Here is a 243793-nt window from a genome sequence, read left to right on the forward strand (position 1 = left end):
AAATCATCACTTGAATTGTAATTTTTCTATGTTTTTAACTTCATCATTCTAAGCATTTAATACTTAAGAAATATTTGTTAACAAATATACGGATAGTACATTTCTAAATTATTCCTGAAAGTTATAATATTGCAGTCTCTAATTATGAAAACGTAAATTAAGATAATATGTATTTATTAATGTAAAAGTATATTATGTTCAAATTACAAGTATGTATAACGAATATAAACTTTCTTGTTTTGTTATTTTATTAATACAGCAGCGAGTCCATTAATGTGACAAGAATTATAAGAGACATGTATGCAAGCTCACACTGTCCTCACATTTACAAAGCTTTGAACTATGCAACGCATACAAGAAAATCTTCCCAAGGACTTTTAAGCAGATTAAAGGCTTCTACGTCGTAAAAATCTGGTTTTCTTCGTATCATAAACTTGAACAAGAAACCCGAAGGTAAAACACCTTCATCACGCTGCCTCATTTGCCAACATATTTACACGCGACACCCATATTTTCATACTTAAAGATAAATGGGTTTATTTCAAAGTGAGCTTTATTGTGAGGGTGGTAAGTGTGGGTTTCGTGTGTGGTGTATTCGCGAAATTTGAGCACGCGTGTTACAAATGGGCGGTAGTAAGGAACGTTGAAAATAACCGTCGCTCTTGGGTAGTTTTTCATGAGAGCTTACTCGTAAACACCGAGCAGGGTAGGGTAAACGCAGGTATTAACGACCCCTCTAAGGCAATTTCAAAATCAACCATATTTTTTAAGTATACTGGTTCTTCTAAAGATTTATAATTTCATTTTATATGCTAGTGTTATGTATAAAAAATGTTTTTATTGAAGCAAATACATTCTAATAAAGGATTATCTTGTAAAAAATAATTTACAATGTGACTTAGTCGATTGTTGCTATTACCGACCCATAAAAACGGCTGTGAAGCTATTAACGATTTTTATGCAGCTATTCCCGATCGTATGTGAGAGGAAGCCTTTTTCCAGCAATGGAATGTATAGAAGCTAGTGATGATGATGATTACCGATCTTAATAAAATGAAATAAAAATGCAAATATATTCGTATTTTTTTATTGTAGTTATTTTTAATAAAACAAATGAGTACTTTTTAGGAATGAACTAAATAATTATAAACTTTTAAATTAATCAACATAATACTATTAATATATGTACATAATATATTAAATTAAGGATTTCAAACTCTAGGATATTTCGTTATGCTATTTGATTGATTGCTTCGGCGAATTGTGTTTTACTGAATACTTTTCGCCGCTTTCGTGGCTCCATATTTCTGGAAAAAAATATACCTAATTATATGTTTTATGTTAATTTAACCTAAAAAAAATATAATTTTTAATAGGCACCTATTATGTCATAAAAGTAATAAAAATATATTTGCACGCTCAATTACGAGCGGAATGTTTGAGGATCAATATTATCTGTATATACAAACATCTTTATTCTACATTCTGAAAATAAAGCAATTTGAATTTGAATTTGTAGATGAGAAACTAAACAATCTATATTCGATCGGTAATAGCTTCCTATAGTTGCTATTGCCGACCCACATGGGTCGGTATTAAAGTATGTAAGTATAAACCTAAATTGTATTACCGACCCATAAAAAAATGGTTATTTTAATTCATTTGACCATCAGACTATAAAATAGATTATAATTGATTAATATCATACAAAATATGAACAAATGCATATTGTTTAAACAAAAAAAAAACAATGATTTACTACTGTAACTATTCGATAGGGATCCTCGAAAATATCATAACTTTGTATAAATTGACAACGCTAAAAGACACAACACTAGACAAAAAAGTTTAGTCGCTAATAGATTTTTATGAAGACTCATAGCTTAGATTTAAACTGGTCCATAAAACCACTTGTGTTAGTGTGATATAATAACATAAAAGAAAATAAAACAAAAAGTTACGTTGCTGCCATTGCCGACTTACGGGTCGTTGATACCTGCCACGACTTAAACTGGTGAAGCTAACACCGTCCCATTTTAATTTTAAGTTTTATCGTTTCAAATTACTTTTTATTAATAAAATGTTGTAAGAAATGAAAAGTTGACACTTAAATGCATTGACATTTAGTAATATAAATTAAAGTATAGATGTCATTTGTTTGTAAATGTCTTAAAAAGATACTCACAGTACTTACCCGAAGGAACAACGGAACAGTACGACACGTCCTGCTTCCACGCTACCCCGCAGTAACTTACGCATTTTAACTCTTTTTTGCTCAGTTACTCACTCTAACGTTAAAGTATACGATGCTCAATTAATACATTCGTGTATAACTTTGCCTACCTATAGCTAGAATAGTTCTGGAAACGTTTAAATTTCGAATTACTTTTATAGGTCGGTAATACCTTCAGATTTTCGATGGGTCGTTGATAGCTGCGTTTACCTTATTCGAGGATCGTTTATAGCCAAGAGTTTACAAGTTTGTTAAGAATTTAATGAAACTATTTCGTTTTTTGGGATCGCAAATAAAGTGTGTTGAATGTCAAGGTCCATTTTATTGGTATCGGTTTACGACACGAATTTGAAGTTTATGGCTATTTGATACGAACACGATACGAAGATAAAGGATACCCGAGCGGCGCCCATACTGTTTTATGGAAACTATACATTAGGAATTAGGACGAAAATTTAATTCGACGCATTTGAATAGAAACGTTTTAGGGATAATTTTATAATATAACAAAAGGATAGTTCACCAACCTTATATGTAAGGAGCAATACATTTTCTCATTTATAATATAATCCAATACATAGAATATTTAAATGAAATGTTATATAATACTGCAACTGAATGATGTAATACGCAGTCTATGCAGTAATTGAAATTATTTGGACGTATAATTACAACTATTCCCAGGAATTGCTTGCAGTCGCTTGATGGTGCGAATTACAGCTTTGCATACGAAAGTAGCTAGATGCAGGGGTTAAAAACAATTTCTAATGTGTACTAAAATATTTTAACCAAAAACAATTATGACAGCTTTCTACCAAGTCTATACACAATATAAATAATTGTTACGATACTCATAAAATCGTGCTCTGACGTTACAAGTTACAACTTTTGGATCACCCATGCGCTAAAAGTTTGCACTTAAAAATTTCCAATTGGACAATAACAACAATTATATAAGAAAAACAATAATATTCAATATAAGACATGTTTCCTGTTTTTAGCATTCGAAATTTAAAAATGAGAGCGATACCACTTGGATACCACAGGTTCACAAAACAGAACACAAATAAACATATTGATCTCATATGAACGTCAGCAGGGTTAGAAAAATATATGAATAAGCATATTTTCCTGAGAACATATCACTGTTCACTAACCCTGACTAAAAGCAGTGATGTCTAGAATTCACATTGGACGTGGATAGAGCGCGGACATTAGTAAAATTCAGCAGTTAGAGGCGAAAATAGCTTGCAAAAAGCCGGTGTAACGCGTTCACTTTATATTCGGGAGCTATTTTTTGATATGGGAATCTGGTTCTTATAAAATAATTTTCAGTTTTGAAAGTGCTGACTATGGTTTGCTATGGTTACGTCTTAATAAGTTTGTTGAGAAAACAATTAACGGTTATTAAAGGTTGAATTTAACTTTTAATTTAACTCTAATTTTTAACCGAAATTCCCAATAGGATAGCTCTCAATTCGTAGCATATATATTTTTATCATGATGTTTTTATTATTACATTCATCTTTTATTATTTATTACATTGTAAATATTTGTATGAAAACGACCCCTTTGGACTCTTTATACCCACTTTAAACGAACAGATTTAATTCAAACTTTGTATTTTACTTTAGATCGTTGTCAAAGCAGTAATTTGATGTGTTTGTTTTATTATTTGAAAGCATGTTTTTTATATTATTATTATGTTAACTATATTTATTATCAATTAGCTTAAGACTTGTGCCTTCACTGACACATTTTTTTAATTTTTGCTATTTAAAAAACTATAAAATTCACAATTCGCAGTCATTACGTAAAATTCACAACAAAAGTAGGCATCCTTTCCATAAGGGCATACACACAGCTACACTATAGCCTCGCTACGTCACAGATATGTCACGTAGTGACGTCATTAGTCACTGCTACTCGACCACGCAAGCAATCGCTCTGCTGAAGGACTCACTTAGCGTTTCTTTTAAGGTTTTTTTTGAGGCTTGTAGTCTTTATAAGTTTCATATACATTGTTTTCGATTTGTGTAAGAAAAGTTTGAGCCTATAATGATAAAAGAAGTGTTTGGATATCACACATCGATATTATAATCATAAATCTTACCCATATTACCAACCCATAAATAGGTGCAATGAATAAATAAAAATTATGATATCTACTGCCATCACAAGCATGACTCAAGCGTCGCAACATGAGCTCAAAAGAAAAATAACTCTTCGCATCCTTAACGATTTCCAAAAGCGACAATAATCCGAAGACAATGCTTTCACGGTGCGATCAATAATGGACTTTATTACATCTGTGTATGATTAGTTTTAAGTTTTCACGGTTTAATCGGATTTCATTCGGTATTTCCAATTAAGAGTACGGCCATCTTATCAGATGGATCTCTCGTCACGCAAGGATGTTGGGTGGGCCGGTGGTTATAAAGACGTATATTTATTGACGTTTTCAGTATACTTATAGTTCTAAAGAAATGGTGTTCGTGGAAAATCTTCATTAGATATCAATTAGGAATGAACAGAACATTGCTTTGAAAGAAGCCTCTTTAATGAAGTTAAATCTTATTGAATTGGTTGTTTCATTTAAAATATTAATAAGAGCAAGGATACATTCATAATTTATCTTTTGCTTCTTTTTTAGTCGCATGATAATATGTGCCTCTGACAAATCAAACAATCACACAGACAAGGATATTAAATTCAATAATAATTTCTGAAATGCAAGGCAACTCATCTGAAAAGTAATCCACTGCTCAACAAATGATACACCTACTAAAGCGCTAGTCCATTAAATCTAAAGAAACTGAAGTAGGTATAAGTAGAAGTTTGTTCTAATTCAATCTATTTGCAGATACCTACTTCAGTATATATCTCACAGTCCAATGGGACCGAAAATCCGACATGTCCGGAGAAAAAATCACTCTCAAGAGCGACAGCTCTACGTCACGAAGCAGAGGGGTTCCTACTCCACCCACTTCCTTTTTCCATGATACTATTGAGAATTTCTTCCGAATATAGACATGACTATTATACAGGAAACGAAAAAGGTATCTTTAACGTATTCAATTTAACTATTTTTAATACTATAAACATCTTATCGCTCATATTTTATATGGAACACAGAATTTGTTCAATTAAGGTACCTACCTATTTTTACTGTTGGTAAAAATATGTTAATCACGTTTGGTTTTTAACACATATATTATCTAGGCAGATGGACTGCCCGTGACCTGTTACGAAACTCTCCTGTTTAAAATCCGTTGTAAAAACTTACAAACTTACATTTCTATTGCCAACATCGGTTGATTATATTTTATTCATAATAAATTGGTAAAGTTTCGTAGCGTCGGTGTCAAAACAAGTGTTGGTCGGAACGCCCAGGGCCAGGATTTGTATCTCAAAGAATTTCCTTGTAAAACATCTTGTACTTTGTTTTTTCGGAATAAATTTACATCTCTATAATATAAGGGTCCTTATAGCGAGCCCGCGAAGTCCATTTATGAACGCTGTTACATTTTTTGAAGCTGGCTGGAAATATTTATCTAAATTGCAAAGACGGATTCTTCTTAAGGTTGTCTTAGAACTTATAACCATTATAGTGTTATCTCTGCTAGGCGTTGTCGTATGAAATTAATTAATCTGCTGCACAAAAATTTCACCGCATTTAAGTGTCTTTTCTATTGCTATAAAACGGTAAGTACCAAATGGTGATAGAATGCTCATAAGTCATAGACCATTATTAATATTACGAATTTAAGAGACACTTCTATATACAAAATACTGCTAGAGACATAAAATCCATACCTTATCATGCAATACGTTAAGTCATCCTTTTACATAGATTATTATCATCATCCCTGCGCAAGATGTCTGCAATAACAATCTCTCTTAATAATTTTAGATATCATCGTAAACACAAGCAACGCAAAAGCTTATTAAAAGTTTGTTATAGAAATGAGGTAAACCATCACTTTTAGCAACTAACTAGTAAACTTAGTGTATTAGGGTGATTTGATAGCCAAAGTTTTGCTGAACAATTCTTAGGACATTTGTATACGAATATATTTTCTATGAAGCTACGAGAAGCCTTTTACCGGTATTTGAATATTTGTGAGGCATAAATGCCTGAATGTCATGGATTAGTATTTAATTAACCTAATCATTATCTTCCTACACTGTTAAAAACTGATAACGTTTCTCAGTTTCTAGAGGGAAATTTTCATTTATTACTTAACTTAAATTAAATAGATATATGATGAAAAGAATTGAGTTTATGACAAAGAAATTAGCTTTTTTTTCCTATCAAATGTATAAAACATATTAGTTCTAATTGTATAATAACTTTACTATTGTACCACTTTCAATACGATTGTTATCAATTCAAGAAACCATTAACAATTCTTACCTTTACCCCAAACTTACGTCACGATACATCATTAGGCATTCAAAATGTCGTGCTTCGAGCAAAAACCGTTCGTGTACAAACACCTTAAATCAATCCCATACAACATAATAACGCGATTACACATCGCAATACGGAAATGTTGGCAAACACACTGTTTGTTCGGATTAATTAACTGTAATAGCTTAATCCTGTCACGCGACTTTACCTGTCGACGGTTTCATTAACGGGTTAGCGGGAATGACGTATGTATTGAAATTAATTTATGTTAATCATGATTAATCTGTATTCAATTAGGTACCTATTAGGTATTAGTCATAAGATGTGATAGCTTGAATTTGTGCTGTTATTACTATTAGGCGGGTCACCACATAGCGAGTGGCGACGAAAATGACATAATATGCTGTCATTTTCCTCGGCCGAGCCACGTCCATACTGACCGAGCTGCTTCGCGCAGCAATTGCTTCGCAGGCTGCTCGCTTTGTGTGTACGGGCCTATTGAATATTTTGTGTGATCAATTTTTAATATTGAATGAAATTTCTTGATTTTTTTTTTAAATCATGTTTTTTCAACTTAAGTCCATGATTCATATATTTATAAATCATTCATTTTTTTATTCAATTCAACCAAGGTGATTGGTGAACATTATTTTTCCAGTTTCCAACATTTAGCGTAGTATTTATTACAAGTGATGTAACTTAAAATACAATGTTAATCCCTTCCTATACTTATATTATTTTCCGCATCTCTTTGCCTCACTCCTAAACTACACGGCCGTCCTTTCAAGTCCACTAAAATAAATATTAATATCCTCCTATAAAAGCACAATAAATATAGGCCATAGCACACGGTAAAAACTAGCGTTAAATCAGTCGGTCTGTCCGGGAGCATTAATATTCCAATTACAGAAGAGCTATTATATTTTATCTTTATTTATCCCCAAACCCGGCGGGGGCTGTTCCATTACTCGCAAATCATTTACGCGTATAGCTTAGGTGCTGCTGACTACATTTTGTTGTTATTTGCTATTCAAAAATACGTTATTGTTTAAAAGTTTTAATTATATAAACGTAATGAAACCTCGCTCTTTGATCGATCTTCTGAGTGTCAATATAATATATTGTGAAATTAGATATAGAAACTAGAGATTTAAAAATAATTTTAATAAATACCTATGTATCTTATGTATTGAATTCTATTTGTATCGGCGATAAAAAAACCATGTAAACTTCATCACATCACCTACTTATGAAATCTAATATGACTGTTTAAAACGTGTTCTATAATTCTTTAGAAAAATATTTTATATAATAGTCTACTGTACCACAAACTCTTAATGCATTATCTATTACATAGAGTAAACTGTTAACCCTCTCCTATACTATATGTCAGAGACAAAAATAATAAAATTGGTTATGGATGTCAAAGTATTGTCGCGGGGGACATTTGTTGGTACGGACGCGTTCCCTGATTTATCCCGCGTACCTATAATGTTTTAGTTTAACGGCCTCAAACTGTTTTCCGAGACAAATTTAAAATTGAAATATTATGAAAGTTAGTACCGTTTTACGGAAAGAAGTTACCGCTTAAAGGCGGTATAATATCGTAATTTTATACTAATGATACGCTTGGTCAGTAGTATAAGTATCACATAGATGTGAAGAGTTTTTCAAATAAATAATTATAATTATGGGAATATTTATGGTTTATAAAAGGACAAATGGTTGTTTTTAAATTTATGTGAGTAACATATACGGTAAAGCCTTCACTGCGACATGAACATTTAAAAGATTTTTAGTAGAAGATGAATTTATATTATCAAAATTCTAAACAATATCAATCTGTGCATGTGTGATCTATGTAAGCATTATATTGAACTAGATACTCAGCCTTAGCATCTATATTTATACATTTCAATGAAAATAATATCCGTATAATGATGTTAAAAATTACGCTCGTAATAAGGCAAAATCTTAAATTCCCCACTCGTAATTCTATAAACTTTTTTCCTTAGAAAGTAAAGAATAATTAGATTGGTTAATAGCATTAATGAGTCCATTGTAGGACCGTCTCATCTTATTAGATTCTCTTTGAATTAATACGAAGTCACCGCCGCGGAAAAATGACAAGATCTCTGTAGAATCCGCTTTATAATTGTGGGAAAATTGTTATTTTATTAACTGCAGTATTGTTTGAATTCACGAATATCTTGTCACAGAACCTAATTTCATAATACTTTTATTATTCTATCCTAAATTTATTATTTTTAAATGTAGGTATATCGTTGTAAATCCTAATTTTATTATTTTTAAATGAATTATAACCATTGTTTATGTTTATTGATTGGTTATGAACTTATGACTTATAGGCTAATGAATGATGAAAAAACTAAAGATATAACAAACTCTATTTTTGTTAGTGTCTTATGTAACAAGTTTTAGTAAGAGTAAAATTAAAAGACACAAAAATTTTCCTTCAACTCACGTTCAAATATTATATAAAAATATAGAGCAAATATTGTGTAACTTATACAAACATTTTTTAATACAATATCAGTTTTAACTAAATTTTATTCTTCGTGAATTAATCCCAAATTATTTAACAGTTACAAAAGCTATTTTCCATACCACCACATGCGTTAATCTACAACATTAATGTCCAAACACATATAATATTATATCTACGACATAAAATAACAACGCATTACGCGCCATGAAAAATTATATTGCGAAAATATCGCCTACACTTTGCGGCAAAAAATATATCCTTCCATTGTATTTCGTCCCGTAATATTTCTTACGACGACCCCGTTTTGTCTTTTGCTTTTTTCCTGTCACGCGTACCCTGTATTAGGCGTTTGTTTAAAATATATTACCGCATTTTTGGAACAAATAATTAATGTTGTATTTTAGTAACGAATAAAATAGAAAATTAATTTGGGACAGAGAACATGGACGTGACTGGAAAGTGATTAAAACGCTATCTCAAGACAAACACAGCTAAAGAAATTGATGGGCGAAAAATACATTAGCTAAACTTTATTACAAAACCTAAAAAACAGGGCTATTCCATGTTTCAGATTTAGCTTCTATAAATGTTTACCTACATCATACATGTTTGTAAAGGCTTGATGTAATAAACGTGAACTGTGTCCTTTGTTGGAAATTCTATAATAAATAAATAAATAAGGCTATTGCGTAAGTATCACAATACATTGAAAATTAAATTTAGGTTCCTCAATATATTTATCTCTAACTCCAGACACCACCAACCTATGAACGATGATCAAGTCCTATAATATATTCATCACAACAAATACCACAAATGCAGGTACAGCCTACAGCTCAAGTTTTCATTAAATCAGGGCTCGAACAGGAGCGGATTCGATTACTGGAGACGACTCTCATTTGCATCATTAATGCCGACCCACAATATTAAGAGTAACATGGATGTACGAATCTCAAATAATACTGCGATGTTTAGATAAAATATAATATAATACATACGTTTATTTTTGGTGTTTGGTTAATTTTATTAAGATAACAAGGTTAGAAGGATATGATTATTCGAAAAGAGAACTCCGTATAACGATTTTGTACCTTTTATTACAATGTTATGTGGTGCTACATAATATAAAGATAGTTTCATTAATTGATATTTTCTTCTTTGTTTAAACTTTTTAAATGAGTATTTAATGTTCTATTAAATTTCGAGAAGTGTGCAACGCTATAAACTCACGAGATTCACAGGTTCTTAAAGTACACAGTCTTTCTACAGAACTTCAATATTTACAAGTCATATCGTTGTAATTCTATTGAGCTTTTTAAGACAGAAACATAAAATTCTTTTCAATTTCTTCAACACTTCAATCATATCGTGCCCTGCCTTATTATATCCAGCTTCTCGTCTTCTTCTCTTTATAGTAAATTGTATTCGCCTCCATCAATACAATTTACTTACATTCCTACATCCACAGTATATACATATTTAGTGTGTATTTTCCTTCGCTATCCGCCGCGTAGACTTAATACGCCAAAATGTATATTTGATGATGTCCCCTTACCCCGGTCGTGTGAAAGGCTTCTAAGGAGACGTTAAGGGCTCTTTGTATGCTGTATGAACTGGGAGGCTTGAAAGGAATGTGCAATTTACTTGTAAACGATTTTGGTAAAGTTTCGGTTGGGTAAAATAATAGAAGCGTTGGAGGTGTGAATAGCAAAATCGTAGCACATTTTGGGACGAACGGACTTTCTATTTCATGTGGGAGATGATAGATTTCTTAATAAAAGGTCCCGTCATTGTAGATAAAGATAAAACTATTAAATAAATTCAGTCCCACCATGTTGAAATAATAAAAGCACATTAAAATATAGCGACCTCAATTCATAATCTCATACGCAATTCACAACAGAAGTTCCCAACAAAGATAATAATTTTTCAAGTTTCTCCCTCAACTTTCCAGAAATTTCCAGAAGGAAGATGTCGATGAAAGTAATTATAAAACTCCACGACAGTTAAATAAAGTTCCGTGCAAGTCAAACATATCTGGGTCATGCGGGCGTTTTTTCTCGAAACTTCCAAAGGAAAAGAAATACTAAACAAATATTTTTACTGAGCTCGATTTCCCTCAAAGTTTGAACAACTTTTATATAATCTGCACACTTTTACTATTGTTTATTTTACTTGTCAAACAATGGGAACTTGAAAAAAGATAATACTTGATTGGTATTCCATTAGCGTAGGAGACCCCATCGACCTTATATATCACTGTTTTTAGATCTAATAATATTGTTACAATTTTATGTTAAAGTGATTACATTTAGTTACATTTACGTTTAGGAACATTTAACTTCCACGATCTGTATAATATTTTGTCTTTACTGCTGGTTTTAAACAAATTTCTCTTAAAACTCCCCCTAAATCAACATAAAATAAAATTTCAATTGGTAATCCTTCTGGAAAACGATTTAATTCCGTAATAGCACACACGGCGGACACTTTAAACATCGTTTAAGCAGCTACAATGAATTCAATTAACAATGTAAACAGAGGGCTTTTTGTGCCGTCCCTTTATATTCGCAGTTTTGTTTACTAGCTCCTGGTTTAAAAGATATATGTACGTGCGACGAATACATTATGTACGTTTTGCTGATTAAGGTGACTAGTAGAGCAAAACGCGAGTTTGCTGCTAAATTATAATGCTTTAAAGTATATGATTAACTGCAGTAAAAAATCTCAGATAAATATATGATATTCTTCAGGAGATTAACTAGTTCGATAGTGTGTTGAAAACACAATACAACTTATTTTACTCGATAGAAAAAAATCTCGAAGGTACCTCTAAAAAAATCTTTTGATGCTTAAAAACCATACTAAACTACATGCAATCATTCTGTTTTTTCGGCAAATAATTCTACAAGCAACATACTAATATAATACTGTGTTATTTTTTTAGTCCAATCAATAGATTTCGTGTAAATCGCAAATTCTTATTCCCAAACCAAAAACGTACGCATGTGTGCGTGAACGCCTGTGTACCGACACTACCAGCCGAGGCCCGTTCGTAATGATTCGCGTATGGCGTCGGGCTGCAGCTGTGGCGCGGCGTGTATGTGTGAGTGGAATGAAATGCTTGCTCAGGGCAGCGCCTTAAGTTTTAAATTTGTTTTCGCTAACTCTTCTTTTATTTTTCCTTTTATCTTTACAGGTTAGATATTGATCATTACCTACATCCATCTTCATCGTGTGGGCCGTGGCGTACTGCAATTGAAACTACAACGTACCTAATATAATATTTTCTTTACAACATTCACAGAATGTTTTGTATTTTGATATTAAATCGTATGATGCAGTACTGAGGTATGAACCAAACTATAAGAAGGCATGGTAAGTTACTCTACATCTCTAGATACTTATATAATAAACGCCTTGAAAACCTTTTAATATCGCAACCATTCTATAAACTCAAAATTATGACACAAACAATCATAAATTACTCAAGTGTTGTCAGTTATAAATCAGGGAAGTTGAAAATTTCTGAAGTTGTCGAACATTCGAGATTGTTTGCTCGTGGAGTTTACGTATGAGGGAACTTCGCTAAGACATTACAAACATGCCAATATTTGCAAATCTTTCGTAGTACTTTACCCGCTTATATTACTTTTATACTGGGGCAATGGAAATGATTTTTTTTAATTATGTTAGAAAAAACCTAATGTGATTGTTAAAAACTGGATCCTGAAATCGCAAGTGAAATTAGTTACTTGCATTAAGATTTATTATAGATAATAAGTATACTTTTAAAATTTAAAAAAGAGTACCCACATGTTAATTCTAGCTTAAATTATAAGTAGTTAACTAACTTTAGTTCTAAGAATTATTAAGTACCTATTCTAAGAACTCAATCTTAAATTTTGAAGTACTTAATCTTTTAAACATCGACTAATTACTTAAAAAAACATACAAATATTGCTGAAATTTATAAAACATCAAAACGTATTTCATATTAAAATCTTAATAACAACACAAACATCGCTCGCATGGTTGTTTGCTTGGAAAGTTCCAATCTTTGCAGCAACAAACTTAATGTTTCATAAATTGGTAAATACTTCAAGTTTTTGGAAGCGCAGTGTGTACAGAATATGAAAGTTTGGCAACTTCAATGTTTGTTCACATGTAATTAAAGATGAAGAGGAGTTTATTATTTTAATAATATTTATATGCTGAATCTTTTGATGGAGTAATAAGCAAATAAAAGTCGTCAAAATTTCGCTTTCAAAATGTATTTGATCTGAATTATTTTTATTCCATCTGTTTACTATCAGCAAACTATCAGCATCCTCCAAGTGAAGATAAGAAAATTTTTCATCAAAAATAATCATTCCATCAATCTGCATAGTTTTCACAATTAAAAAGGAAACAAAATATTTCTGCGTTATTTTTTCCATTAACTACAGATACGAATATATCTGCATAATTTTTTGCACCATAACATCCTTTAGAGCAGTCTAACGTATTACACCTTCCAAGTATATTTAAGCCTTTTACTAAAACTTTTCATAAAACCCCATAAAAAGCGGAAATATTAAAGACATGTAACGCTGTCGCGGGGAGTCACTAAGCAAGGATTTTTGAAGCTCCCACGGGAAATTAGAATGCCACGTAGCCAGAAGGAAGCTGGTTAAATATACGCTATGAGATGAGGCAAATAAAAATATTCAACAATAACTACAACCACTATTTAGATTACTACCCTTTTCCCGACGCACGTTCAAAACTTTAACGTGTAAACGTAAACACCTCTTTGTCGCTACTTTCTCTATCTTGAAGATAATATAGGCAAATCATTTAAATTAATAATTGTTTATCACCAATAACTTACGCTTAAAATATACAATCGAGTATAATACATAACAGTTGCTTAAGGATCATAACTTCGGGTTCTAAAACTACATAACAGCCAAATAAACAACCTAACGATGCCAGAAAACGATCCATAAATTATAAATAGTTCTTACTTACCTACCTCTAGGCTATACAAGAAGCTATTTAACCAGAAGCATTTCATGTACGACATCTACATTATCTGCGGTCGCGTGTTTGGTATTTGGATTTATCATAACGCCGCGGCGCTCGCGGCTCGCGTGAGCTATGACTTATTGGACATTCTAGAACGTTCTACTGTTAACGTGGTGTGGATTTAAAATATTATCCTTGTAAATGGTGTTTGATATTTCATGTTCTTTGTTGACAAGACTAAGTACCAAAATCGTTGGCGAAATTAACAATTATTTTTTACAAAAACACTAAACCGCCTTCATAAATAAAGTCGGATTGAGAACTTTCTCCTCTTTTTTAAATTTGGTTAACAATAGGTGTTCTTTTGGTAAACATTGTGACCATCGTCTATTTTTGTGAAATTAAAAAAAAGTTTATTTTAGTACATACCAAGTACATACGCTATACACGGGTACCACGCGAACCCGCGGGTTCCAGCTAGTGACACAACTGCATAGAGCGCATGATAAAACAGACGCAGTGCAAGTTCCCACATAAATCGCACTTACGTGAGTAAGCGAGCGTTGATAACACTCGCACGCGACTAACTTTACTGGGCTTATCTTCTCTAAATTAAATATTAATATATCACAGCCCATATTTCATGAAGTTGGATACATCGTGGATAGCGGAGAATTCATATACGAACCAATTTTTTTTTTTTTTTTTTTTTTTTATGTCAGAGCAAGCAAAGGAGCAGGTGGGCCACCTGATGTTAAGTGGTCACCACCGCCCATAAACACTTGTAACACAAGGAGTGTTACAGGTGCTTTGCCGGCCTTTAATGGACAAATACGCTCTTTTCTTGAAGGCCCCAATGTCGTAGTTGTTCGGGAACACCGCAGGTGGCAGATCGTTCCACAGTTTCACCGTACGCGGAAGAAAGTTGCGGGTGAAGCGGACAGTGGTGGAGCGCCAACCATCCAGATGGTGCGGATGGAACTGGTTTTTACGGCGTGAGGTCCGGTGGTGGAACTGTGTGGTTTCATTAAAAGTATAGCGTAACGTTCATTGAATTTTGGAAAATCTGATTTGAATTTATTTTCATCAGGAAGAAATTCAACTGCATTCAAATTTTGTCCGAAAACTGTTTTTTTTTAATATAGTATCTCTGTTGTTCTATTATTAAACAAATTACTTTTTAATCCCTTTCAATTTATTTAATACTAGCTCTGATCCGCAGTTTTACCCGCAGTGCTCTGCTCCCGTTGGTCTCAGCGAGATGATATATAGACTTCCTCGATAAATAGGCTATCTAACAGCGAAATATTTTTTCAAATCGGACTAGTAGTTCCCGAGATTAGCGCGTTCAAACAATCAAACAAACTCTTCAGCTTAATAATATTAGTATAGAATGAAAACAATGAATACATTATAAACAAAAATTATAGAGCACAATTTTCTTACAACGAAATATAGGTAATACATTTGTCGTTTAATCAAGGTAGAAGACGCGCAGAAGACATATAAACAACATAGCAGAACTTAACAATGCACATTTAACTCGAACGAACAATTACGAGCAAACAAACTAGTGTAGAGAGGATAAAGACTCGACGCTAACTGTTATTAACAGTAAATACTGCGTTTGAAACTTGCACTGCATGTAATGAAACGTTTAACTATCTTTGAACTGTGACGTATAAGAAGTGGTTTGTTAGGAATCCATTTATACAGGTATTGTGAGGCTCGTAAAATGAGGAAATTATACTGAGTATGAATGATATTCATTTATGCTTAATAGGTTTTAATAGTTTCACAATGCTCATAACATTAAATATATAGAAAACTAGCGGTCCGCCCCGGCTTCGCCCGTGGTACATGTTTACGTTTTCTCTACATAAGAACCATCCTCGTACTTCAAGAAATATAATAAAAAAAGAATTATCGAAATCGGTTCAGCCGTTCTCGACTAGCTAGACTAACAGTCTCGGTATAGCCGTTCTCGCTTACCAACACATTTTGCGATTCATTTTTATTTATAAGATTACGTCACTGTTAAAGAATTGAAACTGTAAAGAGATTAACGAAGTCAATTACAAAAATTTATCTATACATATAATAAAATCGTAGGAAAGTCAAAACTGTACATTGAATATTTTTTTAAAAGAATACCTGGGCCGTGATCTATAATCGATATAGAAGCCAAAAACATAGTTTTTAGAATTTTTGTCTGTTTCTCTGTTTGTCTGTTTGTCTGTTTGTCTGTTTGTCTGTATGTTTGTCCGAGCTAATCTCGAAAAGTACTGCATAGATTGACTTCAAATTTTGCATGAATATTACTAACAGGTCGGGTGAGGCTATAGGCTACATATTATCAAGCTATCACCTAGGGGGGAGGAGCTGTGAACCTTTATTTTTCTTACGTATTCCGTGTATTACGACAGCGTACAATCTAAAGACTCATGTTTAAATGTTGGTTTCGAGTAAGCCATGCTATTATCTAGCTTTACAAAATAAAAACTATGTCATTTACGTAATTTGGGCAGAGAAACAGTTTAATGAATTTAGTAGTATAAAGACAAATTAGAAACAGCGCCATCTATTAAATGTTATAAAAATCAAATCAATTTACACGTTAACTATTGGAAATTAATAATCAAATGACGCATATATAAATGTTGTTTGACAATATCTATATTGACACTATAAAAATTATGCCATTTAAGTAACTTGGGAAGAGAAACATAGCTTAAAGAATGTAAGTTGTATAATGTTAATTTTGTAACAGCGCCATCTATGAGATTTCGTAAAAATCAAATCAATTTACATGTTAACACTACTGAACACAATGTTAAAAATTAATAATTTAAATATAATTATGTTATTTATTTATTTAACTCTTTAACCCATATCTTCCGTTCCCTATAAGATATATTTCGTGTAAATGATAAACTACATTTTTTAAAGTGAGGGTAGATGTTTATTATTTTAAGTAAAAATAGACACCATTATCTACAGTTAATCTAATGATTGTGTTCCAAAGAGTATACAAATGTATTGTTGTGTTCATTAATTACAATTTTAAAAATCTTCGTGTTTTATAAATTTACTAGCTTACCGCCCGCGGCTTCGTCCGCTTTGTCTAAAACCTAATGAATTATGTACTAAAACCTTCCTCTTGAATCAGTCTATCTATTAAAAAAACCGCATCAAAATCTGTTGCGAAGTTTTAAAGATTTAAGCATACAAAGGGACATAGGGACATAGGGACACAGAAAGCGACTTTTTTCATACTATGTAGTGATATTTATAAAGCAATTGAATGCCATAAAACCAAAAATATCAAATGCAATCTTCGTGTTTTGTGAATTTTCACCATCATGCGTTCCCACAAAAGGTAAGTTGTTACTTACAGGTATTTATTGAAATGAAATGAAATGAAATGAATGATTCTTTTATTATTTTGAGGTGCATTGGGAACAGAAGTTTTTGATAAAATTTTATTTGTAAGTAGCTTTTTCTATAGATTTACAGTTAACTTTTGATTTTTTTATTTACAGATTCAATGCTAATAAAATTATATCGCCTTTGGAAGACGATTTCTGCTGATATTTTTACTACACCACTTGAAAATTGATGATTTGATGATAAAGACAGTAGCAGCGAGGATTAAGTGGAAATTAGTAATCATCCGCTTCGTCAATTTTTGACTGAAGTTAATGTCCAACGTCCAATGGTTCAATCATTGGAAGTATCTCGGGAAATTTTGGAGGATATTTTTCAGGAAAGAGAGGAGGGGCAGCCAACCACATATCAAACTACTACGTTTTAGTACCGAAAAAAATTTTATTGCCAAATGAAACGTAAATTTTGCACTCACAACTTTACAAGTAATGTTTTTATTTTGACTTTGCGGTTATCTGATTATAATATTTATCGTTATGGCTATCGACGTACCGACCGTACTGGGATCAGAGTAGGTACATGATATACAGTTCATCATCCAGGATTGCTTAGAGCATTTTCACACTGAAAAAGATGTTTTCTTTGAATCGTAGTTGCTTCATTTATTTATTTTTAATCATTTTACATAATATGTTTTATATTTTATAAATATATCATTTTCATTATTTAAGTAGATAAAATAAATTATGTAACGGTTTTATAAGAAAACACATTATATTTGTTAGGCGACGGTGATTTCTTCCAGGCAAAAGATATTCATCAGCTCAATAAAATTGAACAGTATGTTGTTAGTTATTCTTTAGATTCACAATTGTAATGAGCATTTCCGCATGCAAGTTGTATCGTAGTTTAGATATATCATAGTTTTTACATATTAAAGTTCCAACAAAACCCTCAAATTTTTTAGTAGAGTTGAGCAAGATAATTTGAAAAATGTGCCGTGTTAAGTATTATAGAAAAGGTTAGTTCGTTGGTAATTATTATTTCTTCTTCATTTACATGTTGTTAGTAAAAATAAACTTTAACTAACAGTCAAAGTAGTCAAAGTATATTTTAACTAATACTACTTAATATCTATTATACTTATGTTCAGTATTTATCTGTATTATATTGCTTGACAATTAATATATTTTCATGTCGTATACCAAATTATAAACATAAGTTTAATATGTAATTAGCTGGATTTATTTTTACACACTCACAGACTTATATTTTATGTTAAATGTTAAAAGAGTGTTAATATGTAGTGTAAATCATAATACATTTTTTCACAATTAAAAATAATCCTTTTTTCTGATGGTGTTGGCATTGAATTAAACCGCGCTGTCGTTTCGTTCACAAAAAGTGATGTTATGAGGAGCATATTCGGTCCTCATATCATAAAAAATCTGTGCGAAAACAATAAACACGTGTGAGGCCCTCACGGCAGATCGGGGCGGTCTGACGCGAAGTGGGGACAGCGTTGTCACTGTATCGCTCTAGCCACGCTGGTCAACAGACTTATTCGTTAGTTCAGTTTTGTATTAAGACCGCTGTGACATCCAACCCGTGAGACAACCAAACCTGGTCTCCCCTACTATCCCGTGAGACCGAAACCTTCACTGAGAGGGTATGACGTCTCACAGCTGATCGCAAACGGCATATTGTACTATCCCGTGAGACCGAAACCCTCACTGAGAGGGAATTTCGTCTCACTACTGATCACGACAGTCATATTTTATCTCGAGAATCTGAAACTTTACTCAATATGAAGACCGTTTGACAAATGATAGGGTGCATCATAATAAGATGAACATGAGCATAAGCAATGACTAGAGTAGGGACGCGAATATTACAATTATATGAGACAAGAACGATTAATAAGTTTGCTTAATGAAAGATTAAGAATTGAAACTATTCGGTCTCTGGAAACGTACGAATAGCGAGAGGCCCGTCTTACTGCAGACAGATTTCGTCATAGTCTTAATGTCTTGAGGTAAACAATCTACGAATTCGGTGGTGTGGTCTGACAAATATAAAAGTGGGTTTGCTTATAACCTCACAATTGATTACAGATCATTTTCTGTATAGGCGATATTAACGTAGTATGTTCTTTTTGTAATGCTTTAAAGTGTAGTAAGGCGAGTCGGCTTTCGTTTGAAGATACACCGGAACCTTTCACAAAATCACTACTTTTAGAGGAACATACTGTGCAATTAGCGTTTAGCTACTATTATGTATTCTGTGGTGCAATGTAAACTGTTATTAGACAATATTCGCTCTTATAGTAGTGCGTTTCAAATGATCCTTTGGTGCTCAATAATTATCAGAAGATCCGTTCATGCTTACTTTTAAGATACAAGGTCAAGTTTACCATTTGATAGGATCCCTTTTGCCTGAAGGCCAAGCTAAGTTTGTTTAAATATATTTTGTATTCGACTACAACGAATAGTGGAATACAAGAAATAAATATTTCTCAAATTTAAAACTGAACTCATTTCACAATTTTAGAACAGGTTAATTCGTATGTATGCAGTTTTAAATCGACATTAGAAGCTTTTCCTCAAGATGGTGATATCGGCACTCAGGAACTCCCTGGACGTGTTATAACGCCCAGGCCACAGTATTACAATTTTTCCTACAGTAGGGCGACGAATGTATTTTCACATAGCAACGGAGGGGAACTCGCGGGGGGTCAAGTGACGCGGGCCACGTACCACAAACATGCTTAGTTTGTGGTATCGAGCGCGAAAGATAGTCATCGTGTTTTTAGTAAAGTTACTATGTAAACTAACGTAATTTAATACTTAGGTACATATTCTACAATGGTGTGCTCAAACTGTTAATCTACATTTAATTTAGATTATTATTTGATACTAAGTAATGTAGAATTTAAACCACATTCATGTTTTCTTCAGATTTTAAGATTTTCTTATCAGAGTGTTCAATTTTAATGTAGTTAAATTTTATAAGAGACAATAATTAAGAAAATTTTAAAATAAAGTGTCACGTATTTTTTTTAAACGACGAATGACGAAAAACGACCTAATCGCGGACGAAGTCGCGGGCAACAGCTATCTAGTAATTTAATACAAATTTACGATTGCGATGCAAATTATTCGAAATGAAATGTCTTATGGCGAAAACAATGTTGGTTTTTCTTGATTTACTTTCCTAGCATTTTTTACACAAACATATAATAACAAATGTTCGCTTCATGCTTCCAGAAAAAAATCAGGATTGTAAGTACCAAGTAATATCTCAAGAAGCAAGGGTACGAAATATAAAATCGAACGGCGGTTAACAAGGAATTTCACTAAGGTTAATATTTTATAGAATCGCGTCGGTATTATTTTGAAAGTGGACGGTCCAATAGAAATGAGATCTTAACGTGTTCATAAACTTGAAGGAGGTTAAAAGCACTGCAATATCGTAAATTCTTAGAGAACCAGCGTTCCTAGAGTCTGGATCTATGGGCCAGGGTTGCCAATAATCGAAATTGCCGTGACCATTTTCATCTAAAGGGAAACCTTAAAAAATACAGCGTATTTTTGAGTACTTCGTCTTGGTTTGTAATGTTAATAATCTTAATAAGTATATGTTGAGAAGTATTACAAGGTAATTTATCAATTATACTAAAACGAAGTAAATTGTGAAAAAGGGCATATTCATTCAAAATTTTAAATATGACGAACCAAGAACATTAAAAAAATAATTCGGTTTCAAAATAAATTAAATCTGCAACCCTGTGTTCAACTAAAATTGAAAAGGTAAATCTTTAAAGTATAAAGATTTAGTGATATATGATCGCGATTTGTTGAATTTTCCTCCGTTTCCAATGCTTTTGTTTTATACGATAAAACTTACAATGGAATTTAAGTACCAATGAACGGAAAATAAATTTCACATCAGAAAAATTGGTTTGAAATTTACTTTTCAAGTCAGAATTATTGTACTAAAGAATTAAATTATCTTTGATAAATAATGCACTAAATTATATCATGTGTGAAGTAATAAATGGTTTCGATAGACTGAAAAACAAAAAAAAGCTGAGATAAATTCAGCGTCGTATCTTCAATATCTGGCGCTATAAAATATGTAGTTATATTCACCTGGCGTGGGCTTTGAAAAAGCGCCTCGTCAAGCTGTCTACTGGACCGATGGCTGAAACATGACAAGACATACGGACGGTAAGGATTGTGAACTAAATAAAAAAAAAAATAACAACAAAAACTAAATATATTAAATCGACTACCTATATAAGAGTAAAATCAATTTAAGGATTATTTGCTCTACTAAGTCAAGCTAATTATATAATTGTTCACATAAGAAAATGCTTATATATAGCAACTTGTTGTTGGCATTATTTATTAATCTTTATTATTATATTTAGCTTATGTAGATACCATTATCACATAATTGTAATCAGATCAAGTTATTGGAAAGGTGAAACTTTTATAATCATAGAGCCTATAATATAATTTTATTTCAACAGGCTTTACTTAATTAAATTTTGTGTGTTTATATTTGGTATACATACCCTAAATAATTTACCTTTATAACACGTGTCCACGAAGCAATAAGACCGTGTGTACATCGTTTGAAGCGTGTCGTGTACGCGACAGCCTGACTGCAGACTATATTTTTCTAGCATCTAGACTGAGCTGCCAAACTGTCCCTACATAACAAACGTGTGACTTTATTCAACCAAAGATCGGTACTGTAATTCAATGAAAAATTTTTGTTAATAGGTCCTTTTAGTTGGCAATTAAATATGTATTGAATTTTGTTAAATATGACGTAGTAAAAAGAACTTGAAGCCTAGTTAATAACATTTATGAAAAACCTTGGCAAAAATAGCAACATCCAAGTACTTCCAATGCTAATAATTCACTGTTTTATTTATATTTCCGCACCATTAATATCCAAAATATATTACAGGCCCTCAATATGTACTCTGTCTACTTATATCTAAAATATAAATGAGTCCCATCCCAATTGATTGGACGCAATCAATCCGAAGGAGGAATTGTTTGAGATGGAGCTCGGGCAAAAAATTAATGATGGGAAATTAGGAGGGGTGGACTTGTCAGATACGAAGATAGACATTGATTTAAATGTGGAAAAATAATCTATTAACAAACGACAAATAACTCAAACCAAATTTTACAACAAATTTGGATAAAAGAAAGAAGTTCTGTTTAAATTTAGCGCGTATTCATTGATGTTTTGGTCTAATGAAAAATCGATGTATCCCACAGCTTAACATAAGAAAAGCGGCAAAAACGATCAACGATCCCGAAAAAGTCGCAATCATCCACTTACATTGTAAGTTTGCAAGATTAATAGTGACGTCACTCATTTATATCGCAGGGACCAGACCGGACGTCCGGCGATAGGGTAGCTTGCCTTTGTGGTCTCCCCACATGTAGCATTTGTTTGAAGCCCATTCTACCGGTAGAGCTCGGCTGTACATGTTCCTTCCTTTTCCTTTTTATTTAATGTAAAGCGTTGCTTTGGATGATATTTTAGAACTGTTTAATCTCTTCTTTATATATATCTTTCTTGTTATAAGTATTCTTATTATCCCTTATTTCTATAGAACACTTCACTTCACTTACTTTTTAATATTGTAATTTGTAGTTACTTGGTTGCCTTTAAAATGAATTAGGAAAACTAGGGACTCACAGTCCCGCTTATAAGTTTATAAGCGGGATGATGATGATGAATGGATAGTTATCCATAGTGATAAAATCTTATTTCCTTTATCACGCATGGTAAGTTAAGTATCAAGTATTGAAATAATATAACACCATGCGTTCTTATCTATAAAAGCATTGAAAAACACACACATCAAATGTTTTATTTCAATTCAAAAGGGTTAATGGATAAAATTGGAATAATGACAGCACAGAATTAGCACGTGTTCAGTCTGCGCAGTGAAGCCAACAAAACTCATAAAAGCTACGTGAAACTCTACTTTAAAATTACAAACAGTCGGCCAAGTTTTGATCAACTGATACCTACGTGTAAAACCTTACAGATGTAATAACTTATGTCGACTGGATACGGCATGTCTGGAAGTAATTTTTCACGAAAAAAAAGAAAAGAAAATTTTTTTTTTCGTTTTGCTACAACAATATTTGGTGTTTCGATTCGAGTACATATTGTATTTCAAAACTTTGAGGAAATTCTATTCTACCCTTATCTTAAAAATTATTCAACATCTTACAGCACAAGTAAGATAATTTAAGAAGGTCGGTCCATCATATTTTACTGACCGCCATAGATTAAGTTTTAATAACATTCTATAATATTCAGACTATCGCTTTTATAATGTGTTACTCACCCTAACTTAACTGTAAATCAACTACTGTTGATTAATGCTTTTATCAAATTTATCAAAGGAAGGGCTCCAGATGTCCAGTTTTCCGGCCGGAAATAAAATGACCAAGCGAACCTTCGGAGAAGAGCATGTACTTCCATTACAGGCATTCCCATGTTCTAGCTGGCCTGAAATACTGGAAATATATCGATCAATATGGAAGGCCCTTAAGATGTTACAAATCTAAGTTAAAAACAACAACAAAAACAATATTAAGTTATATTTATTTATATTTATTAAAAGTTAAAACAAACGGCAAAATCAATCACATTCAAACATATATTGACTTCAACAAGAACTGATATTGACGAACAAATAAATGTTCATTTAATAAATGTTGTCATATAATATAATAATATGATGTTATGTAATTACATTTTTATGTACTAATTCAATGCACAATACTAAAGCTACAAAGCCATTCCCTGTATGAAAAAAGCACACCACCACCAAGCTTCCATTCCAGTAATCTATCCCCATGATAATTTAGCAGAACCCCCATATGAGGGAAAGTTAGTGCGATAGAAGATGAACTTGTATGAACAGTGAAAAGTACCCTATATAACGCGCCGCTTTCGTTCCGCCGTGCACAGAAATGAGCTTTCTAGCTTTAGGCTTCTGATAAAAGAACTTTTTACGTTCGAATAATTTACTTTTAAACGCGGATTTGTATGGCTGTAGGTATTGAAGGTACTATTGAGAGTTACCATTGGGATTGTGACAATAACGTTCTTCTCTGAGATTTTATGTGACTACAATATATGCGATGAAAATATTATTTGTCTGAGTCAAATCACACAATCCCATATCATACCTTCATTTACTATAAGAACTTTGTATTTACAAAGTAAGAGGGAAAAGCTTATTTTTATAGATACCACCGATTATATTTTATAAATAAAATTTTATGACGATTTTCCATTACGGAGTTTTAGTACAAATCTACATATTTCAATACCACTCCTATTATAAAGACAACACTCACGAAACATTTCACAAACATGAAACCCAGTTAGTATTTGATAACCATCTGAATTCTAAAACATACACAACGCGAACCAGCCGCAACAAACTCCAGACATACAGTTAAAATACAATTTCAAACTGTTTTATTCAAAACTAAACTACGAACTCACATTTAAAATTGAACAAGCAATTGTTTCTAACTACAACGAAACGTTGAAAAAAACATGAGCGCGGGTTATACTTCGGCTATCAGAGCTAAATTGAAAAACATTCCATAAAAACTGGATTCTGTGCCATTATCATTTATATGGAGTAACTTGGCGACCGCGTACACAAACTTATAATGCATAGATTGGAGAGAGGCCCCGAGCTTCGCTATTCGCTAAGCTTACGCGCAAGCGGATTTTTTCTAGATAGAACACTATTTATTACACTTTAAAAAATTAAAAATAATTCAACAAAAGTTGAAAAATTATAAGTTATGCATCACAATGATTGGATTATATTTATAGGCCAATTATTTAAAACCAAAAAATATAGTCTTTTGACAAAATGCAGCCAATAAATATAGAAATTATACATCAACATCATTGTAAGTTCCAACTACCTAGTAAATTATTGCTTACGGTCATAGTATTTGATAGTATTTAGTATGTCCCTTGTTATTATTATATTTCGATATATTAGTTTTCCATTCATATTTTAAGCTATAAGATTCAGCAGAATCATAGTATGTATATGTGACCATATAAACCGCCTGCTTCATAGCCCGAGTAAAAGAATTAAAAAGTTTACAATTGGTGAGTTGGCTACTATAATGAGTTTGTAAAGAAAATTATATGAAAATTCCTTCGAAGAAATCGTGTTATGTCAACGGAAAATTTTATAACAGAGTGTTTTGAGTTAGAAATTTGTAAGTAGTTCATTTAATATTTAGATGTATTTTATCTTATCATACTATATTTTGTATAATTATGTTTTACTCTACATTAATTTAATTTGATTCTTATTTAATTATATTCTTCACTTATCGTTTTTATTGGTCTTTGGTAAATATTTCGAGATTCAGAAGTGATTCTAGAAGACGTCTAATTGAATAAATAAATGTTTAATTTTGAGTTTGAGTTTTATTTATTTACATTATTCCTTATAAACAAAATATAAATTTTACTTATATTACTATGTTTTTTGGGCTGGGATGTTTATTTGGTTGCTTAGTGCTGAAACGTCGATAAATAAACTCAAAGTAGGACCTATGAAAAGCTTTCTTGCGAGCTTTTCCTTACATTCTTTATTTATCTTAAGAAGCTTGTTTTTTTGTAAATAGTAGGTAACTTCTAAGACCTCTTGAGATGTTTTTATTAAATTTGTGTTATAATATCTAGTACTTGAGGATGATGGGTTGGCCATATATGAGGCTTAGATTTTATTCCAAGGAACGAAATTAATTTATTAATAGTAAATTTTTCTTTTAATAACTTCATTTCTTATGGAATTTACCACGTACAAATGATGTCCAACTCTAATACATAAGTAAGGGCCGATTTTTCAATGCTTGGATAAAACTTATCCGTCTAATAAAGTATTACACGATAATATTAAAATGTCACGTAAACTGTCAAATACGGGCAATTAGAATACGTTTAAAAAATGGTAGTTTTATACATTATTCGACGAATAAGTTTTATCCAAGCATTGAAAAATCGGCCCTAAGAGTCAAGTTCAAGGTTTATAAAGAATTTGTTAATCACAGCCAAATGTGCATTCCTATGATCCGATCGTAGTGTCTCTATTCGAGTCGCGTGACACACGCAACTTCGCGTGACTCTGCCATAGATACAGATGAATGGTAGCACCGATTGGCCTATTCTTGTACAATCCTTTTGTAAGCCTTTTGTCTATTATTTATGGTTTAATAAGCCTTTGTTAGTGGCAAAACTGTTGGATATTGTTTTTGTTCGAAATGGTCCAAGAGGGAAAAATGTATTTGTTATCTATGAACTTTTGACTGGTTGTGTTTTATCTTTATTTTAATATTATTGAGCTTAATTTGATTTGTTTCACATCAGCTACATCTACAGAAAGAAAGTATTTTAATGAAATCATCAAATCACAACACATCCTAATATTACAATAACAAAATATAATTTTAACTTTGATATAAGAACTTAATTATTGAAAAGGAAAACGTTAATTTTTAATAGGTACATTTGTAACAAATCAGCTGACTTGTATTCATTTATTTAACCAGCATCAGCAATTAAAACTTTATCTATAGAACTGTATAACTTTGTTTTACTAAAATAACATTGGATTTTCATAGTCCTTTGATAACAAAACCAACTTCTCTATGACTTATGGACTTGAATCAAAATCATGAACTATCTTGGAGTAGTTTGAAGATGCAGGTTTGTTACAAAACTATTTACAATTGCTTCGGCCGACTTCACAGCAACTGCAATTTTGGAATGGCCAAGTTTGACGGCAGACATCCCCAATCACTTAGATATCTACAGGGCCGGATTGACACGGCCAAATATTGAGGCCCTATCCTTTAAGATCGTTGCTCTTGAAGAGTTTTCTCACCGTTTAATTTAGTATAATGAATAGTTTTTTATATATCATTGCTATTTGCAGTTTTATAGTAATTTATGCATTATTAGTAAATAAGGCTTACCAAACTTATCTCGTGGAAATGGACCAAAAAAATCTAATCTCAAGTTTAATTTTAGGTACTAAATGCACTTCATTAAAAACTGATTAAAGTGTTCTGTTCACGCAAGACTTATGAATAATGAAATAGAGATAGATTTTTTGGAATAGTCAAATTGCAAACGATCAAGTTTCTTCTTTTTAATGTATGTATTTGAAAATAAAATATAAGCAAAATTATACACCAAATAAGTCAATTTCAAAATACGCTCCTGTAAGCCGAAGCTCACAACATTCCTGCCTGAAGCTAGAATTTTAGAGGAACTCGCTTCTGTCCAATGGCCATTCGCAATTTAGAATTGAATACCTTCCTCTAATTTGACCGGACATTAGATGAAAAGAGGTTTTAACAGTAATTATTCTTTTATGCTATTTTTTGCTTTTGATTAGAAGAATTGTTGAATAATCAGCAATCAATGGTACTTCATAATCTGTAGACTTATTGTAGTTAAGTAATTAAGTTAGTTTTTATGGTACCTATTAATTTTGTTCCAATTTGTCCTTTTTCAAACTGATCGAATTAAAAAAAAACAAAAATATCGTAGTATTAAACACTAATTAGCACTTTTTATTCTATATCCCAGTTATTCTACTTTCGTAAGAGTAACCGTAAGTTCAACTAACAAATTTGAAATTCGATCATAAAAATAAAGACATTTTTACCCCCGCCCCGATACAACTAACCTCACATCATGTTTACTATAAACGGTTACGTATTAAAAATATAAAACGTACTTCAAAAACTAATAAACTAGTGCAAACTTCAAGAAGTTCCAGCAACATAAATCTCAAAGGAAACACGCCGAAGTGGGGCGCAGTACGCGACATAAATCCAGTAAATTGACACTTTGCTTCTAACGAGGATAAAATGCAGAGACCACACGTGCACTTAGCAAAGATGAAAAATTGGTATTGTTACATTCGCACCCACTCGTATTTTGGGCAGCTTTTATTAAACTGATCCGAAACTAAGCCAAGTTTTACTTACATTATGTTCAAATGTTTGTGCGAATTATTTGAACAAATGGAACTTAGCTATCAGACACATGATTTAAATTTTAAACTAGTCCAAAGACTAGTTAACAAAATAAAAATTCATTAATAAAATATCATTAGGAACTTAAAAATTAATGACGAAGCTTTCTAAGCACAGAATGTAGAGAACTATTTTAAACAATAAATTCCTTGTTGATTTTGAATTATTTAAAAGTTTTATTCGTAGGGCTATCAACTGCTTTTTACTACAAAATATACTTATTAGTTATTACTTCTTATTTAACTATCTCCTTCAATTTGTCTTAAATTAATGTAAAATATCTTCAGGTTTCGTGGCATATATTTTAGCGCCATCTTTACAAAATAGGTTCAACTTATTATGAAGTTTTTTATACACCATATCCAAGATTGAAGATGTATCAACAAGTTCGTCTTCCATTGCATAGAGGGCGCTTTATTTAATAAATTATCGAGGAGAGAAAATCTATTTCCATTTTTTGTTTTTTGAGGGGTAATAAATCATCCAGCGTGACAAATCAAATTTATTATCACTATTAATGTAATTATCACAGTAATTACCACTTATGTCCCACATCCACTTAAAATTAAGTGACAGTTTGTTAATAATTAACGATTTTTAAAAATGTATCTAAGTAGTATAGTGAAAGAAATTTATAGATAAGCTTATGATTTTTTTTCTTTATTTATATCGCCATGTAAACGATATTTGATTATAGATGAAATATGCGGGAAAATATCGTGTTGAAATCTAAAACATAGGTAGTTAAGTATTATCCTAAATAAACAATAATTAATACATTACAATATTCTCTAATATCCATCGTAAATATCAAACTCAAACTCAGTCTTATCTAACAACTAAAACTATTCATTGAAATTGAACTGGATTTTAAATAAAAATTAAAAAATCTGTAAGTATATGAAAATTACTAACCTACTAAACTATTTGTGTGTATTTGTAGTGGAATTTGGGACCAAATCATTACAAGTACACTACAGTAATATCAAACATACTAAAAGCATCATCAATATTACGTACCTACCTATTCATTAAACGATTTACAAGATCATAGATAAGTGTCGTTCTCTATGAAAACGCATCATCCACTCAATAAGCTCTTGTAACTTGCCCATATCCGGTGACAAAAGCTATTAGACGTTCATATCGATGGTAATAAGCCTGTCTGTACGTTTATTGAAGTCACTATAAAATTAACTAATTATTAAGGAATATTTTTAATTATATTCGATGTATAGGTACAATTATTAGTTCAATTTGTTGGAAAAATTTAACAGTAGGTAGGTGTAATATTGCAAACTATTTTTTTTTTAATTTTGTGTCTCATCTAACCATTTATTTGAAGATAAATTGAATTTTATTGATTTAAAAATAAAGGCATTTATTTCTGACTGAACAACGATTACCAAACATTGCTTAGTAAAATTACGCCAAGTACCCTCGTATTCTTAAGAACATGCATTATTTCTATTTCGTATGTTAAAATCCTTGGTATTCAAAACCCGGCAATCCAGCTTGTATGGAAATATTAAAACAAAGTCCGGTAGCTATGGCGATGCATTATTCAATTAGGCTGATAACACTTAAGAAGATTACCGCTAATAAAATTGTAATGTCTTGCTTCCGACGCGTGGGCGCACGCCAGATCCATGCGACCCCTAAAATGTCAATGATTTTTCGAATCCCGATGTAAATGAACCTAATTCTTAGTATAAAAGATCAGCCAATCTCATTCGAAATTCTAAATTGCAATTAGCGATTCGATTTGTAGCTCTAATTATTTCCAACAATCACTTAGGTCTTAGATAAACACAATAGATTCTTGAAATTTTAAATAGCATGACGAACTAAGAAAGTAGGAGTGTATGTTTCTGCTGTTTTTAAGAAAAGTGTCGTACCTATGTAAAAAATTACGTTAGGTACCTTCTTCGCATTTCCGCTTGATATGCATAATGCAACTCTACAGAGAGATTAACCATTCATACGCATTAATTATTTTTAAGAAGCTACCCATAGGCTACAGACTAAGTATCTATATACCATTGTTATTTAGATTTCTATGCTATATATACCTATGTTACAGTCAAACCCCGAAGCTCGGGCACTCGTAGGTTGGACTGGTCAACCCTAAGGTCTGGCATAATGACTTTGTCTAAGCCCAAATAAATGTAATATTTGGGCCTTTTACTAAATAACTTTCGTCAGTTGTTATCTAGCTGAGGCGTCTTAATGCGCATGCGATGCCTATGCTGCGTTCGCCTACGCCCGAAATTGCTGCTGACTTGAGTCAAAGGGTGAAATTCAATTTACCAAACCTAAGATAAACCAGTTCTTCCACGAAAAGATTGCGTTTCGGGATTTGACTCTCTGTTTTTCTCTGAAACGTCCATACCTACTTCTGAAGTTATGATTCAAAAACGTAGGTGGAAAATTTTATACCCCGATAAATATCGCATTAAAATAATGCCTCAGATACTTAATGACATTGTTATTGTGAATCACAAATAACATTATTACCTTAATCGAATTTTAACAGCGTTAATACTTAGTGGCGGGTTTAGGAAGTAGACCATCAATATCATAATTATAATGACCGAAAAGTTGGTTTTCTGTATGATTATATTCGATTATTTATTTAAGATTCAGAGCCTTAATCCTAAATGATTGTTTATGGCTGCTTTTACAGATGTTAACTCCAGCTAGAAGCATATCTGATGACGTTAGACAAGAAACTACGGTACGGTACGGTAAGGTGCGGTAAAACACTATAAATGCGAATAGCAAATAGAACTATTCGTAACTTAGATTGGTAAAAAAAATTCAACTAGCAGCCAATAATCATACTTTCTTAACATCTCTTCTGGGATACCTGTCTCATTCAACTTTTTGCAGTGACATTTTGTAACACGACAAAACATCAACGGCACTGACAAATCACACTCCAAAATTACTAAGCCTATTTTAATGACGTTCTATTTAAATATTACTTATTTTATTAACATTTATGTCTTAGTAGTATAGTTGACAATAAATTGGAAAAATAAAAAAATTCATCTGAATGAACACTTTAAACAGAGCCATGATGGTTTCGCTGCACCTTTTCAGGGTTTCATTTATATCAATAAAACCACTAAAAAAACATCATACTTCAGGCATTATTAAAAAAAAACATTATCTGCTGGCTATTAAATATATAAAAAGTGCCCAACAGGGTGCTTTCTACCGTTTACATAAAGAACCCTAAAACACAATGATTGTTCGCAATTGCTCTACACAGAGGGGTTTCGGCACTTTTACTTAAGATGATTTATGCTTCCGACAGTTCAAGAAACAGACGTTGTACTAACCTTCATACATATAACCCGCATTTACTACTCCCATAATTATATACTCACCAAATCTGAATGTCTTCATAAGATGTACTAATCTCGCGAAATGGATGACACATTTTATGTAATTTGGACAATAAGCCGCCACCTTAAACCCTTTCGCTGCGTAAGCGCAGTAAAAAACATCCCATGGTTTTATTGACAACAATATGTGAAGCGTGGTTAACGTTATTATTCGCGGAAAAAATAAATTGCACCATGAACTGGTTAACAAACATCTGTTTCGATATTGCTGCGAAGTAATTTTCATGCAATCATTTAAAAATAATAAAACTTACATAACTCTGCTATCTAAGTACAACTATGTGCCTACAGCGTAACTAATTCAAAGGGAACCCCCAAATTAATAGCTACCCCTGGCAATAAGCAATTATACATTTGTCTATCAATTAGTACTGACAAAAAATTCGTCGCATTCACTGTGATCAGTTCAACGGTTAAGTGTTGGAGTTTAATAAACTGTTTAATTAAGACCGCGTCAGAGTCAGAGGGAGCAGTGTCGTGCGCGCGCGCGTCCCGGCACCATGCTAACGTTCGCATTAGTCTTATTGGCTAGTGTGGTTATCGAAGCTCGACCATTTAATATTACCGACCTGATCATACCTCAAGTTGTTCCACCAGGACAGGATGAAGTAGAAATAGAGTGCCGCTACGACGCCAACTTCACCCTCCTCAGCTGGTTTAAAGGACCCATCGAATTCTTCCGTTACAAACCAGGTTCCACCCCTAGTACGAGATCGTTCCCCATTCTAGGAGTTGGCAGAATAGAGCTAGTGGAATGTGGACCGACAGCTTGTAAGCTAAAACTTGGAGCGTTGACTGAAGAAGCTACAGGTCTGTACAGGTGTGATATTGAAAGAGATGTACCTGAGTATAAGTTTGAGTCGCGCACCTCATACATGGAAGTGCACGGACATAAACATAGGCAACCGACAATCGAAGGGTTAAGTGAAGAGTTCGGTGAAGGTGATGACATGCAGGCGTATTGCCGCGGCGCTCCTGAGTCTGAAATTCGTTGGTACGTAAATGGACACGAAGAAGAAACTATGAGAGGATCAGCAGCATTTAAAAGGAAAAGTTCCCGTTTAATCTTCCCTGGCATACCTCCAACTGTAACTCTCCAATGTGCAGAATATAGGTATGGGAAGTTAACTGGTTCCAAACAACAGAAAGCTAAATGGAAAGAAATGAGGAATGAGGAGAAACCTGCAGAACAAAGGGACACCGACAACTCTGGTTCAACATTGCATTTAAGTGTTATTTGCATATTTTATACAATGCTCCTCAAGTTATTCTAGTTGTGATTAGTTGTAGATTTTCAAGAAACGTATAACCAAAGTTGTGTTCCTTTATCTTTATATTTTCATATTGTTTTATGATAGCGCTTAAATCGAGATGTGAATAATTGATATATAATTAAAAATATTTATTTTATGTGTTATATTTATTTCAAAACAATTCCTATAATTTTTAAGTTAAGAACTATAAAGCTAAAGAGTTTGTTTGTTTGTTTTAATCCACTAATCTCAGAAACTATACAGTTCCGATTTGAAAAATTATTTCAGTGTTAATTAGCCAACTTCGAGGATACCTATGCTATATCATCAGTCGAAAAACAATAGGAGAGAAGCAATACGGGTGAAACCGCGGGGCCACAGTTTTTTATGTAACGACTTAAGATAAATTCATACCTACGTTCACAATTCATATTTTTTCTTTCATTTGATGTATGAAACTATTTTAGAGATTTTAACCTTTCAATTAACCGAAACGACCGCTGTAATAAAAATACAGTATAATAGTAGCCGATTTAAATCGGTTCGTTTGTCGAGCCGGGCGTGGTAAGATAACTTTCCTAAATCTTTGAGTGCAGTTTTAATTTTCTATTTTTTAGTGTCCAAGTGGCATTTTCTATAAATTCCACCCTGTAGATAAAAGACACATCTTAAAATCACATACCAGAAATGAATGCATTTATTTCAGTACAAAATACCAAATTCACCTACCTACCTATTAATAATTACTCAGGAACGGCTGAACAGATTTCAATGAATTTGGGTTGGTAGGATATTTTCTATATATTATACTAGCTGTCCCCCGCGGTTTCACCCGCATTGCTCCGCTCCTGATGGTCTTAGCGTGATGATGAATAGCTTTCCTCGATAAATGGGCTATCTAACACCGAAAGAATTTTTCAAATCGGAAGCTAGTAATATTATAATAGTCTTTCAGTCTGTAGTACAAGAGTAGTACAGTTCGATTCAAACATAATGGCGGTTCGGAAGTTAGCTGCGAATGCAGTGTGCGCGCAGTACAGTCTAGTTGACAATCCCGCTGATACCCATGATACCCAAACTTGCGTATTGCGCATCGGACCATAATAATATGATGTTCCGAGCCGCCATTAAGTTTGAATCGTATTGTACCACAGTATTGTACCAATATTGTACCCATATTGTACCAGAATATTTCGGCACACGGCGAAATTCGGAAGTAATGCGTCATCTTGTAAAACGTCATTTGATGACAGATCGTTGAGTGTGTTGCTTAGTGTGATTATAATTTTTCCCTATTTACATACTTAATATTATGTTATTCTACTAAATATTCAGCATATATCTTTTATCTATCTTTTTTCATAATATAACATCTTGCTTATAAATTAATCGTATATATATATAAATTAATATTATTTCTTAACTTATAATATACTAGCTTACCGCCCGCGGCTTCGCCCGCTTTGTCTAAAACCTAATAAATTATATCTAAAACCTTCCTCTTGAATTACTCTATCTATTAAAAAAACCGCATCAAAATCCGTTGCGTAGTTTTAAAGATTATACAAAGGGACCTATTTCCCATAGGGACAGAAAAAGCGACTTTGTTTTATATATGTAGGTAGTGTTGTAATTAATTGCAATCGTAACTTCATCGCTTGAGCCTCATTTATACTTAACACCTCTTATAGTACTTATATTATTATTGTATTACATTACCGTGAAATATGCCAACATTGCCATTGAGATATACATATGGAGACGACACCGCCTACATCACTTATGTTCCGCTCACGGCTCAACATACGCCATAATATGGCGTAACTGCACGCTCATTTTTTATTTGTTTTAAAGTGAAACGCATCAAATAAGCCTTTGTGTGTGTTACGATATTGCACAAATAATACAAATAATACGGAAAAGTGCAAAGGAATAACTTTCATCAGTAAGTACCTAACTAGATAATAATTTTTAAAACTTAGAGCAAAAAAATGGCGCACAGATTTTGTTCGTGGTGTCTCCTCCATACGTAGTACTATTATCTCAATGAACATTGCCCACTTTTTTTTAAATAATTTCAATTTCCGGAAAAAAACTTCTATGGAAACGTATTTTCTGTTAGCACATGTTTTTCTTAGATCGTGTGCATACACATTTGCATATATTGTTCTAGAAAATTTCATTATTATTAAATAATATTGTGCCATATCTATCATAATATGTCACAATATATTTTATAAAATATAAAATTATATGACTCATAAGCTCATTTTCCAATGATCGCGACTTTCACAATGAGGTATGGCTGTGGGCAAGAAGCTTATATTATGCTGTGGGCTCAGAGCAATAAACCGCTGTGGGTATCACAGATTGTGAACTGGCAACTAAATTTCGTAATGATACCTACGTTACTTATGGCAACAAAGCTCCTTTTTGACGTCAGGAACAAGCTGACAGAGCGCATTGCGCAAATCAGCGGAGTTGTGTGTGCATGTTACACGGTTAAACATGTTAAAAAGCTTTTCTGAAATTTTAGTTTTATGTTCTATTCGGTTTCCAAATTGTTTTATAAGAACTGATATATTAAACTTTTCTCCGTCTTGATTAAGTGTGAATATTAGTAAAATAAATAGTGAATATTTTTATTTTTATTGTTAGTAGTGATAGTTCTAGAAACAACAATCACCATGCCTAAAGGAAAGAAAAAGGGGAAATTCGGTGAGTTTTTATTAAGAAACGTTAGTCAGGAGCTTTCTATGAAGTTAAGATTGTGGAGCGTGCTGGAATTTGCAAAGAATGAGATCACGCGGCGACCTTGTGGTCGAGATACTCGTTCGCGTAAATTACTGTCCACGTATTTATTACAAAAAGAAGTGCAATAAAAATGTCTAAGCAACACATATGGAACCAAACAGTCAATAGAATAGGGTCATTTCCGTATTTCACAAGTACCTTGTAATACTACAATCACTATTTCATAACATAAGCATGCAAGTAACCTTACCAGCTTGACATATTGGGAGTTATTTATATTCCTTAGCGTTTTTTACTATCAAACGACCTTGTTGCTAAGAAGATTGTTATGTAGCATTGTTATATAATTTGTTGTGTACAAACATGACTTTGAATTTTATATGTGTTGTAAATCCTTACCTAACAGCCTTGTAGAGAATGTGAAAAAAACAATACCAAACACATATGGAACTATTATATATACTATGTCTGTGTAGTATTTCATTTCTTATGATTTATCTATTGCGCTTTCACATAGATTTTGCTTATATACATATATGTGTATTATATAATATATAGAGAATATTCATACTATTTATAAAACAAATTTTATTCAAACCACCATCTCAAGGTAGCTTCTACACACAGCATTTCTGTTTCGTTCTACTAGTTTGTATGCTGAGATATAAGACATGAAAATTAAATAAGTTATCTAGTAAACAAAGATAAGGAATTGTATGTATGTCCATCCCAATAAAGGGAAACAAAATTTAATGAATATAATGTTAAACTCCACAACAAACAATATTCTATTAATTTTCTCTTTTGTTTAACAAATATAATTTAATAGTAAGTCTTTTATTCAACTACTAACCCTACTAATATTATAAATGCGAGTTTGTGAGGATGGGTGTGTATTACTCTTTTACGCAAATACTTCTAAAACAATTACAAAGAAATTTAGCACAAATATAGAGGTTAACTTGGATTAACACATAGGATAGGATTTATCCCAAAAATCCTTCCACAACGAGAACTATGCGGGTTTTTCTTTGAAAACGCGGTTGTAGCCGTGGGCGAAAAACTAGTAATATATAGAAGCACTATTGAATCATAAGAATACATAATTCAATATGTAATAATTACCACCTGTTCGGAATGCAGTTTCTACATAGAAGAGTTGATCATCTTATTATAAGATATTATAATTTTTCAGAGCACAGGAGAACCGAGCTTCCATACTCTTCAGATGAAGATGCAGGAATTGACATGACAAATGACAACTGTTCAGAAACGTCAGGACAGTCTGATCTCAGAAGCAATCACGATGAAGCAGGTAAATTCATTAAAAATATTGATTATATGAAATACAATAGGTATAAATGTTATCTACACTAATATTATAAAGAGGAAAACTTTGTTTGTTTGTTTGATTGTAATGAATAGGCTCATAAACTACTGGACCGATTTTGATGAAATTTGGCACAGACAATCTTTAGACCCTGAGAAAGAACATAGGCTACCTTTTATTGCGAAATATGTACCACGGGCGAAACCGGGGTGGACCGCTAGTTTTTAATAATTTAAGCTTTGTTGTGGTGAAATATTGTGTTTGTAAATGATTCATCATTAATTAACAATACCTTAAATGAAAATGTTGCGTAAGTATTTATGTTTGCATTTGTAATTCTAGTAAAAAGTTAACAAAATTTGAATAATGTATGCTTTAACTGGTAGACAAAATAAACATTTTCATTATTTTATACAAATGCAAAGTGTAATATTATTATACTGTTGGTCTTTTTTGCTTTGTTTAAAATATAATAAATACAGTTTGTTTTAAATATTAAGCATATTTAAAACAAACTGTATTACAAACTGAAAAACCTGCATTATATTATTTTCAATGCAGTTTTTAAGTAGTCTTGGAATATACCTAAATGAATAAGATAATTATTTCACAATTATTGTGCAAAGATGTATACAGCGCTTCAAAACTTTCGTCAAGCTATTATTGTAATAAATGTTACGTAATAAAAAGTAATTGAATTTGTTCCTTCCATGAATACATTTGATGATCTATGAATGGTTAACAGGCCTGATATAATTTTTGAGTCATAGTTCATTTATACTTATTGTACTAACTTGTGCGCACAGCTTTGCCTGTATGGGTTCTATAATATGTACTTTAAAATATAAATCAAACCACCTTTTTTACATAATATTTTGCAATATTAATATTTGACCGTATTTACTCATTGTTTAATCTTTGATTATTTTGTATACAATGTATTGCAGACTGCAGTATTATTGTGCAAAAAATGATCTTGACCCTAAACATTAAACACTTACATTAATAGATAAATATAAAATAGTGATATGCTATATATTAAAAATTATTTACCAGACACATCTTATCAAACTTAATTACTGATAAAAATGTATTTCATTATCAAACAGTGACAGTTTCTTTACATCACATGATATGGCTAATCATTATTATTTAATATTTTTATAAGTACTGGAGATACAATAACATATACAATAAATGTTACAGTAGGTGCCAATCTAATAATATAAAGGCGAAAGTTTGTAAGTATGGATGTATGGATGTTTCTTACTCTTTCACGTAAAAACTACTGAACCGATTACAATGAAATTCAGCATATAGAGGGTAACTTGGATTAACACATAGGATAGTTTTTATCCCGGAAATCCCACGGGAACGGGAACTATGCGGGTTTTCCTTTGCAAACGCGGGCGAAGCCGCGGGCGGAAATCTAGTTTTAAAATATTTTCATTTGAATGCCATAAAAACCAAAAAATATAAATTCAAGAAAAGGTCGTGTTCCATCGTTACAATATTGTATTCACTGAAAAGTGCTTCATATTGGTTGAAATGGTTGTTAAATCATCTCAATAGATGGCGCGCGGTGTGTCCCTTAAGACACATAAAACTGAAAGGATAGAATAAATTCGATTGCTCAGGCGGGTCACGAGTGGCTGAGTTGGTTAGGCATCCGCCCCGGAATGGCGCGAAGGATGCGGGTTCAAGTCCCGCCTCGTGATCGAATTTTTTCTATCCTTTATAAATTTATATTTATAAAGCATTTGAATGCCATAAAAACCAAAAAATATAAATTCAAGAAAAGGTCGTGTTCCATCGTTACAATATTGTATTCACTGAAAAGTGCTTCATATTGGTTGAAATGGTTGTTAAATCATCTCAATAGATGGCGCGCGGTGTGTCCCTTAAGACACATAAAACTGAAAGGATAGAATAAATTCGATTGCTCAGGCGGGTCACGAGTGGCTGAGTTGGTTAGGCATCCGCCCCGGAATGGCGCGAAGGATGCGGGTTCAAGTCCCGCCTCGTGATCGAATTTTTTCTATCCTTTATAAATTTATATCTAAATAGACTGCCTGGATAAGTCAAGAAACTGAAGTGTGATGAGCTAATTACATTAATTTATATAGATAATCCTAATTACAATAAATATCACCCTCATTAAAACATTATATGATTAATTTTAATATATTATTTAAAACAACAATAATTAGCAAGAGTAAAAATTTTTAATCAAATTTAAGTAGGAGTAGGTATTTGGATATGCTCCTAACACAGAAAAATAATACAATCAGTCACATAATTTTCGATAAATGCAACTACCTCGCATGCCCACTTGAAAAGTTAACTACACATTTTCATCAATTAATTTTGTATCTAATTTTTCAGAGAACGAATTGCAAGAGAAATTCGAAGAGAAAGTTCTAGAAATAATCGATGCGCTGAGCGCTAGATCGAACGCGGCCCGCGCTTCAGCGCTCGTAGCGCTGCGGAACGCTTTACAGCGGCGCTACTTGGCTGCTCTGCTGAGCGGACAGCGGGAGACGTTAGCCGACCATGTTACTAAAGCGCTGCGGCGCGGCAAAGATGGAGAAAAGAAGGCAGCTGCAGCTGTTGCGCCAGTTCTGGCTTTACAAGTACGTGTTGCTAGATATGCTTCTAGTTGAAATGTAATAACTAAAAACTAGTACAATCACGTGGCTTCACCTGCGATTGATCCATGTCCACATTGTGATTTTTTTATGTCATATTTTAAACAAAACTTAATATTGAGTATTTATGATCTAATAAATCACTATACAAATTGCTATTCTGTAATCTCTTTTATTTTCTTCACCTATAATTTCTGTGTGTTTTATAATGCTACCTACCTTTTATTTCTTACAGATTGGTGATGAAGGAGTAGAAGAATTCATGAGTGAAGTCCGCCCCGCGCTTATCGCAGCGGCCACAGACAAAAGCGCATCGCTTGATACACGCACCGAAGTATGTATTTACCTTTTCATGAAAACTCTTTTTATTTTTAACAGATTTTTACAATTTGTAGACAGAATTGAGCTTTATAGCATTCAAATGCTTTATAAATAGTTATTTTAATAGAATAGATAAAAAGTGATTACGAGGGGGGGATTCGAACCCGCGTCTTCCGTGATCTAAAAATTTTTAAATTTAATGTAATTAATGCAGAAAATTTTTTTCCCTACCCTTGTTTTTTATAATAATAAGCAAATAAATTATGAAACGGTTTTATAACTTTTCAGTGCTGTTCATCTCTTGCCATTCTCTGCTATTTAATGGAGGATGACCTTGCTGAGATATTGGAAGTTATGCGTGTCTATGAGACCATCTTCAGTGGCAGTTATCTTAAGGTATGTACAGTGCATTTCTCTAATTATTAATTTGTATTTGAATTGTTTAAAATAACGTAAAGTAGTTTAATAATTTGTGTATGTTACAATTTTTGTCATATGCTGATTTTCTGATCCACAAGTATATTGCATAATTATCTGTGGAAATTCTGTATATTTTCTAATCAAGTTATTTTTGGTCAATTCTTAACAGTCAAAACTAAACTGTAACAAATATAAATAATCAATTTGTTACGTAATGCGACGCAAACAAGGCTTGATTCAAAACACATTAAATATGGTATCAGAAAATTACACAGTTTATCGCTGTATATCAAATTAGCTTACATAAAAACTTGAAATTTTTCCGCATATAAATTTGACGATCGAGACAATTCAAGGTTAGAGGTTCATTAACATTTCGATATTGCTTTGTGTAATGGCTCGATTTTTTTCGTTGTAAAATTGTTTTCCGTGTGTTTCACAGTTTAGTGTGATATTAAGTAATATTCTTAAAACTATTGTTGTATGTGGACAGTCTTTTTGTCGCCTGTTTAAATATACTTTTTAGGAATTAAATACTTTTTGCGTCTCTTAACATGAATGGAATTCAGTGGAATGAAAAAAATATTATAATTACAATGTTTTATTAATTTTATTTCTCAATTTCATAATAAAAAACACGAACTCGTTTCTTGATTAACGATTAAAAATAAACCTGCATTATTCTGCTGCCTATAAATCAAATTGTGTAATGTGTCTAAACAAAATCGAAAATAATAAAAACTTTTTCTATTTCTAACTAAAATTTTAACAACCCTAATGGCTAATATGTTTGAAAATTTGCATAAAACCGAAAAAAATAAAAACAATTTCTAATTCTAACAATTTCTTATAATTTTTCGCTTTCCCAGGGTGACGGCAGCGTCAAAGTGTCAGGTGCAGTGATAGAAGAGGGCGGTTGGCACGCAGCTGCCTTGGACGGGTGGGCGTTGTTATTCGCTCTGATCTCACCGGACCACGCCCGCTCGCTGCTGAAGGACCACGCGCCGTCGTTTGATAAGCTCGCAGATTTGCTGTCCGCTTGTAGCCTGGAGGTGGGTAGCGTTCATTATTTTAAAACTAACTTATGTAGGTTATGTTTGGCGTTTTACTTTAATTGAATTTTTGTATTCATCAACTCTATTCTTGATTCTGTATTGTCCGTTTTATGATTTTTTTTTTACATAATCATAATCCTACCGTAAAATAAATGTGCTCTACTTTAGTGCAAATAAAGTAAATTCATTTTTATACTAAATCCACCACATAATCTTCACTACATAGTATAAAACAAAGTCGCTTTCTCTGTCCCTATTTCTCTATGTCCCTTTGTATGCTTAAATCTTTAAAACTACGCAACGGATTTTGATGCGGTTTTTTTAATAGATAGAGTGATTCAAGAGGAAGGTTTTAGTATATAATTTATTAGGTTTTAGACAAAGCGGGCGAAGCCGCGGGCGGTAAGCTATAACATAATATAATATTCTGTAAAAAATTGTGTTAATTGTATCCAGGTGCGCATGGCAGCGGGCGGTGCGCTGGCGGTGGCCCACGAGCGCGCGACGGACGACGGCGAGGAGTGGAGTGCGGGGGGGGAGCTGGCGCCGCGCCTGCACGAGCTGGCCTGCGACTCGCACAAGTTCCGCGCCAAGCGGGACCGCAAGCTGCAGCGCGCCACCTTCCGCGACATACTCAAGTACTTCGAGGTGAGCGGTTGAAAATGATTTGATATGAAGTATTTATTATAAATTTCAGTTATCTTGCTAATTTTGTATTCGATCCGGCTCGAAGGACCAGTTGAATGCATCGTTTTGTCGCGTGCACTCTGTTGTTAATCTTGTTAATTTTGTATTCGATCCGGCTCGAAGGATCAATTGAATGCATCGTTTTGTCGCGTGCACTCTGTTGTTAATCTTGTTGATTTTGTATTCGATCCGGCTCGAAGGACCAATTGAATGCATAGTTTTGTCGCGTGTACTCTGTTTTTAACTATGCGTCGTGTTGTTTGTCAGGAGGGCTCTGTGCCGGAGCTGCGCGTGCGCATCGGCAGCGAGTGCGTGACGTGCGACAGCTGGGCGGCGCGCGGCGCGTACAGCGCGCTGGCGGGCGCGCTGGGCGCCGGCCTGCAGCCGCTCGCGCCGCACTGCGCCGCGCTGCGGGCCGCGCTGCGCCTGCCCGACCCGCTGCCCGACCTGCCGCCCGCGCGCGCCAACAAGCTGCAGCGGGTGAGTGCGTGCGCCCCTGTGTGCGTGTGCAGTTCTCACAACTAGCTGCTGCGGGTGAATGTGTGCGTGTGTGCGTGCAAGCGTAATCAGCTTCTGCGTCTGTGTGCGTATGGAGCTAGTACAACTCCCTGCGCGATTAGCTGATGCAAGTGAATGTGTGCGTGCGTGTATGCAGCTAACGTCAGCAGGCTCTATGACCAGCTAAAGCGGTTGAGTGCATGCGTTTATGTGTGTGCGTGCGTGCGTGTGTTCGTACGTGCGTGTATACGTGCAGTTAGCGTGTGTGTGGAGTTTATACAACTGCCTGCTGCGGCGTCAACAAGCTCTGCGCAAGTGTGCGAGTGGTGTTGTTACAACCAGCGCGACCAGCTGCAGTAAGTGTATGTGTATGGATATAGTGACTACAGGCCAGCTGTGTACGTGTGGAATTCTAATCCCCGTCTACCTAACCCACTGCTGGACTTGCTGAGGTCACTTGCGCTAATAAGCTACAGTACAGCAGGTAAGTGCGTGTGATTAGCGGCAGGTTCTGTGCCTGTATATTGCCTGTGGAATTCATACACATACGTGGCCGACTTGCTACTAGAGATGCCGAAAACACAACGCGCTAGTAAGCTGGACTGGTTACACATGTGCGCTTGTGACTTCTGGCGCTACGTATTGTGTATTTTTTATCTGCATTTTACCACATCATAATGAGCATATAATATACTTTGAACATGTTACTTGAAATATACAGAAACATAACTAAAAATTAATTTCGTGTTTCAGCACCTGCAAAATAACGCGGCATGCAAGGCTAGAACCGTAGCGCGGAACAAGAACAGAGACAAGCGATCAGCGGCCCTCGCTATATGAAAACACTAATTATTTATATTTACTCGTCACTTTAATAATCACAGTTCTGTCTTATTAGTACTATTTATTTTTGTATGTGGAATAAAATTTATGTGGTCATATTTTTATCGAATGTACAAACTGTATTGTTGATGTTTAATTTTAACTTATTTCAGTTTTAGGGCCGATTTTTCAATGCCCAGATAAACAGCTAGATAGACTTTATTCTTCAGTTAACAAAATATTCAATTTTTCAATAGACGAATAGGACTTATCTATCGAATAACTACGTTATTTGAGGAATAAATCTATCTGCTGCTCCAACGGCCAGATAGCGTGCTATTCGACGATTAGACGTTTGAGTTGACAACTGACGCGTCAAATTTGGGATATTTTCGAATGTAATAACATAGAGCGTAGAATTTTTACAATAAAGCCTCTTTCTATAAAATAATTATCAATTAAAATCATATTGAAATTGATGTTTTTGATAGTACCTACTGATGATCATGCCATTGAAAATTTGCCGGACGCTGCCTTTATGTCGTTTCCATCGTAAAATATATAAATTTTAACACAAATTTAATCAAAACTCTTTACTCAAATCAAAACAATAATCAACAATCATAGAACACAAGATAAACTTAAAATGCACTCCTGACGTGAGTCATAATGACGGTTGTTGACATATTGCAAGTTGACTCTATCCCGCTCTAACCTGACTAATTTAATATGTTTGTTTCGCCACTCCAAGAGCAGAGCTGCCAATATGGAAATATTTGGTCAGATAGTTATTCATCAAATAAATCACGATTGAAAAATAGGCGAGCCGTTATGAGTTAGATAAGCAATTGAATAAATCTATTCGAGGGGTAGTTATTAGACTGTTTATCTGGGCATTGAAAAATCGGCCCTTAATTGTGTCAAAATAAAATTCAAATAATAATAATGGATTTGGATTCATTGTTTTATATTGATCAATTTGTACTTAGGTTGAATAGTAGTGGCGATACTATCACATTATTAAGAACTTTGATTTAGTAAACATATTTATCACCTAGTGATTTTGTTATTTATCACATTTGAAAAGCTTAATAATAGTGTAAAAAACTTATTTTATTAATGTTGTTTTGTGATTTTTCTTATGTGCTTCTGAGATGAGACAAACAATGAAATACCCCAAAAAGTTCAAATGGAAATGTTTCTTATATTTTAATTAAATTAGATATTCGAGTATTGAGTAATATTAAAAAAACAATATGGAAAACGAAAACAAATTGTTTGGTTTTAGTTTTTCTGACAATATATTTCATAATTAACGATTTCCCCTTTTTAGTATAGACTAAGTTGTTAGTTTTATGAGATATGTAAATATAATTGGTTCTCATCGAAATTCCCTTTGGCTGTAGTCACTTAGTGAGCTAGTGACATTAATTACCAAAGAAATTCCCTTTTGTCTCGTGGAACCGCCTTTATTGACTACATATCTGTTGTCCTAGGGAATAGTATTTCAATAATTCTCAATAAAACTGATAAAAAAACATTTGTTCTAAGTTTTTCCTAAACAATTTTCTTGAATACTATTTACGATTCTCTTGAATCGAATTGTTTTAATTAATTTATTTTTAACTAGCGGTCCGCCCCGGCTTCGCCCGTGGTACATGTTTACGTTTTCTCTACATAATATCCATCCTCGTACTTCAAGGAATATAATAAAAAAAGATTTATCGAAATCGGTTCAGCCGTTCTCGAGTTATGCGCTTACCAACACATTTTGCGATTCATTTTTATATATAAGATAAAATTATATTACTGCGTATAAAATTACATTAATCTATAATATTCTTCCTTAGGATGACGTACGTAAAATATATATTATATCGACTCATTAATTCAATTATACACAATGACCATGGTCATTATATTTACGTTAGCATAATTTGTAATAATTAGTTAATTGCACTGTATTAAAATATATAAATACTGCCGTTATGTGTTGCTATTTTAATATTTGTTATTTTTAGCTTAGATTGAGTTGTTTTAGTGTTAGATAACTTTTTTTCAAGGGGCCTAATCTAGGGAATGTTAAAAATGGTGGGAATACTTTGTAATATTTTATAAACAGCTCATAGAATCGCTAGCAATGTTGGTTCTATTTTTACACAATCATGTTTTGTTTCAAAGTGTGCTGTACTTACGGTAACTGCTATTTACAGTGCAATATAATCAAAAAACTCTGTAAATATTATTTTAATTTGTGTTGTGATCGGCCGGCGCTGTACATAACGCTATATAGGTGTTGAAATAATATTTGTCAAGAGAATGTTTTGTCTTTTATTTTTTAACCCTTTATTCTCCCAAAATATCATACATTCGCATAATATTATTATAGGATACTCAATAGTCTTTGCCGTTAGTTAAGTTTCAAGGTCGATGATATTGTTGCCATTGCTCAGAAGTCAGAACTTTCAACTAGGTGAACAGATTTTGATAAAAAAAACAGACGAGGCTGAGTCATTTGGCTACTGAGTTAAGGTCCGACCGGTGATGCACTGTGACGCGATCTTTTCTTGTTATACACGATGAGATTTGTGCAGACTTTTTTGCACAAAATAGTAAACGCGATATGTTACCGTTATCAATAAAATGATTTAGGTATCTAATTTTGCACTATATTTTACCTGGCATCTGTCAAATTCGACTTCAATTTCATTTCTGATGTCATGTGATGTGACTCATGTCAGTCAATCAGTCTTGTGAATTACGTCAAATCACGTATGATGGCGTAGCGTCACGTTGCTCTGTGGCGTCACGTAGCGTGTTATGTTTATCCATTTGTTTTGGTTTGGGTCTGTTACAGTTTAAATCACGATTAAATTTTCATTTATCACGATAAAGTAACACAATCATAAATATGTTTGATGAAGAAATGTTAATAAATCAAATTAAACAACATCCTGTTCTGTACAACTCGACACTGCCTTCGTATAGAGACCAAAGCCTGAGAAATAATGCATGGGAAGAAATATCAAAACAGTTAGATATGCCAGGTACGATTTTGTGATAATAAATTAAAGTAGGAAAGTATACAATATAATATTATGATACAAAACAATAGGTACATGTAGCCTGTAGGTATTGATTTCAAAATGTTAGCATTAGTTATTTCTAATTTCTCCATCACCATAGAAACTAAGGGTGAGTTTGCACAACATTCCAGTTAACATTTAAAAAATTCACAATGAGAATTGAGAGGTGTTCCTGAACATATTATAAAAGCAGATGTGATCATAAATATATATAGAGCTTCTCGCTTGCATTGCATTGAATGTTATGAAATTCTAAATAATCACATTTTATCTTAATACTTAATACAATACCAAAATTATTCTTTCAGTTGAAGAAATGAAAATAAAATGGAGTAAACTTAGAAATTGTTATACAAACGCAATAAAAAGACGAAGAAAAAAGTCAAGCTTGGCACAGTCCACACCTTGGAGGTATGAGCAGACAATGAAATTTTTATTACCATTTACGATTTCAAGAAAGAGTGAGAATTCATTGGATGTAGATAATAATGTAATATTGTTTGATTTTGATTCAATGAAAGAGGAACGTTGTGCAGATGATGAAAGGCCTTTATCAAGAACTTCTAGTCATTTAACTGATCCCATTGAGTGTAATGTCTACGAGTCCCCAACTCCCACCAGACAGAATGAAAGTGATGAACTTATTGAGAGAAGCTCAGGAAGAGTACTAAATAGTTTTCATGAAATAAATAGAAAGAGAAAGCATGAAATGGATGAAAATGATTATTTCTTTTTATCCATGAGTATGCAACTAAAAAAACTCCCTGTATCTGATCAAGCAGATATCAAATTTAAATTACATAAACTTATTTATGAAGCTGAGAAAGGAAGGTTAAATTCTACGTAGTCATGATTACCAAGTCAATATTCTACAGTTGGTAAAAATATAGAAAACACAGAAAATTAAGTCTAGCAAGATTTTACATGGTTTTGTAAATAATTATTATAAATTGCTCAATTTTGACAATTCATATTTCAATAGACCTAATAATTATTATAAGTAGTCCTTTTCACCTATGATGATTTCCTGTGATGATTTCTATTTTCTGTGACATGATTCAAAATGAAACATCTTAATCAATAATCATCTTTGTCGCTGCTGTTTGCTAAGATTCCTTAGTTAGGTAATTGTTGGCGAAATGCCGAAATAACTAATTTTGTTCCTTTATTCAAATCGATTTCATTTCCATATAAAATATTATCGATTATCGGAAACAATTGATACAATTTCAGTAAAGGCAATCTCTACACGTGTCAACAATCGATATGTCACAGGATTCATTTTAGGCACAGATTTTAGGTGAAAAGGACTATAATCCATGTGTTGGATTTGATTTAATTTATTGTAGATAATAAAATTGTTAAGTTATAATAAAATCGTTTTTAAATAAAGTGATATTTCCTTTATTTACCCTTGTTCCTGCAAAGCTAGGAACGAAAAGTCTGTTCCGAACATTACATTATACATTGTAAGGGCGCTTGTGCACTACAAGGAATTTTACTGTCCGGCATTCCGATTTTTTACGGTCCGGAGGGGCATGAAAAAACCGATGAATTGGCTTGTGCACTTGTCCGTCTTTTCTCGGATCAGTGCGGTACAGTTCAAGGAAGTTTGGCGGTTTAATGCCATCATAAATGATTGTTTTTGCATTTTACAAGAAACGAGTAAAAATATAGAATATGAAATATTATATTACTTCGTTATAATAAAAAGTAAAGTTCCGTAAGAGATTTAAAATGCGTGTTTCACTTATTAATTTTAATCGGTGACGAGGAGCTAAAGCTATTCCCACTTGAACTTTAACTTACCAACACTTACTTAGATAATAATTATAGGTCAATGTATATAAAAATAACAATACCGACTGTTCAAATCACATTGCCAGCTAAAAGAAACTAAAACAAGAGCTTGCTTTCAATTGGCACATGCAGTAAAAAGAGTAAAATCCAAGCAAGTGGGCATTCGACTCGTAGACACGTGGACCGTGGTAGACACAAAAAACCATCCGGAATGGGGAAAAGTGAAATGTCGGACAGTAAAATTACGTATAGTGCACAAGCTAGTATTGAGATTAATGGCGTGCCATACCGGACCGTAAAAAATCGGAATGCCGGACCGTAAAATTCCGTGTAGTGGACAAACGCCCTAACTCAATGGTTCCGAATAATTTAAATTGAAACTAGAAATGCCAAGTGGTTTTGAGTTAAAACTTAAAAGCACAGAATTCATAATAGTAGCTAAGGGCGTATTCAGAAAGAAAGCTGGGAACTTATAAGCGCTTATTGGCGCTTGTCAGCGCTGGTAACCCGCGCAGGAAAATATACGAACACGCGCCGATAGGCCCTGAACGGCGCCGACAAGCTTCAACACGCGCTGGTCAGCGCTGGGCGCTGCCATATAAATTTGTCTTGGTCTGCTTCAACCTGCTTCCTTTGTGTAGAACGAACCAGCGCAGACAAGCGCCGGTAATCGCTTATAAGTTTCCAGCTTTTTTATGAATACGGCCTTACGCTATTAAAAGTTAAAAAATAAATCATGATGAAGATCATTAATTTCTTTTTGGCTTACTATGGCCAACGTTTTTGCAGATGCAAGAAAGTTTGTTTCTACTTTAATAACATAAACAGGAATATCTGTCTATAACATAAATAGATAAATAAGGTAAAGCACCCAATGCTCGACAACGCACCATTGTTCGACACTAAAAAACTAAACGCAAAAAAATAACACTATTATACGTTTTTCGAACGCACCAAAGCATTGAGCCATAGACAACTGTCACTAACTTGTCATTGTGGATGACATTTCCTACATTCGGCCATTTTGTACAATTTTGTACAAAATGGTGAAGGTGTAAATATCGGCCGGCGGACAACTCTTTCGGAAATCCAGTTTTACTAGCGGAATCCTTAAGGAGGTGAGTAGCAAATATTGCACATAACTTATGTTTGGTTTGATTTACCGAGATTGATAATTATTTATTTGATTGGAGATGAAATTCAATACCTTTTAGTAGGTTTTTAGTAATGAGAGGTTAAGTTGAGATGCCAAAACACGCTTGTCGATCATTGGATATTTTTTCATCGCATTTTCTAATTATCGACAAATGTCGAAATATAAATTTTTCATAATATAAGCAGCTTGATTTGTAATTTAGCTAAGTGTTTCAAGCACTTTATAAAAAAACATCTTCCACCTAGATTGTCAAACTGTTTCCAATGATCGACAGCCGTGTCGATGATTGGGTATACCATACAATCCAATAATCGACATAAGTTTTTTTTTGACAGAAATGGCGCCTAAAAAAAATTACACGCCTGCACAAATGGCTCAGGCTATAGAAGCGGTCAAAAAAGGCGAAAAATTGCAACTGCAGCAAACAAGTATGGTGTGCCCAGGATTACCCTATATGACAAAATTTCGGGTAAAACTCCAGTCGAGTATTCTATGGGTTATGTTAGAAAAATGAGTAATTGACATGGCGGGAAAACACATTCCCATTACAAGAGACGAATTGCTTGACAGTGTGCAACGCATTATTATGGACCAGAAGATAAAAACGCCTTTTACTGACGATAGGCCAGGCAAGAAATGGTATAATCTTTTTCTAAAAAGACATCCTGCTTTGCCTGAGCGAACAGCACAAAATTTAACAACTGCGCGAGATGCAGTAACGGAAGAAAATATAAAAAAATGGTTTAAAGAAGTTGAATCATATATACAATAAAACGATCTAAAAGAAGCTTCGGAAGACCCTCAAAGAATTTTTAATACGGACGAGAGCGCCTTCTATTTGTCCCCTAAAGCCGGGAAAGTTCTTGCAAGAAAAGGTGACAAACATGTCTACCGATCATCTGGAGACGATAAGGACAATTTGACAGTGTTGATTACCGGGAATGCAGCTGGACAATTGGCACCCACCATGGTAGTGTATGTGTCGTGGCCATATCGTAGTGGCTCATTTCATGAAATGGCCAATTTAGTTTGGCCAGATCGTTAAATCGTCAACGTTTCACGATTTGGTCATCCACATTTGGCCAGATCGTCGATCTGGCCAAACGTGGATGGCCATTTCACGAAATGCGACCATTTTTGTTTCTTTTTTAAAAAGCGATTCGCTTCTGGCACTCGCCGGCCGCTGTCTCGGCACGCTCGCTTTGCTCGCTCGGCTCGTGCGTTGTTTATTAAAGTCTAACCTAACCTATATTTTATACGATCTGGCCAAATGCCGATGACCAAATCGTGAAACGTTGACGATTTAACGATCTGATCAAACTATGTTGGCCATTTCATGAAATGAGCAAATCTACGATATGGCCACGACATATGCCTATGAGAGAGATCCATCTGCAATTTCATCTCCGTTACCAAAAGAATGGTCAATTGGACGCACAGCAAGTGATAGAGAGAGATAGAGAGAATAAGTAATGATTATAGTGCCATTGTTTTTTATTTTACGATAATTTAAAACAGTAATAAAAGACTGATTGAGACTTAAAAAAACTCAGGCCTATAAGTTGATTAATAATAAAATACAGTTTTTATTCTTAAAATTATTTTTTTATTTAACTTTTTACCTGCATGAACTGTTGATCATTGGATGACGATTAATAGAACTGTTGATTACTAGATGTCGGTCATTGGAACATGTTGATTACCGGGTGTCGATAAATGGATTTCTGCAGTCGAAGACTGGACCGAAAATAAAATTTTTTTATTTTGAAATATCTCTTTATTTTTAAATACTTTACCTACTTGTTTTTAATACAAAATATTATGCAAAGATAGCCAAATTGTCTGCCAAAGCAACAAAGAATCATAAAATACCAACAAGAAACTAAATATTAATAAAAACGCTGTAAGAACCCCTTAAAGTGTCGATGATTGGGTGCTTTACCTTAGGTATGTGTTACACTGCATATGGAAGACAAACAATTTTAAATTGGCCTAAATTGCATTATGTAACTATTATTAATTTTCCTATAACACAAACATTTGAATGAAGATTTTTATTATTATTTTTTATAATTCGAGAGATAAGTAAAGACGGAACTAGCAGGACAAGGAAATAGGTTTGAAAGGGCAGAAGTAAAAGACAACATTCAACACATGACTAGCTTTATTTCTGATAATAATACATAATGTATACATATCCGTTCGACGTGCGCTTAACCATATCCAACATAAGCTATCCAAACACATTTTGTCACTTAAGTAACACTCATACTTTTATTTGAGACTGCATTCCTTGACATAAGAATGATAAAATACTAAGAAGTATAATCATATTTAAAAATAATCTGGATCATATAAAGAGATTTAAAAGCTTTATTATTCTTCTTTTGTAATCTACTCTTGGATTGTAATAAATTTGTCAATATATTATAATCCAAGAGTAATAGTTACAGTATATAATTAGATCTTATTCTATATAATATAATACTGTGTCTAATTCATTTCAAAGGGATATTATATTCACCATAAGATATCAATTCCTGAAAGAATCCAATTTTTTGTCAGTTTCCTACAAGGCTCACAAAAAAAACTATTTTTGACGAATTAACGAAACAGATGCAATGGAAGGAATGCAGTCATTTAATTCGTTGCTCAAAACATTTAACAGACATAGTCCTTAATTAGCTCCATACAAAATAAGCTCGTGCATCTCACGCGTGCAGCTTGAAGCTTAACGTAATTTGCCCCTTTAGATTTTTAAGCTATTGCATAGCTTCTATCGCGAGCCTTAAGCGCGGGGACCGAATCCAGAAATTCCGTAACGAAAAAACCTCACGCTCCCCACTCCGACGGGCGGAGGTGTGGCTTGAAGGCATGCAATAGCTTTACCGCAGCAGTCCCCGAGTGCCTGCGTCTTTTTTTAATCTTTCTTGTGTAGACTTTTTGCTAGAATTTTTGATAGCTGTAGGGGAAGCCTCTAAAAAATCTGGGGAAGTTGTCCACCTTTCTTCCTCCAAGAATTTTAGTTGTATATAATGCTGATAAACTTTCTACCATTTCGAATATTCGATAAAACTTCAAGCTCCACCCGCTTTTTGAGACACTAATTACATACCTTTACACTTATGGTTACATTTAAACTGGATCTGAATATAAGTACATTTATTATGAGAACTTCACTCGGTCTCCGTTATTTTCAAAATTAAGAGAAAGGCATTTGCAGACGCTGAAAAACTTTCCATTAATCGCATCGGCAAGGAAAAGCTTTATGAAAATTTTAATTTCCACAAACTTACTATGTACTTAATATATTGATATTGATATTAAGTTTAATCTTTAGAAAATACATGGACTAAGTGAAGTTCACATTTACACAACATCTATCTACGCCTAGTGCAATTTAGACATCAATGCAAAAATATTAAACATTCTTTATTGATACATCGACGAAAATAATTCCCCAATGCGACGTAAGGCAATATACCGATTTCTATTTCATAAATCTGTAGGCACCGGTGAGCCGTGTACGAATTTCTAGTTTCTGATAAATATTAAATATTGTCATAGTATAATAGACATAAATACACAGAAATAAGGCTTATTCTCCTATACGCTTAGCAGAAAACATTTAACTACTTATGGACAGACGTGACATCGATTACACTTCACTACGTATACAGATTCCTCGTAAGACGCAAATGGTAATTCACAACAAGGCTTATTTGCTTGAAACACAACCGTCAAAATTATTATTAACGCATTTCATTTGAGGTAAAGTGTATGTAAGGCAACAACAAAGGCATTAATAATTACTGTGTACAAAAATATTATATGGATATCCATAGACAACGCATGCTCTATTTCCCTGAATCTATAAACAAAATAGTTTTTATGGTCACGGTCGAATGACCAAAAATCTAGATTACATAGCAAAATAATTTATATTCACCTGTTAAAACTGTATGTACAAACTGAAAGCCTAACTATTATGAAATTAATTTGTGAAAATATACCGTTGATAATTTAACGTTTGAACAGAAAGTTATACTTTAATAAATTTGCCTGAAAAATATCTACGTTACAATGATTCCTATTTCGCTCTTTATGAATTTGAACTGTGTATCTTCTACTTTTTTTGTTGATTTACATATAGATAACATAATAGATACCTACAATTAATGACTTAGGCCTCCTTCAGGTAACGACGAGACGGTTCATTGTTCAACTACCGTGCAAAAATTTATACAGTGCAGTTATTAATTAAAAATACACAAATAATTTTTAAACCCGCATACTCTATGATAAACACATCACTTTAAAACTACACTTAAAATGTCAAAATTATAATGTAGCCTGTATCTTGTTTCCAAAATATTTAGTGTGAAATTTTGTTATATTTATCGAAAAAGCTATTAACATTTATTCTTTCTTATGCTACGAATAATATATTTAATTTTGATAATGTTCAAAAACATCCAATAATGATTCTTAATGTCTACATACATGGAAACGACAAGATGGCGTCTCAGACAACTCTGTTGTCTCTTATCCCAAAATAAACCCGCGAATAACATATAACTGAAATTTGTGCTTCACATAAAAATAAAGATAATCTTTGGTTTCTAAAATTATAATTATAAACCGTGCTTCCAAAAATAATTTTACTTAGACCTATTTGAAACATGGAAGTATATTTACAATAGTATTTATTTTAGATTGAGACATCGCATTTATTTACGAATTTACGATATCCAAATAGCAGTACATATTTTGATTTCTACAAAGTGCTGGAAATCCTAACACAACTTCATTTTTTTAGTGGAACGGTATCGCCTTAAATCTATGGAACGAAATAATAGTGACAAATTTTACGAGTTTTCTTTAAAAACTCTTGACTTGCTTTTTAATTTTTATATACACATGACATTATAATTTTAAGGCGACACCGTTGTCTCCACCTATAGTAATCCCTAAATCGAAACCTTCCACTCGAAGTACTTAAATAAGAATTATTTACTAACACATATTTGACAATAAACTTGTATTCCAATAAGACATAGACACTTAGTTATGTAAAATTATGTATGTGACTAGATTTCTTTGCTTGAATCCACGTACGAATAAACCAATTAATTTGGTTTGCATCTACAATACCCAGAAAACCCGGAAAAAAGGAATCCGTCAATTTTGACACTTCAATCACTTGTCACTTTTAGGAATTATAGCAACTTATGGCAACTGAGAAATTGCCAGTAAGCAAAATAATTATTTTTAAAACATTCTATTTAAAAATGAATCAACGCACATGAGCACAGAATCACATTTACAGTCTCTAATAAGTTTGCCCTTTGAAGCTTTGGTGTAGATGCTCACTAAAGCGGCAGGTTCAGAAAATCCCAATCGGGAAACCTGAAATAAAAAAAAAAAACAATTATTATTATTTTTAACTTACATATAAAGTACTAGATTTCCGCCCGCGGCTTCGCCCGCGTTTGCAAAGGAAAACCCGCATAGTTCCCGTTCCCGTGGGATTTCCGGAATAAAAACTATCCTATGTGTTAATCCAAGTTACCCTCTATATGTGTGCTAAATTTCGTTGTAATCGGTTCAGTAGTTTTTACGTGAAAGAGTAACAAACATCCATACATCCATACAAACTTTCGCATTTATAATATTAGTAGGATAAACAAACCTATGGGTAGTTTCATCACATGGATATGTTTTCTTTTGCTCATTTGTCGCTAAAAGATATGAAACAGAACGCAAATGGTAGCTATAATTTAAAAAAAAACGACGTGTGTCACTCGGGGACTGCCGCGGTTAAGCTATTGCATGCTATGCCTTCAAGCCACACCTCCGCCCGTCGGAGTGGGGAGCGTGAGGTTTTTTCGTTACGGAATTTCTCGATTCGGTCCCCGCGCTCAAGGCCCGCGATAGAAGCTATGCAATAGCTTAATAATTGCATTGAGTAAGATTTACTCATTAGAATCTTCACATGCACACTGGTATTATATGACTATTGTGTTACGTATTATTATTGCGTTAAAAAGTATCTTAGTATCCATTTGTCTACATTCCATCATTAAACGGTAAAACCGGTCCCAAGAGTCGAAATGCTAATCCTCAAACTTCTAGCAAACATATTGCACAACAGACAAATAAAAACTTTTTAATTATAAAGATCATCGTCATACATTTGAAATTTGTAGTATGAAGTCAATATGTAACGACTTTTTTCCTCAAGATTTTTCCATAATATTTGCATAAATAAATAATTTTATACAAAACTCACAGAGGCTATTCAGAGAGGCGCGCCTTCTTGCAGTCGAGCTCGTCGTCGTCATCGTCGTCATCCTCCCCCCACTCCCACTCGCCGTCCCCCCCGTCTCCCCCCTCCCCGTCCCCACCCTCCCCGCCCTCCCCGCCCTCGCCCTCCTCCTCTTCAGCACGAGCTGGCTCTTCGGGCAACTCGTCGTCTTCATCCTGGATTATATTATAGATATTGAATGAGTTTCACAAAGAAAACCTATACAATAAAGCAAGATAGTTTACTTATAATAATGTGAAAAAGTGTTTCTATAAAAAGTTAAATTAAATAATCGTATGAAAGCCGACTGAAAAAGTTTAATATGACATCGTTGGAACAATGCAGAGATCTGTTGGATATGGTTTTTCTGTACAAAGTCTTTCAAAATGCTATTGACTGTGAGAAGCTACTCAATCAATTTAAATTCAATATCCCTAAGCATTATCCAAGGAAACAAATTACGAACTTGCTATTTGCACGTCAAAACAGAACTGTTCTGGTTCGCAACTCCCCCATTCCTAGACTATGCACCTTACTCAGTGGATATTTTCTCAGACTCCCTCTATAAGTTTCGGAAAGCAATGCTTAACATTAAGACTTAATTCTTTTTCAAATTCACATATTATAATTGTCTTTATGTCCGTAATATATAGATGAAATATTTAATGTAATAACTTTTTTAATATTGCCTGTTGTAGTTAATCAGAACTCTTTAATGATAAGAGCACACACATTTCTTTTTTGTTTAATTGTATATAGATATAATATTGTGTATAGATATCGCCTAATTTATTATTAATTTCTGTGAATGTAGTGTTCATCTGTAATAGTTGTGCATAATAATGTGTAAATCCTATTGTTGCTGTTTATCTGAATGATACATATGTAACAAATGGTGATGAACTTTTTTAATAAATAAATAAATAAAAATAAATGTGTGTGTATGTATGCTTGTACATGCGTGTGCATGTTTTTGTGTGCTGAACATGCCTCGCGTGCAGCACGGCAATATGTTTATGATTGTGCATGCTCATATTTGGGGATGTATTGTAAATGGGCGGTGTGAAGTGTCTGCGTTTGTTCGCGTGTGTATCCATGAAATCTTGCTGTACGGAATGTATGTTCATGTATGTATATATAGGTGTTGTATATGTACGGCACGTATGTTCATGTATATAGGTGTTGTATATGTACGGCACGTATGTTCATGTATATAGGTGTTGTATATGTACGGCACGTATGTTCATGTATATAGGTGTTGTATATGTACGGCACGTATGTTCATGTATATAGGTGTTGTATATGTATGGCACGTATGTTCATGTATATAGGTGTTGTGTATGTACGGCACGTATGTTCATGTATATAGGTGTTGTATATGTACGGCACGTATGTTCATGTATATAGGTGTTGTATATTTACGGCACGTATGTTCATGTATATAGGTGTTGTATATGTACGGCACGTATGTTCATGTATATAGGTGTTGTATATGTACGGCACGTATGTTCATGTATATAGGTGTTGTATATTTACGGCACGTATGTTCATGTATATAGCTGTGTGTGTGTGTGTGTATGTGCGTGCGTGTGTGTGTGTATGGGCGTGCGTGTGTGTGTGTGTATGTGCGTGCGTGCGTGTGTGTGTGTATGGGCGTGCGTGTGTGTGTGTGTGTGTGTGTATTAGCGTGCGTGTGTGTGTGTATGGGCGTGTGTGTGTGTATGTGCGTGCGTGTGTGTGTGTATGGGCGTGCGTGTGTGTGTGTGTGTGTGTGTGTGCACTCACGAGCGCGCGCTGCATGACGGCGATGGGCGGCTCGTGGCGGTGCGCGGCGACGCGGCGCTCGATGAGGAACGCCACGTACTCGTCGTACAGCAGACGGAGCAGGTGGAACGAGCCGAACGACGCCGCCGACCTGGGGGTTACACAAGTGGCTTTCTATTAGCGTAACGTTTAATAGAATAGATTATGAATGTATGAGATTGACGTAAGATACGTTTATCTACAATTTATGTCAATCTCATACATTCATAATCTATTCTATCAAACTTTACGCTAATAGAAAGCCACTTGTCTAGGGAGGCTGGGGACCGACCGTGCTGTGAGTCCGCACGCGGCGAGCTGGCTGCCCGCTACGTGTGCGGTACATAGCCATGGACTAATTTATGAGTTTAACGTAGACACATTTATTTGAATTTATATTCGACTTTTCAGAATAGAATACAGAATATAATATCTATTGAATGCTAAAAGAAAGAAAATATGTTTCACATTGCCCACTTGAATATTAATAACATTTTATCATTAATCAGGTTGAATGCGAAGAAGTCTCATCGGCTCTTTAGTTAAGAGACCGCATTCCGAAACGGCCGTAAACGCATCTAAACAAGTGAAATCGATAATACTATTAACAGTTTATTAAAGGTCTACTTCCACAGACAACTTGTCACCGCCCACTAACCTCAAGGTCAGCTCCCGTATGACCAGCGAGGAGTAGAAGGACCAGTCGAGCAGCAGTCTCCTGGCGCGCGCGGTGAAGTCGGGGCGCGCGGTGTGCGGCGCGAGCGCGGCCCGCACGCACGCGTCCAGCCAGCCCGCCCACTGCTCCAGCGACGCGCCGCGCCCCAGCGTCGCCTGGAACGAGCGCTGCTAGCGTGTACCGACTGGCTACCGGTGTGCTAGCTAACTTTGGCCGGTCCCAATATTGTATCTATCTTCGGTTTGACATACTAAAGATAGTAAATGCTATCTATCTTTTGTTTTGGCGTCCCAATAACAGCCAGCAATGGCCGTTCCCGATATCTTTTCTATCTTACGATAGATAGAGCCTCACTAGCTATCGGAGATAGCTGATATCTTTAACCATAGTTTGAATATTGGGAACGGCCATTATACGAGGCCACAAGAACGCCGAGCGTGGCCCGATTCGTGCCAACGCGTGCTCGACTCCCACCACTAATGCCGGCTGCAGACCGAAAACTAAGCTATTCCAAAGCTAAGCTAGGGAAGCTAGGCTAAGCCAAACTAAGGTAAGAGAGAAATAAACGGCGTGCACACAAAGAGCTAAGCTTAAAGCTCAGTTAGTGCTGCGGAGTTCAATTAGACGGACGACGAAGGGCGTGCGGGGAAGGCGGGAGGGACATAGCTTAGCTCGCGTAGCTGCGCATCGGCGCACACAACTAACATAGCTTCGCATATTTTAGTTAGCTCACATAGCTTAGTTCACATAGTTTGCGATCTGCACACAAGTATGGAAAACTGCGTCAGCTATGCGAGCTAAGCTAAACTAACTTAGCTCAGCTCTTGGTCTGCAGCCCGCATAGTTAAGTTACATTACGCATTATGTCATACGTAATTGTCATATTTCGTCATACAAATACTACATGGACGAGCATTGCGACATTGTATCTAACGGGTGTCAGTGCGCGTGTGGTATATGGATGCCACTTCCACATTTATCCAACACTAGCTTTCCGCCCGCGACTTCGCCCGCGATTTCAAAGAAAACCTTTATCTGTCCCGTTCCCTTGGAATTTCCCGGATAAAACTTATCCTATGGGTTAATCCAAGTTAGCCTCTATATGTGTGTTAATTTTCATTGTTATCGATTCAGTAGTATTTGCGTGAAAGAGTAACAAAGATCCATCCAAGTCCATCCTCACAAACTTTCGCATTTATAAGTAGGACTGGTAGGAAGTAGGATAAGCATCCGACATTAAACTACCAGCACACAATAGCATAAACATATATGATATACAGTGGTGGACCGTGGACGTTTAATTAGAAACACGTAACATGATAAAGTAGTCATCAAATTCATTTAACATTTATATATTAACGTATTAGACTTATCTAGTTTTATAAGAAATTGTTTAATTTTAATCAAACGTTAGCATTAATAAAATTGAACAACTTTAAGTGAAGTCTGAAGTTCGAGTATTTTCAGTCTGGACAACAAATTAGAAACAGCATGGTTCGAGTGTTCCAAAGTCAAAACCTGTTGAAATGCCGCCAATATTTTTTTCTTTTACAAATATTTGCACCGTTTTTTAAACATTCCATCTAATAATATAAAGTGAAAAAACTAAAACCCAACTACGACAATAACCGGCGCTGAAAAAGTATAAAACAAGATTTCAGAATACTGAACTGAACAAAGTTGCTAATGTAGTTGCAAGTAAATGGACACAGTAGACTCTACCAAGATGCCTTCGTTGTAAATTGACAATAATGTCATACAATACTATTCTGAAGTATGCAATATTCCACTATGTAGAGATAAATTTTCATGTTTGGAAAGGCGTAGTCACACGTTACATAATATAGGTACCTATCTACCGTAGCACTTCAACAACGTGTGACTACGCCTTTCCAAACATGAAAATTTATCTCTACATAGTGGAATATTGCATACTTCAGAATAGTATTGTATGACATTATTGTCAATTTACAACGAAGGCATCTTGGTAGAGTCTACTGTGTCCATTTACTTGCAACTACATTAGCAACTTTGTTCAGTTCAGTATTCTGAAATCTTGTTTTATACTTTTTCAGCGCCGGTTATTGTCGTAGTTGGGTTTTAGTTTTTTCACTTTATATTATTTGTACTATTTTGGTGTTAAAGTGTATTTGGGGGCATAATATTAACAAAAGTTAAACTGATGAACTAATAAAGAAGCTATGGACGAAAAGATGTGAATTATATGCAATCAGCCCATGAATACAGGTAAAGTCACGAGCAAATGCTAGTAATATATATATATTCAAAATGTACAAGGAAAGCGCTTTCAAATGATACTAAACACGGGATATTTATCTTAACTTTATTTTTTTACTTTGTATGTTTTGTCCGATAGAGGACGCCACATTAGATTTTGTGAAACCCCATATAGCCTATAACCAGCGGACAATTTAAGACGCTTCTAATGATATGTCATTTGTCAAATTCTGATAAGTAGTTTAGACGTTACGAGGGAACAGATGAACATACATACATACATACATACATACATACATAGCCTGTCAAAATCATAACCCTCCTTTTGCTTTGCCGTAGTCGGGTAAAAATATCTAAAAATTAATTTGCTTTGCAGTATAAATAGGTAAAAGTAAGATTTGTGACCCATCAACAAGAAAAATAATTTTAAGTTTACATTTTAACAAAAACTAGAGTTACATGAAAATTGAAAATCATTTAGAATGTTCGATAAAAATATATTTAATGTTATAGTTTATTTAAAAGAGCATTGTACTTCCGATCAAGTGCCTAGAAAAGCTCGACCATGAAAAACCACTGCTCGCGAGCATAGGCAAATAATTATTTTCGCAAAGATGGATCCATATAAAGGTTCCAATTCTATATGATACGTATATTCCAATAAATAAATAAAAAAATTATACCATCTATCAAAGTTCGTAAACTTTTCAACTACAATAAGTGGGGGCTCAGATAGAATACCTTGAAGTCGGCCTCGAGCTTGTGCGCAGTGGGCGCGTTCCCGCAGGCGCAGGCCCACGCCGCCTGCTCGCGCACCACGCGGAAGTCCACGCGGCTCAGGTCCGATACCATCTGCAATCACAATTTATTTTAAACTAGGTTTTGGCCCGCGGCTTCGCCCGCGCAATCAAAGAAAAACCCGCATAGTTCCCGTTCTCGTGGGATTTCCGCGATTGCGTCATTTTCCCGGGATAAAAAGTAGCCTATGTCCTTTCTCGGGTATCAAAATATCTCCATACCAAATTTCATGAAAATTGGTTCAGTAGTTTAGGCGTGATTGAGTAACAGACAGACAGACAGAGTTACTTTCGCATTTATAATATTAGTATGGATTGAACATTGTTGAGCTGATTTCCACTTCTGATATTTATAAAAGTAATCAAATTTGTAATCAAATTATGTACGATTATAACTGGTGTAATCGTTAAGTGTGCGCGGGCAATTATTTCGTAACTATTACATATATCAAAAAACTTTAAACTGATATCGAAAGTACTTTACCTAATGAGTAAAATGACACTAATAACTTTTTAAAAATAAAACGGGAAATATCCTAAAATTTTACATTGGAAGAAATGCATATGAGTACATACAATAAATGGGGATGTATAATGGGAAGTCGATGTGTGAGATGATTTATGACGAAAATGATGGATATTTAATAAACATAGTAGACACATGAATTCAAACGACCATGATCTGCTTTATTAAATGTGTCAGAAAGGGGTTTGGGTAATATTGTGAGCAAAAGTAATAACTTTTGCTTTTGCAATATTTTAAAAGCGCAAAATTATATATCTCTAATATATATAAATCTCGTGTCACAATGTTTGTCCTCAATGGACTCCTAAACCACTTAACCGATTATATTAAAATTCGCACACCATGTGCAGTTCGATCCAACTTGAGAGATAGGATAGTTTAAATCTCAAATCGTTTTAAAGAAAGCGGGCGAAGCCGCGGGCGGTAAGCTAGTTTATTATAGATATTTTAATAGCGAAAGTTCATCACGACGCCACTAGCCCATACAAACCCAAACCCCTGTATGTTTGTTCGTCGCATATTTATTTCTGTATTTCTCACTGTGTGTGTGTGTGCATACCTGCTGTATCTGGTGCTGGTTGGTGAGCACGGCGCGCGCGGCCTGCGCCAGGTGGTTGAGCGACGTGTAGCGGCGCAGCGCGCCCGCCAGCGCGCCCGCGGCCGACGCCTGCGCACGCACCGCCAGGGCCGGCGCGCCGCACGAACCCGCCGATAGGGCTGACTCGAGCGTCTTCGCGAAGTTGCGGATCGCCTGCAAATTATATCTCGTGTCATAATATGCTTTAAAACAAACATTTTTAACAACCAAATCTCTTTGTTAAAATTTTTATGTCCATTGAAAAATACCGCTTAAGAATTTGTTGTGGTTTGATCCAAATATCAATGCTTCGGATGGTATAAGTCTTAATAATTTTACCACAGGTTAATTCACAAGTTTTATTTCATTTAATCAACTAAAACACGCGTAAAAAAATACCCGCAGTCGGTCCATCCATCCACTCGTGCAATATATCCATACGTATTCAATATTCTTTTCCAGAGAGTGTACCTGCGTGAGCTGCGAGGGTATGGGCCGCAGCACGTCGGGCAGCAGCAGGTCGACGGCGCGCTGGTGCAGCTGCAGCTCGGCGCGGCGCAGCCACACGGCCACGTCCCGGCGCGCGGCCAGCCGCAGCAGCGCGCGCCGGCACAGCTCGGCGGGCGGCCGCTTCCAGAGAGTGTACCTGCGTGAGCTGCGAGGGTATGGGCCGCAGCACGTCGGGCAGCAGCAGGTCGACGGCGCGCTGGTGCAGCTGCAGCTCGGCGCGGCGCAGCCACACGGCCACGTCCCGGCGCGCGGCCAGCCGCAGCAGCGCGCGCCGGCACAGCTCGGCGGGCGGCCGCTTCCAGAGAGTGTACCTGCGTGAGCTGCGAGGGTATGGGCCGCAGCACGTCGGGCAGCAGCAGGTCGACGGCGCGCTGGTGCAGCTGCAGCTCGGCGCGGCGCAGCCACACGGCCACGTCCCGGCGCGCGGCCAGCCGCAGCAGCGCGCGCCGGCACAGCTCGGCGGGCGGCCGCTTCCAGAGAGTGTACCTGCGTGAGCTGCGAGGGTATGGGCCGCAGCACGTCGGGCAGCAGCAGGTCGACGGCGCGCTGGTGCAGCTGCAGCTCGGCGCGGCGCAGCCACACGGCCACGTCCCGGCGCGCGGCCAGCCGCAGCAGCGCGCGCCGGCACAGCTCGGCGGGCGGCCGCTTCCAGAGAGTGTACCTGCGTGAGCTGCGAGGGTATGGGCCGCAGCACGTCGGGCAGCAGCAGGTCGACGGCGCGCTGGTGCAGCTGCAGCTCGGCGCGGCGCAGCCACACGGCCACGTCCCGGCGCGCGGCCAGCCGCAGCAGCGCGCGCCGGCACAGCTCGGCGGGCGGCCGCTTCCAGAGAGTGTACCTGCGTGAGCTGCGAGGGTATGGGCCGCAGCACGTCGGGCAGCAGCAGGTCGACGGCGCGCTGGTGCAGCTGCAGCTCGGCGCGGCGCAGCCACACGGCCACGTCCCGGCGCGCGGCCAGCCGCAGCAGCGCGCGCCGGCACAGCTCGGCGGGCGGCCGCTTCCAGAGAGTGTACCTGCGTGAGCTGCGAGGGTATGGGCCGCAGCACGTCGGGCAGCAGCAGGTCGACGGCGCGCTGGTGCAGCTGCAGCTCGGCGCGGCGCAGCCACACGGCCACGTCCCGGCGCGCGGCCAGCCGCAGCAGCGCGCGCCGGCACAGCTCGGCGGGCGGCCGCTTCCAGAAGCTGCGCCGCGCGCGCTCCACCGCCGCCGTGTCCAGTGCTGCGACCGCCTCGAGGAACTCTACGCCGTGATCCCTGGAGGATAAGGTTCAGATTGGTATGCAGTTAAGTTTAGTATGGACACATTACAAAACGCCAAAAAACGTGAACTACTGAACTGCTATAGATATGTAACTGAACTCGACACTATGATGCATGGAATTGAAGATTTCTAAACAGGATATTAAAAAATCTTAATGGATACAGGCCTACAGAATAAAATTAACAATTTTATTGTGTTAATCTTGCAGTTTTCCGAACTTTTATTTAAACTTAAATAAAAATGTTTAGAACCATAACATGTTTAGTTTAAAGCTTCATTGAAACTTAAAAGTAAAATACCTATTTAATATGCTGCAAACATAAAATACCACTTATTTAACAATTTTACGATTTGAAATCTCACCGATGATGGTTCTTAAGCAGTTGCAGCGCATTCGGGGGCACATCTTCCGGCATATCATCTATGAATAGTTCTGGAGGGTCTGGTGGCACCACCGTTCCCAAGAACTGACGATGTGCCACACCGTTGAGACCAACTGCATTTTGTTCCGGTTCACGTTCACGCGGCTCCTGGTAAAAATTGAAATAATTATTCTAATAAAAATAACTGCGTTAAAAACAACCGACTTCAAAAACGGAAAAGTAAGAAATAAAAAAGATTTGATATTATTAATTACTACATATTATTTTTATGTGCTATTTACTAAAAAGGTTTGATGTCGGTGCATGGGCTTAATACTAAGTGCTTAGTGTTTGGCACCGACTTCAAACCTATTTAATAAATAGCACATAAAAATAATATGTAGTAATTAATAATATCAAATCTTTTTTATTTCTTACTTTTCCGTTTTTGAAGTCGGTTGTTTTTAACGCAGTTATTTTTATTTAATACTTTTTAGTGTATTTTTCAACACGAATCAAACGAGCCCAAACTCGATAAAGTTGAGTCAATATATTACTGAGTTCCTATGGCCACCTTCCGATTCCATCATCAGATCAGCTCCATGTCATGATAATGTTTCATCGCTATCCAATTTACATTCGTATACAAAATTTCAGCTCAATCGGTTACCGGGAAGTGAATCAAAGTTACTTGCTACATTGAAATTAAGTCATCGAGTACAGACAAAAATGCTCATAAAATAAAAACTACTAGGCCTAGCCGAATAAAATTTTTATGGGACCAATTCGACACCATCCCGCATCGAACAAAAAAAGAATCACGTAAATCGGTTCAGAAACCTCGGAGTAATCGGTGTACATACATAAAAAAAAAAAAAAAAATAAAAATATACCGGCCGAATTGATAACCTCCTCCTTTTTTTTGAAGTCGGTTAAAAAGTTTGCACTTGAAATGCTTGTAAAAGTATAAAAACATCAATTATTTCTCAACATTGGCATAATAAAACTAGGGAAGATATTTTTATAAATTTAGGACGAAAATAAAAAGAGGGTAGATTTAAAGAATCAATTCTTATAGCTGACCTGTTGTTCATCCAGGTCCAATTTATTCTGGAATGTCGGAGAGTCCCGTGGCGCGGTCGGTTTAGCGCGTATCCCATAGTAGTGGTACTTCGAGTTGCCTCTAGTGCCGAGACGACGAGTTCTCAATCCGACGAACACGGAACGAATGAGTTTGCCAAAGGACGCCGCGTTGACTGGTTCGAGGCGGTGTGTAGCGCAGTGGCGTAGGTAGTGTGCGTACAGAGTAGATCGGGGGAGGGATACACCTAAAAGTTGTTTTAAATATGTAGATAATGTTATTTGACAAATAATTGATCGTAACTAAACATGAGACAAATAGACAATACACTTAATTTGAAGAAAATTTTCTTGTAAAGTTAACTGGTTCACACATTAACTTAGTGACGATGATGTACCTAAAATAGACTGGCTGGATTTAAAGTACTAGCTAACTATGTTATAGCATAGAATGTTTAATAGTAGTACTGAAGTTATAGGTAAGGTACAGCGTGAACAGTAAATTGTAAATTCAAAACAAAGATGTAGTAATCGTAATATTTTTCAACAAATGAGTAAGAATTAAAAGTAGATCATTTTAATTAGCTCAATGTCATACGTTCTTCAATCTGAACAACTTTTAATCCTTTCTAGGCTTCTTATAAAGTCAATGCTAACCAAATATAAACAAAGGACAAATTTTTTTGGCCAATTCATTTCGACTAACACGTTTTCCGCCCACGCCTTTCCTGAAACCCACTCACCTTCCGCCGTCTCATAATGATCGAGCAGCCACTGCACGGTGGCGGGCGGCATGCGGGGCGACGGCGCGGGGGAGACGGGCTGCTCCCCCCCTCCCGCACCGCCTGCCCCCGCACCCCCCGCACCAGTCCCCCCCGTGGCCTCCGCGGTGAACGTGAACTCGCCGCTCCACTCGCCGTCCGCGCCCGCACCTGCCTCCGCGCTCACAGGCTCCACGTTCGCGACGCCGAACACGGGGTACGCGCGGAGCGTTTCCCTGTTTTATGTTTTTTTGTTGTACATTATACTGGCTGGCAATAAGCTTCGCCCGGATTGAGAGGGGGAAATAGCCTATGTCAGAGCAAATATTCTAATATGAATATTTGACATCGGGCCAGCCGTTTATTCGTTTCATTCAAAAATACTATCCAATTTGTACTGTAGCGTTAATTTTAATTATTTAAGTTATATGTTGACGAATAAATGTATTTTCTTCCAAATCTTTATAATATAAGAGTAGAATTGTAGATATTATAGGCTATGATATTATATTAACAAACAAAAGGATGCTGGAGTGAAATTACATAGCTGGCTTTTTCATTTTTTACTTTGTTTTATCTTGTCGCATGTTTTGTTAAAAGAGAATGTTTATATAACGGAACAAATTCATGCTTGGAGTATGAAAAACACATCGTCTTTAAAATATCAATGTATAGGTATAACAAAGACAGAGAAACCTTTTAGAGGTCAAACTCTACGACGGGCTTATATACCTACTGAACAAAACTCGGATAGTCAGTAAGTTTCTCACTCAGTAGATATAGGTAACGGAACGTTTGGTCTCTAAACAATGTTCACAGAAAAGCAAAATAGGTAACAAGGATGAAAATAATTGAGTCGGTATTTAATTTACAGCCTGAATGACATTCGGCCATTCTACCAAACAGCTAAGCAAATTATTTATTAAAATACATAAGTACTTTAAATTAATTTTATACATAAGTAATTAAAATTTATAGGTCCACCATCCACTCTACCACGGGCGCGGAGCGGACGTCACGAGCGGTATAAACACCGAAATATTTTATACCTACGTCATCTATCATATAAATTTACGATATCAAAATGGCTACAATATTATGCATATTTTTAAAAAGTCTGTTTGCGTTTTTATTCCAAGAATTGTTGAAAGAGGATGAATTTTCAGTTGTGAGTTGTGACCGTTGGTTTTGACTCTCGAGCATTTTACCTTTTGATGAAAATTCCTATCGAAAACTGGTTAAAACTGAAAAACTGCATTTTTTAACGGTTTCCGGTTATATATTACTAGCTTTCCGCCCGCGGCTTCGCCCGCGTTTTCAAAGAAAAACCCGCATAGTTCCCGTTCCCGTGGGATTTCAGGGATAAAACCTAGCCTATGTTACTCGTGGATAATGTAGCTTTCGAATGGTGAAAGAATTTTTCAAATCTGCCAAGTAGTTTCGGAGCCTATTCAATTCATACAAACAAACAAACAAAAAATCAAACCTTTCCTCTTTATAATATTTGTATAGATATTATGTAGAGTTGTGTTATACCTTATTCCATCCACTTACACAATACTCATAACTCATATAAGGTTGTAATCTTTCTAACCACGAAAAGAAAAAGCTCGTTCAGTATTAACAGAAATTTATTCGCCCATAGATATTTTATTTAGCGAAAGATTACTTATAAGACGTATTCCACGAATGGTAAATTTGTTGTTATATAGCAAATAAATTAAATTTAACTATCTCGTGCTATGTCCCTTTTGGAGAAATAATTTTAAACCAGACCAGTAGTTTTGCAGCTATTGATGTGAATACATTTCAAGCAAACACAATCAAATCTATCTTTTCACAATTTTAAAATCCATTCGATTTGAGTTATTTTCACAATAAATTTCTTACGTTACAACGACAGAAGATTTAATCCATACTAATATTATAAAATGCGAAAGTAACTCTGTCTGTCTGTCTGTTACTCAATCACGCTTAAACTACTGAACCAATTTGCATGAAATTTGGTATGGAGATATTTTGATATCCGAGAAAGGACATAGGCTACCTTTTATTGTGAAATATGTACCACGGGCGAAGCCGGGGCGGACCACTAGTACTTAAATAAAGTTTTGCCATGATAGATTTTTGTACTAATAGGCCTGAAGTTGAAGATGATGACAGAAAATATTTGCTGATATGTACCAGTTTGATGGTTCTTGAGGAGTCTAAGTACGTAATGACCAAAAAGAAAATGATGGATAAAGAGCTGGTACCAGCCGCGGCGGTCAAACCGCATAGGCATTAATTAAAAGTGTCATTTATATACCGAAAGTTGAACAATTTGTTCCATAAGAATTCATTTATTTTTGGATAATCGAAAATTAAGAAGAGAGCGGTAAAGAAGTGTCATTTTGGTACAATCACCAAATATTCTGAGTCACCTTTTCCATGTCCAGAGCACAAATTAAACAATTGCACAGGCGTTGTTTATCAATTGTTTTTTTTTTAATAATATTTAGGTATACTGAGGAATGACCAAATGTTCAAATAAAAAAAACGGTTAACTTAATTTCGCCAAGCGATAAAATAACCAGATCAGATTAGAAACATCGAGCTTCGCTTCCAAACTTAAATTGGCGATATAACTTGAAACGTCGCTTCGCTTATGTGGAAATATTTGTCGAATGCCAGAAAAACACATTGTGGAAATCAGATAGAACTCTGTCATCACGGTAGACCAAAGAAGATTCGTACTTCCTAGATAGAATCTTTCGTAGATTCTATAATATTATAAATGCGAAAAAGTGTTTGTCTTTCTTTCATGTCGCAACGGAGCGATTTTGTGTTTGAAGATAGTTAGGAGGCTAGATAGATTAAGCGACACTGATGGAAAATGTTTTTTTATAACTTGAAGAATTTCATATCACAAGAAATTATCTGGTTATGATTTTTCCGAAAAACTGCGCCTTATAAAATACTAGCAGTATTCATCCATTGACCATCCCTATATTATGCCTGTCTGTCCGTGTGCCGCTTTCGCAGTTAAACCACGACACTAATTTGAACGAAAAAAATTATATATCTAATCGTAATCAAAATTTTTTTCGTCGGTTTTGCGTAACTGTGGCGCAGAACAAGTATAAATACTCAATGGTGTCAAGATCCAAAATAGTCGGTAATATAATGAAACATGACACGTGTAAATAATTCCATATTGAATCATTTAACGCCACGAGACCTTAACTTTGTGAGATCTATAATAATATCCGAATAAAAATTTCCATTGCAAATGAAAAAAAAGTTCCGGCTTATTAATCCGCCGGACTATAATAGTCCGGCGGATAACTTAATATATTCATCGGCGATGACTAACTAAAAATCTAGGAAAACTCAAGGCCTATGAAAAATATAGCTGAATAACTAATATATTGACAATAGAAATGTTTTGGATTAGTCTATTTAATGGAAGGTGACTCACATATGTGCTTGCGGCCCTTGAGTATAGATCTCTTGAGGCTCCACATATTGAAGATGGTAGTTGACGCCATTCCCACCCTCGCCTGAAACAGAAGGCAACATTAATATAATTAATTTAATAATTCCATAATCTATTTATTATATTAGTAGCCTAATTAAATCGTTAGTTTTATTAATATTAACAAAGAATGTCAAATATTGCGGCGCAGTTTAAATAAGCAAATTAGTATTGTTAACACGCACATTTTGAGACGATTAACGAATTATTTTTTTAATCTAAAAATAGTAATTGTTCGGGAAATTTCCATTCCCATTCACGTGTTAGACATTGCTCAACAAAAATTGAAATGAAACGCGATTTAAAGGGAACGAGGCGCGACCTGTCCGAACATTGGAAATTTTAAAGTTACATTTATAGGGCATCTAGCCTCTAGGTAATTTGAGTCCTTGACAACGGTACTCACAAGGATAATAAGCGCGGTATCGAGGCACCTCCATTCTGTAGGAGGTCTCCCAGGCAACTCATCTCGGAGCCAGCGTCCCGGCACGAGAGGGACGTCCCTCCGCCCCTCTTTAGGTGGGTTTTACACCAATTATGTTAGGGGGATTAAAATAGATCGAGGTGAAGGATTTTATATGTTTCAATTTCAATAGTTACGAAATATGTATTACTTGTGAAATATTAATTTTTATTTCTGTGATTTTGGCAAAGCGCGATTTTGGGTTAATCTCGGGAGCATATATACCTATTAATGGTATATTTCATAGCATTATATTGTATTGCAAATTATTTTTATAATAGTATTCTTAACCTGTTCGGATTAATATTTTCAGGGATTTTAACCGTATTTACTATTAATATTCTTTTTTATTTAAGTCAATAAACTAATAATGTAAATATGTAAAATGATTTGACTGATACTCATTGTATTAAACATCCAACGCAAATTCATATAGCAGACAAACTACAAACTTTCGCATAGCTACCTCTATCGCACGAACTTTATACACTATATCCGTCTCCGTCGCACAGTCTCCCCCCACCCGTGGCCACGCCCACCGCGAGTCGGCCCACGTAACTACCCCTTTGTATGTTTATTGCTTTATTTTCAATCACCTCATCACAGGTGGATTATTTACAAGTTTTGAAGGGTGATATAGACCAATTGATTTACTTTTTGTTGTGCAGAACTAAAAATTATAGTCTGGTTATTAATATTAAATTAGTATTTGTCATTATAATTGAAAAATATATCATTTACAGATTTTTTACGTAGGTACTATTTATATTTATTATTTTTCAATTGGTTTTTCTCGCATTTCACAACTTAGTAGGTATAGTTAGGTATATCAAAATGTGGAATGAGGAAAAATCTCATTCATCGTCTTAAAGACAAAGGGAAATTAGAAAAAGCTCAGAATATAAACCAATATAATATAGTCTCTCGAATACTTAGATTGCAAAGCCTTCAGGATTTTAAACACATTTTGGCACTGATTATGGAAAAAATAATATTTATGAAGATTATGAGATATTTCTAAGAAATCATATCATAACAAATACAACCTTTTTCTCAATTTATAATAATGTTAAAGTAATAATTAGTCTTCGTGTGATATCCTATCTAAATAAAAGAAACAGAATAAGGTTTCGATTGAATGTTAACCCGATAATATTAGGTATGTTATGGAGCAGACGAACCACATAAGAGACGGATTAATTACAAACTGACGAATATATACAAGCCACGAATAAATTACTCAGCTCGTTATTGAACTTATAAAATCATAAAGACTAATTAAAGATAATTCTACAAAAAAAATTTTTTCAATATAATTTTTTCTCCAATATATTTCTCAATATTTTTCGGATTGGAAATCAATAAATCCATTATCACAATCAGAGCACATGACATTTCTCATGTAATAAAAATAAATTCGCAAAAATCGCGAACATAAAAGAAATATCAAAGAGCGTGGATCGCGTAACATCAAAGTGAAGCAGGTGGGCAATCGTTACTGCATATCCGATGGGTACATTGATAATGATCATTCAGGTAGATAATCCGAAGGGGCATACACAATTATCTATTATTAACAACTTTTATTGAAATCTACACCCCAATTTGACCTGTCAAACCGTTTTGCGCCTTATACGAAATACAGAAAGGGTATGTTTTAAAGTGATAACGAGTTTGCACTGATAGTTTGATGTAGACCGTTTAATAGGTATCAAGCTGACAGGTAGAAGATAATCAGATATATTAAATATCAGAGGGGACGGATGTTTGGTTCATCTACGACTTCTGTTTACATGTTGTTTTGACTTGAAAGAGTAGCGAATCCTTAAAAAAAATATGAGTTCCTTATTATTTAAATAGATAGATGAACATTATAAAGGCCAATTTTATGTGTTTCAGTAGATATTACAGAAAAATGAAAATATTTTAGTACCGTTTACTCAAATATTCTTTATTAATTCTCTACTTACAAACACCGCGACCGTCGAGTCTCATCATATGCAACGTGCATCTTTATTAAAAGAAAGAAGAAAGCGGGATTATTTGCTTGCTTGTAAAATTTTCCTGAAATATTACATACAACGTTCGTAATTACATAGTCTTAAAAGAAAACTTCCCGTTCTCGGATATAAATTAATCTCCCTTTCAGAAACGCAAGCGCAACTGCGGTAGAAAGCTCCCATAAGCTCTAATTAATAATCTTATGGCACGCCTCGTTTCTATTTCTTTCATTTAATCACGTTATTATTATGAACTAGCTTCCGCCCGCGACTCCGTCCGCGCGGATGTCGGTCTTCGCGTGGATGGTTTATTTCTCCATTTTGAGACCTCTGACAATAACATCTTATAAATATCTATTGGACCCAATTCCCAAATACGGTTAGGCCTACGCAACGTGTGTTCGCGGTTCTACGGAACAACGTCTATGGATAAAACTGAAAAATTAAGATTAATTTTTTTCTACGTATTTTTCCAGGATAAAAAGTATCCTATTTTACGCCCAGGATAATAAGGTATAATTATACCAAGTTTCATCGAAATCGAACCGCTAGTTTTCACGTGATGCCTTCACATACAGACAGACAGACAGACAGACAGACAGACAGACAAAAATTTTTTTAATCACATATTTCGGTTTGGTATCGATCCAGTAACACCCCCTGGTATTTATTTTTTCAATATTTTCAATGTACAGAATTGACCCTTCTACAGATTTATTATATGTATAGATTCATAGAAAACAAATTAAAAGTATTAGTCTCCACTCACCACGTAATTTAAAAACTTACCACTTTATCCCCACCTAAATTTATATAAAAACCATTATACAATTATTCCATACCAAGCCACCAAAAGCGAGTGCAAAGCGACGTCACAAAACCAAACCAAAAAAAGATCGTGTGTGCCGAGCACACGTGTTAGAAGTGAAACTTCTTTGGCAAGATTAAAGATACCAAAACCATCGCCTTACTCCATGACGGGCCGGTATTGCCATTTTTTTCTTCAAGTGGGGAAATCGGGCCGGTATTGTCATGACGCGACCTTGAAGTTTTACTCTAAACTCACCTAAAGAAGTTTCACTCCAAAAAAGCAAAAAAAATACAAAAAAAACTTGCATTCATCACCACTGCTGCTCTCAGCCTTAACGTAGACAGCCTCCACAGATCCCGGCTTCAACACATCCCGCACTGTGCGTCAACAAAACATGTGCTAGTCGGTGCTTTATACAAGCGGATACATGCTTACGTAAAATAATAATAATAAAATGTCTTCAGGGAATTTTTATTTAAATTAAAAGAAAATTTGATAAGAAAACTAATGATGATGAAGTTATCAGTATTTTTCTGCTGTCTATAAGCCTATTTTAGAGCTTGAACAATAATTATTAATATATTTTATTGCATTAATGTTAATAATTAGGATCTTCAATAGTAAAATTAATTTACTTGACATCAACATTATAAAAGTTCGATATGTAATGTATTGGTAAGGAGTTACATATTTTGTAGGTTCGTTCTATTGGTTGCGGAAGAATTCTAACAAATACCCGCGGCCCCCTCATTAAAGCGGCTCGACGGAACACAGTGGGGTTTTAGTCGGTAAGAATCCGACATAACCCACGGCTCCTTCCCCGGGGGCCGTGGGTATCTTTGGAAGATTTCCCCACTATAAAAAAAAAAAAAAGGTTCGTTCTATTACAGAGGTGTAATCAAAGTATTGATATCTGCAATTCTATAAAAACTTGAGTTCGGGTGTTCATTTCCTACAAAAGTTTAATAACACTTATCTATCTACCACTATGAGACAAATTATATAAAATATCTACATATTTCTAACTAAACATAAACACGTACTACAATCAGCAACCAAAGGACACTTACTTGCGACAATATACGTGTGCTGCGTTTCATTGTTGGGACTAGAATGACCAGAACTATCGCCGTTCACTTCCACCACCGATGTTGATACCTGCAAACAATTATAGATATTGTAGGTATTTTTTTTTAAGTTAAATTAAATAATTATGTATTGTGCCTTCGGATAATTATTTCAGAAAGGTGTTTGGATACTTTTGTAGGTTTTATTTAGAATTCTAATCAAAACGACGCAATATATTGCTATTTTAAAATATCCAAGTTTCATCACTAGCCGCGAAAGTTCATCGCGACGCCAACTATACCCAAACCTCTTTAAAAACTCATTGTCTTTAAAATATATGGCATTACGTGTTCAAAAGACCCCTTCGTGTCTACATCTTACCGAGTTGGATAGGCTCTGAATACCATTAAATAATATCAATGCAAGGCTTATGCAAGATTATAAAATTCTCGTGTTACAATGTTAGTTACCATATTCCCCCGAAACGGCTAGAACGATTCTCGTGAAATTTTGTTTGCTTATTGAAGGTAAGTTAGAACTGCAAATCGATCAACATTTTTCTTCTACCTAAATGATAAGAGAAACTACTTTTGCCGGGACAGCTAGGAACTTGAGAAATTTCTTGTTGAAGAAGAACCTTTGATCCATCCCATAAGTATTTGTATTGACAACAATCATTTGGATTATAGCAACGGTGACAATTGCTACTTTTATCCTGCTGTTTTCCATTTAAAAGATTTTAAACTCATATGACGCAGTCTGAAAAATAGAAAAAGATACGATAGGTACCTGCTGTATAGCATGAGAAAGATGTATCGTGTTTGGAATCTCCGGTATCACGATAAGGTCTCTCACTGTATTCGGCGATGCGTTCCCAGCGCTTGTGCCCTGTAATATTAAGAATTTGAATAATTCTAACTAAAATATGTAATAAATTAGGGTATCTACAAAAAATGTTTGAATCCGCTATATCCAATGTTCAACAAATTCATAAATCGGTGTGTTATACCAGTAATAAACTGTGTATGTTGTGTCTAATATTGATGTTATTAGTTTCCTTTTTAAAAATATAGGTATATTTCGAAGCGATATCAAATCCATTCGGTCTACATACTCTATTTTAGGTCAATTTATAGGATCGGCTTCTATGTAGTACATAGAAGCCGATCCTATAAATTACAAATACAAGTGTCTCTTTAGGCACTAGGTACAAAATAAAGAGCCATTAGTTCTAGTTCAAAATGACTAATATTTATACCGTCTACCAATAAATCCTCACATTTGACCTACGATCCATCCAAAGCTTGCGTAATAAGGTACCTAGATTATGCAGACTACATTTCGTGCGGAATATCAATAGTTTTATTTTTATACAATATCAAGAGAAGGTCAAGAGAAAGAAATAAAGTTATCCCTACCATTTGACTTTCAAGCTAGGAAAAATATTAAGTATCTCCATAATTAGTTTTTTTTTAGGTCTTCAAAAATATCTATGAATTAAAATTATGAAATCAACCACAAAAAATATTCGGGATGCTATTAGTAGTTAAAATATGCTGTAATTTACTATATGCAACTTTACAGAAATACGTCGAATCACGCGTGGTAGGGATAAGAAAAAGATGGCGCGTAACGGAAAAATGTCACGCGTAACGAAAAAATGTTACACTAAATTTTTTTCCAACCCCGATAAAGAAGTTTCACTTCAATAATAAAACGGATATGTTTGTGTAGTGATGACGGACTGGAGGGTCTCTGCAAGTGTTCGCGGCTGGGCTCGGCGGCGTATCTCTTCAAACAATTAATTGAATTGTCTCTAGAATTCGCCCTCGCACCTTTTTCAGTAACTCAGCGTGATGGAGAAATTTTTATAGCCAAGTTAAGATTAATTTCATTAATTTACTTCAAGTTAAATGCAGAGTGCTTATTTATATTTTTCTCTTTTCTGATAATTGCACAAAATCCTCTGAAATCATTTTCTTTTCGGATGCAATATAGCTGTTATCTGCTCGATTGTATAACATAATATCAACACGTTTTCCATAATAATTAAGGATACCTTCCTTGAATACAACTTTCAATGTACCTATACACCTATCCCTATTCCCTATTGAGATAACATTGCTGTAATATATCAGCAATGCTATCTAAACCTCGACCGATCGATATTCGATCAATCCGATGATCGCGGACAATCCGCCAAGCTGCCAAGCACATTCACAGTTACCATAACCATAAACCTACTATAGTTTATAAGAATGAATACATACAAAAGATGAGTATGTTTGTAAATCCTACATGCAAGAACCGCTCACTTTAACCCTATTTGAAATTTTCCAAAAAGACAGATTGGTGTAAGCACTGTTTTTTCCGTTATTTTAAATCTATACAAATATTATAAATCTGAAAGGTTTGTTTGTTTGTTTGAACGCGCTAATCTCAGGAACTACTGGGCCGATTTGAATTCTTTCGCTGCTAGATAGCCCATTTATCGAGGAAGGATATGATATATCGTCACGCTAAGACCAACAGGAGCGGAGCAATGCAGGTGAAAACGCGGAGCACAGATAGTAAATAATAAATTTATAGCATCCATGTAACGCGAGATTATTATTAGCTGAAAGTTAAATATCATATAAAACCTGTGTGGGCGCAGCCAGTTGGGCCGCCATATCGGGGGAGGCGGGCGGCGAAGACTCCACAAGCACCTCGTCGCCCGCACAATCAAAACCTGCAAATTTGATAAAAAAATTGTTGATTTTATTTCATATATGTATATAAATCGATTATTGATTCCAGAAAAAAAATATTCAAAAACTTTTAAAAAACTGCAACTGTATTTAATCTGAGTTTCACGTGTTGTTGATTTCACACATTTATTAGAATACAAATATACAGAACAGAAATGCCAAAATAATTACATTGAACAAAGAATCAAATTAATTTCAAAAACAAATGATGCACATACACAAAAGCAACATAATATAATTGAAAATCAATTATAATTTTCTGTCTGATGAATGATATTATAATTAAAAATAGATTGAATATTTAATAAAATAAAAATAAATGTATATGTACTCAGCCAATTTGAAATAAAAAAAATGAACTTTGACCAGTTTACAATTTATAATTAAAATATGTAAAAGGTAATAAATATGTAACCCATTGTATGTTAAGCTTCAATGCACACATTTGTAATCAAATACATTCTTGTTTTATAAATGAAAAACTAGACCAGTCATTATAGTTGCAATTTAATACCATACGCTTGCAACTCATTTATTTGAGAGGGATTATAACCCTCCTCTTAACTAATTGACTACCTGTACCTTGATTTATAATATTAAAATAAAATGTGAAGGAGATTTAAATGTAACATGAATAACTTTTTTAATTCATACATAACTTAATCAATCCCCAATTAAAATATTCAAATTATGAATATTAAATTGAAATTAAAAAATATATATATAAGCATCAATACAATTTAAATATTCACTACTAAAGCAAAATGGAAACAATGCAAAAATGTATATCAGCATTATGTTTGAAGAAATATTCTATCTAAGAAGAAACCTATGTTTAATCTCATTATGAAAAATTTATAATAAATAATATAAAACATTATAAGATTATATCTGTGGCATAACATCATCCCATCGGATAGAGATGTTATTGATCTGTCTCCGACTGAGAGAGAAGTATCCGAGGTGTGTTTCCAGGCAACACCATCCCTCCGCACCTTTACACAAATAATACAACACTCACTCTCGAGATAAAACACATTCTCAAAGCCCATTTCAGACATATTTCACGATTATTATATCACATGTAACTGAAATTTTCAAAGGCAAGTCTGCATTATTGTGAGTCACAGTAACAATACTATCTAGTATTGATCAAACAACGGTTTCTATGCCACTGTTGATTGCTGGAGCTTATTTTGCCTGAGTTATGTGTCGGTGTGATAGTGGGGTTGTGCAGGTGTGTCACGCTCCGGTGACACCACCTGTCTATGTGTTACATGCATGGGTGAATGTGCATATGCTTATAGCTTTTATTGTAACAGTTGCTTCTTACTGTTTTAACTATTGTCAGTGTTATTTTAACTGGTTTTTCGTTACTTAGTGATAATATTTGAGAAAAGCTTTTGTAGATTTGATTGTTTTCTGAATATGCTTTTATTTTGATATTTTGGGCTAATCATATGTTATCTCTATACATGACGAAACTCCCTGTTGTCGAATATCAATATATTGTTTTTAAATGTGTGCGTGATAAAGTCGGTACCAGGTACTATATCGCACCCCTATCCCGATAGCATTGATAAGTTGATACGTAATCGGTTTCTTGCTTTTTTAGGGATAATAAACGGGGAGACAAAGGTATCATTATCAACACGGTCGTCATTTGGGAAACTCGTGTTATTAACATCCGACTTAACATCCCAAGACTGGAAAATAATATAGAAATAAAACCAACCTGCCAGCCATACTATTCAGCCAATTTTCATCACTGTTAATATTTTATAACAATTTACAAAATACTCTTATAGTAAAACCTCAATTATGTGACGAAATTATGAAGAAAATATGATAAATACTTTTTTTTATGTAACTGGAACTATGTTGTTGTAGCTACACCCGTTTCCTAGGCTACGGAGCACGGTATCTTTCATCCGGGGAATAAAAAAAAACTATCATTAGTGATAAAAGATGGCGCTGTTACTAAATTAGTGTGGGTTTCGAATATACTCGAGTGATTATTGATCGATTCACGATTGTGAAATAAGCTAACGATAGCGGCCTCATAGGTTCGGTGGAAAATTGTAAATTTCTATAAATAGTAACTCATACAGTAGCTTCGTTCATCTAACAATCTCAATAACATCTATTGCAAAATGTAAAATTTATGAAAATAGGTAACCAAATTAATTAAAATTCCTCGTTACCTATTACTTAAACGTATGGTGTTAAATAAATTATTTTCTTTTTTTCTAGCACAATTTCCATTCCAATAACAAATTAATAACTAATTAAACTCATTCATTCATTCATTCATTAATATTCATTAACCTATATTGATCCTATACATAGTAGTTTTGTAAACCTCAATTATTACGCACTTAAAGATTTGACTGGATTTTACTGTTCATTGATTATGTCACCCGATACAAAGCATTAACGACTTAGATTAACGAAATACAAATTAAATAACTGTTTGTATACCTTCAACATTTTCATCGAAATAATAAACAGTATCTGAATCTAACTCCGTGATTATTTCTGCTTTTATTTTATGTTCTATGTTCTTCCTTTGAGAATATGTTGAGTGTATTTTATAATTCATATTGTTAAAATTTAAGAGCGTGTCCTTTATCTCCTTGGTAATTAATTTTATTTATTCGAGATCTTCAGAAGAAATCAATTATTATGACAGTATTTTTTTTTATTCTCATTCGATGTCAAATATATGGTTTCGATTTATCAAAAGAGTTCAAGTATTCTCTAAAATTTTCATGACATTGTTCCGTATTTTTTGTTTTTCGCGTTAGGTGCAAGGTGGGTGCAAGTTAGGTGCAATATAGTTGTTCGTGACGTTTCTTCCTACAAGAACATAATATATTATTTAAAATGGTGTGATTAAAATTTTTGCGTCTAACGTCTAAAAACTATTTTTAAGCCTTAAAATTGCAAATCTTCTACAAGAATCATTAACAGGCTAGTTAGTTAGTTAAATAATTAGCAAGTAATATAGGTGGCTTTCTATTAGCGTAGTGAGCGTAACGTTTGATAGAATCAAATATAAGCTTCTTGGATAGAATAGTATACTAAAGATTGACGTGAGCTGTCGATACATTTAAAGACTTTAAGCTTCCTTTAGGCTTTATGACAGTTCATAGTTATGAATATTTTACCCACAGATTTTACCGCTTGTCTGACATCGTTCCTACAAAGTAAAGACAAAGAGGGAATAAGCGTACATATTATGTATTTTTGCTTGAAACAATCTTACTCAAAAACTACTGAACCGATATCAAAAATTCTTTCACCAGCAGCAAAAAATAAAGGAAAAATTCGAAAACAATATAGAAATTCCATGGGTCGTTAAACTACTTAACTAAAGTTAAACTAAATCAAATGATCATTTTGGAGGGTACTGGCACGTCTTAATCGCCCTAGAAGTTCGTCTGGCCCCGAACTTGCTCACACTGTATTCATGTATTATAATATAGTACAAATAAAATTATATTTTTGTTTAACAATTGCATATCAGCAAGTAGAGAACGGTATGACCGCGCCGCTTAATTTCGCTCGACTTGGCCGTATTAGTATTTTCTAGCAAATGCAGTTGAGTTTTTAAAATTTAACAATAAAAACTTTCTTGGTCACAACGGCATTACTTCGTGCACGAGTCAAAAAAAAAATGATGTCATCAATGACATTGACATATGTCAACTGTCAATTTATTGTCGGGTCGCTAGGTCAGTAGGTCTGAAATATCGATTAGTGAAAATTTGGTGAAAATAAATACCTAGGTACTTGTGAACTCTGAAAATATTTCTGGTTCGAGAACATTAATCCAAATTTAAGTAAAACAAGTAAAAAGAACTATAAACATGAAACTTACTGTTAAGAAACTTCAGGGAGAAGAGTTCAACATTGAGGTAAATATTATTTTATTCATTCCTTTCAAGAGTTAATTACAATCATAAAAACAATTTATTTTATAGGTTGAACCCGACACAAAAATACTAGAAATAAAGAAACATATTGCTATTAAGTATAAAATATCCGTTACATTACAAAAGTTGTTGTATATGGGAAGAGCCTTGATAGATGACCATACTATCAGTTCGTATCCTGCCATAAAAGATGGTACGAAGTTGCACCTCATCATACGAAAGCCCGAAACTCTATTGGAAGGTTCTATAAAATACTTCAAAGAGAAAGGAATGTCTGATGCAGAAGCTAAAAATACTGCTCTACGGCTTGTTCGTGTTGTCAAAGAGAAGTTCTTTAGAATGTCTTGGGATGATGTTGAAAGGCTAGCTTGGGATTGTATTATGTATGAAACAGGGCAAAGTCGACCACCAAGCGATGCAGAAATGGAGTGTGATGATGGCATTGGCTTGTAAATTTATATTAATTGATCTCAGTTATTTAGAAAATATTCCATCTTTCTTACTATAATTCAATAATATCTTGATGTAATTTTGTGTAAATTATTTGGAAATAAATGTCTTAATAATTATTTTGTTTTATTTTTTATCCATTTTACAATTATGTAAGACAAATAAACAATTTAGTGAGTTGTAGTGGTGCTGTTATTAATTCACAGATCAATAAAAAATATTATTGATCTGTGTTTTAAATGTAAGTTAATTAGTATTGCAAGAAAAACTACTAACTATGCTGTGATAATAAAAATAAGGCAAATTCCTTCTGCTTTGATTTCCTTCTGCTGTAAAATTGGTTATTGCAATTGATATCATTGTAATCTAAAACATTCATAACTCATCATGTCATTTCATCTAAAAAGAACAAGGTATTCCATGACACAGCAAGCAGGCCAAGCACCAGGCTCATCTATACTAATATTATAAAGCTGAAGAGTTTGTTTGTTTGTTTAAACACGCTAATCTCAAGAACCGAGGTTAGGTCCGATCTGAAAAATCCTTTCGGTGTTAGATAGCCCATTTATCGAGGAAGGCTATAGGCAATGACCTATTATACTAGTAGACGCGGCATACGCCAACATCATTGCACTAAAAAACAGCGTAATTAATACATACCTACTTACTAACGCATTATCACCAATACTACGTAGTATATTATTATTAGTCTGTGCCAATACAGTCGTTCTCTCTTTCACTCTCACGCACGAGACATAATACATGTCTCATTCATGTACTTCGTAATAACAACTGCCGAATAAAATATCAAAAGAACGTCCAGCCACGACGCTGAATGGTGCGTGACTAAATGAAACTCGGGCACTTAGCTGAGTTTTTTCTTGCCAAAATAGAGAGCGGGTAACGTATCTAGCTTTTTTATATATCATAGGCTATAGGTTATATTATATTAAGACCAACAGGAGCGGAGCCACGCGGGTGAAACCGCAAAGTGCAGCAAGTTTCTTTAATATTTTTCTACATCTAAGTTTTCACAATCAGGATATCAAATAAAACAATTCTGTAATGTTTCCTTTTTTATTGATATAATAACTACTATTTATACAATTCAATGGCAAGTCCAGTTAACTCCATAGTGACTTACAATATAAATTAATTCAACATAAATGCAATATCATTTTAAATCCATAGTGAATATTTGAGTTATTTTTTAAATTAATAATTAGGACATAAAATCATTTCATGAATCAAATTATTTTTCAGGAATTAAATTAAATCAGTTTTTAATTCCATGTTTAGTGTTAATACTTATTTTTCTGACGCCAATTTTACAAATCAACTTTGAGTATGTAACTACTTAAAAGGGAATGAACTTAGAATTAATCTTCAAAATACATTATTAAAACAAACTACAATGACTACATAAAACTGTTGAAACACATGCATCCATCATATCATACTTAAATTAAATCTTTATGAACATTATACAATAGATATCACACATTTGATTTGTAGATTATGCATTATAATAGATGATCGTCGAGAACTTAAAAATAATCTATATACAAAGACCAGAAACTATTGCTGTATTGAAAGCAATAAATCAACTATTTAACACAGATAACCAGTATCAAAACACACAACCATTTTTTCCTATGCGAAACATACATAGAACATACTGTATTGATAATTTATTTATTTCCCCCTCAGATGTATAGTGCAAGGACATGGTTTACAATCTTATACTAAACACTCAGATATGTTTAAGAACAGCTTAATTTATTGTGCATCCGTTTTACTTTATGGTAATTACACATTATTTTAAAGAGGTATAGTTAATATTATTTTATGTTACGATCAAAGATCGAAAACAATCAATTAACGAAAAAATAGTTCACAATGTGTTGTGTTAATATGTAATGCACAGAACGCATTCTGACACGGTAACGCGTTGTGAGCGTTTTCATTAGAGGCACAAAAATTTCGCATTGGACCCATTTACTGTAGCCACAACGGTTGTAATATATTTTTTTGCGTTTTGTCTTTGAGCGTACATATATAAAATAATCAGTAAAATTTATAAGTATGCTTTGAGAACACCTAAAAAAATTCAGAACATTTAATATGCCCTGAAAATTTTACGATTGAACCATAACAGTTAAGTAATATCGACTTTATGAATATGAATTTCATAAAACGTGACACAATGTGTAGCTACCATATGTTGTAAACCTTATCTATAAGACACAAGCAGTGCTTTCTAACATGGCAGTAACACTATATAATAAATAACATTGTAATGTCGTCTATATAAAATTTTGACACCGATACTTTAAACATTTCGTTGTTTATAAAAATTACTGGTAAAAAAAAATTTAGTGTAACATTTTTTCGTTACGCGTGACATTTTTCCGATACGCGCCATCTTTTTCTTATCTCTACCATGCGTGATTCCGACGTATTTCTGTAAAGTTGCATATAGTAAATTATTTTTTTAAAATAAGGTCATAAAGAAGTTACACTTCTTACGTGTGTAGTGTGTACACTAGTACACGCACACATTATTTTTTTTTCATTTTTTTTATTTTAAAATGATTTTTTTTTTTTTTTTTTTTAATTAATTGACATCTGCGATCAGTCAACGGACTATGAGCAGATATTTGGACAGAATAATTTGGCGATTTGAGAACTAGAACCAGTGCCCTAATTCCCCTTTCTAATGTAGCTCAACATCAACATTAGCTCTTTTCAGACGTTTCCTGGGTTTTAGTTTAAGCAATTGCTGGGAGAGTGGATTTGGATGCATTACAAGTCTTTGCTTATGCTTCTTGAGGTATTTAGTAGCTTCTTCCTTAATTGTAGGCATTTCTAAGTACTCATGAATTTCAGAGTTGCGAGTGAACCATGGAGCTGCTGTGAGCACTCTTAAGATTTTGTTTTGCACCCTTTGCATGCACATTAGGTTGGATTCGCTAGCGGAGGCCCAGAGTTGAATACCATATGTCCAAATAGGTTTTATTACTGCGCAGTACACTCTAAGTTTATTGCTTAGAGAAAGTGTGGATTGTCTACCTAAGAGCCAAAGTAAGTTTTTGAAGCGGAAGTTAACTTCTGTCTTCTTTTTCTTTATATGATCTTTCCAGGTGAGCCTACGATCCAAGTAGAAGCCAAGGTACTTCACGCAATTAGACTGTGGTAGAGTTTCTTGGCCCAAATGGACAGGCGGGCAGAGACCATGTCTAAGTGCAAATGTGATGTGATGTGATTTAGGCGCACTTGCTCTTATGCGCCACTTATCTAGCCAATCTTGGGTTTTATTTAGCTGATTTTGAAGAATATAGCTAGCTTTCTCTCGATCTGGATTGCATACTAGAAATGCGGCGTCATCGGCAAATGTTGCTATAGATACCCCTGGGTGTTGGGGAAGGTCGCTAGTGAAAATATTATATAAGACCGGGCCTAGTACAGATCCTTGAGGGACACCAGCTAAGCAAGCGAAGAGAGATGATCTGGCATCATGAACCTTAACCTGGAACATCCTTTCGCTGAGGTAAGATTCAAGAAGTAAGTAATAGGAGTGAGGTAAAAACAGTTTGATCTTGCAAAGTAGACCCCTGTGCCACACTCGATCAAAAGCTTGCTGGACATCGAGGAAGGCGGCCGAACAGTATTCCTTATTTTCAAGACATTCCCTAATAATTTGGTAAACGCGATGAACCTGTTCTACCGTGGAGTGCTGGTCTCGGAATCCGTATTGATGGTCTGGAATCAACTGAACTTGCTGTAGATCTGTTTTCAATCTATGCAGAACTACTCGTTCCCATAGCTTGGATAAGATCGGAGTAAGGCTGATAGGACGATAAGATTGTGCTTCATTAGCTGGTTTCCCAGGTTTGGGAACCATTACAATTTGCGATATTTTCCAAAGAGCAGGAACGTACGATATTTGAAGAGAGCTATTTATGAGAATAGTGAGGAAGACGATTGCTTTTCGTGGGAGTTCTTTTAGGATCTTAGCGTTAATCAAGTCGAAGCCTGGAGCTTTTTTGGAGTCCATTATAGAGATAAGTCTGGATAGCTCACGTGGCGTTGTTAGGCGCAGGGGTGGACAAAGTTGAACATCTTGCTTAAGGATGGTGTCTATTTCGGAATCCTCGGGTGTATTAGGTTCATTTGGTTTAAAGATGTTAGCTAGGTGGCTTGCGAAGACATCAGCTTTCTCTTGATCAGTGCGCGCCCATGAGTCGTTTGATCTAATGGGTGGAGAACAATTCTGTGGTTGTGGAATATTTTTAGTTGCTTTCCAGAGCGAGTGGACTCCATAAGCTTCAGGAGACATCCTTTCGAGATTACTTTTTAGAGAATTATCTCTGGCTTCTTTGAGAAGATTTTTAAGGTCCTTAATAGCACGATTTAAGCGACTTTTATCTGTTCTGTTTCTAGATATCTGCCAGACTCTCCGAAGTCGTCTCTTCTCAGCAATTTTTTCACGAATTTCAATAGGAGTAGGAGTATTATATGCTTTGTGTTTTAGTTCAGGAGTACTTATCCATGCAGCCACTTGAATGAGGTTTGTAATATAAAGACAAGCATTATCTACTTCATCTGCCGACTTCATTTGAAGTTTTAGTGTGATATTTTCTTCAAGGTATTGTCTGAAGTTCACCCAATTTGTTTTATGATTGTAAAGCGTGTCGTTATTTGGAATGCAATTTATAATACCTATACTAAGTCTTAATATAATTGGAGTGTGGTCTGAAGATCCGTCAAGACTGGATTCGATTTGAGTGTATTTTGGACAGATATTTTTTATGATGAAGAAGTCGAGAAGATCCGGAATTTTGTTATTGTCCGTGGGCCAGTACGTGGGTTCTCCTGTTGACAATGTTGTTAGATGATTAATGTCCACAGATTTCTTAAGTTCGCGTCCCCTGGTTAACGTAAGCCGAGAGCCCCAATGTGTGTGTTTCGCGTTCCAGTCTCCTCCTGATATAAACCTTTTACCAAGAGTGCGAAAATACGAGGTGAACATATCATCACTAATTCTATGTTTAGGCGGACAGTAGACAGCAGAGATATTAATAGCACCGAGACGGTCTTCTACTCTTACAGTTGTAGCTTGCAGGTGTTTTGCAGGAAAAGGTTCCAATAGACAATGTTTTACACTATTTTTTACGACAACTGCAGAACCACCATGTGCAACGCCATCGGGATGAGAAGTAAAATAAACACAAAAACCAGGTATGCATATTTGACTTCTTTCTGTTGTATGTGACTCAGAGATAAGACAGACGTCAATCCTGTTTTCTTTAAGAAATATTTCTAGTTCATTTGTGTTGGGAGTAATGCCGTTTATGTTCCAGGCAGCTATAGCAAGAGAAGTCATTTTTTAATTTTTGAAATGAGGGTAGAGATAAGACTCACCAAGGAGCCTATTTGTTGAATGAGAATATCTAGCTTTTCACTTTGTTTTATTAGGATATGTTCTAACTTGTTGTTTTGTTCCTGGGTGTCCTGCCTTAGCTCTTGATTACTATTATATCTTTCTCCAGAAACAACTGAGGCATAAGTTCTCTGATGCATTTCGTTTGGGGTTGGCACAATATTGGGGCTAGCAGTGGGCGGAGCTGTAATATTGTTATGGTTTGTCCTTGTAGTGCGAGGTTTATTACGGCGTGCTAAAATCTCTTTATATACTTCACATCCTTTGTAGTTGGCCGGGTGATTACAAGAACATAAAGCGCACTTAGCCGGTGTTGATCTGTCTTTCTTCATACATTCTGAGGTTTTGTGTCCTTCACCACATTTGACGCATCTGTACGGACGCATACAATTGTTTTTGGAGTGTCCATATTGTTGGCATCTCTGGCATTGCACAATGGAATTAGATTTACGTGGATCTTCTATCTTAACTTTTTGGTTGTAGATATATTGAATATTCTTGATTTCGCGATTATTTATACTTTGTTCAACACACACAAAGAAAGTAGACGTTGGTAATTTCTCTGGACCATAGCGAGCATTAATAATTTCACCTACAATTTTGTTGTTGGAACCTTCAACTGCTTCTCGAATAGCTTCGTGCGGTGTGCTGTGGTGAAGATTTTTAATGATAAAACGGTAACATTTGGAATCTTTAGGTGTAAATGTATGGCCGATTAAACCGTTTTCTCGTATAACCGAAATAACTTTCTTGTAGCTTTCTATAGTATTCATCATTACTCTAATGATGTTTTTGTTTACTATTCTGTAGTTAAACTCAGATCGACTTACAGCTGTACTTATAAGTTTTGTGAGCTCATTAAGATCCTCAATGCCATAGAGAATTATGGGGGGAGGCTTGCTCACTGGTATTGGCGCATTATTCTCATCTTCAGTGAGATCGATGGGTAGGTTAGCAAACCTATTTCCAACTTGAGTTGAAGGTCCGGGTGGTGATAGCTCAGAAACTTTTCGTTTTTTGCTCCAAGGCTTCAATTTTAAAATGATAGAAGTAATTATATAACTCACTACATTCACAACCTACTAAATACCGAAGAAATATGCGTAATTATCAAGAGTTTAAAAATATCACATAAATATTAAACCCTTGACAACTAAACAGACTGACTAGTCATTCTAAAAAGTATATATAACAAGTGAATATAGTATGTCATCAGTTATTATTCAATGAACTGTTATGAAAGAAAAATTGGCACATTATGTCATTAAAGGCGCATTTTCATTGGTCGTTAACTCGTTAGGTATAGCATACGGATAATCCTAGCGGGGTAGTAACCAATGACACTTTCAAGTTGATGCATGTTTGAAGGGATTGCCCGCTTGCTTGAAAATACAATACATACATACAATGTGTAATTGCAATACATATTGTATGTATTTATTTATAATAATTCTGATAGCGACCGATGAAATTAATCGGTCGATATACAGCTTACGGGAAGTGAGTCAAATATTTTTTATCATTAAATTTCATTTGCGAGTGCTCGTTGGAAAGACAGACGAAATAAATCTATCGAGCCGTCTCATGCAAATGCGTCATAATTTTGTCACTGTAAAATATGGAGCTATATAAACATATCTGGCTCCTTTTTCACACATGCAAATTTAGAATCGCAATAACATACCTATTCATAATTAGTTAATACACTTTTATTGAATAAATAGTTGTGCTACAAATCGCGATTATATTTTGTCCTTGTCACACTATATCATCTGAGCAGGATGGCTATAGCACAGAGAGTATACAATCAGTTGTAGTCACTGTCTTCTTCAGATTCCGACTCGGAGCTGTCCGGGTGGTTTTTCGTTATTTCTACGCAGTTGTCTACGTCTGTCAGTCTTTTGAGTGATTTTCCTGAAAAAAAAAAGATTTTTAAAGAAATTTACAATTTTCATGTGAATTATCTGCAAAGACTTCAAATTATACTAGGTTAAATTGCTTTTTCATCTTTAATTTTTTAATACTTAGCTTGCTTATGACTTATGAGTCAAATTTATTTGATGGTAATAGCAAGCTTAGCAAGAAAAATACATATTTTTAAACTTTATAATCTTAATATATATAAATCTCGTGTCACAATGTTTGTCCTCAATGGACTCCTAAACCACTTAACCGATTATAATAAAATTCGCACACCATGTGCAGTTCGATCCAACTTGAGAGATAGGATAGTTTAAATCTCAAATCGTTTTAGAGAAAGCGGGCGAAGCCGCGGGCGGTAAGCTAGTAATGAAATAAATTTATATATTTACCAGTAAGTGTAGTGAGTAGCCTATTGTCATGGGGCGGCATATTTACTGCGCCAAGTTTCTTCGCCAACTCGCGAGCACGCTCCGCCCCAGGCACTGTTAAAAATATATTATGTTACATGAAACAATAACTTGAAAGAAATATCATTTATAATAACATAAAATAATGTTCTCATTTAATGCTAGGAGGAGTATTAGATTTTTATTTTACTTTTCTCAAAAAAGAAATAAAAGTAAGATACCTCTGGAACCCTCTTGGCTCGAATCTTCAGTCATGGCAACCCTTTCTGTTCGGTACACACCACTAACAAGGTCCCAAACGAATAAACACTGAAATATTCAATCATTAATGAAGAGATGTTAGTACAAAAGCTGCAAATCAATTTGATAGCAAAATAAGGAAAAAAAATGTACTACGTAATACACATTTTATTCATTTTTTAAAGATGATTAAATTTCTATAGGCCATCCACATGTCTGCCGAACAACGTGACAAACAACGAACACATAGGGACAGCACTATACGAAGAAAAGAGATGTACTTATTTCCTTCTCGCTTCTCTGTATAGCGCCGTCCCTATGTGTTCGTTGTTTGTCACGTTGTTTGGCAGACGTGTGGATGGCCTACTACATTCAATTCAAATTTATTAGCAAATGAATTTGATTCATTATTCACTTTGTTAATACTTGGTTAATATAAGTATATTAAGAAGAGCTGGAACGTCAACACATTTACACATTGCACATGTTAGGCCGGGAGATACTAACACAAAATTTCGGGTCATTTGTAACAGGATGGCGGTCTAGAGGGGTCTTACTTATCCGACGAGTGTGACTTACGCCCACGCGACTAGTCCGCCGGTACCAGCGTTCTGACCATCATTTTTCTTTTTGTCATTGCGTAATAAGACCTCTGTAGAACCGCCATTCTGTTACAAATGACGCGAAATTTTGTGTCAGTATCTCCCGGCCTATGTATGTGTCATATTTTGCAATTGTTTATAAATACAGGGTGATGTAATTGGTGTAGTACGAATATCTAAAAATCTATGAAGAATTTTGTGATACAGTAAATGGAAGAATTATATACTATTTTACAGTATTTAATAAAATCATTTAATTTTTTGTTCATTTTCATTAGAAATGTCAATTTTTCTCACCAAGGTGGAAATTTGGATGATAAGGATCTTGTTAGAAAAATATAAATTTTGACTAAAATCGGCATTTTTTTTTTTCAAAAATCAAATTATTAATTAATAATCAGAGTTATCACCATTTACATTAATTTACAAACGATATCGGTTGTTCTTACTTAAAATTGAATACCAATGTCTTATTGCGGTATGTGTTCTTTGGAAGTGTTCGTAAAGTTGTTGATCCGTAATTAAATTTTGCGGAAAATCTTTTAGAGCGCTTAGTTGTGACATATCCTAAGCATATTCAATAGAATTAAAAGACGAGCGAATATGCAAGCCAGTCTAAAACTTGAATATTTTCTAAAATGAAACTAGAGTCGCATTTATTTTTGAACATACTGTAAGTGAAATTGCATAAGTGTGAGTACTGTGAACATGCCAGCTTTGCTTAATTGACCGATACTCAAAGTATTAACAAAGTCGCTGTCACTTTCTATACGTTCCTATGTACGCTTCAATCTTAAAAACTACGCAACGTATTTTGATTCGTTTTATTTAAATACTTAGATAGACTGATTTCCAAGGAAACAGAGTATAAAATTTATTATATTTTCAATAAAGCGGCATACATAGACTGATTTTCGAGGAAACTTTAAGTACATATATAATTTATTAGGAATCAAATAAAGCGGCAAGCTAATTCCATATAATCTCACCTCGGCCGCATACTGCCGGCGGTGCTGTACGCACCCGCACGCCACGTCCTTGCACGCTTCGCAGCTCCCCTCCCCCACCTCGCTCTCACCCCCCTCGCGCTCTTTTTCATCGCTGGCCCATAGCCACATTGCGCATAACTGTATGGGAATCGAATTTGATATTTTTGGTTTTATGGCATTCAAATGCTTTATAAATAGAAATTTATAAAGAATAGAAAAAATTCGATCACGAGGCAGGACTCGAACCCGCATCCTTTCACGCCAATCCGGGGTGGACGCCTGAACAACTCAGCCACCCGTGATCCGACATGGCAATTTGATTTATAGAAGTTTTAGAATATATTTGACTAGAATTAATGTTAAAACTACAATTTAGTTAATAGTATTTGGAATGGGATGCAGAAATATTAATAAAATGACAGTTTTTTTTTTATTATTATAAGAAGGTCGAGAAATATAATATGTACGTACATATTATGCGATTAAAAAAGGAGAAAGGTAAAAATTATATTTCTCTTTTTGCCATTTTTCTCTCATTACGCTTACATTAATTTATAACACAGTGATATAAATATATTTGATTCAAGTTTAGTAAAAAACAGAGCAAATTAAACGTTACTTATGTACAAAAAAAATGTCTACATAATATTGTTTTAAATATACCAATAGTTTTTTTCAAATCGCATAGCAACACAGCATTTTTATAAATACGACTTACCCCAGATAAGCAACCACTCGATTGGCAAACATCAATCACATGGCAACCCCAGTCGAAACAGTATACGAATTTCTTGCCGTTTATCTTGCACAATCTGCCACACACTTCGTTACATAGCAATTCAGTGTCCAATGATCTCTGTTGTGCTCTCACAGTGAGGGGGGGTAGGGAAGGGGGGGAATTGGCTCTGAGTCTCTCCCAAGCGCCTGAACCGATCGCTTGGAGTGGGGCGTAGCCTGCACCGTTACCGGCGAGGGGCAAAGCCACGTGATAACCCGATATACAGTCATCTAAAACGAATTTTATATGAAACTTTTCTTACTTAGGCAACACAATTTTTCATTGTGTTTGGGTCATATTTTTCAACGTTTTTATGGTAATGTTATCATATTTTAAGGTATAACTACTAAGATGTCGTTATATTTCGAAATCGTTGTACTTAAATATCAATTGCTGTTCTATATAGCTGATATTATATACATATAAGCAAAATAATAAGCATTTCTTAAAAATTAAATGAAAACAAGCAAAACTGGATATGATAAAGAAATAACTTACCTTCAGAATCCGTTATAATAGACGTTATTTCATCATCACTTTCAACAAAGTACCTTGTGAAGAATTTACTGCATTTCGAATTCTCCGAATGCACTAAATACGGATCTTGGGCACTGACAGGACAATCCGATAGGGTTTTGGAGGTATTATCGTGTACAGACACGGTTTTTAGAGAGCCATCGTCCAACATTTCCATCACCCTGTATTCCGATTCACTATTTCTATCCGATTCGAGTGACGAAAGCCCAGGATTTTTTAAATCCGAACTTGTGGTCGGTGACGGTGGTCTACTTATTTGATTATGAGCCCTTAAAACAACGCTTTCAACTGACGGAGATTTGGGCATTCGCGGGCTTTTACTCGTCGATCCGGTAAAATACTTCCTATTACTTCTTAAAACTCTAAACGGTATTATATTTTCATTATTATCTTCTGAGAATTCATATTTCTTATCGGCTAGTCGTCGTTTTCTGAACATGCTTAGTTTTTCACACTTTGTCTCGGCTTCTTCGACAAATTCGTACGCTTTTTCTGCAATTACTCTGTGTGATTCATTAAATCTAGACATACTTTCTGCCGGTCGTCTCCTTGGCGACCTTAGAGGTGGGCTTATAAGAGTTCTAATAGATGGGGATGGGCCTTCCCATTCTTCCATTAAATTATGCGAAATCGAGGATGCCTGAATGCACAATTCCTGTCCCATCATATCAGGCATATGTACTGGACGGGAAATTTGATTAGGGTCCACTTCCAAGTCAGAGAAATCAGCTAGAATGTTCTGAACAACATTATTCTGATATTTCGGCGACTGGAAGGGAGCCGAGAAGTCTGATGCTGGTGTACTCGGATTCATATCTACCGAGCTCACTTCTTCCTTATCTATTAAGAATTTGTTATCTTCAATATCATTTCTATCTTGATCTGGCTTAACAAAATCTATTTCGAGTATGTGTATAAAATCCGTATAAATAATAATTTGATTTGAATATGCTAGTTGTACAACTGGTTCATACATGCTACTGTCTGATGTGCAAAAGAATTTCGTGTGAATAGCGAAATTGTGTTCTAAACAACGCTTTCCCCAATTGAGATCATCTGTGAATTAATAACATGAACTACATAAATACGAATAATTGAAAAAAAAGGAATTTTTTTGTAAAGAAAATGAATACACTACCTTCTTCTCTTGAAATAGCTGAACATTTTCTACAACCTAAACGAGGTACTCCAATAACACTGAGGTAGGATCTCTCCGAACATGAATCCCTAAAAATATTTTAAAGTTCATAAAAAATACTCAACTTTTAAAATTAAAAAGGATTACATTGTATTGAATTTTTGAATGCAGGCAAAGAATTAAAGTGGCTTGGAAGATATGCAAGGTATTGCAAAAAAAAATTGGCAATGAACCAAGAAGGTAATATATAAATGTTGATCTTGAGGATGTTTGTATTTGAAGCAAATTTGTCACATTGCATAACTATTGTAATGAACTATAAAAGCTTAAAATAATAACTTTTATTACATTATATTATTATAAATAATTTCGCAACTAGGCTTTGTGTACCTACTGGTAGTAAAAATACCATTTATTCATGTTGTTCAAGTTGATTGCTTTTATTCATAATAGAAATGAACAATGAAATATTCTGATGGAGTATGTGTATAAAAAGTTGCTGACAAAAAATATGTAGTATCTTAACAGTGCAAACAGTAAGTGTCCGAGTACTTTTCTCTCAAATTGAAATAACATTGACTTAATTTTAAATTTCTATTTTTGAAAAATTAATATATTGATAAATTTTTATTATGCAATCAGGAAAATACAAAAAATTCCTATCAAAATTTTAATAGTTTAATTCACAAATAAAATGTAATGTTCAACACTTAAGTATGTAGTGTACAAATAATGTGATCAAACACAATACAAGATCACAAATTAAATTAACAGATAACTTACGCAATGCCATAAACAACCAGAACACCAGGGTTGTGCTTCCACTGTGCCATAGATATTGTGATCTTACTGTCCACACCCTCATCTCCAAACAGCGGCACACTGTGGACTGGCTTCACCACATTACCTGGTATCCATGATAAGAAATGCAATCTGTGGAATAATAATAATATATAATATTTATAAGCTAGGATTAGAAGAGTGATAGTAAAGGAAACACTAACGCCTACATTATACATATTTTTAAAGGTCATGGATAATGTAAATTTGTAGAATGAATTGTGGTTTTTATTATGAATACAAAAACTTAGCTGTTGATTAAGATGCTGTATTCTTTCTATAAAAACAAAATTCAATACTCACGTGAATTTAGAGCTTTCCCTAAAGTAAGCTTGATGATTACTACTAAATGTAAAACTAAGAAGGAATTGCCCACACTGTGAGAATCCCATGAAAATATGTTGACGTAAATACTGAATAGGAACAATATCCATAAGGCAAAATCGCAGCCGAGGTGGGATTTTATCGAAGACCTTTCGTCCTCTTTCATTTGGCTGTCTAGATGTACTTCCAAAAATCTGAAATAAATTTAATACAATAACCTGTTCTATACTTGTAAAACTCTAAGCAATAAGGTTATTTGGCACATTCACGACACAAATAAAAGGATAACACTGCTATTTTAACAGAAAAACTCTAAATAAAATTAAATAATATGAAAACAAAAACTCGAACAAATGTTTGTTTGAAAAAACTGAAATGTTAACTTACCTCCCTATTAAAAAGCTTATGAATTATATTACTTCTACTATTTGAGATGTTCATTTGAGTACTGAAATTTCGTTTATCACAATCATTTTTTCTAAAAGATTTAAAATTATCTTCCTCTGATGAGCTAGAATCCATTTTCGTTTGTTTGACTGCTGTTTTGACATTAGACAAAGACATCTAGCACTTTTTTTTTTTTTTAATAATTTATTCATAACCATGGATACAAGTCCTTCAGTCGCAATCTTAAAGTATGATTGACATTTCATTATAATACATCTAGCACAACAAATCAGTGCAGCCACTATCAATAAACTAAAATAGTTAGCAGTTTGCCAGAGAAAAAATGTGTAGCGTGATTTCGGAGTAGGGAGCGTGAGGATTTTTCGTTACGGAATTTCTCGATTCGGTCCCCGCGCTCAAGGCCCGCGATAGAAGCTATGCAATAGCTTAAAAAATATTTATACAAGGTTTAAATGCCGCTCAATCACATTCCGAGTACGAATATGCGAACCATGTGAACACAGCATGTCAACGTGCCTTGTTACGGTCTATGTTTTGCTTGTAAACACCTTGTAAAAATCACTAAAAAATCTTAGAAAAAACTATTCGCATAAATTACTTGCTCTGTGCTACTCACATTTATCTTCTACAGGATTTGTTTATATCTGTATGCAAAAAAAAAACTGTCAAATTAAAAAATAAAATGTCAGTTGTCAGAGTTGGTCAGAGTTGGCCGGTAAACTAGTTGTAGTTTTTAAAATTTTATCTATAAAAAACTGCAAAAACAGCTGAATAGCCTATCCTAGGTACTTATTAAAATATAAAGAGGTGATATCATTGTTAAATATAAAATGGAGCCAATGGCATTAGGCAGTCCGACTCACTCTCCTTCTGGTAGTCCGAACGTGGGATATTTGCCACCTTTTCTGTTGGGTGAAATAAATCCACCTACAACTCCTAGAACAAATAGTCTTTCACCGACCAAAGCAAGAAATTTAGCATTTGGTAAGTCAATATTTTTAATATAGGTAAACTGTGTTGAACAAGTTTTCACATAAGTATTAATTTATTCAAATAAATTACAATACAGAAACAGAATATAAATATAAAAATTTATTGAACAGGGTTGTTAAATAGAATATGTGTGTGTTTATTGTTTATTTTCATTTACTTATGCATTTTTCAGGTTCCCCAACAAGCCCAACCCAAACTTCTACACCTGACCAAAAGCTGTATCGACAGAGCATATCAATGCACCAACAAGCTATATACAATCACCAAAATGTGTTTGCAAACATGCCCACGTCACCCAATGTTTCATATTCTGCGAAGCCCAGTGGACCTCCTATTGAAGACTTATTTGACACAATAAAAAGTAACGAACCATCTGTAAACAAATCACTATTCCAAGATAACAGTTTTTTGGGTTACGGCAATAATAACTCATTCATGCAAAACTCGTATGTAAATAATAATGTTTCTGTAAATAATCAATCATTGACAAATCAGTGGCAAGATGGATGCCAGGATCATGATGAATATTGGGTGACCGTGTTTGGTTTTCCCCCGAATGCAGCCAATACAGTTTTAGCAAGATTCAGTAATTGTGGAGCTATTTTAGGTAAGAATACAAAACGTTACATTTTTAACATTTTCAACGTTACATGTTTACATTACAACTTTTCTATAAAAATAATGAGATGTTTATACATAAGTAAATTACAGTTTATTCATGTAATATTGGCTCTTTAAAATTCACATGAGTATGTTATATTTTTGAAGGTATATTCAATCCTTTTTTATTTACTCAACGCAGATTGATTAATTTGATGATGAATTTGATTGTTAACGAAGAAAAGTATATTATACTGTAGCTAATTTTAATTCTTTAAAACAAACATAAGTTAGAGATATGTTCATAAAAGATGAGCTTTATATAATTCCCCAAATATTTATAACATTAATTCATAATATGTGATATTTTAGATAAACAATACCCCACACAAGGGAACTGGGCGCACATAAGATACGCGACTCGAGCAGAGAAGGAGCGAGCGTTGGCCCTCAACGGTAGACAAGTACTGCCTGGCACTATGGTGGGAGTGGTCGAGTGCAGGGACCCGCCGAGGGGAAGCGCCGCCAGCCCGGGGGTTTATCCTGAGAGGTGAGTAAAGCAAAGGATTCATTCTATTTCATAAACTAACTTCAGAAAGGAGGATTTTTTTGTAAGCTGCTATGTCCTTTTTGTTGAAATCCTTAATGGACATTTATACATAGAATATACTTACGGAATATATCTTTACAATGCGACATTGGCTTCTCACAAGGATGCCAATGTCACATTGTAAAGATAATAACAAGAAAATATCAAAAAAGGCAGAATCCATCCTCACTGGGTGAGTTGCCACTGGAATAATAATAACTGCCTTAAAAACAACCGACTTCAAACTTGCACTTGCAACATTTACAAATACAGACAAAAATGCTCATGAAATAAAAACTACTGGGCCTATGCGAATAAAATTTTCGACACCATCCCGCATCGAACAAAAAAGAATCACGTAAATCGGTTCAGAAACCTCGGAGTAATCGGTGTACATACATAAAAAAAACCATACCGGCCAAATTGATAACCTCCTCCTTTTTTTGAAGTCGGTTAAAAAAAGAAAATATCAAAAATTTTTTGTTTCAAAAACTGATGCTTTGTTTCTTGAAATTACCACAACTAGTTTATATTAACATTTCATTTGACTAGTTATAAGCTAATAACAGAGACAATATAAACTTATAGTGGAGCCAATTTATTAGGCAACATTAGACGTCTATCAATTTTATCTTCGTAGGGAGGTAACCTGCCTAAAAACATCGATTAAAGTGAATTAATACGGACTTGAAACATAATATTATATCAATTTCTATAATATATTTTCTTTCGTAAATTCAAGGAGAAAAATAAAACAAGTAACTACATAAAAAAGTTAAACAAATGTGTAGTTCTAACAAAATGAAATAACATATTAATCTATGCCGTTGTTACTAGTTTATATTGTTGAATTTTGTTGAACTGTCAAATGTTGCCTTTTAAAATGACTACTATATATTCTTTCAGTCTATAATCTGAAAACTCTACTATTTACTTCATATAACATTTTTATTATTTTCACAGACCAACATCACAAGCGCGGTCTCTCTGCCCGACTCCAGTCGCGCAGGCGCCGGTTCCTCAAAGATCTAGTGGACTGATATCCAAAGCATTAGATTATGTATTAAGTTGGTGACACATGCTTCACACTTAGTTCTAACTTGAATAGGAAATATTAAAATCATTTTAAGGGTATAAAATTATGTGCCAATCCTTTTTTTGACATTCATTTGATTTTGTATGGATTAATACTATTGAATAGGTTCTGAATGAGGCAGGACTTCTTTATGTTGAAATATAAACGGATGTAAGACAGAGATGCATGCATTTATTATGTTTTCTGTATAATATGAACACCTGTAATATAAGAAATTTAGTTTTTACATTTCAATTAATAATAATTACTAGATAAACAATCAGTGACAAAAAACGTTGTAAATCTGACCCTAATTCATCTGAATAAGGTTGAATTTATTTTGTGAATACAGACCAGCTAACTTAGGTTGAAAAATTTATTGGTTTTGGTACGATGTGTGAATACACTTATAAGTAATTTTGAAAAGCTTGATTTTCCTTACAACTAGAATTTTGAGAAACACTTTTTAGGACAGTTTTTTGTGTTAGATTGTATATCTAGTTGTTTTTCATGATCGAAGTTTTTACGGCATGCTTGTTTTCTCAAGTAGAAAATTTTAAATTACAAATTGTTGTAAATAGTTGTAATCCAGTGCATTTTTCCAATACACAATAATTTTAAATAAAAAGCATTTTCATAAAACCAAAGTTTTTTATTTGGATAGCTTATGTACAATGTACATATATTATAATATTGTATGTGTATTCCTAACACATACTAGCGTAAATCTTGAATATCGAAAAAACATTATCGACTTTGCTACCTTTACCCGTATGTTACCTGTAACATCATATATTAAAATACATGTAATATCTATACATGTAAAATAATATTTAAAATACATAACTTGATAGTTTGTGAGGATGAATATACTCTTTCATGCGAAAACCACTCAACAGTTTTGAAAATACTTCATCATGCATATTAAAGCTATAGAAAAAATATTTAGTCTTATGAATTCATAGAATACTAGCGGTCCGCCCCGGCTTCGCCCGTGGTACATATTCACGTTTTCTCTACATAAGAACCATCCTCGAACTTCAAGGAATATTATAAAAAAAGAATTAACGAAATCGGTTAAGCCGTTCTCAAGTTACCAACCCATTTTGGGATTCATTTTTATATTATAGATTATAAACTTATATCATCTCAAAGGAATATGGGCCACAAATAAAAAGTCATTCATAATTATTGTGATCTCTTTATTACATTAAATGTTACGACATACAACTTGTATAAGTTTATTCTCGGTGATCTTACTATTAAAATCTTATTAGCTATACCCCAAACTTATTCTTTAGTGTCTCATTTTGGCTGCTCTATAGTTGCGTTAGCCAGATCTGTCATTTTTGGGTATTTAACATTGTGTTTGTCAAGTTCACTTTGAGACCAAAGAATCATTCTTAAGAGACTGCACAGTTTGGGGTTTGTGTACTCTTGATTTTCCATTTTTAGTATCGCTGCATTTAGTTCACTGGCAATCTGTGGAAGTATTAAATAAACATAAGTAAATATAATGTTTTAATTCAGTTAAAATTTTCAGTGTGTAAAATATAGAAAAACCTTAATAATTGCAATTTTCTCACTTTAATTTCAAATTACGTAATTTTTCATCACAATATTTACACCTTATCAACTTTTAATGATGTAACATTTTGGGTGATGTAAGGTGTGAGCTTGTTACATTATATTATTTGTACCCTTGAAAATAAGTAGGTATCAAAAAGAAAAACATCTTACTTTTTGACTATGAGAAGGAAGCAGAAGGTCAGCAAAGGGAGAAGCATGTGGATCAGGAAAGGCCAATAGAGCCAGTGACCTCTCTAACTCAGTGAGGGCATTGCGGTCATTTGCTCCAGCCTCAGCAAGTGTGGCACTAGCAAATGCTAATGCTTCTTCAGCCCGACCAGCTCTTATTAGTTCTAATAATTGCAGTTGCTGAAAAGATGAATGTTTACATGAAATTAGAAAAGTAGTTATGAAATACACAATTGACCTTGGTAATTGTGTACTTATATAATTAAAAAAAAAAGCTATTACTAGCGATAAACTTAACTTTATCAGTTATTTCATTTGATAAAAGAAAGTTTATGACATTCAACAAATTCATGATAACTTTCTGAATTTTTCTTTGTTATCATACATTTTCATAGAGTCCTTTTAAATATTATATTATATAAATAAAAATTAAACACAAACCTGTAGATGAAAATAAAGATATCGATCGTTATCCAGTAGCTCTGGATGTAAAGCATTGACCATGGCGATGGCTTCAGAAATACGCCCGCCTTGTACTGCTTCCCTTATCATTATTCTTTCATCTAGAGAGCTGCATAGTGCAGGCTCTTGTAAACCTGCCTCTTGTTGAAATTTTAGGGCAGCTTCTTTGAAACCCTCTGAACAATAGAATGAAAACGTATTATAATTATAGCACAACAAAGGTGTGTTACTTAATCCGATTATACTCAGGATGTTCTTGATAATAATTACAGTCGAATATACAATATGTGGATGTTACCTGTAACTAAATAATTCATAATCAACATATTCATATCCGTTCTCGATATTTGCAAGTCGTCGGATTTTGTACGATCGTAGTATTTGCGTTCAGGTTTATCGTTCCCATTGGTTGCAGCAGTTTCAAAACTCATAATGTAATTTATAGAGACAAGGTTAAAATAGCCCGAATAAAACCAAATCGAAATTAAGTGATCAATTAATAACAATAAAGAATTGAGTAAATTATTGAAGTATTTCGAAAGAAAACACAACAATGACATTAGTAGGTATTCAAAATGTCGCTGTCATTTTGTTTTTAATGTCAGATATTTTACGTTACGTTCCATCACACGTTACAAAATATGTTGTAACCAAGGTTGAAACTAAAATAATACCATAAAAACTAATCATAGCAAACGATTCAAGTATTTCAAGACAAGACATTCAAAATCTCGATCTTGAATCTTGAAAATCTTGATCTTGACTGATTTTGATTCTATTTTTTCTAAACCAACTAACTACAACGCCGACACCCAATATATCCTACTAATATCTAATACCTATTATGCGAACGCAAATACTACTGAACCGATTACAATGAAATTTAGCACACACATATAGAGGGTAACTTAGATTAACACATAGGATAGGTTTTATCCCGGAAATCCCACGGGAACGGGAACTATGCGGGTTAAATTTGAAAGCGGGCGAAGCCGCAGACGGAAAGCTACTTTAATATAATTTCAATGAGTTATAATATTGTGTTAAATTGTCATAATTTGTAGCTTCAATAATGATCGAGAAGCTATCGAGAGAGAGAGAGAGACAACTATGTCTTGTGGTTTATTTTATTTGGGTTAGGCCGCCTGTCCACCTGCAAGAATTCTTCTGCGAGAAATGTCCGACAGCAACTTGCAAGTCTAATTGCGCGTTTCCACCTGCAAGTAGACTTGCAAGTTGCTGTCAGACAGACTGTCGGACATTTCTCGCGGAAGTTTTCTTGCAGGTGGAAACGCGGCCTTACGTATCCAAACTCTAATGCCTCCTCCACATTACTCGCGAAGTTGAACGAGGTTAGGCGAATAGAATAATGTGGAGAGGCACTTCGGCTTACTTCGTCCAACTTTACCTCGCCTCGGCCGACTTCCGTTTGTTGTCGGTTTTTGCGCCCGAGTCAAAGGGCACGAAGTTACCTGAAGTTCGTTATGAATATGAACGTATGCGCTCGCCGCTCCTCGCGAAGTTGAACGAGTGTGTAGTGTAGCACCGCGGACTTCATTCAACTTCGGCCGAGTACTTCGCCGAGGAACTTCGCGAGTAGTGTGGAGGAGGCATAATGCCTCCTCCACATTACTCGCGAAGTTGAACGAGGTTAGACGAATAGAATAATGTAGAGAGGCACTTCGGCTTACTTCGTCCAACTTTACCTCGCCTCGGCCGACTTCCGTTTGTTGTCGGTTTTTGCGCCCGAGTCAAAGGGCACGAGCCACGAAGTTACCCGAAGTTCGTTCTGAATATGAACGTATGCGCTCCTCGCGAAGTTGAACGAGTGTGTAGTGTAGCACCACGGACTTCAGTCAACTTCGGCCGAGTACTTCGCCGAGGAACTTCGCGAGTAGTGTGGAGGAGGCATTAGAGTTTGGATACGTAAGGCCGCGATTCCACCTGCAAGAAAACTTCCGCGAGAAATATCCGACAGTCTGTCTGACAGAAACTTGGAACATGGAATTTCACTATTTCGATGATATTTTAATTATTTTGAAATAAAAATTGCGTCTGGCGCATATTTAACAACGAAAAAAACGTCTTGCAATAAAAAATGTATGTCTGATGGATCTATCTAAAGGCAAAGATTAAAAATTATGCGTTATAAAATGATTTTAAGGATATTTTCCTGTGCAGATAAGAATAAAATAACACAGTAGGTACATATGCTTTCTATATTATAAAAATCTGGAAGCATTTTCGTGGTTTGAACTCTGAAGCAAACAATTATTATTGACAAAATGTAAGGAAAGTGAGGAAAAGAAATGAAAAACTATTTATTGGTGTTTAGCTAGTTTATTTTTCAGTTCTTAAACGCCAATAACCTACTAATAATGAGCGGATAATACAATTTAAAAAAGACCTATCCTAATTTTTTATTGAATATGCGTGGTAACAAATTAAATCCTGCTCGTATTCAATAAAATGTTACTAACTAAACAATAATATAAAAGAACCCCAATAATGTTACTTTGTAGTGCGTTTCTTACCAGCATCGTCACGTAAATTACATTATCGAGAAATAACTTATATAAATAAAGCTAACTTCAAATAATCTAGAAGCCTTTGTATCAAGGAAAAGTTAAAAATAACGCATTATTTTAGAACTTTAATAATTCGAATGCATTTGACACCCGACTGGGTGAGATGGAAAAAAACACAATCACATGCTTGATTAAAAAAAAAAGACATTATAATTTATAACTACAACTATATTTCGACAACACTAAAGAGTAAATTAAAAGTAATTATACAAATCAAAATTATGGCTAACTAATTAAACATTTCAGTGTATGAGGAAGATGAATTTATTAGGCACTCTGTGTGAATTTTGTGTACTAAGTCTATTTTCGCGTTATTAATAAAAGAAATCTCCGTCTACCCCTGTTTTAAACATTTCAAATACGTCGAGTTCGTCAGTCTATGAACACAATTATGCAGCAAATCTTACCTAAAGCATTATAAGCTAATTTATGTTTATGTGGCATGAAGTTAGCGGCGGAACTTAGCTGAGTGAGGTCGGAAGGGAACGGGAGCTTGTACAAACGAAAAGGGAGTAAGTTTATATTGTAATACTGTATATTAATGGCTAGTGTTGTGATCACAGTTAAGTTCCGCTCGCAATCACAATCAATGTCTTGAATCATTAGGATAATCCCGCATATAATATTCACATATACCAAAATATGTTTGTCTTGATATATCTGCAGATCCGCGCCACGTGCTGACCCTTTGTTTCTATTAGGAGAGATCTGGAACAAATCATGTTTTTATTATTTTATGTAATATACATAAATTTATAGAGTAAGAGTGAAATAAATAATTTTTTGAGCAAATACAATAGACAAGGTATAATCACAAAATCCATATTTATTGGTTGATGTGATAAGAGCAAAAAGGCAAGACCAGAATGAAAGAGATAGCAACAACACGGAACACCACACACATAGTACAACCGAGAATCGAAAGAGCGCGGTGTGGCAACGTCGCACTACGATTTCTTGCAAATTTTTTTTAAAGGAATAAATAAAGAGGTGTGTGAATGTGTGTATACTCACAGCTAGGCACGAGGTCCTGGTGCATGTGGTGCTCGGCGTCCATCCCGAGCGGCATGCACGTGGCAGGCGGCGGCCGGCGTTGCACCTGCAAGATTTCAATGAGTTTTATGTAAAAAAGTGTGTATTTGAAAAAAAAAAATCGAGTGGTTCATACTTTTCAATTGTTAAATTATGTTTAGAGTTGGCTACAAGTAGACATGGCTCACGGTCTGGTGAATTCAATCCCATTCTCTGAAAGCGGCTTGGCGCAAGACAATGGAGTTTAGTCGGTAGTGTCCTTTTTTTGTAGGAGTCCGACATAAAACCAGGTAATCAGAAACTTTTGACTGTTGTGATAAAAAAAAACTCGGACGAAGCCAGGTCGAGCTACTGGTATCGATACTAATATTATAAAGCTGAAGAATTTGTTTGTTTGAACCCCATAATCTCAGGAACACCTGGTCTGATTTGAAAAATTCTTTCGGTGTTAGACAGTCCATTTATTGAGGAAGGCTCTAGGTCTAGGCTATATATCATAACGTTAAGACCAACCCGCTCCTGTTGGGTCAGCCATGCGTGTGAAACCGCGGGGCGCAGGTAGTAAAATATAAAGTGTACGCATACCTGGTCAATGTTGAAGCGCACGAACGCCTCGTACTGCTCGGCGAGCTTGTTGCTGAGCGCCGTCTCGTACTCCGCGCGGATAGCCGCTTCCTGCTCGCGGAGCATGCGCTCGCAGATCAGACGCACCTACACCAAACGTACCAGACATATTTTATTAAAAATTCAACAGATTAGTCGCACCAAACATTTGAGAAATGTTTAGATAATATTGGAGAAAGATTGAAGATGTATAATATGTTGTTTTAGTTTGAAGTAAATATCGAAAAATGGAACAACTGTTTGTAGTTGTAGTAACAATTTTATGGAGATTACAATAGTCTGTTTCCAAAGTTGTCCTACAGTTAGTAAACCTGCTCTCTTGCTGGTAAGGAGTGAAAGATTTTTAAAGGTACCATATGGCTTTAAGGGAAGCGCGCGCCATCTTAGACCACATTTTAGTTCACCAGTTAGCAAGATTCTGGTAAATAAGCAGTTACTTCCCTATTGCATAATCTGTATAATAAAAATGAATAGTTAAGCCCTCAGCCCCCGGAATCACAGACACAATAGAAAATCTATTGTGTCGTGGCCCGATCGGGCCGCTCGGCGGTCAATGGTTAAAGCCCTGTGTTGATAAAATAACGGCAAGACAGTTTAAATCTGTTACAATCTTGGTAAGGCACAAGGATAAAAAAGGCTAATCTAAAAGGCAATGGGGCAAAACAACATCTGCTGGGGCAGCTAGTAAACATTTTGTATGTTGGGAAGGGACAGGATCTCTTAACACAGGCTATGCCTAGCAAGAGAGCCAGAGCCTCAAATTCAATATTGTACAATCAAAAGGTGAAATAAAGATTTTTTTTTAAGATATTGCATAGCATCTATAGCGGGCCTTGAGCGTGGGGACCGAATCGAGAAATTCCGTAACGAAAAAACCTCACGCTCCCCACTCCGATTGGCGGAGGTGTGGTTTGAAGGCATAGCATGCAATAGTTTTACCGCGGCAGTCCCCGAGTGCCACACGTCGTTTTTATTATGTTATATCACATTAATCACCTGTTTGAAAGTGAAGAGCGCGCGGTGGTGCGCCCGCTGCGCCTGGTCGCGGTGCGGCGGCGACGCGTCCCCCTCGCTGCCGCTGGACGACGAGCACGGGCCGCCCGTCGCCACGCGCAGCTGCTTGCGCCGCTGCAGCCGCTTGATCTCGTCGCAGATCTCTTGTGCCATGCGCTCTGCGGAACGCGGCCACACACATGTTAGCAATTTATGTAAATACAATGTAAACTGAGTTTAACAATTGACTGTTATAAAGTAGCAGTGAGCACAATTTGGTTTAAATTGCATTTAAAGTTTAAACTAACCTACTGATGGACATTCTCTATTAAATTTGCACATTACAATTTATAATCTATGTTGTTTATCAGGTGTTACAAAAATTTTAAACTCCGAAACTTAAAACTACTCCGAAATAGAAATCAATCTCTTTGATTTAAGTCAATCTACTAATTTAATAAAAATAAAAAATTATTTACTGGGTTGCAATTTTAATAGTTGACATTTTATATAAAAATGAATTTGTATTTTAATTGTTTCAATATAACAAGTTACTAGACCAATTTACTACACAAAAATTTTATTTTATTTATATTTTTATTAAGTGTTTATGTATGTAGTAGAAGCTAGAAAGTTAAAATGATTAGAACAACACTAACATTGTTTGCAGTTTCATTGATCAAAAAAATTCCTAACAAAGCACTATTTGTTGGCAAAATTGTTTTCAGGTCAACTTTTGAAGTCATAGGCTGCATGTAACATTAAAGTTTGGGAAAATAAAACCTGAGTGTCAAAATGCAGCCATCATGATGAAAAGATGCATCTATTTATATCATTCACTTTCCTTGTTTGCAATTATTCCAAGGTCAAGGAAAAATTGTATGGTAAGTTACGTATTTGGGTTAATAATCTCTGGGTTAATAATATTATTTGCTTTTATTTTCCCCACTAGTACACCCACACAAAGCAAGTGGGTGGCTAAACAGTAAATTCAGTTTGTTATAATCATGAATAAATGCATTCAATTGCACGCAAATGCTTTATCAAATAATGCTATTATCAAAATCTTTGACCTGTACATAATATGCTCTTATTTATTACAGAAGAGATAACAAATTAATCATTATAATATGTGCATGTTTAAAAAAATAGCTAAAGCAACAAAAGGTTTATTTTAATGTAAAGATGTCATATTCATGATTTTTATGGTATAGAACTAAAGAAGATATTAAAAATAAAAAATTACACAATATGTAATTGTAATTATAATAAACTAGCGGTCCGCCCCGGCTTCGCCTGTGAGGAGATGGTGTTTTTTTTTTTCATAAGAACCATCCTCATACTTTAAGGAATAGATTCCGCAGCGCATGCGATGAAAGAATTATTTACACATTGGGTTACATTATTGCATTTTTGGCAAGGATCTCTAATTTTTTGAAAATGCAATATAGCCTATGTTGCTCAGTGAAGATGCAGCTTTCTAATGGTGAAAGAATTTTTGAAATCGGTCCAATAGTTTATGCGTGAAAACCATACATACATACAAAATTACAAACCTTTCCTCTTTATAATATTAGTATAGATTGGTGAATGGACAATCCTCATTCATTGACAATTAGATCCAGATATTAAAATAGTTCTCAATTATTATCACTAATTTAGCTTTAATCAAATTTTAAATACACTAGATAATATCAGTTTAAGAACTTAAGTTACTTCATTGATGTTATCAATTTAAGACAACCAATCATTTAGAAATTGTGAAATACTAATGATTAGATATTTAGAACAACACTAAATTAATAGATAAAATAAACTATAAACAAGTAAATCTGTAATGAGTTCAAGATTTATATAGTGGTTATTCCATTCCAGTTCCTAATAACTTAGATATAGTTATTTCATCTAAAACATTAAAAATAGACAAGTTGCAAATATATTTCAAAAATTGATCTTTATCTTTATGTCAATCAGAGTTTAGAATGTTATTTTTTGTTATATTTGCCAGGTATAAAACCCAGAACCTTTCAATTATATGCTTGAGTACCCATGAAGTAAAGAAATCTTGATATTATTTTCATTAAAGGAGATGTTTATGAAATAAAGTAATTGTAATAACTAAGTACATACTTCCATGTTTTCATTATGATTGATATAGGTAGATGATTGGAAAATTTATACCAAAACAAGCAATATTTTGATATAATAATATTAGTTCTTTTCTTGCTTTAATTATGTGTGACAAACATTAAAAAAAAGCACAAAAGCACTATTTCAAAATAAACTATTTTTATTCATAATTTTATATGATAGATTATTAGTTAAATAATCTTTAAATTAAAGGGGAAGCTAAAATACTGTCAAAATTGTATGATCTAGGTAGGTAGTTGTTATTCAAATAATAACATAGTTAAAGTTAAAAATTATTTATTCTTTAGTTTAGCTACATGTTTGTATTAATTACCATATGGCTGTTACCACCATCTTATATTTGTTAGTAAATAATTAATGTTATCAGTGTTCCTTGAAAAAAAAAAATCTCCCAATTAAATATTTAAATTTAAGGTCTTGTAATTAATTGAGGATTACCTTATCATGTAAATCAAAGGAAATTATAACTCAATGATGCTTCTCAAATGTCAAGATTAACTATTTTGCATCAATAAAAGAGGAAAATAATCAGCATTCAATTATTTCCATTGAAAAATCTGAATTCTATGTTTAATTTATAAGAAAATGTCACATCCTTGACTTTTATTATAATTTTCTTGTAATAATAATATATTTTTCTTGAAAAATATATTTTCAAATATATTTTTCAAGAGGTTTTTAGGTACGCGTTGGGGGTTTTTAGGTACGACTGGGGGGTCAATAGGGACGCCATATTTAATAAATAGAGACGATGCAGTTTGTCAAGAGACAGTAAAGGGACTATAGGAACAGGGTTGTCACTTGATTTATGAAGTCGTTTAAAAAAGCTTGTAGGTACTCGCGATGTAATTTAACATTTTTAATTTATATACCCGACACAATTAAATATATAATCATGTTAATATTTTGAAGAATATGCCTATTTATTTGTACATAATTCTGCTTTAATTAAAGTCCCTAAACCATAAATTTAGGTACTTTAATTCATTCTTGACACTAAATACATGATCCTTCAACTCATCTTGGCATGCGGCGCAATGTGTGCCGCACACAAAACGCACGCACCAAAATGCGTTTAATAATTTTATACCTACTTGCCTAAATAATAATTATACTAACAAAATTGTGACAGCCCTAACGGTTTTTCCCTATAATGCCAATAACCGTCCCTATTGACCCCATATTGTGTTTCAATAGGGACGACCTATAATTTTAAGAAATAATTTAAACTGGATGCTTTTCATGATTTATTGTAAATTTCTTAAGAATATTCAGAATGCGACTCAAGTTTTAATACCAAAATCAATACAATATTTTCAGGAATTAATGGTGATAAATGTGTTCAAAGTTCAATTCTGTGCCTATTCACCCCGTTTGACGGTAATATGAAATATAGATCACAAAATGAGGCTTTTGCAACTAATGCTTACAGTAGTAAAACAAATAATGCTTATTTATGTTTTATCGCTTACGACACATCGAAAACATTGTCTGCAGTCCCAATTAAGCAATGTATTTTAAAGCATCACAATAAAACTTAAAAGTATGCATGTTAGAGGATTCCTTGAAAGTTGGTTTTTCGTAATAACACTCGTTTTCAACAAAAGGCATTCAATAATGTAAAAAAACAACAAAGTCAATACGCCCAACGGTCATCGCACATCTTCTTTCTCTCTCTAGCACGATAAAAATATTCATGATATAAAACAAAGTCGATAAATTATATAGCTAACAATTAACACAATCATACTTTGTTCATTTATTACCGATATACATAAGATATTTAGGATAAGACTTGAGTTATGAAATTGCTAGCTTTTATAAAGTATAACGTTAAACAAAAATAAACAAACCTGGAGTCAATTTTACAGGTGCACTAACGGTCTCCCCAAATAAAGAACTTCTGGGTTCAACTTTAATACCAGGACTTGTACTCGAACTTGCAGCAAATGGAGCACATCTGCGCCTCTTGGCAGGCATCTGCGCCTCCCAATCTAAATTTCTTTTCAGAGTAGCACACGCCATTTTCTTTTAACGCCCAGCAAACGTCCTTTAGAGACTTGATACGACTAAACTATTTTTGTCACAAAACAAAGAAATCTACAAAAATATGGTTATATACTAACAAAAAACAACACCAAAAATTTAAAATAATTAGTACTAATACAATATCATGGAGGATTTTACTAAATATTTGAGATTATTTATCGTAACTCCGCTCTCTCACTTCCAAATCCCAAACCCGACTTCAAGTCAGTCGGTGACTTTTCGATTGCTGTGCAATTTTGACAATTTTATTGTTTTACCAGTCTACCAACATTCCGAAAACTACTAATTCCATTGACAAGCTAATACTTCTTTTTAATTTGGTTTCTACATACATGATACAAGGCCAATTGATTTCAAATGAGTTATCAAAGTTTGTTTTGATTAATGACAATATATAAAATCCTAGTTCAAATGTATATTATAGTATAAAATATATGTAATTAAGTATGTAAATTATATATTTCTGCCGTGTGCCAAGTCAATTCCTTTTTTTGCTTGCTATTTGAACACGGTATTTGAATGATGAGGTTTTAAAAAATAGAGTAGTAATTATTAGTTTTTTTATCTATGTTTTTTTGCATAAAAAATCTTTAATTACGATTGTTGGTAGCCCTGTGATTTCCAAAAGCGAAAATCTGTAGCACAATCTGTAGCGATATTGTTTATGATCTATGGTTGACAGCTGATGTACTTGACATTTAAATATTTTGTTTGTAAAATTGTGACCAATTGTGACTCATCTGGCTCTATGTGTTCAATAAAATAATTTTTTTTTCTGATTTTTGATCATATTGTAAGATTTTCACTTTTCAGTTTTTTACACACTCTCTACATATTATACAGGTCGAAGATCTACTTTTCGTGTAAAAAGTTTCTATAAAGCCGTCAAAATGGGAAACGAAATGTCTTCGTCTGCTATGGAGAGTATCCTTTTTTAAATTTTACCTCATACTGCAAATACATAAACTTTTTTCTTTGTTTTATATAATTAATTGAGATAATACGTCAAAATCTAGCATTATAGTTTGATTATAGTCAAAGTCATATTTGTCATCAACCATAATATAACTTTTACGTCTATTGTAGCATCTAATTTATTATATTTTTATTTACATTAGTCACATAAATTTCACAATATTCCTTAACTCATGTCGTCATCATCAGAGCATCTATTTAATTTAAAGTTCGCTGTAAAAGAGTTGGAACGAAATTCAAAAAAATGCGAAAAAGAAGAAAAAATGGAGAAAGAAAAGGCGAAAAAAGCTATTCAGAAAGGTAACATGGAGGGGGCAAGGATACACGCTGAAAATGCAATACGACAGAAGAATCAGGCGTTGAATTATTTACGAATGTCTGCTAGAGTTGATGCAGTTTCTAGCAGAGTGCAAACAGCATTAACAACTAGAAAGGTATATTATTTCAAATAGTTACATAAAGAAAAATTGTCAATATTAGGGTTATAAATATGTTTGTTGTAAAGCAAAACCTAGAAGTGAAGAGCCTTTACTTCAATATGAATAAATATTATAGTCCATTAATTTTAATAGTTTTTGAACCCAACCACCATTTATTAGTAAACAAATTATTTCACTGTAGATATGTTCTTCTCACTCACAGAACAGGGATTCAATTAAAATAATGCTCTTCTGACTCACAGAATTAAATTTTGTAATTAAATAATATTACCTCTTTTCTAGGTCACAACCTCCATGGCAGGTGTAGTTAAAGCGATGGACGCAGCGATGAAATCAATGAATCTAGAGAAGATATCAACTCTAATGGACAAGTTTGAGAGTCAGTTTGAAGATCTGGATGTACAATCTTCGTACATGGAAAATGCAATGTCACAAACAACAACAACTTCAGTACCGCAAGGCGATGTGGATACGCTGCTGCAGCAAGTGGCTGATGAGGCTGGGTATGTGTTGTTATTTTATTTTAGAGCAATTATTTAATCTATCTTCAATCTATGCCAGAGATTATAAAAAAAGTGAAGTCCCGTGTCCCCAAGTGGGGTAAGGGGCAGATGCATTATCCACTGATCAATTTTTCTTTAGGTACAAGTAGGTGATCAGCCTTATGTGTCCTGCCAGACCGATACATTTATTTTTTATTAGTCTCACCGGGAATCGAGCCCAGGACCCCTCGGTTCTACGCTCACGTGTCAACCACTGTACCAAGGTGGTCAAGATCTCGCTTGACCAGAAATTATTAACATTCAATAAATTTTATTTTTTCAAAATCACCGATTTGCAAATACATTTCCATGAATTCAAACTAAATACAATACAATCATGGTGTTACAATAATTTTTTTTATTGTACATAGTTTAAATCAACCTCAAGTATGTATTATTTAAATTTTAGCAAATACAATATGGAGTTGCATGAGAATTGTAAATTAATGACAAAGAAAGTTTACTACAAAATATTAATATGTAGTTTAAGTAATCATAACAGCATAACTGTAGTACAGGTTTTCAATATGGCTTCATGACAAATGCTTTGGTGCTCTTAAAATTTATTGATTATTATTTTATTTTTAGTGGTTTTTAAGTTAGTTATTAAGCAGCTTTAAAACAGACAATTATTTTTATGTTATGTCTAGAGATTAATATTCAATATGTATTAAAAATACATAGACATGAATATGATAACATACTACAAACAATCTATACTTATATTATAAAGCTGAATAGTTGTTTGTTTGTTTGAACACGCTAATCTCGGGAACTACTGGTCCGATTTGAAAAATTCTATCGGCCCATTTATCGAGGAAGGCTATATATTATCATCGTGCTAAGACCAACAGGAACGGAGTACTGCGGGTAATACCGCGGAGCACAGCTAGTTTATGATATGTATTACATTTAATATTTTATATTTTCCAGATTGGAACTCAACATGGAGTTACCGTCAGGTGTGCCCAGTACATCTATTGGCACAGCTACAGTGGTGTCACAGGAACAAGACGAGCTCACGCAGCGACTCGCCAGATTAAGACAGGCTGAATAATATTTAATGTATGTTTTATAAGTTTCCATCTATTTACATGTGATACTGGCAATAATGCAAATGAATTATTGTATGTTTGGTTTTCATGTTATGTGTATATGATTATTGTGTTTATTTGTTATTCAAGTTTACTCATCCAGTTTCAATATTTTATGGCGCATAGATTGAACTAGAAAGAACTTATCTGTCACAAGAAATATTGTTTTTGATACTTAGATTGAACTAGAAAGAACTTAGATGTCACATTGTAGGTATTTATACTGAATAATCGGATGTCAACTTCAGCAGATTCAGTTCTTTGCCGTGTCTTGATTATATGTGAACTCATTCATTGAAATACTGATACCACTAAACCCAATCTAGCAAAAAACCGATTCGGTAGAGAAACATTTGACATCGTGTAAACATACCGTTATTTGGATCGCATCCGTGTAAAACATTCTCTAGTTCAGGGGTTCCCAAACTGTGCGCCGTGGAAAGTGAAGAGGGGCGATCTGGTTATATTCGCGAGTACCTTTTTTAGTTTTCAAATAGCTATTTTGGGTTGGTAGGGAGCCGTGACAAAAAACTTAACATGAAACTGCGCCGCGAGCTGAAAAAGATTGGGATCCTCTGCTCTAGTTCAATCTATGGTCTATGCTCTTTTTTTATAAACTTGTAATAAAAGTGGAGGGCTTTATATAATTACAATGTTGGGAAATTCCAAAATTATGATTTAAAACTTTGACTTCATTATAATTTGATTTATTTAATGTAAATAAAAACTTTCCACCTCCAAGTATATTTTGTTAAGAATTGTAAATCTCTTGTAATGCATATATGAGCATTGAGCATGTTGAGTCCATCTCATAAACAATTGCAGACTTAATTTATAAAATATAAGTAACCTAGGATAAAAGATTTTATTTTTACTATGTTCTAAATGTGGATTCACCAATTGTATTATATGAAAGGTGTTTTTATTGTAATTAATTAAATGCTTTATAAGTTGTAAAATTTGTGTTATTTTTATTGTACATGTTTGATGTTCTTATTATCACACCCCGGACACTCCATACAAAATTATCGTTTTGGCAGTCACACTGCAACTGTAGAGACTGCAAAATGCAAAATATGTACTATGTACTTCAGGTAGTTCATGGTAGGCACATTTGTGATTAGCGTAAAGAAATTCGCGTTTTTCTGATGAAATAGGTACATCCGTAAACAGTACAATTTCGAGCGAGCTATAATATAAAAATGAATCCCAAAATGTGTTGGTAAGCGCATAACTTGAGAACGGCTTAACCGATTTCGTTAATTCTTTTTTTATAATATTCCTTGAAGTTCGAGGATGGTTCTTATGTAGAGAAAACGTGAATATGTACCACGGGCGAAGCCGGGGCGGACCGCTAGTATTCTATGAATTCTAAGACTAAATATTTTTTCTATAGCTCTAATATACATGATGAAGTATTTTCAAAACTGTTGAGTGGTTTTGCATGAAATATGAGTATATTCATCCTCACAATTACTAACTATCAAGTTATGTATTTTAAATATTATTGTACAAGTATAACCATTTTCTACGAAAAACGATAATCACAAATCCAAAATAATAAAATTACTTAAGGTCAATTTGATTTATGTTACGTATCGTCCTTGCAGAAAAATGCGGGCCATCTATAGCGTAATCGTGCGGGGTGAGGTTGGTGTTTAATTTTGGCGGGAGGCGGAGTGTCCGTCGTTTACTCAGTTTAGCGACTATTATGTATTATGTGGTTGTTTCAATAATAATGGGCTACAATAAAACACAGTTTGGATGAAATAATTATATTAACACAATATAATATGAGTAAACAAATAAATCACGGTGTTTCAGCACAGCTGATTGTTAGTGGCAGTATCATACTACACAGCGGGGAGGAACTAATCATTCTTAAACTAATAGCCGTCACATATCATCTAAAACTACTAAAATTATTCTTTGGTATTGTCGAAATGACTGTAAAATCACTGTGGTCAGAAATTTATAATTATAATGAAAATATTATTTTCCAAATGTGATGTGTGCTTCATTGTTTTTTCTAAATTATTCGAAAGGGTCATTTTATACGTTAATTCAAGACTAAGTATAAAATTAGATCGTGTATGTTTTATACGTGTTATTTAATTTAGTAAACTATAATTGTACAGCTATCTTTTCCAATATTATTGTTGATTATTGAACACAACTTATTTGTGATTTGTCTGTATAATTAAAAGTTACGGCCGGATTTGAAAGTAAATTTTTTATTATTGTAATGATTTCGATGTTCGAGTTTTTTATTTATGAATTGGCTAGACATTTTTTCTTCAGCCTATGATCGTGTGGACACATCATTATACTAGCTTAACAATACCTAAAGGCTGTATATTGTGTATCAAGTAATACTTAAAGCTTACAATATAAATGGTAGTTGACTTAAACTAGCTGAAGTTAAAAGGTATTGATAGTTTTGGACCGACTTCAGTTAAACAAATCACATGTTATTATCATATCATATTTTATTTTTGTTCCTGGTAATATCGGCAGTGTTATACAGAAAAAAAAAAAATTGAACACAAATTCGTTTATAAAATTGTAAGAATAAACTTTCTCTTGGATATATCAAATCTACATTAAGTATTTCTTGTGTTTGATTTTAAGTGAGTTATGTAACCAACAACTCTTTTACAGTATGTGGGTCGAAATTGAAATTATATTTTCAGTTAAAGTAAACCGTAAACCCATTGTTTAACATTTTTAATGTTTAGATTGTTTACTATTAATAATAAGAAGTGATTTGTTCGTGCTCTTAATATTAATGACATAACAAAATAAAATTGTTTTGATTTTGTGATTTCAAATAGATGAGGAACTAACAATGTATTATGACATACATTTTAACATTTTGTTTGATGTAATTTTTATAATACTATTCAAAATATGTATTGAAAAATTATATAGTATTTAGGTGGAACTCTTATGTATAGAATATAATAAAGTTGGTCTCTATCTTTATTATTAACGGGGAACATTTTGAATGTAACATTTTAGTACTGCTATCTCCATAATCAAAGTACACTTATACCTACGTAAGAATATTAAAATGTAAATCACAATCAGAGGTCAAACTAATAATAAAACTAATCCATGTAACTTTGGTTACTCGTCACTCTGGTTGAACGCTATCTGGTAGAAGATCCACTCCTCGAAGAATGAAGGCACAAACGCTTTAGTCTTTGAGAATGTCACCGCTGGCTTCATCTTCATGAGCACCTGTTCGTACATTTCTAGAGATTCAGCAGACGTTGCTCCGTTGCCCTGTAAATAAAATAAATAATTATTAAAAAAGCTCTATATTTAATAATGTAAAAACTAAAAATCCCTTATAAATTGCAAAAAATTTGTTTAAAAAATCGACCTCATCCAAAAAAACTCGCAAAAGTGATCTACCCCAAAAAAACAAAACTTACATGCGTCATAAACTTGCCAGTCGGCTTCAATATCTTGAACGCAGAGTTCAGTATATTGATCATAAATTCCCAGAGCTCGCCGCACGGCGCGTCCGATATCGGAATATCCGTGAGATCGCCGAATATGTAGTCGACCTTTTTGTTTTCGTTCATGAATTTCTTGACGGTCAGCATGCAGTCTTCGACTATTATCTGCAATGAAAAAAATTTTTATTTCACAACATATTTATGAATTTACAACCTACCAGGCAGCATAGACAATGAGAAAAATTTATATCACAGAGTGGTACATAACTGTATTAAACAAGAAAATTGTTGTAGAAAATAATGTACAATGCAGTATTAATCAATATACGTTACGACGCTTGCATCTTGTAGTATTTAGGAACGGAATTATGTCCACGGCCGCACGACACACTCGTCGCCACCGTCAGCCACTGCTGCGGATAAGGAGCGCTGTTTTAGCGACGTTGCCGCACGACGAACGCATGACAAGCAGTTGACGAGACGTTGTCGCTCCGCGCGATGAACGCATAACGAGCTGTTGACGCGACGTTGTCGCTCTGTGTGATGAACGCGTGACGAATGGTTGACGCGACGTTGCCAGTCCGTACGAAGACCGCATAAGGAGCGGATTTAGCAATGTTGCCGCTCCGCAAGCATTCTTATTACAATCAACTATGATTGAAGAAAGCGTGCGCATGACGACGTGCGTATTACATAGACAATTAAAGACCATAGGCGTTTTTGCGAATATACTTCCAAAATTAAACATTACCTATTTGTATTAACACATAAATAAATTTATGAAGAATGACGACCAGTCACATATACATTGGGATTGACAGGCTTACTGATATGCAGAGTAAAAAAAGTATTTCATTTTTCAAATATTTTCCTTTTAGATTCGTTTTTACCTCATAATTAGCACCTTTCCGCCTTTCGAGCACGTCCCCGCAGATGGTGTTGAGATGCTTGTTGCACGCTTTCATCACCAGCTCGTCTATCTCCAGCATCCACACGTAGCTTGGCTTCTCCTTCAGCAGCTCGTATAATAAGGCACCGTCGCCGCCACCTGTATTTTTTATGTAAGAAAATTTGTATCCCATGTCATCTTTACATTGCATTTGAAGTTAACTTGGAAATACCTGATGCAAATATTTATTTAACAATCTAATGTGACAATAAATTGTGTTAATGTGTCCATTTCACACAGCACTAAAAATGACAATTTTGAATAGGAATTTTTTGTTTAAAAAAGGTCCAGATTTCAGTTTTCATTAAAAACGAAGCCTTTAGAACTTGTTATTCTAATATAGAAGATAAGCTATTTAAGTAGCTCACTTCAATAAAACTTACCAAGAATAACAATTTCCTTGCCCTCATAGTTCTCTTTGCCCCTTTGCATTAAAGTTTCTGTGTAAATGAGATCTGCTTCAGATATATCTGCAAACAAATGTGTACTAGTTACAGACAGACAGTATAATTTGCATTTACATTTTCTAACAATAATAGATAAAGTTTTTATCTTGTGTAAATAATACTTATGGTTATTATTAAAACCCATTGATAGGAGCAGATGCTAAGGAATCAAGCAGTTATCTTTTCTAACATTATTTTTATGCTCCATCTTTAATTGAATTTATTTAGTTGAATTAGATACATATTTTTGTATTTTTCTTGTTCCTAATACCTCATTAGTTAGTTTTAATATTAATTTTAAAATAAGTTCACTTACTCTGAAGATCATCTAGCACCAACATGTTTCCAAGACTCTTGGAGTGTACAATTTGTACTCGTTGGAAGGGAGATTGTTCGTCAAACAGCACATTGTCAATATCATATTCAAGAAGTCTTTCGTCTGAAATATAGATTTACAGAAGTTACGCTACATAACAACATAAATTAAAAAAAAATGTACGAAATTTCATAAAAAGCCAAAAATGCTAAGATGAAAAAATAAAGTAAAAATAAAAATAAAACTTACCGGATGATGGGAAATATCTGCCGAATAGGCATCGTTTTAATGGTGGATAAGCTTGAGATTTTAGAACAGTGATATGTTTTTTCAGTTGACTTTCCAATTCTTTCGCCGACTATTGAAATACGAATAAAAAAGGAATGATAAATAAATTGCGACAATGCGGGAATGTTAGACATGCACTCTAATAGTAAAACATTGAAGGTTGAGCGTCTTATCAGATCTATGTAAGGCACAATTTCTTTTCACTGGGGAAAAAAGACATGCATATAACAGAATATAATATTTAGACACAGGTAAAAAAATTAGGAATAAAGATAAAAGAGCTCTTTGCCAATTTTAAACAAAATATAATACTAACAAGCTTAGTTTAAGGCATCTTTTCAAAAAGTGTCAAATAATCATTCATAGTCGGGTAGAAAATGGTGAATGCAAAAAATCTCTACAGATCAGAAATTAATTTACAAATAATACATTTTGTGAATGATTTAATTATGAAAATCATTTAAAAATTGATAAGTGAAAAAATATATGCTATAGTGCTTTTAAACAGCATGAAAACGGTGCCTTAAATCTAGTATAAAGTGTTTATAAATAAAACTGAAAAATCAAACACAACAAAAGGTATATTATGACCAAAGCTGACCTGAGCTAGTCAAGTAGATATCATATTTATACCCTCGTTTAATTGACGGTAACATTTTGAGTCTAAGACACTCCAAAGACTGTCGGATGGAATCTTCCAGTTGTTTAGAGCACTAAAACAAGATGAGACGCTCAACCTTATTCTGTTGCAACTAAACACTTCTTTATTTTCATGTTTTTTTTTTTTATGAAAAATGTTTGAATTGGTTGAAATTAACTTCTAATATTGCATCATTTGATTTAAATTGATTAATATGACATTAATATGATAACATTTTAAATGATTCTTAAATATTAACATTAATCATGTACTTAATAAATTAGAATTATTTTTTGTTGAAGTTCCTAATGAACAGAACTTACTATAATTGTCAAGTAAAATATAAGAATTCAATGATGATAGGACTGATCTAAATATTATTTTATACTTATAATTGTATACAATACTTATAATTGGAAATGAGATTATCTACTTAATTTTTATGTTGAGGTCTTTTTCTATGGGATTGTGATTATATATTACATTTCTATAAATTCTTGTATGCTCTTCAAAATATATGTAAAGGCCACACTATTAATTATTTAGATAATTTAGCTGTCGAGTAAGACTAATATTCTAAATCTATTATAATAAGTGAAGCAGAGTGATCCTTAGAGCAGCCGTACACGGGCGGCTCGAGCAGTTAACAACTGAGCTAACGCTACAAGCCGTCCGGGGGCGACCGACGGTTTGAGCAGTCCGTGTAAGGCAGTGAATGAATGTTCATAGTTTACTGCGCCGTCGCGGCTGCAAGCCATCGGTCTCAACTGCTTGAAGCGGTCCGTGTACGGCCACCCTTAATACTTTACTTAAAAAATAATTCCATGGCATATCAGCTATTAATGTTTGTTCATAATTTCACACAAATATCTTAAATTATGCCCTTTTTTATATATATATATTAGAGATATATATGTCTTTAAGAATTTATCTCTCATCTTTAAAATAATTACATAATCAAATGGTATAATAGATTGTTTGACTATAACAATATACATAATATGTATTGCTGCATTGCATGAATAAATAATTAATTTAATTAGGTTACTAAACTAAATATACATTTATATGACACCACATTAGAATAGATATATGCAGTCTGACATGTAAATTAAAAGGCATTAATTTAAGTGCATTGGTTCTATTTTCGGTGAATTGAACTAACCTTGAAATTGATTAATGGATCTTCGTTGTCCTCCTTGTAATATTCAATATTTACGGTAACAAGACCACGGTCGAACAATCTTGTAGATACAGTCACACCTTTCTTGCCCGTCAGAATTTTCAGAGAACCACCATCAACTTTAATATCTGCAGCTAAAATCAGATTCGGAAGATATTCTTTCAGCACCTCTTCCAATTGGTTGAACACTGTTTTCTGTCCACTTTCATCAGCTACTCGAGCAGGATCTAAAGAAAAATCTAGTAATACTGTTTGCACGGACATTTTACTATAATAATTTTATTTCAAAATTAATTTTAGCCTTTGGACGGAAGAACCGGCAAAATGCAAATTTCTAGCGCAAAAGATTGTGATTGATATTAGAAATGTCAATAATGTGAAATGTCTGCAGACTGCATATATATACAGATCTGTATAAAGTTTAACTGGCAACTTTATTTTATCAAGTTGTTATTTTGTAATTTGTTGAATTATAATTTTTCATGAATTAGAATACTTACTCTATATTCGTATGTATAAATTTGTAAAATTCAATTATTGTATTCTTTTTATTACCAGGTATTTATAATCTTTTTTTGGTTATTTTTAATTAAATTAACAATAATTTAATAATTATACTTTTATGATTTCTATATATTATCTATGATACATTGAATGGTTTAACTTGCAACACAGACCGGGTTTCTGTCTTTTTGCAAAAAACTGAGGTCGTAAAGAATTTCTGTGACATGGCTGGAAATACTGCTGAAGAAGTGGAGGTAGTTAAAATCAATATCAGTTTCAAATTTTTTTATAATACCCGTAAATATATACATGCAATGGGGTACAGTCGTAGTTTTTTACATTCCCTGCTGATGTGGCTGGAGCCACTTTCACTACAGCATTTGTTTCATGTTTATCGATTTTAAAGGATATATTTACGTCTTTACCTTTGAATTATTAGAATTTTAGACCTTATTTTTCAAATAAAACGTTATCCTTGTTAATTATTATAATTTTTTATTAGAAATTTAGGTTAGATTTTTGAAAATGACTTGTGTATTCAAGGGATCAGCGGGTACTGAGACCAAAAATGTCAACAATGCAGAGGTTCCCCCGGAGTTCCTGATCAAGCATCCATTGCAAAACACGTGGAGCCTTTGGTTTTACGATAACGACAGAACAAAAACATGGGAAGAAAACCAGATTGAATTAACTACTTTTGACACAGTTGAAGATTTCTGGAGGTATGTAAAAATGATACAACTTAAGCTACATATCTCCATAACAAATTAAAACAAAAATTTCAATATGATTAGAATTTTTGCTACGTACTTGTGCCCTAAACATTCATAATATTCCAGGCTCTACCATCACATTAAAGCGCCATCTGAGATCAGACAAGGCCATGACTATGCCGTGTTCAAGAAGGGGATTCGCCCCATGTGGGAAGATGATGCTAACAAAATGGGCGGCCGGTGGCTTATCAGTCTTGAGAAGAGACAGCGCAACTCCGACCTTGACCGATTTTGGTTAGATGTTGTGAGTATTATTTATTAAATTTTGTAGATATCTTAGAAGGCAAGTTGGGGTTTCTTTAGATAACTGCCGCACGTATTATAGGTTTTTTGTGGGGGGAGGAGGGGGGGGAAGAGGGGGGGACCCTCCCACCAAAAGGGGAAAGTTAGGAAACCAATAGTTTTGGAGAAAAATCAATTTTCCTATTCTAACCTCAAAATGTATGGCATTGGTGTAAAATCATTTTAACTAAGCATTAGACGATAGTAACAAAAATTTTGCGATACATAAATAAAAACAAACAAGTTGTGAAAACCTACATAGTTTTTTTTATTTGAGTGGGAATCGCCCTAAAGTCGCTTCTGGCACTCGCCGGCCGCTACCGCGGCACGCTCGCTTCGCTCGCTCGGCTCGTGCGGCATTTCAAGAGTTAACCTAACACGCTCGTCGCTTCGCTCCTCGCTACCTATTTGGATATTAAAAATAAAAGTTTAATAGTTTTTTAACCTACGTAGATTTTTTTTAAGCTATTGCATAGCTACTATCGCGGGCCTTGAGCGCGGAGACCGAATCCAGAAATTGCGTAACGAAAAACCTCACGCTCCCCACTCCGACGGGCACGGAGGTGTGGCTTGAAGGCATGCTATGCAATAGCTTTGCCGTGGCAGTCCCCGAGTGCCACACGTCTTTTTTGTTTGAGTGGGAATCGCCCTAAAGTCGCTTCTGGCACTCGCCGGCCGCTGCCGCGGCACGCTCGCTTCGCTCGCTCGGCTCGTGCGGCAGTTCAAGAGTTAACCTAACACGCTCGTCGCTTCGCTCCTCGCTACCTATTTGGATATTAAAAATAAAGTTTAATAGTTTTTTAACCTACCTAGGTACGTAGATTTTTTTTTGTTTGAGTAGGAATCGCCCTAAAGTCGCTTTTGGCACTCGCAGGCCGCACCGTAAAGTCACAGTACAGTGAAATGGAACATGGAAAGTCTTGGTCCGCTTTTTTTGCACAACAAAACGGATAAATGCACTTTTTCGCACAAAAAATTATTAACTTTAAAAATTAATAACTAAAAAACTACAAGTTTCCTAACGATAATATTTTGGGATTACAATCTTACATTACCTAGCTAACTAAAAATATAAATATTTCCAACAAATTCGTGCGGCAGTTAACTAAAGCCAACCCGGCAAGTTTGTTGGTAGTTTATTTTTAATTTGCAAATATATCTCTATATATATTAACTAGCTGCTCCGTGCGGTTTCATCCCCGTGGCTCCACTCCTGTTGGTCGTAGCTTGATGATATATAGCCTATAACATTCCTCGATAAATGGGCTATCTTACACCGAAATAATTTTTCAAATCGGACCAGTAGTTCCCGAGATTAACGCGTTCGAACAAACAAACTCTTCAGCTTTATAATATTAGTATAGATATATCTCTCTCTATTTATCATTATCATATGATTCAGAATGGATTAAAGCAGTCTACAGGTGAAACCCCATGTACAGCTACCTTTGTATAAATGTATAGAAATGATGACGTTAACCTGACTTTGTTCCTAGAATTAATGTTTCGCCTTAATTAGATATCTTTGCTGGATTTTTTTTTCTCATGTCATCTGCAATCAGCGGTTTCCGCTATAAGCGGATGTGTTGTCAGGCAAAGTTTGGCAAATTGAATATTTAAGGAAAAATATGTTAAGATATCAATGACTAGAATTTGCTTAACTCCCATATGGCAAAAGGAAAATTCTTATTCATTAAATCTTGCTTTTTAGGTATTGCTACTAATTGGTGAGAATTTTGAGCATCCTGAAGAAATCTGTGGTGCTGTTGTGAATGTAAGAGCAAAATTAGATAAAATTGGTAAGTTATTTTGTTATTGATATTCTGTGTAGTGTTTACCATTTTTAATAATATTTAAAATGTACCACAAAATATATTAGATGTATTCATGTATTTATAAAAATATAAATTATCTAGTTTTAAAATATGAATACACTATTATTGTGCCATAAAATGCATAATGGTATCCTTCCACAATTATTGATTGCGTCCTTGGTAAACTTACCAACACAATATCCTATAATAGGTCACAGTCTTTATTTTAATAATACTTCATCAATTATTTACAGCTGTCTGGACCGCCGATACAACAAAACAACATGCCGTTATAGATATCGGAAGGAAACTAAAGGAGCAGCTCGGTATTCACGGCAAAATCGGCTTCCAAGTACACAGGGACACGATGGTCAAACACTCCTCATCAACCAAGAACCTTTACACAGTCTAGCATCCGATACTTTTCCATAACCCAGCGTTGGTCAATCACTCCCTCGGTATGCAGAACAGTTACATAGTGTATGTAGAAAGGAACGGGGTAATCGTACCAATGCTGTGTTGGAAATAAAACATTTCTCAACAGAAGTAGTATTTACGTTAAAGTTTCACGTTTCTCATTAAGAGAGTTTATTTGATGGCTCGCCGTCAGAGTGAGTGAAGGCTGATGTTTGTACTAAACTGTTTGGTGTGGTTGTTGTCAAAGTTTACGCTGGTATTTATCAATGTTTAGGGATAAAGTTTAACCTAAGGTGTTAAAAGTACATGAATTCACCTATTAGATAAAGATTATCAATAATAGTTAATTTTTTGGTTTATAAAGGATTTTCGTATTGAAAATATTCAGGTAGCTGTCGGTTGTATGATAATTGAAAGTATAGGTCAGTCATGCAATATGAAACATGTTTTTATCGCGTGACTAACGAATATGCGTTATTGATGTGTTTGTGCAAATTTTTGTAATACCTAAGGCTTTGATAAAAAGATTGTGTAACTGCAATAGAAGTAAATATTGTCTTTATAATAACATTGTCTAATACCGGAGTGACTGCATAATAGATATAAGTTTGTATTTACTCATTAAGGGCTAACGCCAAATTAGCATGTTGCAAGAAAATTTTCAATATTTATACGATTAATGTACACTAAGTTTCATTGCACGCACTCGCCATTTTGTTATTAACTCTTGGTACTAAGGAATCTGTCGCCCTGCATAGTTTAAAATTGTTTTGTGTCCGATAGACTATATTTTGGTATTTCATATAAAATACTGAACTAAAAATGTTTTTTTTATTATTATACCTCTGCTTCAAAAACCATCCGCATATTGTATAGTTCAACATATTATACATGTCACAGCCAACTGGAAAAATGGGAAATTTCATTAATAGCCTATAATAGGTCACAGTCTCTTTATCAAACCATCCCATTAAACAGTCTGAAAGATATCCAGCCATGTCGTTAATTGCAAAATATACCCAACCAAATATACAAAATCCTATCATTGTAAATTCAGTAACAATTTAAAACTGAATGTCAAAACTCGGTTTAGGTATATTTACAATTCATATTGCTTTAAAAATAATTTTTTTATGTGTCATCTTCACATTAGTCTATATTTAAACATAATTATTTTGCCGAGGTTAAATGTAGGTGAAATATAATTATTCATATTAATTTGAAGAATTTGCCCGCTTCATCTGAAGAAACACTTTATCCAAGAATATTTTTAATTTCTATGATAGACTTAAGATTATAAATAATACACACATTTTTAACGATAGAAATGATAAAAATTTATTAATTAATGTAAACATCTAAGACAATACAACTTTAGAATTTTATAAAATGGTGCAGGTTCTTGAGTTTGTTTGGTTTCTGATTTCTGTTTCTACTGTCTCTTCTATTGTGTGGACTTTTTCCTCTGCAGTTTCAATGCCTTTGTGAATATTTTCTGAAATTCGAAATTTTAAGTAAGTAAAAGTAGTCTAGTATGTGGATACTAACAATCTTAACATTAATGAAGGGGAAAGAACATCATCTTTAACAAGAAAGCTTGAGTTTGAAGATAGAGTCGAGCAAGCGGAAACATATCTTTTAAGACTCCTAATCCTGTAGAATACAAGAATTGTAAGAATTTTTTAGTTGTTAAGAATACTATAATTTAAACTGTTTGTAATATGTTACTATTTATCATTTATAAATCAACATTTCTTAATTTTAGGCAATATTTTTAATTGTTTGCACCAGTTCATATTTAATTATTAAATTGAGAATGGAGTCATTTACCTGTAACCTTTTCTTCTATTACCTTTCCTTTACCCATGCAAGAGTTTTCTTTATCTCGTATCGATTGAAAAATGCGCGCGAATCGACCTTTTTCTTCCAGTTTATTAACGACCACTTCCGAATCTTCGCAATTCGTTGGGACTTGGTCAATATGATCCTCACTTCTTACAATTGGTAATACTGCTTGAGTTTTCGTTTTTCCAGCTTGTGGACTCGAATTATCAGAACCACAAGGTATGGTTTCATTTTCTGATTGTCCCCCGTCACTTCGTTGACCATCGTCACTATGTTTGCTTAAGTTTGGACTCATGTGGGATATGTCGGGTATGTGCAAAAGGTCTTGAATTATAGGACTCTTTGGAGGTGGTGAATTATTAGTCTCTGCTATTTTATCTGGAATTCCCAATGATATCTTTTCATCACAGTGAAACCCGGGGTCAATTTTTGCGACAGATTTTTTTAGAACATCCTCTACGACTTCTATTTTCTCATTTGCTTCTTCTTTAACAGTGTGTACAATTTCTTGTATTTTGTCTTCGGCTTTGTTTTGTATTTCCTCGATGTCCTCTGTGACTTTATCCTTTGCTTTTTCTAGTTTTTCTGATATTTCTGTCATTCCCTTTTCTATAGAAGTTGATATATCCATTTTAGGCATGTTGTCAATTATCGTACTGGTATCATTGTTTAGATCTGGTACGTTATGTATGCTTGCTGTGTCTGTTTCGAGATCGTTAATATGAACGATATGAGATCCACTTACATTCGCCTCTAATGAATCGATCGACCCGCTTTCTTCATTTCCATTGTTAGAGTTTTCAATTACGTGCTCATTAACGCTAGGCTTTGCTGTATCCACCGGAGGATCTTCTTTGTTCATGATTGGTACTTTTTGCAAGGGAGGTAGTTCGGTAATAGATATTTGTTTATTGTCTTGGTTGACTATGAAATCGTTATTCGTGAAGTCTGCGTTGGAGCCTTTGGTAGCGGTGAGTAGAGTGTGGCAGCCGCCGCAAGCCACATTGTCTACAATGAAACCATTCATGGCGGTGACCCGCTTAGGCGTATATTGATTGGGGAAGTCGGTCGAGTTGTCGGCGTCGATTTCGTCCAAGCACAATTTATCGTGCCTTGACTCGCCACAGGTGTAAAGCAATCCATTGTCTGAAAATATAGATATTATTATGGAACCGTTATATCATGACTCAACAATCAACATTGATATTTCGAAGGGATTTGTGGAACAATGACCGAGGATATCCGAATAATATTATGTTTTGCAGAAATATTAAGTATCTGTTGATAAAAAATAATTTTAAACGATATCTAGGTATAGGATTAATAAAAAAAAAAGATTAAAATTACCAGTAACAAAAGCAGTGTGCATCGCCCCACAAGCAACCAATTTCAATTGATAGCCGTCGAACATTTTGTCCATATTAATTTCCGTTGGCTCTTTCACTATTTCTATTGTATTCGGCATGCCTAATTGTCCTTTTTCATTGGAACCAAAAGCTAATATTTTGCTTTCGTCCATAGACAATAGAAATGTGTGGTTTGCGCCGCAACACGCGCTCTTTATTTGTACATTAATTGGTAGAACTTGAGGAACGTATATAATATTTGCTGTATCTGATATACCAAGCTTTTGGTTCTCATTGTCACCTGTTACGAATACGGCTCCTTTTGCTGTGGATGTGATTATTTATTTGTATAAATATTGTTAGCAAATGATGATAAATAACATTTTTTCGTAATAGTTAAGTATAACACTCTTATTTCTGTTTTTACGAAAATGCTTGTAATTTGTATATAATTAATCAGAGCAATCATATTAATGAATATTATGACTCGTTTACTCGCATAAACACTACACAATTAGAAAAAAAGAAAGAATAACTAAATTACCAGTAATAAACACGGTGTGATAGTAGCCGCACTCAACGAACGCTATTTTCTCCATAAATTTGAGCTCAGTGAGTTTGACGCAGGTCCTGGTGTCTTCGCCGAGCCCGAGCTGCCCTTCCGTGTTCGAGCCACACATGAACACGCGCCCATCGTCTGGAGGAAGATTTTTAGATATTATCATTTTCCATATGTCTAAATGTTAATTTGTTCCGCCAATATCTAAGGCATTTGTATGTACACAGTACATAATAGAGATGGATAGGAAAGCAAGTTGTATTTTACGAGAAGACGTACTTATAACTTGAAGCGGTGTCATTAGGGGGTGGAATTAATCTATACATACCTAATATATAAAGCTGAAGAGTTTGTTTGTTTGTTTGAACGCGCTAATCTCAGGAATTACTGGTCCGATTTGAATAATTGTTTCAGTGTTAGATAGAAGACCAACACGAGCGGAACAATGCGGGTGAAACCGCGGGGCACAGCTAGTTACCTATTAAATAGTTATAAATTGGCTCTTTATAGAACAACTATGAATTATTGCTCGTAGGTATATCGAATAATTAAATAACTATACTAGTTGAAATAAAATGAAAATTAAAACAAACACAATACACACAGTGCAGAGCTTTATCACATGGTATAAACTGAATGCAGGTAACTAAACCTGGAACAATTTTGACAAATATTCTTTTAAATACTTGAATTTACACATTTAAATACAAAATCCAACTGACCAGTTAGCACCGCAGTATGGTTACTACCAGCGGAGACCTGCCGTATGGGCTGGTCAGCATCCAGCTCGACATACTGCGGTACTGAGTGGCTCTCCACATCGCCTGTACCCAGCTGGCCTTCTTCGTTGCAGCCCACTGCGTAGATCGCGTTTGTGTCTGGAATTATAAGTTTAATGTTTGATTAAAGAATATGGAAAGATGAGTATAACTAGATATAGGTAAGTAGATTGCTACCCGATTGTTACATAATAGGTAGGTATGTCTAATTAATTTCGACAAGGTGACAAACTATATCCACCTATGAAGGGATAATAGATAATTTTTGAACAGAAGGTTACAAGTAAGTGTTATACAAAAGATGATGCCTGACTTTATTGTCCTCACCGTATTCTATTAGTATTTTATTTAAACTTAAATTAAAGTTCATAAACTACTGAACTGTTTTAGATAGTTTTCATGTCATACTTTTTTTATCCAAGTAAAAAATCTACTAAAACTGACCGGTAACAAAAATAGTATGCGCCCGCCCACACGCTACGAACATGGTGCGGTGCGGTTTCAGCCATTTCACACAACTCGGTCTTGTCACTTCGTCCTTATGTCCCAGTCCGAGCTGGCCCCAAGCGTTTGTTCCGAAGACGAACACACGACCGTTCTCTGAAATTGAGAGTTAAATAAAATGTAGAGAATGAAAAGAATGGTAGAGTTCCATGGGTTCTACAAATTAATTTTACAATACAATGTATTTAAGCCACCGTATTCATCTAGCTATTATAATAAATCAAGCTATCGTAATCGTAAACCGTAGAAGAATCTTTTGTTAGTAAAAAAGAGACAAAAATTAAATTAAATAAGGATGTGGGTATATATGGAATGTGCAACTTATTCTCCATATGTTTTAGTGTAATTTTTTGTTAAGATCCTGTTAATTTTAAATACTTACGGCATATAACAGCGCTGTGCTCATCGCCACAAGATATAGCTACGATTGGATCGTTCTTGATAAAGAAGTGACTCGGTTCATTGTCGGCGAAGTGAGATTTGCCGAACGTGAAGACAGCGCCGGTTTCTATAAAAAGAATGCGTAAATATGCGAAGATAAATATATAAAGACAAACTTTGAAACTTGGAATCACCACCCTTCAATATTTTAAGCTTCACGAAGAGCAAGGTGTGGAAATGGTAGTCCATACAACTTTCAGTTCAACAATAAAATACTTACGAGTTATAATGTGGTTTTACTTCAAGGCTAGGTTTTAAAACAATACAGTAAATGAGTTACCTTATATTAATTATGATTAATGATTGTGATAAACCAGTCCTAGGTTCAGGTAATGCGCCATTTCTAGCTTTTTTAAAATATATTATTTAATATCAGTTAAATCTAAATCTACTCCATAGATTAATAAGTTACTAGTTACCTACGCATAGATTCTAGAAATTAATAACACGCCGGTCTGCGGAAACATGAATTTTTATTACTTTAACCACTGACGTCATTCCTTAAAATGTTACTAAGAAATTACCATGGAAAAGCTTTTTATAGAAGTACGGTCTATAGAGCTTCAGATTTATTGTAGCGGTCGTAACTCGTAATTACAGATTTACGAATTTCGCCTGCCCTTGACTTGAACGGACGTAGTGGCAAATTGTTGGACGGACTCTTAACTATTGTTCCGCACGAATGTAGAAAATATCTAATATTAAGCTGACGTAATTGTGATAAATGTATCAGAAATAATTACTGAACCTGTAGTAGGTAGGTACCTAGCAGATTTTTAGTGACAAGTATTTTATATTGTATGTGAAGGTTTTGAAAATATCTTAGAATATTTGATTTAACTCAAAAACTACTTGACTTAGATAAAGATGCGTCTAGATTCTAGAATACAAAGCTACATTCGTAACCTATAGACTATGTTTTTTTAATGCAGGTCAAACCCGAACCTGCGACTTGTATAATTTCAAAGGCTTCAAGATCTATTTATCATATTTGCACGCTAGACAGTAGCGGTATTGAGTAAAATTAGCATATTGTCTTCAACATAGTTAACCGTGGGTTGTAAATCATACACAAATGTCACGCCTAATGCATGCCGCATACTAAAAGGCATAAAGAAACTAAAGAAAACTTGTGACGCCAAAGAAAGTGTTGTTCTTGTAATAAACGAAGCAAACAATAGCTTTAAGGTGCCATATCACGGGCACGGGTAATTACCTACATTTGACCTTGTCAAGTTCACCCTTTAATCTGGCTATAATCTGCCCGGAGATTAATATCTTAATTTTTATTGTAGGTACTTTCTAATTTATTTGTCGTGTAATGGATTTAAAAAAGAGGCTTTTAGCTATTTTGTAGCGGACGAAGTTCAGAACAAAAGAATAGGTAGGAAAGTGCTAGTTAGATTGTATATAGAATAAAAATAAGTTTAGACTCTAAATTAAATCATAAATATAATTTATATACAAAACGTGAAAGATTTGTACGTAACTACTATAATAAACATTTTTGAAAAAGTATCTAAGTACCTATTTGTTAGTTGTTGTTGTTTAGTTAATATTAATGTGGATCAGCAGTGCAAAAAAATACCATCAAAAGCTTGAAATTAGTTCTACATGTAGATATGTACTAAAGTTTACTTTATTGATAGCGATAAAGAAGTACAAATCAAATAAATGAAACTACATACGTAATATATTATGTAGGTATACATAATATGTTTCAAATTACTTACCCTTAATTTCATGTTATGTTTAAACAAATTATTTAGGTACTAGTTTAATGAAGCTTTTCATATTCCCTTGAGTCGTAAAGTTGCAAATTCAATTATTGTGTTATAATTAAAAAAAAAGCCGTATTGTATAATAGAGATAGTTTCTGTAACATTTCTATATGATGTTATAATCTTAATGCTTTAACGTTATAAAAAATGTGTGCGTGTACTAGTGTACACACGTAAGAAGTAAAACTTCTTTATGACCTTATTTTTCAAAAAATAATTTACTATATGCAACTTTACAGAAAAACGTCGAATCACGCGTGGTAGGGATAAGAAAAAGATGTCGCGTAACGGAAAAATGTCACGCGTAACGAAAAAATGTTACACTAAATTTTTTTCCAACCCCGATAAAGAAGTTTCACTTCAATAAATATAAATATGTAGGTACTATATTTTAATTTTTTACGCTGCGAAATACCCTAAATACTTTAGCCGGTTAAAGCATTAAAAGCTAACAGAAATAAAGTAAGTGCATTACATACAAAACATAAAGAAAAAATTAAGCTTGTGTTTATATTCTCGCTGAAACTCGAGGTAGGTACCTACTCTGAAAAAAGTATCCTATATGTCTAAGCTTTATGTGCTTATCTATCTCTGAAGGTACTACACAGATCATTGATAGATTTGTGAATCTGAAAGAAAAACAAACGTGGACCATAACATATATTTAAACATTCTCACAAACTTTCTCGTTTATAATATTACTTGTAGGGTTTCATCGACGCCTATAAAAGAAACTCAATATGAAATGCTACGACGGTTACACGTGTGTGTAACATTTGGCTGAAAGAAAATCAATAGTAATTTGTTTGTAAACTACACTCGAAACTGGGTTTTTATAACCATTCAACGAAAAGCAGGCGATTAATAATGATTGGAAAATACAGTATGCGTTGTTTGTTATGTTCAGATGTATAAGTATATTGGTATCTAGATGAAGTTTGAAAATAGTAGAGAGCTTCCTTTACATGGAAAATAAAAAATGTTTTGGTATTTTAATTAATTTTAATTTGCATTTATTCTGTTAAATTAATATAAAAATGCATCGAAGTAATTTTACACTGCAAGTGCGACTGCAAGAGAATTTATACATTATTATATATTAGATTAATATTATATATATATATATTAGAGAATATATATATATATATTATATATATATATATATATATATATATATAGATATCTCCATGGGCACTATGTTGATCAAACGTGCCATATAGTTAGTAATTATTTGATCCGTTTTCACTTGTTGATCCGGTTGGTATTTGTTGATCCATTGCCACACCACCGTTCGTATGTGGATCCGAACGGAGCCACAAGTGTCACCATCAGTAATAATAATAATTACGTGCTTTTTATACAAATCCACCTTTTTTGCGTTTTTGCTCTTGTTGATCCGATTCAAATGAGCCAATCAGAGCCCACCGAGCTCAGCCATTGGTCGCTTGCGGCCTTAGCCATTTGAAGGTTTCAAGACATTTATTCCCGTTATAGAAACGTATGTTGCCGTTCGCCTTCCAAAATTGTTCGGATCTTCGGGAGGGCAAGATAGCTAGCTCGTCTATTAGGATAGTGGCGATTTGATGTTGAGATTATAATATTTGTATTTATGTTTTTATGTAGCGCTTTGCGAATGAACATACACGTATTATAAAAGTATAATTGTTTTTAATTCATTATTTTAGTGTCGTCGTAGATTTTATTTGTAGAAGTTAAAAAAGGATAGTTAAAGATAGTTTTAATGATTTTATTTTGTAAAATTTGGGGTGGCGCTAATTTATTTTTGTAAGCACTCCCCGATACTTCTATTAAATACATTAGGTGCGGCTTTACTAACGTGTTGTAGATGGTGTGGCGTAATTTATGAGGAATGCAAGAAGTAATATTATGCAGAGATCTAGGAAGTGCTGATAATTTATTTTTTAGGTGGTCGATGTGATAATTCCATTGAGAGAGCTGTCGATTCGCAAACCTAGGCATTTCTCGTGGGTTTTATTGTCTAATACAATACCGTTAATTTTAAGTGGAGCTTGTGGTGGAACAATTTTGTTATGAGCTTTTAATTTAGATATATTTATTTTTAGTAGATTGCATTTATTTATTTAATTTATTTAAATCATTTTGTGCTTGCGCTATAATGTCATGTATAGTGGGACCAATATAAAACAGACAGGTGTCATCCGCACAAAGTGTTAGGTGACCATTTAGCTTTAAATCTCGGAAATTATTAATATAAATTAAAAAAAGCAATGGGTCTAGAATCGAACCTTGTGGTATGCCACATGTAATTGGTAAGGGAATGCTATCATGGTTATCTATTTTAACTATTCGTGATCGATTTTTTAAATATGATTTCAGCATATCTAGTGCTTTACCATTAATGTTAATGGATGCTAATTTCTTTATTAAAAGTTCGTGAGAAACGGTATCAAAGGCCTTTTGTAGGTCAATAAACACTCCCAAAACTATATTGTTTGCGTCAATGTTCTGTTTTATTTTAATAGTTAGGACCATAGTCGCTGACAGAGTGTTACTTTTTGGCTTAAATCCGTATTGACGCACTGAAATAAAATTAAATGAGTCTAAATATTTTTCTAATCTCGTGTGTAAAATCTTCTCCAATATTTTTGACAATACAGGCAAAACCGAAATTGGCCTATAGTTACCAGGTTCAAATTTTGAGCCAATCTTATAGATAGGAGCTACCTTCGCTATTTTTAACGAGTCCGGAAAACGTCTTTGACTTATGGCTTGGTTAAAACAGTCGCTTAAGGTATGATTTAATTTTTAACCGACTTCAAAAAAAAGGAGGAGGTTATCAATTCGGCCGGTATGTTTTTTTTATGTATGTACACCGATTACTCCGAGGTTTCTGAACCGATTTACTTGATTCTTTCTTGTTCGATGCGGGATGGTGTCGAATTGGTCCCATAAAAATTTTATTCGGATAGGCCCAGTAGTTTTTATTTTATGGGCATTTTTGTCTGTATTTGTAAATGTTGCAAGTGCAAGTTTGAAGTCGGTTGTTTTTAACGCAGTTATCTACTTGTTCTTTGATGCATTTAATTGCTTTTGTAATAATACCATCGAGACCTGTACTACAGTTTGAATTAAGGTTATTTATAATTATATATTTTTTACTGGCTTCGGTAGGTCTGAACTTATTAGTGAGGTAATTTTTTAAAATTTCGTAGTTGTCTTTAGATTTCCTCTCCTTTGAGTTATAAGATGTCGATTCTGGGAAACCAGTAAAAATTACATTTTTTTCGCGGCTCTTTCTGTCCCGTAGTTCCTTGATTAAGTTTTAAATTATATGAAGTTTATTATGATTAAAGATTTAATTCCAGTGATTTTATTTTACTCTCACCCTAGTTTATCTGGGATTCTAATTGAGAAATAGTACTCTTCAATATGTTTTGTTCAGTAATTATCATACATGCTGATAACTTAATTTCATTGATTTGATTCGTATTTTGGCGAATTAAATTCAAGGATTGTTCGTTGGACGATTTAATTTCGGTAATTTGTGTTTTTACCTCAGAAATGTTTTCATGAATTTTGTTTACTATTTGTTCATTTGAGCATACATATTTTTCAAGTAATGTACTAATACGGCTCAACTCCGACCGAATATCCTTCATATCATCACTAAATCTGCAATCTTGTTCTAGCGGTTGTTTCCGTTTTCCGTACCTAAGTGATTTGAGTATCAGTTGGCGTAGAACTCGTAGAAAACGAACTTAGCTTCGATAGATCGGGATGCGATCCACTGGCAGTACCCACTGCACCACTGCTGGTTAAACGTGTTGGCGATCTGCGTACACTCATATTTACTCCGTAATGGATAATTTGTGCAGGATGAGTTTATGAGTCGTCATTTGTTTGACCTAAATCTAACATTTTAATTATATTATCAGATTGATATCAGAATCATAGGCAGGGCATAGGTGAACGCTACACGTCAATAAATATAATGATAATTATCTTGATATTTACTGATGATTCAAGAGGTAGGTTGTTATTTGTAGGCTGCATACTACTTGAGAATTATCACCGTCACTGTATGACGAAAGGTTCGTCCAAATATCTATCTTTTTAGGGTTCCGAATTTTTAGTTTTACAACGTTTTCTATAAGTTTCAATTGAATTACGGTCGACTTCTTCAACTTCCATAAAACTCAGGAGATTTTTTGCTAGCCCTAATTTCATATCCCCATGCCAATGTCATGCAAGTGCATATAAATGGAACAGATCAACATACGACTTATGATTTGGTATATAAAACGGAGTCAAGAAGTGTTTGAGCATTTCAAAATTTGAACCGTTACGAAGTCGAGTTCGTCTAGTCTAGGCGGATTTAGCAATGTATGGAACATTAACTAACTATAATATGTTTGTGTACGGAGCCAACAAATACTGTAGTGTTAGTGAAAAATTAATCTACGTTACTTAATATACAGTTTCGTTTTGTCGGATCAAATAAAGCTGTAATTTTGATAATATAAATGGATCTGATCAACATACGACTTTGGATTTGGTATATAAAACGGAGTCAACAAGTGTTTATGGGTTTCTGAATTTCGACCGTTACGGAGTCGATTCAGTTCGAGATCTTAGCAATAAAAATGTTGAGTACATCAATTTCTCCATGAATACGTTTGGCAACATCGCTCAAATATTTGCGCCGTTGCCACTCCGGGCAAGATCTATGCAACCGGAGTCGATATATATATATATATATATATATATATATATATATATATATATATATATATATATATATATATATATATATATAGATATCTCCATGGGCACTATGTTGATCAAACGTGCCATATAGTTAGTAATTATTTGATCCGTTTTCACTTGTTGATCCGGTTGGTATTTGTGGATCCATTGCCACACCACCGTCCGTATGTGGATCCGAACGGAGCCACAAGTGTCACCATCAGTAATAATAATAATTACGTGCTTTTTATACAAATCCACCTTTTTTGCGTTTTAGCTCTTGTTGATCCGATTCAAATGAGCCAATCAGAGCCCACCGAGCTCAGCCATTGTTCGCTTGCGGCCTTAGCCATTTGAAGGTTTCAAGACATTTATTCCCGTTATAGAAACGTATGTTGCCGTTCGCCTTCCATAATTTGTTCGGATCTTCGGGAGGGCAAGATAGCTAGCTCGTCTATTAGGATAGTGGCGATTTGATGTTGAGAATATAATATTTGTATTTATGTTTTTATGTAGCGCTTTGCGGATGAACATACACGTATTATAAAAGTATAATTGTTTTAAATTCATTATTTTAGTGTCGTCGTAGATTTTTTTAGTTAAAAAAGGATAGTAAAAGATAGTTTTAATTATTTTATTTTTTTAAATTTGGAGTGGCGCTAATTTATTTTTGTAAGCACTCCCCCATACTTCTATTAAATACATTAGGTGCGGCTTTACTAACGTGTTGTAGATGGTGTGGCGTAATTTATGAGGAATGCAAGAAAGATATTACGCAGAGATCTAAGAAGTGCTGATAATTTATTTTTTAGGTGGTCGATGTGATGATTCCATTTTAGAGAGCTGTCGATTCGCAAACCTAGTAGATAGGGAGTCATTGACACAAAATTTCGAGTCATTTGTAACAGGATGGCGGTTCTACAGGGGTACGCAATGACAGAAAGAAAAATGATGGTGTGAACGCTGGTACCGGCGGCTTAGTCGCGTGGGCGTTAGTCAAACTCGTCGGAAAAATAGCGAAAGTCAAACGATTTGTAACACAAAAATTTTAGAATTTACCGATAGCCCATAAAAAAGATGTAGACGGTAGTGTCATGCCATACTTTTCCGGTGTGACATAAAGCCCGCCACACCGACGCGAATGCGTTGATTAAAAAAAAAACAATTCAACCATTGTATAATTGTGCAATTCAAATCGTATACTTTTATTTTCTTAATCGTTTACTTTGTATCCTTTATCATTAGTCACTAAAATTTATTTTGTTAACTTGCCAAATATAATGTAACATGGAATTTGCAAGGGAAGGCACTGCCTTCTGAGATATAGGAATTACCTAGTTCAGAAGGCAGAGCAATATTGTAATGTTATATTTGAAGTTACTAATAAATTTTATTTTATTTATTATTTTATTGGTACCAGGCTAACTTTTGCACAGGTAACCATCGTCGTGCAGCCATTTACGAAAATTGCCATGCATCGCCATACTTATCAGACGATTCTAAATGGTCGCCATACCGCCGAAATGATTTCGTTTAATTGAATGAAATGTTGAAATGAATGTTTAATTGAATGAATTTTGTTTACTATTTGTTCATTTGAGCATACATATTTTTCAAATAATGTACTAATACGGCTCAACTCCGACCGAATATCCTTCATATCATCATTACATCTGCAATCTTGTTCTAGCGGTTGTTTCCGTTTTCTGTAAGTAATTTAAGTATCAGTTGGCGTAGAACTCGTAGAAAACGAACTTAGCTTCGATAGATCGGGATGCGATCCACCGGCAGTACCCACTGCACCACTGCTGGTTAAACGTGTTGGCGATCTGCGTACACTCATATTTACTCCGCAATGGATAATTTGTGCAAGAATATGAGTCGTCATTTGTTTTTGACCTAAATCTAACATTTTAATTATTTTATCAGATTGATATCAGAATCAGGGCAAAGGCGAACGCTACACGTCAATAAATATTATGATAATTATCTTGATATTTACTGATGTATCTTGGGAGGGATCACAGCACACCCAACTACATCAATACGTATCGCGTCAGTACTGAAACGTTCTTTGTATGAGCCAGACGTGATGACGGCAAGATAAATATTGCGATGTAGGTCCTGGGATCAGATCACAAGGAGTTCCAGAAATCCAGCGATATACAGGGTTAGTTCTCAATGACCGGCCAAATTTTCAGAAATGGTTCAGAATCGATAACATTTTAGAACGAATGAAAAAAAAACTTTTTTTTTTTTAATTAGATTTCATTCCTGTCCACCACTAAAAAGCGAACGTGTGGACATTACAAAAGCAACAATTCAGTTCAACAACCTAGATAGGTTAGAGTTCGTCTAGTCTAGGCGGATTTAGCAATGTATGGGACATTACCTATCTATAATATGTTTGTGTACGGAGCCAACAAATACTGAAGTGTTTACGAAAAATTAATTAACGTTACATAATATACAGTTTCGTTTTGTCGGATCAAATAAAGCTGTAATTTTGATAATATAAATGGATCTGATCAACATACGACTTTGGATTTGGTATATAAAACGGAGCCAACAAGTGTTTATGGGTTTCTGAATTTCGGCCGTTACGGAGTCGACTCAGTTCGAGATCTTAACAATAAAAATGTTGAGTATATCAATTTCTCCATGAATATGTTTGGCAACGTCGCCCAAACATTTGCGCCGTTGCCACTCCGGGCAAGATCTATGCAACCGGAGTCGAGTAATATGGGGGAAAAGGTGGAGTCAGGAATGCACGGCAGTCGGGCTGGATCAACTTAGTGCCCAAGTTGGTATTTATATATATATATATTATATATTAGAGAATTATCGCTTTAGAGTGTAGTGGATAGTTATGATCTAAAATGCAAGCATATAAAACACAATATAAATATATAATATATATTAAAACAATGATAATAACTATATATAAAATATATACCTAGTACTTAACTCAAGATCGTGACGAATTGTTATTGAGTTTATTTACTTCACCAATCATGGTGAAGTACTTCATTCTACAGATTCCAAAATCTATAATTTTAAAACCCGGTACGAACTTTCTAATCTGTGCCATCATGTGAAAAAAAAAAAATCGATTCTATGGTGCGTTTGAAAATGGAACAGACCTGGGATATCGTCAATCATGGCGGCAAACTATGCGGCCATGTCTGACCCGCGACTGGTCGGTCGGCTGCGGGGCGCTAACTGACCGCTGGCTAGGCCACCCTTGCTACCAACCACCGTGCGATTAACTTTGTGTGGGCTATAGAATTACTGGAAATGCCTTTAATAATAAATGAATAATTAATATTAATAAGGGAATATTTAATTAAGCTTTTCTTTAAATTTATTTTGTAAATTATGTAAAAATTATAGTAAAAAACTAGATACCTAGTTATGATTGTTGTTAATTTGAAATAACAGCAGTATCACTATCTACAATTATAACAGCCGTTGCTCTATTATTCCTAGTATAGATATTATAATTAGTTTAAACTGTATCTAGGTACAATCTTTTTGAAGCCAATAGTTAAGCAGCTTATAAACAGAAAAAGTAGAAATACTTAATTGAATTTATCCAATCCACAATGAAAAATTTTGAAATTTCTTCCCAACTTATATTCCAAAAACTTTATTTCCTTGATCCTTAAAACGATATTCCCTTAATATCGTGCTCAAGTCAACCAGTGACACATGACCTGCCCCTTGAAATGAATATTCAGTTTATTTCCAACATTACAGAATTATTAATGGTTGTTGAGGCTCTCTCCAAATTGGTCAGCATGGCCATAACGATTGCCATTAGAATACGAAATATTGCTTTATGTCTTATAACATACGGTTTTATGAGTCTACAGTTTTCCGTAGCCAGGTTTTATTCTGAACCTATAAGTATTTTTAGCTTTTTGGAGTACCAATGTTAAAACATAAATGTGGAATGAAGTTTATATTTTCGTTCACAACAATAAAACTTCAGTTATTTCTTCAAATAAGTCTTTAAAAAAGCTTTCCTACATGGTACGTTCTGTTCCTAAGACTATATAAGAAATAGGCAAGAGCAGAAAAAGCTCAGAGAGCAAAAGAGCAAAAGATGACATCGTTTCAATTGAAGATGATGTTATCAAGATGTTATCTTATTTATTTTCTTTTGAATTATATTATTGTCGTTTCGAATTTTTAAAGTGCGGTTGTAGAACGATACCTTAGGCTAAATAGTTACTCCCATGTTACTCCTAAGAGTCCTAAGGTACTAGCTGTGTATCGGTAATACCTGTGGAGTGTGGGTAATACAACATGATCTGGGGTACGAATGTTAAATAAAGTTATATTTACTTAAAGGTAAGATTAGAGAAAATAAAAGTTTAATTTTAGAAGTGTGCTATTAATCCTCTTATCATAAATGCCATTGCAATAATTAGCCATTATTTATTAGATTACGTAATGCGCCTTGAAACGTCAATATCGTGATTGCAGTATTTCATTGTAACACTCCTTTTTTTCGAAGGTTAATAGATGATCCACACAATATCTCGAAACGCATTTTTTTTCAAAATAAGGGTGTTTGTCATTGTTTTATTCAGTCTATAAGGTTTGTAATTTTGTATGATGTCCATAACAGCGAGATACCTTAAGCTCGATAGAAGAGCGATAAAAATTTAATACGTACATATCTAATATCTAAAATTTTTAGAGAAAAGCAAGGAAAATCAAACAAAAAATTACAAAGTTATAATTAATATAATCGTATATTGTAGGGCTCTTAAAGTAATCATTACTTAACATCTAGCTGTCGTTCGTGATTTTTTTATTGTAATAATTTTCCAAGTTCATTACCATAAGGTGAAGGCTATAAAACATTTTCCCCGTCAGAGGATACTGGTAAAAATGACCTCTGCATAATTGAATTGCGTGGTATGGGAGCGAATGTCAATGACCGGCGGTAACGATAAGTTATGTTGCTTTGATTTAGAATTTTAGAGAAAGCATTTCATATAATTGGGTCTAGTACAAAAATATTATATGGGGAAAGAAAACTACTTTAGGTAGATTTCCTTCCACGCATTAATTTGCGGCAAAACGGTACCTATGTAAGCATAACAGAACGTTTTATTACATAATTATAACAATCACAGTAAATTCTGCTGTGATTTTCAAATGAGATATTTATAACTTACAGAATAAATAGTCATCCAACAATTTTACATTTCAAAATAATATTACATATTTAAAGTTTTTCTAGCCATCTAGTTGAACAAATTGTTCTACTTTTTTTTAAATCATGCCCATGAAAATCAATTCAATCAATCAATATAGAGCAAAATTCGTTACAAATTTACAAGTATCATAGATAATATGGATAGTATACGACGCAGTATGTTATAATTTTGCTTCTATATTGTAATTTGTGTTGGACCTTACAAATAAGTTACTGTTATGAGTTATATTATGATGCAATATGATGTATCATGTATTGATCGATATTCATAGAACGGAAAGGTATCTACAGCGCTGCCTAGGACATCACGCGAGATTCTTATCTCGGGTATTCTGATACCAATATAAAAATGCTATAATACAAACCTGGGTACCAATAATTTTGTTGAATATGTTTTTGCATGCAGTTTGAATCGATAAATTATAAATTTAGGTACCTATTTTATTTTATTTAACCTATAAATTTTTACATCAATACTCATGGGAAATAAGACTTTTTCTTTCTAATTAACTGAATCTTGTTTAATGAATAAATTACACACATGTGATACAGATTGTATTTGTATCTATTTTATACTTTATGAAGAACGTAAATTTTTTCATAAAACAAATTAAAGTTCTTAGTTTAAAGAAAATCATCACATAGGGAGCTTTTGTTTACCGGATGAAAGCTAATCGGTTCAGTAATTGCTTGACAATATCGTTCTAACCTAGATTGCTTAAGGTCACGGCAATGCGTCGTTTTGTCTTTTCTTTAGTTTTTTACAAATAAAGACGTATCTGAGATTAAGGTATATTTACTTATAACCGACTAGAATCGTCACATATGAAACTTTTGATTTCGGATAAAATTTTCACAAGAATAGTAGTTTCTTAATTATTGTCATCATTTATTAATTGGGGTAATGTTATTAAACAAATATCTATTAAATATGATCTAATAATAATAATATGAGTTAATGGTAAAAACTTCTGCAGCTTCATAGTTACGATGATCTCTGTGGCATTTACCACAGAACTAGTGGCATTTACCACTAAGAAAAAAATATGACGTTAAAAAAAACGATTGCATTACTTGATAATAAATAATAAAGTACATAAGTGATCGTAGCGCTTTTCTTTTACCTATATTTTTGCATTAAGATGAAAATCGCCTAATCACTTTTTAGCAGCGCCTGTTTAAAATTTGAAAATGTGTGTAAGTATTCATAATAATCTTTTTTTATTTCTTAGTTCGCTTCCATAAGCTGTAAGAAACAGAACAAATGTTAAATATTCCTTAAATGTGAGAATATTTCAGGTTATTACAACAATTCAGGTCACATAGCACATTTAGCGTTTATTAGTCAATTATTTTTTATGTCTTATGAAAAGTGTTCTAAAGAAATATATGTTTCGAGAGAAGTTGGTTATTTAGTTATTTATACTATCTACGTTTACTAAAACGTTACAAGGTACCTAACAAATATTTTTTTTAAAGGGAGACAAAAGCTTTTCTTTGCATTTTTTCTTTGTTTTACCTTTAGGCTTTACCTAAGAGAAACTATACTACTAATGAACAGTAACGTCATTCGAATGTATTTTTATCCTCAAACAAAAGAATTACCACACATTTTATTATAGATTTTTGGTTTTGTTTTGTTACGAAAAAATTAAACGATATCTCGTCAATTGGATCTTTATTATTATTAAGGTTGAGCCGATTTTCCCTAAACAAACACTATTACGCTAGGTCAGGTTGTTTGTACGCTGTTTCCATGGCAACCGTATCGCCGCATCTCGGCATTTTCGCGTGGCTTCATTGATTCAAGTATCGGTCGGTGACCTTTACATCTTTTTTTGTAATTTCTTAATTATAAAACGACTTTTATTGACGATGGTGGTGAAAAAATTTTCATAAGAATAAAGTCTGTGTTTTAATTTGTTTCTTTGTCTGGCCGATTGTGATGAAATCAGGACATATGGGAACACTGTCCTAAACGAATGTAAAGTGGACCCAATAAATATGCAAAAGTCTTACAACGACAATTAAGATGAAATCATCTGATACCTATCAATTTATAAAGAATAGAAAAAATTCGATCACGAGGCGGGACTCGAACCCGCATCCTTTCGCGCCATTCCGGGGCGGATGCCTACTTCTTAATTTAAAGTCCTACAATGTGTTTTCTATCGAATATCAAATATGTAGGTATGTAGAACCAATACTTACCTACATACACTCGACGGCAAACATGAATCTTCTTCACGCATACGACATTTCAAAGTATTAAAAAATATATTTGTAATCTAAATTTCATACAAGAAAATATCATTATCATTGAAGCTGAATCGATTCTATCATAGTTAATTTCTTAAAGCCAGATGGCATTACCCATGGTTTAAATGCTTTATTTCGCTCTACATAATAATTTTTACAAATGAAAATTAATTTTTCCAAATGCAGCCCTAGATATTAATCTACTAACTATTGGCGACTATGTTGCCATTGCCATTTTACCTGATGATTCTTATGTAAAGCTTTTGGTCATGTGTTGTTCTGACAGTGTGTCTATTTTTAAAGATTTAAACATATCAATAGGTATACTACTTAGGTAGGTACCCTTTAAGTGAAAATTATTTCGATAAAGTTAACAACAATTTGCGTCAAAAGAAAAATAAATACTTCAGTGTTCGAATAACTGAAATTATGTAAGTACAGGTTTGTGATACTTCTACTTGGCAACAGATGGCGCTGGTACAATAAAATAAAACAAAGGTTATATATAGTTCAGATGATTTATTAATTTAAGTATTAAATTATATCCAAATACAGCTTAACAAAATCCTGTTGTAAAATGTCATAAAACCAATTTATACAGTTGATATGCTATGAATATATTCAAATGTTATACACATAAAAGGCCTTTATAAAAATACAAAGACGTGGGGGTTTTTAATATGTAATAATACTTTAACATTTTCTTAATTATGATAGACTAGGTATTTAGAATTAACAGACAATAACGAAGAAGGCAGTATTTTTTAGTTTTAAATATTTGATTCTTACGGTCTTTTGACTTCACGCCAAAAACTAATGGATTAAAATAAAACTTATTCTAGGGATAAAAATGCAACCGAGTATATTACAGAAAAATAGCCTGTAGAATTGACTTCTTGTAACAGAGTTAATTAATGTTAAGGCAGTTTTTTATATTAAAATACTAAACTTTTTTATGTTTCTTTAAGAGTTTGAAAATAGTAAAACACTAAAATACTGTTTTTTATTCGGTTGTTTTTTATAATATTTTCTTAACTCTGTTACAAAAAGCCATCTTCTTCACATTCCTCAGAAAATAACACAAACATCACATTCAGATCGAAATTATAAACAGTGACATTTAATAATTTTACTAGATATGATTAAAATTAATTAAAATTGGTTAAACAAAGAAAATCATATGGGATGTCAAAGTTCGAACATGTAACTATTACCTAACTAATGTTTCGTTTAGTAAATGCGAGGACTAAAATATTGGCACTAAAACTACAACATTTTTATGCTTATCATAAAAATTGGAACGTATAGTTAGAATGAATACTTATTTTATACTTTTAATAAAATGCCAATATAATGTACGACTCATTTTGTTTAAATACACTAAGCGGGAAATGTTAGTTGAATATAATATTACGAAAAATAATGTTAATACTAAATATTGATGTTAGCTTACTGACTAGTTGTCTAAATCTAGAAAAATATAAGAATACTTAAAACTAATACAGTTTATCAATATCAGATAACGGATACAATAAAGGTGGTTTAAATGTTGTCAGAGCAACAAATTTCAAATAATTTTCTTAGCGTATAATATGTGTAATAAATACTTATATTTAATATAATTCAACAGCCTAAGACTTAGCACACACGATATTTGAAAAGCATACACTGGGTCGTTTTATATAAAGGTTCGTCGTTCTGACTGCTCTAGCTTATAAAGAGGAGAAGAACTAAGCATAAGCGAAAACTCCTTAGTAATTAAAATCGGGATAAAATTATCTTAATAAGTTATAGATACTACTAAAACTGTGTATAATATAAAAGTGAAAGTGAAATTAAATATTTTGGAAACGGAAGATAAAGCGTGATGAAATTTAAAAGGTTTATTTTCGAAGTCATGTTTTACCTAAGGAGTAAAGAGCCGCTTGCAAAGGCACTAATAAAATTAGACTTTGAAGCGTATAGCGACAGTAATCTCGTAATTAGAAGCACTTAAATTAGATTTATGAAGCGTTAAGAATAAAGAGGAATTGCCATCCTGAGGCTAATTAATGTTATAATATTTTACGAATATCAAATCATGGTTAAACGTTTAAATTATACGTATACAAAAATAATTCAATATTTTGACCAATCATTAGGCACACAAGTTTATAATATTATGGGTCCTCTTCACAATATGCAGCGTTGAATAAGAAGAGGTAATCGCGATAGTGTAAAGCCTACATGTCTCAGTTTCATCATTTTTATTCAAAATCGCCGTGATGGTGGAAACATTGACTATAATTTGTTGGGTCAATGTTGTCCATTGTGAAGAGGGCTCATTAGACATTATTTGACAACAACTCTAAAATGTTTTCTATCAAAAATATTCCTACATAGACATAGCAATGGCTAACTCAGGACGGCACAGATCAAAATCACCAGATATTCCTGACCGGCCGGGGCAGCACTATCGGCGGAGGCGGGGGCATCATATCGAACTCCTCCACAATCGTCTTTGGGTGCAACGCGCTTATATTATTATCGACCGTATACGTTCTAGCGTGCGTATGTACGATAGCCGGTTGTTCGTTATCATACGTTCTAGCGTGTGCTGGTTGTTCGTTAAGTATATCAGTGTGTGTTCTATCATGTGTGTTGTGTGTTCTAGTTTGTGTGTGTGTGTGCGGTTCGTTAACAAGCCAGTCGTTGTCGCGGAGTCGCTTGCGGCGCGCGAGCTGGCGGTCGCGGATGTGCTGCAGGCGCGTGAGGTGCGAGCTTACCTGCTGCGGGGTGAGCCCCGTGCGCCCCGAGCGGAGCAGCTCCGCGTTGCGTTGGTACGAGCCTTCGGGGTCGCGCCGGTTCCAGCGGTAACTGGACCAATATATTCGATGTTGAAAATCAAATATAGTGTTCGAATTTGTTGTGGGTTGTTTTATTAACAAATTAATAAATGATTTAATCCCCACTAATAATATTATAAGTACAAATGTAACTCTGTCTGTCCGTCTGTAGATCTATCTGTCTGCCTCTAACATAGAGAGGATAGATAACGGATTCCACGAGAACAGACACTATCCTGCAAACTATCCTGGCGAATCTATCCTGCGAACTATCGTGGCGAATTATTAGAGTACTAGCTGTGCTCTGCGGTTTTACCCGCATTGCTCCGCGGCTATCTAACACCGAAAGAATTTTTCAAATCGGACCAGTAGTTGCTGAGATTAACGCGTTCAAAAAATAGAATTAACCAAAAAAAGTGACATCTGGAATTTAGAAATACTACGGATTTGGTAGTATAATTATTAAAGTATTAAAATGAACTTGAAAATACGTACCCTGGGAATGGTCTTGTCAATCGTCTTTGCGCGTTAGGCCTGGATCGCTTCCTCAACTCATTCGGCCTCACATCGTTTCTCTGTTGGTTCCTCTTTTCTTTGGGCATTCGCTGTAAAGGACTTGGTCGCAGATCATAAGATTTCGGGTTCTGAATAGGATTGCTGGTGACGTCATTAATACGAGGGTCATCGACCTCTCTGCTGACGCTTGGAGCGGTTATCTCGTTGATCTTGCCCATCCTCGAGTATCTACGACGCAGGTCTTTGAGCTTCGACTTTGGAACCTTCTTGAGTTTCGTCTGACAGATGTATTGACGCGGTTCAAAACAGTTGCGTGCGGCCCATCTGGAAAATTAATGATTTTATTAGAAGACTAAATACATTAAGTTAATTAAAAGGACTAATCAGATGATTGAAATTAAAGGATGGAAGAGTAGTGGTGTTAATCTCTATGTGTAGTTTGGAAATCGCCATTGAAGTCAATCCTTACTGACTATGTATGAAATGAGCAAAATATACCATTTATATATAACCCTGTTAATCGTATCTGTCTCCAACAGCGTCTACTCCAACTTTCAAGTACAAAATTGCATTTTTATTGTCGTCACGTAACATTAAACGTTCATTATAAACGCACGTAGCGCATCGCAACTCGCAAGGACCACACGAGTGGTTGCATTCAAAGTACCGACCACCGATTAAAATGGTAGATGCTGCATTGTTTATGCAAATGTCGTGCATGCTGGGAAATTCGGATATTTTGCGGAGCGCTGTAACGGTGGTTTAGATTTCGAGGTCTTAATTTGGTTTGTGAGAAAGTAGTATCTGTGGTTCTGGTGACTGTAGGACTAGATAGAATATATGGCTATCCTCACAAAACTATTCCGCAAAGCAACATTTACTACACATTATTCTTATATTCACCAAAAATTTGCTTTAATTAAGAATGAAAATGAAAAAGATACACTAATAAACGCCCTTGAATTTGATGATAAATTCTACACACCCTTCTCTTCCCACCTACAAGCTGATTTATTGTTGGAATTAGTATAAGTATTTACAGTGCTCTGTTATAATTACATAGTTTCATATATCGGTGATGTCAGCCCATTTGAAAAGCGAAAGTAAGTACCAATTTAGTGCTATCTTTAATCATAATTATTGTGTCCTAAATCAGCTTCTGCTTTAAATGGCATAACTAATAAGTTTATACGGGTGGTAAAGAAAGGTGATGAAACATGTTGTTATGTACAAAGCATGTGTTATAAAGAAGGACAATTTCAACCATTTATTATGTACCTATTACTTTATTCGGTAAATAGGTAAATACATTTTGTTACCAGGAAAAATTTATGATATACTTTTTTTATAAATATTATCATGAAAAATTTATCATTGGATCACACACAAATGCGTGGATTTAAGCCACCAGCTGGTAGTAGTGTTCCACGAAATAGGTAAATCCATTTCAATTTATTATTTATTAAATTTTATAGACTATTTAATTTACAGTTATAAATTACACTGAATGAAATTAAATCTTTCAATATGGTAGTTCTTTAGCCCCATGTATAAGTATATAAGTATACATTGTTAAGTAACAAGATTAGTTCTAAAACTACTACGTATTCAAAATTGCAATCTACTTCGCTATCTCTGAAGTGAACAATGAAGAATAATGAGAGGAAACGTTTGCGCAGATGAATGGCTGCGGAATTGAGCTGGTGTTAATGGAATGTATCTGATTGACCCGCGAATCAATTTAGTTCAATAACAGACGTGTCGCATGTTATTTTGTTTTATGTGACTATATAAACATAAGTAGAAAAATATCTATACATAGTTTCACTCAATATTTGTCTATAATTGATGTTTTAAGGGAAATAAGTGACCAGATCTGCCTGTTCTTTTCTGGCTGTGTATAGTTTTTACCGGCGCGATATACCAATTACCAAGGCAAGGAGTTTTCAGTTAGAGCAATTGGTAAAGAAGTGGTTTTCTTTTTGAAGTCTAATTACGTACGTAGTAGTATCATGTAGTAGTAGTATCATAATTGAATTATTCTCCAATTGTGGGAACGCTTATAAAGCCCAAGTAAATTGAAATTGATACGTCATTTTACCTTCATCCCACATTCATAATCGCCCTTGACATATATCTGTTTCCAGTTAAATGCTTATTGACTCCCTTCATGTGTTTTTAATTTTTTGTCAGAACCTAATGTTTCAATTAAAAATATTCTTGGCACGATCCGGTGCGCTTGGCTACACTCCAGCGGCCTCCATTAATCGTTTACGTTTCTTCTTAATTAAGTCTATTATTTTTTCCGGCTGATAATGAGCCTATATCGTAGGGGGAAGGGACATGTCACTTTACGTTATATTTTCATTGTGTCATTGAATAAACGTTTCTTTCTTTCTTCCTTTCATTTAGAATCTGAATGAAGGAGATATTCCGTATTAAAATATAACGGTTACATGGGTTTAACATTTTTTATTGTTTATTACTGACACTTTTATAAACAACAATCATATCAAGTTCATTTATATGTTATTGTTATAAGTACGTTCTTTTTAATAAGCACATTTTTATATTAAAAAATCCTACTATTTTTTATAACTACTGGTTTATATTTTCACGGAAACGACGGTGCAAACAAATCAATTCACAAAATAATGTTCACACTGTTTCATTAATTATACGCTTACTTCAGTTCAAAAATCTCACTCGCGTAAATCAAATTCCAGGAATTTCTAAAATCGTTGAGTTTCATGTGCGTGTGTCATTCGCTCCCCTCCGACCTTGGTTCCCCAGTACGTTTCTATCGCGCACATTTGTCTTGCACACCCGGTCAGACCGCACAATTACTGTTTACTTACCATGTGAGTGTAAATATAATGTTTATAACGTTGCAAATGTTATGAGGGGACATTTGATTATAGCTGTGAACATTCTCCCCCGCGAATAGTGTTTAAAATTCAAAACTGTTACAGTTTTTGTTTTATATTGGCCAAGTATAGGTAGGCCAGGCATCAAAATAATAAAGTTAACATATCGCTTGAAATATGACAAACTTAACACGAGCCATATGTGACCTAATGAACTCTCTTAACAATAATATTCGCCATTAATCTGACAAAGTTGGCCGTTGACCGCCTCCTTGGTACTGTGGTTGACGCGTGAGCGTAGAACCGAGGGGTCCTGGGTTCGATTCCCGGTGGAGACGAAGAAGAAAAAAATGTCTCGGTCTGGTAGGACACAGAAGGCTGATCACCTATCTATTTGTCCCTAAAGAAAATCGATCAGTGAAACAGATGTATGCATAATGCATCTGCCCCTTACCCCACTACGGGGACACGGGACTTCACTTTAATCTGTCAAAGTTACAACTACATGCTTCTGACGACTGCAACCATGAAAAGATTACGCTGAAGAATTTGTAAATTAGATCACACTGAAAATTGACTAAATCCTACAGTTAAAGTCCATAATCTTGTATACGAAAAGCAACATAAATAAAATAGTACATATCTAGCTAGTAAAATCAATTTGTTCCTCACCTATACATGATTTCCGGTGACATAGCAATACAGTGCCACTTCAGCTCATCGGGAGTCATCTTCTTCATCTTGCTGAAGGACTGATAGTGCATGTCCCGTAACTCGCCCCCCCACTTCCACGCGCGAGTACTGTAGTCGTATATACCGCCGATCCATCTACTGGCCTTCTCTGGAAATTTTAGTTGACTATGAATAGAAGCTCATATTTATAATGATTGAGTTGGGAGTAGGTCATCTCAATTTAGGAAGTATATACAATATTATATCAATCTCTGATCTTTATACATATTATAGAACCTCGTGAAGTTGGAGTAGACTTGATTTGGGCTTTAAGGTGCAATATGTATAAATCTTAAGGGTACAGGGGTGCATGTTGCAGATTAAATCGTTAATGTCCGAGACATGATTTGATTTATGTCTAGCGCAACTGTGACTAGATCTTAGCTTTATGCATAATTTTCAAGCTCATGTCACGTCACCACGTTATCTATCGTTATTGATAACTATGACCCATTTAAGATTTGTCACGATTAGGTCGAAAAATAAAAGTCAACTTTTTCAGTCTACTTAAAGATAGTAAAGACTTTTAAAGGTCTAGTTAAAGTAAAAGAAAGTGTTGCAGAGTTTGTTTGAATGCGCTAATCTCAGAAAATACTGATCCGATTTGAAAAATTATTTCGGTGTTAGATAGCCCAGTCATCGAGGAAGCTAAAATAAACTAAATATGTATCACCACGCTAAGACCAACAGAAGCGGAGTCACGCGGGTGTAATCGCGGAACGCAGCTAGTAATATATATTTGTGAATAAAATAACTTACCAACTGCAGGCCTATTGAGGTAGTTTCGCAGATTCCTGTCCTCCCATCGAGCTGGCACTGAGAGATTGCTGTCACGATCCTGTAAAGAAACGATGATTTTAAATAAAACAAGATTTAATTATAGATGTGTGTTTTTATTATAAGAATATGATTTTATTTTATTATAAGAAGATATTAGAATATACAGTATAGTAGTATAATGACAGCGGAGTTAACATCATGTTAGATTTTAAATTTTAAAATTAATTAATTATTGCTAAAATAGTAAATATTAGTAATTATTAACTATTTTATTGATTAAAAAGTGAAAATAATTGTGAAACACACCTTTTATGTGATCTACGCAACGTTTTGTATAACGCGGAGGTCAACGTGTCAACGGTTTTCCGAATTCAAACATCTTCTCAAATAAACCAGGGGAGTACTAGTTTTAAAATTTCATTGTTAATAATTATAAACGACACCTACATTCATTTGTAATACTAACACCGCTCATATTTAATGAGCTACGTCACAATAAATACATTGGCATAAAAGTTACCGTCTCACTTTGCTTGACAAGTTGAAAGCAATTTAGAAGACAAAAACTTATCGCCCCAGACAATATTATTCTTTACTCTTTACTACATCATACCGTTAATCACTTCATATCAACATTGAGTTCTATCATAATAGTATTCAGGAATAATTATCTCATACATTTCTATTCATCTGTTTCAGCAACTTAAAAGTACAACATGCTGACCCGCAAGGCAGTAGCTAAAGACATGGAGAATAAATTAAAAGCTACACTCCATGATTTAAAAGCTTCACAATCTTTATGTGGAAAACTCATACAAGAGCGGGATGAAAGTGAATTAGAGATTCAAGAAATTATAAAAAGGAACTCTCTTCTAAAGGCCGAGCTGGCTGAACTACACATGAAATACATTCATAGTGAAGACAAGTGCAAAACCCTACAAGACGTTGTGGACAGCTTCCAGCAGTGCTCTAGTGACCATGAGAAAGCTCTTAGCCGTATCGCTGAGTTGGAATGTAGCTTAATGGAAGTGCAAGAGGACAATCCCAAGCGGCAATGCAACACACCAAGTAGTCTTCATGATGAATTAATTGAATGTGGACAGTTAAGTGGCTCTATAAACTTTAAAAAAATCAATTTCTCTTCGCATAAGAAGTTAAAAAAATATCTTAGATTAAGTAAGTTCATCAAGCGCACGCAATCTATTGTTAGAAAGAGTTCTTTAAAAAATATAGTTCAACTAGAGAAAGACAACAAAAACCTTGTTCAGGAGTTAGATAAATATCATAGGGATCTAGAATATTATAAAATCTTGTATGATGTAGAAACAACTGAACTTAAGGAGAAGATAGACTCCTTAAGTCAAATGTTAAATGATGTGAACAGTGCTCTTTTACACATATCTGAATGGTTTACTGCCAATAATTTATTATTAAATGCCAAAAAAACCACTTGTGTTGAATTTTTACTTCCTAATGTAAAAAAGTTGAACAGAGATATTACCTTGAACGGGGAGGTATTGCATCCTACTGAGTCTACTGTATTTCTAGGGTTAACATTGGATGAGAAACTACAGTGGGGAGCCCATGTCAACACCGCTGCAGGTAAGCTCAGTTCAGCTGCATATGCAGTCCGAAAAATAAGGCATCTCACCGATGAAGATACGGCTCGATTGGTTTATTTCAGCTACTTTCATGGCATTATGTCCTATGGAATTCTACTGTGGGGCAAGGCTGCAGATATAGAAACTATATTTATCTTACAGAAAAGAGCCATTCGCTCTATATATAATTTACGTGCTCGGGACTCACTAAGAGATCATTTTAAGAATACTGGTATCCTTACTGTACCATCACAGTATATATTTAATAATATTTTGCATGTTCACAAAAACGCCGACTTACACACAAGAGTAGGAGATAGACACGATTATGGCACAAGGAACAGGAATAGAATTGAAATGCCATTTTTCCGATTAGCTAAAGTTAAAAATTCATTTATGGGTCAAGGTATACGCTTATACAATAGAATTCCTCTCAATATTAAAAAGTTTAGTAGTTCTAAATTTAAAACTTATATAAAAAATGTACTAGTTCAGAGAGCGTACTACAGTATTCAGGAATATATGGACGATAAAGACCCATGGAGGGTTGTCGCGTAAAAACCACAGGACAGTTCTTTGGCATATTATGATATATTATGTATAAGTTAGATATAAGTTACATATTAAGGTAAAGGCTCCTAATACGGCGGTAGTCAAAATCGCTTCCTAATACGGTGGTATTTCTATTTTCGAGTTTTATTCATGTTTTATAAATTTTAAGTACACCAAAACGTAAGCTATTTATTCCAAATTTATTACTCCATGACTTAACTAACGTTTGCAAGTATAGCTCATAGACAACACAAGAAGATCAATCAATCTGTGTAACGGCATCGACATGAGAGGTGTTTCCATACAAACGCGAAACAACAAAAGTAAGTACACTAATATTTATAAACTAAGTTTTTCGTATTAAAAAGCCGTTCAAGTTTGTATATGTATTGTTTATTGCATTTTCCTACTATTACACTCACTATTTAAATAGTTTGTTTCATATTTGTAAGTCATTTTCTACCCAAAAAATAAGAAATAAAATACCGCCGTAATACGATACAAATTTTATAGATTAATCCTAATACGGTGGCATAACTCCGAAATAGGAAAAATACTGGGCATGTTTAATTGTTTATAACTTTCATTTTATTTACTTATTGAATTAATTCCAAGATTAGTTGGAATAATTATTAATCTGATAAATTAGAAACCATATTCTGCGGTATGTTTTCTTAATTAGAAATCCAGTTAAATATGAAAATGGTTGAGTACAAAATGTTTGTTTCTTAGAAGGGGTAAAAATAGGAAGGTGTATTTTAATGTATCACAAATCATTTATTTTGTATAACTGTTGATTTGAGTTTTACACATCTGAGCCAAAAAACTGTTATCATTTGATTAAGCATTTACATTCTCTTGTTTATCGAATTTTTGATGGGTCAGAATTAGGATTATTAAAAACACGAGTAGTTTTCCTATTACGGTGGTAGATATTTCCAGGTAACTCTGTATTAGGTTATATATGATCTCCTATTACGGCCCTATTTCATAGAACTTAAAATTATCAGATTTAGGGTTGCGTAAATAAATAAGAAGTTTTGTGTCTTTTTTTGTGGATTCTTATTTGATATTCGTGTTTTTTTTTTCGATAAAACTAAAAGCATAAATGAAACACATTAAAAGTGAATCAACGTAATCAAACCAATGGTTAATGAATAAAAAACTTACAATTTACTTTACTGACATTATTTAACAAATATTTAACAAATATTATTTGTACGGAACTTCAATGTATATAATATCTGACCCTCCGTATTAGGAGCCGCCTACCGCAGTATAAGGCTCTGACCAAAATCATACCTCCGTATTAGGGAAAATCGACATGACTATTTAAATATTTTTTTAAAATGAGAAATATCATGAAAACAAACATAGACTCAACAGCAATAAAAAATTTAAGTTCCACTTTTAACGATGAAGTGGTTTGGCACCTTTAGAAAGACTTACAAATGCTTATTTTTGATACTTACTTTCAAATGTTGCGAAATACCTCCGTATTAGGTGCTTTTACCTTATGTAATATTGACATGATTTTAAAAGAGCAACCATGGAGTTTCTTGCCGATTCTTCTCCATAGATACTGCTTTCCGAATCGGTGGTAAATGTTAAAAATACTTATGTAATGACGATTCGAAAGTGCTACTAAATAGTAGTCTAATTGAATAAATAAATGTTTGAGTTTGAGTTTGAGTTTGAGTTTTGAGTTTATTATAGTTATTTGAGAAACAATGATCTGAAAAAGGATATTCTATTTTTCGTCCTAGCAACCAATTTCATAAGCAATTGGTGCATCTGGTTATGAAATTCTCTTCTTGGATTTACACGACTACTGGCTTATCTATGATATATAAAAGAGCTAGATACGTTACCCGCTCTCTATTTTGGCAAGAAAAAACTCAGGTAAGTGCCCGAGTTTCACTTAGTCACGCACCATTCAGCGTCGTGGCTGGACGTTCTTTTTGTATTTTAATCGGCAGTTGTTATTACGAAGTACATGAGTGAGACATGTATTATGTCTCGTGCGTGAGAGTGAAAGAGAGAACAACTGTATTGGTGATAATGCGTTAGTAAGTAGGTATGTATTAATTACGCTGTTTTTTAGTGCAATGATGTTGGCGTATGCCGCGTCTACTAGTATAATAGGTCATTGTGGCTTATATTATATTTGTGCTTCAAACATAAGTCAATTCATTCTAAGATTTTATGTGTATCATTTAAAATTTACACTATTCAAGGTAAGCAGACTTAATTAAAATATTTTGTCTGCACAAAACATGAAATGGGTTTTTACAGTTTCAGTCGGTTTGAATCAAAATAAGTATGTTTACTACGTTAGCTTATTTAGGTACTTTAGTTTATTATTCCATTTGTTTATATAGCAAAAAGTTAAGATTTATTATTTTTAGCTAAAAAGTGAGATACCTTGAGGTGTCAGGGTGTTTGATCAGACTGACGTATAGCCGACGGCCTAGTTATCTTTTAATAGGTTACTATAACAAATATTTGTTTGTTGTCATCAAGTTCAATATTGCGTTACTCATTGAGAAAATATTTCGGTTCAGATGTACAGAAAAAAAAAACGAATAAACAATTCATACATTAGAGCATAACATAGAATTTCTAAAAATTCCGTTTTTATCGATAAATAACTATTCCGGTTATTCTTATACCTAAATAAACCAATCGCGAAAAGCGAGTCCGCTAAATCCAACTAAATATGCTTAACATTACATTTAAAAAACTTAATAGCTTTCCGACCTCTTTTTAAACTATTAACAAATGAGTTATTACCAGTGAAAGCGCATAGTTGATTTATTTGTGTGTTTAAACAGTAAAAACAGTTACAACAATGTACCAGAGAAATCAGTGTCGGTGTTTTTAACGACACATAAATATTTTAAGAATCCATATAATACAATGTAAGTATAGCTCATAACGAAAGCTCATACAATACAATCATTTAAAAGCATTCAGCTCTGATTTCGTCATGGAAATAACCGATAAATTATTAAAAGACTTGATTGAATGGTGAAAGAGGAACATTTTTGTATCTCTTAATTGAAGTATTGCATTCGATTGCCTTTGATGTAGCTAAATGCTTTTTGAGAAACAAAAAAATTGATAATAAACATTTTTAAAATTGCTCTTTCAGTTATAAACTAAATATCTTGTATGTAATTCACTGTATTTTTCAAAAGAACTAAGCAGATGTTATGTGCGAAGGTTGAACGTCGCTCCACGCTCCTAGCGTTGGTTTTCAAGGGTTTGTATTAAGACGCAAAAAAAGCTTCTATTAAAAACACCTCGATTATATTTCTATTAAATGATAAATCAATTTGCAATAACCTATAATATCTAATATATATTATAAAGGCAAAAGTTTGTAAGTATGGATGTATGGATGTATGGATGTTTGTTACCTACTCTTTCACGTAAAAACTACTGAACCGATTACAATGAAATTTAGCACACATATAGAGGGTAACTTGGATTAACACATAGGATAGTTTTTATCCCGGAAATCCCATAACCCGGAACTATGCGGGTTTTCCTTTGCAAACGCGGGCGAAACCGCGGGCGGAAATCTAGTTAATAAATAATTAACCTTGACGAATCTTTCAGCTTTCTGTTAGTGTTTCGAAAAATACTCATTTTAATATCTATTGTAGCCTTTTACACAATGCCTATATCATTTTGCCGTTTTCCGTTCACTCAATATCACTGGAAGCCTATCACGACATCTCAAATGTCATTAACATTCACAAGTACACTTGTGACGTCATCAAGCGGGGTTTCATTAGCAATTGTCCCAATTTGCTTCTTAGAAACCAATAACCGATATTGGTTGGAACATGCGATTCCAGAATTATTTATAAGATACTTTTTCAAATAAAAACGAGTACGTAGAGACAGTATTTTATTTTTCTTAGAAACTGCCAGCTATTTTAATTTGACACTTCCTACGTAACTATAATCGTGGGTGTTTAAATGTTTGGACGTATCGATGATTGTGTGTGTGATGATTGTGTCTTAATCATTCATCACAAATTTTTCCCAGGCCAACGCTTTACGACTTATCTAAATTTTTTAATGTTTACATGTTTCTGACTGTTTGTAAACTTTCAACTTTTCTCAGAGCTTGTGTACGAATATAAATAAAACTACAATTTCACTGGCGCAATCATACCGTATATGGATAAAGATTAACTCACAAATGACATAGATCAATAGATAATGATTAATGCTTCATTAGAATGATATCATTAAACAAACTATATATAATTTTATTGAGCCGTAAAATACAGGAAATTATGTTATTAACCCACTTTTCAACTTACAAAGCATTCTCAGGCTTACGACCGTGAATCATAACTGACACATCTATTGTGGTCGTTTGTTCTAGAATTTTAGAAAACTATTGCACTAAATTAATTTAAAAAGGTTAAGCACCTAGGTAGCCTCGATTCGATTTTATGTCCTAGGAATGAACTGGTGTTAACTGTACAAGATATTTGTATGTTAATGCATAAAAACACATCACCTCTGAGATTCTGAATTCCTAGTCATGATAAAGCTAATAACAAATGGACTACTACATATTTTATTAATGTAAGTATAAGAGTCATAACTTTTATATAATGATTACGCGGAGGTTTTCATATAAATCTGTATAGTAAATCGTAATAAGATATTCTGGGAAGGCTTATCATTGCGAATGGTTTATGATCCCTTATGATCACAGTTGATAACAATCTTGGAACGCAAGGTTAACGAAGAATTATATGATATTTTTGTATTATAAATAAGTGATGGTTGTTTAAAATTGTCAATTAAATTAATTAATAAAAATACGTATATAAAATATACGTTTTATTTAAATAGCTGTCTGTGCCCCGAAGATTGATTAGCGCGTTCAAGCAAACAAACAAACAAACTCTACAGTCTACAGCTTTATAATATAAATTTATAAAGAATAGAAAAAATCGTGATCGAATTTTTTCTATTCTTTATAAATTTATATTTATAAAAAGCATTTGAATGCCATAAAAACCGAAAAATATAAATTCAGCTTTATAATAGTTAAGATATAAAATATAATTAATTAAATATTTCATTTTTCAGTAACCAGGTTTTTGAAAAGAGGTAGTTTTAGTTGAGCTTGTCACTGGAAGTTAATGTTTATTTTTGGCTTATCGGATTCAGACAATATTGTTAAGCACTGTTATTTTAATAGACTCCAGTATTTTTTTAAGTACCTATGTTTTTTTTTATTCCTAAATATTATGTCTGTAAAACAAGTCTGTTTCTTCTGTGTGTGCATATGCATATTTTCACTATTTTACACTATTTTATTAGCAGTTTGACCGATATCATTATAGATAATAAAAAAATTAGATTAGGTATTTTAGTTTTACATATACATGGGAATTTTTACTTTTATATGAATGTTTTATCTATTATTAAATTGATATTTTAATAAGACAGATCAAGGCATACATTTATATACATAATAAAAATAGTCACATTTATAAATTTATAAAGAATAGAAAAAATTCGATCATGAGGCGGGACTCGAACCCGCATCCTTCGCGCCATCGCCATTCGAGTCCCGCCTCGTGGTCGAATTTTTTCTATTCTTTATAAATTTATATTTATAAAGCATTTGAATGCCATAAAAACCAAAAAATATAAATTCATAGTCACATTTGTTAAATTTACTGCACACACTATACATCGTGTATATTTTTTATAATAATATAAAGTCTGCGGTGGGGACAAGAAATTAGTTGATGGCGATTATTACAAAAATCAAATAATTTTCATATAAATTACAGATAGCAGTTGACATGAATCTTTATTAAATACTGTGAGAAAGAATCTCAAATACATCACGATGTGAGCGATAAATTTCACACATCAATACAAATACATAGTGGTATTTGTTGCTATCCAGTAACCATCATACATCTGTTAGTTTCCTTTAATATAAAAACGTGATTGGAGCCTCGCCAATAAAACAATTGTAATCAATCATTCATCGAAATTAATAAAAATATAATATCCACATTTACACGTCAGAATAAATGCAATTCATGTTCACAAAGAATATTTTCCAATAAGCAGATAAAAATATATCAGAGCAAAACGGATTCGCAATGTTACAATTTTTTACAATTACACTTCTTTGAAACGATAATAATTCAAGACGTTTTGCATCACTTTCGTTGTTACGTGAACAAAGCTTTTCAAAGTCTTTTCGCTGATAATTCTCTTTGATTTTCCTAACATTAGCAATATGTTCGCCATATATCACTTGTGGGATCCTTGGACCAGAGGAGATCATTTTCTTAATTCTTTTCGCCACTTTTTATGTTTATAACGTCGTATATTCACCGAACTCTCAAATGTTTAAGTTATAAAATACAGCGTGTATCAATAAATTAGTTTTAAATAGTTTTGTGTAGTTTTATCGTTTGGAACATTAAACATGATATAAATTCTCCAGCGCGTCTATTTTTATTAGGAATCTATCGCCAGAGAGAAAATATAACTACGTTACATCTGTAAAAACAATATTGTGTAAATATAACCTGTGAGTAAATTTGGATTGCATGTGTTATTTTTTGTATGTACCTGTTTTTAGTATTATGTAACAATGATGTTCAAATATTAGTTAAGCAAAATTCTATGTAGATAGATGTAGTTTGTAACATTGTAATTTTATTTAAAAGTTCACAATAAAATAAATATAATTGTTTAAAAATCTGAGTTAATATTATAATAAGTTAAGTATATTATTAAAGGCATAAGCCACCTTTAAAGCTGTTTTTATGCTTTATTGCTATCATTTATGTAAAGTCAAAACCCCGAGCGTTTACGACATTAAAGTTCAATTTTCAGTTTCAGTCCAAACCTGCAGCGTTATGAGCAACAAGCTGCATATAAAGAATTTCTAGTAACCGTGCAATTCCGCGAAGTGTATACCAGTGATGAATGGACTGAAAATCTATTAACGAGTTTATAAAACCCTACCGTAGCCCTTAAGACAGATGGCTACATTAACGTCAAGACAGTGGTTCCAAATAATTTATAATGGCGAAGATGGCCGTGTATTTATAGCGAATAAAATGGTGCTTGCGACGCCGTTGAGATTGTTTAGTTTCTTTCAATTACACGAACATAATAAGAACGCCTGGCCTGTACCATCTTAGGAGGTCCGTGTCACAGCAGTGGGAACGTACATGGGCTGATGATGATGATCATGAATATGAAGGCCTGAATCGGGTAGAATCCCCTTTTGATACCGAAAATTAACTCTAGTTATAACCGTTTTTCTTCTTAGATTCTTTATGTACATACCTAAAAAAAAATGTATATTATAGTTTTGAATATGATAAAGGGCATGGTTGTTTTAATTTGTTTATTTTACAATCAGGTTTTTTGGAAAAAAATCATGAACTGAGGTCGATTTTTGTACATTAAACCAAAATGCTAAGTCAATATAATGTAAATTATTGTAGTGTTTTTACAGTGTGTTTATGAAATTGAAACACAGGGTATGGTTGTTTTAAATTTTGATTCAATATCCAAATATATTTTTAAATAATTTTTATAAGTACTTTTACTACGATAGATTCGCGCCGGTCCCCCGATTCCGCCTAGTAAATCGTCGCCAAGGTCGCTAGCCCCTATTAACGCCTGAAGTATATCGAATACTTGCTGATACACACGATTTTGTGTGCTCTCATGGTATGGTATTTTTTTTTTTAATTTTGCAACGATTTTCATGCTCCGCATTTAATTGTCGCAGTGTGATGCTAAATCTCCCTCATTAAAATACTATCAGGGCCGGACCGTGTACTTGTGGGGCCCTGGGCTGAAACTACCCAGGGGCCTTTTTTTTGGAAATGTTCATATTTTCTTAATACCTAACTACTTACTTTCGCAATTTTGTTATTTTAACATAATCAAATTTGATTTTAAATCGTTTCATTAGTTCAGTAGTCTATCGCGGACAAACAAAGTGACAAACAAAGTGAACTTATAATATACACGGTTGAAATGTCGATGAAGTGATGCTGTGACCGCGCGCTCTCCACCCTCTATCTCGAAAACGGTTCACCGTATACAAAATTTTTTAAACAAAATTTGTGGAGAATTTTATATTCTACAATATTGATAATAAATACAAATAGCAAAAAACCCATAAGAAATGAGATATTTTTTGTGACCTTGTAGTTCCTTACACCCTACCATATGTAGATTTTGAGATAACTTTTAGGGTGTCAATATACAAGTATTTACAGATTTACTGCTGGGTGTCTCGAATTTCGAGATTCTTACCTAATTTAACCTTACATGACTGGGCCATAACTCGTTCGGGCTCGTACATAAGAGTTAAAACACTTCTTAATAACCGAATAACGCATTTCGTTAAAAAATCACAAATGTTTATAAGTATATAAATTTTTAATAGTACGTTGATAGTTATAATAAATCTGTATTAATAAAAAAAAGTATTTGAATAAACGAGTACAAATAAATATTAATTTATCGAAAAAAACAAGTTTTTTCGAAACGGTTTGGTAAAAAAACATGGCTTTAAAATAAGCCTATATATATATATATATATTATATAGCCCTCTAAAAAGAGTAAAAAGTGCATTTTTGAAGTGAAACTTCTTTAAGCGCGTTGCCAACTGCAAGTCGTTGGTTAATTAATGCTCTAAGACTAAGTCGGATGACAATCTAGTGCTAATTTCTCCGGTACTTTTTAAGTTATATTTTTGTAATATATGAAATAAAGTCATGAATATATAATATCTATACTTATTACTTAATATTATAAAGCTGAAGAGTTTGTATGTTTGTTTGAACGCGTTAATCTCAGGAACTACTGGTCCGATTAAAAAAATGGCTAAGACCAACAGGATCTAAGCCACGTGGGTGAAATCGCGGGGCGCATTATACATAAACTAGCTGCGCCCCGCGAAACTATTTGGTTCTTTTATATAGGAAGGTACCTACAGTGGTGGACGTATAATTAGAAACACGTAACACAATGAAGTAGTCATCAAATTCATTTGACATTTGTGTATAATAACGTATTAGAGATTAAGCATTATTTCATATTATGTAATAGAACATCCGTTTATCTAGCTTTATAAGAAATTGCTTAATTTTAATCAAACGTTAGCTTAAATTAATAAAATTTAACAACTTTAAGTGTAGTCTAATTTCCGAGTATTTTCAGTCTGGACAACAAATTAGAAACAGCATGGTTCGAGTGTTCTAAAGTCAAAACCTATTAAAATTTCGTTAATATTTTTTTTCTTCTACAAATATTTGCACCATTTTTTAAACATTCTATCTAAAAGTTTCTGAAAATTAATTAACTTTGCAATAAAAGAGGGGCCACTGAAAATCAGTGTTGCAACTGTGTTGCAACATATACTGAGTGGCTACCTGGTTTGGCTCCACTTACTGTTTCTCACATTAATTTTTATTATTATTTATTATTTTTTTTTTTCTGTACTAATAAGATTGTTACCTATCGTTATTTTAATTGTTTACTTGTTTTTTATTTGTTTGAAATTGTTTGTTATCTGTGTTTTCATTGTTAATTTAAATTGTATTGTGTACATTGTATAAGTATTGTGGAGTTAAATAAATGTTTCTTTCTTTCTTCTTTTTTCTTTAAAAATGGGTAAAAGTAAGATTTGTGACCCATCAACAAGAAAAATACTCTTAAGTTTACATTTTGACAAAAGCTGGAGTTACAAGAAAATTGCAAATCATTTAGTGTTCGATAAAAAGATATTCAATGTTACAGTCTATTTCAAAAAGCATGGTACTTCTGATCAAGTGTCTAGAAAAGCTTGACCATGAAAAATCACTGCTCATGAGGATAGGCAGATGATTCTTTTGGCATTTAAAGGCTCAAATTCTATTATAAAATTAGGTTTTTCCGAAGATGAACCACGCCATTGTGTCGATGAGATCGATTTGCAGGTGGTAAGTCGAGGCAAAATTGTCTGTGAAAGTGGCCAGGAAAGTACAGCTTCTTATTAGGCAGTACAGGGAATGACGATATGCATTTACTAAGAAATATTGCTTGTGGACAGTCCGCCAGTGAAAAAGTTTTATTTTGGGACGAAACAAATTAATTTAATCAATTCTGATGGCAAAGGATACGCGCGTCGTCCAGTAAACCATACCTTAGATAATAAATAAACAGTTGAGCATTGCGGAGGAAACATGTATAGGGTTGTTTTGAGATTGTTATAATCTTTATAGACAACAACGGCTTTACAACGTCGTGGCTTAGACTGTATGAGATTGTCACACGTTTGCAAAAACATATTTCCTAATAGAATTGGAACCCTTAAATGAAGAAGAAGAAGAATTTGCCTATCCTCGCGAGCAGTAGTTTTTCATGGTCGAGCTTTTCTAGGCACTTAATCAGAAGTACCTGCATGCTCTTTGAAATAAACTATAGCATTGAATATCTTTTTATCGAACACTCTAAATGATTTGCAATTTTCGTGTAACTCCAGTTTTTGTCAAAGTGTAAACTTAAAATTATTTTTCTTGTTGATGGGTCACAAATCTTACTTTTATCCATTTTGGTGCAAAGTTAATTAATTTTCAGAAACTTTTAGATATAATGTTAAAAAAATGGTGCAAATATTTGTAGAAGAAAAAAATATTAACGACTTTTTAATAGATTTTGACTTTAGAACACTCGAACCATGCTGTTTTTAATTTGTTGTCCCGACTGAAAATACTCGGAAATCAGACTGCACTTAATGTTGTTTAATTTTATTAATTTAAGCTAATGTTTGATTAAAATTAAGCAATTTCGTATAAAACTACATAAACGGGTGTTCTATTACATATGAAATAGTGATTTATCTCCAAAACGTTAATACACAAATGTTAAATAAACTTGATGACTACTTCATTGTGTTACTGTTTCTAATTAAACGTCCACCATATAAAATAACCAAATAGTTTCAATAAATGAGATTTATTTTCTAAAAGCTGAAAATCAACAAAAGATGAAGAAGATGTTTGCACATCCTTTTACATGTTAGCAAAAGTTATTCAAATTCAAATTCAAATTCAAATTATATTTATTTGCAAGAATGTAGTTACAAATTATAGATGTTTTCATTACAATATTATGTGGCTAATACATTCTACCCATTTATTGGGTGTGCAAATATTAAAAAAGAAAGTTGATTAGTTTAATTATTTAAATGTACACACAATTCAATTTTCACAATTACGCGAACGCACTACGATTTACACGATTATATCACTACACACTTCACTTATCACACACAATTCAGTTTACACTACTTCAAAGTCATAAATTCTTCAATGTCATAAAATTGTTTTACCATTAACCAGTTCGTCAGTTTATTTTTGAAAAGATTTACTGGTAGTTCCTTGAAATTGTCCGGTATTTTATTATATATTTTAATAGCCATAAATGTTACACTGTTTTTGCACTGTTTTTATTGAAGTAGGTATGCGATTTTAATCATTTTTTTTTTTCGAAAACCGACAACAGATTTTTTTTTAATTATCGCCCATTGGTTTTATCGGAGTAAGGGGGCCCTTTTAACCTCGGGGCCCTGGGCTGCAGCCCATAAAGCCCATGGGTAGATCCGGCCCTGAATACTATCCAGTTTTTTTAAATAACTGAGGTTACGACGTGCACTCAAACAAAAAGTTTTAGTTTGATGAGTAACAACAGATAATAATAATATATAGCATATTATGTTGTACAGAAAAAGCCTAAATCAAATGTTATTTTTGCCAGTATCAAATCAGTAAATTAGCACTGATAATGGAAGGTTTATCTGACCCGTAGGCGTAGGAGATAGTGGATTTATAAGCTTTACCTTCCTCACTCATTCTTTGAGTTTCATCTTTGAGTGTCATTTTGTTGATAAGTCACGCTTTCGATAAAATAAAAGCTCTTTTTATCCATTAATTTCTTTTTCATAGTAAGAATACATCATACAAAAAGCAAAATACACAAAATTAAATTTTCCAAGACAATTCAAAATGGTATGAAAGTAAAGAGTATGGCAGTGACTTTAAATTATATAAATTGTCTAAAAATGTAGGTTTGATTTTCTAAAATAGCAGATAATTTAAGATTGCGCAATGCAAAATGTGAGAGAAAGGACATTTTACTTTATGGAAGTAACCATTGTTTATCGTGGTGACATTTTCAGTGGTACAAATATTTTCATTCCTTCTCTGTTCCGGCATTCATGTTTATGCGAACGACGTTGAATGAATTACGTTTCCTATTGACGAATTTATCGATATGCTATTCTTGTAAATGGAAATATTCCATTTGTTTTAGGTCTACGTACTATTGAATCGGATAACGTAGTCCATAAAGATTGTTCTATAAATATACCAATACAAAACTAGCTTATACAAATAGACCAAAAGGGATTACAGAAACAGGCTTAGAGTATGTATAGTTTATTGCGCTAAATATTAAGAATAATTATGTGTGATTCCATGCCACGCTTATAGATAATAGATAAACAACACTATAAATAATATTACGTTCCCAGTTTTCTTGTTTCGCTGATTGGAGCAGCAGTGACTAGACAGATAAATAAATTTCTACATGCCCGCCAAAGTTCAAAGCTCACCTATAACTTGAGATATTTCTATTGCAAATTATTCTTCATACTAATCACAAAATTTATAGAAATCCTAAATATAATAATTACGTACCTTCTTAAAATAGGAAGTGAACATCTAAGATTTAGGTGTGAAAATACCAACTCTCTTCATCGAATCATTGTAAAAATATGAAGCGGATATATTTCCACACTGTTTATATTACATCGAGCGTGGGAAATTTTAAATTATACGATTATAATTTTTGTGCTAAATATTCCGTGCCAACTAGGTTATTCAGTTGGAGCATTTCTTTCAGCGGTAGACGGGTGTATCATTGTAAATATATTAAGCTATTATTGGACGACGGTTGTATCGGAATTTTGCGATTTTCCATATCTATATTACACGCGTGACTAAGAAGTTTTCTTTACTATTTTTAAGAAAACTTCTATTAGTTTTTTAGGTTTCATAAGTTGAAACCATTTTTTTCATTTCAAACGACGATGGTAGACTTTAGTAGTTTCTTTTAAAGAGCATATATAAAATATCTATTACTTAATTATATATTACAGATTAATCTACTACCCTAAAAGCTACTGATTCCGTTATCAGTAAATTTAATGTAATCCACCATTTAACACCTACATGCACGTCAAAGTCAATCAATCATAGTATTATATAATGACCGTAATAGATAGGGAGGCGAAGAGGGGAATTTTCTGCAATACTCGAGCGTGGCAGTTTAAGATATGAGAGATACCTTAGACCTAATAGAACAAACTTTTTCACTATTTAGCTCTATATGTAGTGACGCGCGCCTAGGATAGACGATCAGATTAGTAAAAAAAAATCGATAGTCTGAAATACTCGAGCGCGTCAGATTAAGATATTGGGAGTTGATTTTAGTGTTTTAAGACTAAATTTAATTAATCTGACCATAAGTCCTTGACGCCGCCGAGTTATAGGGTCGCAAACTTGTAAAAAAAAAACGTTAACCCGGCATTCTCGAGCGCGATTTTTTTTATTTTAATTTTGAAGAATATAATCTAAAACTTACCAAAAACACAAAATCTGCCGGTTTCCGCATGACCGGAAGTCTGGAGGAGCCATTTCATCTTCCGAAAAACGCGTTGCAGTATATAAGTCGCGAACTTTACTTTTTCAAAAAAAAAAGTTTAAATAAGCAAAAAAGGTAATTTTATTTTACAAAAAAGGTCTCTTTTCATTTTTGTCCAAAGTTTAATTTTTTTTTACTTGAAGCATCATAAAAACTCAAACTCCCGGTTTTTTGAGTATATCTCGAAAACTGAGGGTGGTAAGAAAAATTGATATGAAATAACGATGATTAAAAAAAAGAAACCCACAAACCTTTTTCGGTCAGATTAAGAGAACCCACCAACATTTTTATCAGATTAAGAAAATATGCTTTCAGGATACCTAGATAAACCTCCCCTATGAAAATCTGACGCGCTCGAGTATTTCAAAAGGACTTTTTTTTTCTGCATTTTCAAAAATTCATCGTAACTTATCGTCATGCCGTAATCGTCAGTTTTTTTAAGGGGAGATTTCTTGGGGCCTAATTAACACCCCATCCGAAAATCTGACGCGCTCGAGTAAATTTTTTTTTTGTGCATTTTTGACGAATTTATATGCCTAGCCCCACCACGCAAACCGGCAGATTAGTATACCGTTGTTATCAGAGGCACTTGAGGCATACGTAGTATGAATATCTGACGCGCTCGAGAATGCCCAAGTAACTGTTTTTTTTTTACATTTTTGAAAATCCGTACACGCCAAACCCACCGCTAAAATGGTTTTTACCATAGAAGCTTTTCTTTTCGAAATTATTTTCTCTTTCGATTTTGATAAGTCTCGACGACGCCGTTGAATTACGCCATTTAGCTACCTCGCCTCCCTATCTATAATAATAGTCTAACGGGTCAATAACCCGCTTGGTTATAAACAAAAAATCATAATTACTTCGTTCAATCAACCGGTTTCAAACTTATTTGCATCGCGTCTGAAGTTTTTGTTTTAACCTTCGCCTATTAAGCTTAATAACTGATAAGAACAAGCTAAATATTGTAATTTAAATAACTGTGATTTGCCAACTTATAAATATGCAACCGTCAAATAAAAGTACAAATCTCTTGTTTTTTGAATCCAACTAATTAATAATACATTATCATAATTAAAGGGGATAGCCATTTACTTTGCTACATATAAATGAATATATTTTGCATTCTATTATAAATTATAGAATGGAATAATTCCATATAAAAAAAGAAATAAAATATGCAGGTAAACCAAAATGACCCAACTCATTGACAACTTACGAATAAAATGATTTTAACAAAGCTAAAGATGTTAAATTGTCACTTGAAGGTAGGTACGTATTTAAGAGTTTTTTATCCCACGACCATTTATATAAGCATAATATATTGATTGGACCTTAATATTCCGTCAATTAACCTATGAATAAATATAATCGCAGTCTCAATTGGGTCAATCGGGAATGTTCCCGTCATATTTTATTAGGTGGCCTAGACCTGTCACGTTATAACCTTACGTGACACGCCCTATTTATTATTACAAATAGTTTGAGTATACAAACGATGGCGTCAACTGCGGCGCCTAATCGCCGCTAAACTGTACTGGGTCAAGTAATGAGCTTGTGGTAAAACAGTAGTGTATTGTGTAAGACGTAATCACTGTCGTAGACATGTGTGTGATATACATCATAGTTTATGATTTCCAATGAGGGATAAGATTCTGGATAATTGTTGGATTTGACTAATGGTTAGGGCTAACACGTTTAGAATATTTTTTGTTTTGTAATTATTGTTTGCTTATAGCTAATACAAAAAAGGGATATCGTTAGACGTTAAGTCTGGTCAGTCAGGAGCGATGTTTTTCCCAAATGTTCTTGCCACTCTTTGGAAGTCCTTGGATAATATCATCAATGTTATGTAGAGTCGAACAAGAGTCGAACTAATTCACAACTTCATTTAAATTACTATTTATTCCCTACTAATTATTGGAAGTATTTGAAATCTGTGAGTTTGTAACTTACACCGTCACTTGACATTGCTCTCGCTGGCTGCCCATTGAACGCATGGTTACTTAACACCAACACTTCGCGCGGTGACGAGGAATATGACGTCATTATTTTATATGAACCTTGAAATTATAGATTAATTGCATTCTTGCAAAGGTTATTTCATAATCTTTTGACACTTCCTCATGGAATGTGTTCGGAATGATGTTAAAAGAAAGGACTTGATAACAAAATTTAAAATAAATTTTATGAATGTCGGTGTTTATCATAGCATTCTAGCTGCACCACACTCTGATGCAGCTAGAATGCTATTTAACTTTAAATTTAAAATATAGTTTATATAGTTCATTGTTAAATATTTGTATAAGGTACGATGGGATTGTCATCGTCCTTTAGGACAAAAATCCCCAAATAAAAAAAGATTAAAAAAAAAAAATAATCTTTTGAATTTATTAATACATTGTGTACTTATATATGTGATAATTATTTTATATGGTTAGTTGAAGAGTATAGTTTGACTTCGTGTATCAGTTTTTATAGTGTAAGTAAAGTAGTAATTATCTTATCTATGGCAAAAGCTTTTTGCGCTTTACGCCTTTGCAACTTCATTACCATTCTAATTATAGGTTTCAATTAAGACTTTTGCTCAAACATTTATAGTTTCATCAGATATTCGTCAGTGCGAAACTTACCTAATTTTTTTTATATTTTGTCTGCACTATTTATACTTTAAATAAGTAAATAAACTTAAACGTTTATTTATTTGGGGATGATAAAATGTAGATCACTGTTTTAGATAATTTATCACATTTTAAAATCGCTGCCAATTATTGAGATGTTCAAAATATCAAGATAATTTACATACTATTGATTCATAAACCTGATGGAACCAGATTAAATCAATTTTCGACAAAAAATACCTACCACTTAAAAAGTATCCTAAATAAGCCTACTTAATACCGTGATGCTGATTATGATAATCACGAGGGTTCGGCCAAATTGAGCATAAAAGAACTAATGAAATAGTCATCGATCTGGCGCCTGGGACTTGCCAAATTTTAACACACGATCGAAAATCGATCGCAGATAATAATATGAAGAAATCATTCAGTATTCTCATGGCCGTGAAACAAGATTAACAACACTTAAAAGGTTTTCACGGTAACCTTAAATGGCTCCGCTTATGTTATTTATTCGGTATATTGAATATTTATGGACGTTTTTTTAATGGGAACTTCAGCTTATAATTGACTCGCCATCCTTGATGGATAAGGTGAAATTCTTTTACTTTCGTTTATAGCGGATTAAAAATAATTGGGCTTTACTGAAATTGTGAAACCAAGATTTATGCACCATCTATTACTACTATAGCTATTTACCTACACCACAATCTGTCAACTGTGCCTACACCATGCATTGAAGGATGTGTCTTTTAACAATTAGGCGATATTTACAGACAGATCGCTCTAGTATCTTTATGAAGGAATCAAGCGTGATTTGAATGTTCTCTAATATAGTTCTAGTTTACTCTAAAGTTACACCAATGTAACTTTCCAAATTCGACTTCGTTATTAATTCTCTACAAAATAAACGTATCAAATCTAGGCTTGGTATAATACGATATGTTCACCATTGTGCTGTCTTGTCTTGTCATAAGAGCTTGTGACTTGTGACAAGCTATTCAATACAGCTTTTATCCGTAAGTAGTAATGCATTAGATAAAGCTTTACCTAATATTGTATATTTAAAGCGATTATTGTTAATTATAATGTGGTAAATTATAAATTTAATTCCTAGGAAGTCTTAACCTAGTAGTAGATACCTATTGTTTTAATTTGATGATAGGATATGGAAATAAAATTACTCGTATAATTTTATTTCTATTTCTTAGCCTCTATAGGTAAGACAATTCATGTATAATGCTAATGACAGACGATACCTATGTTTAACTACTGATATATAATTGAGCTTGAGTTAATTCACAAGTTAATCAGCTGGCGCAAAAAGCTTGCTTTATGTTATAATGTCATTAATTAACGACCCATTAATCTGAAGTTCTTAAAGAATTTACTAATTACGAGTTACATCAAGATTCATCTTAATTTGTCGAAAGTTAAAGCACCGCTGACAGAAGCGACACGCCTCAATTAAAAAACTTGAAGAGCAATTTGATCGCTAATTAATTTATGGCGCCCGTCAACTGTCATGTAAATTGGAATATGCGTTATGAGTCTCAATACCATCTTAATTTGTTGCTACTTGGGAATGCCCTTCTGATTATTTGGTGTAAAAGTAAAAAACGCCTTCAATTGGTAAAAGACAGTAAATTTTATTTAAGGTTTTGTTCGTTTTAAATAATAATGTAGGTATTGAATAATGGAAGATGAGAAAGAAAGAAAAGAATTCGCTTGGTTATGCGAATTCATGTTATTGGAAAAACGCACTTTCAGCTTTTTGAAAGAAACCTTTGCAGTAACAGATCTTAGAGATTGGCAATAATTTTGTATCCATTAATTGAGAGCAGATATTTTAATTAAATTGTCCAGAATAAAATACTTAGTTCTTTTTATGTTTGAGTGAGTTTTTTAATTAAAAATTTCAAACTAAAAAAAAAACTCTCAATTAAAGAAAAACAACAGCGACCTTGAATATTGGAAATAATAAGAACACTAGGGCTCATTCCAACAATACACTTGACCTAATAGTCTTAACTTTCATACATGTTCCGAGTGCCAAGCGCGCGCAAATTTACACAGGAATCTAGTTTTTCTTACACACTGTGCGAAAAGTGCATACGCGGCGTATATTAAAGGAGATGTAGAAGAAATTGTAGTACAAGCTGTGGTGCATGTGTCGTGAATGCGCAGTGGGTGATACGTTACGAGTGCTGGGAATTCTGACATCTCAAACATTGCCAATGCTATAATTCATTCCACGTGCTGGCACGATGAGGGCGTCTTCTAAGAACGGTGGTTAGTATCGGCCAAGATATAGGAATTTGCGGTTTATTGAAAAAAGTTCGAAAGGCCGATTTTAATATAATCTGATACACTCATTCCACCTAGATAAATAATATTAATATAAATTTACCACCAAATTTACCTCGGGTCAAACATCCATCAACTATTATTATGATTCATAATGCTAATGTTTACACATACACATAAGCTTTTGAATAAAAATCTTGCTCATTAGGTCGTTCTTTTAAATATTTCAGAAGGTAAAGATCTAAAAATCTGTATATCCTATGACTTAACTCCCAAACAATGTCCACGATGTTGTCGCGGGCTAATATTTGCATCTTACGTGATATTGAGTAATGAGCCAGAGCTGTATTATTTTATGTATCATAAAATTTCACTACACGCTCCGTTACTTATATGCAATCATGAATTATTGCTATAGCTTTGAGAACGGAAAAGATAAGGGCATGGACAGACACTATAGAATTAGAAACAAAAGCAGTAAGAGAGACAATGCACGACAACGTAAGAGAGGCAATATATAAAATCAAAGCTACAGTTTTCTACGCACTCTGGATTTATTAAGAGCTATATTGACTGAAATACACAAACTTCTCTAGCCTGAATTAGCATGCACTGCCTTTTATTGAACCCTTGTGAAGCTGCAGCGGACTGTTAACAATAATAAGTTAGAATTGCCGAGTTTCAATATTATTTATTTATTTATTTATTATGAGCCATGGCTGTCCCACTGCTGAGCAAAGGCCTCTCTTCCCTCAATCCATTTCTCCCTATTTTGGGCAATTTTGCTCCAATCTGCTAAATGGGAATCAAGCTCGTCCCGCCATCTTGTCCTGGGCCTGCCGCGCAGCCTTTTGTCCTTGTTGGGGATCCACAAAGTGGTAATTTTTGCCCACAACTCCTCCGACAGTCGGCAAACATGGCCAGCCCAGTTCCATTTCAGCTCAGCAGCTTTATGAGCTACATCGATTATCTGTGTTTTTGAGCGCAGTATCTCATTTTGGACGCGATCCGTAAGTTTTACGCCCAAAATACTGCGCTCCATCGATCTTTGGCAAACCCCAAGTGCGAACTTTTGGCGATCAGTCAATGACCAAGTCTGTGCACCGTAGGTGAGGATGGGTAAGATGCACATGTCCATGAGTCTTCGCTTTAGTGAAAGAGGCATCTTTCCTTTCATCAGTTCTTTCATCGACCAAAAGCTTCTCCAAGCGTTCTCAATACGTTTACCAATTTCTTTATCCTGTCTTGCTTGGAAAGAAACTATTTGGCCAAGATAGGTATACTCATCGACATATGCAACTGACCCACCCTCGACAATGATGGTGGTTTTGGTGCTATTAGTCATTATCTTTGTTTTGGTCATGTTCATCGTAAGTCCAACCCTAAGGCTTGCATCGCTCAGGTCTTCGAGCATCGTTTGTAATTCTGAGGATGTAGAGGAAAAGAGGACAATATCATCAGCAAAGCGAAGATTTGTTAACCGATGCTCACCAATTTTAAAGCCTATTTCCTGCCAGCGAGGTACTAAGCTTCTAAATACTTCTTCCAAGGTAGCGTTGAAGAGTTTTGGAGATAACGGGTCGCCTTGTTTAACTCCTTTTGATATTTGGAAGGATGGGCCGTTGCTATTAATTTTTATTGAAGCTGTACTGGTGCGATAGATATTTTGTATGAGTTGGATGTATGTTGGGTCTATATTTTGTTGTTTTAGAGCTGTGAATATGGCGTTATGTTTGAGGTAGTTTCAATATTAGTACAAAATAATAAATAGCATTACATATTGTCGTTCGAGTTTAATTCTTATGCAAATAAATAGCTGTTAGTATAATCACTTATACTAACAGCTAAGTATCTATTTGCATTGCATGTTTGCATATTTATTTGCAATGCTGCAAGATTTACCCATTGAAATATAGCAGCAGATGTCTTTATGAGGATTAATAATATTAAGATTGATGACATGGTAATAACATACTAATTACTATTATACAGCACGTTAAGATTTTGAGTTGTAAATGAATTACATTCACTTTACCGCGCAAACACTTGATAAGAATGAAGTTGATTATGTTTTTGCGTTCGTTACCAAAACCGCTGACCGGAGGATGTTATTTTGGACCGTGTTTTTAATTTTTATCATAACCCCTGTGATGTATGAATATACTCAATGTCAATACTCATGTGGTTAATAAATATATTATTAGGGGATGTGAGTAGGTGCACTAATTCTTTATGACATACACATATTTAAATTTCATATGTATAAAATACAATATTCGCTTTGATGTCAGTTACTAATACAAAAATTCTATTTTTTAGCTGGTGCGTATATTTATAAATAAGAATAGTTTTTTATAAGCTACAGATTACGTAATACGAGAACCTCCACAGTTTTCCCATCTCTTATAATCTAGGTAATAATGAGCTTTGCTAAAATCAATAGGTAAATGACAGAATAGAAGGACGATTCAATAAGAATCAATCGTTACAAGTCTCGTCTCCTACAATTATTGGAGCACTTGACCTCTCAGACAAAAATTTCAATTTATCATTTACTACTACTAGTAATTACTTCTGCTTATGGCTAATATTTGCTATTTTTAACTACTAGTAACTAGTAGACAACTGGCAAGTCGTTCATTACTAAAATACGAAAATTAGTTAAATGACTGATACAATAACAATATCTTACAGATTTTTTATTGATAAAATTATATGCAGTTTACGAATTGTGTGAAAGTCATTTGATTTTTTTTTTGTATTTCAGTCTACCGAGTCATACGTCTGCAACTGGATGGAAATTCAAGACATTCATTCCCATTCAGCAAGAACATACACTGATGACGAAGTCCTTGCAAACGCAACAACAAACACTGATACTGTTTTTATTGGCATTTACACGCATGTCATAAAACTGCATGACATCATTGTACGGAAAAATAGTTTTAATTAAAAGTGTCAGTAAGGGCTAGATGACATCAACCATCATCAGTGAATTGATCCCAATCTACCTCAAGTTCAACCTTCCAGTGTAATCGAGTTTATAGCTTCAATTGTGTTACTGCCAATGGACCCTCCGCGAATATACGTACTAAAGAGACATAGCTCATAAAACAAACAAATACGGAAGGCTTACAATTCTTCTTTTGAAGACATACTAATGAGGATATCGCCCCGTGGCTTTTTCGAATGAACTATACCTTTCTCCCTCCCTTTACGAAAGCCTTAGCGAGTTGTCATAACCATAATGTAGCGACGACATCAGTCAGAATTTTGCCAGCACTTTAAAAGCAAAGAAATATATGTCGATAATAATCATCGCATAAAATGCTAATAAAATTAAAAATTCACTGTTTTATACCTGGTATGACTATGACCTGTACATAATAAACACTATTGTAAGTACAAAGTTAATCTAACTAGTAACCACATACATTAATTACAGCAATACTATTTACAATTAAACACTTTTAAGTGCTATAATAAAATTTTATTAGTATTATTCCTTAGCGGTTAAGCTATTACGATTAACGTGTAAAGGGTCTGTATTTATATACTGAGGTTTAATTTGATTGAAGCGATGATAGACACGCGGCAATTTTGTGTTTAACATGTTGAGCAGAGCGGATAATTACCTGTTTTGTTTATATTTTTATTCATACACAGTTAAGTGACCTAAAGTATTATATTTCAAGAATCAATAGATATTAAGGATATGTTTAATAATTGTTTTTATCAAAGACGAATTACTATGCTTTTACCGTTTCGTACTTATCCTCCTTATAGTATAGCCATTTTAATAGGCAACATTTGACAGTTCAACAAAATTCAACAACGTAACCTAGTAACGACGACATAGAATAACATGATATTTCGTTTTGTTAGAACTGCACATTTGCTTAACTTTTTTCAATTACGATTACATATTTATAATAATAATGACCGATACAAGTTATTTTAAGATTTCATTTTACTGATAAACCATCCTAAACATAATAAACAATTTCTGAATTGAAGAACTGACGTCGCTACAATTTTGTGTCAATAAACCTTTTTTCTTTTTAAATGCTAGAGACGTTACTCTAAAAATCTAAATCTGACATCTAGAATCGAATGTATTGATTACTTGTGAATAAAAATCATCATAAATTAATAAATTCGATTGACAAATGTTTCAAATCCTACAGCAGCCTCTTTAAGCAGGTTACCTCTCTTCGAAGATAAAATTGATAGACGTCAAATGTTGCCTATTAAATTGGCTCGACTATAGTAACCATGATATTTTATAATTTTGCTTAAATGTCTATGAAATTTCAGCCGTGTTATTACAATAAGAAGTGCATGAGCATGTGCATGTTAATACCAAGTAATTTCTTGTTATAAATAAGAAGTGCATGACTCACTTTTTCAATCAGCGCATGCGCTCTATAAATATATCATTGAGTAAGTAGCAGAGTTTTGTTCTAAACCGAGAATGTTATGATTTCTATGCGCCAGTTGCATCTGAAGGTCGTGTGAGTAATCTGCAGAAATATCGATGGTTTCCATGGAGACGTTATTGATTTAGCAACGAACAAACAAAGTTAAAGGATATTTATATGCATGAAGTGGCATGTATGGAACAGATAAGCATGAACTCATGTCAATAGATTGTACTATGACAAAAGTTGGATGGATTAGAATTTATTTTGAAAAATCTTCAAGATTTGTGTTAGTTTATATATCACAGCATTTCCCCTAATATAGGGGATAGAAGATAATATAAAAAATATTTTATACGTAAATGTTTAGATACTTCTTACGGTCAGTCTCGAATTCAACATTTAGAATAGGTCTCTTCTTTAGGTACAGTAAACCGTACGTCGGTCAAGATAAAGTGTATTATTACAACTAAGTATTTGCATAACATAATACACCGACTAAGATTTATTGAACGTCTGTGCTTTCAACCTCAGAAGGGTTGAACGCATGCCCTTCGTGCCCACATTGATAGATTTCGAACTAAACTATTGTTAGAACAAGCTACAGTTAACAAGTTTAAAACGAATGTACCGACGATAGCTACGGTCGCAAATACAGTAGTGACTCACAAATCCAATTCTTTTTGGTGCACTATATTTACTCTCAGTTCTCACCCTAATTAGGTATGCACCCGTTTCTAATTTCGCTGCACAAAGCGGCTCGCCGCGATCCGTGGCGAAAGTTAATTTTACCAACAAGTGACAGGTTGGCCGTGACTCAAGGAGGGGGATTAACTTGTCACCAATCTGTTTAAGTATTGAGTATTTAGCTCGGTGCATAATCCGTTTATGTGTGATTAAGTTTCTCCTTGGGGATGAGTCATCGCTTTCTATATTTCGTCCTAAAGGCTGGTGTGCAAAGGCTTGCGAATTATTATTGTGTAATTGGACGATTGAAGTTTCGCGAGTTGGTTTCTGATAAACTTTCTCGTTATCTACGATGTTTATGAATTCGTTGGTGGGTAAGGAAATCCTGTTAATAATATGTTCAGGTTTTGAAATTTTCACAGGTAAATAAATGTAAATCAGTAAACGCAGTAGGTGTCTAATGTCTATGCAGATTTTATAAGGATTGAAAGACTGTAACTTTAATTGCGGAGAAGCGGTCATTATATAATTTTCATGATCATTGAAATTGGGGAATGTTAAATTATAATAAATTTCAGCTCTAGGAATCTGACCTAGTTGTCTAATCAATATCATTCACAATAAAACCGCTGAAAATACGGCTTAATCACGCGAATTTCGTAGAAACAGCGCGAAGATTAAAAATATAATTTATGACCCGCTAAGATCTAATGTATCATGTGTACGCAAACGGTGATGTCATATAGTGACGTCAAATTATAGCCCTAAATAACATTTGTAGTCACATGCTTTTACCCACGTAGTTCTAAATACACCATGCTGATCGAATATCGATTTCAGTCGTTAATCCTGAATCGATTTTAGTGACGTCGATAGGGTTGTACAACTTATACTGAAAAGCTGTTTTAACTTGTTTTTTTTTTATAAGAATAATACAGGAGGCTAATACAAGCTTGTATCTCTTTAGTTGTACGATATCTCACATAAATAGGGACTAGACTAGGTATTGTGCTCATTTGTGTGAACGCATTGTTCCTGTAAGATTATGTTAGTCTTTAAATAAATTAGAAACATTTCCCACAAGTTTATTTTTAGCGAATATTTTTATTCCTTAGACCTCTTCACAAACGCGAATAATAACATTAACATTAAAATTGTGCCAGTAGCAGCCCTATCAAACAATAAAACTACCTGGAAACGTCAACAGGCTCAGTGTTGAGGTATATTCAGAATATCGATAAAGTTTTACGAGCCTTCCTGTTCTGGTGAGCCAGATCGCTTCAGCCGAATGTGGGGCGCTTCATAAAAAGGGTTTATTAAGGTCGACGTTGAGAGCCTAATGATGTCACATTTTTGTATTCATTCATGATTGGTATCAATGAATGGAAAATTTAGTCGAAATTTCTTTCGTCAAATATTATTAAGTATTTATTTTCACTACATACGCACTTTTTATTATTGCTATAGAACTATGATTTTAAGTTTCGCATTTAAGTGTTTTGGTTGTAACTTGTAATATTCATCTAGCTTGTTGAATATGTTACATTTTTTGTAAACTCAAGTAAATTTATTAAAACCAAATTGTTTTACATTTAACATACGACGTTTATTTCTTGTTTTGTTCAATATTAAAAACAAAATACGTTTTCAACGTACACAAATAAGATGATCAAAACTGCACAGCGTCGCTTGTTGCTTATTATGAGACAGTGGTTTGATAAATGTTCTCCAAGAAACTAACTTGTTGAGAAGGTCAGAACTCCATCAGCATGCATAACGTGCTCAGTGCATTGTCTAACTTATTACATAGGTAACTTCTTTTAGACATATTAGTTAATTTTATTTTGGATTCGAAGGAATTACATGTTTTATTTGAGTTGCTGCTTGATCAATTGTTGTAATAATGCATGTTAGTCACGTTGTGATGAGATATATTGACGTTGCTGTAGAATTTAAGGATCAATGATCAAGGATGAAATATAAATTTTCGGTAACAAAGATATCTTTATGAGCCCAAGGAATGTCTACAATCAGAAAATATTTAAATAGGCCACTTGTGATCATATTTGAACAACGTGAAACTATGACGTGAAACATATGGTCTGGTAACATTGTAAGATTAATTTCCATCCACGTATTGAAGCTGAAATAACAAAGTTTCAGATGGAATAATCACTAATATAATAGAAATGTTTATCTCTGAGCTGTGTGTCATCACGTTAATTATACTGTTTATGATACTGTAACAGTGACAGACGTAGGGAAATGGGAATATAAGTAATCTTTCTCTAAACTTTACATGCAATGGGATAAATAAAAAAAATGCGTATCTACTTATTACTTTTGAAAAAGCATTTCCGATGAAACTCTATTCAAGTTATTATCCTTTGAAATAATTTCAAGTCTTATTTCATCCTCATTATTTAAGTAGGTAAGAATTTATCAGCGTGTCGAAATTATGCTAACATCTTACGTGACTTATCAACAAAATGTAATAAGGTCAGTTCTTTACAACTACAAGCGATGGCTATGAATACGACACCCAAAGTCTTAAGTCCTATTAATCAGTTTTGACCTAATAAAGAATGTCCAGAAGTCACAAATCAGCCTAATTTATAATTGCCTAAATAACACATATAGCTTTCCTTGTCAAATTTCTTTGTATTTTAGATCATATCACTTGACACTTAATTAAAAAGTTTCTATGTTACACTAATTAACATTTTTGATATCTAATATGCATTTTTATGTCCAGGTGTCCGATGTAGACAAGTCTAGACGGTCATTACCAGTCGTATCCACTGTTGCCAAGGAATCTTTTACGGCTAAAACAATTCTTAGAAATGCACGCTTAAACGCATCTAGAATCTAGATTGTATCAAAAATAGTTCTACCAATAGTGAAGTGCTAAGATCATTGTCAGGGTTCTCATTCCACTATTCAGCGCAATATAAATATTGAGATTAAATAAACACCCTAGTTACATGATTGTTGAGCTACCCACGCGCCCGCCCGGTGGCCTGTTATTTCAAACCATTTCAAAGATACGCACGATTGCTGATTGTAACAATTTAATCGACCTATATTGAATTCTTTGTTGGGATTGCTTTTTGTTCCATTAACAAGGTAGGCGTTATTTGAACCCATTATGATTTCAATATTATTCGTAAGAAACAGGAAAAAAAAGTAGTTTTACTTTTATATGACACTTATTTTTTATGAAGCCACATATTATTAAAAGACTATTGTAATAATACGATCATTTACAATATATGTACTGCTTTTCTAACGAGTTTTATAATTTGTTTGACCTCACATTTATATTAACATACAAATTTTAGTAGACATGTCCCGACGATGCATTAGATTAGTAATAGCCGGTTTGCGACACGTACGAATCCGAATGCAAATCTGTTTTGCGTTTCTCAGAACACATAGTACATACACATACTAACATACTAAACATTCTATATATATAGCCGTGACGTGGAGTAGTTCTGCTCGAGAAAATCGATTTGTTTTGCATGCACGAAATCAATTTTGAGTGTCAATGACTGAATAAACTCGCGGGTATCGATAATTTTCAATTACGTAATTATTATGTATGAGTATTGTGGTAAGGATATGCACATTGATTTCTTATGTTCCTTGCCCTAGCCAAACTGTTTTTTTTTTTTTAATAATGGTGTAATATAATACAAGTGGAATGGACTGTTGGTAGTTAAAATGGAATTTAGGGTAAGTACTTTAAATTAACGAATTTAAAACAAAAGTAATTAAATCGACTATCAATAGTACTTACAGGCATTTTTCCGATATTTACGATAAAAAATAAAAGTAGGTAACATTATGGAACCTGTCCAATTTACCGAGTCGATTTGGTACTGCTAAAAAACTATCAATCGTTTGAAGTTTGAACTCGTGCAGTATTTTTACTTCAAATTTAGATATTTCAGGCTTCAACAAAATACAAGAGAATTTATAACACATGCAAGCAATACAAAGGAAGGACAGGCTTTTATTACATTTTGTTTGTATTGAATACATCACTTTTGTTTTACACGTCTAGTTATTTATTGGCTTCCTGTAATTGTTTCGTTCCCACGGCCAATTGAACGTTTTCAAGTATTTTGCGAGTCTTAAATTTGTTGCTAAACAATTAACACGCCTATGCTCTAAGTAGCGTGCAAATGTGGAAATTTTTAGTTTATATCTAGCTTCCTATTTTGCAAATTTCTTATTAGCTTTCTTATTAGATCGCTTTTATTAATCTGGCTTTTATTAAATTAATAAGCCGCTAATTAATGCGATTGAGTTTGTCATGTCGGACTATTACCGTGTAGTAGGTACAGTATATTATCATATTATCATAGTAGATTAGTATATTATAATCACCGATATATCTCTACTCCTAATATTAATTAAAGTAAAAGACTTGAATTGTTACAAGCTCTGAATGTGACGAAAGAATCGACGTCTTTATTTGCAATAATGGAGTCACATTTAAAAAACCGTTGAAGTTTTAATTCAATTTATGCTGACTTACGTAATATTGGCGATGATTCAACTCGTTAACATCATATTATTTAAATTAATGGCCAATTGTGAACAAACGTTACATGTATCAAGATCAGATAAATAAAACTATGAGTGTGCCTGCCAAATAAGTCATTTAGAATGGTCCCTATTCTAAATTGATTGAATTAGAGGTACGTACGATCCATATGCGATAAAATTAACAAGTAACAAAATAAACGTAGAACATAAATAAAGACTAATAAAGAAGCTAATAAGTTGAATATAGGCTTAGTTTTTTTAACCAGTGTAAACCACAGTAAACGATGGAAGCTCTTAATTTGCATTTTTTTTAATAGGTCATTGTTTTTTTACTATATTTTGAGGAGATCGTTGTGCCATTTTTTTTTCATCTTTTAACAAACAAGGGACGTATTAGAAGCAGTATATTCATATATTTTATTTTATCTAAAAGTATTCATAACATAATAATATTTAGCCCCATCATTTGTTTTCACTAAAAAAGTAGCTCTTTATGTGACCATCTCTTTACACAAAAATATGTGCACATTGGGCAAGCAAAGTATCCTTCGCAGAGTCATAAATTTAAATCAACTTGACTGACGAAATTAAAAATATTGGCCTTGTTTATGGCTAATTACCGTAGCAATTACGTAAATTTGAAATAATACTTCCTGTGATTTATAATTAATGCGTAAGTGATTATTATGATGGAATGTGTAGGATGTGCTCGTGGAATTTTCTTCCAAAAATGTTCATACCTATAGCGTAAAAATTGTGAGTCATATTATTATAGCAGTTTTAATTCAACTGATGACGTAAAATTCACTTATTGTGACGTTATATTTTAATATTTTTTTGAGGAAAATTTTGCACAAGTTTCGATCTTAATAATTTTATATTTAACTAGGTAACTATAGCATACTTATTTATATAGTTTGGAAATAAGCTTTTCCTATGATTTAGTTATGGTACCCACATATTTCCTTAAATTAAACATTATTTTATAGAAGTAGTAATTAATATTTATGTGACTTTGGTTGGTATAAAAACTCCTTGCTTGAATTTTCCCTTTTTGGAAACTTTTCTGAACAAGTAAAATTCACTAGAAATTGTCTTATTTCTAACATTAATACAGTTAATTCATTAAAAAATAAATAACTGACCTTGCAAGAGAAGAGAGCGCTCTGCCACGTGGCTTTGTTTTCACTGAAGAAGTAACAGCTGTGGCCCAGTCGGATGAAGTCCGGTGGACAAACGTACGACATCTTTGTGGAATTTTTGTGTGCTTCTACTCCTTTACCTGCAATTTTATGAAGCAATCAAATTAAATTATCCATTAGATAAATTATTTGTTGGTATCTAAAATCATATTACATTATATTTTCTAGCCATAACCATTATTTTCGTATTTATATTTAGGTAGAGCCTTAAATTGTATGCACCTACGTAACGTAATGTTAGGTACGTAAACGTAAAATATGTTCTTTGTTTTTTTCTTTCGTGAATAATTTACAGTGCTGACATTGTACAAAAAATGTACAAATATGTTATTTCCTTCATTAAAATACTTGTAATTTTTGGAGGTGTTTCCATTTTCATATGCATACTACATATCAAATTTCCAATTAAAATGATTGTTTATCCATTCCAAGATGGTAACATGTTACCCCACGCATTTAATTACTACTTATAGTAATCGAATTGGAAATACGATTTAGCATAATTAATAATCAGGTTTGTTGTAGTTCCGACAATTAATAAGTAAAATGTAAGCAATTTAAACGAACATTGTGACAGTTTACGCGAAAGTGTAATTATTTAGTTATTTTTCGTATACGATATAAAATTATATAATTTTGCGCACAGTAATTAAAATATGATGTACGGTCGAAATCGAAAAGGATTTTTGCACGCACACTCGTGACTGTTATTGCGTGTGAAAGTGTAGCCATAAATGCGTCCGCAATGAAATAATATATTTTATTGCACTCAGATGATTCATAAACCAATCTGAATTACTGACCTCATGCCCACGCGTGTGATACGTTTTGTTTATGGTTTGCAACTGAAATTTTCTAAATTCGATATTGTTGATAGAAATCATCTTGAAATCAAATGCAAAGAAATTCGTAAGCTAAACAATATACTAAGAGGCAAATTTTGGTATGGAAAAACTTTAGTAAGTAGGTATAACGATCTGTATAAAATCGAACAACCTCTGTATTCCCGACAATCAGTTAAAAACTGTTAAATTGTTAATCAAAGCAAAACACAGCACAGCACTAATATTACGTGTTTTATTTGTTACTTTTATAACAGAAATAGTGAAATAAAACAATAATAATATGATACAAATTAGGCGGGATTCGAATTTTGAATTTTGAATATTTTAACGCGTCGTTATTTTTAAGATTTAATGGTCTGGTACGATGACACGTGATTGACATTCTGAAATAGTCTATGGTTTGATATAAAACATCCGAAAAAAGTGAAAATAAAAATAAAGAACTCCACATAGCTTTTTTCAACTATTAAATATACTTTATATGCATAGGTATACTCTTACAATTATTTAAAAAAATTGTAGGGATATTCAGATATTCGCATACTTTAGTTAAATCTTAGTTTTACCATGTTTTACTGAGGTAGGTATGCGTATATTATTCTTATTAAAAAAAACACATTAAATGGGTAAAGTTATACATAATTTTTCAATGATAAAACAATACTGTGACAGGTTTTGAGATAAAAAAAAAATATAAATTTGTTTATATAAAGATATCGGAAGCGACCCGTTGTTTGAAATTTATTATTATAATTTGAAGTATTTACCTATTTAGCAAAAAGCTTTTGTTGAAATATTCGTTATATGTAAATTAGTTTTATGATATTTTTTCTGTCTATTAGCGATTTAAGTAAGTGTTTTGATTTTTTATTAGGTGTTTAGTAAATAGTAGGACTTAAACAGCTTAGCGTTATTTAGCAATTTTGTGTTACGCGTAGGGGAAGGGGGGGCAAGACGGGGTAGCGGGCAAGACGGGGTACCCGCTGTATCAGGCGATCTAACTGATCAATCACGATCGTTCTAACGCATGATGCGACGCCGCCTTTACAGCTACTAGTCGGCGATGTCAAGTAACACAGAAATCCCGCGCTGTTTTATTATTCGAGAAAAACATTTTTTTAATGGTTTCGTTGTCATTTTATCGTAATTTTCGAAGCGTGTTCTGACGTGAAGGAGGTTTATTCTGTTTTGAAGTTAATTTATTACAGAGAGATAATGATTTGACTACCATGTAAGTATATTTTTGTCCTTCTACTGCTAACAGTTATTTTAAAATTTGTTTTTGTATTCTAATTGGCACGAAGGGCAAGATAGGGTATATCTGACGGGGGTAAGATGGGGTAGTGCCCCATTTAAAATTGCCCTGTTTTTAAAATGTAAGCACTTGAGTGTCATGAGTTTAGAACTTCATTAATGCATTTTTACTGTTGTAGAATGGTGAAGAACTACAAAAGAAAAACAAATAGAGGAAATTGGGAGGAGGAGTCGATGCGAAAGGCAGTGGATGCTGTTATCCAAGGAAAAATGGGGTATAAATTGAAACAAAGAAGTAACAACAGCAGTGAAGAATACTGCAGTGTAGAGGACTAAAAATAAAACGACAGTGCTTAAAAGAAAAAAAGCCAAAACTAACGACAGCGATAGTGATGTTGAAAATACTTCATGTCTGTATTGTAATGGTCGATATTTGGAGTCAAACGAAGGCTGGGCGTCTTGTGCTGCATGCGGAAAATGGGCTCATTGCAGCTGTGCTGGTATAGAGGATGAGGATGAAGATGCCACGTTCACATGTGAATTATGTTTGGGATAGTGGGTTGTACCCCATCTTGCCTCCAAGGGTGCCCCATCTTACCCGACATGGGGGGCAAGATGGGGTGTAGGGGGTTTATTTGAATTTTATATATTTATTAATTTCCTGTGCCATTAAGCTACCTAAAAGAGACATAAAATTGAAGACTGATTATATTAAGTGATTTTAAAAATAAAACAGTTATTGTAAACAAAACCCTTCCACTTTTATTCAAACCTAAACATTAAGTACCCTGTCTTGCCCCCCCTTCCCCTAGGTGTTCTTAAATGTTGTATCGATTTAAGCTTATACTTAATATGGCTATTTCTAAATGTTGTGGAAGGATTAAATAATTTTAGCGAATAATTTTATTTGAGTGAGCGATACAGATAAAGCTCAGTTTAGTAGTTTTATTAGATCAAATCATTTTATTATTAAGTTGGAAAATTCTTATGGCGATAGAATTTTGCTATAGAAATTCGGCTACAATTATTTATGTTCATAACTAATCTTAATGTAAGTACGAGTAAGTAATGTAAATCATAATATTATGGTATACTTACATTGTGACAAAAATACTATGTACATGATGACCGCCACGGCAATTATCTTCCCTCTCCTTTCAAGAGCCTCCATTTTATTATTAAAATAGTCCTTTTGCACTTTATTAACAACGACAAACACAAACTTTCGATATTTATAAATAGGAACTATGTCAAGTCATATTGCTATGCAAAAACTGCAAAAAGACTATATTAAACTTTTCACTGGCTTGTAATCTGAAACAAAAGAAAAAAAAGTTAATTTTTATCTATGGACTACATTGGATAGGTACTCTGTGGAATTGAAAAATATTACCGCCAAAAAGGTGCGGATTTTCACACTTGGAACGAGATTGGATAAAACATTTTAGGTTAGTAATAATGTAATTCTTAATTAAACCGGTATTTTCTATAGAACTATCTAATATTATACATAATTATGCGATAATAATTAAATGGCTTTTCCATTCTTTGTTGTATGTAAATTTTGTATAGTATCAAACTGGTTCAGAAAAAGGTCAAACATAGGCGTAGTAATGTTAGATTATTAATTTACTAGTATCTTATATTATAATTTAGTTTATAAGGATTGCATAGGAATATACTTAATTTTTACTAGACTACGCTGATAGTTTACTAGTATTATATGCTCACTTTTTAAATGATATAGATGTTAACCGCTAAATAACTTTAAATAAATAGGTACATAATATAATATTATAAGAAATAAATCACATGGTCCAAGTAAATAAAGGACATCTAACATGTTCAGTTGGTTTCTTATTTACACAAGTCTTGTCATAAAAAAAGGTAACAATGTTATAATCTCTCTCAACAAAAACGTATACATACTCATACGGGAAAACATAATTTGAAAGCAACAATAATAAATAATACAGTATTTAGGTTAAGTTAGAAAGTCTAGCTATGTAGAGAAATCTAGATTTAAGCTTAACGTTTAAAGTCTAGGTAGCACAATTATGCAGTTTATGTAATTCTATTGGGGGGATTCGGAAATAGATGTACCTATATAATAAACATCTACAGATATTTTTTAGATTTAATGCGCCTTTTAAAAAATGTTTACTTAATTACTAAATGAATAAAGCTTACAAAACGTGATACAAATATTTCATGTATGCCATTATAAACAGCCCTTCATTTTTTGGGCTTTTAGAAAATGCCATGCTGAATATAAATAGATATATTATTCAGGTTTGTAATATATTTATGACACGTATACACGTAATTCCCATAGCTACTCATGCTGGTATAAACACTTGAAGTACAATCATGTACAATCAAGCTCATATACCTCTATAGAGTACTTATAGTGTATGTATGTTTGTCCACATTCCAACACCCTGAGACACGCTCAACCTGACCGTGAAGGAATAGCGTAGCTAAATTAGACGCGTTGTACAATGGAGTGTATAAGTATTGCAAGAATGGGTTTTTTCATGTGGCAAATTGATTTTCTATTAAAATTATAGTTCAATAGAATGTCTGTGGAAATTGATTTTAAGAAATATTCGACATAGAATACAAACTTTAATGTAGTTTTAGATAAGAGAGATATCAGTTGATATTCTTCAATTAATTTGAAATTTTATGACTTTCTAAATCTATTTATAATAAAAAGTTACATTGTTTTATCAGTTTGTTAAGAGTAAAACCTAATTCATAGAGAAAAAATATTTATTTACCTATCGTTCGCGTTCGCGTTTACAAACTGAATTGACTTGAAGTATATATTTCAGTCGTAGAAATTCCTTTTCAAATAATGCACACATTGGTACTGCATCATGTGTATGGTTTCTTAATATAGATATTTACTTATACATACCATGATTACTACACAATCTCGTCTAATGATAGAGATGCATCAAGAATGCGCGACCGCAGGCGGCCATGCGCGACTGCACAAGTTCGATGGCTTTATCGATAGCTGTTATTATTTCTGGTATCCTGGTATGATGCTTGATCATTGGAGAAGTTGCTAGAAATATTGATATTACCTGGCTAGTTTATACAGGTAATTTTAGCCATCTGAATGTGTTTTGATGTGATTCATGTGATAATTCTTACATGGAGTGATCTTGTCAATCTATCGTTTTCGACTGCATACGTTTATGGTCTTTAAAAATAATTATTACGATTACTGGTCTCCTGGTATGACTCCTTGATTATTAGAAAAGTAACTAGAAGTAAATTTAAATACCTGGCAAAATTTTTGTTAATGTACCTATGGACCATTTACTGTGAACGTTAACGTAGCGTTCGTGGTTGATTTGATTAGGTGTGGCGTAGCTATAAAGTCAACAAGTAAAATAAATGGACCAAAATATAGGAACGGTTAGTGAAGTTTCTGAAGAATTTTCTCTATATTTACGTAGTTTTTATGCCTTATTGTATCACATTAAAATCTAATGCAGTATGAAATCAATTGAAGTAAAACCAGAAACTTCTTAAAATCATTTCATAAGTGATTGTTACTTACTCATCGAAATGTCCCCATATCCAGTGTATACTTGTTGGTATATATAAGGCATTGTGTAAGGTAAACATTTCAAAATATATAAATACTTGAAGCGTACAAAGAGAAGATGATGTAAACAATATGCATCTAAATATTAACAAACTTGAACTGAAGCTTAACCATTATCTGCTTTCTCATCGACCAAATATAGCTCTTATATATTTCATTTTAAAATGTAAATCCGCGTAGCATCAAAAGCTACAATCGATGCAACTAAAATTTCCTATTAAATAAAGCTTCAGCAATAAATATCTAATGCTATAGATTATAAGGATCATTTTTCCTAAGTATTATTAGATGCAGATGTTTGGTTGCACTTGAAAAGCATCTTAAAGGCCACTCGAGCATCTCTCGTGTAGTTGAATGATCACGGTTCTTGTTATGAGCCGGCTAGACTAGGAGTTTGTCTATCTTATCTTCAATAATATTATTGCAAGTTAGCTTCCAGTCTCTTCTGGAATAAATTATCTCGAAAATTATTCCATATTTTATAAATATGCACGGATCAGCAAACCGTCAATAAATGAAAAAATTAATGTTAGATGACGCAATTACAATGGCCTCACTTCGATAGATTTTAAAATATGACAGATATTTGAAAAAGGGACAGACGTTTCCAATATCAAGTAGAAACCATGCGTATCAAATTCATCCACCGTCCGTTTTTGTTTGCGTAACATAAAAAAAGCTACAACCCGTGCCGACCTTCTCAAGAGTTATTAAAACTATTTTATTTATCAACTCTGCTTCTAAATTATAAAAATAGGAAAGTCGCGGGCACGAGCTAGTCGTATAAAATGAAATAGATTATAAATAGATGATCGATGAGCGGTCGGATCGTATTGATTTCATGGGTTCATAAACCTTAGTGTTATTCTTGACTCGTTGAGTGATTAGTTCGTGGTTAAGTTCATATTTAACTATAATTAAATTATGATTTTTATGTAAGGTGGTTGTCTTGTTAACAGCTATACCACTAAGTTATTGAGCACTGCCTAAAGTGTTGGATTGTATTGAATCATTAAATATCAATACGCAATTTTAATTATTTTACGCAACGTGACCTTATCTTAAACTAGAAATGCTTGGACTAAGCTAGACATCTGATCGGCACCTAGGTGTGCTGTTAGAAGTTTAAAAATAGTATGAAAGAGAATTCTTAATACGATATCTTGTTCGCAATTTTCTCGCTCGAACGAAACATTTCTTACAACACTTTATTTTTCATCAGAAGCGGATATTTCAGAAACCTTACAGCTTTTCAAATAATGTTTCAAAGGTTAAACCGTTACAGTTTTATCATAACACAAAGCGGATATTAGCCGACCTTCAAGGGCCAAATGTTATTTGATGTTAGCTGTAAAATAAAATGTCTTTCATAAATTATTTTTAGGAAGGGATCATGGCATCAGCATTGCCTCATCAAAGCTTAACCGTTCGGGATTCTAAGATTCTTTTAAATTTATCGATCGAGATTTATATTGGGAAAATGTTCGACGCTTAGTTCTGTAGTCCGTAGATAATTTACGTTACGGTCTTTTCATAATATTATGTGAATATAACTTTATAAAGATAAATTTTATAATTTATCTGATTTGGATAATTTATCTTATTGATTGAGGAATCACTTCTTCTAACTTCTTATTTTAATTCAGAGACTTAACGAGACCGGTATCTTTGTCTTTATTTGTCATTTTGCCCGCAGTATATCAAAAGGTACGTACGTCTACAACTCTACACACTACAAAGGCATATTTTCTACAAAAGATTATTATTTAACACATTACGTAATATCGACATTTTTACAACTCGATTACATCATGGTCCTGTAACATTGTTGAACCCGAGTCGTTTCAGACTAATTTATTAGCATTTTATGTTTCTTACTACGTGAGATACGTTCATTCAAGGCATGTGTTTGAGTCACGTGTATTTATTCAATGTTGAAGAATCTTGTTTCTAAGGCATTTTTATTAAAGAACAAGCTATTTATACTCGCACGTTGATAAAGAGCATTAAATTGATTTTAGCCATATTTACAGTGGTCAGTGAATCTATAGAATGTGTTGACAAACATTAATTTATTATCTGTGACTACAGTATATTTCAGTCTTTACCCTTCTTCATTATTTGTTATATAATATTATTTATCTATTTAGGTAATACACACATTTACACTTTTGTTCATGACGTCATTTTCAAGAAAAATATAAATAGGCATTACCCGCATACGAAAGTTGTTTCATGTTACTTAATGACAAGCGATAAATTGGCTGTTTATATAAAGGAGAATGCCCATTTTTGGTACTGGTTTTTCTCATGCATCAAGACAACAATATATTAAAAAAAATCTCGGCAATGTAGAGGCCTTCTTACCATCGGAAAATATATTTTGAACAGGGAATGTTTTGTAAAATCTAATAAGACATATTGTAATTGTTTAGATCCGTTATTATAGATTTAGTGTCCATTACCGTTTACATTTTTTCTACAGGTTTTTTCTCATGCATCAAGATAAAAATACTATTAAAAAAAATCTCGGCAATTTAGAGGCCTTCTTACTATCGGAAAATATATTTTGACCAGGGAATGTTTTGTAAAATCTAATAAGACATGTAATTGTTTAGATCCGTTACCATAGATTTAGTATCCATTACTGGTTACCACGGTAACCAAGCGGTAACTATTATGACATTTACTATGGTAAATAGCTAATATTATTATTTTCATTGAATTACAAAAAATCAATTAACATAAAATCACTCTGTAAGGTATTGTTTTAAATACACTGTAGGTTGTTTTAACATATATAGTGAAGTAAAATAATATAAATATATATAAGAAAATATTATTATGACATAGCTTGTAAGATAGCTTGGAAGGTAACCAGTTATTTCTTATTTGTTTCTTTCTTCGAATATTTAGTGAAAAAATGATTCAAACAACAACAACAATATGCAAACCGAATAAAAACTCTATTGGCATTTTTTAAATATATATTTAGGTTTTCTTGAAATCCGTCCCGGAAGATTTCTGGTGCCTACCTACACTAGCCGATGAACAGATAGACTTTGTCTGAAAGCATAAGCTCTACGCATAGATTAAATATTATGTTAAACGAAAAATAGCTTTCAGACAATAAAATACTACCTAAATCACACATAAACCTAACTAAATCGGGCTTATTTAAGTTTTGAGGTTAATTCACATTTTTCTCAATATCTTGAAAACCCCTGTTTTTATCACAAAAAAATGTATTGGTAAAAATCTTTTGAATATCGAAGAACCCCCCAAAACCACTCTGGCATTGACGCAACACTATACTGTGGTCCATACTTTCATGGGCATTCTCCTTTACTTACTGAAAATTAACAAGCCTTAAAAGATTTTGAGACAAGAATTTTAATTGCACGTCAAGAGAAACACGCTTTCTTTAAATGTACCGAAACAGCTGAAACTGTATCACGATCATGGGATAACGTGTTGGTCAATTTAATTTTTAAATATAAATAACGTTTCACAATAACGAACTATAGGATTAAAGTTATATAATGCTTTTGTATTCATTATTTAACGAAAAAATATAACTGAAAACAATGAGACACTTACAACACATACCGACTAGGACTTTCGAATTTCGTGTAAGAGAAGATAAGATCGAAAACCTATGTTCGGTTAATTAAGTTAGTAATATTAAAAATCGTAGGTATCCATTTTATTACAAATTTTCATACGAATAAAATAGCACATAATATTAAGTTTGCTTCTCGAGTTTCTCGATACAATGATGATTATTTATTACCACGAAGGTGAATTCCATCTCAAATCATCATAAATTCGTTTTTATCCGAAATCTTTCGCGCAACTGGTTGACAGAAACAAGTTTATTGATTGAGATAAAACTTTATCGTCTTCCTGTTGGAAAACAATAATATATAGAGAGGAATTAATGCCTCTTCTAAAGGAAGTACCTATAAATGCTAATAAGAAGTCTAGCCGTATTAACAATTGAGTAACACCCACATCTTTAGAAGTAAAGCATTTACTATCGTATAATGCTGAATAGGCTTTAGGGCATCTGTTGAAGCAATTTGTTTTTAACATAACAGTATTACTTTCGCAAATACATAATATCTTATACGGAGTTATATACTGATCATATTAAATACATTTGAGAGACTGTATATTATGAATTTAAACGTACTTACTGCCTATTTTATAAGTATATTAAGAAGAGCTGGAACGTCAACACATTTACACATTGCACATGTTAGGCCGGGAGATACTGACACAAAATTTCGGGTCATTTGTAACAGGATGGCGGTCTAGAGGGGTCTTACTTATCCGACGAGTGTGACTTACGCCCACGCGACTAGTCCGCCGGTACCAGCGTTCTGACCATCATTTTTCTTTTTGTCATTGCGTAATAAGACCTCTGTAGAACCGCCATTCTGTTACAAATGACCCGAAATTTTGTGTCAGTATCTCCCGGCCTATGTATGTGTCATATTTTGCAATTGTTTATAAATACAGGGTGATGTAATTGGTGTAGTACGAATATCTAAAAATCTATGAAGAATTTTGTGATACAGTAAATGGAAGAATTATATACTATTTTACAGTATTTAATAAAATCATTTAATTTTTTGTTCATTTTCATAAGAAATGTCAATTTTTCTCACCAAGGTGGAAATTGGGATGATAAGGATCTTGTTAGAAAAATATAAATTTTGACTAACATCGGCTTTTTTTTTCAAAAATCAAATTACTCATTAATAATCAAAGTTATCCACATTATTAAAAAAATAAGCCAAACTATACACAATTTTTACTTGATGCAATCCTCAAAGATCATGGACATAGTGTATTGCGCCTTCCACCGTACCATCCAGAACTCAACCCAATAAATTTACTATGGGGCATAATTAAAGGGAAAGTAGCATCACAAAATGTGAACTTAAACTTGAAAACTGTGGAAGAATTATTTAGAAAGGAAGCAAATGCCATTAGTCTGGATATGTTTAGTGGCGTTTGGAGAAAGACGCGAGAACATGAGGAAAAATATATTCAATTAGAACCAAAAGTATATAATTACACTGACTCATTTATAATAACATTAAGAAATTCCGACGGCGAAACATCGAGTTCTTCGAGCGATGAAAGTTTCAGTGAAGTAGAAGATTACGATTATGATTAAATAGATTCTTCTTCTTCTCTATAGATACTGCTTTCTGAATTGGTGGTAAATGTTAAAACTGTTAAACTGTTATGACGATTCAAAAGTGCTTCTAGATGAAGTCTAATAGTATAAATGTTTGAGTTTGAGTTTAAAACCAATAGTGTGAAAATTATACAATAAACATGTAACATATATTTGTTAGCGCGTATTGGTAGGTATTACGTACTTACTACAAAATATATAATGTGGAGGAAGGAAGGTGGAATTCCTCCATCGAAAAAGGGAGGATCCTCGACCAGTCAACTCGACTGGCCAGCCGTAAAGGCCCCGATGGATGATGTCGGAAAGTTGTATATATATCTCTGTAGCGAAAACATTTCGCTTGCGCGATTCAGAGCGAGGTGTCGCTACAATAATATTTCTTAGATATTTTTACTCGACCAAAGTCAGGACAAGACTGCTCCGCAACTGCAGAAGACGTCCGTTATTTAAATCATTATCAAAACAACCATCCGTGTGTTGGGACTTGGGAGTGAGCGCACGTGTTATTTGTATTGTTTTTATGACCTGAAATTTAATTATTATTTGATAATTGAATGATTATTAATACTTTTATCCAATTGATTATTTTTAGAATAAATAATTAAGTTCATCAATTGATTTACTTTTAAATTATAATTTTACAGGTAAATTATGAGAGCTTTCATAATTATATTTGCATATATTTATCAACAACGCACCCATTTTACAATTCAAGTCTAAAATGAAACTAGAGTCGCATTTATTTTTGAACATACTGTAAGTGAAATTGCATAAGTGTGAGTACTGTGAACATGCCAGCTTTCCTTAATTGACCGATAATTACAGATACGCAAGAACGAACAATGTACGCTGAAAGGTGTAGGTAAATCTTCACTATACCATGAATGATGTTTATTTAGAACTATAGCAACTCCTATGAACCATCGCATCAACGTATGTAAGAAAGTAATAAAATGTATCCCACATGCCTGAAGTGGTAAGACCGTCCTCTTCCTTTTTACTATTTTTCTTTTTATTATTATTTGTATTAATTATTTTTATATTTATATTATTATTAATTGTATTCTTATTGCAGTTTTATAACATTAATGAAATTAAACAAGTTCATCCACATATCATCGAACATTCCAGCCCTTTTTGTTCAAACAAAAACTTAGACCAACGCAAAGGAAGTGAAATTTTCGCGTCGTGACTCCAAAACGTTGGTGAATGTGCCACATGTACCGCTTTAATAAGATACGAGGCTTCACCTGGTTCAATTTCGCATTCATTAAGCAGCTGGTAGCGTTCAGCTTTTGTTGAGCTATTTTTAGGGTTGGTACAGATTATTTAGATTTTGTGCTTTCTATTGTCACGGATAAGATTCATTACTTGTGTCTATGTTTTTCTAACTTAATTCTTTTGATATCTTATTTCGAAATATAGAGTTTTGAATAATCGTCTTTATTGTTTTAAATAGCAAGGGTTTCCTAGTCACTATGCTGCTAACTATTAGGTACTTATAGAGGTTACACCTTCCACTTTTTAAATTAAAAGAAGCGTAATCACCTCAATTAAAAATTAATTTATCCATATTAATTCGCCCAACAAAAATATCGAGAGCGTAGCATATTGTACCGGAATAAGAAACCAGTTTCCATAAATAATTCATCAGCTCAAATAAGCAAAATGATTCACGCATAAATGTTTCTTTAGCAGTCACAAGCTGAGCCAGTTTTACATTGCAATGTCTCAAACGGTACCAAAAGCTGCGCCGGCGCAGTAGATAAACGATTTATATTACTTTCGAGTACAAACGGTTGTTTAAGTTTAAAATAGAGCAAAATGTCCCATACTGAAAAAAAAATTATTAAAAGTTTATTTTACTGTATAGAGTTGTTTATAGAGCAATGGTACAGAGATTATAAGCAAACGGTTTTGTATAAAAATTGCGGCTTTTTTAATATTTTAGGAAAAAAAAAACATTTCTCTACATAAAGTTATGAAAGTTATCCTTCGAGACTCTAAATATTCATATTATAATTGACTATAGCGATGCAAATCTACAATCGATGTTTGTTATGAATGAAACACATTGCAATTATTGTCGACCGTTAATCGAAATTAACCGTTCATATTAATTGGGTTAAAACCATTTGCTTATGATCTCGGTGTGGTCGATAATTGACGCCAGATTGTCTACCACGGGCAAATATTGAGTTTAATAACGACTGCATTGATTAGATAGAATATAAAGCGAATTAAGTTTTTTTTTTAAACAAATATATATATGGTTGCATTTTAATTTCTACCACAGTGATATCTTTAGTATTAAGTTGTCAATTTTATTAAAAATCTAGATAGCACTATAAAATGTATTGAAAAATATTACCATAATTTAAGTAATTAATTTTATTAAAACGTCACTACAGTATCTCTTATCGCACATAATTCGTCCGTTAAGAAGATGAATGTTGTCATCATAATAAAACTAAGTATTAGTAAACCATTATAAAAACTAATTTTGCACTACCTATTTATGATCTAATCCCGTTAAGTCAATATATTTTATACGCAGTCATTTATATCAAGTTATTAATACGGTACAGATAACCCTAGATTTGGCAGAGTGCCTTTGGGCAATGTCCTTAAATTCTTGCCATATAATTTGCTCGAGCAAATCATTATTCAATTTATTTTAAGAGGTATTCCACGCACATAACGTATAATCTTTCATTATCGGTGGTTATTTTAAGAATGTAAATTTATATGAGTATATAAATGCATTAAAGTTTAAAAGAAGAAGAAAAGGCTTGACGAAGAAAAACAAAATCTAATTATAAACAATCAAATATTATGTTATGGCCTAATATTTTCTATATTGTGCTCTTCTCGATCCCTGTCGAAAATTTAAACTAATCAATCAGGCAGGAAGACCCATGCCGCGATGCGTTATGGAAAATCATAGAGGTTTTGTTTATGCAGTACCTAACTATTTAGTAATCTGAGTTTATATGGTAAGAATGAATCACCTAATATAATTGCTTAGCTAAAATGTATATGCAGTGGGTGTACTCTGATGCAAGCCGGACAATCCAAATCTTGGCCTTTGTATCTGTCACCACTCACAATATTAATATATCGTATTACTGAGTTTAGGATTGACTGCTAGCTGCTACCTTATTAGATCGAATGCATGTATCTTGAAAATAAATTAAAAATGTATTTATATTTCAAAAAGAAAATAAAATCTACTTTTACATTTATTTATTTAACATTTAAAGTGAGGTGAGAAATTATACTTTATATTTTAAAAGCATTCGGCATAGCATACATTTTATATCCCTAATCTCATGTCTTAATGAAAAGTAATCTGTAATTTACAATTTAAATGACTTGAGTGTGTTAAGTGTCATAATATTAGTACTCCTAAAAGAACAAATAAAAATAATTTAATAGAAACACAGCCAGTAATGCTATAACAAAAAGCTCATACCTACGTATAATCAAAGGTCGTTGGACGTTGCCTCAAGATAAGGTGTTTTGCTCGACAATTCGCAAACGATTCAAACTAGACTTAGCTTATTGCATTTGCTTAGTGATGTTTGTTTAGCGATATCGATTCGTGGAACTAGTTTCTTATGAGGTTATATTGCTCGTATGTTTCTGCATTTATGACCAGAAAATGCATTTTAATCATATTCCAAATATTTAAGTATAAATAAAACGTCGTTTTTAGAATTTAGGTCATTACCTCGATGCTAACTTTACTTAGTCAGATAGCCAAAATTACAAGGTTTTCTTTAGGATAGTAAAGATTACAGCTAAAGCAGTGCCTAAGGAAGCGGTCGTCAATAACAGCTAGTTCAGGATGAGTTTTAATGCAAATAGTGAACGTAGAGATAAATTGCATTGTAACGGAACTATGGACCAAATGAACTCTGTATTACAGTAACCTGTTTTCCTTCAGTGTTAACATGTACATATTTATTATTTACATGTATATATTTATGTTCTCCTAGTATGGAGAGTCAGGAATTTAGGATCGGAATATTCGATGTCTTGGCATACTTTTTGCTAAATTTATTCCGAACCAAGGAAATGTCTGTAGGACATTAAAGTGAGAAGAAACAAAGAACTGAAAGTGGATATTTCTTAGTACTTATAAATTGAAAAAAAAAATGTTTATTTTATAACCACTTCCAAGTCCTAAATTGAATATCAGAAAAAACCAATGCAGCAGTAAAAATATATTATTTTTATAAAATGACATTTAAATAGTTAACATTTATTTTGTAATTTGACCTACAGTTCAAATATAAACGATTTTGAATAAATATACCAAAATATACTTCTAATAAAATAGTTATTAAAAGGTTAAGTTGCATAAATGTCTTTTAACCCATTTAAACGGCAACATTAAAATATTTTTCCGATTACATTATTTTGAGCGCATGATATAAATCAGCAGTGTTTAATGGGCGCACACCCACTCCTGACAAAATTATATTTGCAAGCGAAATATTATAACTCGCGACGTGTTTTGTTTACAATACGGATCATTTTCGATTGCACATTATTTGGTTGGAATGAAGAAGCTTTGTTTCGAGATTACACAAGACTGCAAAATGAGAACCTTGAACTGTTTTTTGAACTTGGGGAATGTTTCGGGATGAATGTATTGCGACAAAACAAATAATATAATGAAGAAAATATTTTTACATCTGATAACATCGGGTAAAAATTTTGTATGAAAAATGAGTAAAATCAATACTACTTCGGGATATCGCCTGGACTATGTTCATTGTCCATCTATTTTGGATGTAAATCTACATGAGGAGAGAAACGACTAATAAAGCGGTAAAAATGAGTCTCTCGACATTCGGAATGAAAATTTTGTATTTTTTTTAAGGTATGTTATTTAATATTTTGTCCACTTTTTAAAATAATTGAATCGCCTTGCTTCGAAAGTAAGCTCGTGCTCTACCTTCATTTATAAATAAATTGAAAGAATTCCATTCATACAATTCAAGACCTTCATTTACAAGAAAAGTTGACTACCTTTTTGTTTGTTTTCAAGCATTTTGGAACTCATAATAGGACGCAGGCTAACTCTGTAATTCTGTACCAAGACATCAATTACACCGTAACGAACGCTGACGCCATCACTCACACCGATAAGAATGGAACGTGAATAAAAGTAAATTAATACGCACTGGCGCCGCGTATTGCTACCGGCTGAATGTTCATGTACCTAGTACTACCATTTGTTTGGGATTATGGGATACATTTTGTATGTGATATAAATTTTGGGGATAGGAATATATAGGATAGATGTAGAGAAATGGGTATTAAATATAAAGATATGGGCTTCACGAAACAATTTTCCAAATATATTTACAATTACAAAAGATAAGTAATTAAATATTGCATTTCATTTTTATTTATTATTCTCTAAGATTATAAATTAAATGTTTAATGATTTCATAATAAACGACAGATACGCAAATAAAATGTTATACAGCGGACAATTCATGTTTCACTATATGCTAATATATAAAGAAGAAATAAAATCAACAAAAAACAATTTTTAAAATTATTACAATAATGTTAAGACTTGGTTACCCTATTCAATAAACATCGAAGCACTCGTACATTTCTTTAAATTAAAAACACAAATAGCTGACCTTGAAGAGCTTCCTAGATACAATACATCACTGAATAGATTTAACTATATTACTAGTGGAAACGAAGTAAACGCACAATACATAAACTAGCTAAAAGCTCTTCAAATAAAGATCCTACAAAAAATAAACATTTCTAACAACTACTTAATTTTCAAAAGTATCTAAAATTATAATTTAGAAAAAATTGTAAACAAAATATAATGTAGGATTCTCAAAGAGATTTCCGTCCCTATCATCGGTATATGTTTACAAATGTTTTATTGTAAGTAAATTAGATATTAGTGTGTGGTAATCTAAAATGACTTTTATCATCACTAGGATCACTTATAAGGGATACTATGACAGGATTGGAAGTATTAGGAAAGAGTAAAAAACTAAAACGTAGACGCCCAAAGTAAACTAAGCGTAAACTTGGATACAAAGTTGAATGAAAACGCAGAAGTGAAATATATAATAGAAAATTGAGTCATTATAATATGATTATTATGATTTCTCATTCACTACGTCCAAAATTCTATCACTATGTCATCTATATCATTCTCTGAACATAAAACTATTTTAATTAAAAGATAAGGGCTGTGATAAGGGACGCTCTTTGCAGCTGTGAACATTACATTTTACATTAAAAACCGGCACCGCTTCAGGGTCAGTGTCAAGTTGGCAACATTCATTAAGGTTCGAGACGAGACATTCCTGTGCAAAAACACGCAACTCGAAAGCGCCTTACAAATAGTTATTTAAATAGTTAACCATGAAAAACTTCCTAGTTAATAATTTGCAACTGATAAACATCGCGTCGTCTGCTAAAATGCAGATGGAAAACATTCTAGACTTACATACTACCGCGAATAGATACAGCCTTGGACTTCGGTAAACACTAATTTGTTATTTTGGAAGGTAATTGGAACAGTGCATCCCACTCGATAGACTTTAAATTGTGAAAACAATCAATGGGCTAACAGTGGAGTTCCGGGTTTTACGGATACGAGAGTCAATTAGATAAAAAGTTTATATTCCTGTGTTTAAACTAGCGCCTAGTGCCTACCCACTTTGTTTTTATAAAAGTAGAACTGTTTCATAGACAGAGGCCAATTTGCGACTTGTATTGATTATTATGATCAATTTGTGTATTTTAAAAGTTTATAAACTTTTCAATACATCCTTTGTAACTCCTATTTCTGAGTCTTGCTTAACTTATTCATTTTCACATGGTAATGTTAAATAAAATATATAAATCTTCTTATATACATATAAAAATGAATCGCAAAATGTGTTGCTAAGCGCATAACTCGAGAACGGCTGAACCGATTTCGATAATTCTTTTTTTATTATATTCCTTGAAGTACGAGGATGGTTCTTATGTAGAGAAAACGTAAAAATGTACCACGGGCGAAGCCGGGGCGGACCGTTAGTCATTAATAAAAACAATAGTTTTCCATTTCATTCATAATCTTACCTAAAAAAAAGTTTACAAACATGACATCAAATTTGGCGGCAAAACTGACACGAGAATCAAACATCTCTCAAATTACTGTGGAATGTTAATTGGTGATCGCTTACTGAATGCAGACTGTTTAGATAGGAATCCGTTTATAATCTGTAATGTTATAATTATATTGAGGAATGTTTTAAGTGTTCTCTTATTACAATGTTAGGACTATAACTCAATATCAAATTAATACATATATTAAATCGATTCATAATTATTAATATTACAATTATAGCTTTGTTATAAATGATTTATATACCTAATAATAGTAACGTAAATACAGAATTAAATGAGACTCAGATGACTTAATTCCTAACCAAAACCACAGAATTACCATTGTTAAATCATCAAATAATATATGCATAGTTCTGATTCATGTGTACCAATGCACTATTTGCCAATCTGTCATAAAATAAATCATTGCACAAACGCAAATTTATTCAAATTAACTGGACATGATAACAATCATATTTCGCAATGAATCCACGCTTTCATAGTTTACGATGCATCATATATTATTATACAGGTCGGCATACTGGGACGCTCTGTTGCAACAAAAATATTAATAGGTACTGTGGCCGTGACATCATATTTAATAACATTATTAAAGAGCGATGGGTTTAATAATACCATTTTTAATTTTGCAGAGTCCAAAAGTTATTGTACATTTAGGTACCTAATTAATATCCGTTTTGAAGAATTTGGCTAAAATCTATGAAATGAAATTATTTTGATCTCATAATCATCTTCTTTGTAAACTAGAAATAACTAATAACTTCCTTGGCATTTATATTTTACGAGTAAGTATTTAATTTTTATGCTAAAAATAATTTGCTTCATTTTAATAATATAAAAATACTTATTATATAGAAGCTCATATTTATTCTAATGTCGTTTGTATTGTCTTTTAACGATTGTCAATTAAAATTAACTTCAGAGATTCGACACGTAATCTTAAGAAAACATAAATAGATGTTCAATCTATCAGAAATAGCAGTGTATTTGTGTTTTATCACGCACTCGCTTTTAATTATGTCATACACAGCGCCACCAATTTAAATAATACATGGTAATTAGCGATAGACAGACACGTCTCACAAATATATTATGCTTCGGTTTTGCTAAAGTCAAGGTGAATAACGGCATCTCATTTGAAATGTAAATAATTTTAAGATATACGACATTCCAACGTATTCGATTTATCGTCGCATGTAAAATGCATATGGTCAGGGTCTGATTAAAATATATCGTACATGTCAGATGTTTATGCCTTGTGGGCCAATTACAAAGTAACTTCTGTCTGAAAGTCTTGTCAGAATAAGTTCAATTTACAGTTCAGTTCAAAAATAAATAAATTGAATTAATTGACTTGAATAATCTGTGGCCATCCAGCTCCATCTTCGCCCATTGTAGTTTCATTTCTGCTCCAACTAAGCCATAATAAATTCCTTGTTCCACTTCCACATTTTAAATATCCATAAACAAAAGTATCAATAGTTTTGATAAACTCACAAAACGAGACAATTCAATTCACTAAAATCTCTATTGTGATAAAAAAACATAAATGTACAAATTCCATTGACAACACATTGATCAATAAAAAAGTCGTTATAATATATGCGCAAAAAATGTATTTATTTTTTATCTGTACTCGTAATAATATGACAGTCCATTTACGAGATTGAATTTTAATTTCCTCGATCACATAATTAACACTATAAAATTTCGCGGTAAAGATACCCAAAAGAACCTTGAAACCTAGTAACCTCGTCTGAACGGTTCTCGTAAATTAATTTAAGTCGCCGACGTTAAAACATTTTTACGAGCATCGAATAGAGAACAATAAAAGTAATTAGCGGCATTAAAAGCTCTCGTATGCTGTTCAGGGAACTCTAATTTATTGTGCATACGAGGAATCGGTTTCGGGGAAAGTTTGCCCTGTAATTGTGGCAGTGGGTTATAAATTTTATTGAATGGACTTTTGTTCTTAGTTCCCGCAATGTTTAGAACGATTTATGATGTTTTCAGCGAACTTGACTTTATACATGGCACGTGTATTTGTTTCGCCAATGGGAGAACTAGACCGGACTCTCAGTGGAGTTTCGTTTGCAAAAATAGCGGACCTAAATCTGACTTCTGATATATATTGTATAGATCCCAGACATCCTATAGACAGATGTTGCCAACCAGTTCTGTGGTCCCCCTCCCCCCACCCCGGTAATTAAATATGGCATACAAAGAAAAAAATAAAAATTTCCAAAACATGTCGTATGTGGTATTAAATGAAAGAGCTTATTGAGTAGATCACGAATATATAGCATACTATAACATTTCTTACACTTTCTCTAAGTTTTTTTAGAAAATGCTCCATTTTGGAAATTTTTATTTTTTTCTTTGTATGCCGTATTCAATTACCGGGGTGGGGGGAGGGGGACCACAAAACTGGTTGGCAACATCTGTCTTTAGGATGTCTGGGATCTATACAATATATATCAGAAGTCAGATTTAGGTCCGCTATTTTTGCAAACGAACATCTCCTTGGAGCCTGCTCTAAACAGAGTTGGCGCTTGTGCCGCGCTAGATGTCAGTTTTCGAGTTACACGATTGGTTGAATTTATCTAACCAATCAAATGAGCAACAATTCATTTTCCCATATTTTTTTAAAGTGAATGAAATATTTTTTTATTGAAGAGAAAGAGGTACGTTGTTGTTGTTGAAAATGTGTTTTTAATTTTACTGACTTTTACTCAATGTAGATTAAAATAACGGCCTTTTAGTGCCCTTTTATAGACTGATTGCCTTTTAATTATACAACATTTTTAAACATAAATCAACGAATAAAAATTGATTAACGCATGTTTTATTTTGCATTTTGATTACAATAGTTATTTGCATAACTGATTATAGAGCCCTAGGCAATGTGTGTAAACTATAAGTTTGTCATCCGATATTTGCATATTACGATAAGTTAATTGGCATTGACTGAGGTAAGTTTTCAATGTTATTTTATCCGACTACCCAACATAGAGTAATGTTTTTTCGGTACGGATGTGATTTCAATAACTAGCTTATTGATAACGAAGTACCTTTAGATTCGTTTCAGTTGGATATAATATGTATTGGTAGTTATACATATATTAATTGCATAGTAATTGTTAATGTTAGTCTTTTGTTTTTTATTTTATATCTTTAGAATAGGTGAAATGTTATGGAATTGCGTATTTTTAGTTTACCTTTAATATTCCATATTATTGATCGCTAATAAGAATATAATAGCAACAATACTCTTGTTCAAAATACATTTTGTAAAAAAAGAATATCTTTTAAATTTTTGCGTACAGCTAGACAGAGAGTATATGACGGTATAAAAATAAAAACTACCGTCATCCATTTGAAAAATTCAACGATTTTGATTGGTTTCAATATTCGTGTTTTAATTTCAAAACAATTCAATTGTTATTCTTGTACGTACAATGCTTAAGCTAGTCTTAAATAGTGTTATGTTATTGTAACGAACACGACTCTAATCTATTTAAATGTGCACTAGATTAATCGTACATTGAACTAGAAAGCTATACTAAATTTTAACTAGCTTTAGGTCTTCCATAGACTATAATGAAGAGCCTTTTATATTAAACCGTTCTTTTAAATATATTAATAGCAATTAAAGGATCTTTGATAACGGTATATAACGATTATGTGCCGTTTTTCTGTAAACGAAGAATGTAAAATAACTATAATTGTAATTTTTGACGTGACAACGTCTTATAATTCGATAGAGCCGCCTGCACGCACGAAAAAACATGACTCATGCGGCGTTACCTCGCTCTGAGGCGTTCCATGTAAGGCTTGAAGTGCGAGCGAGAGCGCGGAACGAACGACAAAGAAGCACAATCGGACGTTGCCGTTGCACGTTGTCACGTTCAACTATCGTCAGTAAACCGACTTTATAGACAACCAATTTTTTTTTAAATAATATAGGTAATCTGTTACGAGTGTGTATTTGTTTAACCCATTGTAAAATATTTAAACTAGGGCAACGTATAAAAACTATTATTATGTAAAGTAAATGGGTCACTATTATTCAATAGTAGTAGTATAATTTAAATAAATTATTAATTTGTTATAAAAATTAATGGTAGAGCAAATTGATTTATAAACACGTGTAGCTATTAAGTTATTTATCTTCACCTGGCTATGTACGATCTGATAAAATATAAATATGTAGAATATTTAATAGAAGTATAGAACTATATCATCAAAGTAAACCTTATGTATAAGTGTATAAGGTGAAAAATTAAAGAAAACGAGATAAGTTATTTTTTCAGTAAACCTATTTAAATTAATTTTGTTTGTCCCAGTTTTGTTGACTCACCTACAAAATTACATTTTTATTTTTCGAAATTCGTTAGCTTATGCAATAAATGTAATTATAATCTCGGCTCTCATAATATCTTTTTATATATCTATATATATCTACATTTCTACTAAAAATAATTAAATATTATAAAATAAAATATTTAAATATTATAAAAATAACTCATTATTAAGGATTTCAATATTGATTTATGTACATTCTATTTAAACAACGTAAATATTTGACGAAATGAACGTAACCTTTTACAAATATTTACAACCAAATTCAAGAACTATTGACCCATAGATGGAAGTCATTACACCCACACGATTTAGTGTTTTACCGATATGGTCAATATTTATGGTATCTTAATAATATACTAGATAATAGTTTTATATAGTAAAATATATTATTTATTTACCATGAATGAAAAACAGTCATTAAGGCCTCTTATACACACACGGCTTTTTCGTTTTAGTCGTGTCGTTGCGTTGTGCCGCCGTGCATCTACAAGCTTTCGTGGTGTTTAACTGAAGACCGTGCCAAAACACGGAAAATTAATCGTAAATTTTCACGACGAAAACCGTTTGTGTGGAAGAGGCCTAAGGGAATAGGCAAAGATTTTGTGACTCTATCTTAGGAATATATTTTATGAATCGCATTGTAACTTACAATGAGAGCATTCTGTTTTATATAGTTTATTCTATTTGATCCGACGAGCTTTTTTCCGATTATGATTGTTTTTATATGTATATAAAAATCCCACACTTATTTGAGGTAGAGTCTAAACTAAGAAATCGTTTATAAATATTTTTTGTAATACCCATGTAATATCTATTTAAAGATAATTCTATGAAAACAAGATCTGTGTTTTTCATCATTATCAATAACTGATTATTACCGTTCGCCTTATTTCAGATTACATCCGGTGATATAATTCAATCGATTTTCTGCCATTGCGATATCGTGAATACCACATGGTGCTGTTTGTTTATTTTATATTTTATTTAAATATATTTTATACAACATTTTCTTGTTATTTCATGGAATGAATGTGTCTTGCTACGTTTAGGTTCGGATTTATGTGAGTATTGTTTTAAGGTAATTTAGTAGGGAAGGTAGTTTCGCAAATGTTAATTTGAGCACTCGAGAATCCTTGATATTTTATTGATTTTTCATAATAGCATGCATTCATAGTTTTTACAACCAAATCCATAATTTTGCACTTTTGTTATTAGCTGATTTTATTTTTTGTATGGTTTTTAATTTTTATAAACACAAACACATGAGGAAAACACAATGTTTACAACACAATAGTTTTCTCACATCATCATCTAAAAGAATCACAGTTGTATCATTTCTATTAACATCCAACCTATATTTTCACACCCACTAATTTCCAATACATTAAATATCCCTTCCGCTAATCGATTTTACGATTTCAATACTATTAAACTGAAGTATCTTACCGGGAATCAAATCCACGAAGAAAGGTATGGGTGTTTCATCTCTACATATAGAATTACAATGTTATTTCTAGCTGTTTGTCCCTGTGTATGTATGCTTAGGTTTTCAAAACTACACAACGGAGTTTGATGCTATCTCTAAATAGATAGAATGGTTCTGGAGGAAGGTTATAGTATATAATTTCAAACAGAGGTGCCGAAGCCGCGACTGGAGAGCTTCTCATATTTTTACATATAAGTTTTTTAATGTTTAAATTCGAGTGATCAATCAGCTCGTTTGTTACCGGTTTAATAACACACGAATGTTAATTAAAATAAAAACTGACCTACGTTGCAAGATGGCGTTTTGTTAAAATTAAAAAATAATTAGGTCAATGGAACCGTATTCTAGAACGAGACTGGTTATGGAATAATAGTTTATTTATTACAAGTTTAACCAGGTAATTAATCGGTATGCCCGCTAAATGTCACATAAAGGTCGGTTTAAAAGTATTTTGAAAGTGGATACGTAAGTAATGGAAAAGAAATAATATCACGAAATATATAACTGGATAACTGAATCTATAACTGAAGGTATGCGTAAACCGTTATGAAACTGGTTGGTAAATGTTCAGATTTCAGATCTGTTACCGCGCTTCCATTGAACTTATTTATTTTTAATTTGTGTTTTCTCAAGATCCAGGTGGCACGATTATTTTAAGATTACGAACTTATTACGAACATAAACCTCCTTATTTAGTCGAATATTACATGCCAGATATGGAGTTTATGTCAATAGGATAGTGACTAAATTCATATGCCTCTACTCTATCATCATCTTGAAAAGAGAGATGAATCATGTCGCATGGCGAATCAAAGTCAGTTTGAGAGATAATTTTGTGACCCAATACTTTGTGTGGCTCGTAAATTAAAGAATTGCTTTATAATGATCCCTCCCTGTTAAAATTGTCACTTACAAGTTGAATTATTGGTAACGAAGATTTATTACAGCATGAAGAAGCTTCAGGCTATACTTTTATTGAAATAAATAGACTGCTTTTTATGTTGTCAACGATTTATTGCTACCAGTTAAGTGAGAATTAATTTGTGTTTTTAATGATTAATAATTTTAATTTGAACGATTTTTTTAAGTAGAAGCTGACAAACGAGCTTATGCGCGAGCAGAAAGCGATGATTGGCGCCGCCCATGAATATCCACAGACTCTGGAGTATTGTGGGTGCGTTGCCGGCCTTTTAGGGAGGAGTAGGTACGCTCTATTATTGAAGTATGAAGTATTCTAGAATTGATATAATGCCCCAATCATTCTTCCATACTAAGTTAGACTGTATAAACGATCATTATGTGATATAGGTGTAATATGTATGTCGTGGTCATATCGTAGATTTGATCATTTCATGATATGAGTGGCCATTTCACGAAATGGTCGCATATCGTGAAATGGCCAATTTAGTTTGGCCACATCATGATGTGGTTTGGGCAGATCAATGATAAGAAATCGTTTCACGATATGGCCAATTAACGCACGGTTTTTTCATGAAATGATCAAAATTATTTGATCATATCGTAAAATAGTTACATTAATCGTTGGTAGAGGCGCTGCAAGCTCTGTGTTTATGTGATAAGAATATGGCGGCCGCTGGCGAAAATTAAATTATTCGCAGTTAAAAACTTCATAATTCGTTTAATAAAAATATTATGAAGAAAGTCATAGCAAAGAATTTACGACGAAGAGGTACGAGTACCTACTATGGAAAATGTGGATATCTTATATGTATTTAAGAAAAAATGTTTGTTTTTTAAAAAGCGATCCGCTTCTGGCATTCATCCGCGTTGTTTATCAAAGTCTAACCTAACCTAACCTAACTGTTTTCTATTGCAAAAACGATTCGCTTCTGGCATTCGCCGGCCGCTGCCGCGGCACTAACTTAAATGACATTAAACAAGTTTTTAGAATATAGTTATTCTGAAATTTTTTAATATTTTATGGACTCTTTATATTTTATACGATCTGGCCAAATGTGGGTGACCAAATCGTGAAACGTTGACGATTTAACGATCTGATCAAACTATGTTGGCCATTTCACGATATGCGACCATTTCGTGAAATGGCCACTCATATCATGAAATGATCAAATCTACGATATGACCACGACATGTATATAATACAAATATACAGGTCAAAAGTATATGAATAAATTCCCGTTTATTAAAATTATGCAAGTAACTAATATAAATGTCATGTTATACCTTGCGATCATATATTTTCATTACATGACCCATAAAATTCAAGGCTGTCTGACGATTACTCATTCACAAATGCATCTGTATAAATTGTTTGATATTCGGTGTTTGTGTATGTTAATGCATTTTTAATAATAGTGTGTTTGTACAGATATCGTATTTCTTGTTAAAAGTCTGGGCTGTTTTATCGAAGGACACAAATTCACCTAAATTATACAATTGCTTGCGTGCATTCATTTAAAATGTTTTAAAAGTATTTTTACGAAGTTTAGATAAAACAGGATACTATCACAGGATAACTGAAATATATACACATTTGATACACACACAATTAGATATCATTTGTGCAAATGATTACATAGTCTCGGAGATTAATCTCAAGAAGTATTTACGAAAAGCTTTTTCCAAATGTGATAATTTATTATCATCAGTAGGTATATAATATTTATATTTAACTATATTTATAGTGCAATATAAGATTGTTTGATCTTATAAATTCCACACGATAACCTCCAAGAAATTTTCACCAAGCTTAACAGTAATTCTGTACGCAGGAAGGAAAGTAGGTAAGCGGTCCTGTATAGAAACAAAGGGCCCGTTGTGCTATCGTACAATCTGTTACACTTGTGCTATAAATCTCTGGACCTTTCAATGGGACTGAACAAGGCATTCATACCGTACCTGTACCTAGGAATAAGAGTTTGTGCGAAGTCTGTTTAGACTTTAGACCATAGGTTTGGATGGATGAGGTTATAGGAATGACTCCTTCTTATTAGGAATAAAAGAAAAAATAATTTTAATAGCTAAGTAGTTGGTATTTGGTTCTTAGAGTTACTTGACGTGTAGTTTTATCCTCACCTAATAAATTGATAACGATGAAAATCACAGAAGAGAAACAGATGCATTGAATTTCATGAGGCTTCATTTTGTCACAATTTTGTTTTAATCGTAAACTTCTCATATCAAATTTTTGTGGAGGAGGGAAATTAGTTACATTCGCTAAGGGAAGTCTATGAAAGCGAGTATAATCATGAAGATGCATTTGAAAATGTATTCAATAAAGTAATATGCATCGAATGACACTGATTGTATCCTATGCATGCTTCGCCGTTTCGTATTTATCTCGCATAAACGAATAAATTGTTAGTAGTTCTAGCCTTATATAGGTTTACGGCCATTTATTATTCTGTGTAAGAATTCTTGGTACTCGAATTAGTAATATATATGCAAAATTCATCTCGTCTAGTTCATAAAATGCAGTGTGCCGTTGTAAATTATACCTTATACCCAACACATAACGTTCACTTGAATGTTATATATTACGATGTAGATACACCAGAATGCACAGTGACATTGTTATGTCAACAATGTTAAATAATTCAAACCAATTTGATTCATATCTTAATTGTTTTGTGACTAAAATGCCATGGCATGAATAAGCGATTGTATGTCGAACATTTTTCAGAAAACAGGGGCATCGCGATTCCCTTGACCGTTATGTTTTGTCCAAGGTTTTGTCACTTGAATAGGTGTACGTTGAAAGGTTTGAATATAATATTTAATTATTTTTGAGACAGTTGATGTATTGCAACCTACTTTTCACCGGCTTCTGAGATTTCTCGATTTTATTTTCATCGGCCCGTATTATTTTTATAATATTTCAGATAAAAAAAATTATGAAACGAAATTTTCACCATTTCTAAATTCAGATTAAGTAGTATCTATGCAAAATGTACGCTCATACGAGAATGTAATGAAATTTATTTAGTAAATTAAAATAAACAGGTAGTAAATGCTCTCTCTTATCTGATTAAAGAAAGCCTGCATTGAGTCATGCTCTAGTTTCGCATTTGCATTGCATTGATAACGAGGTCAAATATTCATATTTTATTAATATTACGAAATATTATGCTCTTTCTTGAGGGCGTTGTGAGGTTATTCACCTTTTAATAGCCTTGTCTAGGGACATTTACGAAATCAATAATATTATGATTTGAGATATCAAAATACTTAATTCATATTGCAATAATCTTTTCAACCGATTGATCCTCCGTTTGCATTAATTAATTTAAATACTTAAGGGTTTGGTCTAGTAGTGCAAACAAATGCATCCTGTCATCCTATATGTAAATAATACAAATGTACTAAGGGAAAGTTGCTCCACTTAATTTTTAAAAATTAAATCATTCGTATGCATAATTTAATATTCGTAATAAGTACCTAAAATGACAATTTGAAACAATTTTCGTGAAAATTACACCGTGTGATTCTTTTTATCAGTACACAAAATTTGCGAATACGTTCTATCAAATTTTGTATATCATAAAAAAAAATGTAATGTTTGTGTAAAAAATTATAAAATAGAAAAATGCGCAAATGAAAACAAAAGATATTTATTTTTGACTAGCTTCCGCCCGCGACTCCGTCCGCGTGGATGTCGGTGTTCGCGTGGATGGTTTATTTCTCCATTTTGAACTGGGAAGACGTTTCTCACTAAATTAATATTAGACGATTATGATTCACTCCAGTCCAAACAGCAAATAAGCAGGCTTCTGCTTCTGCAACGTTTAGTTGTCCCTGAATTTGGAAAAAATAGTCATGTTTCTTATCTATGACAAAAGTGTTATTTTTTTGCATTATATTTCAAATATTAAATTTTTTATTTTTAACCGCATCTTCCGCATTCATGTATTTGGCCGGAATTAGACATTTAACTTCTACTTACTAGTCCCATTTTCCCTTCTTGATATGGGAATGTATAAAGTAATTTTTTTAGATATTTCTCGTTATACTTTTAAAAAGTTATAATTGTCATTTTGCTCATTAGGTAAAGTAATTTCGATATCAGTTTTAAGTTTTTTGATACCTGCAATAATAACGTCATAATCGCCTGCATATACTTATCGATTACACCCTGTATACAATCCACCATCCACATTCATAATGTTTTCCTGTCCTCCTCTCCTTTACATTTTAAATGAGTAAATCTGCTACCACTGAAGGATGTTTCATTGTGATCAGCAAATTTTCACCACTGTTGTCGATTATTTGTTTTTCATTTTTAATCAGCAATTGGGAATCATCAGTTTTATTTTTTGCAGATTGGTGATGTACCCTAACAATACGTCGAAAAGGGAAAGCATCAACGAATTATCGTTTTCGTCCTCTTTTTTTATTCTTCGCGTCTCTGTTACTTGTGTTTGTTTAGTTCTCAACACCTATTGAATTTTCTATGTTATTGTGATCTTCCATTACATCTGAGTTTTGATGATGTGATGATAATCCATTCGTTTTAATATTGGTACTTAGAGGTCTAAACTAGAAATGGTAGACTAAATTTGTCAGCGCGTCTGTAAGATCAGAATATAAAACCAACATCCTGTATTTAAGTTACAAAATTAATAATCAAATAACATGCCGCTACGTTCAAAATGACTAGAAGAAAAAATTAAAACACCTCGACATATTTGGAATTTTGGAGTAAACAAATCATTTTTCCCGTATGTCCCAAGTTCAAGTTCTCAATACAAGTTTATATTATGTTTCGTATTTCTCAAACGAAAAATAAACATTTTTGGAACTTCAAAAAAAAATTATATTATAAGAAAATTTATGAGCTTACTTTAGTTTTAAAGAAATATACATCCCTTTACTGACACCCCGTAAAATAACGAAATTTTTGCCAATCACCTTTGGTTCCATTAACTTTATGTTCGAAGATAATTTTTTTTCTAGTAGTTACACGCATATTTTTTTCGTTTATTTTCCATATCGAAATCAAATGTTTAAAAATACGAATATTTGCACAAAACTAAGATAAAAATAATCAATTAACAAAAATATTAAATTTAATGAAGTAGAGCAACTTTCACTTCGGTATGAAGGAAAATCGAGCGTAGAGCACACGTCAGAACGCTCCGGCCCAAGGAGCGCGACTAAAGAAATTCGCTAGGATTTTTCCTACTTATTTTAAATATTTTTTTAATATTTAAAGAATTATCAAAATTCAAAAAAAAATTTTTTAAAGGTTTAATACTCATTCAACTCGAATAAATTAATGGAAAAAATAACTTTTAGCAGTATTTATCAATAGTTTTTGTAAGGCAAAAAATGGGAAATTTAATGAATTTATAACGTTCTAATTAGGAAAATCATAAGTTTTTCGGCAATTGTATTCAGCAGATTTTAATAACGACTATATAAGGATAATAATGCGCTGATCAAATTGTATAAATTGTAATCGGTTGCAACGTAGTGAGTGCACAAACTTAGCTCGAAATGTCTTTGGGGGAAAGAGACTTATCTTGAAGGCCTGATTAAGGTAACATAAAGTAACTTTATAAATGTGAAAAAATTCATGCGCATTGCGTATATAACACTAATTGATAAACAAGAAAAAAAAATTCAGTTTATCATTTCAATAGCCGGGAAAAAATTGTCAAATAACTTGTTGAAAACGCAATTTTGCTAGACTGCAGCCTGTTGTCATTTTTTACTTGTGAAAATATTACATTAAGGGCTTATTTTTCAATCCTTGGTTAAAACTTATTCGTCGAATAATATATAAAACTACCATTTTAAAAACGTATTCTAATTGCCCGTATTTGACAGTTTACGTGACATTTTAATTTTATCGTGTAGGTAATACTTTATTGGACAAATAAGTTTTAACCAAGCATTGAAAAATCGGCCCTAATACTTATTACAGTACAAATAATGAATGAAACAGCGAAGCCGTGAATTGAAATTGTTATTTTTTACCTGTGAAAATACTTATCACAGTACAAATAGTTAATTATTTAAACTAATGTAGAACTTACAGCCAATGATCAGTTATTCTCTTAAATGCTCTCGTAAATCTCATTCCTACAAGAGTTTTCATTAAAGAGAAACGCATCTGCAAGCAAAAGTTCTCAATTATAAGAAGTGTTAAAATGAAACGTTAAGAAAGTACGAGGAAGAAGCAGAGAGATTGTTTACATGTTTCCTAATGCCTGTTAATTGTGTAAGCCGCTTATCTGTTATCACGTATATGATAAGATATCATATGCCCTACTTTTGCTATTTTTCGTTACGTTACTGACATATATTCACTGACTTTGTTACTACTTACCTAGTTGTGGGATTTGATACTGAAAGTATTTATAATTATAGCTTTGTGTCCTTCTTATATATTTAAGATGTTTATGTGAATATAATACACAAGAAGGTAAATGACAATCATCAAATATCACTACCGCAGTTTTGTTGCATATTACTTTGCTTGATATAATATACTAGCTGCGCCCGCGTCCGCTTCTGTTGGTCTTAGCGACGCCTTTGTCGATAAATGGGCTATCCAACACCGAAATAATTTTTCAAATCGGACCCGTAGATTAACGCGTTTAAACAAACAAACAAACAAACTCTTCAGCTTTATAATATTGCTATAGAGTGACAACAAAATTATTTATTGTAATTTACACAAACACAGGTTAAAAGGGATATTACATTAAAAGAAGGTGATCCGCTGTGATCTGCCATGTGACGTACCTAAAATTTTTGACATTTTATTTGCTTTTGCAATTTTTATACGGAACCCTAAAAAGACAAACTTCATACTCATTTATCATTTGTTTCGATACCCGGTACATTATTTATCGCAAAATCTTATCAGCAATCAATTAGAGGCATCCGATCAGTACGATTTGAGCTTGTCGACTTTAGTAAATCGATATTTAATTAAGATATGATCGATCCATAATCTACGCATCGATGCGGAAAGAATGCACTTTTGACCTAATTTTTAAAAAGATAACATTTACTTCAGAGTGATTTCGATAAGCGATAACGTTAAATAATACTGACAATTTTATTTGCAATCGAGATACTGGGTGAAGATATAACGAAAAAATAAATATGAAACGACTACTAAATTAAGAATTTTACACAGCTACTGAAAATGGTTGCAAAAAGAAGTTTATCAATTATCAGTATGTACAAGCTAAACATTGATTAATGGGCAATTTAGGATTATTTATAATTATAATGAAACAGTTTATTGTCTTATTGAATTATTGATTTACTCTGGGTCTCTGGGAGAATTGACTCTCATATTTCGATTTCGTAAATATTGCTTGTTATAATCCATTCAAGCAAAAACATAAAGCTTTCTTTCACTACGATTGTTGAAAATAAAAAAGAGTGTGTGTACTTATGTACACGCGTTAGATGTTATAATTCTTTTGCGTATGGAAAAAATACTAGAATATACAACTTGAACATAGTTATCAATTTTCATACCACCTACAACTAACTTCATGCTGTTAAATTTAGGTGTCGGTGTGCACGCGCAGCGTAAAAATTCACTCTCATCATTTTTCTCCATCGCGCCAAAAGAAGTATAACTTCAAAAACCAGTAAAGAATATAAATCTTTCATGTTAGCGTTTGAGACAGAATTAATGTAAAGATACTAGGTTATCTATATTCTGGGAGAAACTAGACGAGCAATTGGAGCACTTAACATTTACAAAACAAAGCAAATACAAAGCTGAGTATTCACTTAAGCTAACCATTTTTCGTAAACAGTAAGTAACAGATGAGAATTAAACGGGAGGGGAGCAATAAATTGTTAATGATAATGACGATTAAAACTTCTGATTTAGCTCCAGAATCACACTTAGGTTGAAAAAAATGGGTATAAAATTTAAGGCTACAGTAAGAATGAGGATTATATGTAATTTAGAACAAGGTCTATTGTCTATCGTCTTAATAACTCAGGCCCCGGAACAACAGACACAATAGAAAATCAATTGTGACTTGGACCGATCGGGCCGCTTGGGGCTCAATGGGTTAAATACACTATTCAGGTAAACGAGGATCTGTTCTGAAGAAACGCTATGACGCGGGCGTAGAAGAGTTTCGAAGGTAAGGTTTACAACTACGTCAGCTGTGAAGCAGACAGTTTTCCCCATGAGTATACACCCAGCTTAAAAGAAAGGCGACTAATCTCGAACCCGGATTACAAATGTGACGCGAACCTACGTGTTGTGAATTTGAGATAAAACCGAACAGATGTGTCACTGTGAGTCAATCTTACGTCGCCGAAGAATTATAGGTTTGTACCGTTACTAGATATTACGAGACACGCATAATAAGTGGGCGTTTGATTGGTATAATGAGTTTTTTGGGGGACAGTCAAATAGTGGGCGGGGTTGTAAAAATTATCAAATAGATTTCTATTTGAGGACGGCGAAAGTGACACAAATCTATTTTTTAGCTTATTTTAAGTCACTTTATCGGGCAAATGGCAAGCGCATTTATTATTTTCAGAACATATCTAGTAAACTATATAAAAAATGGGGTAAACCCTGTATGAAGACCAGTCAGAACAAATATTTTTACAAATATTATTTTTATCGACAACGACATGACGAATGCGGCACACCAGACACAGAGTAACCAAAACAACATATTTTTAAAGTCCACATCACTAACTAGAATAATATTGCATTAAAATAACATTGCAAACGAGTTTCTTTTCGCTCCCGAAATATAATTAACAATTGCCACGCGATAAACCGCTTTATATCAAAGGAATACCGCCGTTTGTTAAAAATAGACCGCTTTGATAAAAGACACCGCGGCTGATTAGATTTTCCGATAAAACACATGTGCCAAATGCTAGAGATATGAGACGGATCAGAACGCATATATTAAGAACAAATTAAATTAACTTTTTAGGGGCTGCAAATTAGAATTAGGTTATTATTTTTTATTAAAGTGTAAAAAAATTTTTGGCGATATATAAACGGCAATTTTGGCATTGTTACAGCATTCATTTTTTTAATGAAGCTTATTTTGCTACATTTCATATATTTTTTTGTATTGCTATAAAGAATCAGGAAATGAAAAAAATCTTGGTAGTATGCGTAATGGAATGTGGTATTTTATTATATTCGTGGTAATTATTGTATTTTATTCTACACTTTCGCTTCCATAAAAACGCTGTGTTTATGGATATTGGGTGTCAATTTGAATAAGTAATCATCATAAAATACTGCTTTCTGTAGTAATTATTATTAAAAGAAAATCAACAAAACTATAGAGTCGATTTAAGAAAATGATGCTCTATTCTACATAGAGTTATGTCTCAAAATTCCGTGTCAGCAAAAACTATTTACTTTATAAACGTTTCAGCAAATCTTCATGATGTAATAAAAACTGTATAATTTTTTGGATTTTATCTGTAAAATGAATTGACTTATCTTGAAATTTTACGCTGTCTTCGATATGGAAATTATAACTTTTTAACAGACATTGAATTTCCCAAGTTATTTAAGGCATCTTCTAATTCGGGACTAATATGATAAAAGATTTCATTCATTATTTTTGAAGTTGGTAAATGAACAATTTACGAGAATTTCAGCATTGTTTACAATCCGTGTCTCTAATTAGACGGCAATTAGCTCGTGCGCAGGTGCAACTGTGAGTGACCCACTTAGTGAGATAAATATTTGGATGCGGATTGGGTCTTTGTAAATTATATCTTACATGGATTAGACTTTACGGTATGTTACGTAATAAGGAATTAAATTTTCAGGAATCAGGGGCTGTATTATGACCTCTTATATCCAGACTGTTTACGCCGTAAATTGAACTGATTGGCAAATTTATATTATGATCGCAATAACCATGGCCGCCTCAGGTCGTTGGTGAATAGTGATCGACCATTTTGAAAGTATTTCGGAATCATGCAGCAGTGGACGTGCTAGGGCTAAATTTTAAGAAAAAACAAATGCATGCCTCTACTAACGCCCTATACCACACAGTCTATTTTGAACCTTCTTGAAGGACATTTAGATAAATGAGACAAGCAGATTAACACTAAAGAAGATCTATTCAATAATGTTAAGTAGAGATTAACTAACATGTATTCAAAATACCAAATAACGCCCTTGACATAAATCTGTCATACCTCATGACGTCACCATGATGTCACCAAGTCTCATACAATGCAAGTTATGCAAATTTTAGGACTTACGCCTTTTTACGTGAGTCTCCGTTCTTACCTGGAAAGGACAGGAAATGAATATTAATTAATTGGCTCATAAATTCACAGATTGCAATATAAACGACCACCTCCTACGGATGAAGGTAAAGTACGATCTTTCATTAAAGTACAGAAACAGTAAAACGCGGAATTTCTTAGTTAAAATTCCGCTGCGATTGTTCTATGAAACACGTGTAAAATGCTACTTGATAGCAACATTTTTGAAATACCTTTCAAGCTTTTACTATTAGCATATTATATTAAGCTTTAGTTGAAAATGACCCCTCTTCAACCACTAAAATAATAATTAAGTAATCGAGATCTTGTATCAACGAAACAAATTATGTTAAATTCTTTAAGTTTAATAGCTAGGACACCCGTATGCGGATAATTGAATAATAGTAAGAATTTAATTGAAAGTGAACTATATAATATTGTAGTAATTATTACTAAACAGCTTTTAAGGCACGCTAATATAAATTGAGAGAATTGTCGTAATTTAAAAGTTTTTGACCATCCAAAAAAGATTTGTAGAGAAATTCACTGCACATATAAATACATTTTAATTTAAAGATATATTTATGATGATTAAAAAATAATTGTTAATAAGAGAGATCCACAGAAAAGTAAACACAAATATGAAATAAAATATTTATAATGTATATTTAAGAAATAAAACTCCAGCTTTATGGCTTTAAATGCCTATAAATAAACGAAGTTATGCACGTTGATTACGTAAAGTTTAACGGTACTAAATAGCTAAATTTGAGGTCTTTGATCCTCGAAGGATGTTATTTGCAAGGCGTCAATTATTAGAGCCGTTACTATGGTTACGATAATTACATAATTGCGTTGCAAATATTGTTTTTGTATCGTTCATGTGTTGTTGCATTATTTCTTATTCGTGTTACTTATTGTAATTTGAACTTTCTGCTGGCATGTTACGAGTTGTTTATTGTAGAGACATTTTTAAGCTTAATAATCCTGAAGTAAATGCAGAGCTTTATTATGGACATATGCGGGTTCGTTAATTTCGTTTGCTGATGATTGCAAGACAGATTAAAGAATAAAGAAGAATATTTTAATAGGAAGAAGAGAATTAGAGTATAAGATGTTTTTAATAAATGGAGTTAAGCTACGGAATATACGGTCCTCGATACCTCCAAAGTATCATCTAGTTTGATATATATTTTATTTTGTAGATTTGATCTTGAATATTACACGTATGATCTAATAGTAGATTGCTATACCCACTAGACGGCGCCATTCATCAAGCGATATTTGTCACTTTGAATGAATGTCTAATCAGGCTATAAAAACCAATAGCACCTGGAAATGCAAATACCATTCCGTATTAGTTCAAGGAATGCCATCTAGTGCTAAGTGGTATGGAATCTAACGCGGTAATTGCTATATATCAATTATATTGCAGGTGCATTCATTTATAAGTAGATGAGTGGTAATCACGTTATTGTGAATGCAAGTAGGTACTAGGTAATCAGTTTCTTTGAAATTTCTAAATGTTTTTTCCTTTTTTTAATACACTGAAATTATAAAGAGGAAAGATTTGAAGAATGTTTGTAACGAATATTTTTGGAGCTACTATATCGATTTCTAATAATTCTGCAGGAGCAGAAGACATTATTTCTGAGTGAAATGAATTAGAAAAGTTACATCAAATAACCCATTGAGCCCCGAGCGGCCCGATCTGACCACAACACAATAGATTTTCTAGTTAGGGAGCTGAGTTAATAATAAACAATTTAATGGTACATTTTACTATCACGAGATTGCCGATTCTGCAAGTTTTGAATTATTCGGTCAATTTTATGACCATGATATCTTCTTTTACTTGGAAGTTGTTAACTCATACCATTAATCATGTCACTTCGAGAAAATATTGTACCCTAAAGAGCATAAAATATGATTTATATGTTTTATTTTCTTTTCCGATTATGTAGTTATTTTGGAGGTTCTATAATAACATAAGTGGGTGGCACAAAGTTAATAAATAGTAGAGAAATAAACCGTTAGGATAATACCTCTAAAATAAAGCATTTGTAAGTAATGTAATAACTGGTGTTAAACGAGGCATAATAATATTAATAATTGTATCAACCCACATATATAAAGGATACAAAAGATCCCATTTTAAGATATGTAAAATGCATTGTAATCTTTACTTTTAAAGCTGGCAATAAAATGAACGTTATCCACTTTAATGATACGATAAGATCACATGAAATGTCAATCATTGTTTAAGTGAACAATATGAAGAATTGCAAATTGCACTGCGTTTGTCACCATTGTGAACTGTACGCTTGAGTGTACGTGATGGCGTTTGTTGCTTGATGAAAAAATAAAACAAAAATTGTGAAAAAATGTTCATATTGAAATAAATGATTTCTTTCTTTCTTTCTTTCTTTCATATTGGAAGTATTTGCAACCTTTACTTATCATAGATTATTTAGGTGCCTAGCAACATTAGACAAATTTTGTATTAGCTAGGTACTACAATATATGTTTTGTATAATTTTATTTCGAAAGAAGAATTAAGTATGAATAATAACTTCTATTAGATTAAAAATCGGAATCTTAAATTACTTATTTGTCCTCGGATTTCATTGAAAGCAGAAATATGTAGAATATCTAGACGATTGATCCGAAAGTCTTTATTTACCACCGTAAATCAATATTGTGCACTTTAAAAATGTGCTGTGCAATTTAGAATTTGCATGCCAAACAAATTTAAATTTATGTCGATCATACGAATATAATAATAGTCAATAGAGTAGGTAAATTGGATCAAGCCGCTTGCTTCAGCAAATTGTACGGCCAGATCGTGTGTAGACACCATTATTGTCAGCATTAAGATGTAGATAGTGATGATTGATGGTGACTTGATGTTGCGAAAATGACTAAATTGCTGTTTTACGGTACTTTATGGAAGATGAATAATGGCCTCACCCGTTGTCACAATTAATGTATTGTGATATCGGATAATATATCTCTGTGAATGTAAGCGATTTGTTTTTAACCGATTGCTCAGAAAGGCAATGTATTATAGTCAATAAGATTTCTGCCCGCTTTGTCTTAAACCTAATCCTTACTAATATTATAAATGCGAAAGTAACTCTGTCTGTCTGTTACTCAATCACGCCTAAACTACCTACTGAACCAATTTGCATGAAATTTGGTATGGAGATATTTTGATACCCGAGAAAGGACATAGGCTACCTTTTATTACGAAATATGTACCACGGGCGAAGTCGTGGCGGACCACTAGTAAATTATATATAGATAATAGAACCTTCCTCGACAATCACTCTATTAAAAAAACCGCATCAAAATCACGTACGTTGCGTAATTATAAAGATTTAAGCATACATTTATACTATGTAGTGATGTGAATAGACTATTATAATATAACTGCAATACTAATGAGATTCGCAGCCCCATTCCTCTCGCAAATATATTCTATTTCACCCTCAGTTATAACTTTATAAGCTCCCAAATTGTGCGCATACGCATGCTCTCTACAAATCGATTCCCTTAATCCACGGACTATAATTAGAGTTATTGGATTATAACACAAAGAGTTCTCAAGTGATTAGGGAACCCTATTTCTCACCCTATAATTCTTTCAAGCGAATAAATTGCATGGACGTTATCGTTTGAATAGGGGTGATGAAGAATGGCAGATTTAGTACAAATTATTGTAACAGTTTGATTGGATGAACGTTAAAGGTTTCGAAGTGAATTGCTTATTGAGTGCAAAATAATTAATATGGGAATTTTTTGTGAACGTTGAACATTGAATTAATTTATTCGTAGGCATAGTATTTGGACCATGGTAAAAACTTGGAATGACTATGATAAAAATCGCTAAAAACTAAAGTTGTTATTATTGTTAAAAATTACGCTATGATTTTTAACGCATTTGTTACAGATTATATAACAAAGCAAATGATAGAACTCAAAAATAAAGGTAAGAATACCTATAAATATACTTATAGGTGTCATAACAATTCATTCAAATCCATCGACACTAATGGATTCGACTAGATCATACTATTCACGTCTTCGCAAATGTCCAAAGCAATAAATAATGATAAAATGAAGACAATAAATTATTTTAGAGAATGGGTTTTACTGAACCGATGGGCTAGGCTTAGTCGCTATCGTTATGAGATAGCGAATATCCTGGTAATATTTCAACATTTCATCTGACAGAATGGAAGTTCCAAGATGATTTGGTTTGAGGAAGAATAGTATTGCTTTGTTCTATTCTTTATGTCATTGATTTAGTTGTTATATTTTTAAAGAAAGAAAGAAAGAAGAAAGAAAAGAAATTTATTGCCAAAAAAAAAAACACAGCCAAACACATTATAAAATTTATCTTACAATTAGGCAAACGGATACAGCCTCAGCAAAATGCTGCACAAAAGCAGCGCTGATTTTCAGGCTGTACCGGCGATTGTGATTTTTCTCGAAATCCGTTTTTAGAACAAAATGTGTTTATCTATATTTAATATGTGACTCCTTTCAGGATAATTGTTATCTACCTTTGGGAAAATGCGAATGTTTCTTCGTTTGTGTGAGTTTCTTTCACATCACAGGGGCAATTTTATAGACTACTTTAACATGGGGAAAGATCATTCTTTCATCTGAGAATTTCCTTTGACGCAGTGATGGGTAATAGCTAAATATAAAAAGTATCAATATATTTGTTTACGTTATGCTTAAAATTTGGAGCGTTAGCACTTAGTTCTCAAGAATAGGATATCAACAATGCTAAATTGCACGAACGTTACGCGTAGGAGATCTGGGCCGAACTAATTTATTTATAAAACACTTCACCTACAGGAAATTGTATTAATGGTATATTATCCCATCATATTGTGCTAATGTATCGGCTTTGAGCTTGAATTTATTGAAGAGTTTAATCTGAATGATGATCAGGTTAATGCTAGGATTCAATTTCTGGTGTTAAGAACATAGATGAAACCTGGCTTATGTTGAGATGTAGAAAGGGAATTTCTTATAAAGGGACATAAGGTCTGTTTTAACGTTTCGTATATACATATTGAAACTTTATTGTGGTTATTTAGAAAATAAACTACATTAACGGATTTATAGGTAGTCGTTTTATTATTTAATTCGACGTTTCGATTTTCGAGCGTGATCACGTGCAGAGTGGAATTTCTAAATGTAAAATGTTGGCGAATAATCAAACATTGCTAATACTTACATTTTTACATATATACATTTGAAAGCGTTTAGATGTAGAATTTTTTTCGCTTGTCGTAAATTGTTAATTTGCAATATAATGAAGAAAAATTGTCATGCTATGAAGTTGCTTTCATTAATATCGCACCAAAGTATGTCGGTATTTAAACTGTAATTTTGTAAATGTTAGGCAATCAATTTTAAACGATCACATGATTCATACGCTAATGAAAATAAACATATTTTGAATTTTGGTTCAATTATGTTTCCAAAATAAATGTGAAGCATTTAAAAACATTATGTAGGCAAAGAGTCAGCCACGAATTATACTAGTGTGCCTACTTATATTATGTTTAGTTTATGTCAGAAAAATTGTCAAAATCTTCAAATTGCCTTAAATTTTACACCAACCAACGAAATACGCAAACTAGTATTTATGTTATTAATTCAAAAGTGTTTTTGTATCTTTGTAATGCCCGCATCAACTCTGTATATTAGTGAAAAATTTGGACAGAAATTTAGAAGTACCAGAGTGTATCGTACTACAATTCAACCACGACAGATTCAACCGAATGAATTTTGAGGTAGCTAAACCAAAATGCATCTCCTACACTATAACCCAATTTCCATACAAATAGCCCAACAAATTTGCACAATATCGTCATTCTCGAATATATTGTACAAGAGTTACTCAGCTTGTATATCACCTAGGCACACTAAATGACTAAGCCTGGACGTGACATGCTTTTAAAATGCGATGATGTAGTACTAGTTTTCCTGCGAATTAAAATAGTTTTATTTTAGTACCTACCAGAAAATAATAAATACTTGCGTGGTAAAAATTAAGTGCTAACATGAAAAATTTCTACAGAGTAGAACCATTTATTTACTTATTTTATTTATTTATTTAACATAACATTTCTTACATAATATAGGTAAGGACATTGATGCAATCATAAACTCATCCAAGTGTTTCTGTACACCAACCCTTAAACCGATGTGTTTTCATACTTATTGTTAGTTCTTAATCCTAATGAGGGTATGTTACATAAAATTTTTAGTGACGAGCGACATCGGTAATCTTGCTGGCCGTGTAAACATACAGTATGCTCCTTTAAGTAAGAGTTAATTATCAAGGCAGATCTAGCTATAAGCCCAACCTGGCTCTACATTTTCTATGAAAATATTTCGTAGCTCCCTTTTTGTAGTATTTTTATTTATTACATATAATATTGTACATATTTAGGTACCTTATTTTTTCTAATTGAAGTTAAAACTACCTAAGTTTTTAGAGTGTTTTGGCTTTTCTGTAAGTCTCGGACAAGTTAACTAAGGTCAAAGCCAGGGCTGCCGTAGTTTTATAGACTTTGGCGCCACTCAAATGTGATGTGTATTACGTGCTCTGCCACACTGACGACAAATACATAATATTACTATACAAACAAACATATAATTTTTTATTAATTAAATAGAAAACAGTGTATATCCGATTTTTGAAAATTATTTTTGCTGTCGTAATAAAGCGACCTGTACACCGTTTCTAAAGAAAGAGGCAACAGCCTAGTTTGGATCTCATTTTACTTTGAAAATTAATCCTACTCTTATTTAAAAAGATTTGTTGAATTTGGATTACTGAGCCACGGATAATATCTATACTAGTTTGAGAAACTTGCTTATTATAAAAATACAATAATTTGTATGTATTTACACAAAGTTGCACGTTATCACTTTTATTTATATACCTCCAGCCATAGGCTCCAGCTCTCAGCTCAGCTTTTTTTAAGAATATGATGATACGTTGTTTTTAATGTCAGATTACGTAAAAGCTTGTTAGCTATAAATCGTATTTATTAAAAGCAATTTGTATTCCAGCCATTATATTGGATTAAACCAAATCGCATTTGTATGCGTAAAACATCATTAAGAATACGAAGAAATAACATTAAACACTATTGAAAATGTTTGTTTTTTTGTTTCCAAATATTAGTAACGTATTTAGGGGTTTTACAGGAAAAATCTATTAATAATACATTCCAGGCACGCTTTATATCGATTGGGTCTTAGTGACACCGTAACGGGTTTTTTTAAACAAGAGATTTTTGTATCTGCTGGAAAACTAGTCACGATATATTAGTATATATTTATTTATTGTGGGAAATAATACCACCAAAGCTTACATGATATTTTTACATATTATTATACGTCCTTGAAACGTGTATAAATTTTTAAAGTATACAGTATGCAAGAGGACGTCTTGAAGGTCGTATAACTTTGAAAGATTCCGTTAAATAAATAACCAGATCTCGGTTACATACAACGAATGTGTAAAAACAAAAATTAAATGAAATAATATAAATAGTAAACAGCTATGTTATTAACAGAACCAGAAACTCAATAGTAGTAAAGGCGAAAAATAGCACAAGAAATTAACATGATTGGATTCAATTATACCTACTTGGATATAATAATACTTATTTCATATTTACCTCTACTGCTTAGTTTAGCATATTATATTATAACTATTTATATTAATTATTGAGTAATAAATTCTAGAAAATTGCTTGCATAAATATATACCTATTGGTCGTAAATATTTTGTAATCATCCATTCACATAAATGCGAAAGTAGATCTGCCAGGCTGAAGTAACAAAAACGTAAAGGGCAGACCTTTTTACATTTTTATAAATTCTATAGAAATTTAGATGAATTTTGTTACAAATAAAAAAAAGTTTTACAATAGAAATAACTTTTATTTTTATCGAGTACTATTTTTTTTCCGGGTGAAAGTTGTGACCATTTAATGTTAGCAAACCCGAGGGAGAACAGCTACTCTAAATATATAAATATAAAAATTAAAAACATATTCAACACTTCACTTTTAAAGGCCAGCATTTAAATATACCGCATAAGTTAACGCATCGAAATTAGCAATTCATTGAGCTCTCCATGATTTTAAACTTTTTGCGATAATTACGCGTCGGTGTAACAGAGGCCAATTCACACTCATAGTGTTATTCCGGACACGAGTTTTTATTACATGTAGGTCTTCATATTATAGTGAATTAATTGTTTGTAGCTTTTGCGATAAAGTCGTATTCAGGGCTTGTTATGCCCTTGTTATAGTCGTGTGTGATCGGAAAACTTACTGTTAATAGCGTTTTAGTTATTCCTATTTGTTGGTTTTAACCGACGTTAAAAGGTGGATTGCTGTAGGTACGACATCTTTATGTGTAGGTAACAATATATAATAAGACTTTTTTATATTGCAATTTATTCATATATGATAATAATCGTAATTATGTGAACATATTGCATTATTCTAAAAGCTCCTAAGCTACAATAGTGAAGTCCCGTGTCCCCGTAGTGGGGTAAGGGGCAGATGCATTATATATACATCTGTTTCACTGATCGATTTTCTTTAGTAGGTGATCAGCCTTCTGTGTCCTACCAGACCGAGACTTTTTTATTCGTCTCCACCGGGAATCGAACCCAGGACCCTTCGGTTCTACGCTCACGCGTCAACCACTGTACCAAGGAGGCGGTCAGTACCAGGGCCTAAGCTACAATACAAAGTTAATAATACCTATACCTATTCATAAACATGTTTGGAATTAAAATTCATAAATTTTTTGCTATATAAAAATGTATTAGATGTGAAAACAATTACATGTTACGAGGCTATATAAAATCAAGATAACTAAACTTTATGTCCAAAAGGAAACTCTATCAAGGAAATTGTTTCAAACTACAATCTCGGGAAACCCGCGTCTTATTAAATATCCACACGATCATGAACGAAGTCACGGGCACAGCTAGGCTAATGTAGGTAACTTTATGATATCACCAATGTACAGCTGCCATTACAAATTAATATGTAAATGATCATAATTTTACGTCGGCAAATGTTAAATGGGTATTTAACATTTATCCGTAAAGCACGCTAGATTAGAGGTAGGTATATAGGATACTTATTAGTTATTACTGTGTCCTTAAAAGAGCTATTTAATTATATAATAACAGTATAGTTCAAATACATAACTCGAAATCAGCAACTATTTTAAGAAATAGTTTTATAATTAGATAAGATAAGCTTAGTTGGGTTAAATATAGTGTTTTTGGCTCATTGTTCAGCGTTTAGCGTAAGACGTTTTTAAAACATCATATTTTTCGTAGAATAATTAAATTTAGAATATTATGCATGCTTTTAATTTAACGAGAAATGAGTGTATTAAATTTTTCCTTGCATTTTATTATAATTTTAAAATGAATAATGTAAAAAATGTTATCATAACGAGCAGATTGGCAGTTAGAAACTGAGATTACGTTCCCAAAATAGTACAACAGTGGTAAGAAATTGTCGTAATGATTGATTTTTAAATTGAATATGAATGAAATTTGCATGTATAAATAGACAATAATTGAAACAACATACATTCCAATTAACTATTTATTTTATATTTTTCAGTTGGAACCGTTTAACAATATCAATTAGAAAAACTGTTATCGTACCACAGGTAACTTCATCTCAATGACAATTTGGTTATGATAGTAGCAGATGCCCCTCAAGTACCAGGTTCAAATACTGTTGAGATAAAATCGACAACGTCAAGTGGCTTGCAAAGCATATGCCTTATGAGTACGGTAAAATAAAAGGGTATGTTTCATTGAGAACTTTGGTAGAAAAAGCTTTTGTATCATTGGAGTGAAACTCGGAATGTTTAGGTACAATATTATGTAATCAATAAATACAATATTTTACATAGTGAGTAAGTTCTAAGCCTGATCCATAGTGGTGGTACATGAAAAATCCTTGATTTAGTCTATAGCGATGAAAACTGCAAAAAAAACTTTATATAAATGTATAGGGTTCTATTGCTCATAACATATGACGCACCTACCTATAGGTTCTTTTACAATATCAGTATTCTACTGGACTATTACAGGTATAGATTAATGGCGATAAAACCTGAGCTCATGAATTAAAGCGATGTTTTCCACAAGGATAAGCATTGAGCATTGCAATTCAATTATACCCATATATGGAACGAATAAATCTTAACTATAATTAATTCCTCATCAAACATATGTATGTCACGGTATAAACCTAGTAGTCACATGAATGACCACATCCTATATCTATCTACAAGAAAATATTAAATCCTAGATTACAGGTATTCTAACTACCGACGCTCGAAGCTTAGTGGAAGATTCGAGTAAGCTTCGAGTTCAATATATTAGATCGAAATGTTAGAACTAAAACAGTCCAGGTATTTAAACACAATTAAAATGTTAAACAGCTAAACGAACTAAACGCTAAACGAACGAACGATTTTTCTCCGTAGATACTGCTTTCCGAATCGGTGGTAAATGTTAAAATATGTAATGACGTTTCAAAAGTGCTTCTAAAAGAAGTTTAATTGAATAAATAAATGTTTGAGTTTGAGTTTGAGTTTGAACCATTTTAACAAATTTAATTTAGGGCTGATTTTTAAATCGTTGGTTCATCGAATAACGTATTAAACTACCATTTCAAAAATGTATTGTATATTTGACAGTTTACAGTTGACATTTTAAAATGTTACGTGTAATACTTTATTGGACGGATAAGTTTTATCCAAGCATTGAAAAATCGGCCCTTAAAATAACAAACTTAATACTTCGTTTTTACGACCATCGTTCATTACATCGATGATAATTTTTGGCATGTCAAAAGTTTAGGAACTCAGACAACTTTAATCCATACATAAAGAGAAGTAAGATGACGAACTGATAAAATCATCTATTAGGTCACCAATTAGCGGCAGTTGCCATAAAACACATTATAATTTATTAAAATAAACTCGTGTTTAAAGGCTATTTACAGTACAAACGTCGGAGTCACGCTTGTAGATCGGTCACGGCCAAAATAGTCACTTGTCTGAATTATGAAACTATACCGCAAAACTACCATTACATGTTTGTGAGTTATATGTTCATGGAAATATCGTTGAATATAGTGTATTTATATGCAGGTCAGGAGTAATTTACGCTCTCAATAATTTACGATAATCTCTTTAATATAATAATAATACGGTGATTACTATTTCATGGACGTGGTCAGGATATACCTATCAATATTTCTAGAACTTTGTTTTTTGGATTTAATAAGTATTCAACGTTTTCAGAATATTTGCAAGATTTAATGTTCTTCTTTTTTGCAAACAAGTAAACACACCGTATATTATATATCGCTAAATATGTGTTGGCTAATGAAAAACAAATGCACATCTTCTCTTTTTTGGGTATTTTTCACGTTTTGTTTTAAAGAATAAATTAAATAAATTTCTCTACAGCATAATATAATGACAACTATCATTTATCATCAAGGCAACCATTTTACTTTATCTCGTCAAGCATAAAAAAGATTAAAAGAAAAATTAACAAAAACAATATTTATCGCTAACTGTGTTTGCCCTAATCTTATCAAGATCTCGCAACTTAAATTATACGAAAAATCGGAATAATAAATTAAGAGTTCATCCTGAACACCGTGTTATTTTGGTCACGTACCAGAGGCCATGGTCAAAATGGCGCCTGTGCTATAATTATACGACTTGTCAAATTAACAATTCGAGGTTTTTTTGGAAACAAGTAAATCATTAATTAATGCATTGATGATGTAAGCATGTGACATAAGTGACGATGACAGATGTTAAAAATAACGCTCGGATAGGTACTATTTTTCACATTTGCACAATCAAATTACGATTTAACACGAAACAGAATAATGAACGCGAGAATTGCTAATGATCTGTAAATGTTTGGAGATCGTCACGATCAGGGACAGTCATAAACAACTTGAGGTTATTATGATTTGTTGTCGATGTTTTTTAGGGTTCTGTACCCAAAGGGTTAAAACGGGACCTTATTACTAAGCCTCTGCTGTCTGTCTGTCTGTTTCCAGGCTGTTTCATAAACCGTGATAACTAGAAAGCTGACATTTTCAGAAATGATGTATTTTCGTTGCTGCTATATATTTTCTACTAGTGGTCCGCCCCGGCTTCGCCCGTGGTACATATTTCGCAATAAAAGGTAGCCTATGTCCTTTCTCGGGTATCAAAATATCTCCATACCAAATTTCATGCAAATTGCTTCAGTAGGTAGTTTGGGCGTGATTGAGTAACAGACAGACAGACAGAGTTACTTTCGCATTTATAATATTAGTATGGATTATAGATGATAGTACGGAAACCTTCGTGCGCTAGTCCGATTCACACTTGGCTGTTTTTTTTAATACATATATGGAAAGGCTAAGGCCGTATCTGTGGCTTTAGCGCTACAGTTTTTATCAGTATTGGGAGCTTGAATAAATATTATTTCTGTATATCAACTGAGTAAATACGAGATTTTATTATAAGCTATATTACAGTATTTACAGTTAGTCGTGTTTTGAAGATTTTTTAATGATAATGGAATAATGTTCAATTGCAAAACTGTATCAACATGCTGGTTTCAGAATACGAACTTATTTAAAAGTATAAATAAAATTTATTGCTTCTCAATATTCAATTATCAACCTGCCTTACCTTCAGCCATACCGCATACGTGATCAATTAAACAAACATATTTGTGAACAAAGCCGCATATTATTTATTGATTTTTCTATCGACCTTCGCATGAATCTAATAAAATCCTTCAAACGTGTAAAAAGATATTTATTATGTCAACGTGATGTATTCAGCCTGGCGCATGCGTGGGCTTGGAACAAAAGATGCGTAGGCGATCGCGAATTTCACGGCCGCTATCATAATGGCCAAGCTATGACCAAGCTATTTACTTAATCATATTGTGTGGTATTTCTTTAATTAACGGATTAAAGAATATGTCCGTATTTGACAAAGTATCTTTTTGGGTTGTTCCGACAACTGTTTTGAAATGGAAATATATTTTAAACTATTATTTACACGCAACTTTTAGCTCTTTGCTCCGTTCGCGTGATAGTGGTTACTATCCTATTTGACGTAGAAAGTTCTAATGGCATGAAAGTTATAACTGAAATGTTGCCTGCACATCGCACATGGTCCGCTCACACAATATAAATAGTATAACATTTAACATAGTATCATTCTTATACGTTAATGTTAAAAACTACGATTGGATACGAACATTAATAACTTTTCCTGTGCAAAATAGCATTAGAATTGAACAATTTTTGTATTCATGTAATTTTCAACTCTCCGCTTGTAGCGTACATACAAACATAACTTATTATCATTCTACACGTTCCAAAAAACGTGGAAGCGACTTCTTAGAAACGCCAACGGTTTTAAAAATCGTTAGTTTTCTTTAAACACATTATGTATTGACATTATGTGAACATTGAGCAGTAATTCGTAATGCATTACGCTATAATCAACCGTTTTACTGTTGGCTAGAACTCTTTTGTTTCGAGGTTAGTCTTGTTAACTCAGTTGGCTTGCAGTTAAATAAAAATGTTACGGTAGCATTGTAGTATTGATAAGATGGCAGCGGTTATAATTTGGAATTCGAAGCTAATCATTGTGACGTTACTGATGTACCTTTAGAAAGCATAGCGAGAAAGTTCATGTTGGTGGATAGTATCGAAAAAATTGTATTCTAATGACAAAATAATGATTTTAATTTAAAATAAATATGTAATAAATTCATATAAATAGTGTAAAGTGTACAATTTTCACCAATTTTCAAATTTGTGACGTAATGTCTAATAAAATGAGACATAGTTATTATGACGCCGAAACAAGGATATATGTATTATAGCCTCGAGATAAGAAATAGTATTCTTCACATGATACTCAAATCCTAGAATACTTGATAAATGATAAGATAAAATTACAATTAACAACGTAAGAATAATTTTTCCTAAGACTCTACAAACAGTTTCTAAGGCAATTTTCGTCAAAAAGCTGTAAACACAAAAACTCAGGGCTGTTTTAAAAAATTTGGTTCAACTTTTTGTAAGTTTAAAGTACCACATCCTTCATAAACCAGGTATTAGTTAGAACTATAAACAAACCTGGAAGAGATATGCAAAACATTTTCTAGGAAATCAAATTCCATCCTTATCGTGTTGTCTTGAAACAGGAGCCGCGAAACATAAAAATGCCAGTAACAATGGCCTATAGATATGATCTATTTTACGACGTTGCTATCGGATTAGTGAGATATCAGCCGATACAAATAGAAGGCTAAGATAGTATTGGAAATATGGTTCCTTATACTAGATATTTTTACTCAAATAATTCGTAGAGCCTTTGTGGCATTAAACTAACTTTAATGCTCTATGCTTTGTGTAGATCTCTACTATTTTTAAACATAAAATATAGTCTATGGCACTAACAGATAACCTGGCTTTTATTGGTAGAAGATTTGTTACAATCGGTTAAGTAGATCCAGAAATTACCCATAACGTTATAAACTCACAAATTCATAAACTTTATAAAAATAAAAACTCTTTATAAAATTCGTAGACAAATGGAAAAATAAATTACTAAAGAAATTTTCACTCAAGCATTAAAAAAGGAACTTTATTATATTATGCCAGAATGTTCATGATCTTTAAAACGTTGGCTTAATGTAAATTAGGTCAAAACTTGAAATCAGTACGCGTACAACGGTCTTTACAAATCGTCTGCATACTTGGGAGTCAGGTGACTGTAATGTTCAATGAGAGTTATTTAAAGATTGGTACTGGAGCGAATTTTATACCAGACGGTTTTAATTTCGGTGTGTTTTATGAATATGGTTTCTCAATGGTAATATTTTGTTATTAATAATTATAGAGAAATGTTTTTTATGTAATTTAAGTAAATGCCGTTTATTAAGTGTTGATTATCAAATTTTTATTGAATAAATTACTGAATCTATATGTAAAAGTGAAACTAGTAGACCGGGAGATACTGACACAAAATTTCGAGTCATTTTTAACAGGATGGCGGTTTTTTTTTTGGTTTTTTTTTGGAAGGTGTTTCTCAATGTTAGCCAGAAGGGCTTTTACATTTTAACGCGGACGCGGGGGTGAACTGAAGGTTCACCCTGGTAGCGACATGCACAAGGGCGTCCCCCCTTGACGGGGATCTCGAACCTCGGCTTGGGCTGTCGCTTGAGTGGAGGAGGCCAGAAGGGCCCTAATCGGAAGGATGGCGGTTCTACAGGGGTCTTAGTACGCAATGACAAAAAGAAAAACGATGGTGTGAACGCTGGTACCGGCGGCTTAGTCGCGTGGGCGTTAGTCGAACTCGTCGGAAAAATAGCATTTCATCCTCATTTTAATTAAACTCAATTTTTATCGCAGCATTGTATATAAATATTGAATTTAACCTTATTTTCTCTCTTAAAATAGGTCTATGATTATTGACGATACAAATTAAGATAAATACCACATTTTGGTTATAAACATTGATAATATAATCAATTCATAATATGAAATGCATATTAACGTGTGACGATTAAGGTGAGCATTTAAGATAATCCGGCCAGTTTCCGTTTCCCGTGTCAACTATGTGTGCATACTGCATAGTCTTGACCTCATCTTCACCGTGACATTATTTCGTATGAAATAAGCTTTAAAACGGCGGATTTAACGGATTTAAAACGGGGTTTATTAAAGGTTAAACCCTTTTAATTTATGTTAATAGATTTGTAATGTAATCACAGTGTATGCGATATATTAATTATAATACGTGACTAAAAAATCCCAGAATGTGCACTGTGCATGTAAATTACAGAATTTTAATACATTCAGAAAGCATAGAGCATGAATTGATTGTTAAGGAATATGCATAAAATCTAGAAAATTATATGTATAAACAATGTTATTTAAAAAAAAATACATACATAAGTAATGCTGGAAATAGGCTGGAGAAAGATAACTATTATCTACTTATAAGGCTATACATTTATATTGGTTTGATGTCGTTTTTATAACTCTCATGTCTGTTTATTTTCAGGTTGACACGAAACACGTCAATAAAGTGAAGAGACCGACAAGATCAAAAGTTTAATTCTGCCCGTAAACCAGATGTGGTCTAACCGCTAACGACGTCTTTAAAGGGAATTTCTTAATTCATGGAAACGGGAAAAGTGGTTTATTTATTTTCGTATTTTGGATCCTTTGTAACTTTAATAAGATTAGGCAAATGTATTTGAGTTCAAATAGAGTCTATAGTTACTAGTAATTGCTTTAAGTATGTATAATATCATCTTCATTTATATTTTTAACCGACTTCAAAAAAAAGGAGGAGGTTATCATTAACCGACTTCAAAAAAAAAGGAGGAGGTTATCAATTCGGCCGGTATACTTTTTTTTTTTTTATGTATGTACACCGATTACTCCGAGGTTTCTGAACCGATTTACGTGATTCTTTTTTTGTTCGATGCGGGATGGTGTCGAATTGGTCCCATAAAAATTTTATTCGGATAAGCCCAGTAGTTTTTATTTTATGAGCATTTTTGTCTGTAGGTATTTGTAAATTTTGCAAGTGCAAGTTTGAAGTCGGTTGTTTTTAACGCAGTTATCACTTGTTATCCATTGGCATTCAAATTTTTAAAAGCTATTTAATTTGGTATAAAGGTAGCGTTATTTTTGCCTTTGATCTTAAATATTTCCAGCCCACTACTTTGTTACGATGTTAAAAAGGCACATAATTTGACCTATCTTTAATCTATGTATCAATGGAATACACAAGTACTAAAAAATTAAACAGCGACTTGCAGACCAATATTTAAACAGTTGGCCTATAGCGACAATAAATATATCCAAGTAATTTTAAGATAAACATTAAAACGTTAACGTAGATATTACATCTTCATATACCATATCATATCAAGAAGGCAATATAACTCTTTCGAATCCGCGATATAAAACTGCAGATAGCGAAGCTGTGTACACCTGTGAACACAATCCACATTGTGAATTTATATGTAAACACGTGTTGACGTGGCTACAATATGTTTGCGATGAAATTGATATCGCTTTCCGTCTGTTTTATTTTGCTCAAGATCAGTGATATTGTGTAGAAGATGTTTACCAATTCTTAACGTTAAATTATGTGTTATTGACTTAATATCAACTATCATTTATAAACAGCGCTGTTTTTTATTGTTTTCACAAATCTTTGAGATTCCCTAAAATATAAATTTTCCGACATTACCATAAGCTAAATGTTTTTTTTTCTGACCAATTGTATCTGCTATCTATAACTATTTATTAGGTTAGAACATGCAAATCCTTTAAAACTTAAGTTATAGGTCAAGAATTCAGCTAAAACGTCGAACCCAGAGTCCCAAAAAGAAGCACAGAAGAAACATACGTGTCCTTTGAAGTTTTATTGCCAAATAACAATGGGAAGTCGTGACCAGCCAGTCGGTATTGTTCTGTGGTCTTAAACTCGCTATTTATGGAGGTAAGTTGACCGAAATCTGAGGTATGCGGTCACAGATTACATCCTGGCTTTTATTTCCTTTCGGTCACAATTTACATAGCTTGTGTGTTTTGTCTGTGCGGTTTTTTTAAAGCTTTGTGCAGTTTATGCGGCTGTTTCCACATTAGATAGCCGAATTGATTGATGGATTTGCAAAATTGTAATAATTTAAAACAAATCCTTACTATCAATTAATATTCTTATCGTTTCAAATATTGTTGATGTTTTCGGGCAAATTGAAACTCTTATAAGCACTTTATATTAAGGCCAATTCGTGGAAGAGCTATTGAAGCCACACAGAGCGTAAATTCCTTTCAACATACCACTTGTAGCGTCTCCGGAGACATTGTTTCAAAAGTTCAAAGGCCGTACGAGTATCAATAAACCAATGAAGGGTATTTTCATTTTATTATTTTCAAACAAACTCTTATTGTTCTGCACCGACGCCTTTTCTTTGGACTTTATCACAGTGCAGTATTATAGAGATCAGATCGTATTGTCCACATCCTTAACCAATATGACCTAATAATTTGAGCTTTATCATGTGAAGTTAAGGTTCAAATTGGATTGTATCTGTTGTATGTGCATATAGCTAATTGGCCTGCACATAGGTGGTGTTAAGAGAATTACTCCGTAGACGCCAGCAATTGATTTACAGATCGCACTGTGAGATCCCAGAGACGTAATTGGCTGACCCATTTTGCAATTATGAATGCATACATCGATTGGGGTATACTTGAGTTAAACTGGTTAGGGTAAGTAAAGTTAGATGTACTCGGTTTTAATAACTCCTTGTCAAATTATGAAATGAAATAAACATTTTGTGTTAGTTTACAGTCGAGTCTATTTATTTAAACCTAGATTTTAAAGGGCAGTAAAAATTGCAATTGTATAAGGTCGAATAATGTGTTGTTCCAATTTTTTTCACAATCACTTATTATAATTAATATATCATAACTCCAGAGACAAAGTATCATACGAAGACATTGAAAGAAACTATTTGACTCGCAACCAATACCGAGTACCTCAGCTATTACACTATGTAAACATTCTCGTCTAAATATTTTCAGTAATTCTTCGGCAACTACAAAGGCCACGTTGGTTACAATAACATGTAAACACATCGTCGCCCACAAAATTTATTCGACAAACATGTGCGTCCAATTTTGGTCTTGATAAACTGTTATATCATATATCAGGGTAGAAAAGGGCCACAGCGGATGTCGGTGACAAAAGTGTCGAAAAGTGATATTTTGTGTCATTAACAATATCACACGGAATGTATTCATGTGTGTTTACAGGGCCGGATTTAATATACTAGTAACTGGATACCAACAGTAAAAGGTGTTTGGAGCGCTGGATTAAATTAAACTATGAATATAGATACCTAATAATACCTTCACGGGCATAAAATACATACAAAATACGTCAAAGGATGTATTACTTATGATTAAGTTGGGTTGTCAAATTGTAAATACGAAACATAACATCGAAGATAGATGTGTGATAGATGTTACTATGTACTACATAATATAATATGCTTTTTATTTTAGAATGCTAATTAAATAAGCCAGTTAAACCACCAATAAAACTAAAAGCTTTATAAAAACTAGTTGCGCAAATTTTACGTCAGTGTAAAATTTGTTAAGTGGATCGGAGTTTTCACACATAAATCTATACAAATCCTGTGATTTTTAACTACTAGATACATTAAACAATTGGCATGATTACAAATTATTACAAATTCAATTGTATTTATGAATATTTAAGAATCAAATGTAAAATTAATCCCAATATCAACAACTAAACCGAACACCATCAAGTAAGAGTAGTTACGAGCCAACTACATAATATAAAAAGTAAACCTAAAGTAGTTATTTTATTAAATTATAAGAAGTAAACCACGTCCAGAGCCCCAGATCGAAAGTCCATATCTGTGCGCACGTGGTATCCATTCACAAAGCCACAATCACGATGATCAATGAACGAGATTTACGAGGTGATAGAAAAAACGAACATCTGTCAGATGCGCATGCGCTGGGGTGACGTGTTGTGGAGATCACGTCGTCTTTGATATATATTAAAGTTTTTGTTTGGTTCTATTTAGCTTATTTTTCCTTCTCTTTAAATAGTGGACTGTTCAAGTATCGTGACTATATATATATATATAGTACTAGCGGTCCGCCCCGGCTTCGCCCGTGGTACATATTTCGCAATAAAAGGTAGCCTATGTCCTTTCTCGGGTATCAAAATATCTCCATACCAAATTTCATGCAAATTGGTTCAGTAGTTTAGGCGTGATTGAGTAACAGACAGACAGACAGAGTTACTTTCGCATTTATAATATAAGTATGGATTTGTGTGTCACTATTAGGACCATTTTATTATAATGCGACATACAAATCCCTGCCTAAAATAATTTCACGAGTTGTATGCAAGAATGTGTGCATGTTTGTATTTAAGGTATATAATTTAAAGTGCTAGCTAATTTTAGGCATTTGTCGAAACAAGGTCTCACCTACTAACATAAAATAAATACAAATGGTTTTGATAAATAAATCGCACATTATCGCTAAAGCTCTAATCATTTCCATTACATCCTTGTTCCAAAAAATAATTCGCATCCTCAAAAACAATACAGAAAAAACTAAATAAAATATTTAGCATAGAATTCAAATTCTTCCACAATTTTGAAAAGCAAAAACTAGTTCATTCCGCTGTTCCCCGAACACATTCCCACAATATCCGACATTTAAGTCTCACTGTCAGCTTCGTAAATGTGAAATAAATCAATGCCATAAATCAATTACTGCGACAGCTCTGTTCAATCTAATTGACCGTTTTTTGGGGTTCCGTACCCGAAAAGTAAAACGGGATTCGGACTTTGCTGTCTGGCCGTCCGTCTGTCACCAGGCTGTTATCTTATGAACCGTGATACAAAGATAGATAGTTGAAATTTTCAGAGATGGTCTTTCTGTTGTCGCTATAGCAAAAAATAATAAAAAATCGACGGTAGTAAATTAGCGATGGGAACAAGTTTTTACACTTACTCTTTAGCTTGTACGGAACTCTAGTGTCACAAGTCCGACTCGCACTTGATCGACTTTTATTTTGGTCATTTCACGAACCAATGGAGTTTGAAATGGGAAAGCATGAGATTTCTGAACCGCGTCGAAACGAAATTCTAGAACATTTTAAATTAAAAATGCATCAATTCCTAGTCAAATGAGATTATATAAATATTTAATTTATTGGTTCAACGCTATAAATGTAGATAATTTATGAACATTTTTTTATATTGATGTGGACATGTTCAAGAATAGCCTGATTAGTTTGACCTTGCGAAATATGCAAAAATTTATAAAGTTTGACGATTACAATAGCTTATTTATAGATTTATTCTTTTTATTACCTTATTATAAATATAAATAGTAAATAATATAGAAATATATTCTATGTTATGTCAAGGCTGAATTAATAAATATCTACATAATATAGGTACTTCTGAATATAACGATCTTTGTGAAGCTTTTTTTTATCTGAACCTTCGTTGAAATAAAAGTACACATTCATTTATTTTAGTACCATCGTAAGTCACCGCAGTTCTTATGAAAAATTACTTTGCCGAGATAAATACCGATTTAAATTACCTTGTCACTAGCACGTTAAATTTAATAAGTAGAGATTGTTACGTTAAAATAGGTCAGCACCTACTTAAAACAAATCGCCATTAAAACTAATTTAGCCTATTTAAAAACTGCTGACATCATCTACCGTTAAAAAGATGTTATTGAGTGAATTATACACTAATATATCATAGTTGTAACCGAATAAATCATTGTCAGTCACAACACAATTGAATCGCGAAAAACATTTCTATCGGATGTCATATTTTGCTTGGCGTTTTGTTACACGCCTACGTTTCGTTTGTGAAATACATAACGGTGTACAGTTGAACAGACTAACAGATTTATATTCTATCCGTACAAGGAACTGTAATTTCTATCGTATAATACTACGTACTTGCACAATTGTATCTGATTGTGGGAGCGGTTGGAAATATTCAATAAGCATAGATGAATGAGTTGTACCAAAAAACTGTAAAATAACAATTTTTACAAGAAATGATTATGGGTTATATTTTGGAATAATATTGAATTACTCAAAAATAATCTTTTAAAAACTTTAGAATTGTTCTTAATAATAATTCTTCGCTGTTATGATTTCTTTCAGGTACCATCAACTGAATGAACTTTTGAGGGCTGAGTTTTCCTTACTATAGGAGATATATATAACATACAAATATACATAAATTGACAAAATCTTTATATTATTTAAAACATCCAGACACGATTATATGAATGACAATAATTAAAATAAACTATTAACATAATTAATTCAATCCGTATAAAATGGATGAATATTTAATATACGAATCTATTTATATATAAATAAAAGGTTGTGACCTCTGTTAGATTATTATTTTTGTTCTCGTATAAATTCATGAATATTTAAATATACTTTTCCTACATTATACCCAGATAGATGTTATTTAAAAAAAAAATTCCAGTAAATTTTCTAGTCACTCCAGACTGCTAGAGCATTCACAGATATTTTTATCGACGTTCCGAAGAAGATTCTTCCCTCATTCTCTATGAAACATTCAGAATACAGAATGTTTCATAGAGAATGAGGAGAGAAAAGAAATATAGAGAGAGAGTCAGAACTCTCTCTCTATATTTCTTTTAATTACAATACAATTCAGAATCTATTTGATATTTCGTGTATGACACTATACAACTGAAGCTGTTAATCTGATTTTCTGGTTTTCTGATCTGATGGTGACAACTAATAAAATCATCTACCCTAATATTATAAAGAGAGAAGTTTTTTTTTTAATTTGTTTGCTTGTAGGTTCAAGTAGTACTAGACTGATTTAAATGATTTTTCTGAGATGTAGCTTACATTATTAGTAAAAATCCTGCGTGAGTCCGGGCGGAGATAGGACTTAGTTCGAAAATAAATTAAGAAGTAAATCTATCAGCTTTTCGCATACCTTATTCTCTTCTGTTATGTAAATTATAATCATGAAATACCTCTGTCTGTTTTCGTAGAAAGAAATTAATTAAGAAAACAAAGGTTTAATTTGAACGGAAACCAAAGCAACCATCGAGAGTTATGGGCGGTTCTCAAATAACTTACCATTAGAATGCCGATTCTTAGAAACAAACATGATTATATTATGATCGTAAAGTTGGTCTTTTATTGTTTATTTTAATTGCATTCTTCATTCATTCTTTTATAATACGTATAATACATTGTAATTCGTTTAACGAGTTCATATAGCAATAAGATAAATATTTTTATACATCTTAATATAATTTAAAGACCAATCGAAAAGTTGTGAGATTTCGGAAGTAGTAGAATAAGTACATAAAATTTCTCGACTCTACAGTGAAAAAAAAATTCGGAAGTATTTAAAGTTGCGAAACAGACAGAATTAATATTAATTTACACTTTTGCTTGTTTTATTAATACAATCTTCTATCTAGATAACATTTTTGCAAATCTAGCTATTTTTATAAACTAAGATCGAGTTTGTTATAAAGAGTCAAATTAGTCCAACAGTTCTTATAATAAAAGAAAAGACATAGAGTAAATTGACTTACTATATTCTTGAAGAATAAAGAAAGTAATTTCATTGTATTTAATCAATGGTTAATGAGTTAAGTTTTACAAATTGTATATTTTTTCTATATTTTATGTCTATCTCTACCTTTACATTTAAAAGAGAAAAATGTACTTGATAAAGGTTTGGACCTTCAAAGTCCGAAGTTCGCAAAGGTCCCTGAATTTCTGGATATACTGGTTTTGCGCGACGCGAGAGATGTTTACGTACATTGTAATTTGCTCATTTTATTTTGCTCAAGTGCCTGGAATTCCTTCAACTATAACATCCAGAAAGTTCAATACCGTTTTGTGAGGTAAAGACGTATTTATTTTATTTTTAATGTATTTTTATTAGTAGGTCAGCCATCATTCCTTGAAAAACAGGACTTGGAATACAGGAGTTAGGTAATCAATCAGTAACTTCTTTTACCCCAAAAATAATTGTTGTGTTACTATAAAAATTGTTCCAAGATTATTATTTTGCGAGACGATACAATACTTATTAAAATATGCAAGATCTTTATTATTATTTATAATTTAACCTTTTACTCGTTTAGCTTTGATGATTATTATAATTTAATTCAATTAATTTATTCGTCGACCCACTGACTCTACATTTTTATTTAAAAATTTATTGGTCTTCATTTTTAGAAATTAAACAATGCGTTACTTAAACATCCATTTAATTAAAAATCTAATTACTCTACAATGCTAGTAAAAAGTTTTAATTCGCATTATATTTTAATGTTCTACAAACCGTACACAATCTCGTAATCGTAAAATGCCGGTATATTTACCTTGAAATATTTGCACGAATCACTTCACAAACACACAGCAAATATATTCAAATGAGAGTGTATGTTTAATTTTTATTGCGCGATTTCGATTCGAACTCTCGTAAACCTCGCGAAGTTACCGTGGCGACGACGCACGTGCTCTCCCTCCGAAAGCTAGAATTCAACTGGTTGATTATAATGTAAAATGTAAAGATAAGCTCTTCAGCCACCGTGTCATGTATGACGTAAGCGTTTTTCATAACAGCCTTAGCGGTTTTCCTTTGAATTACAGCGGCTATGGATAACAGCTGTGGTTTCAATTTACCACGCGTTATAATGGTTCTAAATTCTAAATTTTTACAAACTATAATTTAAGTTATTTATAAATTAAGTTTCATTGCTATTAGGGTTTACAATAATTAATGACTCTGAGTACCTACTGCATATTTTACAGTTACCAAAACACATACCTATTGTGTTATTTCACACATGTTTCTGTCGTGTTCGTGTCGTGTTAAAAACTAATAAAAGATTAATTTGATAAATTTATCAAACGATTAATAAATTGAATCAAAACAAAATAGAAATCTGCAAAAATAGAATTACCTGCGTTAATATCGTTACATAATACTATATATAGAGCACGACTGATAAACTTATCAGACGATGTTCAATATCTTTTTGCGAAGGTCGTTACTATCTGCTTTCTTTTTATTTTAATCCTTGTTATTATTAAACAGAAGCATTGAAATCTTTTACTCTAGAAACCATAGAATATGGAGTAAAAAGTAGTTTAAATTACCAATTAAATAAGACATCAATGTGGTATCAAAATAACTGAACAAATTAAGAACTTTCTTCATGTAGCGCTGAAGACAAAATTCCGTGTCGACAATTTTATTATAAAAGCTTATATTTTTCATGATTAAACTATGCATGTTTGTAACGGCCTCTTTTCAGTGAATTCATTAGATCAATGATGTAAGTTCGAAACTTATTCGTTACAAATTCATTGAGAAATAGACCGAAAGATACCGTTGAACTTTTGTCATTTAAACGTTTTAT

General features: G+C 33.2%; 14 protein-coding genes and 2 long non-coding RNA genes across 18 annotated transcripts; 9 read left to right on the forward strand and 7 right to left on the reverse strand.

Annotated features, from left to right (window-relative positions):
- Positions 1-32522: 32522 nt before the first annotated feature.
- Positions 32523-33514, forward strand: LOC123692569. The gene has a single exon (XM_045637326.1). It carries the CDS (start codon positions 32605-32607, stop codon positions 33376-33378), a length of 774 nt encoding a protein of 257 aa, XP_045493282.1. The 5' UTR covers positions 32523-32604; the 3' UTR covers positions 33379-33514.
- A 2277-nt stretch (positions 33515-35791) lies between these two features.
- Positions 35792-44064, forward strand: LOC123692324 (interferon-related developmental regulator 1). Its single transcript, XM_045637062.1, has 9 exons — positions 35792-36075; positions 37307-37426; positions 39827-40074; positions 40325-40423; positions 40699-40806; positions 41700-41882; positions 42342-42533; positions 42840-43052; positions 43824-44064. Exons 1-9 carry the CDS (start codon positions 36045-36047, stop codon positions 43908-43910), a joined length of 1281 nt encoding a protein of 426 aa, XP_045493018.1. The 5' UTR covers positions 35792-36044; the 3' UTR covers positions 43911-44064.
- A 2615-nt stretch (positions 44065-46679) lies between these two features.
- LOC123692330 lies at positions 46680-47945 on the forward strand. The gene is made up of 2 exons (XM_045637068.1): positions 46680-46939; positions 47287-47945. The coding sequence occupies exons 1-2, from the start codon at positions 46804-46806 to the stop codon at positions 47823-47825; spliced, it is 675 nt and encodes a 224-aa protein (XP_045493024.1). The 5' UTR covers positions 46680-46803; the 3' UTR covers positions 47826-47945.
- Positions 47946-49830: 1885 nt separating this feature from the next.
- On the forward strand, positions 49831-50337 carry LOC123692338. The gene is made up of 2 exons (XR_006751516.1): positions 49831-49896; positions 50270-50337. It is a non-coding gene; the product is annotated as an uncharacterized LOC123692338 (long non-coding RNA).
- Positions 50338-54687: 4350 nt separating this feature from the next.
- On the reverse strand, positions 54688-79186 carry LOC123692337 (MHC class II regulatory factor RFX1). The gene is made up of 16 exons (XM_045637073.1): positions 79175-79186; positions 77332-77420; positions 75479-75577; positions 74692-74779; positions 73927-73998; positions 70291-70372; positions 66813-67066; positions 66073-66317; positions 64991-65157; positions 64380-64620; positions 62841-63032; positions 61700-61810; positions 58703-58875; positions 58027-58156; positions 56227-56417; positions 54688-55343 (listed from the first exon to the last, which is right to left on the reverse strand). The coding sequence occupies exons 2-15, from the start codon at positions 77359-77361 to the stop codon at positions 56232-56234; spliced, it is 2070 nt and encodes a 689-aa protein (XP_045493029.1). The 5' UTR covers positions 77362-77420; positions 79175-79186; the 3' UTR covers positions 54688-55343; positions 56227-56231.
- A 1969-nt stretch (positions 79187-81155) lies between these two features.
- LOC123692334 (ubiquitin-like protein 4A-B) lies at positions 81156-81916 on the forward strand. The gene is made up of 2 exons (XM_045637072.1): positions 81156-81359; positions 81426-81916. The coding sequence occupies exons 1-2, from the start codon at positions 81312-81314 to the stop codon at positions 81828-81830; spliced, it is 453 nt and encodes a 150-aa protein (XP_045493028.1). The 5' UTR covers positions 81156-81311; the 3' UTR covers positions 81831-81916.
- Positions 81917-88303: 6387 nt separating this feature from the next.
- LOC123692322 lies at positions 88304-95575 on the reverse strand. Its single transcript, XM_045637059.1, has 10 exons — positions 95436-95575; positions 95028-95242; positions 94668-94817; positions 93885-93973; positions 92708-93802; positions 92150-92439; positions 91432-91569; positions 89822-89909; positions 89583-89675; positions 88304-89184 (listed from the first exon to the last, which is right to left on the reverse strand). Exons 1-10 carry the CDS (start codon positions 95568-95570, stop codon positions 89078-89080), a joined length of 2400 nt encoding a protein of 799 aa, XP_045493015.1. The 5' UTR covers positions 95571-95575; the 3' UTR covers positions 88304-89077.
- Positions 95576-96155: 580 nt separating this feature from the next.
- Positions 96156-99349, forward strand: LOC123692328 (nucleoporin Nup35). Its single transcript, XM_045637066.1, has 4 exons — positions 96156-96440; positions 96622-97056; positions 97422-97599; positions 98602-99349. Exons 1-4 carry the CDS (start codon positions 96287-96289, stop codon positions 98711-98713), a joined length of 879 nt encoding a protein of 292 aa, XP_045493022.1. The 5' UTR covers positions 96156-96286; the 3' UTR covers positions 98714-99349.
- Positions 99350-99898: 549 nt separating this feature from the next.
- On the reverse strand, positions 99899-101500 carry LOC123692329 (glucose-induced degradation protein 8-B homolog). The gene is made up of 4 exons (XM_045637067.1): positions 101232-101500; positions 100913-101109; positions 100454-100651; positions 99899-100195 (listed from the first exon to the last, which is right to left on the reverse strand). The coding sequence occupies exons 1-4, from the start codon at positions 101491-101493 to the stop codon at positions 100019-100021; spliced, it is 834 nt and encodes a 277-aa protein (XP_045493023.1). The 5' UTR covers positions 101494-101500; the 3' UTR covers positions 99899-100018.
- A 1753-nt stretch (positions 101501-103253) lies between these two features.
- On the reverse strand, positions 103254-110621 carry LOC123692333 (akirin-like). The gene is made up of 5 exons (XM_045637071.1): positions 110175-110621; positions 106174-106349; positions 105139-105264; positions 104536-104620; positions 103254-104229 (listed from the first exon to the last, which is right to left on the reverse strand). The coding sequence occupies exons 1-5, from the start codon at positions 110344-110346 to the stop codon at positions 104219-104221; spliced, it is 570 nt and encodes a 189-aa protein (XP_045493027.1). The 5' UTR covers positions 110347-110621; the 3' UTR covers positions 103254-104218.
- Positions 110622-111139: 518 nt separating this feature from the next.
- LOC123692332 (charged multivesicular body protein 1b) lies at positions 111140-114380 on the forward strand. Its single transcript, XM_045637070.1, has 4 exons — positions 111140-111294; positions 111535-111779; positions 112068-112288; positions 113261-114380. Exons 1-4 carry the CDS (start codon positions 111261-111263, stop codon positions 113382-113384), a joined length of 624 nt encoding a protein of 207 aa, XP_045493026.1. The 5' UTR covers positions 111140-111260; the 3' UTR covers positions 113385-114380.
- Positions 114381-115180: 800 nt separating this feature from the next.
- LOC123692326 (spermine synthase) lies at positions 115181-121063 on the reverse strand. Of its 2 annotated transcripts, XM_045637065.1 has the most exons (8): positions 120693-121063; positions 119508-119600; positions 118849-118957; positions 118600-118722; positions 118221-118307; positions 117779-117936; positions 116862-117053; positions 115181-116709 (listed from the first exon to the last, which is right to left on the reverse strand). In XM_045637065.1, exons 1-8 carry the CDS (start codon positions 120972-120974, stop codon positions 116551-116553), a joined length of 1203 nt encoding a protein of 400 aa, XP_045493021.1. In that variant the 5' UTR covers positions 120975-121063; the 3' UTR covers positions 115181-116550. The 2 variants fall into 2 exon arrangements, with proteins under 2 accessions (XP_045493021.1, XP_045493020.1); XM_045637064.1 differs by lacking the exon at positions 119508-119600.
- Positions 121064-121362: 299 nt separating this feature from the next.
- On the forward strand, positions 121363-125323 carry LOC123692331 (eukaryotic translation initiation factor 4E1-like). Its single transcript, XM_045637069.1, has 5 exons — positions 121363-121468; positions 121758-121936; positions 122054-122231; positions 123981-124068; positions 124338-125323. The coding sequence occupies exons 1-5, from the start codon at positions 121439-121441 to the stop codon at positions 124493-124495; spliced, it is 633 nt and encodes a 210-aa protein (XP_045493025.1). The 5' UTR covers positions 121363-121438; the 3' UTR covers positions 124496-125323.
- A 495-nt stretch (positions 125324-125818) lies between these two features.
- Positions 125819-139690, reverse strand: LOC123692323 (X-linked retinitis pigmentosa GTPase regulator-like). 2 transcript variants are annotated; one of them, XM_045637060.1, is made up of 8 exons: positions 139627-139690; positions 129916-130041; positions 129474-129629; positions 128973-129128; positions 128236-128388; positions 127693-128016; positions 126331-127491; positions 125819-125995 (listed from the first exon to the last, which is right to left on the reverse strand). In XM_045637060.1, exons 1-8 carry the CDS (start codon positions 139643-139645, stop codon positions 125883-125885), a joined length of 2208 nt encoding a protein of 735 aa, XP_045493016.1. In that variant the 5' UTR covers positions 139646-139690; the 3' UTR covers positions 125819-125882. The 2 variants fall into 2 exon arrangements, with proteins under 2 accessions (XP_045493016.1, XP_045493017.1); XM_045637061.1 differs by having other exon boundaries at positions 125883-125995; positions 126353-127491.
- A 4789-nt stretch (positions 139691-144479) lies between these two features.
- LOC123692325 lies at positions 144480-242901 on the reverse strand. Its single transcript, XM_045637063.1, has 7 exons — positions 242750-242901; positions 186621-186836; positions 183367-183503; positions 151675-151753; positions 150856-151024; positions 147296-147640; positions 144480-146831 (listed from the first exon to the last, which is right to left on the reverse strand). Exons 2-7 carry the CDS (start codon positions 186691-186693, stop codon positions 146396-146398), a joined length of 1239 nt encoding a protein of 412 aa, XP_045493019.1. The 5' UTR covers positions 186694-186836; positions 242750-242901; the 3' UTR covers positions 144480-146395.
- On the forward strand, positions 155227-172910 carry LOC123692339. The gene is made up of 3 exons (XR_006751517.1): positions 155227-155366; positions 165742-165744; positions 172900-172910. It is a non-coding gene; the product is annotated as an uncharacterized LOC123692339 (long non-coding RNA).
- Positions 242902-243793: the final 892 nt, after the last annotated feature.

Source organism: Colias croceus, chromosome 6 (assembly GCF_905220415.1).
Source record: "Colias croceus chromosome 6, ilColCroc2.1".
In the NCBI taxonomy this organism is placed as follows: Eukaryota; Metazoa; Arthropoda; class Insecta; order Lepidoptera; family Pieridae; genus Colias; species Colias croceus.

Bases quoted from the DNA above. Each gene is read 5' to 3' on its own strand.
- LOC123692569 (XM_045637326.1), top strand. From the start codon at position 32,605: ATGCTAACGTTCGCATTAGTCTTATTGGCTAGTGTGGTTATCGAAGCT.
- LOC123692324 (XM_045637062.1), top strand. From the start codon at position 36,045: ATGCCTAAAGGAAAGAAAAAGGGGAAATTCG. The intron at 40,807-41,699 runs GTATGTACAGTG...TCGCTTTCCCAG, and splicing joins TCAGTGGCAGTTATCTTAAG to GGTGACGGCAGCGTCAAAGT. The intron at 41,883-42,341 runs GTGGGTAGCGTT...AATTGTATCCAG, and splicing joins TGTCCGCTTGTAGCCTGGAG to GTGCGCATGGCAGCGGGCGG.
- LOC123692330 (XM_045637068.1), top strand. From the start codon at position 46,804: ATGTTTGATGAAGAAATGTTAATAAATCAAATTAAACAACATCCTGTT. The intron at 46,940-47,286 runs GTACGATTTTGT...TTATTCTTTCAG, and splicing joins AAAACAGTTAGATATGCCAG to TTGAAGAAATGAAAATAAAA.
- LOC123692337 (XM_045637073.1), bottom strand. From the start codon at position 77,361: ATGGCGGCCCAACTGGCTGCGCCCACACAG. The intron at 74,780-75,478 runs GTACCTATCGTA...AATTGTTTGCAG, and splicing joins TTTCTCATGCTATACAGCAG to GTATCAACATCGGTGGTGGA. The intron at 66,318-66,812 runs GTGAGTGGGTTT...AACAACTTTTAG, and splicing joins TCATTATGAGACGGCGGAAG to GTGTATCCCTCCCCCGATCT.
- LOC123692334 (XM_045637072.1), top strand. From the start codon at position 81,312: ATGAAACTTACTGTTAAGAAACTTCAGGGAGAAGAGTTCAACATTGAG. The intron at 81,360-81,425 runs GTAAATATTATT...TTTATTTTATAG, and splicing joins GAGAAGAGTTCAACATTGAG to GTTGAACCCGACACAAAAAT.
- LOC123692322 (XM_045637059.1), bottom strand. From the start codon at position 95,570: ATGGATTCTAGCTCATCAGAGGAAGATAATTTTAAATCTTTTAGAAAA. The intron at 93,803-93,884 runs GTAGTGTATTCA...ATTAATTCACAG, and splicing joins AGCTATTTCAAGAGAAGAAG to ATGATCTCAATTGGGGAAAG. The intron at 89,185-89,582 runs GTAAATATATAA...TTTTTTTTTCAG, and splicing joins GCTACTCACTACACTTACTG to GAAAATCACTCAAAAGACTG.
- LOC123692328 (XM_045637066.1), top strand. From the start codon at position 96,287: ATGGAGCCAATGGCATTAGGCAGTCCGACTCACTCTCCTTCTGGTAGT. The intron at 96,441-96,621 runs GTAAGTCAATAT...TGCATTTTTCAG, and splicing joins AGCAAGAAATTTAGCATTTG to GTTCCCCAACAAGCCCAACC. The intron at 97,600-98,601 runs GTGAGTAAAGCA...TTATTTTCACAG, and splicing joins CCGGGGGTTTATCCTGAGAG to ACCAACATCACAAGCGCGGT.
- LOC123692329 (XM_045637067.1), bottom strand. From the start codon at position 101,493: ATGTCATTGTTGTGTTTTCTTTCGAAATACTTCAATAATTTACTCAAT. The intron at 100,652-100,912 runs GTTTGTGTTTAA...TCATCTTTTCAG, and splicing joins ATCTTTATTTTCATCTACAG to CAACTGCAATTATTAGAACT. The intron at 100,196-100,453 runs GTAAGATGTTTT...ATACTTCCACAG, and splicing joins TTCCTTCTCATAGTCAAAAA to ATTGCCAGTGAACTAAATGC.
- LOC123692333 (XM_045637071.1), bottom strand. From the start codon at position 110,346: ATGGCGTGTGCTACTCTGAAAAGAAATTTAGATTGGGAGGCGCAGATG. The intron at 106,350-110,174 runs GTTTGTTTATTT...CGCGTTCCGCAG, and splicing joins ACCTGTAAAATTGACTCCAG to AGCGCATGGCACAAGAGATC. The intron at 105,265-106,173 runs GTGATTAATGTG...CGTTTGGTGTAG, and splicing joins CGCTCTTCACTTTCAAACAG to GTGCGTCTGATCTGCGAGCG.
- LOC123692332 (XM_045637070.1), top strand. From the start codon at position 111,261: ATGGGAAACGAAATGTCTTCGTCTGCTATGGAGA. The intron at 111,295-111,534 runs GTATCCTTTTTT...CGTCATCATCAG, and splicing joins GTCTTCGTCTGCTATGGAGA to AGCATCTATTTAATTTAAAG. The intron at 111,780-112,067 runs GTATATTATTTC...CCTCTTTTCTAG, and splicing joins CAGCATTAACAACTAGAAAG to GTCACAACCTCCATGGCAGG.
- LOC123692326 (XM_045637065.1), bottom strand. From the start codon at position 120,974: ATGTCCGTGCAAACAGTATTACTAGATTTTTCTTTAGATCCTGCTCGA. The intron at 118,308-118,599 runs GTAAGTGAACTT...ATTTGTTTGCAG, and splicing joins GGTGCTAGATGATCTTCAGA to ATATATCTGAAGCAGATCTC. The intron at 117,054-117,778 runs GTAAAAACGAAT...TTTTCATTGCAG, and splicing joins GGAAAGGTGCTAATTATGAG to ATAATAGTCGAAGACTGCAT.
- LOC123692331 (XM_045637069.1), top strand. From the start codon at position 121,439: ATGGCTGGAAATACTGCTGAAGAAGTGGAG. The intron at 121,469-121,757 runs GTAGTTAAAATC...TGTGTATTCAAG, and splicing joins ATACTGCTGAAGAAGTGGAG to GGATCAGCGGGTACTGAGAC. The intron at 124,069-124,337 runs GTAAGTTATTTT...AATTATTTACAG, and splicing joins AGCAAAATTAGATAAAATTG to CTGTCTGGACCGCCGATACA.
- LOC123692323 (XM_045637060.1), bottom strand. The intron at 128,389-128,972 runs GTCAGTTGGATT...ATCTTCCTCCAG, and splicing joins CCATACTGCGGTGCTAACTG to ACGATGGGCGCGTGTTCATG. The intron at 125,996-126,330 runs GTAAATGACTCC...TTCGAATTTCAG, and splicing joins AATAGAAGAAAAGGTTACAG to AAAATATTCACAAAGGCATT.
- LOC123692325 (XM_045637063.1), bottom strand. From the start codon at position 186,693: ATGGAGGCTCTTGAAAGGAGAGGGAAGATAATTGCCGTGGCGGTCATC. The intron at 183,504-186,620 runs GTAAGTATACCA...ATAAAATTGCAG, and splicing joins CATAGTATTTTTGTCACAAT to GTAAAGGAGTAGAAGCACAC. The intron at 151,025-151,674 runs GTAAGTTATTTT...TAAAATTTCCAG, and splicing joins CCTCAATAGGCCTGCAGTTG to AGAAGGCCAGTAGATGGATC.